Source organism: Zosterops lateralis (genome assembly GCF_965231275.1).
Source record: "Zosterops lateralis genome assembly, chromosome: 1".
NCBI classification, from domain to species: Eukaryota; Metazoa; Chordata; class Aves; order Passeriformes; family Zosteropidae; genus Zosterops; species Zosterops lateralis.
In genome coordinates this window covers 96,855,991-97,144,348 of record NC_139762.1, presented here as the reverse complement: position 1 = coordinate 97,144,348, position 288,358 = coordinate 96,855,991, and the positions used below count along the sequence as shown (strand labels likewise).

Genomic DNA, 288,358 nt, shown 5'->3' with positions numbered 1-288,358 from the left:
ATATTCTACCAGACACTGGAAATTAGATGTCAAAATTTCTTAATTAAAAGAGGATATTCTAGCATCATTATGTACTGATTTTAATCACAAGGAGTGTCTACAACAGGATGCCAATTATTTCCTTTCGAATAACTTACTTCAAAGTTTTGATGAGGTTTAATTTTAAGGTCCTTCATATTCAAGCTCTAAATACTTAAATTTTTAGTGTTATCCCTCAAAATGTTTTTTTAGACAAAAACACACATTTTGGTCCTGCCCTCTAAGTCACTTGAACTATTGAATCAACACACAGGATGTTTTCCTTTTGGAGAAAAATAAAAATACTTACATTACCAAGTATGTTACATTACCTCTTCATCTGTTTAGTATTACTTTAATCAGATGTTTTGTCATAAAAAAATCTCACTTGTGTATTATTCTATATTGTTTTTAAACAAAACTAAGTAATTATATTCTTCCAATGCAATATCACAAACCATCTAGTAGTTTTCCTTCTTTTAATATCGGAGACATATGGTTTAGAATTAAAATGCTCATATTTCACTCCCTCTATTATCTTTTGGATACAGCATTCACAGCTTATTAACTAGGGATTCATTAAACCATATGGTGAAAAGTAGTTTCAGATCAGGCACAACTCAGTCAAATAATTAAACAGTTGCTCTGTTTTAAAAGCACTTTTCAGTCCCAATGAGACAGGTGAAGATAATGCTTACTTAAACATTATTCTACTTAAGTGCACTTAAAATAGATTCATATCCTGATTTGTAGTAGCAATGCAAATCCAAATTTATGTGTGCCCAATGTCATTATCTTTTAATCAAACACAACATTGTACCAAATAATGAAGCGAGACTCAGATCTCTCATTAAGGAAGAGCTCCTTTTCTTTTTCAAAATAATAATAGGAGTTTACCAGCTGCAATTTACTCTTCAATAGTTTCTGACAAAACTCTTGTGTTCACATAAAAGCTTATCAAAAGCATCTTAAAATTTGCAATCCAAATTGATTTTGCCTCTTCAAGTTTTTTCACTGATGCGAAAAACTCTAGCTGTGTTAAGTATAGGTTGTCAAATTTTGTCTTACTCCTACCTGAGTCTTAAGATGATAAATAATTTGCACGATATCCAACATATATTGCTGAAAATTCCCATGTTCTTAGCTCTGAAGTGCTTTAAAATTAAATGATAACAAAAAAGTACACCCTCCTTTCCATTATCTGCTTTTATATTACAACAAAAAGGTTTGATGTTTTTATTCTTATTTTCAGATGTTTGCTGATTCACACAAAGAAAACCCCAAATAATTTCACAATTTAAAATACTGTTTACAATTTTAAGAGGAGTGTATCTATTTGGGAAATTCTCCACTGCAGAGATGTCAAAGAATTATTTACATTACAACTGAAAATATAATCTTTTCACTTTTTAAGATTTATATACAAGAGATTTTAGATCCAGCATACCAATATATGTTTGTCTATACTTGTGGAAGGAAGAACAGTGCCTTAGCCCTATTGTAGCTTATTTTTAAACACAAGACCAAACTAAGTAGAGCTAAGTTTTGTTAATGAAAACATAGTCATGAGCTTTAAAAGTTGTGGAAAAGTAGAATCCACCCATTCAAAATTTATCTTCCTCTTATTAGTCCTATTAGCATTCATTTACTAGTACTCTTAGTAGTTGTTCTATTGAAATTAAAAGAAAAAAGGAAAAATAATTTGAAGATACTTCGCTGTTCTATATAACCAAAATAACACAAATGTAAACTATTTAATACTTCCACCACTTGACCTTGAATAGAGATTTCTACATAATTTCAAATTTGTTTGTTTTCCAGATGGATCCTCTCTATTCAGAATACCTGTCTGTGCTAATCCTTTAGTCATGGCAGCAGCAGGCCCCATGGAGCTGGGGGCATCTGTACATGACTGAGATTCTACTGCACTGACTGAAAGACTGCATACTGCTGCTGTGAGGAAAATTTATACACAATTAACATTTTTTACTTAATTTTACTTATGCAGATGGATATATATACATTTTGGTAGGTATATTTGTAAATATAAAAATTATTTCTTCTTTCACCTGGCACAAGTTTTTTGCAAATATTTTTCTCTGTCAGCTTTCTAGAGCTCTATTGGCCAAGATACAGAAGATAAAGATTACATTTACAAGCAACTCAAGTAATTTACATCTTTACAATTTAAGCCTTCTGGTCAATAGCCACTTGCTAAAAAGCAGCACACAGGCCAAGATTTGAAACAAAGCAACTGAGATAAATGCATTTAGGACAGAAGAAGTTGAACCAGAAACTTCTACTGAGTAAACAATGCCTTTTCTACATAGTCTCTGTAAAGAATGATGTTGAGGAGCCTTCTTCCTCATTAATACATTCATTTCCCTCTAAAATAAATGAGGAATATGATGGTATCTGGAAGGCAAGTGTGTTAGTAGTCCAGACAAGGAGCTAGGAAATGTTAGCAGATAGTTTGCCTTCAGCTTTCTAGAGACAACCAAGCAAAAAGCATTTAGCAAAGGAGTAGGTGGAAAAACTTTACGTTATGGGGATTATGGACACCACTCAAAACAATAGCTAAATCCATCCCTCTGGGAATCAGCAGAACAAAGCTAAACCGTTCTTTCAGAGTACAACCAGCATCAAATACCTGGGAAATTTATATCAGTTTCCTATCTGATTCTTGGCTTACTGGAACAGAATATATCCTTTGCCTCCAGAAATGCCCTTCCCAGACAGACAGAGAAAATTACTGTCTCCTCTGTAATGGGAACAAGAAGACAGCCCCCTTCTGTTACAGATGGGAAAAAAAAAACCCATTATATCATGGGAGAAACATAAAGAAAGCAAATCCTTTGGGATATTGATAATACATTTAACTGTGTCTTAGATTTTGGGTCTAGCTTGGAATTGTACTCGTGTTTGATGTTAAAGATGAACACTAAAGTTTAGCTTAAATACAAATTATGAGGGTAATTTATAAAACTTGCAGATATGTGTGTGTTATCTTCATTATGAGCACATCAAGGATTAAACCATTTAAAGGAATTTGGCCTGGAAATGCCTAGCTTCTGGACTTTGATTGGCTTAAGAGTAATGAGAAGTATACTGGGTTCAATGCAGACATCACTGGCTGAAAAGTCAATACATATTGGGATATAAATCTCAGCGCCTCAAAATTTAAAAAGAAGCAGCAAAGCTCCTACATATCAGAATAATTAAGATACTGGCTATATCTTAATATAGAATTTGGATATCAGCAGAATTAAGCAGTGTCCATCACAGAAACTTCACAATTGTAGTTTTGGGTATTAAGTGTCTAAATTTTGCCTTGTATGAAATAATGCTTCTATATCTTATTTCTGTCTGATCCATGGTCTTCAAATAAACTCTATATCTAATTTTATATGAAGTTTATATCTAATTTAATATGAAGTTTGGCTGCAATTTTTTATAAGCCATGTCTCAATGAATCCTGTTTATCATTCCTTCTGCATTGATACTATCCTTGGCAAATGGCCTCAGTCAGTGATGCAGAGAAGTGCACTTTAGTATTCAGCTAATGTACTGTTGGGACCCCTAATGACTCATGCTATTATAAAATTGACTGAGATCACCTAAAGGAAAGAAATAAAATCATTACAAAACCCTCAGTATTCTCTGAGTCTTGTAATGTTTGTGCTCTGAAGACAGAATTCCCTATTAGGTACTCTGAAATGTCTAATGAAGGCCGTTGTAGCAATTTTGATGATATTTGCAATTGAGGAGTCTCTAGCTATTCTAATTGTTCCACCTGTTTGGAAAAGAGAGGAAGGGCAAAAAAAGGTCAGAATGAAATTAACAGATAAGCAAAAATTAGAGATGAAGATGCTACATTTAGCTCAGTCAGAATTACAGAGTATTTCTTGGTCAGGGTTAATAGCAAGTGTCTCAGGTCTCTACCCAGAAACTGCTGAAGATGATGGATTAGGTTTACTGGTATATTTTAATAGATTGGAACAGCAAGGATTCCTGGTAATATTTATCTCAAAGACAAGCATTTTCTTATTTCTAATTAATCTAAAGCTAACTTGACATATTGTCATAGTTTTAATGAAATTTGAGGTTTGATATCCAGAAAGAGGAATCAGAGAAACAAGAATCACGGAACAGATTTTGTAAAAGGAAATGGTGTATATTAGTGACATTTATTTACACCATGAGTGAGGATTTTCCCTACTTTAAACATAACTCCTGGTTTTCTAGATATTTCATTTTATTGTTTTTTCCAACCAAATCATATGCAGCAGTGAATTCTTTCTATCCAAACCCTGCAGCAATGATAAAAAGCCTGCCCTAAACATGTCTTATGGAGAAAACACCTATGCAATTCCAATGTATGATGGCTAGTGAACATACAAAAAGGTACAGGTTGCTCAAATAAATAAAGCCATCTACTGAAAACCATCAACAGTAACTTTTCTCAGGAGAGAAGAAAAAGTTCTGATTAGTTGAAAAGTTAGACAGGTGTGGCCAGTTAGAAAATTATCAAACATAATTAAAAATCCAAATTAATGTGGTAGCAGAGTTAATTGTTTCTATAAACAAGTAACAGAATAGTAATGAGGGCTCAGCTGTCAACCTACGCTGTACTTGATCCTCGAGTTGGGACTAGTTTCTCCTTTCAGCCCTGTATTGGTGTCTTGTACTAAACTCTTATTCTGATGTTACTCAGAGTCAGAAAGTTACTCAATACCAATAAGCATAAAAGTACATTACATAACATATCTTGCAGTTCAAAGACAAAGAAGAAGGAAGAACATGTAAAGGCATGGAAGAAATTCCTCCCATCTAAGGCATTGAAGGAAAGAAAGAGCAGGGATACCTGTAAAGTATTTTAATAGGATTTCCTTCTACAAATAAAGATCTTTCCTCACAAAAACACTTGTGCAAATGCAACATGAAAAAATCAACTTTTGAAAAGTCAGATATAATGGAAGTATACAAAAGATGACATAAAATTCTTGCATAACAAGTAAATAAATCCTTGTTATCTTTTGAATTTTGAATATTTTCACGTTTTACTTGTCAGCATATTTAATTTTTATACAATTCATACTATAAATTTCAAAATATTTTGTTTTATTTTAACACTAAATGAAATTACTACAGTGTTTCCCCAATTTAATCTTCTTGTCTGATACAATATATAAAATTTAATTTGCCTCTATAACTAATGCCTGGTAGGAAATTTGCTCATTGAGTTATATCTTTGAACATTTTTCTTGCAGGTAATGGAATATATCAAAATAAATCACATTTCACTCAAGCATTTTATAGTATGCTGTCAGCAAATGTCCAAGGAAACACAAACCTAAAGCATTAAAAGTGAAACCATTAACTTGCAGATAAATCATAGGAACTTCTCATTTAAAAAATGATTTGTAAAGGTCTAATGAACTGTTAGGGATAAGAACCAAAAATTACCACATATTAGAGTTTTCCTCATCTCTAAAATAAATACAACCTTATTTCAGTTGGACACAAAAATAAATTCCACTAGTTCCATTTATACTTTTAAATCACAGAAAGGGTAACTATGACAATGCATGAGCAAACACCTTCTTTCACCTTCATTGCCAAGGGAAAAATGTGGATATATTTCTTTCACTTGAATAAAATCCATGCCTGAACTGAGATTAAAATTAGAAATTTATTCCTGAACATATAAATATGACAGTATTGTATTTAATTTCTGATGACTATAACTGTCATGCTTGAGTTGGCTTTTCATTCTCTAAAATAGACTTCTTTATATATCACACCACATTACTGAATACTGTTAATCTTCAATATATTTAATACATTAGGCAAAAAAAAAAAAAAATCTTGTGGGTTTCATTGCAAGAAAGTATATTTGAGACAGTCATTTTGGTCTGACTTTGACAATTATGGAGAAAAAAAAAAAAAGAAACAACCCCAAGCCACCACAAAACAAACCAGAAATTTTGTGGAAATTTCAACCATGTCTCCTGTCAAAGGAACTACCTTATAAAAAACAGGTTAGAGCCTTCCATTCATAAACACTTAAGAAGTAGATAATTTAAATTCTGTTGTTTTGTGGGCTTTTTGTTGTTATTGGTTTGGGGCCTCTTTTTCTTTAGTTGTACACGTCACCCACCCCCTCAATGAATAAGAGACTGTACAACAGACTTTGACAGGAGACTACAAGTTCCCTTTTTTAATGTTATGCTGTATGACACAACGATGGCCTCAATATAATTTCTTCAGTATTAGAATAATTTTGAACTTAAAGGATTTCTGTCTTCTCCTATGGTTCTAGTTAGAATGAACTTACTACATTTGTCAAAAGCAGCGCATATTCAGCATATACGGCAGGAAGAGTGTGAGTGGAAGTTGCACACACTCTCAACAGCTCTAGTGACCAAATCTTTGGAGTTTCTGAAATATGCAATCAGGCTTTTTCTCAGAAATTAGGAACATCAGAGGAGTCATGCCACTACTGGGAAAAGGAATCTGAAATGTTATTTGAGGATTATGTAGCTACCATGTACTATTGACACTTTCCCCCCCCAAAAAATTGCCTTTTTTTCTTAAGTAAATACTGTCAGTATATTTTCTATCTCTTCCTCTGCCACCCAAAGTTTTGTTCATTTTGGCATTTCTGTGGATTAAGAGTTTTACAGAGCAAAGGAAGAACTCATGCAACAAGTCGAAAGGGTTATTGAGAGTAAAGAGGATTGCTTCATTTTTCCTCTAATATCAAACTGAGTATTTCAGGTAAAGTAAGAAATCTATAGATTTCCCCTAACTTCAGATTCTGAAGCCTTGTTTTCAGACCTTGAGAAAAAGAACAGGAAATTTAACAGAAATGGAGTGAAGATTTCACAAGCCAGTTCACTTGCAGATGTTAAGTCATCACTTTTTAAGAAGTATTACTGAAAAAAAAAAAAAAACCAAAACAATAGAACGACAGATGTTTTTTAAATTTCTGGTTTTATTGTCAGTCAGGCAAAGGAATTTTCAGCACATATCTAACACAGACTATTGAAACTGAATAATAAAAAAAAACAAGTCACGGAGTTATGATCACTCTACTACAGTATCCAGGCAAATCTTTCTTCTACCATACTCAGAATTACTAAACAGTTGATAGTGTTGGCATGTTCATAGCTACCATCTGATGCCACACTTTTTCAAAATCCTCAGAAGGTTACTCCATCTCATCACATAGGGGTGTGAACTACAGTGATACTACTGAAATACTATTGCTACATGGCTGAAGATTCTGCAGCACCAGCAAACTTAACTTACCACAAAACCCCACTACACTTGCTACTAAAATTAATGGACTACTAAAGGAAAATAATGGAGGGATGGGAGGTGTTGTCAGTAAATTTAAAATTCTTTTGAGCAAATCCAAAATTCAGAGATAGTTTCATTATGACAATGTATAATTTCAATTCCTAAAACACCTGGAGAAGGTTAGCACTGGAACAGTACCATCATCTGAAGAAGATGTAGTACATTCCATTCACCTTCTTTACCTTTCAGCTGGGAGGGCTGGCTGCTGGAAACAAAGGGATAACATCACACTTCCTTTTCTAAGTCTAGGTCTAGTGACAGGCTTTTCCTAGCTCTACTCAACCAAAAAGGCACAGATGTGGAATTAAAGCTTTTCCTAATAACCTAAATGCGTACAAAGGTATGTGAGAAAATTTTTGAAATATGCTATGTGAAAAACAGTTGTGATAGCCAATACATTGTATAAATTATTCATCAAGTTTTGCAGACTTTCTAACCTGACCTTTGGATTCCTGACACTAGGTCTGTAATACAAGAGTAGTAATGCTAAAATTATTATTAAAAAAAAAAGAAAAAAAAAAAAAGACTAAAAAATTGCAAGTAAACTCTTCAGCTAATTTGTAACGATTTAGTTGCTCTGCAACCTCCAGCTTTCAGAGTTACACAAGGAGGCAAACAGAGTGCAGGCAGAACTGACCTGAGCCACAGCAAGGCTGGGGTTCAGGGCCCAGTGTCTGTTAGGGGAGACACAAGGCACGTCTGCTGTCACCTCTGCAGCATCCCAAGGACAGCACATTTCATGCAGGGAGAGAGATTTGCTACAAGTGCTGTAGCCCGGGGAGATCTGAGAAATGTGCATTGCAGAAAATCAAGAGAAGAGAGAGTGAAAGCACATCATTTATAAAACAGCTTGACTGAGCAAGTAAGTCTGATTTACCTGCACCGTGCCACTATTGTCACGGCGGCTCCACAGGGAGCACATTCATTTGTCATTCCCACCATACCGTATCTCAAGGCATACAAGTATTACATGGAACGCATCCCTCGGCAGCTGGCTGGCAGCCTGCTTTCCGGCACATCTCAAATCCATAGATAAACGCTGCGGAGCAGCACGCTGCTCTTCATCACCCTATTTCTAACCTCCTGTAAAGCATCTGCACACAGGCTTTATTTCACCGCGTTTAGGTTTTCCCAGGTTACAGATATTTGCGTTTGAAATAGGTGAGCGTGCTCCGTGTGGGGCTCCAGGGCCTGCGGGAGCCCGCCAGGGCCAGGGAGCTGCCGGAGGGGCAGGACCCGGAGCGGGTCAGGGCGGCGTAGGGCGAGGGAGAGCTGGAGCGGGGCAGGGTGCTGTAGCCGGAGCGGGACAGGCTGAAGGAGGAGCGGTTCAGGGAGCTGTACGGAGGGCGGCTCAGCGAGCCGTAGGTGGCACGGGTGGAGGAGAAGCCCGGGCGGCCCTCGGGGCTCCACAGCGAGCGGGAGGAGGGAGCCCAGGTGGAGCCCAGGCGAGTGGTGGTGTCATAGGAAGGGCCCCACTGGGAACCGCACAGGGAGCGAGAGCCAGAGGCGCCCAGGAGCTGGGAGGTGGAGCGAGAGATGGGGGCGCAGAGGGAGCGGGCCGTGGCTCCCGCCAGGGGCCGCGGGGAGGGGGAGCAGGGCAGGCAGGAGGTGGCCGAGGAGTCCAAGGGCTGGGCGGCGGGGGAGCTGGCAGGGCGGGCCCCCACGGCCACCAGCGAGGCGGCGGTGGGCGAGCACAGCGAGTGGGCCGCGGGCGGGCCCACGGGGCGGGGGGCGGGAGAGCACAGCGAGTGGGAGGCCGGGGGCCCCACGGGACGCGGCGCTGGGGAGCACAGAGAGTGGGATGCAGAGGCGCCGCCCACCTGCAGCACTGTCGGGGTGCCGCTGCGGTCACGGGGCGCCGGGGAGGCGGCGGGGGAGCACAGGCCGTGGGCCACCCCGGCACTGAGGGGCTGGGAGGACACGGCCCCCGGGCCACAGGCGGGCTGGGCGGCGGGAGAGGGCGCGGAGCCGCAAACGACGTGTGAGATGGAGGCACCGGGCACTGAGAGGGGAGTCGGGGGCTGCATGGGATTGCCGATGGTGTGCACTACCGGAGAGCACATGGCGTAGGAGGGCGGAGCAGACATGGGGACCGCCTGGGCTGCCCCGCCAGGACTGGGGCCGGCCATGAAGTGGGTCAATAACGCACTCACCGCATTGTTGGCGGGGACAGAGACAGAGTAGGACAGCGGGGCCCCTCCACCTCCGGAGGGGTGTGTGGGAGCGGGGCCTGTCTCAAACACCACATGGGGCATAGCGGTGCAAACAGGGTTGGCCGCTGGGGCTGGCATGGAGCCGTACATGGATGGAGGCACTGGAGCACATGTAGCAGGAGGTACAGTCTCACATACGACACGGAAACCAGGATCACATCCCATCTCAAAACCAGGGTTGATGCTTGGATTGAAGCCTTGGTTGCAGAGGGTGTTGCATAAAGGGTGTCCTGCAGGGAGGTACACGAAATCATAGACAGGCTGCCCCCCTGCGCTGCAGTTTGGGTTGCACACTGGGATACAGATGTATTCACACATGGAGTTGAAGGCAGGGTCTGCCACAGGGACAGGCCCAGGGCCGTTCGTGGGGACGGAGCCGTTCTCACACACTGGCAGTGACCCGTTCTGGCTGACGGGCAGGACACCGTTCTGGCCTGCAGAGCAGCACACTTCGGCTTTGGCACATCCCTTGCAGTAGGCAAACTTGTGGCACCCAAGGTTGGCCAGGAGTCGATGGCTGCCCAGCCTGTAAGGTGTGAACTCCACGACGGTCCGTGCCTGTTGGTTGGATGCCAGCGTTCCCAAACTGGAGCAAGACAAAAGAATTAGGACCCTAATCTTTAGCACTCAGAGACCTAAGCGCTACTAGATAAGCACGCAAAATTAAGTTTGCTTTGTTATGACATATTTTAGAAATAAACTGTTACGACAACTTTGTTATTCTTGTCTTCTTCCAAAAAACCCCGTATTCTCTGTTGTGAAAAGCATGGTAAAATTTTTTGTCCCAAGAGAAGACTCCCACAGTCAATTCTGTAACTGGAATTGGAAAATCACTTCTGGTACTGACTTGAATTCTTAAAAAATGTAGCACCCTTCTGCCTCAAAGGTTTATTTATTGCTTACCATTTCCAGCAGTTCGACAGGGCAGCTTTGTGGAATCCAGTTCATTACTATTCAGTGAGAACAATTCTTAACTTCTTGCCCTCAAAACTAGTCATACTTTTGTCAGTTCTCCTTGTCATGAAGAGAAGCAATACATATTAAGAAACAGCTACTTTTCCTAAAATGTTACAACATCCTGGAAGTTTCCAGTTTCCTGTGATTAAGGTGTTATGAGCTTAGAATGCATATGGCTATTTCTCACTGTCATTCTATAACTGTTCCTCTATGTGGTTAGTGCCAGTTCATGAATATTTAGAGGAATTTTATTATGAACTCAATAGGATTGTAAGGGATGGAGACCCAGCTAGCACTTCTTGTAAAGACAAGTGTGCAGAGAGATATTTGATGCGCCCACTTAAATTAGATCTTGAGAAAATTGAAGCAGCAGCATTCCTTGCCAGCTTTAAATGATCATCAGTTTCAAGAGGACTGAAGCTTTTAATGGAGTCTCAAAGTAATAAGAGGCAAAATGTCCTGTTCGTGTGGTAGACACCAAAAATATCACAACTATTCTCTCTCTCAAAACCTGTTCTGAGGTTGCACACTTTAGTTCAATCTCCAATACTATCCCCATTTCAAGAATTGATGAACTTACTCAATGGTCATCGGCTCCTTGAATAAACCACAGCCTTCTAATGTCATTACACAATTCTTCATATCTTCCTGGAGAGGATTACAGAAGGAGATCTCTGCAGTACATGGCACTTTCAGTCTGGGTTGGCTCAATAGCTAGTTAAAAAAGAAACAAGCACACTTTATGTTTTTTAGTCCTTACAAAATTGACAATGAGGCAAATAAATGGAAGAAAAACAAATTAAAAAGATTATTAATATACATTTCTTTCAGACTTGCTTCTATGCTCTCTATACATTACTAAGTCAACTGTTTCACTTTAAAAATCACATCAATCTCTCTAAATTAAAAAAAAAGGTAATAAGATAAAAGAAGAATGTAAAGTATTTCGTGTTTATTGGCATTGTACTTAGGAAGTGGCTAATAAGAGTTCCCAGGTCTGTTCCTTAGATCCTAAATTCCATAATTAAAGTTCCTTACCTTTACAATAACAGGCGGTCTGTTGACCACAATATCCCTGCTCACCATCAGAACTTCTCCACACTCTGGGTCTGAGAGAGCAACTACTTTCATAATGTTGTGATCATAGAGATAAGGTCCATATTGATTATATGATATACACAGCGGAATTTTTTTCACTGTAAAACAAATAATTTCATTTTTTTCTGATTTTTAAAATTAATATTCCCACTTTCTTTCCTCCCACAGTTTAACACTTACAATGACTTAATTAAATATTAACTTATCACGGCATCTTTGAAAATAGACAAAAGAGTGTTACATTGCTATCTTCAGCAATCAGTTTCACAGTTTTCAGTTCACCTATCAGTGAATTTCCAAAATTAGTTGATGGTGATGATGATGATCATAATTATTAAGCAAAATTTGGAATCTTTCCTTCCAGTGCAATTCTTAAAAGAATAATACAAATAGAGGCAAATTGAAGCCTCAAAAATAGAATTTTAATATCTGTATGAAATTTTGTCTTGTAATGATGCGGTTTAATTAAAGGGATCTTGTTTCTTCCAGAAAATTATATCAACCATGGAAGCAGGTGTTTATGTTCTGCTACACATTTGCACTTCCCAGCCTATGGTATGTCTAGGTGCTCTAAGCAAGTGTTTCACACTGGCTGATACCTTCTGGTCAAAGAAAATATAGCTCTGATAAACAATTGCAGGTTTATCTTTGTACTGACTATAGAGTCCAGAATTAAAATTTTAATGAAACAATTTTTTAAACTATCATAAGAATCTCTAAACTTTGAGAAATTAAGGAAAGACTACAATTTACCTGCAACTATACATGTATTATTTACATCATGTTGATATTTGAGTGACCACCCTAAAGGGAATTCAGCTGTCAATATTTAACCCTGAACACATTTCACTTCCCACCACTATTAGGAAGTCTCCACAAATCCTAAAAACCAACTATCTCCTAAAAAAGAATAGGATGTTAAGCAATTTCACCCTCTTACCTTCCCTTGGACCCAATGTGACAGTCACACTGTCTTTCCAAAATTGATCCATTGGGCAACCACTGTAGGTTATAATTTGTGCGCACAAATTAAACTTCAGGGTTTTGTTCTCATTACGCAAATTTTCAAGCAGCCAGTTGAGTTGGACATCTTCACCGTACATTGGGCAGTTAGCCATCTTCAACCTCATGTTAATTCCGGAGTCGCTCAGAAATGGGTTTTTCAGAGATGATAACTCTCTGTCGATATGGCAGTTGGAAGCATTGCAATACCCTGGGTGAATTCTTCTGTAAGCCCGGTAATAAGCTTCTTTGTTTTTCACAGAACCTGTTGAAAAAGATATATGATAATGAATCTGCTGGAGGCGCAAGAACCCTATTATTATTCTACCCAAATAATAAAGATAATTAAATTTATTGCTTCTTCTTCCTGGAATCCAAAGTAGCAGGTTGTTGTAGAACAAATGCACCAGATAATATGAAATATGAGATACAGCAGACTGAATGCACAGAAGAAAATAAATACCTCAGGAGAAAATAAAAAATTAAAAAGCTTATTTTACTTTTAAGTAGTTAAATATAAAAATGGTCATGTAAGTCTCAAGATGCATAGTAAGAACAAAACTCAAAATATAACTCTTTAAAAGAATAAAGGTGAATATGAGATGCTATCATTCTCTCAAAAGACAAAATAGACCATTAAAACAAAGAAACTATCTATTGTTTTCCACCAACCTACCAAAAATAAACCAAAAAACCCACAGAGCTTGCAAATGTACAATCAGCTGTGATCTATTGTTCATTCCTTTATGCAATTTTGCTGATTGAACTCCTCCCATCTACTGGAATATGAAAAACAGTAATCCCTGGCCCAAAGTAAGAACAGCAGAATATGCTAATAATACAGGAATTTAAAAAGTAAGCATATTTTCTGACAGACCTAGTACAAGAAGCAACAAGTAAGGTGTTAATCCTAGGTTAAGAAGAATTTGTGGGGTTTTTTAGTTATTAGTTTTTATTATTATATAATAATATTTTAATCTGTTTTAAAGGTGAGACCAAAACATATACATAGAAACAGTGTTATTTAAAGGGCTAGAATGCATGTCCTGTGAGGAACAGCTAACAATTTTGGCTTTGTCTAGTTTGGAGAAAAGGAGGCTGAGCAGTGACCTCATTGTTCTTCCTAGCTTCCTGAGAAGAGGAAGGGAAGATGCTGAGCTCTTTTTCTTGGTTTCCAGTGACAGTAAGCATGGGAATGGTTCAAAGCTGTGCCGAGGAAGGTTTAGACTAGACATTAGGAGTTATTTCTTTATTGTGAGGCTGGTCAAACACTAGAACATGCTTCCTAGAGAGCTGGTTGATGGGCCATGGTTGTCAGTGCCTTAAAAAGAGGTATTCAATAGTATGTTTCCACTTTCACTCAGTCCTGACACAAGGCAGTTGGACAAGGTGGTTATTGTAGGTCCTTCCAGCTGAAATATCCTATCCTATCCTATCCTATCCTATCCTATCCTATCCTATCCTATCCTATCCTATCCTATCCTATCCTATCCTATCCTATCCTATCCTATCCTACCCTATCCTATCCTATCCTACCCTACCCTATCCTACCAGTATGTGCTTTCTTTGAATCATCCAAATATATGTATAAGTTTTAAAATCAAGATCTTTGAAGAGAAAATCATCTGCCTCTTTCTTAAAAATAAAAAGACAATTTCAAATTGTTTTGCACAGTCAAACACAGGAGAGATTACTTTGAAACTTTTGTATGATTAGCCTGTAAAATTTCCTCTAACCCATTTAAAGTGTTTTCATCATACCTAGTTCATACTTGTAAGCTCCAGTGATATCTTCAAACTGCTCACTGCCAACACTCTTGGTGATTAGACGCTGTCCACATGGCCACGTATCACAGAAAAATTTTGTTCTTTTGGCATTGTTTTGGGAAAGCCAGCCAACATAGTTTGAATTTACTCGAGAAAACATATGATGACCATCATAATCCAAGTCCAGTTCCCCTTCCCTGATGCTTCGAACCCAGGTAGGACCACTGCAAGCTGAACCTAAACCAGAGAACAAAAATGTTATAGCACATCATATCCTGAGTAGTAGGGAAACTCAGCAATGTAATCTGAGGAAATTGATTCCAACTATATAGTTAAGTTACCTCTGCCTGTTTCCAGAGGTGTTGGATCCAGACACTGCCAATCACCACAGCATTGATTTATGTCTCTGCGAGCCATCCAAGATTCATTCCAGCAGTGGTATCGCCTGTAGAATGAAGGAATATATCACTAAAGATGTCTCTTGGATTACCAAGTTTAATGTCTATGACAGAGGAAAACATGTCAGCAATAATTTTTTAGTCAACTGAAGATTTTGTATGTCTTAATGCTCTTCCAGAACCCCACAGACCTGATTGCAAAACATGTTTCTTTTAGATGATAACATGCCAACACAGTTCTTTTGTTTAAGTTTAACAGAAATAGAAAGGTTTATAAGAATGAAGCAATCCATTACAAGGAACATCAGGAGGACAGCATAGGTATCATCCAAGTGATTATGACTGAAGGTGAAAGTCCAGATTAGTGATAAATTTTCCCTAGCCTTTCATGGGCTTTCCATGTGAAAGTACCACTTTCACAGGTACTAAGTTTGATGGCTTTATTTTTTTCAGCTGAGAAAGATAAGCAGGCAGCATGGATTCTCACAAGAGGTTTTGTTTTTTCTTTTTGGAAAATCTACATTGAGAAGACTGCCTCTTTAGTAATATCATAATTTCAAAATGCATTTTTAGGAAACTGAAGAGCATTACCCCACTAAAGAAAGAGATGCACCAAAGAGAGACACTGATCTGCTAAATTTATACCAGTTTTCCTATCGTGTAACTCTTTAAAAGGGCAAAGAGTCTTATTTCTTATTTACCATAGCTTGTCTTTGCCGCACAGGTTTTTACCAGTAGAATCAAAAACCTCATTGATACCAAGGGGATTCTCAATTGAGCAAGGAAAACAGAAGCTTGTGACAACACGGCTTGGAATTCCCAAACACCTCATCACTGTAAGAAAAAAAAAATAGGAATGAATTGTTACAAATCACAATTAATCAGGCAAATCCTTCATTTATTTTATAAAGAATTATCTTATATTCTAATTTGCAGTTATAGAAACATGATGGATAGGAAGCAATATTTGGGACACAGTATCTTCAAAATTCTTTTTAGTTCTTGAAAAGCAGCTTGAAAAAAAGCCTAGCAGAAAGGAATATGTTTTTATTCTTCCATCTTAAAATAAAATAAAATAAAATAAAATAAAAAAAAAAAAAAAAACAACCAGGTGTTTTAAGTTCAGAAATCATTAACCTGATTCTGCAATAATAAAACACACTTTTTAAAAAAATAAATAGTGTTGTACAAATAGATTCATCTCCAGGACTTCAATTTAGCTTTCTTCATTAAATGTAGAAGAAGGTTCAGTAAATAAATGGTATAAAGTTGGAACTCAGATCTTCTGTCTGTAGAGTTTAGTACACTATTATCTAATCTTTTGCATTAAAAGGAGAATAGAGCCTAATGCTTTTGTGCTTTGGAGGAGACATTACTAGAGGTCTTCCTGTTCATAACTTAGTGGTTTTTCTCATCCTTCAAACATCACCCAAAGCATAAATTTTGACTCCACAATGGGGTTGTACTAGCCAATCTTCCAACCCCAACTATTCTATGATTCTGTGATGCTTCACTTCCTCTGTGTTTTAATAAAAGTTGTAGTATTGATCACTGCATAATATAAAGGTCACAGAGAAGATGGGACTAGTTTTTTGCTCTTCAGCCTGTATAGGAAAGCAAAAGGTTTATAATAAAACCTACATCAGGAGCATGAGAAAAATACTCAATTTCTTTTCTAGTAAAATGCTTATGAGTGAAATTCTTTAAGTAGTTTTTAGGGTCAGAGGCTTTTGATCCTTGTTCTCTCTCTTTTCTTCTCTATAAACTAGGTAAGAGCAAACTGAAATATCATACCTGTGCACATTACTGAAGCAAGAGACCCACAGTACCCATATCTGACCGGCCTGCACCTGCCACTGTACCACTGCTGTAGAATAGGGACACTTCCATTCCAGGAAAATGGCTTTGTTCCTTTCAGGTAATCATTGTTTTCTGGAATCTTCATGATACTGTTAGTGGTATGGCTGCTTATCTAGAACGAGAAAAGAAAAACAACCTTTTCAAACAGCCGACCACATAGTCACATTCTAAGCATGTCTCAAAATCATCAGAGATTAGCGTTACAAGTTTTAATTTTCCTGTGAATCTGAGCACAGGAAGGATTTTCCCTGCTCTCCTGTTGTGTTAGATTACTGTGCAGTTTGTCCTTCTCCAATATAATGAAGTGTGACCTGATCTATTCAGAGGTCTCACACCCCTGCAGATCTTACCATGTGATTCACCACCATGCTGACATGCACAGGGTCATTGCGCCAACAGTGGTCACGATCAGAGCCATGGTGGTAACTTGCACCCATATCTAAGATCTTCAAGCAGATATCCAGAATCCCATCTTCAAACTGAGGAAAAAAGAAGGTAACATAGACATCATGATGTCACTGACACTGATAAAGTACCTTTCTTTTCAAGAATTCAGTCTTTTTCACTCATATGAATTGTATGAATTGCCCTCTCTCCTCTCCTGCCCTTTTTTTCTTTCTTTTTTTCTTTTTTTTTTTAATGTTAAATCAAGCACCGCTCCTAGTGGTCTGCATGGTGTTACCTATATGCCTGAAGGAAAACCAAAGGCAAAAGCATGTAATTTTTACTTATGTTTGACCAATGGAATAATTCTCCTTCAGAAGCCCAATATTTGTTTCACCCGTTCCCAGAGCATTCTGCAATTTCCCTAGTTTTACTAGATAAAACTTTGTTCCAGTTATTTGGACAACAGTGAAATTCTCAGACATTTTGGTTTTTGTATGCATAGTCTGGATTGATCCTAAAACCTTTTGCGCTACAAATAAAGCATACATTTCTGAAAAAATACAGACAACACTTCATTTATCAGTATATGGATGACATCTATTTCTGAACAAGTGTTAAAAAAATACCTGTCCAAAGTGCCATGGTCGAGAGGTTATGTGCTTGTGAACTCCTTCATACAGTATTCCATGTTCATTCAGAACATATTCTTCTCTATGGGCCTGATTGTCCAAATATACAGGGTCATCTGGAAGAGATTAAGAGCTTTCATTCAGACAAAATGTACCTTTCTAGTACTTCTGTTTCTGCATCACTGGATCCCTCTTTCCTTTCCTACAAGTTTTTGATTTATACTTTTAAGCTTTTGGTTTATACTTTATACATTGAAGGTTGTGGGCTCTTTAAGAACTTACAGACAATTCATTCTTACTTACAGCTAGATAATATCTTTATTAAGTCTCCTTGCTGTTAGAACATGAATGGAAGAGCTTGCAACTTATCTTCATACTAAGCTGTTCTACAAGTCAAACACTCAGCACATAGAGTTTTGTATCTGATTTAGATAAAATCAGTGCAGACAATGTGAATATTTGTCATGTAATGATTTTGGTGAGGCCCTACAGATTCCAGAATTTCTTGCTACCAGAGCCAGATGTACAGAATTTAATTTGTATTTGTACTATATTATTTTATGATGATGATACAGTATTCACAGAATTACAAAATGGTTGCAATTGGAAGGGGCCTCTGGAGGTGATCTGGTGCAACCTCCAGCCAGTTTTCCAGGCCACATCCAGATGGCTTTTGAATATCTCCAAGGATGGAGACTTCACAACCCCTCTGGGCAACCTGTGCTAGTGCTCAATCACTCTCACACCAAAACCGTGTTTCCTGATGAAGAGAGGAAACTTCCCAATGCTTTCTATCCTGTCAAGACACTGTGAAAGTTGTGGAAAGAGTTATACCACGTCTACTACTACTAAGAAAAATAACAAAATTAAATCTCTCCTTGATTCTCATAGTTTCTGTTACTACATCCTTTACATACCAGCTAAATAATAAATATTTTCAACAGCTTCACTCATCACTAGCTATTTTTCTTAAAACAGTCTGATTGTCACTAGAGCTCTTACCTGCACACCAAGGATTAAAAAGGACATAAAAATCTCCAAGACATCGCTGATAAGTGTGACCACAGGATGTGATTTGCATATTGAGAATATAGCGGCCAATGCAGACATTGGAGGGAGGAAATACACTGATACTGATGCATTTTGGCTGATGAATCTTGTACGAAGCACTCCAGCAGGTTTGATCCAGACATCTCCCCATTGGGAATGTGCATTTCGTCTCATTTGATTCACAGGGTCTGAGGCCTTTTCAGGAAAATAAAAACCACTTCCATCAGACTACTAAACAAAGCACATGTAAAAGGCTAGTAATTTGCTTAGGCATCATTTGCAAGGCGAAGCTCCCAAGAGTGGATTTCTTTTCACTTGTCACTTCTCCGGCAGAGTGAGAAAACTTTACTTATTAGAAGAACCGCCTGATTTAGGGGAAGGTAGTCTCTTCACACACAACAGGAGTAGGTTATTGGAATATGAAGACTATGAAAGAAGTCTTCTAAAGACTATAGGAAATACTATTAACCAGAAAAGGACTAGGAGAGACTACAGACTGTTTGGAGTGACTACCTGTTTCCACGGTGAAAGCAGCCTGGTCCACGGAGTCATCCCATTCCCGATTTTGGAAACGAGCATAAAAGCTAAAGGCTTGCCCTCTCCTTATTATCTGTCTGTCAGTTCCGAAGAAATGGGTATTATGTATTTGACAGTTGGAAGGGCAGTTCAAGTCGATTTCTCCCAGCTCAATAACTGCAGGACAGAGAAAGGAGCACAAAGAAAGAGCCCCATATAATTAAGTTCACAACTTTGACTGTGGTTAAGATTAGGTGAAAGAGGAGACAATGATGAAAGAGAGATAACTCTTTTAAAATTAATTCAAGACTTTGTTCGAAATTCAGCAAGACTGAAACTGAGACATGCATCCATAAAAGTTCCTTTACAAGTTCACCACTTTCCAAGCTTGCAGATGGAAATTTGTCTAACTCTTTGATTTTTAAAGCTGTGCTACAAGTTTCACTTCTTTTATATAGCGCCTGACTGTATTATAAATACCTGATGCTGAAGGACAATATTAGTCCCTCTACTTGAAAAGTTGAATTTGCATTGTAATATTCTCTCCACACATTACAACATGCTGTCTACAGACAGTTACAGTTTTGCACATGCTATCATTTGAGATGTTTGGATTTGTTTTATAAAAGAAATTTAAAAACCCAGTAGAATAAATAAAAAACTTGATAACTTGTGCATGTATTTGAAAGCCTAAGTGGCACTCTAAATGATTTATGAAAAAAAGAGATATGTGTAAATATCTACCCAAAATTTCAAATTATTTTAAATATGCATGCAAATGTCTCAGTCTGCACTCCCAAAATCACAAAAAAGTTTTTGCAGGTATCTTTGAGGAACTTAATGGGAAAAAAAATATTCACAAATTGTGACATTTTAAAATGCTGACAATCCAGTCCAGGTGCTGTGATTAGCTTGACAAAAATCTTGGCTGATTCCCCCTTAGGCATCCTGCCTGCATATCAGTCATTTCATAGGAGTGATTATGACACCGGTGCCAGAAGGATGGGTGGCAGCATTTGTGTTTACTTATTTGCATACAACCTTTTATTTTTCAAAGTTCTTCACTCTAATTGAAGACAGCGGGAGCTACAGATTCTCAGCAGTTTTGGAAATTTGATTTACTGATGTACAAAATCTGGTATATTGTTGTAATTTTAAAGGTTAAGTTTGGTCCTACTAAGCCTACAGAAAAATCTAAGAATGCAACTTCTCTAACTATGTGGGTACCTTACTGAATACAAAATTAATATTTAAGGGAAAATAATTTTTCCCATGCAGAACCAAGGGTGTATCTATACAAGGGGAGAATTATAGCTAGGCTCTTGGGACCAGGATATTTTTAACACAAACCAGTGGAGTGATCCCAGGATCACATCCTGGGAATTAAATAATTTAAATTAATTGAGGGAGGAGAGGGGAAGGGAGGGGGGTGGAATAGGTAGGGAAGAGGCAAAAAACAAAGCAAAACAAAAAAAAAATTTCTCTGATTTGTTTTCCTTGAATAAAAATAATCTTATTCCACATCTAACTATTTACATTTGGTAATGCTTTGGTCATTCAGATCTTCAACAGAGATCAGCAACCAGTGCAGAGCTGGGTCCTAGCCATGATAAAAATATGCACATGATCAGCAATAACCAAAAAATACAGGAGTGCATTACATCATTATTGCTCATGAATACAACATACCTGCTGACAAGAAAAAGCAACAGAATTGAACTGAAAATCTCGTATCTTAATGACAGTTAAGTCAACCATAACACAAAGTATTCTGGTCAAACCGAAAGTGCTTACAGCACACATGGCAAATTCCTGTGGTCAAGAACACTGAAAGAACCTGATCCTTGGCTGGTCTCTGGAGGTGTTTGCAAACCAAGACAACTACTCTTCATCCACTCAGTAATACTGCTGAACTGGAACATCAGGGAGCTGAGATATTACGTTTCCCAGGGACGTTCTCTAAAGTCAGCCCACAGTTTGCTTATCAGATTTAAGTATTGCAACTGGATCACAAAGGAGCTAATGATTGCTTTCTTAAGCAAAGACAGCTTGGAAAAAAATACGAAAGGCAATCCAGTTTCACATTTCTTACTGGTTTTCTGCCCCTGGTAGAAACCTGACCATCAATACCAGTCACAGGTTTTTGTCTATCAATTCATATTTTTCCTTCATTCAAGGCAGAATATTTCAGGTATTCATTGGAAAATAATTGTTTCTAGCATAAGAATACTGAAATGTAGCACTCTGTAACTTTTGCTGGAAATAAAATTTATTCTTTTCCATGCTATTTCCTATTTTCACAATGGGCTGTTGTTTCATTAAATCTTTTCCATAGCTCTCTTTTTCCTTCATAGTAGTTTTTTTCAAAAGTTGTTTTTTCCACTTTCTCACTAATTCCACAAAGACCATCCAAACATACAAGTAATTCCTACACAAAAATATGTGCAAGTTTTTAGGTCCATACACATGAACATTCAATTACTTCTGGTTTTAGCCTTGGTTTAAGGGACATTAAAGTTTCAAGACACTTACCTTCCATTTTTCTTCTGCATGTACTGGTACCTGAAGCACAGTACTGGTGGGGATACCAGCTGCTCAGCAAGACACACTGCAAGGTCTGGCTGATCTCCTCTGAGAACCAACCTAATTTCCTCTCAGTAACACTTATATTCAGAACTAAGAGGCCGTCACACATGTTGCATCAACAAAATACCAGTTTTAAAAGAGGCCCCACCCATGTGTCTACTGATGCTCATAAATGATTCATTTTAACTTCCAGCATTATTAGGGAGAGTCCTGGGGCTGAAGGGAGGGAAGAGATCTTGGTAACCTCACCTGTAGCACAGTGTGTTCAGTGTCCCACAGTTTGCCCTGTCTCGAAAATACTTTAAAGCCAGGATGAATCTAAACACATTTCAGGGTAAGCCATCATTTGTAGCCATCCGAAGTTGCCATAAATACCAGCACCTACTGTTCCCTTCTGGCTAGACATCTTCAGACATCTATGGAAAACAATAAGGAACACTAGACTAAAGCTGAATTTACACTCTCAGAGTATGATAAACAGTGGACATTTTTTAGCATAATATAATCAGAAAAACCCAGCTTTCAGAAAGTCTGCACAGCACTCCCTCCAAGGGGAGGTCAGAACAAAATGATCAGTTACAAACTTTTCCAACTAAATCGTAAAATATGCAGAGAGCATGCACTAAATTGAAGTTGACAATAAGATTTAACCTAAAAATTACATAAGTTGTTTATACTTTGTATGTATTTATTTCCTAGCACACAGTTTTTCAGCTTCTTAGCTAACTCCACCTCACTGCCCTTGTAATTTTGAAAACCATTTCCAACAATATCTGTGAACAAAATCATGTTAATGCTTTAACACAAAATTTGTGCTATATTGTTTAGGTTCCAGACACATTTAATACAATTAAAAAAACAACCACAACAGTGTTCTCTTTGCATTCTCAGTGATGAATACTTTAGCCTGCAAATAGAAGACATGGATTGAAATTTCTTCTGGCAAAACCAGAATGAACATGTGGTACTAGTTTCCTCCTATCCTTCGTAGGCCTCTGTGCCAATCTCTGCTCCATAAACTATCTTTTGAATCCCTCAAAGTTATTATTTGGACTGAAAAAAGCTTAACCCTAAAATAAAACAAAAAAATAACCCCAGACAAACCAAGAAAAACTAAACACAAAAATCATTCATAGATATAGAAAGATTCAGACACAATGACTGAAGTTCAGTGATTTGCATAACTGCCTGGATTCTAGACAGTGTTTTAAGAAATCATGAAATAAAAAAGCTTAACAAACACTGAAATAACTTAGTAAGCATAACCTAACAACTCAGGTATTATGAAATAACTTCAGAGAAATTAAAGCAAAGAGAAAAATCAGCACATCAGTGGTGGGTTTGGAAGAGAGCAGTTAAAAAATTCATATGACTTATGCATATGAAAGTGAATGCAATTTTCCATGTGTTCATATTTTGAAAATGTTATCCAACCATTATAAATGTTTGGCTAGTCAGTAGACAGACATAAAAAGTCTGAATTCTAAGTATTTCATTCACATCTCATACATTTGAAAGATTTCTTTTTTGTAGTGTTTGCCATTTGACCATTAAAATTCAACTCACTGAAAAATGAAAAATTTAAACCACCACTCTTTCATAAGAAATATTTTAAAGCCATACACACATAATCAAATTTCAATCAGCCTGAAAAATGGGAATATAGTGGTCAAGTCACCCACCAGAGCCCTGCCTACAAGCAGGTGCACAAACTAGCATCCAGAGAACAGAACAGAAAAGCGCCAAAGTTGGCCACAGTTTCCAAGAATATATTAAAATCCCCTGAAATACATCTAGTTCAATCTTCTGACTGAAATATCTCAGCAAATGAAAGCCTGTGACAAATAAAAGAAAACAAATAAGCATCAGTAAGTGGCTGCACCTGTGGGTTCAAAGAGACTTAATTAAGCATTTAAAATAATAAAGACCTGAATCAGGAGAAGAACACTTTCTGTATGGATATGAGTCACTAGCTTTAGTAAGTATGCTTGCTTAGATCCTTGAAGCTGCTTTGGTGCCTATCTGTCTCTGCAGGATCATTATATAGATGCCCAGCCCCAAAGCAAAAACCTCCCAGATACCCAAGTTCCTGCCTATCAGTGTCTGCAGAGCCATCCAATTGCTGCTGCCAGCTCACAGCTATCAGACTCGTTGGTCCTCTCACTCCAGCTCAAACTTCATGCCCCTAAAGTAAGAATCTTTAACAAGACAGAAAATCATAGCATTCTGGCTCTCTTGATGCACTCAGTCTGTTCTTACTCCTTTTGCCTACTAAGCCCTGCATCATAGTCCTTGCATTCGGTCATCCATGCAACACGGCCACCACCCCAAAAAAAGAGCCATGGGAAACTTAGAACAAACAGAAAACACAGATATGGTTCAAAGAAAGGTTTTGCCTCTCAGTTTATGGCCTCTGATGTGTCCCAACTTCTGACTTCCAAGGCAGATTGCTGTCATCTGTCCAAAGTGTCTCCTCCTGGACAGAAACAGTTCCCTTCCCTGCCTGAAAGTGAAGTTGCCAAGCTGAGGCTGACGATCCCTTGGTCTCAGCTGAGAGTATTTTCCCCTCTACTTCCATCTTTTTCCCTCACACTTCACTCATTATTCACACAAGTTGTCCTCCAGGCCACTACAGTGTCTGACACATCCAAAATTCTCTGACGTGTACAAAGCAGATGATATGCCTGATGCAAGCCCAAAAATTCTGCAAGATAGCATAATTATGAAGATTCCAGAATTTAAGCCATTTAGGTTATTAAGTTTCTTTAATGACCTTGACATGGCCCTTACAACAGGGAGACTACACTCACATTTTACAGTAGGCTTGGTGTTCTTTAAAATATTACTTTTGTTGCAATAGACTGAAATGTGATGAGCATTTCCAAAGTCAAGTGGTGGGACTGCTAAGAGTCCAATTGCCCATTAAGCCACCAAGAAAGGGTAAGGAATGAACAACAAGGTACTGCAATCACAGAAAGAACACCTGTGAATGGCACTGATGCAGTTCCACTGCATCACTAATATATTTGGGAACAATAGAGAGGTAGCAGAAATCAAGCATCCAAGCAAGGAGCCCTTTCAAGAAAAAAGTACACAAAATGACAGCTCAACAGGGGAAAAAGGAAGGGATCAGAAATTATGTGAACTGAGATTAAAGTGTTTTGGTGAAAGTCTCATCTACTGGAAAGCTGGGGTAACTGCAGTTGTTAAAAAACATTCTTTAATTTATGCATGTTTCAACAAGCAGCCCTAAAGATCAGTTTTTGTACTTGGTCATATAATTGTATTTCTTTGATCACTGGACCTGGAGTTCATCTCCTAGCAATGACTGGCAGTGTAAAAAGATACCTGTCAAGATAGTATATCTGAAATCATTAAGTGGCATCGCCCTCTGCTCCTGAGAGTTCAAGAATATTCATGTCTAACAAGGAAAAGGGATAGAGAAGAAAAAATCAGATGCCACAGGTTAATTCTAAAATACGCACATTTGTTAGGAATCCACATCTGACATTTAGAAGCTTCATATTACAAAGGCTACAAGCTGGCGAACTAACATGAACTCTGTCACAGAACACACCCAGAGTTTCTTAAAATTAATAAATTAATTTGCAATGAAGTTGCCTTTTATTAAAGAGCCTGAAAGCACTGGCAAGTACTCTGGTGTAAGCAAGCATTACAACATCATATTTACTGATGAATTAGGACAAAGAAATGCTTCAAATGAAATCTTAAACAAGAAATCTATGTGTTTTAAGAAGTACATGGCATGGCAGCTTTGTCTTTCTAGAAGCTGGAGGAAATTAGTAGCATTAAATAATTATAGGTGGTTTCTGACACAACAAAACCACCAGTCTTCATACAAAGAAACCAACAACTCCTTCAAGGAAGCTCCCATCCCACCCAAGCTTGACCATCACTTGGAGTTCTGATGGAGCTACTTGGTCTTTTGTCTCAGCCCTTTTACTGGGTTTCCATTAACTGTGTAAGCCACTATTTTGCTCTATGCAGTAGGATGTTCTTTCAATATCTCTGGTGCAGATGAGGAACACACACACCTATAATGTTGCAGTATATGCAGAATTCAGAAAGGTCAGCCATGGGACATGTACCTCATGACAGCAGGCAACATAATTTGTGCTTAAGGCATATTGTCAACATATTTAGAATGGAACTAAATAGAAATGCTAGCTCATGCACCTTAATAACAGTAACAACAGTGACTGGGTTAACTGAATGGAATATACCATAAACATTACATAAGTTTCAATTAGTAGGTTATAATAAAAAGAAAAATTTGATATGTTTACCAAAAAACCCAAAGCCAAAACCCCCCAAAAAACCAAGGCCCCAACCCCTTTTCACAAACTGAAGCTAGAATTTATAGCTGAGTAATTTGTAAGGAACCTACTCTAAGTACTGTAAGTTCACTTTCAAATGAGCTTGTTCCCCACTGTATTTAAAAACGGAACTAGAATAAGCTAGCACTACTGTAAATTCAACCCTCAGCTCACTGAGCAGTAACTTTCCCACACAGAGAAACCTATAAATCACCCAGCCTGTGATTATAACCCACCAGTCTAACTGCCCCAACAATCCATGAGTAGATCTCATGGATCTGTTACCTGTACAGGCAATGCTAATTGGAAGAGACTCACTCTGAGCAGTTGGAGTTGAAAAAATAAAACAAGGTGAGACATTTATTAGGTTGGATTATAGGAGATTTGAAGCTCTCTGGAAGAATGCAAATTGTCTCCTAGTCTGTTCTTTAATTTAAAGCTTTAATTTTTAATAAAGCTTCTTTGTGTTTAAAAATATCCATTTCCTCCTCTAACGCTTTTTTAGTAGATGTTTGCTTAAAATTTTATTACATAGGAGTAGAGTTCAACATCTTGAGGCACAGGTCCAAAATACAGATCTCCATCCCAGCAAAAAAGTCAGTCTCGAGTACTGTTATTTGCAATATAAAGAGCTCTTGATTTCAGCTGGGAACTATTTTATGTTAAAAACAGAAAAGAGGAAATACAATTCTAACAAACTGAGTTCAAGTCCTGAATGATGTAACTTTCTCAAGATTTCTAAAATTTTCCATGCATTGCTTATTTTGAACTTAAAAATATGTAGTTATTATCTGGAGTTCAGTTGGGAGTAAAAGAAACATACATTAGAATTAACAGGGACAGACTCCTTAAATTCTTGTCCCTTTCAGATCTCTACAACAGATATCTTAAACACATACACAATATGGTTTATAAAGAAGACAGTAATGTGTATGAAGAGTAAGGAAGAAGCCTTGTACCAGAAATGCAAACGCCAATTTTTATTGGTTTTTTTAAACATATACAGGCACACTTTCTACAATGAGAAATAGCATATTAACTCACTTCTAGGCTGTGGTGTCACTTTGGGGTTGTTTTGTCTGCTTGTTCAGGAATAATTAGACAGTAGGTTTGGGCAGACTAATGACTAACACATTTGCTGGAATCCCAATCAGTGGCATTGCTCTAATGGTATTTGCCTCAGCTTTCAGAGTCTTCCCAATAGTAGGGGATTAGCAATTGATTTTAGTGAAACATGGAGCTCTGCTTTCAGCAGTAGAAATACAGCACAAGACACAGAATAAAAGGTGTCAGAGGGGTAAGGAGCTGGAAGTGCTGGCTTAGATGGAGATGGGCAATAGCACAAACCAAAGCAATAGCTATTATTCCCCCTTGATGGAAGAATTTTTATGTATTTTTTTCACTGTGTTATAGGTCCCACTCCACTTCTGATTGCTCAAACAACTCAAACTCTGCTCCTGCAACAGATTTTTACATCTAGTTCATTACTTTGTCAGAAGAGACAGACAGGTCACCTCAACCATTAATGGCAATGTATGAAAGGAGGTCAAAACGTAAGTCAGGACTGGCATGAACACAGCTGATGTCTCTCAGTCTAAAGCAGCAAATTCTTCCAGCTCCTGTACAAGCATGGCATACAAACGTAATCTTAGAGTGATGCAGAAAATACTTTCAATTCTTTTACAAATCCAGCCATACAGACACAGATAAAAACACCTACACCTTTCTTTGAAGGCCCTTTTCTACCTTTACTAGAAGTTCCTGAGTCAGTAGGCTTTATTTTACTGCAATAAACAATCTTGGCCTGCCCTTGAGGTGTCTGCCTTTTGGCAAGAAGATCCTTGATGTCATACATGGTGACAGATGAAGTGTCATAAAGCACCTTCACATAGAGTGCTTACAATCAGATTTTTAACACAACCTCTCCATAATACTTTATCTTTTCTACAATAGTTTCTGATACACACCTAATTTTATATTAAATAAGTGTTACTAAGCAAAATACCCATTAATATATTCTATTAGACCATATAGGTGCTGCCATCTTCAAAACGGAAAGATACAAGAAGTCTTACAATATTATTTTGAGAAAGGTTTAAGATTAAGAAACCACCTGAGCTTAATTTAGATTCATAACAGCTTGCTGTTATTCAGTCAGCTGTCGTATGCACAGTGCAAGTGTTTGGAAAAACTTTGTGTTGTTATTCTTGATTCAGCATTAATTTCTACCATCAAAAGACATTGCAGATTTCACAGGAAGACATCTGTTTTGGTTGTTTGGTTAGAGATTTCTAGCAAGATGCAGTATATAATGTTATTAGACTCACTGGACTGAATTTTAAGTTAATAAACTGGGTTTAGACAAGAATAAGGTGTTAGTTACATCTTGCCATGCTTTGTTTTGTCCTGAAAATTGGCATGGACAACTTGTTCTCACAGCTTTCAATGAAATTCCTTCACACATTGAAAAACATAGCATAGGACTGAATATGCATTCTTTTATATCAAGATGACCAGGAATTCAGAAATTATTTGCTATGTACTGCTCTTCCTGTACACAGGCAACTTCTCTTAATGCATCTGAGGAAAATTTCATGATGATGAAAGTAGTGGAATGACAACTTAATTGCATCATAAAAATAAGCAAGAAGACACCTACACACCCAGATATCACACACTTCAAGCAGCACCATCCAGTTTTTCTAGTCAGCTTTTAAATATGACTGCATTTTAAGGACGTACTAAAATGCTTTGGGCAAGTTTACTACCTACAAGCATGGATTCTCTGCTTGCTGAAGTTACAGTAGCCATAACCTTGGTTTGCTGCATTTTAAACAAATACAGGTGCCTTCAGTAATGCCTTGGTCTAATTGTGAGCTCAATTATGTTTTAAAGCTTTTCCTTAGCATCAAGTTTCTCCATTTCTGTGCAAAGAAACTGAATACTCACAAGTTCTAGGGCAAATAATTTTGCTACACTAAGAAATCAATAAGATTATCAAGTCTATTTTTTTGCTGGTTTCAAGTACCACACATTAGAGAGTGCCATCCTAACATCCCGTACAATAATCTGAAATGAGTTCTTTTTCATAACCACACATCCAGCTGAGCAGTAATTACAGTGAAATGTGCTGTCATCTTTCCAAAGAATAGTAATTAGGGATATGAGCCTGGATGTCTTGTATGCTTATGGAAACATTTTTTCTTCCCAGCTAATGATCAGCCAAATAGTAAATCATTAAAAGGAAAATGACAAAGGGTGTGGGTAGTGACTGTCATCAGCCTGGTTCACCAGCCCCAAACTTTGTCATCTTCCTTTGGAAGAGAAAGCTTGATGATGCCAAAGTTCAAATTCGTTGTGCTTCTTTGGAGAAGAAAACAAGTATAGCTAATTAATCTTGCTATTCTTTATTGGTAACAAATCTCTTCCTCTTTACTGATCTAGGAAAACATCTTTGTATTAGACAGACTATCCCTGTTATGGGGGGCGAAAGGAGTCATAACCATCTCACAGATAATGTAGCAGTGTATCTATTACTACTACAATAATTTAAAACACCACCTAAGAGCTCAGACATATACCTCTCTGAAACTAACTTAGAATAACTAACTTAATCACCTTCCACTTTATAGTCAGACCAATTTTCACTGCTCATGTACTGATTGCCAGGAGGAATGGAAAAGACCTCCCAGGATGCCTCACTGCTCCATTTTTCTGAGAACAAGAATCATTCCTGTTACATGCAGAGGTAACAAAGTACCTATTGGACATGAAATCTGGAGCTGGTTTTGGTTTAATGTCATGGTGTCAGATAAATATTTAACTAAGTAAATATTACCAACTCTTAGTATTTTTTTTTTTAATTTTGCAATTAACACTTGCAACTGCAAGTGTTAATTGCAAAATTAACAAAGAAGGTACCAATTGCAACTGGTACCTTCTTTGCAGTTTTTTGAGCAATACTCACAAGTGTGTTATATGACCAATGCACAAGTAACCGTAACATTTTCTTGGGACTTAGGAGAACCAGACTCCAGATATACAGGAAAAGCTGCTTCAAACCTACAGAATAGATGTAACTTTAGCTCTTATCTTCCAAATTATGTGTGACCTAATCCTACAGCCCTTATGGCAGTTTTATCCTCTCCGCAATTTCAGCAAAAAATCATACTGTTAATCAAATCAGCACTTTTCTTTTTTTCCTCTCTAATCTCAAGTATGGCAAAATTAGGTGAATTTCCCCTCAATGGGTGAACACATTCCAATGTAAATAATTTTTTTAACCTACTGCTAATTTTGAGCTTGTTCATAAAAATAATTTTTAGAACATAATACACATCAGCACAGAAAGAAAACAAAAATTGTGAAGATGATGACAGCAAAGCAGGACCGAGAGATTATTGTTTAATTAAAAAATGCTTCCCTCTTTTCCAAATACTCCGATTAATCTTTTATTGCTTTTTTTCTTTTCCAAGAAAGTAAATGTCATCAAATCTACTCAAAACTATTCCCCTTGCAAGTATTTGTTTTCCTTCTGCTGAGCAATGATACATTGCAGGTTTTGCATTTCTTAAGCCAACAAACTGCATACAAACCACAGACATGTTAGGACACAAAGAAACACATTGTATTTCATCAACCTCACCGTGATGAAGCTGGTATGTACATATTCCTGGAGCATTTTATTGCCCACACTGAAGAAATTCCCAAAGTCAGATGGCTGCTGTTCACACTTGTAATATATAAAAAAATTAAAACTGATAACTCTCCACAACAATATAATTTAAACACAACCCCAGTAAAGTATGATAAAAGATAGGACATAGGACAAGAACAATATAATGGCTTAGGATATTATGCAAGATTTACAAACAATGTAGTTACAATCTGCATTAGGCACTACAAGCAAGCTAATAACACCGCCTGTGGTTTAATCCCAACACAATAACCAGAGATATATATTTTTTCAGATGCTTGGTGTTGGACACACAGGGCTGTAATTATAGGGATATTCCCATTTAGCTGTGCGTAAGGGATGGCAAACACATTATAAAAGCCTCGTGCACAGAGGGAACAGGTTGGCAGGACCTCAAGAGCACGTCTATCTGACATTTGTCATTTACCACGGTCAACAAATCACTCCTGCAGAACAGGTTACACAATTGTACTGAAATTCCACTGCTTTCATTATGACATCAAAGAGCTTCCAATCTAGGAAAACATCAGAGCTGATTTGGATCCCAGAGCTTGTTTGCCCTTATGGCAGTAATTCTTCTTTAACCATTTTTTTTTAATGGACATAAATGTATTACAAATTGCATATTGTATTAGGACACATATACACTTTGCTAGGTTTTTCTAAGGCATGCTACTGCACAATTTTCTCTCTTTTGTGTTAAAAATTCCAGTAGATTTTCCACACTGAGAAACAGATTTATTAGATCTTTTAAATAAGTAACTCCAATACATCCTTCAAAGTCTGCCTATACTCCTGACCAAAATATATTCTTCTCATGGTTTTTCCCATACATATTCAATTAGTATTTATGATTTAGTGGAAATCATGACAAAGTTATGAACCATACTTATTTGTTTTTAAGTAATTTATACTTTATTTGTAAAGTCATTTATAATCTGCTGAAAATTAGATCATTCTTTCCTGCACTTCAGTGTTTATTGATACAAATTTATCCTATCCATATATCAATCCTTGTTTATATAATGAAAAATCTGTATTTAAATCTGTATCCTGCTATTGTACTGACCTTTCAAAAGTATCTGTTCGGACAATCCATCAGTATGATATAAAATTTACACAAGTTTGGCTTTATCTGGCAAGTTAACTTTCTGAAACACTCAGCTTATAGTCTTTCAAGTTCATTTAAAAATACATACAGAAATTCTTGGAGCAAAATAATGACAGAAAAAATAGCATTATTCTTTACTAGACACATTATTAACCTGAATGACTTTTTCTTCAGAGAAATTTAAATAGATTAGGAAGTTTATTAAAAAAAATAAAAGCTCTTCCATAAAACAGAAAAAATGCATTATTATTTTAAAAAAATGAGTGCTTGCTATACTCTAAGTTGGAATCTAACTTCTCATTTTTTTTATTAAGAATCACTATAAAACAGCTTAAAAGGTAATCTAAACACAACTGGAATAAAATGTCTTTTCAAAAAAAAGTCATGATAAAAATACAAACTATTTGTTATATCAGAAGTGCAAATATGTAACCAAGTAAGGCACATATGGCACATTTTTTAATCATTTGATGACTTATTTTCCCACCATTAATTAGTTACTTAACTATTAATTTCAAAAGAAATAGGCAAAGTGAAATCATATCTCAGCTACTGCACTGCTCAGTACCCTGGGGATTTTTTTTTTTTCTTTTTTCTTTTCCTATTAGTGAAACAGGCACAGAAAACAAGCATTAAAATAGAAAATAATGAGGGACTCACATAGAGAGTAAAAGTTTTTATTGTCTTTCCAGGAGTTCCTACACAATAATCATACAGAGTGGATGCTCAGATTGCCAAAGTAGCTAACACTTATGCATTACCAGCATGATGCAGACCTAAGACATGTTTATGAAGAGCATTCAGGCCCCTAAGTGGAGGAGGCTCTTGGCTTCCTTTAAACTGGCACTCCATTCTTTTGGTGAAGATTCTTTTGGTGCCTAAATATCTTACATATTGAGCTATTGAGTACTAAGAAGAAGAACTCACACTCTACGGTTTTGAAATATATTTAAAAAAAAAAAAAAAAAAAGAAGTTAGTTGGTAGACAGCTCTAAAAATGGCATTTTAGAAGAAAATATAGTGTAAGAAATTCAGTTCTGTGACAGTTCCATAGTGTACCATGAGAAATGTTTCTAGAACAGGACAGAGTATCTTCATACTAGAAGTGCCTACATTCACGACCCACACTTGAGTAGAATTTGTATGAGGAGAAAGATACTAAAATTAACAAATATCTAAATATAACCCACTTTATTTTGCTGCCTTTGTCCCAAATACAGACTTCTGAAGGGTAACCCAGCATGGAGAAAAATAGCATATTCATGGATGAGTCACAACAGTAAAACCAAATGCATGGAGTTATGCTTCAGGAAAAAAAGAAAAATAGGGTTGAATTCTGGTTTTTCCTTTTCTTTGGTTTGGAAACAGCATCATCACTGACATTTTGTAAGACACTTGGAACAGCACAGCAAAGTAATTTTCAAGCAAATGTACCATTTTAACTACAGAAAGGTATTATTTTCGATTACTCAAAAGACAGATGAAGGGGGTAATCAAAGCATTTCTGAAAACTTGTTTATAAAAATCATGCAAACAGCTTCCAGCAGATAATTTAGCTCTACAACTAATATTACAACTTTGACTCAATCCTAACTTAAACACATGGAACAATTTTAGGGCTTAATCAAACCTGTGCAGTCCCTCTTTTGAATAGCAGGATTTTTTAACTGACAATCATCTTTCCCTCAAATACATATGTTAGAATTTTAAACAGTTGACCATTTGACCAATTATACAAATTATTTGAACCATTGACCAATTACTTTCAAACATAAAGCATTAAAAGCCATTTCTGGGTTTTATTGGTTGACTCTAACTAAAGAGTCACAAAGGAACTCTTCCGAGTAGTGGGGATCCTGAATGAATGTAGAGTATTGCAAAGAGAAAATATTAAAAGACTTTAAAACATTATTATTTGAATTTTCTTTTTTTTTCCTTTGCTATGCTTATTTTTCTTTTTTCCAATTGAATTACTTCTAGATATTCAATTATATTTCAGTTGCCTTGAACTAGGAGGACTGGTTTAGGCTGTTGATTATTAGGATCCCACATTAACACACAGATTCAGAGACTTGGTATTTACTAATATTACCATGTTAATTGAGAGAAACAGCTGGAAGATTAGGACTTGAAATCCCAATTAAATTCCATGGTCTGTTTTCACAAGAAATTGTCCAGTACTGTCTAAACTTTTGTTAAAAAAGTGCAAAGTGTTAACCTCAGAGATGTTCCCATGGCATTCTAAAAGTATTTTTCAGGGGGAAAAAAAAAATCTATATTTTCTCTATTAATAATTTCCGTAGTAACTGAATCATGTGCTGTTAAAAAATTGAATTATACAAGTGACTGACAGTTATAATCTTTTTCTCCTTTTACTCATTAATGTGATTTTTTCCTGAAGCTCAGAAGACTTAAAGGATGGATAATTAAACAAACCTTTAATATTGCCCTCATATGAATATATTAAACTGGAAAGACATAGATATTAATTTAAATAGGCATATTATCATTGTTACCTGTGTGACAGTAGCACCTGTGATCTGGGTATAAAATTTTATTTCATTAACAATGAATTTACTTTGAAGTTTTATATTTCGTCTCTCACTGGGATTTTCAGTTTTAAAGGCAGTTCAATTGTTTCCATGCTTCCACTCTTAACATATAAAGACATTTCATAGCCACTGTGCAGCTATATGGAGTCTGTAAAATTATAAATTTAGATTATTTACCATTATTCAACAACTTATTCTAGAAAAGCATTAAGGTACTGATTGTTAAATGGAATGCAAAAACAATGAGATTGAAGTAAATTAGTCTGGAATTCTGTTTCAGCCAGCTGTGTTTTAGAAAGTTGAAAGGGAGAGGTTACATTGCTTTGAAGAAGAAACTTCTGTTTAATTTACATATTTCCTTAGTCTTTTATCTCCCAGGACCATGGTTCAAACATTTCAAGGAACCACAGTTTACTAGACCTCAACCACAGTGCTGTGGAACCGAATTAATACACATTTTTTTTCTGAAAGACTTGGGGTGTGGCATAGCCTAAAGAGCACCATAAAAAATGGAACATTTCAGCTCATTGCAGCAGACACGGATACTAGAAAATACATTAATTAGCAGTCTTAATCCTAAGATTTAACGAATACAGGCAAATTAACTTTTGTGATGTTTGGGGGTTGCATTCTACAAGACAGCATTTGCTGAATCATCATTTTTCCTGTTGCAATTCAGTAGGTTACCCAGAAATTTAGGGCTTGCAAAACCAGAAGTTTGCTAACACAATACCACTGTCAAACAAGAAATTAACAACAACCAAAAAATTACCTTGCAAAAAGGTAATAAACTACAGTGGTAAAAACATCTGAAAAAGCCAAGGAGATCTTATAGTTCTATTCAACCATAAACTATTTGGACTAACTGGGAATTATTCTTGTAAATACTACAAAAGCACTGGTCATATCTCAAACAAGGAAAATGAGATCTTTTAATTCTGAGAACTACCCTCATGGCTTATCAGTTGCATGGGACACAGTAGTTTGTTTCTAAGGTAGTTTGTCTCTATCTATGTTAACAAAGAAGGGGAAGGAGAAAGAGGTCTCCATGAGCACACCTTGGCTGTTTGAGAATCAGAGCACCATTTCAGCATTCTGGAAAAACAAAGAACATTAGCTCTGCTCGGTTAAAATAGTTCTGCCAAGAGAACATCAACTCTTCAACATTAACCTTTGTGTTTTCCAAAGACACTATGCCATTGCATTAAAATTATTCTCTTCTAGATCACATAATCTTTCTTTTGATTTCACTCAAAACTATAAAAACAGGAGACAAGGAAGAAAGAAAAGGACTCTCAAAAAACCAAAAAAAAATCAAAACCCCATGTTGCTTTTTAAATCTGAAAAAATGTGCTCTGCATACATATTATAATTAACAGGACACCAATTGCTGATCCAAAGATTAACTATATGAAGATCAAGAGAAGCAGATAGGTTTGTTTCTATAGTAATCGTGGAATTTAATAAATCCCTAAGGAGAAAGTAGCTTGCAAGACCATGCTTATCATCTGAGTTCAAGATAAAACTAATCAGCAAATGCTTATCTGTATGTTCATCACTGAAAGGAAGCCTTAAATCCTGCATTAACTTCAGCAAAAATTCAAAAGGTGCAAATATAAAATTCTATGGTTTTCTAAATATAGGAGTGAAATATGGTAATTCTTAAGCAAAAAGTGAAAAGACAGCATGTTTTCTGTACTGCATACAAATCTGTTCAATCTCAAATCTGCAAGTTACCTTGAACAAGTTTTTATATTATTTTAATAATAAAATAGCCCATTATTTTCAACCCAGCCAGTCAAAATTAATGAACAAACCTATGTAAAATACTAGACTACTGAGCATGTTGGACCACTAAGGAAACAAAATCCTTATGAAACCTTATGTGATATGTCTCCTTATATGAGATGCCACACAGTAGCCTGACTGAAAATTTCTAACCATTTATTGTCACAATGTTATCTTTTTAATGTATATTTATCTGGTTTTTATTATATTTATATTCATGTATATTTATCACTGCTATTATAAAGGGAGGAAAATAATGAGGGACTAAAAAAAAAGAAAAAAAAAGCTTGGGAAAGGGCAAGGGAAACAAGATGGTAAAAGAATAAGAATGCAAAATACAAAAGGAGACAATGAAAATTAGAGCAATGGGAAAAAGAAGTGAAAGAAATCGGAATAAATTGCTAGATATAACAGGGAAGTGAGCACCTGCTTGAAGAAAGTGGTTGTGTCAGTCACAAGGAGGGGTCAATGCTGTCACTAGTGGTCAGCACTCATCTCTGGCTAGTTAAAGGAGCCTTTTGCTTTTCTGTCAAGTTTCTAGGAATATAAAATATATAACATTTGGTACTGTTGCCTTTTCTTCTTCAAGGTTACATCCACATTGTTGTCATCTAACTTGGGAAGTGCTTCCAAAATAAAGCATTTCAGACATTTCAGATTTTCGTTTGACCTTCTCTTGTAACAGTCCTTAAATCTATCCAGCTCATAAAACTCTTAGATTCTTATACAGAAAATGATACCAAAAATTTTGCATTTGCTACTTGCCAGATGGATCAGTCTAAAATGCCTTTATTTGTTTTCTCTGTACATGAAACAAAATTTTCTTTTATAATGCAAGTCTGAATATCCTGTTCCCTCCTATAATATAGGTTCTGTTTCCCTTAGTTATTTGCATAAGTAGTCATGCACAAATGAAATGGATTGCTGAGTGTGGACTCAGACTTCAGGCCTTTCATGGTTTGAAATGCACATGCAGAGCTGTAAAGCAGAATTTGTCTACAAATGTATAACCTAGTGAGTCATCCCTATGACAGTGACTCCCCACAGTTACGCTCTGTACATACTTCCCACTCTTATCCAGTATATCCTTTGCAAGATGCATTTTGTCTAACATGACAAGGCTTCAGGTTTTTCTGCTTCCATTTTAACACTCCTAGAAAGGAGATATTAAGAGACATTACAAACAATATAACTTGACTACTGAAAGATCTTGGGATAGCAACCCACAGTTTCTTCATTGTAAGGACTCAGCCAAATCACCTCTGCTTTCTGAAGGGAGCAAGTAAAGGGCAAAATAAATATCTCAGTCAGCATAGCCAGCTTGTCATGAAATACCATTAAAATTGTATTTAATACCACTCTGCTGCTTCCTCCAAACTCCTGCTCTCTCATACGCTGTCACAATGTTCTGTCAAATGATCAGTTCATTGCTACACTCACAGCACTGCTTTTCCAATAGCCTGCCTGGCCATAATTTGAAGGACAGTCTACAAAGGTATGAGGATAGAAACTCCCTAAGCCAGCACTGTCATTAAAGTTGCAGTATAATGAAACTATGGCCTAAGTAACTCACTTAAAACTGCACTTCACGTCAAAGGAAGATGGCCAGAAACTGAACTTAATGCTCCATGGCATGTCTACACTCTAATTGAAACATGACAGGGCAAGTTCACTGCCCAAGGACCAACAGGCACAGACCAACCTCCACCTATGATCATGAACTTGCTGTCCCCAAAACAGAGTGGCCTTGTCCCAGCTTCAAACAAGCATGCATGGGCCTGAGCAGAGGAAATACCCCACAGGCTTTTGTGTCTGCTCACCTCTGCACCTCATGTATTCTTCCTCACCTTATGATACATCATCACAGCAATGCAATGATGACTTTTTGAAGTGTGTAGAGCGAGCGTCTTTTACCCTGTGCCTTCAGATGGCCATTAAAGCTGTCCACACATCCTGGGTGTCAAAGCTGGGGCTCCTACCACCACTTTTCTGGCTCTGTTTACTGTGGCCAACATCTAACTCGTTCTGAAAACCACCATGGTGTGACCCACATGTGTGCAACACAGGCTACCAAAGCTGCTATTCACCAGAGACAATGCTTTGTGCAGTCAAGCTCCTGCTCCTGGGAAATGGTGTGAGAAAAGCAACTGGCTTGGAAATCAGCAGTGCTAGTTCACACCAATGCATGGAGGCATTGCTTCTTCCAAAGGGAAGAAGTGAAAAGAACTGCCAGTGCTGTGGAAGCTTCCCTTTTTCTTACCAATGAAGTGCATCACATCCTGACACAACCGCAGGCTTATTAACCACCTTTAAAGATGACTGGCATGGTAGAGTAGTATATCATTTGAACATGGATATTACAAGCTTCACTATTTTATTATGCATTTACTTTACAACTCTTTCCCAGCCTCTATTGCAGCTAAACATGAGGAACAGTCTTACTTCAAGATCACCATACCTTTAGCCCCCAGTGCAAACTTCATTCCCTTATGAGCCTTGCTGCACATTTCTAGCCAAGATCACACCTTTTAGATATAACAGTTAAGGATGTCAGTATGAAAAATTCCTCCCATCTCATAACTACCATTTGCAAAACCAGAAGAAGGCTTGCAACTTCTCTTCTTGAGATTGTTTAAGTCACAGATAATCATTATCCATTAGGTAAAACATAATGCCTGAGTTGGATTAATTTCCCATACATGGCTTGAGCCTTTGCAAAACTAAGTGAGCAACTCAAAGTGTTATTTTTAGTGTCTCTTAGCATTTAGATTTCTGACATCTGAAGCTGGGGCAGCAACAGCCCACAGAAAGAACCCTGTGCTTCTGAATTATGCTTGAATTCCAGGTGCTCTCTGGAAACTAAAACCCAACACAGATTCACATCAGTGCACTGACAGCTTTCCTAAGGCAGACCACTTAAACTATAAACATATATGCAATTTGTAAAAACGACATACTATATTCCAGATTCATATCTTCATTTAAATCCTCTTCTAGACATCAAGGATTAGTTGGGCATTACTTATCCGTTCCCTGCTAGAAATCTTTCTATTTTAAATCACGACAATGTGATACAAGAAGCTCCCAGTTCCTTAAAGATCCAAAGAGAACTTCTCATATTCTGGTATTTCTATCTGTCTAAGGAACAATACTTCCATTTACTCTTTAGAAAAATATTACCTCTTCTCCTTCAACCCACTCCAAAACCCTTTTGATATTCTTACCTCACAGTGGTATCAGATAAATCTTAAGTTAACACCACAATATATTGAATCATCTCTTGCAACCCACAGCATTTTTGGATGGAATTGAAGCATTTGGGGATTTCACAAATAAGCCATGAAGACTAAAATTATGTAATCCTTCTGCATTTGTTTTTAAAAAAGGTATTTTTAAAAGATGGGAAAGCAAAGCAGAAGATATGCACCACAACAATGCCATCTCAAGGTTTAGTTCAATTTTGAAGTCTTTATTTGCATAAAATACAATTTTGCATGAAGACACAACATAATTTAAAATTATTTTTCCACTGGAACCCAGACACAGCTTTTAAGTATTAAATCTGCTGAAGGCAAATGATCTCTTCCTTCATCTTAGAAGCAACTAATGCATTCTTCAAGGGCTTGTCTGGGCCAACAAGTGTTTCTCCCATCTTTTGCAGGAAATACCCTTAAAATTAATTTTCATAGTGACTGACAAGAAGAAAGTCTTAGCTATCTTCCACTTTATGTAAAGGAGATCTCCTTTTTTTTTTTTTTTTTTTTTTTGGAATTTTATTCCTAGAAACTATATTTTTATACAGACCATCTACACCGTTTGAGATCCAGCCTACCATAGGAGTACCTTTTTTCTGAAATATCTCCTGTTCTACCAAATGTTCTGTTCAGGGACAGGAAAGTTATTCTGAGACTTGAAGAGTTAACTGTTTGTTGACAAAATAATCTCCAAAAATGTCTTACAAAAACACTCTGACATTTTGATAGTGTTATCTGTATGGGGATTTTATTTTATTTCAACTTTAGTCTGCTTTCAGAAAATGTTATCAAGTAGATTATAATATAGACCTGAGGACAACAGGTATGTTTAGTGAATTGTCTGATCCTGTACGAAACACTAAGGAGAAGCGGCTGAACTGGCCCAATATGCAAAGTTAAGATCAAAAAAAGTCATATTTTACAAAAAACAAAGAGGAAATAAACAAAAATACCCAGTGGCCATCCAAATCACCAGTCTGCATTTCTCAAGTACATTATGCTGTCACAACATTCGAACAAATGTTTTTATAAAAGCATACTTAGGAAAAAAAAATAATAGAAAAGTTAGTCAGCTCAAGTCAAAATGACTCAATAACAAAAGAAAAAAAATCAGAAAGTCATAAAGTCCTTCTGTCTTCTTTTAGTGCTGTGACCAAGTTTTAACAGTGTATGAACAGCATACTGTCTAGTTTAGATTGAGTCAGCATTTACTATTCAAGTAAAGAGAATAAAATTGCCACTATGGCAATATATGGGGGATTTTTTGAATTTAGAAAAACTCAAGGCACTTCTTCAAGATGAAAATACACATCCTACATTATTGATTAGATCTTTAATTCCTGAAAACATTGACTACAAGTTGCCACCTTAGCACAAATTTAAGTATGCTACAAATTGTCATTTCTTTAAAGCAGCAGTGTAGCAACTGAAGACAAAAGAGAGCTGAGGTTTGGGTCTTGTTTTGAAAAAATGACAACCAATATAGTATCTTATTTTGAGTAACTTGGGGTGTATACTTCTGTGGAGAAAGAACAAGAACTTTCCACAAATAACCTTGATTTGGTAGTAATGCTACCTGCTGTATGGCAGACAAATTTAACAGCCAAAGGCTCTCTGTACTGTAAGTAGCGAACAGAAGATTTCTTTTGGAAGGACTTACATGCATACCAGTGGGAGTTTATGTTAAACATAGCTTATGGCACAAGACACTGGTATGAAAACATACGGCCCTCCTCCATTCCTTTCCCCCATTTCCATTACTTCTGTCTATGCATTTTCAGCGCCTTCATGTGTCAGCCATAGAGCTTAGCAAAGCTTCCATTTCTTAACTCAAGACAGCCTAAAACCACTCACACCATTTTGGTCAGGACAGTCATCAACCAAAGGAAGACAACGCCAACCTTGCAACTGAGCTACAAAGCAATACTATTCCTCTTACTAGTAATGACCTTAGAGGTTCCCTTGCTTGTCTTTAAAGGTTTTATTTTTGAAAGCATTCAAAGCTTTACATTCAAAAATGCTTTATGTAAAATACTTGTAGTCTATGTATCCTTGCATTTTTCTACTCCTCAGTGTATAAACAGAAGGAAGTTTGCTAGCAACAGGAGAGTTCACATCAGCTGCTAAATGGTGCTTTATGTCAGTAAACTGTATACAGGATAGTCACAGTAATGCTTTAAAATAGTTAAAATTTCAGAAATCAGAGAATTTTTTCAGGAACATGCACACTGCCTAGGCAGCTTAGGAAAACCTCTCAGGAGCCCAACAAAGCATTCAGCACAATACTGTCAAAATTGTCTTTGTTGGTTCCGGCAATGTCACAGGCCACAGCTCTGTGTGATTCAATCTGTTAGAGATGTGTTCAGTGATGAGAACAAAACTGCAGAAAGTGGCTTTGCTCCCTGAGAAGATTTGAGAGCCAGTACCAGTCTGTCACAGGATAATACAGCCTGAAACATCTGTAGTCTCAGGAGATTTCAACAGCTTAAGGGAAATGCATTCTGGTTTTGCACCCTTTTCAGTGACTTGAGCTTTTGGCTGTCAAGAGAACAATTCTCCCCCCTCCCAGTCCTCCAAATACAACTGCTTCTCCAAACATGCTGACAAAGGATGAACAGGGTAAATTAGTTCTGGACCAAAACAGAGCAAGCTGAACCTTTTACTTAAGTAATTCATGAGAATTAAGCACTTTTGTGCCATCTTCATCACATCAGATGTCTGAGAGTGCCATCCTCCTGTCCTTTAAGCAGTGAGCACCACAGTGTGGACAAGAGCTGTTAAAACAGCCCAGGTAAACAATGAAGCAGCATGAGACTGTGCACGTCTGAGTGCTAAGACTACTCAAGTGCTTCCAGAAGGAAATGTAAGCTAGGATAGGCTGACTCAGGTTCCTTTGCTACAGAAACTTCTGCAGGTCTGCTATTTTAAAATCTCTTTTTCGGAAATTCACTTGTGTTATACTGCTAGAGTGCTCACTAAATCACAGACAAGCAAATATAAACTCCTACCTCTAGAGACTATTTTCAAGATCCTGCAGAAAACCAGCTGCATTTCTGCACTGCATGACTGGGGCCTAGACTACACTTACAACAAACATCCCAGGAAACAGAGTCTCCTACACAACACGTAACATCTACGCTTGACACTGTAAATTAATCCAAAGGAAACAAGCTCTTTTGAATCCTTTTTATTACAGAAAAACAGAAGGCTTACACTTGACTTAAAAAAAAAAAGCAGCATTATTTTATGAATCCAAAGTTATTACAGTGTAGTTGCTTTAAGAAACCTCTAGAGACTGAAGAAAAGAAATAAAATGCCCCTCCTCAGACAGCATTCTAGCTCACTTGAGTGACCACAGCAAACACCTTAATTTCTCATCACTTCTGACACCCAGTACATGACCTGCCCCCCTTTCTTCTGCCCATGACTTGTTCAGTGTAGCTGGAGGAAGGATTTGATGAAAACAGCAGTACATTAGTACATTTCAAGTCTAATTTTCAACAGTTCAGTACGCATCTGATGGATATTAGAGTTCAGAAGTGACCAACACACAGGCTTTCCTCCTAACTCCAGCTATTAAGTGCTACGGTTTGAACAGATCCCAGTGTGATCCATTTCTTCCATAGTATTTATCATTATTCAGGTCCACATCTCAGAATATTTCCCAGCAAGTCAACTGGCTACTACTGATTATAAATACAAACAAAAATAACTACAAAAAAAAAAAAAAAAAAAAAAAAAAAAAAAAAAAAAAAAAAAAAAAAAAGAAGGCTTTATGTTGAAACAGTTCTTAGCAGTACAGTAGAACTCAGGATTTTTTTTTTTTCATTACACTCCAGAGAGGGAACAGCACCATTTCAGTGACCACTTCAGGTTTTTTCATTAAGTCAAAAGCTGCAGGTTTCCAGCCTGAGCCAACATTATATATGCAACTGATCTGTACTGAAATCCTAAGAAAAGAGACAAAGAAAACATACTACTGCCTTAATAGTTCTACATTTTGACAATCAGCACTGCGCTGTGCTGAAGTCCAAAGAAATGTACAGGTTTTTCATTCAGTGATTTTTAATTTTTTTTTTTTCAATCCACAACTCAGGAGCTCAATACCATTAAAAAAATACCCCTTTCTAAACACATTTTTGAGCACCTATTCCTCACATATATGCTAAACCTACACCTCTCAAAGGTTCTACCAAAAAAATAAAGCATCAACAAAATCAAGTAAACTCAAGTCACTATGTACAACTGGCTATAATGACAAAAATGAAAAAAGGCAATTCATAGAAAGAAAACAGACAAAAAAAAAAGAGGGGGGGAAAAAACACTGTATCAGATACCTGCTACTCAGTGTTCCATCTCATTTTTAATCTCTCCTCCAAAAAGGAAAAGGCTTGTATTCATAATCAGACATGGAATTTTTCCAAAATAAATTTCTACTCTCTTTACAACATGTTGTTTACACTGTTTGATAACCAAAATCTTTCAAGTCAGAGATCCACTTAAGGTATGGCAACCTGAAGCCAGCTGTTACCAAGCTACTGAAACAGGCGAAACAAGTTTCTTTCCCACAGGGAAAAAGGATGCAATACATTTACCCCGGTTATGATTCTACAGCGTCATCAAATTTACCCCAACACAGAACTTGTCTATTTAAGCTTACTCATGGTTACTATTTAAAATTCCTTACTTTAGTGCTATAGCATAGCAATTTCCTACATGATCAAGCATCCTTATAAGGAGGACATAATATTTTGTATTATATAGTAATTTAGCCCTAAAAAAAAAGAGAGAGAAAAAAAGGAAAAACCCCAGCACAAATAGTTTGAGTAGGGGCAATATAAGTTCTGTTTCTGTGGTACTTTCCATGACATTTATGCCAAAGGCTGCTTTATAGCTTATTGTTGGAGACTTTTAGCTCTGGACACAAATTAGTCCTTTTTGCAGTCACAGGTTTGTATTAAAAGTGGCTTTTATGGTGAAATAGGTAACAAAAATGCTTTATACTGATCGTCTCCATCAGTGCTAATATTAAGCTCCACTAACTCCCTCCTTCAGAGTAGGTTGCAGTCTCAAACAAAACTACCTATCTCAAAGGTATATAACAATCTCAAGTAAACACTGTAAAATAAATATAAACCATTCAAAAAGCTTGTCATTAGAGAGTTATACAAATAGTCAGAAGGAGTTCATATTGACATCTTCCTTTATCAAGCTGTGCTGCGGATTCAGAAAACTTACAGATCTTTTGCACTCTAAGCGTGCAATCACTCACAGAAAGTAATCAACAGGCAATCATGTTGTAAAAGGTTTTTAACATAATCTTCCAAAATTTTTAGCTGCTAAAGCACTAATAAACACTTAACTTAGCATATAATTCCCACATCCTGCATCTAGCAAACATTCTTAACTGCTAATAATTATATTATTACATGGTAGAATGGTCCTTCAATTACCAAAAATTTACATTTAAATTGAGGAAATAGAAAAGTTCGCTGTTTTGGTTTTGTTTTTCTTTTCCCATAATAATATGCAACAGGTAGAACATGTGACTTCTTAGAAAACTTGTAAGTTGTCTTCGGCTATCAGCTAAAAACACTTTGTAGCTCTCCTAACCTTTCCTTGTTTTCAGCTTTAATTTTATATGATTGAGTGCATAGCTGGGCTATATTAGTAGCAGCTCATCACATAGAGTAAGGTCAAGTAACATTATCTCTGTTCTGGAAATGAACAATTCAAAACTCTTACAAAAATGGTGTAGAACTGTACCTGAAAATTTCTTCAGTTTAAATTGCTCTTTGTTAATCTACTAAGGACAATTAACAGAACATCCATTTTTTTTTTTCTGTCAATTTCTGAGAAAGTGTGAATACATGCAAGTCAAAACTACCATTATGCAGATAAAACGGTCCTCTTTCATGAAGATAATCAATAAATGACAACTGCCAATAAATAAGTCTATTTGGAAATTTTAGAGAATTCTCTTGTTAAACAAGTTAGTCTTTTTTCTTTTCCATAATGTCTTTCTGTTTAAGCTCTCCATCTGAAAGTTCTGTGTATTTTCCATTATTTTCCTCCTCTTGTTCTTCCTCACTGCCTTCATCTGTGAGCTCCCGATCACCACTTTCCTTCTTAGCTCCCTCATGCTCAAACACCTCTCCCTCTGTATCAGCTGTGCAGATTCCGTAACACATGATGCTGATGACCCCCAAGGGTAACCCAAAGAGAAAGCATCCCAGCAGTGGTGAACTCTTGAACACAGACTGTTGAAATAGAAAGTAAAAACCACTTTCAGTGAATATATAGTTACTGCATTATTTCTCTTATCATTCTGTGTATTTATTCAAAAAACATCCAAAATGAGAATCAGTGTTTTTTAGAGGGCTCTCAGAAGCAACTAGGTTGGAAAAGACCTTTCAGATCATCAAGCCCAACCTATGACATAACACCACCAACAAGAGCACATCACTAAGTGCCACATCCAGTCTTTTATTAAACACCTCCAGGGATGGTGAATCCCCCTCACCTCCCTGGGCAGCCCATTCCAATGCCCAATCACCCTTTCCATCAACAACCTCTTCCCAATGTCCAACCTAAACCCTCCCTGGCACAGCTTAAGTCTGTCCTCTTGTCCTAATGGATGTGTTATTTTGGTTTTTCTGCTTGTTTGGTTTGGGTTTTGGGTGTCATTATTGTTGTTGCTTTGTGGTTGTTTTTTTTTAAGGTTTGTTTGTTTGCTTTCTTCTGCAAAAATGGCAAGGAGACCTCAACTTCAACAATTTCTGCTACAAGTTCATAAAAAATGACACAGGAGTTGAAATATTACAATATTGCATTGGAATAGCTAATGTTTACATGCCAACTGCATATCCTATGCATTCTTTGAACCTTTAGAAAAAATTGTTCTAAGAGCGTTAAAAAACACTTTGAAGAAAAAAGTTTCACTTCTTACTTGTGTCTTGTTCTCAAAAATTAATCTGGAGAAAAATTCTAGAGAGCTTCCTGTTGAGGAGTAGCTTAATGGCACAGGAAGAAGGATTAATGGTTTCAGAAACTGGTGGCTAAATATTGTACTTTCACAGAAGTTTGGAAGATGCTCATTTAGAAACAAACGAGTTTCAACTTAAATTCACAGCACAGGTTTATTTGCTTGAGTAGGACAAGTGAGGAAATGGATTTGTGTACATCTTCCCAACAAAATTTTCTTAAGCATAATTAACTTATGAGAAAGCTGATAAAAATGTTTGCTTTAAAACCACACAAAGAGTAGTATTTAATCCTCTTATGCTCTAAGTAATTAAACCAAAAATGTCACATTCCTCAGAAAAGTGAAGTGGTACCAGTTTCAGGAAAGAACATCAAAAAAGTCAAGGAAAAGTTCTTGAATTTTCTCTGTTCTATCCCTTAAAACACATCAGGCATATAGAAGAGCAGTGAAAAATAAAGAAACTAAGACATGTTGAATATTTATCACACATATTATTAAAAAATGTAATCAAGAAGTTCGTTTGGCTTAAAGCTATACATATACCTGTAATATATACACAATATAAAACAATTAATACAAAAATATTTTTTAAATCTCCTGAAAGTGTTTGTATCCTGACTGACATGGGCACCACCTAATTCAATGAAAAATAAAACTTACCACTATAGTAGACTTGGCATCGTAGATTATTCTCTTGATCCGTTGCAGAAGTCCATCACCACCCTGTGCCTGAAATTTCAAATGGAACCATGTCAAAACTGCTGACATTTTTCAGTTATGATTCCGAAAGTTCATTCTTCAGACATTGTAATCTTAAATCCCTTTAAGTCCTCCTTTAGAAGGAAATGAAAAGTGATTATTCTTACATCTCATGATGCCCAGATATCCCAACTTGCCAAGCTTGGGCAAAGATTAATCAGTAGACTCACGAAAAAGTCCCTCAAAATTGTTTTAAACAATCAGTGCCAACTTGGACAATGAGCTGACATTCTCTCTCTTACTATAAAGAAATACTAACAAAAACTAGCAACTGTCCCAATGTAACAATGGTAAAACTGCAGAGCTCTTCTGAACTTTCCTGCGGCTGTTGAACATCCACTTATGGATTATGACAGCAGAGGTAGCAAAATATAAGAACTAAGCAAAGAAAATATATAAAGGTGTAATAAATAAAACCTGTGTCAAGCAATGACAGACTATACCCACATTTCCCCCTAATTGAACAGTATCTGAAATAACTCCATGAATCAGAAGGCAGTCCTGTCTGCTGAACAGGACCAGTTTTCACCTTCCTTGAGTAGCCAGAGAAAAACTCATATTTGGAAGTCAACTCATCAGCACATGATCTGACCAAAACTCATCAAATAGCAAAAGAAGTCCACAAAAGATGAGACAGACTCACAAGAAGTTACCTATAGAGTCTTACAGAATAACAATAAAGTCCAGAAGAATAACCCACTTCCCAAGGAAGAGAAAGGGGAATGCCAGACTTCTCAGCAATTTCTCTGTGGTTCAGAAAGTCTATATCCTATTAGCTGTTTACCAGCATACTTTGAAGACTCTCATTCCTCAAGAGCTGCACAATTTCTTGGGCAGAGAATGCGGCCAAAGTAGTGCCATTTTATATCTACAGACACCTTAAATTTAGACAGCTTAAATGAAAAGAAGAATATCCTGTATTATTGTATTGTACAGAGATGTGAATTTAATCACTCTAGCTGAGATACTGCAAACAAAAGATAGAAAGACCTAAGTGACACTACAGCAACAAACACGAGGCATCTTAAATGATTTTTCTCCAAGTAAAAAAACCAAACAGACAGAAACCAATTACATCTGTTGTTTCAACCAGAAAGATACATACAAATAGAGTCTAACAGATGTTGATAACTCAATGCACTTAAAAACCATTCAGAAAGTGAGAATTCAAGAACAAAGAACCACCAAGTTATAGCAATATCCCTCACACTGCAACTGAAAGCATGGCCAGTAAAGTCTTGAACAGCACATAAATCCACCTATATCACATTCTACATCAACCAGTCAGATTAAATAAATCCAAGTATCCCATATGACAAATACCTTCTGTAGTATTTGCCATTGAACTAAAACTGCTCACATAATGCAAAGTGGAATTCAGCTAACACAGGAAGCACTCAATATACTGTCACTTGGGGCTTAAACCAAAAGCAGGCTTCTCCCAGAAGACAAATTATTAGCTATCAGCTCCCCTTCCTGGCAAAGCCTTCTTTGTCCAGAAGCATAAATGCAAGTTCTGCTACGTGACTTCTTTCCTCATCCACACAACATAGCTTTCTGTCCAATTTACAGTACACTGAGGGAATAGAAACTCAAAAATTATCCAAGTCATCAATTCAAATTGGTTTATTAACTTTTTTGTTTTAGCAAAAGACAGCTCTTCTTTAGTTTTAGAACAGAGAGGAGTAAGCTTGTGTCTATTTCTAACATTCAAAGCAAGTATAACACTGTTTTTTGAATTTGAAGTTGTAATTCCTCCAGCTATTTGATTTATTAATTTTCCACCCAAAAGAAAGGGTGCAGTTAAATAATGCACTATAATTCAAAATTATAAACAAATGCATTTAATTCAAACCAGGAGATGAATAAAAATCTCTCCATTTACAACTGCCCCAGTAAAACAAATATCAAAAGAAGCCAGCTAACATTACGCTACAAACAAAAGAAAGCTTGCTTTGTACAACATGCAACAGCATGACTCCAGAATTTACAATCACATATTCAGTGACAGCACCCAAGACAGTAAGACAGGACAGGAATATTAAACACATGCATAACTATCAGAGTAACCAATATTTTTCCTTACTTTAGCATCTAAGAAAATAAACACTAACCAATATATTTCAAGCCACTGTGAAGACTTACTTCAGCTGTACCATCCAGGATATTGTTAATAAACTGAACCATGTCTTCTGTGCTCTCAATGTGCCTATCTGGTAGAAAATACTGCTGATTGGAGGTATTCAATACAACAATAGTAGGGATTGTCAAGTCACTGGAAACATAAAGCAGACAGTTTATATATTTTAAGAACTACTATATAAGATATTTCAATTCAAATAATCCCTACGTAATTTCAAAACAGAATCCATTTCTTCATAATAATTTTTTTAAATCATAATAATTCTTTAAAAACAAGAAAGCAGGAGAAAAGGGGGAAGTTACTCAGCATGGTATGGTATGGACATGAATGGTATGGGCACGGTTCTCATTAATATTATTTTCCTTCACATCTGTGTCAGTGACACTATTGGAGCTTACAGCATTTTACATACCCAGAGCAACTGCAAATCAGGCACACTATGACTTTCCAAATAGTAAGAGATCACAAATAGCAGGCTTGTATATGAAATGTTTTAAGTATTTAAGTTCACAAAGGCAGAAGTGTAACTCGAAAATTTAATCCCACACAACCACTGTCTAACTGATCACCTTTATCAATCAACCTCTGCCAGTCAAGCCAAAAGAATACACCATGCCAAGCAGAGCTTTTCTTCAGCTCTTTTAGATACGGCTTATGGGGAACTGAGTTTTTAAAGAATTATTACTCAGCAATTAACCTTCATCTGCATGTGCAATAAATCACTATTGTAAAGAAAAAAAAAAAGAAAAAATGTTAGAAATTATCTCTGGACACAAAGCAGTTTACTCTACTGTTTGTTGTAGTGCTAAATTCAAAATAAGATCAGATTAAATTAAGAAAATTTAATACTGCAAAAGTACACTGTTTGGAAAGATTTAAATACATTAAACATGTTTAAAATCTTTTGTAGTCTTTATCAATTTTGTACAATTCTGTCAGTAATGAATTCAAGTACTTCCTTCACAGCAGAAGCAAAGCAAACCTTGTTTTCCTACGTTTTCACCCTTGTGTAATAGTGACATCCATGTACATTTGTAATCCATGTAAAATTGATGATGATTTCAGTCTCATCTGAGGTTATCAATTCATAGTAAATTATGTAATGGAAAGACTGGTTATTTACTCAAGATGCCCATTTTTCTTTGGAGTGTCTGAATTTATCATAAACTTCCTCTCACATTTTAGGTGGGGTTTTTGGTTTTGATTTTAATTCAAATGCAAACCTAAAAGTGAAAAAGTTTAATACTTATATATGACAATTTTCTGAACTTTTAGAAAGCTGAATAGTTTAAGATTTAAGGTGCAGACTCTATTCCCAGTACTGAAGCTGAAAGCATGGTGGCACCTCAGAAAACATAAGGGCAATTACAGGGATAACAAAATAATGCCATCCTTTAAATGGAACTTTAAAAAAACAACCAAATGACAAAACTTTGTAACTGAGGCAACCTGCAACATAACAGTCACTAAATATAATGTTTTCCCATGAAATTTTTATTCTTTTCTTACTAGGGATAAAGAAGAAATCTAAGTAGAAGGCACTCAAACCAAGTTCGGTGTTTCTGTGAGTGTGTGGTAACAAGCCACCAATTTCTGCCAAAGTATGTCCTCCCAGCCAAAACAGAACAAGTTTTATTAATTAGATGTAATGTTTCTATTGCATTTAACAGTCCAGTAACTGATGCTCTTGGAACTGGCAGAGTAGCCAAAAGGTAACCTCCATATACAGATTATTTGTGCTATACGAAAGTTCACGAAAGCACATTTAATGTGTTACTTCCAAGAGCAGAGGAGAGTTGTACATACACCTATAGCTTACAGTGATATTATACACCTTAGCTTATAAAAAGGTGTACTTCTGCTTTCAGTAAAATATTGAAAAGCATATTTAAATAATTTTTTAGATAAAATTATGTATTTTTATTAAAATACATAATATTCTGATTTCTTCTTTTGTGCATGGTTCTAAATGTACCATTTCTAATCCAACAAAAACATGTTCATACTCTGCTGAAAAGGCAGAATTAGAATGCCTACTAAAGCAGTTACAGTCAAGTTTAAAAATGTACTTTTGTCAAGGTGTAATTCTATCCCCAGAAATCATAAAATATTTTGCCCTTTGTAAAGAAAACAGAATTTGCTCCTATGTGCATCTGGCATAGTAAAAAAGTGTTTTGTGATACATTTTTCATTATTCATTTTTTTTTCTATTTCCACTTGCTGCCATCTGGTGACAAACCGAGGCAGTTGCAATACCTTTTTTTTTTAAATTCGAATTATTCATGTAGCCACATGAAGAGCCACTACTTTGAACATAATTTGCTGCATTCTTTTGCAAATTCCTACTTATACTTGAAAGGGATACACTGGGTTTAGAAAATAATTAAAAGCTGGTGAGTACTTGACCCAGAACTCTCCATATACTACTAATACTAAAATCAGGCATTTTGCTGATTCAGTTAAACAATCCAGCTAAACAGACCCTGCCACTGGATCACTACCACTCCAAGTGCCAGCTCTGTCTTCTTTCCCTTCATTTCCTTCCTCCCAGGCATCTCATCTCCCTTCCTTGCTTCTCTGCACGTTCATGCTGGCACTCAGCAGAGAAGGGAATGACATTGTTGAATCAGCAAAATAACTTCCCTACTTGCCCAGACAAAAAACCAAACACTTTTCTGACAGATAAACAGGATGAAACATCAGACAGACATAAGAGCCTGCACAGAAGAAGCAATTAAGCAAGAGAGGAAGGTCTCACTTTTGGCAATTATAAAACACTAGCTCAATCAAATCAGATAATTTTAATGGAGAGACAGTTGTTTTAAAATCAGGTGTTAATCTACAGACATTTTACAAAAATACAGACCTTGGGCTTTTGGGTCCACATGAAGCTCCTAGAATCTTTAGGGGCATGAACACATGCTTAATTATTGTTTTGATCTCTGAGAAATGGATTTGGAAAACTTACAGAATTATAATACTGACTCCTGGTTTTCCTTTCTTTCTTTCTCGTTTCTTTTTCCTTTCTTTCTTTTCTTTCCCAAAAGCCCAGCAGAGAAGTAGTAATTAACTACAACTGCCAAGCAACTCAACTCTCTAATTATGCATTTTTTAGAAAATTACCATAGTTAAGCATCTTGTTAAACCACCTGTATATTTCAAAATATACCATGTACATATCAAGTGCAGACAGAATCTTCCATGCTTCTCTGCAGAAGTGCATTTCCATGCATGTCTTAAAAAAACATCAAGAGTGAAAGCCTCACAATTCTAACAGTAAGTAATTTAACAAAGTAGACCTAAAAGATAAGCTTTGTCAATCAGCATTATCAGTAAGCCAAAAATCTAGCCTAAATTATACAATTATGCAGTTTAATTTAACAAATAATTGATACTATGGTACAGGCTGAATTCTGATGACAGTGATTTTTTTTCTTAGTCATGAAAGCCAAGAATTTTTTGTAAGATTATTTTCAATTAAACACACTTGATAACAAACACAAGAGATGGAAGAATATTTAAATAAGAATTTACTTACTCCATTAGTAAACTATTAATGTAATCATTTCCATCCATATGGCCAAACTGGAAATCTCTGTAAGACAAGTGGTTAAAAATAAAATGATGACAAAGATAACACAATAGTGGATTTCAGCAAAAGTTCTTCCTTAAATACTTTTCTTATAATTGAAAATGAGAGGACACACTCAGCAATGCAATTCAAAAGAAGTGATGATCTAGAACACAGCATTATGAAACACAGTCAGTTAATGAAATGATCCTATTGAATATCAGAATAAAAATACAAAAGCCAGCACTGTTACATTTTTCCCTTAAGAAAAAAAAAAGTGACTGCTGTCGTAGAAACATTAATGCAGAAGTCCAATTAAAACATCAGAGTACCTGTGAAAGTGATCCCGATAATCTCTGGCAACTTCCTGAATAATAGACTTTAACCTGGAAGGAAAACAAATGGCATTGATAATCCACGATAAACTCTTTCTAAATACAAGCAATAAGAATCAAGATTTCCCCAGTAAGAAGCAATTCATGCCTCATCAGCAAAAAGGACTAACAAAAAACCCCCCAAAAAACCTTGTTCATCTTGCTTTGTTCCTAAAGGTTGAAAATAGCATACCCAGTACTTGAAGAGTATTTTTTCATTCTGTATACGCAACCAGAAAGGGACAGGGGGAGGTCTTGTTCCTCTCAGTCTCTTCAGCAAACTCTAACTCCAGTAAAAACATCCCTTCTTTAAAGTTCCACAGACAACAAACATATAAACATCGCTGCCTTAATTTTCAATGCGAGTGAACTGAAGTACAGTCATTTGTTTAAACTCACTGAGTTAATCTCAAAGTCATCCAAACTCAAGCACTTTTGTCTATGTTTAAAAGGTGACACAATAGCTTTTAAAAGCTATGAGATCACCATTTGCTCCTGTGATCCCATTAACAAATGGCAGAAGACTGATACAGGAATTCTCACAATCTCAGTGAACTCACATGTGCTTCAACTAAGCCATAAATTAAGTAAAGTTAGTACACTAAATCAGAAATAAAAGAACATTTACAAGTTAAACTCACTAATTTAACCTACATTTCTCAATATTTAAGAAACTTCCAAACTTCCCTATGTCACACCAGCACATTTCTCCCATAGTGACACTAATACTCAATTCTGTTACCTGGTATGTTCCACTGAAGAGTTTTTATCATCAATGACTGCAATAGCCACAAGTTTTCCTAGAATAAGGAATAAAATTCTTGAAACCATTAAAAAAACCCACACATTCTCCAATTGGAAATACATCAGCTTAGAAGATCAGGCACTCTCCAGGAACAGGAATTAATTTTTAAGAATAAACCAGTCTCACAGCCTAAGAGCCTCTTCAAGCTGACCATGCTGTGATCCTAAAACTACTGAAAATAAATTAAGGTGGGGGTTAATGCCAGACCACTAGAAATGTATGAAAAGCCTGTCTATAGAAAGAAGTTGAAAGGGAGAAAATGCATAAAAATTAATTTCCTACTCAAGCTGTATATACCTAAATATGAGGCTATGGAGACCTGTATTATATAGCAGCAAGTACAAACTGATTCTAAGTGAATAAATCAGTATTTATGTATATGTATGTATTTAATAATGACTATTTTTCACACTGTTGTGAGCATTATGGAAAAAAGAACTGGGAAATTTACTGGCAGAACCCAGAATTCATGACATCAGAAATACAATTTAGTTCAGAGCCCTCTTTCAGAGGAGCTTAAAGGTCAACACCAGAATACACAAATCTTTTCAAGATTTACTTTGTGAAGTTCTTCTGATTAAAAAACAACCCCAAAACAACTCCAAACTCAAGGAGTGCTATGGTCAATCAGACAAAAATATGTTTAAAAAGCTGGACAAAGTTTCTCCAGATCAAGCACTTGCAGTTAGGAAAGCAGATCTGTTAACAGTGCAGTCATCAGTCAGATTAAGATTAACCCAAGGCTCCAGAGGCTGATTTTTCAGTTCTCTCCAGATGCCACAATTCACTCAAAACCCTCCCCACCAAGCCTGCCAATTGCTCAGTTTCTACCTATCACCATGCCACAGAAAGCATTGCCCCCAAAACCAGAAAGTCCCTCTTGTTCAAGTAATACTGAAGGGTTTTAAGGGCAAGACCTATGATTCACTCCCATATTCCTTGTGAAATAGCAGTAGCTTCTCCCCATCCCACTTCTTCCATACATCAATTCTCACTTTTTCCCCATTTCATTCCACCTTAAGATGCTACCTAATGAATATACTAGGAGACAACTAATGACCTTTTAGACTGCAAAATATGATGTAAATAAATTCCAGGTACTATTATTAATACATAAAGCTCTTCAAATGATGGGTTCTCCAAGTGTATTAATAAAGTCTTTTTCTTTTTTTTTCTTTCTTTTTTTTTCTTTTCTTTTTTTTTTGTAATTTGATGAATTGTTAGTAAAAAATGTAACAGGAAGAAATATGCTCCATTTAAACAACTTATGACAGTATTTCTGTAAATAACTGTTTCAAACATAGTTGTAACAATATTAGCTTCACATACATAGATAACATAGATGTTTCATACTCATTAAAACCTGAAAGAACTCAGGGTTGATTGAATATAAGTATTTTGAAATAGAATACAGAAGATAAGATGTCCTGGCCTGGAAAATCAACACTTACAGTATTTTTTTCTGACACCTCAGAGTGTGTTCACACCTTAAGACCAGTACAAGTCATTTGCCTTTTCTAGAGGTCACCTGGCTGAAAATTTTCATTTGGACTGCAGAACTTTTGCTAGAGAAAAGCTGCAGTTCTCTGGGATAAGTCAACTTACCTAAATCCACTAGATGTAAGATATCTGGACTATCCATATTTGATACTTCTGAATCTAGTTTTAGAATTCCCTGCATGTATTCCATGAGGTAATATGCAACTTACGAGAAATGTAAGGTGCTCTTAAATTAAAAGTCCTACTAATTTTTGTGACTACCAGAGGATTAGACACACTAACCTTTATGTTGTGAGAAATGGACTAGTGTAGACTGTGGATGAAACCTCTAGTCACAGGTCACTCCAACATCCATAAAATACTGCCACTATCAGGTCTAATCTGGTATTGATTAATTTTTGAAGTTTAAAATAATGTTCTTAGTACTCTTTTTATTTTTCTTACTGTTTAATACACAATGTCAAAGAGTTTAGGAGCAGCACTGTCTCACCTGTATCTCCAAGTTCATACAGTGTAAAGCCATCTACATGAAGATAACCTTGAAATCTTTCTCTGTTTATCCAGGACGACAAATCACCATCTTCATACTCTGATATTAAAAAAAAAAAAAAAAAAAAGATTACATCTTTTTAAGAGGTGGGCCATCAGATTTACTATTTCAGTACTATTAAGACAACCACTAAGTTTTCTCCTTTTTCCTTTTATTCTTGTTAGACCAATTATCACACTTTTATGGGCATTTCAGGTTTTAAAACTTCTAAAGCTATTTTCAATTGTTGAACAAAAAGTGTATTATAGAAAAGTGTAAGAAGTTGATATGATGATTTTATTTTTTACATCAAAGATAAACAATACTATATTAGAAGCTAACTGTGACCCAGTGCAGAAAGGAACAGGTTCAAACGCTGTTTTTAAATGGGTGTGTGTACATAACTTGTCCAAGTTTCAAACAAAGTAGAGATATAAAAATACAGAAAGCAGTATTTGTGAGTCCTTAAATGAAACAGAAAGATCAAGAAAAAGCAGATACATTAAACAGCTGTGTGAATGTAAATGAACTAATAATCATGTATGACTGACAATCAGTTGTACTAAAAGCTAGTTTAAGATGCTAGATGTTTTAACCTGTTAAGAATTAAATTCTAATACATACCATCAATTAGATCTAAATCACAAGTAAAAAAAGAAAAACATATATACATATGGAATTAAATGCACAATAAATAATTTGTCTTAAATCCTATTGTATGGACTGAAGTATCAATAATTTCAGGTTAACCATTATCTGCTGTAAGGTCGTAGCAAGCAACTCCAAGCATAATGCATCCCATGGATCTGCATCCATTTCCCCTGCTAGAGGAGAAAGAAAAATCCCAAACAAAAACACCAGCAAGGTCCAAGCACTGAAATGCATTTTGCTAGAACTTTTTCCTCATAGTGAGCTCTTCAAATTTCTCCCAGTCATAACAGTTGCACATAAAACTTTATTCAGTCTCTTAAGCTGCATCTTCATGATTTGTCTGACTTCCAATAATGTTTTGGGTGCATTAGGAAAAAGTAAATTTTTTATAAAGTAAGTTAAAAGCCTGAATTATTACAGCTTTTGCGTTTGCTTTAGAAGGTGTGGAAAAAGCAAGCAAGCCAAACAGCAAAAGAAGTGTTTCTCTGACAAGCTTTCCTTCTCCAGAATTGCTAAAAGAGATTAAAAAAATTAAATGCAAATCAAGGAGGCTGTAAAGTGATTTTTTATCTGGAGGCAACAAACTGGAGAGGAAGACAAGTACATCCATTCTATGAGGTCACAAACTTGGAGGCCAAACTGAATTATTTTGCTGTGGTACTACTTATCCTAAGAAATTAAACCAGCAGAATAATCATTTGAGTGATATGTTTTCAACTTAAAAGTGAAAACTAGCATTTAAAACAATCTAAATCAAGAGCAAATACTTTTGCAAATAAGTGGTGTGCTTATAAGCCCAGGCTAAGAAATGCAACTGTGAGTGTGTGTATGTGCCTCTAACATGCACAGGCCTTATGGCACAGTCTGAGTACAATATAATACTCCTATATGGACATGCACACATATATACAGATAGACACTTTACAGAAGTGGCAGGTGTGCTGGCCTAATGTACTGCGTAAGTACACTGTAGAAATAACAGTGTTAAAAAACACTACTAGTTTCAGGTGGATATTCTATAGCCTACATACTGAACAAGCCAGGTAAAGTAGTCTGTGTATAAGACAGATTCGTACAGTGAGGGAAGGAGGAACTTTTCAGGAAAAACCGTAATACTGGAAGCTACAACTTACTGAAAACACAAAGCAAACATCACCACTTCCACTTCAGTATTGCTAAACTGAATTCCTTGCATTTTGTTGCAGAAGAACTAGTAATTTTTTTTTCCTCTTTTCCTTCATGAAGGAGCTGCTATTTATCCTAAAACTGGGGAATTTCCCAGCATCCCTACATACCCTTCAAAAAATCTCAACTCCTCCAGTTTCTCCATATATGCTTTAAATATGCTTTAAAATCTTAAGGTAACGTCCAGTTTTACTCACCATCGTAAACAAAGTAAGTTCCATCTTTGAAGACCATAACAGCAGGCAATTCAGGCAATGTCACATACTGAAAGAGTCAGGTTTCAATTAATCCATGGAAGATTAAAAGATTTTTAAACAAAACAAAAGAAAACCATCTGAAAACATATAAATGTAGTTCTGGGGAAAATCTCTACGGACACCTAAGTATTTTCTGTCTACAAATACCAAGATAAATTTACCAGCTTCTGTATATTAAAAGTTACACATCATAAATATATTTTTGAGAGGCCGATCTCACAAAGAGTAAAAAGAAACATGATTTTTACTGGTATCTGCAGTAGCATGAAGAATAGTTTATGGATTGGACATGGACTTTAGATAGGAAATTTTAACTTGAGGGTTTTATCAATCATGCTCTCAGGTCTCATTTTGTGCTGTTGTCAGCATACCTGTCATACTGCTACTTCTACTAAATGGACACCCAATTTTGCAGAGTAAAATAGTACCACTAGTAATATGTGCCACTAAATCTGGGCTATTGCCTGTGCTTCAGATTGATGGGAATATAAAGAAATAGCTTCACCACACAGGGTTGCAAACAGACCAAATTTAGACAACCAACAAAAGCCTGTATTACCATCCTAAATGTGATATTTAAGATGGTTAACAACATATTAAAAAACAAGCTGTAGAACCTTTCCTCTTGGAACTCAAAATAATTTTATTCAGCTCATGTTTTTAGTGAACTGCCATAGAAAAAAAACTGCATCTACTTCTTACTGCTTGCTAGCATTCTAAGCTAAAATTTTAACTGCATTTGTGGTTAAGAAAGAACTGCATCACAGGCCCAGTTTTGATCATGTTATCTGAATTGTCTGATTTACTGATATGTTTTGGAAAGGTAAGGACAGCACCATTTCCAAATGACACGCCTTCTGTCATTCTGCATTAACTTTCTTGTAAAAGCAGTAATTTATAATATAACAGCTGATAGGAATAATCAAAAATGTAGTCCCAGACGACGCTTTGTTCTCTTACTTGCCCAAAACATAATTTAACATCTTTGAAGGGCAAATCAGTCTGTGTACAGTTTAAAACTTGCAAAAAGCTTGGAACAGTATTACCTAAGATGATGAAACAAAGCCTGACAATAAACACTGGAATGCAAAGGCTCATTACAACTTGCAACCAGAAGTTTCCTAACATTTTTGCTTCTCTCAGTAGAATACTGAATACCATCACTACTTCAGCTTAACTAACACTGGTGGGAAATTACCTTCTGTGGGGGAAAAAAGCTCACTGCTTACATCAGTGTGATCACAGAACCTCAAAGACTTCCAGCCTTTTTTACTCTTTCCACTGCACAACTAAATAGTACTTTTCTTGCTCAGCTGGAGCTGAAGTGCAAATAGTAGTATTTAAATTAAGGTAGCTTTTGATACAAGGCTTCTGGAGAACTAACAATACACTATAACGAGGCCAGTTCTACTTATGGTGGTGTAAAATGCAGCTGCCAAAAAAAAAAAAAAAAAAAAAAACCCACAAAAAACCCAAAACCCAACAAACTAAATTATGCTAGTTCTCACCCCATTAATCACCAACTAACAGGCATGGAGCTGACTTAGGTCTCTCTTGGAGATAACAATAAACGGAAAAATCTTTTAATTTTGCCACAACAAGTAAGCAACAATGGTTAGACTCACTGCAGTAATATCAATTTTTTCCACCCTTGTGATGAACTGTAAATAATTTCCTTGTCACAGAATCCTCAAAAAAAGCCACAAGAGAATTCTGCAGGCAGTGGACTGGATTGCCTGATCCCTGGGCAGACTACTATGTTGATCAGCTGTATTGTACAAGATGAAAATAACTTACCTCTTCAATTCTGATTACTAGGGTACCAGCAGTAATTCATGCTACAAACCCCCTAATTGGCTTTAAAAGTGTTTGGTGAAAGGACTGATGGGAGCAACACGAGTTTTGCATTGGCTAAAAATATAAGTATCTACTTTCTCGAGCAAGTTGTGTGGCCCACATTGAGATCTTCTCATCCTCTGATTAATTTTATTAATATGACTGAACAAGTAATTTGGACAAAACAAAGCAGTGACAGACTGAAATCTGGGTTGTATTCTTTCCCCATATAGACTCAAACATTGTACGTTTCAGTGTAATCACTTAAATATCTACCAAACCCAAACATACAGTAAGAAGCCATCTCTATCATTTTGCTGTTTTGATGGCACATAGATGAGGAGAAAAATGCCATTTCTGGGGAAGCAGTAGGAATGGGAACAGCTTACCTCAGGCAGTACATCTTCTGAGGCAGAAAAAAAGTATGTATAAACTATTAGTTCTGAAGCAACCTCAATGTATTTTTCCTGAAAAAATACAAACAATGTTTTCTTAATTTCCGAGCTTTTAGTACGCATCAAACAAAAGCTTTGTGACGTACCTTATCTTCAAAGAGCAATTAGAAAACATGTTCATGGCATAAGATTGTAAAACCACTTCAATAAATGTCAACAACCCCAAGAATTTGTTACAACCATGCACTTCAGTCTTCTGAAAGATTTTTAAAATTACTCCCTAAATAGCCAAAAGAAGTAACTTTATTTATTCAAGCTTCAAACCTTTAAAGGAGATTCACCACCAACATACACAAAAAGTACACGATGTCTCTTTTGCACATGCTCAAACATATGCTGGCTAGGAAGTGGCCTGATGAGAGGTCTGGGAAGGAAAAAAAAGACAAAGAAAAATCTCAGTTTGTCCAACCTGCAAAACCCAAACAAACAAAAATTCACAAGAAAATGTCATACAGTTTTTTGTGCTGTTTTTCAAAAAATAAATTCCAAAATGCAAATTAATTTAGTTTTTCAAGTTATTATTCTATTTTATACTAAAAGAAAAAAAAGAACATTCCCACCCTACACCAAATAATGCTGTTATGTTCCTCAAATAGCACAGTTAAATATTAAATTCATATCTTACTACAAAATGCTGCTATCATGTAAACTTGCATGCTTTTTACTGGTCACAGAATCACAGACTGAGCTAAACTGGAAGGGACCTTAAAGACCATCTGATACAACCCTGCCACTATGAGCAGGGCCATCTTTAACCAGACCAAGCTCCTTAGAGCCTCACCCAAACAGGCCTTGAATACCTCCAGAGATGAGGCATCCATGACTTCTCTGGCCAACTGGTTCCAATGTCTTACCACCCTCACAGCAGAGAATTTATTCCTAATATTTATTCTAAACCTCTCCTCTTTCTACTTAAAACCATTGCTCCTTATCCTGTCAGTACAGACCTTGATAAAAACACTCTGTCTTTCTTAGAAGATGTCTTTAAACAGTGGAAGGTCACAATGAGGTAGGTCTCCATCATTTGAGAAATAAAATTTAGAATGTAAGCACAAAAGCCAGGAAATGTGGCCTTAGAAATAAATAATCTTAACCCAGCACCATGCAGCCACACATAGAGTACATATAGTATTTAACTTCAATATCTTGTTCTTTTTAAATAAGTCTTGGCCCTCCTGAAAGTCCCACGTAAGTCTGAAGTCAGCAGAATCAGTCTCTGAGAAGAGCATTACTTACCCTGCCACTCTATTAGCAAATTCAATTATATCATCTTTGGTTCTAGGTCCTCTGTAGTTGTATGCCAAGTCACCTTTCAAGCTAGATAAATAAAAACACAAAAAAAGAAGAGAAAAGCAATCCTATAAATTACATTCAACGTGTAAAATTTCTCAACCTTCACAGATTTACTACAGTCACCTTTCAGAAAGTGATAAGAAGTGGTCCGCAAAATATAAAACTCAGTAATACAATACAATGGAATTTTGGAATAAAAGCTTATTTACACAGTATCTGATTTACTGACTTGTTGAAATACTTGACATTCTTTTGCAATTATTTTTTCTAGTGTACAGCAGTCATTTACGTTGTAAGCACACAGATCATTTAGAACACTTGTTTATGACCATATTAAAAAGCTCCCCCAAAACAACAAAACACCCCACACTCAAACCAAACCCAACACACTCAATATTTATTCTACTCAGGGAATCATCCCTGTAAAAGGAAAGCATATAAACTTCTTGAATGCTTTTTTATAATTGAAATGTATCAAATAATCTGCAAAATCTTTCAAATTTATGTATTACACTTCAGTGAAGTGCTGGTCAGCTTATGGTACTCTGCTGAGAGGGGATGTAGCATGCTTGCATTAGCAAAGTATTCAAGTAAGTTTTACTAATTGTAATAGGCTTTCTTTGAACCCATATAGATTTAGGAAATTCAGAGGAATTTTCAATGCCTCTCTATGCCAAAAAATTTTTTCATCCTTAAAGATTATCAAGCTGAACATCTCTGCTTCCTTTTTTGGGAAAACTAACTTGGCAAGACTTATTATTAGCTACTAGGAATACTGTTTGCTTAAACAATAACCTGCTAAAAACCCCAATATGTCCACAGTAAAAAGTACTCAAAACTACAGTCTTTATTTAAAACATGACATTGTATTGGACTATACATTACACGGGTTTGAGACTTCTAAATGGACAGGGCTATTTTTAATATTTTGTCATGAAATCATTGATAAAAATTCAATAGGAAGGATCAACTTACAGCTTAATTGTTGGATAGCCTCGCACTCCAAATTCAGATGCAATACCTGAAAGAAATGCATTAATGCCAAAGTGAACCAAGACGTTTTTTCTCTGCTACCTCAATCTTTAAACATGGTTTACTATTCAAGCCACATAAACAAATGAAAAAAATACCACTTAGCTCAATATGAATTACTTTACTTGATTTCAAGGAAAAGCTTGCTGTTATTAAGCTACATCATTAAATTTTGGACTTCTTTCAGAGGTGCTGCAGGGTCCCAGGATAGCCTCACAGTCCATGTGCCACAACTAAAATGTCATGGGAATCCCCTGGACAGACATGCTTGGTCTGTTTTCATCAAAAGTAGCATGCATTGAATATGCACATACAATTGATTGAAAATATAAGAGGCAAAAATTAAGCATTGAGGATGAAGAGCTGTGAATACTAATGCTTGAAGGAAACATAGAAGACAATTAACTACTCCTGTGCTAGAGTAATGACTAACAAGAAGATACTTACCTGCTGCTTACTAAAGTGGTAAAGTAAAACAACTGCAGAACTTTTTCCCCGACCTCAGCTTGTTTAAAACTTTCTATCTTAGTCTCATCAACTGGAGGACTACAATGTGCAACCCTTCCACTTGTGAACGTAGCAACTGCCACCTTGAACTACACTTCCCAGCAAATTCAGTTTTTTCCAAAAAATTAAACTACACAGTCTCAAAAAATGATTAAGTCTAAAATTGTGGCAAGGCTTGTGCAATTCCCTGCACAATTGTTACCCTGCACTCAAAAAGCACCCAGAGTCAATGCTTATTACAAAACCATTTTGAAGCTACCAACGACATGCCACAGCAAGCAGATGTTGTATGTCTTGTGTGCAAAGCTCTCAGTAAGAGTTTAGAAATTGACCCCAAGGTTGTTCACCTGGATCAGGTGCAAATACCTTATTGCACAGCACTACAAATGAAACTAGCAGCTCACCTACAGGCAACTAATCAAAGACAACTGTTCTAAGAAATAAGCACATGAGGATCAATTTGATTCTGATCCTTTTCTCTTACAGCTCCACTACATTGAAATACAATGCATTAAAATGTGTAGTAGAATATTCAATCACAAGAGCTGTCAACAGTTAATTACTCCTTGTACAGCTCTTGTGTGGGCTTAGGAGAACTAGAAGAGACATTTTTTAATACTTTTTTTAAACATTCCAGCCATGGGAATTACCAAAATTCTCTCAACTTCATGGAAATGACTTATTTACATCATCACCTACGCTTCTTGATATGAAGAATACAGTGCAGGCAAACAGCAGCAATTGTGCCAGCCCCAGGTGTGATCTATTTCTACTCTGCTCACACACAGTGGACTCCTGAGACTAAATCCCCTGAAAATTCAAATGATACCACAGCAGGTGACTGCTCTGTTGATGCAAGAGCTGTATCTTCATTCCACAGAGCTACCAGAGACAAGATTTATGGGATGATTTACACATTCACCTCTGATCCCAGCTCTCTTACAACAAGCTTCCCAAAGTTCAGTTCTTTCACACTACTTCATATTCTAATTATAAACACAAAGTATGCAAACCACTCATGTTTCTTCCTAGTGACACGTACCCATTACAGCTGCATTTCCTTCTGATATTTTTAAGACTGAACTACTTTGATTTCAGAGAATCCTTAGAGTGCAAATGTATTAAGCAGAGTTGACTTGAGCTCTTCAAATCCAGATGTAAAATTTCCACTTTCAAAATGAAAGTATAAAACTATTTCAAAAGATTTATCAGACACCATGAAACCAGTAGCAAATCTGAGAAGAAAAACTTTACCAGGGCACAAAGGAACTCTCGCAGCTTTTAGTAATTTTTATGTAAGTAAGAACAAATTATATATATAACAAAGACATAGTATCAATTCTGTTTTAGGTAAAAAGTACAAGATTTTTAAAGATCAGTAACAGGATGACAAAGACAAATATTTCAGGGTAAGAGTTTAAACAATTTATACGATTTAGAATTTTATATACATGACTGGAAAGTTAGAGAACCATGAAATCTATTCCCAGTTTTGAAGTTACCTGGTCACATGAACTTGAAACTTCTAATTCTCCAGATTTACTCTTCTACAGAAAATAAGTATCTTTAAGATGAAACATAAAATCATATTTATTTGGGTTTATAGAAAAATATATATACAATAAATTGGTCTTTGAGACAAAATCCTTTTAACCTCAAAAGACCAAACTCTCCTATATCTAAGAACAGAAATAACTGGAATACCACTGAGAAAAGTATTCTGCATAACATTTTAGGCAAATACAACAAACCTGAATAATCAGATTCAATGGATATTAACTAAAAACACTACATCTATTTACAAAATTTTATTACATATAGATCTCACTTGGGCTCCACTCTTCCCTATACTTTCCCTTATAAATATCCTCCTGGTTCAACATAGATTTAGGAGAATTGACAACAAAGAAGCACACAAACACAAAGGAAGTACTGTTAAGCATTCAACAATCCTCTCACGTCTACCCAAACCACTTCTCTGAGTACCAAAGCTTCTCTCTGAAAAGGTCGATACATATGAAAGCCATCAGCAAAAAAAAAAAAAAAACCACTGAAAGCACTGAATTTGGTTCTTTGAGAAGATATTTACAGAGAAACACGGGAAGAAATCAGCTGAGCAGTGATCACTGGTGCAATGAATTCAGCTATTTCAGCAGGCTTTGTGTAATAGTTTCAGGACCGATTACCTGAAACGAATAAGACCAAGAACACAGGCACTCCTCCAGCAGTAATAGAAGGAACCTAAAACTGGAAGCTCTCAAGAGACACACCACATAAAAATGCTTATATAAAAGTACTCTAAGAAGCATATCAAAAGCAGATCTTTGAAAAGCTTTTTACTTTCAGGAAGAATTCCCTACTCGAGGAGAAACAAACATGATAAAAAGCACATACTACAGCAAGTTGTCACTTTTAGAAAGAAAAATAATCAGGAATTTTTTCTACAATTACTGTTTTCATATTTGTGCTATGACACAGAAGAACAACTACAAGAAAAAAAAATAAGAATGGTCTCAAAACTGAGGCTGTGATGAAATTGCCCCTAAACAAACCATACTTACTAGAAAAGGAAGTTGCGTCCATCTTCCCAACTTTTACTGGAGAACCCATGTTTCTCATTTCTGTGCCCACTTCATTCCACACAGGCTCTAGTTTCTTACAGTGGCCACACCAAGGTGCATAAAACTGAGAAGCAAACACATTTAATTTAAAAAAAAAAAAAAAAAAAAAAAAAAAAAAAAAAGTAGAAATTGATTCTACAATTAACCCCCAAATCATTAGCAAGACTTATTTTCCAGTCTTGGTACTCCTTATGTCATAATAAAATTACAAGTTATTTACAAAGTTAGCATGACAAGCAGAATTTATGATTCAGTCCTACTTTTAATATGAAAGCACACGTTTGAAAAGAATACAATAAATTGTCACACTATTATATGATTTCTTATTTAGGTATAGACTGCGTGGCAACGTTATTTTTTTTTGAAAGTTAAAAGATCATATAAACAATCTACCCAGGAATGTGAATTTGTCAACAAGCAGAAGGTTATCAATGTTTTGGTATAAGAAGATAAGGTCACAATTTAACAAAAGTTGAATTTTGTTTGCTGCTGATAACTCCGAATTAGCACATATAGTTTTTCCCACTCAAAAAACAATTCCGGCTAATACAATTTTGAAAATTACAGTACATATTTGGGTGAGAAAAGGAATGTTACCTCATTCACAACCAAGCTCAATCTTTTCAGAGACTCTTTGTCCCCGAAATAAGTGGCACTGAATCTTTCCAAATAATTTAGAAAAGAGGGTTCTCATATATTTGATCTTTCAGTGCTAACAGAAGTCTACAACACAAATCAGCTGATATAATTAATGAAATTAACTATAACAATTCTCAACAAAGGTTATCACCTCCTGAGTTTGTTAGGTAACCTGCTTTCCTTTTTAAAGGACTGCAAAATATAGACTGAAGCCTATTCAGCAGTCCATTCAGCCTATTCCTGGTTGACCCTGAGCAGCAGACAGATTGCTGATCTATCCTGTCAGAATTACTGTCATGACATTTTTCTGCATCATGTACAATCAATTTTCCCAAGGATGAAGCTGCCTGACTACAGAGTGTAGCACTGTGCATTCTGTATTTTGATTTCCACCAGCAGATCTTCCTGCTCATTTTTCTTACATACTCACATCTACAAGCCAAATATCATCTTTACGGTTTTCTTTAAACCTAGAAAAGGGGGGAAAAATGAAATCAATAAATTACAAATCTGAAAATAAAATAGTTAAGTGCATGAGTGAAACAGGCAAAGTCCACACTAAGGTTAGTATAAAACTATAGATACAAAATTTCTGTTTTGTTTCTTTCTTTGAGGGTGGGGAAACAGAGGAGATGCTTATTTTTTAGTGTAATATTGCTCCTGTACATGATACTACACATAGCTGTGTCAATTAGGCTTCTCTAACTATTTCCTAAGACAAAAAAAGCAAACAAACGAACAAAAAACAAAACAGAAAACCAGCAAGAAATAAGAATACACACCAAAACACACAGAAGATATTTGACTAGCATGTGGAATCAAGGTGGAAGAAGTATTTTGCAGTTGTCTTAGTTATATTAAGTAGATTTGATGTTGTATTTTCATATACCATCTAATACAGACCCTTTGAGCATTGGTTCAAACTGTTAATCTTAGCTTTACTAAATGTAAACTAACTAAATTATCTTTAATATCAACATGTGAAGTGATTTCAGTTCAACCTCCTTTAACATTCTACTACAGGTGTGTTAGTTTATAGTTCTATTAAAGTAGCACAGAACCAAGAAACCAACTTAATGGAACAACAATCATCAAGTTGTTGATAAAACTCAGAGATACACAGGTACTACTGAATGCTAGACAAATGGCATTTAAATTGACTGGTTTTATTAACTGCAAATCTGTCACTGAATTCTAAAATCTCTAACACAAAACTAAGCTTGATAAATCAAAGTTCTTTGGTACCACCCAAAATGCTGCTTACATGTTTCACTGTTGTCACTACAAGATGATACTAATTACTGCATTAGTTAACTAGTTCTATGCAGACAATTAAATTAGCTAGATATAAGGTTTATTAGGTTTAAAAATAAGGTTTATTTTTGTAAAAGACAGGCTTCTTAAAAGTGACTAGGACTGGGACTAAAGTCACACACTATAACATACACAATACAACATTCTTACTGCACCACTCTTCTTGCAAAATGAGATATTTACATATAATTATGCAGTAAGTGTGGGTCTACACTCTAAAATCCAATTAATACAAGTTATAGCCCAATTTGTCAGTTCCCAATATGCAGCATGCCTATAAATGGCTCATAAGCAGTAGGCAGAATTTATTATATTTCCTTTAAAGTTGAATCTGTAATAGTCCATAACGGTCTTGAAGAAATACTAATGCTGATACTGGCTTACTGTTTCACAGAAATAATTCAGAAATCACAAATACAATCTAATTACAGTGCTGAGTGCTTGAAACCTAGAATTGCAGCATTTCACTGGTAAATTCCAGTCCATTTTATTGATGTCATGCCAAGGCTGCAATGCCTGTACAGCAGCAGGAAAGGTATTTGGAGAGACTATGCTACAGAACTGCTGAAGGAAAGTAGCATTTTTAAATCACAAAATTGCTTAGCTGAAAACCTCACTAAAAATTTACTTCACCACCCTAAGCACTACAGAGCCAATGAAAGAACCAGTGAGAGCCCAGCATCTCCTGAGAACTCTAACAGAGCTACAGCTAACTTCCAATTACAATGCCAAATAATTGGTTGTGATGCAAGACATAGAAAGCAGTCAGTGAATCATAAGATCCTAAGCTGTACTTCAATTTAGAATATCACTTTTTCTTTACATAAGAAGAATTTACAATTAAATGTTCTCCTTCTTCTGTTACAGTACAACTGTCATGGCAAATTGTAAGGAGCATTAAAATACTGAGAAAGGTAGACTGCAACCTTGCCAGCAGACAGAAATAAAAGAGAGAAAGAATGACAATATCTGGAGGCTGAGCTTTCCAACAGTTTAATAACTTTGACCTAAGACTGTATTAAAAAATACTGTAGTTTTTATAATAATAAATTTAACGTACTTCTCATCTACAAGCACCTATTTAATCAGCTTCCACAGAAACTAAAATCTTAAGTTCAACAAAACTCTAACTACCAAAACTCACTCTAGTTTTGCTAACATCACTGATTAAATTACTTGACAATATTAAGGAAGTTCAACACACTGCTGAGGAAAAAACAGAGATCTCTCTACAAACGAGCAGTCAAGCATTTTCTGAAGATGCTGCTTCTGGGCCCTATAAATATGTTTTTCAAGCACAGAATTTCAGTGTCTCCTTTTAACTGTCCTGTGCAATCCTCTGTCAGCTGACAGAAACACAACCACACTGGTGGAAAGATGGCAGAAATTATGTACATCCTTGAATCAAAATTATTTGTCATAAACCCACACATCTTCCCAACACCATGATCGAATGTTCTCTCAGCCCCCACTTAAACCAAGCACTCCACTTAATCATGAACAGTTTAAAGAAACCAGCGTGAAGCAAAACTGAACACCAAGGTCACAATCCCAAGGGCCTTAAAACAACCCAGCTGCTCTATCTATTCCTTGCTTCTCCCTTGCACCATTTCTGATACTTCTGATCCTGGTTTGAGCCATCCCACAGACAGAAAAACACTTCCTTTTTAAGTCAGGTTACTTATCCGCTTCATCACGGCACCAGAACAAGTCCACACCCATCACAAGATGGGCACGGACCTGAGGCAGCAGATCTGCTGTCAGAGCAGCACAAGGCAAGAGGAACCACAGCGCATTTTGTGCATCCCTCCTGCAGCCCAGCTCTGTCAGCTCAGCTCTGCTCTTCCTTTTCCTACATCCTGTAAGCTTAGGAAAGGGACCTGTGACTTGTACTAGTCCGCACTACCCACAACTACTAAAATTTGAACACAACACAAAGCTTTCAGCAACAACAGAACATCCATAATGGTTAGGCATTGATAAAATTGAAAACTTGAAACTTCACCAGTCACTGCTACCTGGTTTGGGGCAAAATTAAACTAAAATTTAAATTATTTAAATTAAATTTTCATTTCAATTAAATTTAAATTGTTTTCCTGACCTCTCTCACCATTTAGCCAATTAGGTAAAAAAAAATTCAAAAAATCTCCCACAAAACCTGCCCTGAACAATTCTCCAAGTCTTATTCTCAATTTCAAATACATGCATCCGTATGGTTTTGTAACTGAAAGATTTCCTTTTATCAGTTACTTAAAAAAGTAATTTGACAACAGAATCAACTTCTTCACTCCAAACCAAATACATTTAAATACACGTATATACACGATACATGAATACACGTGGATAAATACACGTGGATACATGATATGGGAACGTGATGCAGAAGCACAGGTAGCCTAAGTGCAAGGCATCTTCAGCCCTTGAAAATATGAGCATGTTTTAGAAACAAGCTTTGAAAATCGAGTCCAAACAGTTCCCATGCTTCAGTTATTTTTTCACAACACCAGAGACATTGCTGTGTCTCTCCTGAGAGCTCCTTCTATATGTTCCCATCCCCTCACCCATAAAGCCACTACACCTCATTTGATCTAATGATAAACAAGCGATATTGTAAAAATGTGAGCGGCTTCCTGACAGTTTAGCTCTTTGATGCAATTTATTGTGGACTGAACCCTCATGGAAACATCACCTTTAATTGGCTGAATTTATCCCAAAGCAGTCATCTAATCCCAACTTCTCCTCCCCTACCAGCTATTATTCTCCATATCTTCTCTTTCAATTACAATAATCCTGCTGCTTTGTAGCACTTCATATCAACCTGCTAATCTGACCAAAAAAAACCCCAAACCATTTGGGTGATTTTTCTTGTGAAACAGCAACTATGTAGCTATCAAACTGCTACAGCAAATCAATACACCAACAGTGACACTACACAACCGAGTTCTTGGCAGGACTATCCACTTCAACTCCTGCATAGTCTCAGGACTAATTCTGCTAAGGGACATTTTTACACAGATATCACTGGCACTTCGAGCAGCATGAACTAGTCCTGCAGGCCACTTTCCCTCTTCCATTTCTGGCCATGCATGAATGCACTTAGACTTGTTCTCCCAACCCCTCGTGGCAGCCACACCACAAACTCTCATGAAGAACTTGGTTAAATAAAATCAGATTTTTTGGGGGGCAGGCACCAGCACACCAATGTATTTACCCTACCGAAAATAAAGAGCAAGCACGGAAGCCCAAGAATATTTCTGGCAACACCACAGTAGTAAAATCTTTAAAGAAACTGAAAAATTAAATTATTCCTCGGCTTTATTAACTGAAACTCCTTAACAGGTGAGACTGAGGAGAGACCTCATGGGAGTCCAAAACTTCCCCCAGAGAGGGAGCAGAGGTGCAGTGACTGATGTTTCTCTCTGGTGGCCAGTGACATGACCCAAGGGAGCAGCACAAAGCTGTGTTGGTGAGGTTTAGGTTGGACATCAGGGAAACATTTTTCACCCACCCAGCGGGTGGTGAGCTCTGGAACAGTCTCCCCAGGGAAGTGGTCACGGCACCAGCAGAGCTAAAGGAGTGTTTGGACAATAGTCTCAGGCACAGGGTGTCACTTTTTGGGAGTCCTATGCAGGGACAAGGACTGTAATTCAGTGATCCTTGTGAGTCCCTTCCAACAGAGGATGTTCTGTGATATTTCAGGCCACAATCTCTCTGTCTTATCTGCTATAAAAAAGCCACAATCTTTTCCAGTGTAGCTTTCCTGACAAGCCCACTACCCACAAAGTCCGGGGTCACGTTCCCCACAAGAAAACAAACAATATCTTGGCAATTCAGCAAGACACCCCAATACTTACGACTCATCTAGATCCTCCACAAACCCCGCACCTGACGCCACCACATGTGCAAGCACTGCGAGGCAAAGGAAAAGCGTTCCGTCAGTGATGCCCGAGCCGACCCGGGGTGCACCCCCACGCCAACAGATAGGTTCCCTCCCCTCCCGGCCCCTCAGGCCCGCAGCGCTGCCCGCCCCCCAGCCCCGCCGCTTTCCCGCTGTGCCCGCAGCCCAGCCCGTCACCTGCCGCCCAGAGCAGGCAGCGCGCCCGCCCGCCCGGCGCCGCTGCCATGTTGACACCGCCGCGCCACGGCCGGAACGGGAAGCGCCGACCTCTCCCCACCGCGCAGGCGCGGGGCCGCGGCCGGCGGGGCGGGACGGGACGGGACGGGCCGGGCCGGGGGTGTTCGCCCCGCCGGAGGGCCTGGGGGGCGGGACGGAGTGTTCACTCTGCCGGAGGGGCCGGGGGGCGGGACGGTGCCGGAAGGCAGAGGAAGGCTCGTTCAGTTCAATCAATGCTCCGCTTCTCGAGAAGAATAAGCTTCGTCCTCCCCCGAGCAGGAGCACGTCCGGTGCCGCCGGTGCTGTCGTGTTGCCGGCCGTCTGCCCTGGGCAGAGCCCACCCCCGGCCTTGCTGCTGGGTCAGCAGCCTTCCTTCAGCGAAACTTGCTCACTTTAATGTCCGTGCCATTCCCTCCTTGGCTCAAACCTGTTACAGTCTTTCCTATCTTCAGCTGCGGTGTTTTTTCTGTTAGTGCAGATCTGCAGGTCCTGCTTGTTTAAAAACTTCAGTTAAAGCAGGCCTGGGGTTGTTCAGCCTGGAAAAGACAAGGCTCAGGGGAACTTTATTCATGTGTACAACTTGAAAGAGGTTGCAGATAGACCAAAGCTGGGCTCTTGCCAGCCGTGCCCAGTGACAGGACAGAAGGAAATGGGCATAAAGTGAAGCACAGGACGGTCTCTCAGAGTGTGAGAAAGCACTTCTTCACTGCCAGGGTCACTCGAGTGCTGCCCACCAGTCTCACGCCTCAGAGATAGTCAGGAGCCACCTGGACATGGTCCTGAACAACCATCTCTAAGTGGCCTGCCTGAGCAGGGCGTCCTCCCAACCTCAACCACTCCGTGATCTATAACATTTCAGTTTTAATTCCTGTAGTGTAAACTCTTATCCTGTCTCACTAGACTAGAATTACGTTCCTCAGCTGCACAGGCAAATGTTTGAGATCTTTGTCGGAAAAGGATGGATTCTTTCCAGGGATCATCCAGTTCCTCTGAATGAAGTGTTTAACCCTTTTCATCTAATGATAGGGTCTGTTACCTCTTTGAATAATTTCTACAAGCAGGAGACACTGAAGTTGCTTTATTTTTGGGCCCCTCTCTGTGTGTGTGCACATGTCTTTGTACTTACATGGATGTAGGTACATGTTCTGTTGGCCACTCGTTACCTTCTGCACTGGGCCATACCTGGTCTGGTGGAGATGTACTGTTCACTTAATGCTTTTTATAGTCTGTTGTATTAATAGTATAGTCTGTTGGATTAATCAGATAACAGATTTGTTGTCTAGCTCTCTGCAAAAGACAACTTCTGTATCATAGGCTAAGAAATAGGTCAAGGCCTGAGACTATATGCAATTCTAAAATATCTTACTCTGGCCTATGGAAGTTTCTCACGTTTTACTGAAGGATTTTGCAATATTAAGACTATTTCACTTTTATTTTCCCCTTACCCCTCAACCTCCAGTGATGGGAGAACTAACAAGTTCCTGACATCTATATTGGATAAACAGTGACAATTGTTCACTGAATGCAGAGAATTTCTGTTCCACAGCATTTCACCTTCTGTAAACCACAGCTAACTAAGTGGTGTCTGTATGCCTGACCAAATGAGAGATGGCATCTTTTTGATCCTAATCTAACTGCTGTCTAGACTGAGACAATGAAAACAATTTACTCCATCAGTCCATTAGTAGAAAATCCATACGGGAGAAAATGGGCATAGCTAAGTAACTGTTAAATTAGTTTAATCCTGTTCTCTTACTCAGACAGTTTATGACTGGCTTTAAATAACTTTTAAAGGGAAATAAACATTTTGCATAGCTTTATAGAGATTTGAATGAAACACTGTGTGCACCTTCTAGGTCCTATTTGTCAGCTTTGAGTTTTATTCTTTTTGCAGGTAATGGAATATGATTGTTATAACTTTTGCATTTAGTAAGCCAAACTTGTCTCCTGAAAAAAATAGCCTGTAAACTATTCTTGAGCTACCTTATCTTGAAATTGAAGGAGTTTCTGTATATTTATTTTGTAACTAAATTTACACTCACATAGACAACTCTATGCTGTATTTATTTATACAGCTTTTGCTGAAGCTTTAATGCATAAAATCTGTATAAAAGATAGTTCTTGCATATAGCCAAGTAGAAGTATCATGGGAAAAGCATATAACATGCAAACCAAATAAGTTGGATAATGATAGATGACATCCAGAGAAATGTCAAGGGGTTTTTGTGGTTTTTATTATTTCTACTGTGGACATTTTGTTTGAAGAAGATGCGAGGTTAATGTATTAAATAAATTATTCAGTGGAGAATTTTGTGTAGAAAGGGTTGATTTGGTATATGAACTGAACAGGAGATAAGAAAAAAAAAAAAAAACACAGTGAAGGGTGAGAAACAAAAAGCACAGAGAATATTGTTGAAATCCTGGGATATACTGCAGGGAAAAGTGGGAATTAGAGGGAAATTAGCAAACAATGAAACAGTGGAAATTGAACATACAGACGTTCAAAGGTTCCTTCCAATCCATATTGTGTAGGATGATTTAATAGTCCTGCTGTCCCAATTTTTTTTTAATCCTGATAGATGAGGAATTTCAGTAAAGACAAAAGCCAGATTTTGCCTTGTGGCCTTGCCTTGAAGGGGGATTTGCAGAGGAATCTTGCTGTTGCAGGATTTTCAGTCTGTTTGTGCAGGTTGTGCACTCCTCTTGCTGTGTATGAAGGGCATGGAAAAGGATTTATATGGAACTCTGAATGTGGGCTTAGTTTTACTGCAATGTGTGAACTTTTGCTTTAAGAGGTAATCCCTTTGAAGTAATTTCTAAGTTTCATTAAAATGTAAACAAAATATCCATGTTGATTTCAATACACATTTGCATAAATAAAATCTTAGAAGATTAAAATTATTTTTGCACATCTTTGTTATTATACAGTGGATAACATGTCCATGACACCATATTAAAGGAGACTTTCCTGGGGGAAGGGCCCAGGAAAACCAAAGGCAATGCAATAAAAAGGGTTACTTAAAATGAGGCAGGAGGGAAGCATATCTTGACACTCTGTCCCTGTACCAACAGTGCTAAACTTGTGGCCTGTGAGCTTGGTATGACTCACAAGAAGTTACAGAATCACAGAATGGTTTGGGTTGGAAGGGACCTTCAACATCATCTAGTTCCAACCTCCCTGCTCTGGGCAGAGACGGCTTTCATTAGACTGGATTGCTCACAAGCCCCATCCAACTTGGCCTTGAACACTGCCAGGGATGGACCATCCAAGACATCTCTGAGCAACCTGTTCCATTGTTTCACAACTACCACAGTAAAGAATTTCTTCCTAATATCTAATTTAAACCTGCCCTCTTTCAGTTTAGAGCCACCCCACCTTGTCCTATCGCTATATGCCCCTGTAAAAAGTCTCTCTCCAGCTCTCTTGTAGGACCCCTTCAGGTACTGGAAGGTGCTATAAGGTCCCACTGGAGCCTTCTCCAGGCTGAACAACCCCAACTCTCTCAGCCTGTCTCACAGGACAAGTGCTCCAGGCCTTTAACCATCTTTGTAGCCAAAAAGTTATTTTGGCTTATAACCTGCTGGTGATGCCTTCCTTCATTCCTGAGAACCATGAAAGCAGCTAGTGGCTAAATGTAGTAAATTATTTGTTAGTTCTCCCAGCCACCATCTTGCTAGAGCAAGGAGCACTTCAGGATGTGTACTTTTTAGCAATGAATTAAGCCTGTTAGTCCTAGGAGTCTGATCAAAGCTTGTGTGCATGCACCCATTTTTTGGTCATCTCAGGCACATTTATCTCCTCCTTTGCCTTGGGAAAACATTCCTGATTCTATTTGGCCAGAAAATTTGTGCATCCATTTTCTATGCTGTCCCTCAGAATTAAAAGAACAAAAACTGAAGTGCTTGACTGTAGAGAACCTAAAGTAAGATAACTCTAACAGTCTCATGCATGACTGAGGACTGTCTAAGTATTACATAAATGTCGTCAAGTCCTAGCTCTGTCATCACAACAGCCAGTAGACGGAGCTTATTTACTAGCCCAGAAAGAACCAGAGTCTCAATTCTAGCATTTTTTGATGGTAAATAGCAGCGAGTCACACTCATGATAAAGAGATGAAGGCAGCAAAGAGTGTTAAGAGAACTCACAAAAATTACTAAAATTTGCATTACAGATTTCCTTACTTTTGATCTTTCAGTAACTCAGCTAGTTTTTTTTTTTTTTCATCAGTTCACTGAGTCTGACTCTGATTCTTCTGCATCCCTTCCAACTGAGATGATTCTGTGACCTGTACCATGGCCCCAACCCTTGTGCCCCTATCAGTTCTCTGCATGGCTGCTGTATACAGGACCCAGCAGCCAGAGATGGCAGCTCTACCTGTGATTCAGCAGGCTCACACCCTGCCTCTCCCACGGGAGCCCTGGAGGCCCTAACTGAGCCCTCCTCCCTGCAGAGCTTGGCCACAGTTCCCCCAAGGACAGGGCACCTCACTGCTCCTTCCAGTGTCCTCTAGCCAGGGCCTCAGGGGTTCTGGAAGGGAAGGCATTAGGAGGCACAAGCCTCCCTCCTGGCCCAGTGCTGTTTCCCTTGCATTGTTAAGCAGCATTCAGGATTTTTTACAGTGTTCAGGGGTGAGGGCAAAAGCAAGCCCTGTGGCAGAGGTGAGCAATGAAGCCTCCGCCCTGGGCACACCTGTGCTGGCTCTGCACATCCCATTGTCCTCTGTGGTGTGCCTAGCTCAGACCTCCAGGAGCCTGGGAAGGAGCAGCCACAGCTCATCCTCTCCGATCTGCTGACAAGGCAAGGCAAGGTGTTTGTTCCCCTGTTCCTGCTGACTGATAGTTTTGCTGAAATTATATTCTGCTGTGATAGAGGCAGACGGGAGGGAGGAGCATGAGGCACATTTGGGCCATAGAACATATAACTGCTTCATTGTGGGTAACCCCAGGAGGGATCCTGACCTTCAGCACTGTCTCTGAGTGTGACAGGACATTCACCATTAACTACTCAAGAACCTATCAACAGATAGGGAGTGAGAAACACAAGATGTGAAGGAAAGCATAGGCAGAATGACAATGTGAAGAACAAAGTGAATTGCTGACAATTTAGCTCTTTCCTCTCATTCTTCTTTGCCACCAAATTTTTTTGTGCAAGCTGAGAGATTGTGAAAGTAAAGGAGGAGAAACACTCTGGCTGTGATCTCCCAGCCTGCAGCATTTTAGGGAGGATGAGAGCTGTATTGAAGCCCAGTGCAGGAGAGGAGGCTGCGCAGATGTTAATCCCTGCTACTGACATCTAACTGGGGACCAAAAATGCTTGTAGGTGTTCAGAATACGTATAAGTGTGCGTGTGTGTGGGGGGAATGTAATGTGGGGAAAATTTATCTGCACATAATTTCTTCTCAAAGACACTGTAGCTTGTCTCTTCACTGTATCAGAATTTCTGTTACCTCTCAGCTCCTGCATATCCTTTAATTTACACAGGAACCTGATACCCTTCTTCTATCATTACTGCTTCTTACATCCTGAAACACTGAATTTTGTCTTTTGGTGCAACTCGAAGCTCAGTCCAATCTGTCACATATCAGAAGGGGAGACATGTCAAGGACTTGTATGAGGTTTTTGAAAATCATTTTCTTATAACCCTTGGAAACTTGATGCAATGGACCCTCTCTCTTCGTTCGCAGCACTTGGTACCTGTCTCATTGTAATCATTCATGACCCTATGCTTTTGCCAAAAATTTACTTTAAGAAGAAGGGACAGGAAAGAAAAGTCAGGGTTTTCTTTAGTGAATTCTTGTGACTGTCCTTTAGGTGAGGAGACTGCAAAGTAGAAGGTTGTGTTCCTTACCTGCTAACAGTGTGAAGAACAGAGAGGAGGTTTCAATCTCAGTCTTTTTCACATTGATTTGGGAAGTTGCTAATCAGCTAGAAAATAGTTAAGTGATACAGCATGTCAAGACACTGAGTAGGCGTTTGACTTCATCTTGATTTTTCTTTTTTTTTCCAGTACAACTGTTTTCTTTCAATGCCTCAGGAAAAATTCCAATTTCAGTAGGTTCTGGACCAAATCCTATTATATCAAGCACTTGCTAATAATATGCTGTTTATTTATCTGTTTCAGATGCTGACATACACATATGATATACTATCCAGATTTTGAAAAGAGGTGGCCTCCTTCAGCTTGTAATAAATCCTGTTTGGAAACAATGCATAGATAGCCTCAAAGGGAAACTTGAAGGATGGGAAAAGGCAAGCACCCCTCCATAGCCTTTACAGCCCAAGGGAGGAAGCTGTGACCACTTGCAGCAGCAGAACAAAGAACAGCATGCAGACACGATAGTGGGCCTGCAAGGGATCAGCTGAGGTATGCACAGACCTCAGAAAAATATGCTTTTGTACTGAGCAACTACGCCCTGCCAGCATGCTGCAGAGCACAGTACAGAGGCTGGAATACATCTGTGTCAGATGTGAGCTCTGTGGACACAAGGTGCCCTGCACAGCTTATCCACGTGTCAGCACATCCTCCTGTGCCTCTGCAGGATTTTCCCACCACCGTGAGCTGCATATTTCAACTACAGGCTGACAGCGTCCCTGTTCTTGTAATTTGCAGCTCTTGCCAGCATGTGGCACAAGAGACTGAAATGGACTGCCTAAATGTCTGTACAGCTGCTGCCAAGTCCCTGCTTCGACACCGTCAGGGTCGTATTCCATACAGAGGGAAGGTTCTCCAGATTTCTTATGGTACAGCAGTGATCTTTCTTTACACAGACACACAGAATGATTGGATATGGATCAGACTGTGTCTGGGTAATAGAAGATACAAGGAAAAGGCTACTGAAATTCCCTTTTGCAAGCAACAAGTGATAGAGGAACTCATATTCATATCAGAAAGAGTAATTATCAAAAATCAGAATCTCATGGACAGAAATGGCAGCTTTCCTGCAATTAAACGGGAGTAGTTGGTGCCATATTGAATAAGGACTCATAACTGCAAAAATACATTGATACAGTTGGGCACGGGATTCTGAGAGAGTGGAGAAGATTGCTGGCTCAAAACATTTTAGATGTATGAAGGGAAGGGGCAAGTTGAGCCTTGCTCTGGTGGGGCGATGCCCTGCCCCACACACCCTGTGTCCCTGAGCCTTATCCCAGCCTGTCAGTCAGTCGCCACCAATCCCTGGCACAGTGGGAGGCAATGCTCCACACCTGCCTCTGGAGCTCCTATCTAGGCCCAGAGAGGCCAAGACATGGAAAAAAGATGAAAGAAAGCAAAATGAGAGCTTGAACAGGAAAAAGAGGCATAGAGGAAGATGTAGGAGTGTTATGATGTGGACAAAGTTTTGGAGCTAGATTTGGTGGTTAGTGGTAATGCAGCCTGCGCCAGGAACTTATGATAAGAGAGGGAGGAAGAGAAGTCATGGAAAGCCGAGATGCTGAGATGCTGTCTAATGAAGAAGGCAAACCAAGGAAGTTACACACCTTCTAATATTGTATCCAGTAGTATCCCTCAATGATGCTAGTATTTTTTGGTTATATTTAAATATTTGTTTAATGTACATTTTGTTGTATATTTTTACTTAATTGTTTATTATTTATTATTTATTATTTATTAAATATATTAGCTATTGTAAGAAATGTGTAAACACCAAAAGGAAGTTTACAAAATGTTATTTCTGAACATTTGCACAAAGATTTTATACAAAAAAAAATCCAGCTATTCATGGGGTTTTTTTGCTGTTATGTGAAATCTGAGAAAGTATAGAAAAATATATATTTCAGTTTTAGTAATAATCCAAGAACTAATTTCTAAATTAAAAGATATTCTCAACGTGCAGAATTTTTTTTTCTCTGTATTGGTAGAGGTGTTCTGTACTTTTAGAATATTCACCTCCTTGGTATTTACATGGTATCAAATGGTTAAGATTATAATAGCAGAATGCAGCAAAGAAGGGGAAAGGAAGATATGTATTTTAATTTGAAAGTGGTAAGTGCACAGTTGTGAAAAAATACTTCTGTTATTATATTTTTATGCATTTTTATAACTACATTCCACCTACAGAAGTGTTTGTCTTCATGATTAATACCAATACTATCACAAACAAGGTTATCAGTAATTGCATCATTCGGTATTGAATATTTTGATAGAAAGATGCAAGTTTATGTTGCTATAAGTGTTTATATCAGTATTTTTTTTCAGTACAAGAATAAGCTATACTGATAAATTGTATCCTCCCGTAACGACTTCATGTATGATAATGGGTTTGTACCACTATGACTTTATCAGTACCTAAGTCTGTGCCATAAAATGAACTAACCAGTAACACATTTGTCATAAATAATAATTAAATTCAAAATAGTGATAAACTTGTAATGAGATAAATCCATGTCTAATTAGAAGAACAATTACACATGATCTGGTACACTTTAGGGATTTTTTAATGTGCTTTACATAAGATTCCTTTCAGTTTTTGCAAAGCACAACATGATGCATAATCTGAATTAAAAGCATAATTTTGAAGGCATTAATGCTGCTGACACTGGCATTAGGATTTGCCTGGTCTTGCATTAACATTTCTCCTTTCCATATAACTCTATCTTTTAAAACAATTTGAATTGATCACTAGAGGGTTTTTTTGGGTTTTTTTTTGTTTTTGGTTTTATTTGTTTGTTCTTGTAATTTGGTTTGTTTGTTTGTTTTTCTTTTTCCTTGATGGTATGTGTATGTGTATGTGTTGAAGACTGAATTTTTTAAAAACTTTTTTAAAAAACTTTTTTTTCATGTATTTTTATATTTATTCCTTTTATTACAGAGACACCTGGTGGTCCTTGGGTGTATTTACAAAAATAGTATTTTCCTTTTTATGGCTGGATTTGTTTTAAAGTTTGCTTTTCATTTATAATATATCATTTATTTAGAATCTCCTACATTACTACATAACATGTAGGACTATGTTATTTGAAATTCAGGCCGAGAACACTTACACATTATCCTGTATGCACTAGGTATTTTGTCTCATGTCTGATCAGATATTTTTCTTGACTGTTTCCTATCAGATCTATAAGGAAGAGAGATTCAAGCATATTATTGACTAAGTGGTGTAAAAAATATATTTCCTCCAAAATTTAATTTTTAGAATAATTGATGTTTGAGTTTCAGGTTTTGACCTTCAGTTTGTATTTTGTTTCTGATTTGTCTGTTCTAAGAGGTTGAAATGATGACCAAAAATTAATGTCAGAACAAGTTTAATGTCCAGATCAGTGTGCTAGTAATGCTTTCTACACTAGAAACACTGGCAAGAACAGGATCAAGCTACTATAGAAAAGTTTTAATAGCACTCCGTACATACAACATTTTCTAAGTAATATGCAATTACAGGTAATTACACAGTATAATAGGTAATTACACGGGATGCTGATGTTAGATCTCTTCTCACACCACTCCCAGACTGTCAGGCAGACAGCGCTGATCAGGTCCTGGAGCAACGCCTGTGGTGTTGCAGCAGCTTCTCCCACTGTCCCTGACTGTAGCTGCCCTGTCACAGCAGTCCTGACCCCCACCCACAGCAGGGCCCTGCTTGCACAGCTCCAGTAGGTTTGTGACCTCCTTGTAACACAGCTGGGCATGGCCACAAGCAGCTGCACATAGATGGATGTGTGCTGTCATCCAGCCATGGCATTCATAACCAGCAGCTAGGTTTGGATTTCAGTTAAAAAACCACTTCCATCTACTCTTCCCTCACAGGCGTGTTCTGCAAAGTTTCAAATGCTAGGTGTCTATATTTTAGTCATCGTGGAGTTGATGGGAGTCAAACTGATTTTTTGCTGCTAAAACAAACACTATTCACTTCAAGAAATACAAATTATATAGGAACATTCTCAGCCAAATGTAGAATGTGCTTTTACAGCTTTTATCTTAGTGAAACAAAATTGCTGTTGTATTTTTGTTGGTAATTATCCTTGTGGGTTTGGGTTTTTTGTCATTCAGCAGTTATCAAACCTGTGCCCATGACTAATTTAATTAATGCAGTTTTTCCTTCTTTTTTTCCTTTAAGAAAAGTTTACAGACACTTTGAAGTCTTTTTTTGCAATGCTTACATTTACACTTCAGTTGAGTGGTTTTCACATCTGAATTTCTGTTATGCTTAGTGCGGTGATTTTCAGCATGTTGCCACACTGTTTTGTTATAATTTGAAACTCCGAGAGAATAATGAATGCAAAAGAAACGTATGAAACTCTGGGGAGCTGTCCTCTGCGAGATTTGTATTTAGCTTTATTATACTTTAATTTTCACCCTTCTGCTGGCTGCCAGAATGCTTGCCCATCACTATAAGAACCAGAACATATTCATAGTATTTTTGGGAGATACAGAGGAAATATAAAGATTTATTCAACAGCATTTTCTTCCCAACTTGGCCACATCTTTTTATAGCAAAAATATTCAGCATATAGGAGGCATGAACAAGAAAACAAAAGAAAATGTGTTTTAAATTAATGTTAGTTAATGTAGCTGCTGATGTGATTTAAATCAAAGCACATTAGTAATAGTGTGGTCAGATAAAATTAGAAGTATTCTTGGTGTGCAGACGTTACCTGACAAATAAAAACTTTGCAGCTTGAGTCAGTACACAGACAAAAACTTTAGATTACACATGAGCAAAGTATTTAGTGAATTCTTGAGGACCTGATTCAGAGTGATTTAAACAAAGATTACTTGTACATCCTGATGATTTTTAAACCTGGCCTAGAAAACTGAATGCATGTATTTGCAAGTATAGCTTTCTTTTTTTTTTTTTTTTTTTGACAGATAAAGATGATTGCAAAGAAATAATTTTTTGGCAAGTTCTTCTTTAACTAGTGGAACTGTGCAGAATCCAGGACCTGAGCAAGCTTCCATTACTGTCACTCACTTAATAAGGGAATGTCTCCCCATGCTAAGAAATTAATGACTTACATGCCTCATACATTCTGAACCCACACTGAATGTAGAGTTAAATTAGAATGCACTTTCTCATTACGTTTTTTCAGTTTTTAAAAAAATGTTTCATTGTTTCTTAGCACTAGTAGAATTACCTTTCCCCTTTCAGACTTTTCAGTTATATCTGTATTTGACATGATAGTGTTCCTAGAGCAAAGGTTCCCTGCCAATAACAATGTTACACAGCTTTTCTCCCATACCCTGATGACTGTCTGGTTGGGTGATGTCATGTAAATGATGGCACTTGCATGTCAGAAAGTTGGAAACCTACGAGTGGAGCAGCAGCCATCCTGAGTGCCAGAAGTAACCAGCTCCCAGCCTCTGTCTTCATGAGAGGCTCCATTTCCACACCTGATAAGCACAGAGTCTATCTCCACCCCCTTCATTACTGTTGAGTCCTTGAAGCTGTAGATCAAGGTGATCCAGGTGTTATGGGATGTTATAAGTCCATTGGCTCCTGGTGCAGGGGCTCCTCCTGCCTGGCTACTGAGGAACATCCCAGTGTTCCTAGACAGACAAGGTTCTCTGTCCCAGTCTGGTCTTTAGAACTGTCTCCATTGACCCTTTCTGTGACCAGGTTTGCGTCTCTGTGGGCTCTTGTTTATGGTTTCCCCTTTTACTCATTGAGTAGAGAATAGTCAATGTATTGAAAAGGTTTTTGATCAGATGATGTTCTTAGTGAAGAAGACACTCTCCCTTTTCGCATGACCTTACACCAAACTATTTCTCATTATCTCTGATGCTGCAGTCTGGTGACCTCCTCCTGCAGACATTTTTCTTGGTCACAAGAGCAGGCAGGCAGGCAAGGAGCCCAGCTCACCTTGTCCCAATGTCAGCCAGGAGCTCCAGGCATCCCTGAAGCCAAATCCCTGCAGAGCTGGAGCTCCTTCGGGAGCTCACTCTAGGTCAAGACCTCTGCTGTGCGGGAGCAGTTCCTCCAGTGGAGTTTGGAAACTATGCCCTGTGGGATGTCACCACCCCTGCTGAGCACAGGAAGACTCTTCTCAGCAGAGTATCTGTCCCCTCCTTTCAGAGCACCCTTCTGTGCCAACTGGTGCCTCCCCAGGCAGTGCCCTGAGTCTGATGGTGCTGCTCACCAGTCACACCAGAGCAGATCTGCAACAGCTGCTCTTGAGGCCAAGAAGCAAATACCCTGGTTATGGTGCACTGCAGGTTACGTAAGAATTCCAGTCATGGCCTAGGGACAAATGAGGTTGTTTGAGAGGGACTAGTGCCATTAAAGGGACTGAGATTGACATCAAAGGCTTCTGGGGTAAATCATGTTCCAGTCAGTTGACGTATCATAGTCCAGTCAGAAAGAGGTACTCTTGAGGTGTAGCCTTTATAGAAGAGGAATTCCTTTTTCACTAATGGTCTGGACACACTGAAGACCGTATTTCTTTGTTTTAGGACTTCTATATAGCATTTTCATTAATCAAAACAGAGCTGCTCTCTGATTGTAAAGTTTACATGTTTACCTGATTCTGTAGTTGCAGCGAATATTTAAGATTTTCAAGTCTCTTGCTCTCCTTCTTGTTCCCATAAAGGTAGCAGTATGTAGATTCCATACAGAAAAATTCTTAGAAAATTTTAAAACATTTTCCTGATTTGGAGATAGGAAGTCTGAGGCACATAAGAAAACCAGTCAGGTGTCTATGCACTACAGCTATAAGAGACAACCTGGAGCCCTGTAACAAAACCACGTCAAAAGCCAGAACTAGCACCTGGGGCGCAAAATCACTAATTTTAAGAAATTGCCATTTGGCTAAATCTTTGGGAAATACTTTGCATTGGTAGTAAGAGCCTGGGCTGTCTTACAGGAAAGATATAAATCTACAAAAATTATACCAAAGGCTTTTTCTTCTGTGATGACTACACTGCCCTGAAAATAGTCACAGCATATGTTTAGAGCTTACCTATATTCTATCTCAAAATCAGTGGCAAATATATTTGAAGTATGAAAACTGTATTTTCTAATTTGAAATGCTTCATTTTGCTATATATGATTTTATTCTTATTGCACCAGTGCTGGATCATGGACATTTTGCTTGTGCAGAGTCCAGCTAATAATAATAATAATAATAATAATAATAATAATAATAATAATTTAATTTATATAATATTCATTTGAAAAAAAATGCTTGTTAAATCAAGCAGACAGCTTTTATGGAGCTAGTAGATTCTGGTTATTTATTTCTTAAATATTGCATTCAATATAGGGTGAATAATGAGGTATCATAATTTTTTCAGTATTAATCAATTTGCTTAAAATATACTTCTAACAATTTTGAAGTATTTTATGTGCTCAATTTAATTTAATTTCTTCAGTAAGCAAATACGTAAGTGTCTGAGCTATTGACATAAAATGTAATAACAAGCACTTGTATTACAACCTGGGTTTTAATTTTATTTGATCCTACCAATTAGTCAGTTACTATTCACAATTAACTGTATGCTCGGAATGTAAACTAGAAAGTGCATAGACACAATTTTCTGGTTATGTAAAGGATAAATGGACTGAAGGAAACAACTATAAATAAAAGGAAAGGGAAAAAAGGTCAAATTTATTTAAATAATTTGCTATTTGTTGTTATCCTGATACTGTGAAAAAATCTGATTTTTGTCCCTCACATAATGCAGAAAATTATGTCAATGAGACATTATGCAACACCTGCAGGAAGAATTGGGACAAAATGTAATTACAGTTGTTCCGTAGCTTCCTTAGTCTTTTTTTTTGGCAATGCCACAGTTAAAATAGAAAATGATTTTTGCAGTTTCAGAGTAAGGTGGCATACCTTATTAAATGTGAGTAAAAATAACTTCATAATACTGACCATTGTAGTTTTAGTACCTATAGATCTCATCAACCACTCAAGAATACACTCACTTAGTTCCTGCAAGTTTATGTGTCACTGTGATGACTACCACCCTTCTTTAATTGAATAGGTTAATTTGTTACTCTAGGTCTCCACCAAATATCTATGTGCTTTCTTTCTTCTTCTGATGGAGGGGTTTAATACACATACTGCAGCATGGGCTGTAATATGCTTGCTTGGTTAAAAAAAAAATAATGTTTTAATAAAAACAATATTGTATTGTTTTAGATGGACATCCAAACACATTTTTATTTCTTTGCTATGGTTCTGACATTTTTGTTTCTTCAAGGGCCCTTTGACAAAGAGGGTGATTAATTCCCAGGGTTCTTTTTGTCTTTGGTGAAATAGTTTCTAAATTGTGGATAATAGCAAACATCTGCAGAGCTCTATTTGTAGAGCCAACAGGATGCAAGTAGATTGCGGGGTGCTAATGTAATAGCTGTGATAAAAAACAGACACTGTATTAAAGAAAACCAGCTCTTGGGCTGGTAACTATTATGATTTTCTGTATTATATCTCTCTGTATAATTTCCATTTGAGAAGGGTTGTCCTCTTTTAAAAGAGAGTCACTGCATCATGTTATGCAGAGCTTAAGCAATTTCCTATTCACCATCTTACCTGCAGAACATCTTTCCCTGGTTCCAGACAGGCTGGAGAGCTGAACAATGTGCTGCCAGGGCATCCAGTGACAGCCCAAGCCTCTGAGACTGTCAAACACCGAGGGAGAGACCCTCATGCCACTGTGGGGCTGGTGGTCCTGGGGGGCTGGTGGGGCAGGGGGTGCTCCTTGTGAGGGTGTGTGAGGACAGGGCATGTCAGCCAATGCCTGTCCCACTGCCCTGTCCCCTGTCCCACTGGGCCCCTCCTTGGACCCATGGGTGGGCTGAGCAGGGCTGTGGGAGGTGGGGAGCAGCCCTGCTGCTGCAAGTGGGGTTGTTCTGTGTGAGTAGAAGGATGCAACAGAACCAACAGAGATCATTCTCTGTATTTGAAACATCCAACAAAACAGTACCATGGATTTTCTGTCACTAAACATCCAGTGCTGCACTGTGATGGGCTTTGCTCTATCCTAGCTTTGTCTGGCCTGAGGTTGGAGGCTTAGAATTAGGGTTTATGTTTTCCTTTGGTCCAAAAAGTAAGATTTGTTTTTCTTTGATGTAATCTGAAGGTATTTACATATAATCTATTCCTTTTAGAGTTTGAGACAATTAAACATGGAAAAATTCAGCATTTGCTAGACAAGAGTTTTAACAGCAATCTAGAGAGTTTTTTAGGTTTCCAACCTCGTGTAGTTGACAAAAAAAAACACAAACCAAACAATTACAGAAGAATTTTCTAAATGCTGCCTCAAACTACCAATATTTCAGAAGTAGCATACTCATCAGAAAAACACCTGCACAAGATACAGAATTAGATAGACCATAGACATGAATAAAATATTACTGTTTTACATATCTGGTAGTGCACAAAAATGACACACAGCTGGACACCAGGCTGAGGCCTCTAAGAAAAGCTTTCTCAGCCTGCTTTTTTACAGCCTGTGTAGAAAACAGCCGTGTTGCCAGATGTATTGTTGGGGTTAGATCTGTGATATCCCCTCCGGAATGATGGCCAGCATCTTTGTAATGAGCAGCATAGCTTATGCCTTAGCTTTCCAGCATCCCACTGATTTTCACAGAACTCTATGTCCTCCTTCCAGGCTTTGAAGCTGCAAAAGAAAGTAATGTTTTGTTGGCTGGTGAACCAGTCTGTCAACATCTTGGGACTGTAAATTACAACGTACTTTCTATGGTTTGCTTGGATTGGCAGAAACTAGTTGTACACATGTCGGCATCTTGTGATTATTAGGAGCAGCAGAAACTGGAGGAGCTAACATAATATGGGAGTAAATGAGATATCTGCTAAAAATGTTTTTGAGGGTTGCTGTTATCCTGTTCTGATTCTTCCGTTCAAGTGAGAAATTATTCTGCTTTTATTGACCTGAAAACATTATGTTCTGGCAGGCAATCATACAGTCTTGATTGAATTTCAAGAATAAAAGGAACCTTCCAGCATTTTTACTTATAGTCTTTCAAATTTATTTGCTTGTTTTGGCACTCTCTTTTTCTCCTATATCTGAGATTTGGGTTTCTGTACATTTTTTAAAGATTCTAATCTGACAGCGTCTAGGAGTCTGAATTCCATATCATCTGTCATTTACTTCCTGTGTAACATAGATTATATGCATTTACTTCATCTGCAAAGGCACAGAAAATATATTATTATCATAAGGTTGTTATGGGATCTAATATTTATAAAGGCTGCTCTAATCCTTCCACAGAGAAACCTCACGAGAGAAAATTTATGCTGTTCAGAACATTAGCTCTGAATATGAACATATAAACCAAACATCTAATTAAAAATAGCAATCTGAGAAGATTTACATTGGCTTTGAATTAAATAAATCAGTATTATGTATGATCTGTAGATAGCCCATGCATTAGACCAATATCAATCTGAAAAACAGTATTAAGGAGTTTAAGTATTCACATAGTGAAAAAGGAATGTGAAAAAAGTTGACACATATGAAAAAAAGATTTTTGTCAATTCTGTCATTCTTTTATCCCAGATATTACATTTTCCCTGATATGATTGGTTATAAAGTACAGTTTAACAATTTTTTGTATTTGTAATAACATCTGTCTTTATAAGCATAGTTTTATAATTAAATCTCATAGTACAATATGGACAAATTTGAAATGTCCATGAACATCAAGGAAAATGTGAGAGATAAGTGCCCCATGGAAAATCTGGAGTAGTATTTAAAGGACAGACTTTAATAACCTGCTCTACCAGTGACTTGCCTTGTGAGAAGTCACAGTCACTGTGTTTTATGGTCTTAGTTTCAAGAAAGGGAAACAGTATGCTGACATTAATTTGCAAGAATTGAGATACTCTGAGAATCTTATGTTTCCACCTACCTGCTGTAATTTCTTAACAGGATTTCATCAGAATGGTATGAATCACATGCTGATTTTAGATGTACTTTTATTACATGCTTACATTGAGAAAATAGGTGCCAGTAACTGAAAATTGGTTTCTGTGTGGATTCTTCTGTAGTGTTGTTTGGGGGCTTTTAAAAACTTCGGGGTTCTATGGATGGCATGCCTTAGTCTTCTCTGTTTTAATGGAACACCCACATCAAATCTAAATAGATAGAAATGTGTTTCAGCAAAATGTTTTTTCACTGAGAAAAAACAAACAACAAAACTGTTGATGCAGAAGTTTTGTCCTTAGTTAATATGTCATGGCAGCAGAGAAAAGGGTGCTTAAATTCTAAAAATTATATTATCTTGAATATTTGTTAAATATCTTTACTTTTTCAGTCACCAACTTATAATTTTGAGATGGCTACATAAGGACATTGAGTGCTCTCATTTTATCCTTTCGAAATTTCTGCTCTGGATTTTTACATTTGATTGTTAGAAATTTTCAGATAATAATTACTTTTTAGTTTAATTTCTCATAGGACAGGAAATGGTTTTGCTAGCTGTACAATAGCCATTCTTTCTTAGGTAAAACCCGCTTTCATCACTTCAGCTGGACAGCTTTCACCGTGAAACTCCAGCAAGATACAGTTGAGGGGTATGAAGGGATTTTTTTGTTGGGAAGTACATGTGACAGCAGGCTAGAAGTAGCAAGCTCCTAGGTTAGGTGTTTGCAACCCCTCTGCAAACAGCTGAGTCCTCTGGGACCAGATAAGCTGTTTTTTTGGGGAAGGGCCAGGCTTCTCCAAACAGGCTAATCTGCCCTGCTGCTGCTTCAGTTGCTGCTGCTGGGTTATTGTCTTCCAGTTCCCTGGAGCTGGCAGGAGGGGAAGGTCTTACAGCTCCACTCAGTACTTTAGAGTCCTGGAGCTGGTAGCTGTCGCTGCTCCAACAGTTGCACTTCCATCTGTTTTTACTTTCCATATCTTGCTTATTTTAGTTCGCCTGCTTTCTCACACCTCAACAAGAATTTTCTCAGTGAACCAGAGCCAAGGTCAGGCAGAGGGGCTGTACAAACCAGGGACAGATGAACCCTGCAGCAGAGAGTCACACAGCTACTAATGAGGAAGGTTACTGTGAGAAAAGTACTGGTATAGAAGCCAAGAAGGCAGTGAAACAAAAAGTCAAAGTCAGAGAGGGGTAAAAAAAGGGTGAAAGAACATAGTATAAGTTTTTAAGACACTGGATTCATCATATGAGTCTAATCTGTTCAAAGTCTAGCTTGGAATTTCATGTCCCTGAGTGCAGGTATGAAGTCATGACCAAATATCAATGTATGATAAATGAAAGGTAATTGTCAAAGCTAACAAAGACCAATAATATATTTTAAAATTCCTGTATGCAAGGAATTTAAAAGTTGATTTCTGTAATACAGTTTTGGTTTATATTAATTTGTTTTAAAATATCCAATATTAACTGAATTGGAAAAATATACAATATTGGACTGATGCTTTGGGAAGGCTGACCTGAAACAGAAACTGGACAGAACTAGAGGATAAAGTAGGTCTTTATTGAAAGGCCTTTAGAATACACCTCAGGCAGGACAAGAGCCTGACCAGGGCTACACTCAAGGTGGACTTAGAATGGTCACAAAACGGGCCATGGGTCATGAGGTCTTACGCTTTTATAAGTTTTGGTCCATTTGGATATTGGGGTTAAATTGTACAATTACAGCTTCAGGTTGTGAGGTCTCATCCTTCTTGTTCCTCCCTTCAGTCCACCGTTGTTTATGCTTTTGGGCCTGGAAGTTGTCCTTGGTCTCCAGCAGATAAAGGATTTGTTTTGTCTCCCTACTCTGTGAAGAGAGCTCACTAACACGTAATATGAGGCTCAGAACTACACCCCTATGCAGCACAGAATCTGAAAAACATGAAAGCTAAAACTTAAAGTATCAATCCCAGTTTCATGGCAGATTCAGACTGTGTGTAATTCTATGAACAGTTTTGCTCATCTGCACACTTCGATGTCTGCTCACAGTGTTCATTTCTGGAAATGAACTAGGCAACATTTCTGGCTCATTATGTGTATATATATATATATATATAATATATATATGTATATATATGTATATATATGTATATATATATATATCTTATTTTGACAGCAAAAATGTTTTATATGATCATACATTAAAAGTGAGTTTTGATACCATAGTCTGACTCACAGTGTATGAAGTACAATCTGTTCCACAGAAGGGAAAAACATTGTTTGTTACTAATTTTTAAGTCTGGCAAACGTAATTATGGATAAATAAGTTATCAAGTTACTTAACTGTTTATCAATATTTCCTTGGTATCCTCCATTTAAAACAGGTTATTCTTAAGCTAAAATGTCTGTACCATTGTCTCAGCTTCACTGGTCAGCTCCAACCAGGACCCTCTTAACCATAAAAATTGTTGATATAACTGATATAGGAGCTGATGTAATCTTTTCCCATGCAGGAGCTACGTAGAGTCAATTTGAAGCACAATTTGTTTCTAACTACGTGGAAATATCCATGAACGTCCCTCCCAGAATGGAGCCATATAATTGAGCAATAAATATCTGAAAATACCAGTATGTTCAAGTCCAGCCTTCAAAAGGTGGCAGATGTTTTTCACATGGCTAGAAATGTTGGCACATGTCCTGATTTGTCCCAGAACATTCTTTCTGCTGAGTCAGTTTCATTGAGAAATAAAAAAAAAATTCCATTTACAACATTTTCTCTTTATATTTTTCCCTGGTGAAAAAAGCTGTCATTTTAGTGTAACTATAACCAAGATTTCTTTGTCAGAATCAGAAACTGTAGTTCCACACCCTATTGGACTTATAAAAAAATATTTCAGCAGCACAATTGTTGTTTCAGAAGCAAGTATTTCATAAAGAATGTTCTGTCACATCAGAACAAAAAAAAAAGATAAATGGATAGGAAAATATGATTTTAAATATTCAATAAACAACAATATAAATATGAAATTATTCTCAAAAAATATAGTTGTTTCCATAACTCAATGCAATTCAGTTTTGTGAGCTTACAAATTATTTGTGTCATAGTATATGTGAAAGGTTTGAGTGAAGCAAAATTGTCTTGATTTCAGCAAAATTTTACATAGATCACATTAATACCTGTTAAATTGTTTTATTAGCTATGTCTATTAAAGTTTGCCATTACTTTTTATTTTAGAATATTAATATTATTAGCAGAAACAAATTTGAGCTGTGATTGTGTACTCACAGGAAAAAAAAATCACTAGAATAGCTTTTAACCTTTGTTGTAGTCCACTTCAGCAAATGTATAAGAAAGCCTACTTGCAATCTTGCTTAATATTAAGATAAGCTGCTCTCTTTCGTAGTTGTATTGTGGTGACCTTTATGGCCTTCAATTTGTTTGCTATGTTAGAATGGCAACTGACACATCATATATATATTGTAAGAGATTTATGAAATCCATAAGTGCATAAATTTTGAGTAAGAAACTACTTGCACAGGTACTTAATATTTTGTGATAGACATTTTTATATTGCTGGAAAAAATAATAATCTTTTTGAGCAAGCTTTTTGAAGATATGTTGCCGCTTCCAAAGACCTTCTCTCATGTATATAAGTGATAATGCATTTAACAAAGTTTTGATGAGCACTTGAACAGGACATCTAATCAAAATATGTATTAAAAATGCAAAATTGTTCGATGTCTTCAAATATTATAAATAGTATACTTAGGTAAAGTAGGAACAAGTGATCATCACTTCTTTTCTAGTTGCAGTTGCTGGCACTTGTTGACAGTAATTCCTTTGTACCATCAAACATTAGTATGATCATAATACTTTGCCTTTTAGCCTCATTTAGGAGTTAAAAGGTTTCTATCTATGTTCTTTCTGAGTCAGTTTAATCTAGTCTTCATCTGGCACAGAAAATATTTCATTTTAGTCAAACATAACTTTCATGAAATGTTACATGCTAGTAAACTACACTAGTACAAATAAACTGTGTACTCAGCCCTTTATGAAAAAAAAAAAAAAAAACATGGAATGGACTTTAGGAGAGGAAATTTTGTTATGTATCTCCTTGGTTTCATCTAAACATTACACAAGTCAGAGGGAGCAAAGGGGATGTATTAAGTGACTGGAAGAGGATCGGAGTAAAGTAATTTTCCATCCTTGTGGAGAAATCTAGAGCTCTACTGCAAGGCACTCGAGCCAGGCACCTTTGGCATTTTTTCCCTGACAGAAAGGATCTTCAATTGGCTGAGTGTCCTCACAGCTGCCCAGGGAGACCCACAGCAGGAAATGCAGTAAAAGCTAATACTAATGCAGGTGTTCTCACTCAACATGACAATCAGACCTCCACAGCATTATAATCTGCTGGAAGCAGATTTTTTCCAGTTTCTCTATCCTGCTTGCTAACTAACCTGTATTTTCACATATTGCTCAGAATTTCAAGCTGTGGGAGATAATAATCTTTCAGATCAGATAAAATTGGAATTTATAAGCTTGGAAAATACCTCTAAGATCATCTAGTCCAACCAATAGCCCGACACCACTGTGTTCATCACTAAACCATATCCCCAGGTGCAACACAGAATGACAGAATATCCTGAGTTAAAGGAACTCGCAAGGATTGTTGATACACTGACATGTCCATACACTGTTTGAGCCCACCCAGGGGTAGTGATTACATCACTTTTTAGGCAGCCTGTTCCAGTGCCTGAGCACCCTTTCAGTGAAGAATTTTTTTCTTAATACCCAATCTAAACCTCCCCTGATGCAACCTGAGATCATTTCCTCTGGTCCTGTCACTTGTTTATTGGGAGAAGCAACCAACCTCCTCCTCCTTTAAGGCAGTTGGAGAGGAACAAGGTATCCCCTGAGCCTCCTTTTCTCCAACAAACGACCTCAGCTCCCTTAGCCACACATTATAGGACTTACTTACACTTCAGGAATTTCATTGCCCTTCCTTGTTCTAATTATATAATATTTTGAAACTGGAAAAATCGACAATTAAAGACAATAATAATTAATAAATTAATTTAGACTTATAAAGCAGATTTATAATTTATTAGCTAGATCTCATTTTACATAAAGAACAATTTAAAGCCAAAAGCATTTAAGAGATTTTAAATAACCTGAGGTCACATGTCTCCTCTTGGAATCTAGCATTTGCTCAAGCCAATAAGGAAGCAAAAAATCATGTCAAAAATGATTTTGTTATTTCCTGAGTGTTTTCTTGACTATGAAAGCCTATTTGTTTCAGGTTTATGAACCTTATTTGTTCATTTGTGTTATCTCTGCCTTATAATCTTATATATTCTCCTTTTATTTATGCACACAACTTTCAGGAATGGTAATCAGCAGGCAGTAGGCTCATTTTTCAGTGAATATCACATTGTTGTCTAACTTGTATTTTCATATAAATTAAAATACTTTGTAGCCTGACTAAAATGTTAATTTTAACAAAAATATGCCCACAGTCATATACATGAGTGTGGTTTGTTTTTTTTCCTACAGTGAAGGGATGATTTTGTTTCAAAATACATAGCACAACACTAGCATTGAATTGTGAGTAAAGACTAGGTTAACACCACACATAAGTTAAACTAACAAATTTAAGTTCTTCAGGCTGAAGTCAGTGGTTCAAATCAGTCACAGATTAAAAAAAAAAAGAGTGAGAGAGGGAGAGAGAGAAAAAAGTAAATATAGCTAATGCGCATGTGAAAAACAAAACGGAAAAAAAAAGTTTTATTTCCTAAATCTCTTCTTTTAGTCATGGGACTGTTGACAACTAGAACATTCAGGGCTGCCAACAGATATACTCAGCTGAAGGCAAACTTTTACCATTTACATTCCTTATTGCCAGAGGAACAAAAGCAAATACTGACGGATTTAACAGAAAGCAGCATTTGGTTCTTTTCTTAAGAAAAATGTTAATATATCCAGTGTTCTGAAAGCAGAATTATAATTGCTTTTCTGAACACCATATACATCAACAAAATTATCACTTTCTTGGAAAGTTTCTAGTTTTGCTTATTTGAAAAGTCAAAAGACAATTTCCATCTCCCTTGGTCCTGTCATTCCTTCACAATACTGTCTACATTTCAATAAATAAGATAAATTGTCTCTAAATCTTTTCAGTGTAGTAAATTGTTAGAATACACTAATATATCAAAATATAAAAAAAGTATAATGTTGGGATTTTTCAGTTTAAAAACTGCTTGTGTTTTCCTTTCTTGCCACCTTTTTGTCTTTATTAGCTCTCTTGGAGGGTGAGCAAAGAGAAGAAAATCAAACAATTGAGCAGGAAAGTGCAATATAGAAGCTATATATTGAATATTTCTTAGTCTTTAGAGATATATCACAAGCAACCATTTTATACTGATCCTTTGATCTTTCTAGATAAAAATCTCTAGATACACAGATATGATTACAAATCTCCTTAAGCACTTCCGTAAGTCTTTTGTAATTAATTTTAATTATTAATATTTTTCTAGACTTTATTACCTGGAAAACTTTACTTATAACTTAAACTTCTAACCCAAGACAAAGTGATACTTGATTAAGACAATCACTCACAATGATATTGGCCTTTGCCCAACTCTGACAGGAGAAAAGCTGATCACCTGTTTAGGTATAAGCAGGTCTTAGCTTTCAGTCCCTTCTTGTAGAACAGCAGAACTCAAGACTCTAAGAGATTCAAGGCTTATCTCTTCAATAGGCTGATGGAAGGCACAACCCATATATAAAACTAAATTTATCAGTAATCTAAGTATACTTGAATTAATATTATATTAGTTTATAGACAATTTCTGTTTCTAATTTGATATCTAAATTGGCCTGCATATTTCATCTTGCAAATTCATATTTTTTAATCATGATTTTCATTAACAACACAGTTTTTAGTGGTTATTAAAGCTGAGTCCTCATAGCTAAATTAAGAGGGGTAGGGAACAGGAATCTTTTTGTGTTAGGAAATTATGTCTTTTAAATCTAGGCACTGGATGAAGTGGAGATTTAACAGAAAAAGGAACGGAAAAGTCTCCCCAAAGAACAATTTCTGACTAGACACTTGCACTGTGAGACAAAACTATTTTTCTTAGATTACTTGTAAAGATGCTGCTGTAAGAGTGAAGGGATCCTTACTTATAGACATTTTCATACATACATGTGGTTGGTTTGCTTTAGTTTCCCCTCCTGCACACAAATTTTTCCTATATTATTACCATCTTCATTTAATTGGCACATATATTTGAATGAGGGATGAAGTTACTAACATTTTATATTAGACCTTGTAGCTGCTCACATTATCTGTCTGAATTGCATTAATGAATGAAGTTTCCACAGAATGGTTCTTATTCTGTGTGTCTTTTGCTCTGGCCTTTTCTTCTCATTTGGAAGAAATGCTAGCCATCAACTTAGGTCAAGTTAAACAGTACAGAATGTATTTCTTTGGCTTATCTATGACAGGATCTTGGATATTGGAAAAGTTCATCCTTTCATTTCTGCTGGGCATTCCTGTGCTTAAGTATGATGGAAAGTCACTAAGAATAGAAAGAGAAAATTAGATTAAGCAGAATACATTAGAGAGAGGATAATCTGAAGCAGTATGAAATTGTGCTGAGCAGTTTGCTAAATTGTCAAAAAATGTGAAGAAGTTAAACTTTAAAAGAAGGTGCAAACAGAGATAGTAAATATATTTTAATGTATAGACATCAGTCTTAGTATTTCTTTAAAAATTATGAAGATACTTAAGTCCCTGACAGAACCAGAACACAGGTAATAAGCAGTATCCTATTCCATTTCTGTAAAAAAAATTGTACAACAATATGGCCATAGCTATAGTCATAATATGAAAAACAAAATTTAAACTGGACTCAGGTTTCTCATTGATATGTTCCCATTGAAAATAACCATTCAAAATAAAATTCAGTCAATTCAGTAGTAATCTTTCCTGTGAAATGGATATACTTTTCAGGCTAACCCGTAGCAGTGCCTTGCATATGTGTTAACTTTAGGCCTCTCAAGGGTATAGTTAGAATAGCTTCATTTACCAATGGGCTCCTCATTACTCAGGGATTATGTGGAAGGTTTTTTTTTAGAATAGATGTACTACGAGAAGTGTGGGTTATCTTAAGGGCACAACATTTGTGACAATCTTGACCCTTAGATGTGTCCTTCATCTTCATGGGCCTTCATCTGTTGAGACCATTGCTGACAGGTAAATTTTGAAATGTTAGTAAGCATGGCTTTGAGACTGTATGGAAAGAACCAGAAAAATTGTGCATTGTACTTTTAATAAGAGTGTATTTTAAATCATAAAAAAAAGTTGGGGTCTTTAGATGAATGTCAGCTCTTTTACAACCTCTTCTAGTTCATGCAGCCTATTTGCAACCTACAAGTACATCCACAAATACTGTTCATGCTGTCATAACTGAAAGTGATTTCCACCACAACTTTAATTCAAGACATCTGCCTGACACTCTGCCCAGACCAATGATTTTTTTTTCCCCCAATACTCTTCAGTAATACTGTTGGAAGTAGATGTATATCTCTTTTTTGTACTCTCTTAAGTTGGATACAATAGCCTTAGGTGATTAATAGTATTTGTTTTGAAATTGTGGTTAATTTTTCTCACAACTAAACGTAGGATAACAAAAAATAGAGTAAGCTTGCAAGAAGATTCTTGCAAACCAAACCAATCAAAATTACATTGATCTGACAGAAAACAAAACAAAACAAAACAAAACAAAACAAAAACAAAAACAAAAACAAAAACAAAAAAAAAAAAAAAAAAAAAAAAAAAAAAAAAAAAAAAAAAACACAAACAGGCAGATGCTTGACTTCTACATATAAATGTCTTCTGGGTTCCAATTTCCATTTAATCCTGGGTGGGGACAACTGTCCTAATCAAGATAATCACAAGAATGTATAGAAAGATCTTAAATACATTCTTGCTCTTTATGGCCTCTTTGACTGCTGTCGACCCATAAGTACTAAGACAGTAATTTTCAACATCTGTGTGCTGCTGATGTTCATCTTTATTTTGGACTACAGGAAAAAATCAGAAACACATCTTTCTTCGGATGTTATTTATAATCTGATGATTCAAAGACCTAATTAGTACAGCTTCTTTCCTGAAATAGATACAGATGAAGTCCAGATATTTAGACTTAAATAAAAACATTCTTTTGATTAATAACATAGAAGCTTCCATCTTGCCAAATTTTGTCACTTAAAGTGCTGAAGATACAAGATGTTTTCTTTATTGAGAATGGCATCCCTAAAGACAGAGATAGTGTTTCATGTGCAAGTGAGTAAACCACTACTTTCTAACTCAGTAACTCTTTTTTGAGTTATTAAGGTTTTTGTGGCAGTCATTGTTGCTGTTTGAATATTGAATGCAAGCAGTAATGCTATCCTAGTAAAAGGAATAACTCTTTTAGATCAGAAAGGAAAATTGTGAAAGTTCATTTACTGTGAAAAATTGCAATTCTTTTTTTCCAGAATGGAATAGGCAGGGTTTGTAGTACTAATCTTTCTTGCTTCAGGTATGGTCAGATAACACACTAGTTGCATCACACTGCTGCTACAATCTCTTCTGTAGAGCCAGGGGTATTCTTGTGGAAGACACTGTTGTTATTCTTAGAATATAGGAGAGAGGGAAAGAAAAGTTTGTGTCTAATGCTGTACTTATTAATATTACTCACATTCTAAAGATACAAAATAGCACCTCATCCTGCAGCCTTCCCAACATGATGCTGGGAGGTACATATGCTTCTTCTATACCTCATCACAGCATTTGTCAACTTTTAATGAAAAAAAAAAAAAATTGTTTTTAAATTAATATCTGAGGAGGAAAAATTGCAAAACCTAAGCATATGAAAGACTCATCAAGAAATATATTTCTTCTAAAATTGTTGAACTAAAAAATCATGGTGTGCTAATTTCTGTCAAATGTCTGTGCCTTCTTTGTGCCCACCTATGCAAGTCTTTCTAATCAGTGCATTTTTGGACAAATCTAGATACCACAGCAACATCACACCTGTGTGCAGTTAATAAAAGATTTGACAGGGTGACCTCTCCTTATACTCAGGTTACACTGGAGAGCGGGAATTACCGTATCTTTTTGATTAAATTCATTTTAGTTTTTCATATTGAAATACCAGACTATAAGCATTTTTTCTTTCATTAAAAAAAGGAAAATTCTTAATTTATTCCTAATTTAATTTCTTTTTAAATTCTTCTAAATTATGTTGCTGCTATTTCAACATTACATTACTTCAACATTAAACTGTAGCCATAAATATAAGTTATGAACCTTTTCCATCAGATGTACCAGAAATTTGTAATTATATTTTTATTGAGACTTTACTTGGGAACTATTTTTCCAAGTTATTTATAAAGTATGGAAAGGGTAAACAATATGTAGGCATCCAGTAGAAAGTAACATGTATATCACAAAAGGGGATCAATTCTTCTTGCCTTTTTACTTGGATGTCTTACCTTGAAACTACTGAACTGTCATACTCTTGCAAGTACCATAGCTTCTCTAAAAGTCATAGAAAAGTTTGGGTTGCAAGGGACATTCAAGGACCATCTAGTCTAACCTCCCCCTCATAATGAGAAGGGATATCTTCAATTACATCAGTTGACTCAGAGCCCCACCTAAGCTGACCTTGAATCTTTCCAATGAGAAGGCATCCACTACCTCTTCAGGCACTCTGTTCCAGTGTTTCATCACTCTCAATATAAAAAATCCACCCCTTTTTCTTATATCTAATCTAAATTGATCTTCCTTCTGTTTCAAACTGTTGCCCTTGTACACACCCTTGTAAAAACAACCATCAGTTGGTCAGGAGACACCCAGAATAAAATCAGGAACACACAAAATAACTAAAGTGGCTAGTCTTGATTTTATTTATTTATTTATTTTAACCAGAATACACTGAAATTCTGGTATCATGTGGAAATAACTTCCAGTGAAGAGGAATCTTCAAATTTAGAGCCTATTTTTATAACCTGCTCTACTAATAATCCTTCTTGAGGATCAGTAATAGTTCTGCCAACCTGAGGCTTTTTGAAGTATACTTATATATAACAAACAATCAATTTTTAGGTCCTATATGTTAATTTTCACTAAAGAGTTTAATGAACAACAGAAAGTGAAGCTTATATTTACCAAGAATCTTTAAGTGTGTCAGTAATTTTACCACAACTTTGCTTACCACATACTTGCTACCACAAAATGTGCTGAAAAGTACTAATAGGTCAACGTGTCAAATGTGATACATAGTTATTTCCTGTTTCACTTCTAATAAGCAAAGAAGTTCAGTCAACAGCATAGATCTCTACAAGATAAATTGTCTACATTTATCTGCTATCACTGTTTGCACTTATGAATCAAATTAACTTGCACAGGCAAAGTCAGAACAGAAAACTAACCAGCTGAGTAAAGTATTAGGCCTAGATAAGCTTCTTCCTGTTATGCTTTATCACTGTGCTAGAATAAAACGAGATTATTATTATTATTATTATTATTATTATTATTATATTGCTGCTTTTTGATGCTGCTTTTAAGTTTTATGGTCTGTTTTAAAGCTACTTAACTAGGAGTGAGGTACTACATGCATAGATAGTTTTATTCATGAAATCTTGCCTGCATGTAGCCTGTTCGGGTGGGTTGACTCTGGCAAAGCTCTGGTGCCAACCAAAGCCAGTGTATCATGCCTTTTTCAATGGACAGGGGACAGAAGGTACAGTGAAAGGCTCATGAGTTAAGGGCAGGGAGAGATCACTCAGCAATTTCCATCAGGGTAAAAGAGTCTCAGGGAAATTATTTTAATTTCTTGCCAACCCAATCAGAATAGGGTAATAAGTGAAACTAAATTTAGTGACTGGAGCACCTCCTCTGCCTTCTTCTACAGACCTTGGTTGCAGGGCTGTTTCTCTCTCATCTTCTCACTCTTCAGGTGCAATTGCTGTTGTGCAGAGGATGTTTTGTCTCTTGAACCACATAATCCCAGAAGGGCTACCACCATTAGAGATGGGCTGGGGCTTAGCCAGCGTTGGGTCAATCTTGGCTCTGGGTGAGGCTTCTGGCAGCTTCTAGCAGAAGCCATACCTATAGGGCTCCCCTCCATACACACACTACCTAAAGCTTGTGAAAGCAGAGCTTTGACAAGGTCACTTGTTTAGAATGTGTTAGAATGTAAAAGAAAATGGGAGGAGAATGTTTTCCCTTTATTACATTTTAGAGATATTCGAGGAAATAATTTTAGAGATATTCTAGGAAAAAAAATTTTAGAGATATTCTAGGAAATAATTACCCTGTGCCTTTTTCCTAGACTATCAAACAGAACCACATTATGTTTTCCCACACTGTGCATGAGATTTGATGGCGTCTCAATTTTGGTCATTTTGTTTAATGGATTTATCTCTTTCTAACTATATCCTTACAGGTTTGGGTTTTTTTGTTATATAAGTTTGAGCTTTGCTAATTCTGCTGTAGAGATTGGATTCAAAATTATATGATGTTTTACCTCTATTTTCTCCTTTTTTCACACCTTGGAGGTACCTTCTACATTAAGTTATCTCCTATGTGTCTCTGTCACCTAAGGGAGTATGTCTGGGCTGAGGTACAGTAAAGGATGACCTCCCATTCTTATATGTGCAAATGAAATGTGATGTTTATTGTTTCACTCGGATGAAATTGTGTGGAATAATTTGAAATAGTAAGATTCAAAATGACTTCTATCAATAAAAAAGAACTGGCATATGTATATGGTTTTTTGGAATACTAGAGGAAGCCCAATTTCAAAAGGTTATAATTTTAGTCCTTCATACCCCTCTCTATTTGCCAATTTCAATAGTAGGAATGTTCTGTTTTACTGCCATTTGTATTTGAAGCGCTTTATTGTTTTTGGCGTGAATGATAATTTCTTATATCTGCTAAGGAAATTGCATCAACACAGTAAATGTTGTAACTTCCATGTTTTGAGAAAGACTTGCTCTAACTTTCCTCTGAGACAAATTATTTAATCTTCTTCACTGGCTCAGTGATCCTGAAAAGGATCAGGCCTCTTCCTTTGTGACCCCCAAAGGGATGAATCTTGACATTTAAAAATTCAAAATTTGGCTTTCATGTTCTCTTAATGTTTCTCTATGGATTTTGGAAAAAGCAGGTCAGGCATGCTGCCAAAGTTCAAATGTTCTCAAAGTGAAGGGAGTCTATCCCGCCCTAATCAAGGGTGCAACAGCACAATTGACAACTAATTCCATACATGAAAACACATGTTCTAGATTATTGATGCTGTCTATAGCCTTTATCATATTTTCTTGGTACAACTTTCTTACAAAAATAACGACCAGAGTTGCTCATCATTCTATTGATGAACATATATGGATGCTCTTTGTATGAACTAAGAATTGTTTACATACATGGAAACTTCTGTGAAGACAGTTCAGCTCCATACGTGAAGGTCATGAGTTAGCAAACTGGCATATTGGCAACATCTGTTCTGCAGTTATTGCAGTGGCACAGCACCAAGGTAAATGGTCAAATGAGACTAAAAACCAAGAATATATTTGCAAATAAAGATACAAAAATAGCATGGTAACTTCCCAATTTTACAGTATTTTTTTTTTTTTAAGCTAAATTTGCATGCAATTTTAACAATGGTATAAAATCGAGATTCCTCCAAGAACTGCTGACTGCAACAGAATGAAACAGAATAGAATCTGAGGGGGTTTTATAGCTTTAATATTTACCGTTATACATAATTCTTTTTATTGCCTTTTTTTCTTGAAGAGTACAGTTTTCCTTCCCAAAAGGTACTTAAATGACACTTCCAGGAGTACTAGTTCCTTCACATGCTGTAATGACACTCTTTTCTATGTGTTTATTTATTTTTGAATGATAAATTGCCTGTTACATATCTTCACTTGGGAAGACATTTTCAGTTGTGACCAAAGTTCCTCCCTTCCTTTCAGACAAAATAAATATGCATCAATTTCTTTAGAAACCATGAATTTGTTTAAATATGGGCAATGGAACAGCCTTCTTGGATGCACTCAGAGATTGTAGCATGTAAGAATGGTGGAAAATGAATGGGAAATCTCATGAATGGGTTGAAATGTGAGTAGTTAGAAACTTAAGTTATGATGTGTGTATAACTTGATTTCTTAAAATGTGAAGCGATTTCCCTCAATAGGGGCAATGGAATACAGCCAGCGAGTGTTCTAGAGGGACATGGGATCTATTTCGTTGCTAAAGAAGCCTTGCAAGATGAATAAAGTAGCTGTTGCCTTATTTTATTGTTTGGATTTGGGTTTTGGGTTGGAGATTTTTGTATGTGTGTGTTTGTTTTTAATTTGATGCAGACCTGTGGTTTGTTTTGTTGTGGTGTTAGGTTTGGTTTGGGGTTTTCTTTGCTTCAGTTTGGGGTTGTTTTGTGTGGAGTCATATTTTTTCCCTTGGATTTATTTTTTTCTTTTTTTTGCTTTGGTTTGCAGCTTTTGTTGTTTGGTTTGGGCTTTTAACTGAAATGTATAGAGAGATTTTTTCCACTTACTTTACTTATGTCTTTTGGAAGACAATATCTTTTGTCTCCTGGCAGTGGAATAGATTTTGTGAGTCACAGAAGAGTGGGAGGATTTGCTGGTTCATTTCCCTAAAGTAATTAAAAAAAAAATAAATTTGAAAGTCCTAGTGTCAGACAAGAGAGGAATGATCCAGCTATAGCTACTATTCATGATGGAAAGACTACCTGCTATAGTATTGCTAAAAGTGTTGGGATATTAGTGGAGAAGCAGAGATATGTCCCTTAAAGCTAAAGGGAATTTGGCTTCTCTGTGTCACAGAGATTGTGACACAGGAGTTGTCAGTATTCTGTACATTATGAGGGATTTTTTTATTTTTTTAATGAGAAATATTTGGCTTTTCACAGCTATGGCAAGTCATTCCAGCTGTGTCAAACTATATCAGTTTTATGCCTTGAGGACCTGCCAATTAGGTAGCCTGTGATATCAGGTTTGGGACAGTGGTGTCATTCTTTGTCATGTTGGTTACAAAAATGTTGGAGTTTGAATTCCAGAAAGAAATATTTCTTACCTTATAATTTAACATACAATTGTAAATTTTAATTCAAAAACAGCTTTTCAAAGTTTTGGGGTGTTTTTTCCTAATTTTCCTTGCCTTATTCTTTTCACCTCTCTGATAATCTAGAATACTACAGTTTTTCATAACTTCCAAAAGCCCGTGACTAATTGCAGAGTGAATTATGAAAATGCATGTATTTTCAAGGTTATATCATCCAGCTGAGTGAAAAACTAGTCTTATTTTAGGCTATTTAAAACTCAGGAGGGATAGCAGGAGCAAGTAGTGGCATAAGAATCCAACCAATTTGGTTGAGTATTAGGACCTGTGCTTAAGTACTGTGATTCAAATAACTAATTTCATCTTACACATAATATTTGAGGGACTGGGGTCACAGTCTTTAGTTTAGAAAGGGAGGGAGAAATAAAAACTGAACAAATAGTGCTTCATAAAAAACAGTATTACAGAAAGTTTTATTCTATATAAATTATTTGTACTTAAAATAAAAATGTGGTTTTAGTTTTGATAATTCCTGACCAATGAGAATCTTTTTCAAGTTAGTGTGGAGTGGCCTTAATGCTGTAAATAATCCAATTGGCCAAGTCCCAGTACAGTGCAGATGAGAAAAGGATGCAGGAAATTCTGTTGTTTACACATGTGTCTGTTACACTGAGAAGCAAGAGGAGCCCAGCAAACTCAGACGGTAAGGGGTCTTAAGCTTGTGGGTTTAATGTTTAATTTCTATAAATCTCTTCAGGGACAAAGTATGAGTTACTATCAGGCTGATGGTATGGAGGAAAACAGTCTGAAATGCCCATCAAAAGAACTGAAGATCAGAAAACAGTATTTGAAGTATGTGGCTAAGATATATCTAGCTAGATTCCTCTCTTCTATGTTTTTTTGCTATGATCATGTAGTATTACTTCTAACATCCCCTTAATCATAACTTGTTTTTCAAGTGTAGTAGAATGCTTACTTACCATAACCAGGTAAGTTTTAAAAAATTTCTAAGTGACAGTTTGTTAAAAATTATTTCTTAGTTTTGATTAGAAATTAGTATAAATGCAGAAATTTCACAGGTTACACGGTTTTATTTCTGAAAACCTTTTTTAAATTACTTTGTGAAATGCATATGTAATGACATAAACTAGTAAAACTTTGGTACTTTTTAATGGGTGTGGTATTATGGACATAAGAGTCATGAGAGTATTGTTATGAGTTTGCAGAAGTTCACACTGCATTTTTTTGTTGGAAAGCAGTGTTTTCACAGTGTTGCTATTTTCATAAGTTATGCAACTCAATAATGAGTTGTATAATCTTAGCTTCCTTCAGGAAATATCTGAAGATGGGATAAGAAAAATGCATTCTTAGCTGTATGGTATTATTCTGATGCAATGAAACATATTTTTTGATACTATGATTTATTGATGCTGGACAAATCTATTCAGTCTGTCATTATCTTAAAGGCAAGTGTCAGAGATGGTGTGAGACACTGTGATGATCCTTCAGCAATGAGAACCAAGAGTCAAATTTCAAAAGCAATGTTCATGAGTTTAATAAGCAGATATAGCAAATAGTACTTGTGGGCTTCCTACTGACTATCCAGATATCTGCATTTTGTTTGTATTAGTTCTCACTGATTCTTAGAAACATTTTATGAAGCAGATTCCGCTAAAAATAATCATAGAGCTAGACTCCTAGTTTTTGGTTTAGATTTCCTGTATTGTTAGAAAAGTTACTTTTGTGTTTCTGAACGCAGTTCTTTGCATAATATAATTAAGATAAATGAATTTTCAAAATATATTAGGTATCATTAACAGAACTATTCATATCACTTGCAGAGGCATCTACAAAAAATTGTAAAATGTGAAATTAGATGTCTGGGAGTGGGGTTTTTTGTGTATTTGCATGTAACCAGCTCTGAATTGAGACTACTTTTTCACCTTAAGTATAAAATACTATGTTAACCTCAGGTAAATCTGAAAAATGAAACATTTGAAAAGAATACACTAAAGGAGCTGTTAATGAACAGGCTTAAATTACTGTCATTTACTTTGTCATAAGAGGGGTAGATATTGGAACCATTTGAAGTGTACAAATTTAGTATTCATGGAATCATAGATTCATAGAAAGGTTTGGGTTGGAAAGGATCTTAAAGATCATCTAGTCCCAATCCCACTACCATGGACAGGGAAGCCCCCCAGTATAGCAGGTTGCTTAAGGCCCATCCAACCTGGCCTTGAACACTTCTAGGGATGGGACATCCACAACTTCTTGGGGAAGCCTGTTCCATGGGCTCACCTAATTTATTCACTCCTATTCTCTTTCTAGTTCATACAATGACCTTTAATTGACTGATTTATTGTGAAAAGAATCCTTCCTGAACAGCTTGATTCTCTGCTCATGATAATTAAGTTATCTAGGTCTGATTTACACTGGGTTAAATAAGACTGGGTTTTTTACCAAGCCCATTCTTATTTGATGTCAATCACATTACTGAAGGAATACCGGGGTGGAATTTTCATGAAAGCTCATATTGCTTTGATTATTTTTTTAAAATCTATTTTCAGCTGACTTGGATGTTTCTCCGTAACTTTTGTAGGTGTCCATTTTTGCAAAACTTCCCTTCTGCCACGCTGAGTGGTCACCAGTTATTGAAATAATTTCTTCTCTTTTAGTGGGACTACATATTGGCCTACAGTGAATGGGCACTGAGAGAATAAATAGACATGCTTCTCTATGTGTTTAAGTGACATCTAGGATACAACAGATGATACTTTGTGATTTATTTTATTTGACCACTCTAGTAACTGTGGAATCCAGGTTAAAGTCACAATGTGGATTATTCCTTTATTCATTTCCCTCAAGGATGATTTAGTGGAGTTGAGGTCGTCACGGGATAATATCTTACAGCATTAAATCACATTCCTTGAGCTATTGAAAGACATGAGATAGTGTTAAAATACTGGTCAGGTTAGGGAAAAATAAGAGTAATTACATATAAATGTCCAAATAGCAATCTTTTTGTAAGAATTAAATATAGAAGATACGGCTTCTAAAACTGTTCTGATAAAATCAAAAACGTCTCCACGCAACAAACTTGTTAATTCTGATACAACTACATCAGAGTAGTTGAACCAGCCAAAGGGATATGATCTGACCCAGAGAAAACAAAATATTCATGAGTGTTCTTACTTATCTACTTATGTGGGTGGGAAAATCACTTGTTCCTAGATTCTGAGTAGTATTTTGAAGAAAAATTGTTTTGTATCCTAATAAGAATTGGCAAGTTTTATATCTTGGTCTGAAACTAATCAAGAGATATTTGTGATTAATTTTCCTACTCCTGGTGTTATGAAATTTCCCTTAAAAGTAGGTCACATTTTGAATAGGAAACCTTCATAAATTATTTCAACTCTAACAAGACAATTCTTGATCTTTTATATCATAAAGCATATGGTTTTAAGATATTGTTAAGGACTTTAAAAATTTGAAGCATTTCCAGAGTATAAACAGGGATTAGAAACTTGACTTTTTCAGAGATATGCCATTACATCTTCCCACTTTGTTGAAAATAAAATAAAGGAAAGAAAAATCCAAAAGAGTCACACTAGAAAAAAACCCAAAACAAAACACAATTCCCACAGCTCAGTGGGTTTTTTCTAGTAAGAAAAAAAAGCTTGTAGATGAAATGAAGCTATCCAGTTCAAGGTTACTTTCCAAATGAGTAACATAAAAGAAGTCAGAATTGAGGTACAAACTGTAGAAAATAAACTTGTGGTGATTTTGTCCAAATAATGAAGCTTCTCTATATATTTAAGTGACCTCTACTGTTTGGATGAACATGTTTTAGCATTGCATCTGACCTAATTCTTCAGTAAAGTGCTTTTCAGAATGGTTAGTCTGTCTTCAGGTTTCGCTTTTTAACTTCCTTTGAGGATAAAAGAAGCCCAGCTGATCTCACCTGTAGTCCAATCTAAAAATGTGGCAAAACTCCCACAGATCTATGAAGCCCTCAGTTGTATTTGAGAGTAGTTGAACCTCCTCAACTATATTCAATAAGAAGCTACAGTGGCTCTCCCAAAGAGGTGAATTTGACTTTTTTTTTAACAATTTTTTTTTTTTAACAAAAGTAAATGAAACATGAAATAGAATGCTAATATTATCAATAGCTGGGAAAGGAATTTAACCCTGGAGAATTCGAGACAATGCAATGGTCTTTTGTCTTAATCGTGTGCTATTGTAAGCTTCTTTATAGCTTATTTGCAAATATTTATGTTTCATATAGCTTAAATTGCTTAACTAATACCCTGGATGAAAATCACCAGCTGACTGAGATGTTTTTTAATTTCTTCTTTGTGTTTTACCTTACAGCCAGCTTTAATGCTTATAAGGACTTCTGAGACCAATTATGACTTATATACTCAAAGGCAGATCTAAGCTTGTGTATGATGTATACCTTGGGTGTCCTTTCACTACATTTCTGTTATCTTCCTTCATTCTGAAAAGTTCAGAGGAAATCCATGCAAGATTCTGTCTCATGTTAAAGGGCTGCCTGTCAGTATAAGCAAGACAGTGCATCTGTGTGCTGGATGAGCTGATGTCCTGTAATAACACACTGACAACTCAGATCGAGCTGAGTCTTTTGAGATTCTCTATTGTGACTGACTACTGGTTCTCTTGTAACTAAGCTGAATGGTGTAAGGAGCTACCTGTTTATCCTACTTGTTCCCAGTAAAGGGAATGACCCTGTTAGCACTACAGCTTATTTCAATGTGGGTTAAAAAATGTTTGTCATGCTGAACACTCAGTGAAACTTACTTATGTCATGCTAAACACTCACTGAAACTTATTTACTCTGCTTTCTGTGTAAGCAGAAGAGGAAGACTCATGCACTCAGTTATTTTTCATCTTACCTGTAGAACGGCTGAAAAAAGATACCATTTTAATGTGACTAAGAGCAAATTTCATTGTGCCTGCAGAACAAGAATCCTATTGGTGTTTCCATAAATCACAGAAAGAGGTTGCTTGTATCTTTAGCTATAACATTAAAAAAAGATAGTGTTTCAATACAGTGAACTAATATTAACTAATGTGAACCCTATTCTTCTGAAGCAATTATCTGTTTCAAGTTGAACATCAGATTACTATTGTTCTAAAGAAATCTCTCTATGCTGTTCAGGAGATAACTATTAGACCAGACATTTAACTGATATGAAATATTTTGTATGAATTAACCATTGCCTTATTTTGAATACACTCTGAATTTGTTCTCAGTTGAAACTATTATTAATATTCTGATTCATAATCTGTTTTTTCTAATAATAATTCCGACAATATATTCCAATCTTCACATAGAATCACAGAGATTAGAATTTAAGGGACTTGGCTACTTGTTTAACTCTGAAGTTTACATTAGGTTTTGTAAACTTGTTTGGAAGTCATTTACTCTGAGAGAATCTAAAATTTTGAGAGTTCATACTTATCCCAACTGTATAGGAAGTTTATTTTGCCTCTTTTTTTCATTGATCATATCCTAGTAAAAAGTGATAATCAAGTCTCAAATGGGAGCTAGCCAAGTAAACTATCTCAAAAGCCACGGCTACCAAATTTAGTTGGGTTATGGTTGGTTTAGCTTCTTCTTAATACTTATTTCTTTTTGAGATTGTCTGGGAAAGTTGTTGGTGTCACACACACATCCTTCCCTCCCTGCATAATCTGACTATACCGTATATTTTTTCAAGTGTAGTGGCTGAGGAATGAGTATCTATCCTACAGACTTGAATGTATTAAAAAAAAATGGGTGAAATGTTATGAAAGTTTGTAATCAAACAAAACATTCTTGGGGAAATGAAGTTACTGTAAATTATATTTAAAGCAGTACTTCAGAGTTTCTTTTGACCTTATGGGTAGTAAATGACAACATCTCTATGTACAAACATTTATGTTACCCATATTTAACCCTAAGGATTTGAATACAACTTCAAAGATGTGAAGAGACATCAGCTTGTTGCTGTAAAAGACTTTGAAAGGCAGCGCAATGATATGTAATCACTTGTACTACCCAGTAGACCTAAATCAGAGTAAGTATATAATTCTGGTTCTCATCTGAAGAAATGTTTTCCAAACTGCTTAGAGTTTATTAAAATTGGCAGCCAAAACATATTTTTTTTAAAAAAAGTGAAAGAGTAACATTTGTTTAGTCTTTAAATTTGTTGTAATCTGTGACTACCTTCCAAGTCATCTTTTTTATGAATGCATATATTTACAGTATGTATATATAGTATGTCCAGTATGTATATAGTCTGTATAATATTATACAAGATCTATTGTATGCCTGTGTTTTAAAAAGCAATTGAAACATTGAAGAGGATTTTAATTTATAATGGATATTTAAACATGGAGAGAAAATGATAAAATGAAAAAGGAAACAAACTGTACATGGGACCACAGCAAAGTGGACCACGTCCTTTTTTTGAACCCTTCCTGTGATTTACAGAAACACCTATAGGCATCTTGCTCTGGAGGCACAATGAATTTTTTGGTGAATCCGTTTTTAAAGAGAATTACAGCATTTCATTTTGAGCAAGTTTTAAGGCCACACCACCTCCCCCACCCCACTGGTAACAATAATGTAAAATGTGCTGTGAAAGAAATCTTGTCCTAAATTACTGCTTTTAATTATTGACAGCTTTTGCCTTAATGTAACTTAATGGAACAAATTCACTTAACCTAGGGGTGTCCTGTGGGAAGAAATACCCACTCAGATTTTAGAAGCTTTGAGCCATGTCAGCTATACCATTCCTGTGGTTAAATTCTTATTGGCATGGAAAGTTTCACTCTATTTTACAAAAACAATTCACACAAATGAGAGAAATATATAATAACTCATGGCTGAATGAACCATGGTATAGGTAATCATTTCAATAAAAGCATCAGTACAAATGTAAAATTTTGTGAAACTTCATGAAGAATTAAATGTTTCCTGCAAGACACTAGTTGTTGCTGTTACTGGCATATTTTTTCTGGATTGTTTCCACTGGGCTTAGAACTGACCTTCAGCCTGGGAAGTATCTGGGAATGCCTGATTATCTTGTTCACCCCTTTCCTTTGTACACAGTGTTCTCATATTTGCAGTTTCTGTTGGCAGAATAGATTTGGGGGATAAAGCCTTTTTTTTTTACAGCTGGCTTCTGACAACAGTGCAGAATTGCTGCTTTTCAGGCAGTTCTGTGTTGTGACAAAAGGGCCTTATTTCTTGTGGCTCTTCCCTACTTACATGGTGTTTTGTGACCCATTTGGCTAAAAGTTGCATATTCTGAAATTCACAATTTGTGATCTTAATTTTGTCTCATTTCCTGGATGTCATGGCAACATTGTTAAAACAGGGAGAAACAGGCTTCTAGAGCTCCTCAGAAATCACACTGCTCAGAGACTCATGTTAGAGGAGATGAGATCATCCTCCTTGCTCAGAGCATCATATTTAGGACTTCTACATGGCATGCCTTTGTTTCACAAGAACTTCTGTCAGACTTGAGTTTTTATTTTCTCTAAAATGGGTGGGACACCTTACACCTGGAATTGTAAATCTTATTTCAAAGGATTGAAATAGGTTATGGTAAAGGATAACAAATGAGGACAACTGGCAACATGACTGGCATGACCAGCCTGAGGGCCACTTAGGGCTACTTCATGGGTTTTTTAAAGATATAAATTATATATATGCAATTTTACCCTACATGCCTTCATGTGAATTATTAAAGCCGTCAGGAGAAGGAAACTACTATTAATAATAGAAAGGATTCCTCCTCTGGAGTCAGAGAATTTTGGTTCTCACAATAGATACTGGAATATCAAGAAGCAGTATACTTAATCCTGTTGCATGATGTAAAATGCTGATTTCAGCATTATAGTGATCACTGTATTTTCCTTTGGTTTCTGGTTAGTGACCTAAAATAGAAAAAAAGATTAGGCCATTTCTGAGTCTTCCTTTCACTTACTGCTTCCTCTGTCGTTCTTTTTATTTCTGTTACTATCTTTACTGCTCACCCTTTATGTCTTCTCCTGGGAATTAGCTATACATGCACAACTGATGTAATGATGCACTTTCTGGGGGTGCTTCAGAAACGCCTTGTCTGTCACAATGTTTTGGATTTTAGTAAAATGCAATTTTCCCTGCCGAACTACCATTTTCCTGAGATTACTTTCTAGTTTTTAACAGTTTAGGCCTGATAGAGTGGCTGGCAAACTTTGTTTATGGTTGTTTTAATAGAAGTTCAAGTTGAAGGTTGGGTCTCTGCTTTTGCCATCCCTCTCTGTCATATTAGTCTATCTCATCCTCTATTGTTGATCAACTCAGAAGTGGGATCAGACTCCAGTTTTACATAGATTCTGCTATTGAGGGCAGACTTACATTTGATCCTACACCTTTTCTGCCTCTGGAGTTTTTTAGTGTCTCCTGAGATTAAATGTATTAATTTGTTTTCAAGGCAAGGGTGTCTATACCGTAAAGAAATAATGAGAAAAATAGTGATATTTGTGTTCCCAATATTATAAATGTGGCCAGACCTATAAGAAATGTGGAAAACTACTTAGCACTTCTCTCTTTACTGTTTCCTCCCAAATCTCTCAAATATTTTGGGTTTATGTTCTTCAGTTCTATCTATTCTTGGGTTTTTTTGGTAAAGCATTTGAATCTTTATCCTGTCCTTTAGGGGCTTTGACAAATAAAGAACTTGGAAACTAAGATTTAGGCCTGACATTGTCTATTGCACTTAAAATACTCAGGCTGATGATATGTTATAGAAAGAAGATGACATTGCATAATTTTAGTCTTATATATCAGAACATTAATGAATTTCTGCTGTGATTTCATTTTATCTCTTTGAAACACTTAACACATCATACTATCCAAACTGATGTCTTAAACACACCAGGTTATTTTCCAGCATTTTTAAGATTTCCTAACTGGACAAAAAAGCACAAAACAACAACAACACCTCACTGAAATAAAGCCTGACAAACCTGAAAACACTTCTTTTTGTGAAGTTAAAAACATAACTTTATACTTAGTTGTTTTCATAGCATAACTGTTTTTAGTTACTGGGCATGAGAAAGAAATAAAACAGCTTTCGGAAATAAATTAGATTTTTATTGACATTTTTATGTTAAAAGAAAACTAGAGAAGTATGAATAGGATGGAAAAATTATCACATAACTCCTAATAGGAAGTAAACAATTAGTATTATTTGTCTCTTCAGGCTATTTTTTGGCTGATTTTTAGTTATGACACATGTAAGGAATAGAATGTTTGGAAACAATATAGCATAAAAATGTACCAGATGGTTTAATATTGTTAATTTTTTTTATAGCTATGGAAAAAATAATAAACAGAATCATCTTTGGCTGTGCATTAAAAAGCCTGGAAAGCACTATCTTTTAATTTTCATGAAGTAGGATAATCTGTATATGATGTCATAGTTTGTTTGGATCTCTCAAATTTACAGCACAGTGTACTTTGTAAATTAAACTTTATTTTATGAGCTTATGAGCTCATTAAAGAAAACAAACCATAAAAATAAATCCTCTGCGTCAAACAACACCACTGAAACATAAAGACATCAAACAATGGTGGAATCATCTTTGTACAGACTAGTCCAACACATGAACTCACAAATTCATTATTTCCCTAATTCACGAGCTCTCATATTTACAAGTTCTCTAAATCCTATTTTTTCTGTGAACAATCTATTTACTAAGCTGTTGAGGCCAGCTTTCTTCTCTGTCAAGGAGTGAATGTCCCCCATACCACATACCCCATACCTTTGTGAAATGCACAAAGGCCCCATCAGCCAGCCTGCTGTTGGATCTGCTACGAAATGTTGGGGGTAAGCTTATCCATTTACACTTTCCAGCTCAGAAGTTTGGTCTGTAGCACTTCCATGAGTTTGTGTAACCTGAAGAAATGGCTAGATTTCCCTGCTTTTTGGAGACGCAGAAGTTGTTTGCTGCAGGTAATATCAGCCTTTATCTCTTCCTATCTGCTGAGTTCCATGTACAAGCTCCTTTCCCACTGACCACACACATAGGGACTGCTCTCAGTGTATATGTCAGACTTTGGGATCAACTGTATGTTCATTATTGTCATATTTTTACTTTTCTTTCCTCTAAGAGTTTTCCAAGTCATTCTGGTTTTCCTATCTTCAGTGTCTTGTAATATCAAGAAATTTATTTGGTAGGATTTAATATCAATTCAGTTCAATTCATATACCAATTTTGCCCAATAGATTTTAAATACTATCTCTTTAACCTCCATGTCCTTTTGGCCAAAGACTTTGTAGCCACCATCACAGAGAAGGTCACTAATCAGTACAGGTTTCATTCCATGTAGGAATGTATACATTGGTTATGTTCAATGTGTGTTCATTGTAATTAATTTTGGAGCCATAATCATAGGCTCTTGTACGTAATACATTTGCCTTAAGTGAAGGGCACTTTTAGTAAGAAGTAGGCTGAATTGTTTTTTAAGATACACATCCGTGAGCAATGGTAGCTTTATTTTGTCCATTTACATTGATTTGCACAGTGATTATTAGGAGTGTTTATGAAATAATTGCTGTGTATTTTCTCATTATGTATATATGCTGTAAGTATTCTGGGCCACTGGTATATGATTAGTTTCCTTACATGCCTGTAGTACCCCAACAACACTCTGCTGTTGTCACAACCATGTACATCTTCATGTCCAGTGTTAACTACATGTAGGTAATTTCAAGTTAACTTTAGATCTTGGTGTGAATGTCACATTATCACCCACTGTCAATAACTGTCCTTGTGATATTGCAGATGGTATTCCTTCTGTAGGTAGTTTAAAGGTGGGTTATTATGGATCTACATTAGCAGAGTTGTTCCAAAATGCAGGATCTGTTATAGATAAATTCTGGGTATATGTTCAATTATCAGTGTTGCCATGGTCATGCAGGAGGGTCACACTTTCTGCAAGAGAAGACACTCCAGTCTTGGACATAATCCAAAGCTCCATTGCTTTTAGCTTATTCCCTTTTTCACTGTAAAAGGAGAGGCACACAGATAACTCCTGTCTTGTGTGTTTAACTGCAACCTTATTATGTGGACTTCAGAAGGGTTTTATTTCTGTTCAACAGGATTTTGGGCAGCTACTGATAAGAATTCCTTATCTGTGGTACTTTTTGTGGGAGTTTGTCACTTGTATAGCTAACTTACAAGTTCTCACAGATATGATTCCCACAGTATTAACAGATCCATTCTTGTGTATTGGCTGGTTTAGTAGTTTATTCCATGGATCTACTGTCCCACTATTTTGAGGCTGATCCAGTAGCTGGAGAACCCATTGTACAAGATTTGAACTAAACCAAGCTTGTCCTACTTTATTCTTAAAAGGTGATCAATCCTAGGATTATATTTCTCAGGATAAAGGAGAAGTAGCAAACCACTGGCTTAAAGCAGCTGTGAGATCAGTGATAGCTTAGGCAGGGAATATATTCTGATAGAACACCGCTATTTCTGCTCCTGTAAGGATTTCTTTCCATTCTCCAGATGTTTGTTGTAATACACATGAGAAGTTTCCCAAATTAGCTTACCTTCTATGAAGTTGGTAGAATGTTGGTGATATGTTGTTCCATTGTTCAAAAAAAATGGCACAGATATACAATTTGTTTTCACCAGAACTTTTACCACTCCTCTTTTTTGGAATCCTTTCTTATTGCCTGTTGAAATAAATCCTACATACCTGTGTGTCTAAGCCACTCCTGTAACGACGTACTTGTTCTGCCCCAGAGTTTTGTGCTATATTTTTTTCCTAACCAAATGGTCAGACTACTGGGTGCTTGCTGCCAGGATTTTTAGGGTTTTGGTAACAAGATACAATTTTTTATATGTTTTTAGACTGAGCTATATCATGAATAACTTTCCAGTGTGATTTTTTTTCACCATACATTTCAATCATTTGCTTGGCAATATTGTTTATCTAGCCACTGGGTGGGACACCTAAGGGTTATTAATTAAAACCAACTTTGCAACAGGAACAGACACACAAAATTTAATCTCCTCTTCTTGAGTTGATAGCTTGGTAGTTAGCAGCCCTTAGTAATCAGCCCAGTTTTCAGGGAGTGAATTAAATCACTTCCAGTATTCTTCCCATAATGACCACATCACCCCTACCCATTTCATTAAATCCTTTTCTCTTTGCCAGGGTTTGTTGATGGGTAAACTGCAGCAATACCATGGAAAGTTCTGACTTTCCAGTAGCACTGACAAAAAAACATGTTCAGTTCTATGATTCATTTTGTCCTAAATGAATAAATTTATAAATCAGACAAAAGAAAATTAACTGGTTTAGTCTAAAGCAGACATTTTCTCTAAAGACAGAATACCTTAAAGAAAGTTTGGCTGAGGTCTTAATAATTAAGAGACGCGTAACTAAGGATTAAATCATGCAGTTAGTAAAAGGATGATTAAATTGTATCCTCAAGCACTGCCCTAGCTACTAAACTGACTGAATATGCTGAGTTCAGTCAGCAGGTATTAACATGAGGAAAGTGCAATAATTCTTTTCTCTCCTGGTGATTTTGTTAACAGTGCCACCAAGAGTGAATATACTGTTGTTTACCTAAAACAATAGGTGGCAAAAATAAATCAGGAGCTCTTCTCTTTCTTACTGCTGTTCCGGTTTATTAGGTAAATAGGAAAGGTTGCAATATAACATGGTTGAGACCTTTGTTCCTTGTTGTGTTCACCAAGTGTCTGTGTCTTTTTTTTCCCCTGAGAACTATCATCACTGTTCTCACTCTATCATCACACCTCACTCACACGACACAATGAATGTTGCTTCATATATATTGTTCATACTTATCTTAAATTATTCCATTAAGGAAAACAACTTCATAGGAGATGTTGTGTTCCTTCTTATTCCTCAGCTATTAAAATTGGAACTATCAGAAGGCTTCACTGATCAGAAAACCCCCATTTTCATCCAATTCTCTAAGTTTATTTTACCTTTCCATCCAATTATCCTTTATTAAGTAATTATGTACACTGAGCTCTATATGGTGTGCCAGCTAGTCTGTTGCTGCAAACTCAGGTAGTGACTTTAAATCTAGCTCCACACAGTATTGTTGTATTGATTTTAGACTTGTGACATTTCTGATGTTAAGAGACCTGTATCTAAAAACATTAGCATGGACCTTCTTTGAATTATCTTTAGCATACAAGTTAAAAATTATTCTTCTTCCCTCTGGAACATATATAATATATAGACATTTTATAGATGAGACTTTTCAGAGTTCAGTGTAGATATATAATGTTTTCTAGCAGGTGGTCATATGCAAGAGAAGAGAGTTATTATTTTTATAAATAGCACTATAACTATAGAGATTGTTAAAGATTCAGCATCAAGAGATCCAATACTACAGCAGTCTTCAGTTAGACTGTTGGGCTTGTTTTTTATTATAATTTATTCTGTGCAGCATTTTTGAGAACATGAAAGAGTAAATTGATATGAACTATGGATAAGATAAAATAAGTCTCTCCTAATCATTCCTCTGGAATTGTGAGATAGATTTTGACAGTTTCAGAACTTTTATAATAACACATTTTTCTCATTTTTAAGTCTTTGCTTCTTTTAAAACTAATATTTCAATCCACTTCTATACAAAATTGCAAGCACAAATCTTCAAAATTCATAGTTTTAATAAAATTCCTGTTAACTGTTTCAATTATCCACTAAATACTTTTATTATTTGTTATTTTTATCCTGTGTCAGATAGTCACTGAAATGGGTTGTGTTGACATCTGTCTCTTTTAATGAAAAAATGATATTTTATTCTACCTCTTGCAATCTTAACGGGGACACCTAAAAGCCTGTTTTGATTAGATTTTCTGAAAAGGACATAGGGAAGATATAAAAAATATAAATGCCTCCTTTTCTTTACCACCTTAGAGTGAGATAGCACTTCTGTTTTCTGGAGGAGGAATGACTTCTTTTAATTCTTAATTTTTTTGCATTTTAGGTACAGACTTGGGATTATCTATTCATGCTAAAAAGTGCAGGCAAAGTTCAGCCTATCATAAAATGATTAGAAACATAAAAGACCAGCAGCTTATTGTACAAGCCTACCTCAATTATTACAGCTGTAAGTTTGATCTGACTGGCAGTGTCCCAGCCTCAAGAACACTTGAGCCATCACAATGGAGAGGAGCAGGAATTCAGGACCAATGTTTCTTTTTTTGTATTCTGGCATCTGTGAACTTAACCTTTCTCTAGCTTTGAAAAGATTACTGAATGTCAAATGACAAAGGCACCTCAAACCTTTAATGAAACATCAGCAAGAGGCTATTCTGATCCTGAAGTTATGAATAACTGTCAGGTCTTTCAAATTTTCAGTCAAAGAAAAATATTACCATTCTTATTTCGTAATCTTTTAAGATTTTTATATTATGCATCCCCAAAATTCTCCCTTCTTTTAACGATATGCAAAGAAGCTAACAAAATCCACTGAAAAAAGCTACTGATTATGAACAGTGGAATAAACATTTCCATCGATATCTACTAGTTTGGGGCAGGCACAAAAAAGTAAGGAAAAGTCATTGTACTTTTTAAAAATCCCAAACTTTCAATTATTTCATTATGTATTTATTACATTATGTAATATATTTTAGAAATATTATTATGTATCTAAAATTTACTGTGGTTTTGTTTGTTTGGGTTGTTTTTTTTTTTTTTTTTAATTAAAGCTTTAGGAAACAAAGGAATTATCACAACCCAGAAGTTAAATTAACAACTAAATGCAAGAGTTTAATATTTAGTTACTTTGGCTCTACTGGGCCTTATACAAATTTGTGGGTGGCAATATCTTTGTATTTTGGATAAAGTTTATTCAAATTAAATGAATTTATGTATTTTGGATAAGGTTTATTCAAATTAAATGACCTGGAAGTAGGTCAAGGAACAAGAAAGACTCAACTTGATGAGGCTTTGGCAGCAGCTCTGCTACATCTGTATAGTGCTGTTGTGTGGCTGGATGGTGCTCCACCAGACAACGATAATGAAGGGAACTGGGAGTCCTTCATTATCCTTTTCCTCCTCTCATATCCATGCTCCACTACAACAGTTCTCCATAAGCTTCTAACAAATGGCAAATAAACATTCTGAAAACATAGAAAAGTTGGAAACAGCTGGAAAACTGGAATAAAACCTGTAAAAACATATTCAGTTGAAATGAGACATAACTGAATCATACTGCCAAAATTATCTACTCTTCAGTGTTTTGTTAGCAGCCTTCTGCATTTCAAATGCAGGTGTTAGCACTAATTGCTGTAACATATAAACATGGGTTTTTTTACAAATGAGTATCAAAATTTAAAAACAATTTCTTTTTTTACTTCAAACAACTTATCTTTTATTGAAGTAACAAGATTTATAAGTTTGTTTATTTGTCTGAATTTTTTTTTTTGTTTGGTTGCTCTGGTTTGTTTTTAACATAACCAAGAGGAAAAATACCAAGGAGATATAAGTGGCTAGTCTCTACAGACTGTCCACATCAGCATTTTCTCAGCACTGGGGTGGGGAAGCAATTTCTGAGAAACCATTATTCTTCTTGGCCAAATAAGTAATAAATTATGAGAAGATAAATAATGAAAAATAATGCAACAAGATTTACTAGCTGAGTCATAACACTATGAGGTAGACTGCACAGTACAGTAGGATGTACTACACTTTTAAGAATAATATAAGAATATACTACCCGGAAATTTTCTGGAATGCAGACAGCGAAATAAAGCCCCCTATAAAAAATGCTTGATTTTTCTCTTGAAAAAAAGGAAATCCAAAGGTCACAGGGGTTTTGATAATATTTTTTTTTCTGTAGTAGAAAATTGTAAGGCAAGTTTTACCTAGTATGAAATTCCACAGTTTGAGAAAGAAGGCAAGTGATTTGTGATTGCAGTTCTAGACAAATAACTACTTATTAGATATTTAAAATATATATTGATTCCATTCAATCTTGTCTTGAAGGAAGAAAGCTTTTGTCCGTTTTCTTTAGCCTCAAACATTTTTGAGAGCACTATGATTATTTAATGAATCTTCCTTTGCAAGCAAATCCTAGTCAAGTAATAAGTATGTCTGTTTATGCTGTATTCAAGAAGTATTAAATAAAAAATATTTGAATAACTATTTCTTGTTGATAAAGTACATTTTTAAAATGTGAGTAACATCATTAAGTCACCATTACAGCAGTAAAAACCCCAACTGTTGAAGGTTATTCATGTGATATAATTAATTAAAAACTAAATTATTTTCCATCATTGTCTTTTTTAGGAGTGAAATTAGATGATGAATCAAAACATGAATTTAGACTCTATTCAGAAACAAATGGAAGAGATAGAGATTTTTGGGACCCAACCAAGACAACATGATGAATTAGATAGATGTTGGCAACCAGGTGACCATCTGTGTCATTCAAATCTTCCATCTCAAAGTTTCTACCCAAGTTCACCTCATTATGCACATATGGATACAAGTTACAGCAGTGACTGGGAAATTTTTGAAGCAGTAAAAATTCAGGAACTGGAGCAAGTCAAAGCCAGAGCTGCCCAAATGGAGAAAACCATGCGCTGGTGGTCAGATTGCACCGCTAATTGGAGGGAGAAATGGAGCAAAGTTAGAGGAGAAAGAAATAAAGCACGAGAGGAAGCAAGACAATTGAGAATCAAATTAGACAGTGTCATAAAAGAGCTAAGTGTGCTTAAAAAAATAAATCAGGATTTAATAAGTGAGAAGGAAAACTTAGCAAATGGAACTCCTTGGAAAACAGAATGCTGTTGCTCAGAAATATCCTATATTAAAAACGACCAAAACCTGTTAATGTTTCTGGAACCAGAATCTCCAAAAGACCTAAACAAAATCATCAAAATTCCTGGGGCAGAAGACACAAAGAAGGTAAAGAATGGGAAATATTTTTTTGTAGTTCATGAAGAAGTGGCTAAGTATGAATATGCATGTAGAAATGGAATTTTTCAAGGATTTTGGCAAAATGCTGCCTGATCTATTACTAGCAAAATCTTTTGCCCTCCTCAACCACCCCTTCTAAATATTTCTAATAAAGAAAAATACAGAAAACCATTCATACCCTTGGACTATGACTAGACATTTAAGGAACAGAGGCAGACTCATATCCTACAATTTACAATATCATTTTGATGATATTTTACAATATCATCTCTCTCACGTTTTACAGTAACAGGTTAGCTCTCTTATCTGAATTAACCATGCTTTGTATACTTACATTCTTTCTTCTCTCCAGAAAAGCAAATTAGGTTCTTGGCTTTTAAAATAAAATCATTTAATTATCCCTTCAAAAACATGGGAAGAGGTAAGACAATTCTTTTGCAAATTTGCAAGACATTTTGTTTGCTAAGGAGTTCAATTAAATCATGATATAGAATTTAAAAATAGAGCATCGACATTGTTTAAACAGCTCCTAGCTCTATACAAAAGATCCAGTTATATTCATCAAAAATTGAAGTATTTGTTCATGTTTAACTACCTTTAATTCTGTGCCTTGGAATGCACTGTATAGTCTTCATAGACAGCACCATGTTAAAACTTTATTTTTGATAGATGCCAGTCATTGCAGATATAGGTAGTTTTTTTCACACATTGCAGGAACATATTTTCCCCTGCATTGTTGAAAGTAGGAAAATTTTTACCTCAATTCAAGGGAAATTGCCAAAATCTTAGATCTGAATGTATTCCATTCAGAAATTTTACTCTCTAATGCATATTAACCATATTATATTCCTGTGAAATTGAAAAAAAAATATAAAATGTTAGTAGCAAGAATAAATTTTGGCAAAAAACAACATGCCTTTCATATTTTCATGCGGAACAATGTGCCATTGGAAGAAAATAACACAAAATATACTTTAACCGTTTCTTTTTAATATAAAATATTTCCTACTAGAAAACTGAAACTTTATATGTGAATGGGAAGCATTCTTGTCTTTGCAATTTTAGTATTTTCTGATGTAAATTTTGGGCATTCTTCTAAAAACTCAAAAGAACAGAGTGATGCGATTGAGGATTGTCAGTAAACTGCTAAAATGAGATTAGCTTTTAAACAAAATTCCTCAGATATGGTAAAGCAAATACATTTCTAAGGGAAACTTTGTTATAAGAGACATTCAGTCTTCCTCAAAAACTTGTTTTTGATTTTTAATTTCTTTTTCCTATTATGATATTAGTCTTTCTTAAGTTCCATATGAAAAACGTTTATCTTCAAAATATATATCTATATACTTTTTTCCTTAAGAAAAACTTGTATAAGCCTGCTTCAGTACACTTTACATAAAAAATTTAAGAGTTCGTAATGTAGAGTTTCTCAATATATTATCGGCATGGATAAATTGCACTGCTGGTTTTATTAGTTCCAGGATTCTGTCTTCACCAGAGTTATAGCCAACAAAAGAGAAATGGAATATATTTCCTTAATAAAGACACATTAGAAATATTTTGGATATGAAGCTTGTCATAACAGAATGTGTGAGATATCACAAAATGACAGTTATTCAAATATACTGACATTTTTGCACCTTTCACCCATATGCAGTCCAACTGTCTAAGATGTTACCTATGTTCCTTAAATGTCTAGAAGAGTCTTGGTAGGCCCTGCTGGAACTATGTTAGACTTTTTTCTTGATTTATGTTTTTCTTAGGTGTCATATTTTTTGTTTTCTCAGGATGTAAACAAAGACCAATGCAACGACAATAGAAAATTCAGCCCAAAGCCTCCTGGTTTCTTCCCCAATGGGCTTCCCAGCATCTATTTGGAGGAACCTAAAATAAGTTTGGGCACTACAGCTAAGACAACAGGGAATGATTTAATACATGTTTCAGTCTTAAATTTGCGTTTGGCTGAGATGAGGAAAATCTTACAGAAGGAAAGAGAGTAAGTGTCAAATATATCCTACTTGTGGAATTCTCATAGAGGGGTTGAAGACAGTTTCTAAAATAGATACGGTGATGTTTGCATTATAGCTCATGTGTTCTAAGCTTTATTCATTGCTATTTGCAAGGTTTTAATAAGCATTTATAGAAAAAATTCAGCATAGTGTGTTTATTGTTTTCTTTGGCTTGTCTGTCATTAAGTAAGAGGTGTTCCATACAAATATGTACTTATTAGCAATTTGGTATCAGTGATATCTAATGTATGTTATACCCAGTTTTTGGAGTGCTTTGCGCATAATAACAAATTTTCATATACTATACCAGCAGACTTTGAAAGAGTCCAACTGCAGAATGACAATGGCTGTTTTTGAGTTCAAAATATATGAATCAGCTGCAAAATGCTGTTAATCTTAACCTCTTCACTTGTAGCAAAGTTTATGTTAAAAGCTGGTAAGAAATAGGGAGTAACACATTTATTGTACACCTATGTAGCATATCGAATTTGCCTCACATAAAATTTGCCTTGTATACTAAATGTATATTTTGATGGCCTAAAAAAAAGGCCATTTTGTGTTTTATAAATTTTCAATATTGAGAAAGATTGAATCTCACCAGAAAGTCTTTTCAAGGAAACATGCAGCATGTGATGTATGATGATGTAGTAGCAGACTTCAGGCTGTAATTACAGGTGACAGTAATTTCAAAATCAGTTGAAGTTAATTAGAAAATTAAAAGGAAGAAAATTCCCTGTCTATTGCAAATATATTCAGCATTTCAGTACAGAGAGTCTCTAATGGTAAACTGTGTTGAAGAATTTCCTTCCTGTCAGTTTATTTCACATTTCCTGGCTGTCAGTTTATTTCGTAATTGCTGTGTAGATAATACAAGTCGAAGGTAAAAAATCCCTTAAATTTTTAATATTTAATGTGTTTTTTATATTAATTAGATAGTTTTGGAAAGCATACAATAAATCTCTGGTTGAATCATATAGCAGATGGCCATGCTCTCTCTCGTTAAAAAGTATTTCATTTTTCTATGGCAGCAAATTATATATGTGATTTAGGAGACTGATGTCTCACATACCAATTTTCCTGGGGTTGAAATATTCAGAGGCCTAGGTATTTCATCAGCAGAGCATACATACATATATAATAATTTTCTTTTAGAAAATGGATAATTTTTCAACTCTCTTTTAGTCACTTCTCAGGCAAAACTTTAACAGATTTTGGTTTGTCTGTTTGTTTATATGCCTCCCTAACCAATTTTTAGCTGTACTTCACAGAGACAGATTTTTCCGTTTATGCCTAGATATGTACTATCTGTGGTATAAATATAATAAATAAATTAACTGGCACACGTTAGGAATTGGGGCATATCTATATCATGCAACATGTGGCAATGCCAACCTCAGGCAACAAAAAATGCTCACAGAGCAGTGATTTCCACACCACAGCAGGGATTGGTATAACTCCCTCTCCAGGAGGGCAGCATTTCCTGTGTGCAGAGATGTTATGTAAGCAGAATATATGCAACGTCCAAGTATGAAGCAACTATATTTGGCAATGCAGACAGCACATAGCTAGGAATAACATTACTAGGATAAATTTTATCACAGTCACCAGTCTCTTGAGCTAGCTGATGAATCTTTGTAGGGCAGGTTGTCACCTGCTAGCTCAAAGGGTTGGTCTCCACCATTTAGTAGAATTGGCTGATTTTGCCAAATTTCCAACTTCAGATTTCCATTTTTCTCTCTTAGGTTTTACTTTTGCTCATGTCAGTACTTTTACTCCTATATTCTGGAGTTGCAAGTAATGTCTATCTCAACAATCTGACCTCTGTTTGCATTTTTACTCCCTTTATCTTGTGTGGCTCTAGCTTAAGTACTTTCTCACAGCTTCTTTCTCACAACTTAGCAATTTTCTCAGTGAACTCGAGCCAAAGACGCACAGCTGTGCTGCATCAAAAGCAAACAGATCACAGACAGCTTGATCCCCAAGGCCAAAGGTTACTTTAGCAGTCAGTATGATCTTACTCATACAGCAGAGGACTTCTCAGCAGTTTCCTGGTTTAGATGCAGCACTCTGAACTCTCTGCATTTTTTCTAAAGTCAAGTTAGCTCATGCAAATCCAGTGTTTGAACTTCCTCCTAAGTTACCTAACAGTTACCTAAGTAGTTACTTTCTTGGTTTCCTAGCTAATCTCTCCATAAGATGCTCTGCTTCTTCACCCTGAGACGACTTCTGGTTATTGCATTCTGCTTAGAGCTACCATCAGTAATGTTGAAATAGCCTTATGCACACAGATCGGGCTTTGAAAAGGACAAAAAGAAAGAAAGTAAAAAAAAATAAAAAACTAAAGAGATGAAAATTTATGTCTTGACATTAAAAAAATATCAGGCTAGTGTTTGCAATGTAAAATTATACACCAACATCCTCTACTATGTACTAATGGCTCATATCATTTACGCATTTGAGGTCCTATTAACATGAATGGAAATTACAAACCTTACGAGTGGCTCAACATTTTGCATAATCATTTGCTTAAAATATCTGTCTTTTTTCATCTTTTGGATCAGTGTTCTCACCTAAATGTCTTCTAGTTTTAAGATCGCAATTTGTTCTGTTTTGAACTTAAAAGTGTTCATTTCCTCTGAAACCAAAAGCCCACAAACTAGCCCACTGCTAGTTGATAATATCAAAGAGGAATTGCTTAAGACTGGTTGGCTAACATAGACAATGGATGCAAAAGGGTCTGCCTGAACAAGAAATCCTTTTTTTCTGTGAGGATCTCTGCACACTGGCACAGGTTTCCCAAAAAGGTTGCTGAGTCTGCATACTTGGAGACATTCAAAAGCCATCTCGATGGGGTCCTGAGCAATAAGTTCTAGGCAACTCTGCTTGAGCATGGGGTTTGACCAGATGATCTCCTTGGGGTCCCACTCAACCTCAGCCATTCTGTGTAATTCTATGATTTAATTAGAAAATGAGTTAAAATGTCTTGTTACAGGATCCATGAAAAATGCTCTGAACTTGATTCTTTTACCTAGTAGTAAGCTGCTTCTGACATCTTCTATATTGTTTCTTCCACTCTTTGTTTTCTTTTCAACTATTTCATATTTTTCTCATTGTACAGGCATAGTACTTCTGCACTAAATAACACATTTTCATAAAATTCTTCTAGCATTTTCTTCCACGAGAAATTATTTTTTGAAACATGAAATATATATATTTTAATATTTTTTAAACATTGAAAATCAATCATCTTCAGTTTCTGGTCTTTTTAGTGTGTATTTCCTCTTGTATACATGTGTTTAATCTTCTGTTTATACTAAATACAAGTGATGTAATATGTTTTCTTTGAGAATTATCACTAATTATGAAGAAACATGTGATAAATTAGGTGGCCTGAACCACTAACTGAAGTCAAATTTTCCTCAGTTTATCCAAAATTTTTATTTCATTTAAAGTTTTAATTTTTTATTTCTGGATTTCTGTTTTCTCTTTAGCTATTATTTCTTGGTGAATCTTTTGGAATAATTATGCAATGATTACATAAGATTTTAGAAAAGTCAAGATATACCATTGACAAAGGCAGCAGAACATAACTCAAGCTATGAGAAGGAAATTCAAAGTAATTTTTCTTCTGTCATCTTCAAAATTGTGCAATGCTAAATTTTAAAATACTTTTTTAGAATGAATGTATTTCTGGAGAAAGAAATGGAAAAGATGGAAAATGAATTATTTCTTTGGAAATGGAAATATGAAGAACTCAGACAAACCAAGCTGGAAAACCTGAAACAGGTATGTTAACAATACATTGTTACCACATGGAGTGAGAAAGAAAATTTAGATTTCTGATTTCCTGTGTCGTAACTAAGAGTAAAATTATGTCCAGGGTTCATGAATGTGATAAATTCACCACTTATCAATTATTATTCTGTGTAGCCAGTTGGAGGGACCTGATGAGAGTGTATGGAAGCTGCCATGGCAGCACTGGTGCTCAGGAGCTGTGAGACTGTCTCCATAGGCTTTCAGGGAGGGAGTGGCCAGAGAAGGCAGGTTCTGGTGCCCCATCCCATGTGTGCTGAGGCTGGTGGTCCTGATGTACAACAATCTGTGAATCAGGGTCCAGCAGGGCTTGTGTTCAGAGAGAAAGGGCCCATGTGGGGTGAGGGGATGTTCAGGAAAGTCCTGCCACTCTTCCTGTGAGGCTGGAGAAATAGAACAGTAGAGGTGTAGAAATTGGCTGAAAAAGTATGTTGTCCCTATTGCTGGACCAGGAAGTAAGGGCAGGAGCAGAGAAGGAAAAGAGGAGATTAACAGGATATTCACAGGGACCCAGTGATAAGAAAGTCTGAACCACATGGGAGAGGCAGTCAGAGGCTGTGAGTTTTACAGTGTATAGAGTCCCACAGTAGGAGGGCTGGAAAGGTATGTTCTCCAGCAGCTGGAGGGTGGCTCTTTTTCCATACCTGCAATTCAAGAGGTTCAAACACCTGGTAGTGAAGTAAGAGAAGAAAGCTATGACTTGTGAGGCATCAGAGCCAGCTTTAATACAAACCATGCATTAACATGAGGAGGAAGCAGCGAGTGGTGGTAGGAGGAGACTTGCTTGTGGGGATAGAAAACCCTGTGCTCCTCACTTGTTTTTTTGAGGGTTATGTGGCTTGCTGTGGGCTAGGATCCAGAACACTGCAAAGAGATTCCCAAGGTTTGTCCAGTCCTTGGACTGCTATGCTACTACTCATCTCCATGTGCACCAGCTAGGGGCATATTGGGAATGATCACAGAGCTCTGGGGTTGAGGTAATGGGGACCCAGGTCTTGTCTCCTTGGTCCTACCACCTGGATAACATAATGAGGAGAGCTTTGAACTAGGAAAGGAGGCAATCAGAGATTACAGACCACAGTGAAATGTGGTCAGCTGGCAAGCTCAGGGCACAGGTTGATAGGAGCAAGAAAGACTTCAGGAAGTTGCCCTCAGCTCTATAAGCAGCTCAGGTCTTTTGAGGTCTCCAGAAGGATGGGGGGTGGGTAATCAGATCTATGATTCTAGGATCAGAGGAGAGCCAGTAAGGATGTCAAGTGGTAGGAGTTTGTTACAGACCACCTAATGAGGAAACAAAAGGTATTTAAAGAACTCAGATCTTGGAGTTGTTAACTTGAGTTCTCATGGCTGACTACAGCTACTAGAAAGGTAGAATAGCTGCTGCAATCAAAGAGATTTCAGTGGAGTTTCAGGAATAAATTCTTGTTAAATGTATTCAAAGGGGCAACGAGTGATGATGATAGCTGGATCTGCTGTTGAATAATATGAAGGAAAGTAGCTGGGGATGTGATGATGAATAACTTCCTCATCTGTGGTAACTTTGAAATAGCGATGTTTGTTGTCCTGAAAGAAGAAAGGTGAGCAGCAGAGTACAGACCCCAAACATGAGGGGAGCAAGATATTGGCTTCGTCAGGGAACTGCTGGGAACGGTTCCACGGGAGGGAATTCTGATAGGTAAACAAAGGAGTCAACCAAAGCTGTCAGGCCTTGACGTAAAGAAAGGTTTGTCATAATACTCAGGAGAACAGGTAGATGTGTCAGGAGACTGATTTATCTCAGCAGAGCACTCATGGTGGAGTTCTGATGCCAGAAAGCAATGTACTTTTGCAAAGATCAGCCTTGAAGGAGTAATTTAAAAGCATTGCCTGGTTGTGTCAGATTGGTGTTAGGAAATACATGTTCATTTCAATCCGTGTTCATGATTAGAAGAAATATTTGTGTTGCAGTTTACAGGTTTTATCTTTCAGGACAATGGATAGAGAACCTCTTGGATCCAACAAAACTCAAAATATGTGTCTATATAACTAAATATAGATAGTGAATTAAAAATGTCCTATGAATTTAACATCTCAGATTTGGAATAATGGAGGGAATTTAATTAGTTTTCTTGTTCTGGAAAGAATTGAAAGCAGCCTATTAAATCTCAAGTTCTAGTTAATAGGTGATGCATATGCAACACAGCAACAAACTAACATCTATCTATCATATTTGAGCTCCTTCAGATTTTAGTTCTTTATTTTTTGCTTGCTCATTAAGTAGGATTTTAGCTTGTTATATATATATATTCTCTTTGTGGAAAAGAGAAGTCTAGATTTAGTTAATAGTTTTGCTAAGAAATCTTTATGAAATGCTTTATGGCACTGCCATTAGAAACAGAACAGGAAGTAAAAATTTTCTGAAAATTCATTGGAGACAAATAACAATATTTATGCATATGCATGCCTACATATGTGTGTCCCTGCATTTTTCTTGGGAACATGCTAGATTTCTTTAATTGCTAACAGGAGGTGATATTTTGAGCATTCTGTTAATCTTCTGACATTTATGACATAAATCTCATTTTTAAATTACAGAACAACACTGATCTGGATGAATCTGACTAATGTGAATGAAATTATTTATATCAGTGGAGGAGGTTTCTGTAAGTGGAAACTCTCCCTCTACTGACATAAACCAAACCTTGTGTGTTGACAATATGGATGTGAATATTACTCACTATGTGTTACTGTTCAGAAGGGGATGCTGGAACAACAGACATGATTTTTGACAGTGAAAAATTTGGAAGTGAAATAAAGGAAAGTGCAGACGTTACTACGCTAAGTACAGAATCTGATTCCAATATACATTTTCTGTATTAAATCACAAAGGAATTTCTAGATTAACAGCAGATCTATCATTACATCTAGATTATTTCCATGTCCTTGACTAAATTAATCTGCTATTTCCTTTGGTAGATTGCCTAACACTCCTACTGTGAATGTGGAAAAAAGTGTTTGGTTTGCAAGTGACAATGCCACTGCAAATGAAACCATTTTTAGGAATGAGTAGCTCTCCACCTTTTAGAAGTTGAAGAGATCTGGGGGAATGTTAGAATCTTCACAACTGACAATACTTGATCATTAGTGCTCCCAGTAATTAATCACTTTCTTTAATTACTTTCATAAAATACAAGTATTTATTCACCTTGGAAAAAAAGAAATATGAAAAGCCTTGGTGATCTTGCTGATCACAGCTTTAAAAAATTATCCATTCAGCATCAATTTAAAAGTTGTAAAAAAGTTTTCAAAATACTGAGTTAATTAAAAGTAGTAAAGTGACAATTTATAATCATAGTAACCATGGGCATTACAGGCAGCTTTCTGTGACACTACCATTGATCTTGTCCTGTTTGGGGGCATAAATTAGACCATTTTAACAAATACAACAGGAAGTTGGATTTGGTATTATAACTGATAATATCCTTTTTTGTTCTAAAAATTCTATTCACCCATTAAAAGATGTAAACCACTTTTTTATTTTAAAAACAGGAAAGCAATTACTCACTATAAAATTACATTTATTGTTGTATTTGCATGAGCATCCACAGAAAGGTAAAAAATGTTTGTAAGACTACTGAATAAATAAAGGGTATCGACATTAGATACACTTGGGTTTAAAGTAAGCTTTATTGGGAAGAGTAGGAATCTTTAAGTTCTCTGAAGAACATGAAAATTTTTACATCCATAACTTTACTTGTTGCATATCCCTAGCAATGGGATGTTCAATTTTTCAGATACAGTTTAGTTTACAAATCAATTAACCATCAATTTGAAAAACACAAAAAGTATTTCTGAGTATTAGTTAGGTCCTTGGACTCCGGAAAGCAAAGCAAATCCTGGATATGTTGCTGTGACATTTGTAAACACAGAATTGGAGTGAGCAAGCTTGTTGAAGTTTTAGGTTTTAAACTGATCATTTTATCTTATGTACAATAAAACATTCTTGTTTATACTCATTGCAAATCTTCCTCCAAATTTTATATCCATCTTTATAAATCCTGAAGGATGTGCTTTTCTGGTCATTTAAGAGTTAAATAAGATTGAATATTTACAAAACAATTTTACATTATACTGAAAATAGTGGAAAAATGCATGTACTACTATATTCCACTGGTGTGCACTGTAGACTTACAAATGCCGCTACAGGCAGTGGCTTCTGTGTTGTTTAAGACTTTTCAGTTGGCTGAAGTACAGAATGTACTCTTTCTTATTCTACGTTATCTGGTGCTTTGTTAGTTAATGAGGGAAATTCCTATCCCAGTTTGTGGGATATGAGGTCAATATTACACTAATTGTTACTTAAATCTTTTTAGAACAACAGTGATAAAAAGTATACCTAGATAAAAAGGAAAACAGGCTAAATGAGCATTTTGTATATTTGGCAGAGACATTTCTGTTCTTGCTATTTTTTAATTTTTTTTTTTTACAATTGAAAGTAAGACACCAGCTATTGATTTTGCAATAGAGCCAAACCCAACATCTTTAAATGTGTTTTAAAACGAAAGTTTTCTGTTCTCTCTCTCAGTATATAGATGTTGTACATTATATTACAACAATCTATATATTGTTACTTAGGAGCATTACTTTCTTTAGGAGATTGTGAATGGTTCCCTACCTCCTGTTCCCAGGTGAAGGAAGCTCCATGATGTGAGTTAAGCATCTGGGTAAATCAAGTCTTTCACTGTCACTGTAAACATTTAAATGCTCTTTAAAACAGCCTACTTGGAGGCTCAGGTTGTCAACAGGTAGAACTTGTCAAACACTCTGCATGATTTCTACCTTCTCCAGAAATCTTTATTCTGGAATTACCTTATAGTGTGAAGGTGCTACACAGCTGTTGACCTGAAATTGTTTTACATTCACTTAGTACATATATGAAATAAAAAAAGGGATACTGTTATAATCTTACAGAAAATTTAGATACATATAGTAAGTTCATCCATTCTTTCCCATACTTTTCACCTGACTCAAAAAATGCCTTCTGTTTGTCCCCTGAATCCTGTAGAAAGCATAATAATTATCAAACATAAATATTCACAGTAGCTATACTGGCTACTGTGAATTTCTCTGTTTAATTTCTTACCTAAGATGCTCAGAAATGTTGAGTACTTTTCATGGCTATCATAGGAACGAAATTATGTACAAAAAATAATTTTGTAGTGCTTTTATACACTAGAGAATAGCCAGTAGTCTATTTTAGTGTGCTAAAGGAGTTTTTATGAAGTTGGTATCAGAAGCCTCAAGGCTGAGATTTTAAATATCATTAGGCAAGTTTCTGTAAACATCTGAATTATTTGAGAATGCAAACGAGTTAATAGAATGGAATCTCGGTGCAGGAAATTTTCCTGTAATAAAATCTCATTCTTTTTAGACTAGGTCTAGAATTTTGTGTTCCTTACTGCTTTCAATATTTCATTTGTTTGGGAGGCTGGTGTGATTTTCAGACTGAGTGGAATGGGATGAAAATGATACTACATTTTTGACTCATGATTTGATAAAAATACTTTAAAAATTACTTTCAATGTGCACATTTCTTTTCTGGTGTAAATTACAATAACTTACAGGTGGTTAGACAGCAAGTGAAGAATTCTTTATTGTTACTTCAGCAGCATTTCTTGCAAAGAGTTAACTATTCCTTCCACTGTTTTCATAAATCAGGTCCCCGTTCATATTTAATTTCATCTCTGAAAATTACATACTTAATGTTCTTTGTGTCCAGCATAAAGTATAATTTGTCATGCTGCATAAAATTAAGATTCCATTTGGTGTTTATTTTCCCACAAATCTAATTTGAAAAGTGCAGGATAAGTCTACAGTTTCATTGACTTTTTTGCTCATACTGGCTTCTAGCAAGATATTTAAACTCCATTGAGTCGTACTTGTCAATATTTTCTCTATCTTCATTACATATTTTGCATTGAAAACATCAAGAAAGACCAGGATTATTTTTTGTTTATTTTCTATTTAAGGACAACTGAGAGATGAAAAGTTATTTCTTAGAGAAAGTATGTTCAGAAGAAGCACATGTGTGCATACTGAAACAAATTTCTGCACACAGATTTTCTGTGAAGGAACACCATGACAAAAGGGCACCATTAGAGGAGGTTTGTTTAGCCTGTTGTTTTGCCACTGGCAAACTTGGTGATAAAGTGAAGAAGATGAGGGAGGAATGTGCAAATGCACACACTTACAGATATGTGTGTATGTATATGTCTATGTGTTTGTGTCCTGAAGTGATCTTGGTTCTAGAGATTTGTTAAAGTGTTCCTTCCTGGAGTAGGGGGGGTTGGATCTAGATGATCTTCAAAGTTTCTTCCAACTCAGGTCATTCTATGATTCTATGGAAAAAGAATTTTTCATAGTTCAGATTGAAAGGCCCAAAATTATGACAAAGATGCTTCTTAACATTATTATTAGTGTGATCAGTTGACCATATGGCTCTCTATATCAGAAATTAATTCTTTGCAGTGTATAGTTTAAAAAAAAAGGCTTTTTAATATAAAATTTTTCAATATATGTTTAACTATTCTGAATTTATGTTTTGGTATTATATTTTAGCACTCATTTAGTTGTCAAAGTAAATATTTCTACTAGTGTGCTTTCTTGTTATTCATCCACATAAAATCAACTTGGGTTGAAATTACTTGAAAAAAGTAACAAACCACTGAAGAATTAAATGTAACGACAGGTAGAATGTTGAAAACTGATGACATTGAATTAAAGAATCTTTATTGCATTCTTCTCTTAGTGATCATCTAGATCATCTAGTTCTTTTTTTCTATCCTTACCTGGATAAGGATAGCAACGCCACTTAAAAACTAACAATCTAATTTGGGAAGAGGCTTGGTTGGGAAAGCAGCCTTAGATAATTTTCTTCCATTGTTTTTGAAACAAAACTTTCCATGCTTACATTGGTGAGATATGGCATATTTCTTCAAGTAACAGCACGAGTGAGCCCTTGAAGTCAATGAGAAATCTGCCGATGTTAATAAACTTTGGATCAATTCCTGAACTGTGTGGTAACAGGTGATTAGGAATTGTAACAAAAGATTCTTCAGGGACACTTGCAGCTTCAGAGGACCAGTATGATGTTCTATCATAGGTATGGCTCAGATAAAACACCAGACATGCCATGTAAACTGGAAGCAGTAGAACTGTTGCTACTGGCACTGACCACCAGACCACTGCTCTACAAAAATTATTTTATGTGATTGCTTATCTAGATCAAGTGACTAAAGCTGTATATTTCAGGTTCTTACTCTGAAAGGAGAGCTGTACAGAAAAATGTCCTATGCTATATTTACCTGAACTCTAAGCAGCACAACACTTTTAAATTTCTTTGAACAAAGTCATCTCCTCTATTTCTTGAATCCTGTTCAGGAGAGAAAACAAGCTTGAATACTGGTTTAATCTGTCCCTTTTAGCACAGGTTGTTAATGTTTAAGGATAAAGCTCACTGCATCTGAACATGGCAACTTCTGGAATGTGGTGTGTTATAGTGCAATTTTTCTGCACTTTAAGTAACATTGGTATAACAGTCTGGTACTCATCAAGGAACCTTGATGCCATTTTGATTCTCCTGAATATTTCACATTATGTCAAATCAGACTTGCAAATTTTAATTAAATATGTTGGTATGGATACTTTTCCTACAGGAAAGTAATGATTGCAAATTCTAGTGTGGTTTCACACTATTTAGTATTCCAGTAATCTGACATGTATTTATTTCCAGAGATCTATAGTTACAGAAAGCATCCTATTCCCAGCATCCCTTGATCATTAATCTGAAAAGTCAACAGTCCTTATTGGTAAGATAAGTGAACTTGTGCAGTCCTTAAGTTAAAGGTAGAGGTTTTGAGTGTTGCTGTCATTTTGATGTATTTTTGTTATGATTCATTAACATAACTGTTAATAACTTAAGTTTAGTTGATATTTTATTTTCCCATCTATCAATTAGCATTCCTATTATTTCTTTAATATTATCAATTTAATAATTTCATATTAAAAGTTAGAATTGGGTTGAACAGTGTTCAGATCTGCAACATGTAATATCCATAGAGTTTAAGAAATTCTTGAGACTGAGGACAATTGAAGCTGTTTTGAATTTTCCTAATAATGCTGACCATTATTGATTTTTCTGTTTCCTTACAGTTCTTTATTTAGCTACACGTTTTTCTCAATTCAACAATGTAAAGTGAGGATGGAAAGTTGGCTAAGAAATTGATTGTAAGCAAAAGAGTTATTGACCTTCTGTACAACAGATAAAACTTTAAAAACAAGCAAACAAACATCTATTACCTATTGCACTATTTGCTCTTTTTTTCCAGATGATTTTCTTCATGTCTGCATTCATCTCCTTATGAAAAATCCCTGTATTTCTTGAGGAAGGGTTATCATCTTCCTTCTACAGTACTTATTAGAATGGTTTATGGCATATTCTAGTTCCTAAATTAATTACTAATAATAACTACCTAAACACACAGCAGTAGATAATTATTTGCAGTAACAGAAGGCAAGCTTTTACAGTCTGGACTGCAATTAAATTTATAGGCTTTTTGTTTCTAAAAAGACCAAATATAAAAATTATCTTCTACAAATGATTTATAAATTGTTATTGCTCTGAAAGTTAAGAATGAAAATTTAATTGGTCTGGTAATTTCTTTCCATAGAATAGAAGCTCATTTTTGCTTCCATTAAAGTCTGTACATATATTGCAACTCACAGTCATACAAATCTATTTTTTATCTTGCTATTAAAAAGAGGTTTTGCATTAGTCATCTCAGGTCTCCCAGGGTCTAGTCTGTGTTCTTTATTTTGAGAAAAAACTTGTTGTATTAGGCTTGAGTAGGAAAAACAACTGAAAATCCACATATGTATACAGTTCACTCCCCCTGATAGGAACAGTAGTAACAGAAGTAAGCTAAATACAGATCATAACATTTCTTAAACTGAGAAACTTCAGTCTTGCAACAATACTTGGATGAAAAGGGAATTAACCAGAGTTTAAGAAGTTTCAAGTGTCATTAAAAAAAATTCTCAGGAGGGGCCTATTCTACCTTCTTTTGAAATATAAATCAGAATGAGATTTCAAATTGCATTAGGAAAAATATTTACTGCAATCCTACGCCTAAAATAATCTTTGCCATTTACTTACAATTTTTAATGCAGTTTGTTTATTCTATTCTCCCCTGCATTGTTCTGTCATAATCCAATCAACTACAAGAAAAGCATGCTACTCTTTGTAAAGTGAACAAATCAAACCCTTTGTTGTAAATGTCAAGAGCTCAAGTTTTACCTTGTATGTTAGTGAAACATAAATATTAAAGTGTGATTTTTTTTTTTTAATTGACTTGAGATATAGTTATCAGATCTTAAAATTTAGAATTTAATTATTAGAATTTAGTTTATTAGTCAATATGGGAATTTTTGCTTGTTTATTCCCTGGATTAAAAATTTGACCTCTCTGTGCATAGTAGCAAAATGAAATAGTCATTTGTCAGTACATTGGAATTCTCACTCTCCACATGAATGATGGCTTGTCAAGCTTTGAGAGTTCTGGTTGGCATATGTCCCATATAAATTTCAAGCAGGCTTCTCCAAGGGATTATCTGAAATGTGAATTATTTCCTTGAATGAGATGAGAGAACATTTTAAATTCACCCAACCCACTATATAATGTTCGTTTAGATTAATCTTGGTTAGAACTCTAATTACTATATTCATCTCTAGTTAAAGAAGGAAAAGTAGTTTGATAATTTAGTCATGTTAGTCCCATCTCAAATATAATTTCCATTTAGGAATATAGCAAACAGCATCCTGTACATGCCATTTTTATGTAAGTTCATGATTATCTAAGCATCAATATTTTGCTAAACACAACATCAACAAGATAATTTGAAGAGCCTGCAGTAAAAGGTATGCTGCAAAAAGATGCCCAATGCACTCAAATGAATTCTGATTCAGTCTCTGTTTCTAATCACAGGAACTTCAGAAACCACTTGAATCTGACTGGTTTCATCATTATTAAAAATATAGCCTCCAAGTCAAAGGCTACCTAAAGTTTGCCTAATATTAAAATAATGAGAAAATAAAACTTGAATTATGTTGGAACCAATGCTTCAGCTTTTATTTCTTGGGTCAAGAATTACTCTGAGAACCACTCTCTTCAGATTTGTACAGGAAAGAATGAAAAGTATTTGACTTATGGGCAATTTCCAGAAACTGGGAAAACTTTTGGAAGTAATTACTATGAAGTAGGCTAGAAAGGAACCCACATAGATAGCTGATATTGGATAGTCTGAAAGACCATAGTAAAAGGGAACATTTAGTAAATTTGTAGAGACAAATTACTGAAGTAAGCTGGTGAAGCATCTTTTTGGTGCAGCTGAGTAAGTTATATTTGATGAAGTTGTTGGTACATTTAGTACCATGAGCATTACTTTCGAAGTACAGCAAACCATAGACATAGGAGGGGAATATAGCTGAACTGCAGCTTAAATGAGAAATACAGAGCAGGAGAAGTTGTGAGTGATGCTGACCGAATCCTGGAGGGGCCCCAGAAAGAGACAAAAATTTGTCTTAGGGTTGAGCAAAAGAGGATGCTTAGAGGTGCTGTTGGAGTGGGACTAGAACTGGGGTGATCCAGGGAAGGTTAGGACAGCCAAGTGGTCTGTACTGTGGGGGCTTTGTGGTGTGAGCCAGAGGTGAGGGTCTTAGTCCCAGACAGAGATGGAAAACAAAGTCTTTCTACTGTTGCCCATATCATAATATAGGTACAAGGTCAGCATGTAATTATCTGTGGCTTGAGTATATAAAAAATAAGAGAATGTGAGTATTTTTTTCTAAAGAACAGTAAAGGTTTTAAAGGAAGAATGACTTGATGGACAATTTATTGTTGGTAATTTAATTATAATTTCCTTTTTTTTTTTTTTTTTCCAGTGAGTAAATAGCTCTCATGTACTGCATTCATCTTATGAGGATAGAGAGGAGAATTTCAGGGAAATTCTGGAAAATTTCCAGTCTCTTGATAAATAAGATACTTGTAAGTGAGAGATAATATTAAACCAGCTGTAGAGGAAAAAGAAAGAAAAGAAAAAAAAAAAAAAAAGAGCACTAGTTATTATGGATTATTTTTCCAAAATTTAAGGAGCAGATTAAAAAAATCGTATCTTTTTTTCCTAATTTAGAAATCTAGGTTTTCATTTTTCATGTGGGGCATTCATTCTGTCTAAGATGCAGCAAATAAGATTCTGGTGGTGAAGGGGTAATGGTTCCTTATGTGGCAGCAGCAGATACTCACGAATATCTCAGAGGGTTCCCGTGAGTCCCTCAATGATCTCTGAGAGAATGGCCAGAAAGTAAGGAAGAGACTTAAACCAGAGCACTTTCAACTTCACCCTAGAGAATGTACTCACAGGGATTTGATCTAGGCTACTTTGAAATTCAGACAATATCAATACAATTGACAAAACTGAGGAATGGTTCTTACCCAAATATTTTATTCTGAGGTATGCAAATATATAGCCTGGTAGCTTTTGGACAATATGGGGGCTCACCAACCAGAAATGGTGGTAAAATATTGATATATTTATATTAGCAAATATGAGAAAAAGCTGCATCAAGAATAAACACTGAGATGAGGCTGATACCCTGTTTTATTCTGAAAGGTAGGGGAAGGTGTTGGTGTCTTTTTATTTTTATTTTTTTTTTACTGTTTTCACCAATCAAATTTGCATGTAGATAATGCATTACTTCTTATAATTATCCAGTGTACATTTCTCATTGAAAAATGAAGGAATCTTTTTTTTTTTCTGTGTGTCTCTTAGCTGAAACACACTTTACTCATAACAAATATAACAGGTATTTCTATGGACTGGTAACATAAAAGGTTTGCAATTTGAACTACAGATTGTTGAATTCAGTTCTGGAAGATAAAAAGGTACATAGTTCATCTTCTATGTGCATTAGTGATTTGGCTGATCAGGACATGTGGATATGTTTAATATATAATCTGGCTATAAAAATTAAAACAACACTTCTGTATTTTTTTTTTTTAAACAGTAGGTGAAAGTCCCTTCGTTTCCAAGACAGCCTACAAATGGTTAAATATTTGGCTTATATATCAGTAGAACACTGAGAATAGTAGAACAGCACAAAACAGTAGAACAGAACAAATAATCACACTCTAATTTGTTTTTAAATATTCATGCTTTTCTGGCAAGCCTACAAGAATGTTTGCTCAACAAAATTGTCCTTACATCTTATGGTTATCAGATACTTTATTTATAGTATGTGTTTTTATATCTTCATTATAACAGTCCTTTCTAGTTTTAACTTTTTTCCTATATAATTTTCAAATTGTTTTTGTCACATGAAAATGTTGACCAAATAAGCAGCACTGTACAGCTTGGTAGACACTGATAGTTTGGACATTCCTCTAGTCTCAATCTTGTTATGAATTGGGATTACAATGAAGAAGGCAACATACACTGCTTGAGCAGGGGTGTTGGACCAGATGTCCCACTGTGGTCTTTCCTACCTTATCCATTCTGTGATACTGCAAGTAACTTCCAGTATTTGTTTAGTCATCTGGTTTAGTTTTTCCACAAGAAAAATGTAAATACCTCTTATTTAAAATGAGGTCAAACACAAAAAACCTTTATAATTTTCAAGTAGAAATGAGTGCATGATGTGTTGATATTCTCTTTACTGATCTCAAATGTTTAGATAGGTAAAGGTAGTTCCTTGGAAGTATTCAATTATTTACAAATAATTGGTAAAAGTAGAATTTTGGATAGGCTTTATGGGTAATTTTCTGGGGTTGACATTGATAGAAAATGTGTTTTCCTTGAATGAATAGTAGATTCTCCTGAACATGAGGTGTTAATGTAATACTTAGTCCATATGAAAGTGAACTCACAAGAAACTGATAGAAGCAGTGCCAGATTCAGATGGAAAGAAAGATCTGTAAGATCAAAGGTAATTTTCTCCACCTAAGTTCCTATTTTCGAACTTATTTATGCCTCTCTGCATATATTATAACTGATTGTTGTAAATTTTCATGCTTAAAGCTTTTATATATATCTACGGACAACTTATATTCCTGCATAAATCAGTTCTGTTAAATTAGTCATACACACAAAAGAGTTTTCTCTGTGTGCAGACAAGGAAAAGAAAAAACATACTGGTAAATGAGCAGCTTTCCATTTAATGTCAGCACAGTGCAATGATATCAGCCTGCAGCAGACTTAAGCATTTTAGTAGAACCAGGAGAAAGAAATATTTGGTTAATAATTATGCTGGTGCTAGGCATTGTTAAGAATATAAGCATTCATTTAAAAGTTCATTTTCTTACAGGGCTTGGTGTCTCAAGATATTGTCAGGCACAGTAACATTTATCAAGCTTTTAGTATAGTTTCTGATGGACTAAATGGTGTTCTTGGCAGACTTGCATACAAAAAGAAAAAAAAGAAACAGAGTAATTTTTTTTTACTGTATTGAAGCATTTTTCAAACAAAAAGGTAGCCAACATTTGACTTCCCTTTCCTGTGGAAAGAGTGCTATGAATTCTGGTAGTCTTTGATTGCACCTTTTAGATGAAAAAAGAAAAGAATTCTAGCAAATGTCAGACAGATTCTAAGTAATAATTTTGCTTGCCATCAAACGTCACACCAGTGTACAGCAGTGCTAATCTTGGAAGCAGGAAAGTTGATGAGTTTTCTTTAAGACCTCAGGAGATTTGTCAGTTTTCCTCATGTTCTTACAGACTTCTAGCAGTAGAAATCTCAAAGCAAACAATCAAAAAAATACCCAAAAAACAACAACAAAAATCATTTTTAAAAAATCCAAAAAGCAGACTCCCTCCCCTATATCCCAACAAAGTAGTTGCAAGTAAGAAAGATTCTTAGAACTATTTTCTATCCAGTTGCACGTGATTGTCTTGCTATGTGAAACCTATCTTCCTCTTGTCATCTTCCAAGTTCTGTAGATACAGCGGAACTAAAACTGGAAGTGATTTAAGAGAACCGGATTTATTAACATAAATGTTTTCTTCTCTTGTGTATCTCTTCAAAGATGCTTCTGGCTGTATGAGTTTTTTCCTGGTCCTACAACAATTTTTTGGGAGAAATTGTTTCTTCTAGTTGTGCTGAGAGACTATCTTTAGCCATTTGATACCACTACTTTTAGACATCTTCAGACTCAGTTCAACTATGTTACGAATTGTAACGATGTTTCACAATGAATTCAATGATAAGGAATGTGATGCTTTTTTTTGATGTTTGTATCTTCAAACTGTATCTTCAGGCATAGTTTGGTTTCAATTAGTTTGATCCAATCTACCTAGGCGCCATATTTAAAGAAGCTGCATGTTTGCCATTCCTTCTAGCAGCTGAAGCACATTCGATACTTTGGAAGTTGATTACATCTCATAAACTACCACTGTGAAAGGGCAGATTCTTTGTCCTTGCATTTCTTATCAATGTGCAACAATTTGGAAGATGATTGCTAAAACTGCACAATTGTTGAGTTCTTGGCTCTGGCTTTGAAAAGACTGTTGGATATGACATTTTCTGAGACAATATTCCTGTCTGAGTTACAGAAAAGGAAAATTTGCTTCTTATGCTGAGTTTTCTGAATAACAGTAGGGAAGAGTCAAATTCACTTATGACTTTATGAAGATTTATGGTTATTTCAATAGGTTTTTTTTTTTATTATTAGAAGGGTACCATGGTCCTTAATTCATAATCAACCTGTGGCTTATTAAATTTTCAGTTTAATATACCTCTTGCTTAATACACCTCTTTCAAATTATTCTGTAGGATAATTTGTAGCATAGACAAATGGAAATTACCATTCTATGCACAATACAGTGAGGATATCAAGAATCCTGAAAATACATGTTCATTTATCTTGCTTTGGAACATAAAAAACCCCTGCATAGTCATTTTAAGGACAAAAAAAAAAGCATATTGATTTTTATTTTTCATTTTTGTACTGCACAAACTGAAGCAGATGTTTTACATCTGTACTTGAGTGAGGCTGCCCAATGTCATTAGTTTAAACATGAATTCTTGCCTCTCTGGGTCAAAAGTCTGTAGGCCTCATTCAGCTTACCCGTAGATTCCAACTGTAAAGACAGATAGCATTAGAAGCTAATGATTTGTTGTGGTTGTGTAAGATGCAGATTGGAAATTAAAATAAATAAGTAAACCTCTTCTGTTCTCAGTCAAGTCAGCTTTTATTTGAGATATGCAGATAACCTTTCACAGGACACGCTTTTGGCAAAGAAAATTCCAGTTTTGTGGAAGAAAAATCTCATGGGGAGAATTTCTGGTTGGATTGGCAATTTTTTATTTTTGATATCATTGTAAAGTCAGATCAGATCAAAACTATAGAGTTTTTTAACAATGCTTGTGTTCTGTCCAACTCTATTTTAAATACTTCTTTTAAAAGGCTGAAGATCAGAATTATCTAAATACACTTTCCTACCTTTTCCAAGTTTTATAGGAAGCTAACAAATCTTAGACAAAAAGAGCAAGGGTGTTTGGAATTTCTTCTGTTTTCTGTCTGGAATCATGTTGACTTCTTTATTTTATCTTCATCATCTTTCTTTTTACATTCATTACGCCTTAATTGTTGTCCTTCATCCTACTCTATCTTTTCTTGACTAAGGGGAAGGAGAAAAATTTTGTTTCAATAAAACTTTTGGAACCTCGATCACTGTTATATTGTCTTAAACTTAACAAGAGCATTAAGATTTTCCTGCTAAGGAACTGTATAAGGTAGAGTTCCTTTATCTGCATCTGTTTTTTTCAGGGTTCTGCCTTTCATGTTAGTCATAAAATGGTCTAGGTTAGCTCTAAGATGTAATTATCCAGTTTTAAAAGGTCAGTACAGTGGTACTTCATTTCCACCATTCACCTTTGCAATTATCCACTTCATTGACACTACCTTGACCTCATTCTATGTTTCCACCATTATTCTGGTCTTCTTATTAAAAAGGAAAATTCTGTGCAAGTCTGCACAGATATATTACGGAGAGAAAATATTCACATTTTCAGTGAAAATTAAAGATCTCAAGGGTTTTTTCACATGTTGCAGATATTTTCTTAAGCTTTCACTTTTCCTTATAAGCATCCTTATGAGCATCTGGAGTTCCACACAAGAGCATCATATAGAATGGAATATCCCTGTGGCAGCTTTGGGTTAGCTTTTCACTCCCAGCTTCTTGTGCAGCCCAAGCCTCCTTGCTCACAGGGCAGTACAAGAAGCTGAAAACATCTTGACTTAGTGTAAACACCGCTCAGTAACATTGAAAACTTGCCCATGTTATCAATGCTATTCTCATACTAATTTCAGAACATAGCACTGTACCAGCTACTAGGAAGAAAATTAACTCCTATCCCGGCAGAAATCAGGACTGTTAAATATGTAAATTTATCAAAATTGCATCTTTAGTGCAATGAGTTCAAATTTTACAGAGAGAGGTAAATAAATTTATCTTTGACATCAGATCTTCATGTGATAGTAATGTTCTGCTTAATTTCTTGACTGATATTCAACCTTGGATGGTTTTGTGATTTCTCTCTATTTGATGTCTGACAAAAATGAATTTGTATTGATTAGTGTCAACACTGTGAAAAGGTGAACTTTCAGGCTTAGAAATTCAGCTCTGCATTTTGGCAGGTGCTTTGCAAGAAGACAGGGTTTCTCATGTTCCAGAACTTTCATGGGTACCTGTAATAATAAATATGCCTGCATATTTATTTAAGAAAAAATATGGGGCGTGTGATTGTGATTCAGTAGACTGTATTCAAACAACTTGCAGAATTTTGGCAGGGAAGAAGTAATATTTGCTGCTAAATAGGGATATGTGATTCCCTAATTTCCAACTATTGTACAGAAATTCAGTGGATAGATTTTAAAGATCTCATTAGGAACATGTGAGCATCAAACATTTACTTGTGTGTTGGAGTAAGCAGCTTGTAGTCTGTCACCTTGGACCTGCTCTAATATTTGGATGACCTCTGCCCAAAACTGCAGACAGTGCTCGAGGTGAAGCCACACCAATAGAGAACAGAGTGGAACAATCACTTTTACTGTTCTCTGAAAATCTGAATGAGCCTCTTTAGCTTTATTTGCTTTCTAATTGTTTTTATTTACTCAGAAATAAGGTGGCAACAGAAAAGTTAGCAATTTGATTTAGATAGGTAATGACATTTTTATTATTCACAGGATCAGAATTATGTTACTTTTATACTATAACATCTTGTTCTTTTTGCTCTATGTTCAATACCTTTTCATTATTTGCCAGAAATTGATTTTAGAATAAAAGTAACCAATAGAACTGGAAAAGTACACTTCTGTGTCTCCTTCTAAAGCCTTGTTGGCACAGATATCCTGTTTCTTCAAAGAAGGGTCTCACAATATTTTCAATCTCCATTTTTTATCAAACCATCAATTGTAAAAAGTTCCTAAAGTTTTGACCTTTTTTTTAGTATATTAGCAATTCTTTTTTCACCTCAATTAAAAGAACTAGAACCTTTTATTTTCACAGTTTTTAATCTCTTTTAATCTCCTGGTAAGAACCAGTTAATAAAAACTTGTTAACAGTAAGTACTTGTCTACAATAATCTTCTGATAATTTTCCATTAGTACCTGAAAGGTACCTGATTTGTGTTATAAACATGAATTCACTTTACCCTTTTTTCATTTGAAGTCTGAGAAGTATTTAATGCAGCCTTGACAAAAACCTCTATGTAGATGTCCCTGAATAATAAATTGGTTCTTTGATAATTACTCTATATGACTTAGTGATGTGTCTGTTTGTTGATATATTTAATTTGCTCTATATGCGTGTTTGATGAACAAATTCATGAAGTTCTCCTAAAATAAGATTACAGCATTGGTCATAAATAATAATATTTCCCTTAAGATTATTAATCATGACCACAAGAAAAAGATTAGCATGAAAACTTAAAAATCTTTCCTCTGATTATGAGGATAACCATATGTAGTACAAAGATATACTTTAGAATTACTTCAGTCTAAGGAACATTTATTACAGTCTTTCAAAGTTGTAAACAAAATAAAAACATCCTGGGTTTTTTTCTCTTTTGGAGAAAAAAGTGAACATTGACATTGTCAAGCCAAAATCAGTCTTAGTGTTACTCAAAACATTTTATTATTTTTTAATACTTTTTTTCAGTAAATAGGAGGAAAAGAATAAGATATTTTTATCAGTTACTGTATTAAAAAATTGTCTATGCTTTACTTTTCTGAAGGTACATTTGATGAAAAATTGACTTTCTCGGTTATTTTCTTTTCAAATTCAAATATTTGACTTTATGAAACATGGGAAACTTATACCTTGGGCTCATTTCTAAGGTGCTCACTTGACTCTGAGGTGAAGCCATTAGCCTCACCCAGTGAAAACCAGAGGGTTTTAATCAGATTATTCCTTCTTTTTTTTTTTTTTCTTTTTTTTTCTTTTTTGGTTACTTTGCCTCCAATCCTCAACCTTCCTAGCTGGAAAGAATGCAGTGCAAGAATGCTTCTGAATGGGGAAAGAGAGAGCAACTAGAAGCAGAAAAACAAAGTTTGGAAGAAGAAACCAGAAAACTAAAAATGCAGGTAAAAGGAATTCAGGAACCTTTGGAGATGAAAAAAAAAAAAAAAAAAAAAAAAAAAAAAAAAAAAAAAAGGAACACGAACTAAATTGAGTTGTCATCATTAAAATGTACAAAGTAGGCTTTGGTTAAAAAATAAGTTTATTTTTACTTAGTTTAGTAGTATTATTTAGTTGGATTATTTGGGGAGCATTCACATCCAAAATTACTATTTTATAATGTCAAAAAGTGTCTCTAAAACAAAGATTATACATGACAAAGCAGACCTTACTGCATCCCAGACCTGAATAATTGGATCTCAGTGGCTTAGAATTTCTGTAGGGTACAGAAACAGAAAATAATATCTCTTCACTTTTAAAAGGAGCAGGGAGAAATGACAGCTACAACAAGACTAGGAAGGAAAAGTGAAGACTGGGAGGAACAGAAGAGGTTAACTAAGCTTTGCAAGCTACAGAGTCCTGATGAAGGTCAAAGCAAAAAAATACTGTGAGACAAATAATTTTCCTGTCTTGTTGAACATCAAATCTCTTCTTAGGAGAGGGAGAACTGAAGGAAGTGCCCATTCCTTATTTTTGTGTTCTTCCTGCTAAAAATGACTTGATAATTTGTTCAGAGGCTCTCAGCCTTTATTTTATGGTTTTTCTATGCTGATAACTTAATGATAATCCAGAAGGCTCCAATTTTCATTGAGATTCTAAAAGTTCAAAAAAGAGAAAACCAAAAGCCCACCAAACCCACCAACCAGTCATATCTGATGCTATGAGTTAGGCAGTGAGAAGAGTGACATTTTTTTAATTTGCCTTAATAACAAATAATTTAATCTAATTTGCTGTTGAATAATGACATTCTAAGTAACTAGATTTAGGGTTTAGTAACTAGGTAATTTCTCTTGGGAAAGACTAAGATAGAGGTTTTATATTTGATGTCTGCTGTTAAATGTAATCATAAGATTTTTCTGTTTCTGTCATGACTGAGTAATAGCAAATAGAAGCTCATGTATATAAGCCTACCTTTTTAACATACCTTACATAACAAACAATGGGTTTTAACTTTTCTTTACTGCTACTCATTTTATGGTAACTTATACATATCACATCATAGCATATTGCATCAGTATTTTCTTGATTTGTTTGTAATGTAAGTAACTTGAGGTTGGAGATATGGCCGGAAAGAGGCTCATCTTAGGCATATTACCGTATTTCAAATCTCTTTTGCTTATTTGTCTGTCCTGGCTTATTTGTTTGGTTGTCTTTTTAAAAAACAGTTAGCTGCATAGATTGTTAGATATCTGTGATCAGCTCTATCTGTTAGTATCAGCTTTCTCCGTTAGTAAAGCAACCCTATATCTCATTTACAATTACTGCAAAACATGGAATCACAGGACAAGTCAGACTGGAATGGACCTCATGAGGTCTTCAGTCCTACTTCTGCTCAAAGCAAGATCAGCTCTGAAGTCAGACTGAGTTATTCAAAGTTTTTTCCAGTGATGTCTCAAAAGCATCCACGACTGCATGACCTACTGTGGTCAGTTGGTTTGTGATGGCTTGACCACAGCTGGCAGTAAAGCTTCCACCCAGCAGTGTGTTGGGGGACAAAATTGGAGGGACAAATTTGAGAAAAAAAGCCCTGTGGATTGAGGTAAAGACAAATTAATAATTGGAAAGGAGGAGAAGGGAAAAGAAGGGGGAAAAAATACAAAAGAAGTGATGAAGAGGCAATCAACACCACCAGCACACTGAGTGCCTAGCCAGTCTCTAAGCAACAGCTGCTTTGGAAAAAACATCACCATGTCATTGTAAGAGACTCTTCCTTCCTAGGTGTAGGACTTCATCATTGCTTAATTTCACAGGGTTCTTCTTGGCCCCTTCTTTCAGCTTAACAACAGGACTTCTTGATCCCAGCTACAGGCAAGGATATTGCCTCTGCCTGCCCCAGCCTCCAAGGGAGACAGCAAGACCTCGATGGGAGCACTTTCCCTCCAGTGCTGTCAATTGAGCACACGCTGTGTTTCTGCATTTTAGCTGGGAACCATGCCCTGTGGTACATCATCCCCAAGGCTGAGCTGTCTTGTAGTCTTCTGCAGCATTTCCAGCCGGATCTCCTTGCCAGAGTCTGCCACAGTACCCTAAGCATTCTTCTCACTGTGTCCAGTGCTCCTGGCCTCTGGCTGCAGAGAGCCAGTGGTACCATCAAAAATGGTCTTCTGTGACACCAAACACCCATTGGCAACCTTAGTAAAATTAAAGATCAACAGCATTAAAGTGCTGTGGCAAACCCTTGATGAGAAAATGAACCCTTCACAACTGGAAAAAAGTATGGAAACAGGCTTATGAGGAAAATTACTCTTTCGATAAATTATCTTCAAGTCAGTTAAGGCATTGGAGACCTGGTCAGCCACATGTGGAGAAGGCAGTGGTTTGTAAAGTTAGTTGGCATATTTTTTTAACCTTGCTGCTGCCACTAAATGCAAAACAGGTGTTAAGAAAGGAAAGAGTTTCTTTTTCAAGGATTCCAGCCTCAATTGAGATGGAACCTGTCTACTCCTTTGTAGACACATCCTAATGTCACTGTTGAACCTTGCCAAATTCTGGCACTGTTTCTGATTTTCTCTAATACTATTTATTTCTGGAATGGTAGCTTCAAGTTCAAATAAAATAGCATTATAATCAGGGTTAGAGGAGTAAAAAAGAATTACTCCTTTAATGTGGTTGATGGTTAGATGTCTAGGTCAGCAGAAATTGAAACTACATGTATTTCAAGGTCTTTGTGCATCTTGATCTGTATGATTATGGCTTTATTTAGCAAGTAAATGCAAGACATAAAGGTAACTTTTCTACAGAATGAATCCCGAAGCAAAACACAGTTGCCTAGTATCCTACTTTTTTTCAAAACCTGTATTGGTGAGATTATTTGGAGCATCCATTGTAGTTGTTTAAAACAATATTCAGTGTTATTGATATATGGTTGATTCATACTTGTAGAGAGTATAAGCAAACAATGGCAACATTTTTTGTTTAGGAGCAGTTTTAGTAGTATTAAAAACATAGTATTAATACACAGAAATTAAATCCTTACATCCTTGTCTGAATGATTTCATGTTGACCATTATCTTCCTCTTTATTATGTATACATACCTCCACAGGACATCAAATTTGTGCAATCTATTGCCACTCATAGTAGTAAACCACGTATATTGAAGTTCTGAGCATAAAATTTAATATTAATTATGTCTTTCAAATAATGTGAGTCCTTAATATTATTCTTAGCTGGCAGCATGTTGGTTTGAAATGTTTCTACATGCAGTTTTTAAAAGGTGAACTTCTGTTGTACAAGATAAGCAGAATTGATGAAAGAATTGGGATCAGACATTTTTACTGTGCAATTTTATTGATTGTACTTCTTGAAATGGAAAATACCATTTAAATTACTAGATATATTATTTGACTAATATCATGGTAACAAATATTAAATGGAGCTAACTGGTTCATCTAGGAATGGGTAACATGAAGAAAACACCACCTTGTTGATGTTATGAATTAACACCCAAAACATGATGTTTAGGGAAAAATGTTTTCTCTTTCATCTGTGAATATGATCTGGAAACAAATATATTAATTAATTTTGAGGAATACTAACTATTCTTTTGTATTATCTCTAATGATTATGGTAAATAGATGTTTATGAAATATTAAATTAATGGATTGTGTTTTGTAGTGGATCTGAATATTGTGGAGCTTGTGGATGCAGAAAGTAATTTTTTATTTTAAGTTTGATTTCAATCTGTAATATGATAAGGTTATCATGTTGTTAGTAAAACAATCCACAGATCTATGGGCTTTGTGAAAAGAGCTTAGGAGGTTCTCCATGCCAGACACAAGCAGCTCCAACTGACTCCAAAAGAAACCCACTGGCCAAAGTTGGCCAACTGTGCATTGACCCATATCCTGAAAATCCCCTTCTGGGCATAGAGGGAAGAGGTACTGGAGAAAATAGGTAAAGAAATGGTGTTGAGCCTGAGAGGAAGGCTGAGAAGCAAGGAAGATGATTTTAGTTTTGTCTTTGTTTTTAACCATCCTACTTTATTTTTAACTGGTGATGTATTTAATTTTCTCTAGTCAAGTGTATTTATCTCAGTTCATGAAACCTTCTTTTTTCCTTTCCACTCCTGTCCTCTAGAGGAGAGGTGTGAGACAGCAGCTGGGAGGGAATCTGGAATTCAGCCAAGGTCATCCCATCATAGTATCAGAGGTGGGTGCGTTTCTCACATTTCACAGACAAAATTTACTTTTTTTGATGCAACTTCAATGAGGCTAGTTTTCTTTGTATTTTGAAAATATAGGAATTATCCACTGTCTCTTTTCCCTTAGACCCTTTCCTTTCCTCCCTTAGAAGTGAAAGGAGTATTTTTTCTTCCTGATTATATGAGGTATTTAATGATGGTTTTCTTCTATGCAGAAAATAACTAGTCTGTTGTAGCCATGAAGTCTTCCTAACAGTACCACTGTGTAGACTCTAATTTTTTTATGGATACAGAGTTTTGGTGTAGGAATAGGTACAATGTGATAGACATTCTTCCTTACTTTAGTTGAAAAAGAAAACAAAAGAAAACAAGTAAAGGCTATAAGACTAAATTGCTGCTCCCTTAATCTTTTAATCCCTAAATCTTATTCAACTTTTAATTGAATAAGAAATAAAAGTTCAAATATTCTCTTTTTTTTTGTTAAGACCTAGAAAAATCAAATTAACAAAAATTCAAAAATAAAAATCGTCTGTCTCTGCGCATGTCTATAGAAGATGTTATAACACAACTGTACTCACTTCTAGATTTATTTTTTAATACTGGCTAGACCACTACAGTAGCACACTTTTGATGAGAGACAGCCTTATTACTCTGAGCTCCACAGAAATGTATCACAAGTTATTAATTAGAACAGTTTTTGCAAGTACACTGAGAAATCAAATTTAAGAAGTGGTTGAGAAAAATAAATGGAGCAAGATGAAAACTGCTGCAGCTGCATAAACACACCTTTGCATTTTGGTTAAAAGACATAATGTGGCTTTAAGGCAAATTCTTTCATCATCCCCACTTGAATTGGCATTGCTTCAATTTGGAGAGATTTTGTGCACATTAATTCTTTCAAAAGGAAACCACGTGGGAAGTTCTGCTTCAAGTATTAACAGTCCTGCTCTAAGCCCTGAAAGTGTGGATATGTCTGGGGCATTGACAGTTTTGGGGATGGCCTAAGGGCACGTGTGGATTAAGGGCCACAGGAGCAGGAAAAATCTTGACTCCTGTGTTGGTGTGTGGGGCTCAACATTTGCTGCTCTGGTCTGTTTACCAATTTCTGCTGTGCTGAATTAGGGGTGTGAGGTAGGGCCAAATGTGAGAGGAGTTGCAGACTGCTTCCTTGTCCACAGCGAGCACATTGAGATAGTGTTAGACAGTGATCTGTCTGCACACTCACTGATTGCCTGCAAGAGTGCCAGATGTGTTTGGAGAAGGCACCACAGTACAGAGGAGGAGCTTTATAATTTGCCTGGATGATAAGAGAGAAATTTGAATACTAAGGGCCTTTATTAATTGCCATGTGTTTCATTGCTGGTTTTGTGTCACGGATCTCTTGGACTGAGTATTTTATATTTTTTTTATCCTTCATCAGAACAAAACTCGAGAGGAGGTGTAATTATGGTAATATTGTTAAACCCTTTGATATTCATCTAGCACTGTTCATCCAGTGGAGAACTGTATTTGTTTCAACAAAAACCACTGGGGCTAGTTATAGCAATGATAAAACAGTACAGGCTGCACAATTTGCTCCCTTAATGGATTTCTAGAACACAATATATTTTGTCAGAATTACAACACATAGTACAGTAGTTTTTATATGTTTTTTTTCTAATTACTTTCTATCGAAATGCTCATTTCAATTCCTTAGAAAATCGACTAAACTATAGAGCTAACACTAATAAAAATAGATTTTTACAGATATGTTTCCTCTAGCAAATTATGCTGATGTATAATAAAAGAAAGGGGGAAAAATTACTAGATTACAAACTGTTATGGATCAACACTCAGTATTGTACTTTTCTCACCAATTTATTTCCAGTTTCAAAGATATTTAATTCAGAACTCCTGACAAGAAAAGATGAAAGTCCAAGAAGAGATTTAAAAATTAATCCCTCATTTGCATCTGACTAGTGGTATAACTTTTAAGAACATTAATATTCTTCAAAATTTTCATTTAATTTTATTATTTTATAATCTATTTTCTAACTTCTTGAATGGGCCTGTAAATTATAATGATACATTTTTCAAATATCTTACAAATATTTTTTAATTACATATTTTATCATGATGATGGAAACCAGAAAAGATGTAAGGTTTGTTTGGGGTTTTTTTGATGCATGTGTATAATTAGCTATTCAATATTGTATTCTTTCTTTTTAGCAAAATATTTTTATTTCACTTAAGGATACATATTTAGTATTGTTCTGTTGTTTCCCAACTCTATTGCATCACCTCCCTCCTGGCTTTTCCAGTCAGTTGGGAAAGCTTGCTTTAAAACATCCAGTTACTTTTTTTTATTTTTGCAGAGTAGCATGAGAGCATTTGCATATCATCAGAATAAAAGTTCATCTAGTGCTATATCCCATTTCTGACACTTACAAAAAGGGGTACGTATAGAATATTTACTAAGAGCAGCGCAGGAATTCTGTCTCAGATAACTGTCATGGCTTCTTAGCAGTTCATGCTTTAGAAGTTTCCAGAATGAGATCAATGTGTTTAACTCTAGTACTTCTTACTGCATTTTTTTTTGGTAATTTTTAAAATTATTTTGAACACACATAAATTTTTAACATCCACTATGCCTTGTCATGAAAAAATTATAAATTCAGCTGCACATTAGTAAAACATTTACACTGTTTGCTTTTTTACTTTTACACTTTCATTATACCGAAACAGAAAATTAATTCAGTTCCCTCTTTCTTCACACCATCACTCATATGATCTTCCAACTCCATGGAAACTGCTCAATTATGCCTCTCTTTTTTCCCTTCCTAGTTATTTTTTCCTAATTTAGTAACCAGGTATTCCTGTATGTAAGGGTCTTTTTTCACATCAGCTAAGTTTCTCTAAGAATGACTGGAGAAGACCTTGGTTAAATGCTATTTTAAGGCCTGCCTAGACCTCTGATCTGCAGAGTCAATTTATTATTGACTCATTCAGAAAACCGGTGTAAGTAACACCTAAGATTTTTTGAAAAAAAATTGTTTTGATTCTTCTTCAATAAATCATACTTGACAATGCCTCATCTTATTTGTAATTAAAAATGTCAATATCAGTTCTTTATGGCCTTTCTTATACCCTCTTGAAGCATTTTAAAAATTGTCCTTGTGTTAGCTGTTTTATGTTTTTGAATTCTTTTATGTATGGTATCTAGTCCCAGGTCTTTTTTACTACCCATTTTGTCTCCTTGATTTATGACAATGCTTAGTTTGAGACAGATCCTCTGAACCTATATATATATATATATATATATATATATATATAGGCACAGGATTATTTATTTCCATGCTTCTCCCATGTGAATACAGGTCAAACTCAAGTAGCTTTCTTGTTTTCTTAATTTTTGATATTGTTTATTGTAATTGTCAATAGACCAGGAAGTTTCTTGCTTTTGATTTGTTGGAAAAAGGATTAATAATAATTTTTATAATTTCTGCAAGTTGTTCCTCATAGCCTATTTGGCCTTTCTTAGTTATCTTTATAAAAGTACTATCAGATTTTTAGATCTATTTTTGCCCCTTGTAAAAAGATAGTTACACTATTCATGTGATATTATATTTTATCTAGTTCCCTTATGAAATAACCATAAAAGACCCTACCCCAGAATATATGAGAAACTGATTTAACTTTATTCTGCTGTATTCTCAGACTTGAACAGGTTTTCAGATTGTTCCCAAAATCTATAATAAGATAAAATTCTCGTCTTTAATTCTCTTTTTCCCCCTCATTTTATTAATTCCTAAAATATTTTCTTAACATTATTGCTATTGATAGAAGGTCAAGAATTTTACTTGTTTTGTTTCCTTTTGTCTCATGATTAAGTTGTCATTTGGTAAAGGGGAAAATGTATGTTCAACTGTGCCAATGCTCTGTTCAAGTTTCATTCCTTTGAATTCAGCCTGTCAATCAGTGATTAATATTTTCAGTTATGTAGAAATTTTGGCCGTGTGTGAAATATCTGAAAGTTTGTCTCAGTTGGCAAGGTACTTGCTACAGTTACTGAATATTTTAAAATATTTCCTCTGCTTAAATTTCAACTTCTTTGAAGTAACAGACTTTCAAATTCACTTGTTGCAGGAAAAGGAGTTGGACTTATCTTTGTGGAGGCCTTCTAACTCAGGATATTCTGTTATTCAAATTACTTTTTAAGAAAACTTAAAAAAAAATTAGAAAGTAGAAGAGGCTAATTCAGCCTTAAATTTGGGATGTCTTTTAACAGTCTTGGAAAAAGAACAAAAGGAATTGTTCCTCAGCAGTATCTTTCTTAAAAATGCATGCTCATGGATTTGAACATTTTTGACATTTGGAAATTTCAGTTCTTTAAACACTCAGCAGTAGATGTCTGGAGTATCTTGTGCTTTGCCTTGTTGTGCTCTGCATAGCCCATTGCTTTCAGAACAGCTATCTTGGGTTATTGTGTTCACTGAAAAGATCATGGCTCAATTTTGCCTGATCTGCTCTCTCATTTTCAAACCCTTTTAACCAAGTTTGTGTAAGGATATGTCTCTATATAAACCTCCATAATATTTCTCCTTCCTTCTTTCTTTCCTTTTCCTTCTTTTCATCCTTCCCTTCCTCCCTCTCTTCCTCCCTACTTCTCTTACTTATCTCTTCCTCCTTTACTGATTTATTCCAGCATACCCAGCTCAAAAAGTGGGACAATGTAAATCTCATTAAATTTAACAAGACCAGGTGCAAGGGGCTGCACCTGGGTCAGGACAACCCCTGGTATCAACACAGGCTGTGGAATGAACAGATTGAGATCAGTCCTATGAGAAGGACTTGGGGCTGCTGGTGGGTGAGAGGTTGGACATGACCCAGCCATGTGCTCTTGCATCCCAGATGCAAGATGTATGCGAGATGCTTTGGATGTATCCAAAGCAGTGTGAGCAGGAGGAGAGGGAGAGGATTCTTGCTCTGGTGAGACCCCACTTGGAGTGTTACATCCAGCTCTGGAGTCCTCAGTGTAAAAATGACATTGACCTGTTGGAGCAAGTCCAGGGCAAGGCACCAAGATGATCAGAGGGATGGAATTCCTCTTCTACAAGGCATGGCTGAGAGAACTGAGTTTGTTCAGAGTTGGAAAAGTGTAGGCTCAGGGGTTACAGCCTTTCAGTATCTAAGGTGGACCTATAAGAAAGATAGGAAGGGACTATCTACAATGATGTGTAGTGACAGAAAAAGGTGGAATGGCTTCAAACTGGAAGAGAGTAAGTTTGGATTAGATATTAGGAAGCAATTCTTTATGGGGGTGGGAAGTCACTGGTGCAGGTTGCGCAGAGAAAGTGTGGTTGCCCCATCCCCGGAAGTGTTCAAGGCCAGATTGGATGGGGCTCTGAGCAACCTGGTCTAGTGAAGGTTGTCTTTGTCTATGGCAGAGATTTGGAATCAGATGATGTTTAAGGCCCCCTTCCAACCCAAACCATTCTATGATTCTATTACTATATGAGAAGAGTAATCAAAATCTAATCGGAAATAGTCTGGTATTTCTTCATTAGACCTTATTTTACAAAAAACTCAGCAAACAAACAAACAAACAAACAAAAAACCCAAAAAACCCAAACAAGAGCTCAATACTTTGAGGCTTAGGAATTTCACAAAATTTTAATCTTGTGTCATAGAAGAGAACTGAAATAACAGCTTTTATTTTGTTATTATTTAAGGTAATTTTGTCAAGATTCAATTTCTAAAAACAACACTTATTTGTACACATTGGAGACAGGTAGTCCCCTAATAGCATAAATACTTCTCTATGGATCTGAAAACCTCTTGTTTGACCTCGTCTCTTCCCATATGCTTTGCTTTTCTCAATTTAGGAATATTGACCTCTATGTCTTCCTTAGTTCCACAAAATTTGTGTTGAAGGAAAATAATAGTTTATGTAAGATAACCAAAGTTATTTATCTACCTAAGGGCAAATTCCTTTTTTCCCCGTTTTCTTTCTTTTTCTTTTTAAGATGCTTTGACCAGAATTTTATTTGTACTTGGTGATGCTAAAGATATTCTTTTGTTGTAGTTTAAAACTGCCCTTCTTATTGCAAAAACATTGTGAAAGAAATCCTTTAATTTTTTGGTAAGGGAATAACATCTAATATTTCCAGTATCTTTGTTTAATTATAGTTGGGTAGTAAATATATTAAAAAACAATTTCAAGACATTCTCAAGCTGTGTTGACGTATAACAAATTGCAAAGGAAAATAAATAATCTTCAACATTATTTTACCTATTATGTAAAAACAGAAATATCAATCATAAAGTCATTTAGCAGGAACTCTTACATACCATAATAAATCCTTATTTTCAGCCATACATGTTACCTAGGGTATTTATTTTCACATTACCAAATGTGTAATACAAATGAATTGCAACCATGTAGGAAGATGCAATTTCTTTAGTACCAGGTGGTATGCATTATTTAATACACTGCTGTACACCTTGCTTAAGTAGGTGGTAGAAACCCTTATAAATGTTATCTCAGAAAACAGTTTTCTGCCCTAGAGTTTGCAAGAAGTCCTTGTAATTTTGCAAGTGATTAGTCTGTGGAGACTGTTTTTTTTTTTTGCCAATGTTGTATAGATATGTAAAGGCTGTAAGTATTTAGAATCCAGAATTCCTCTTGTGTTGCACTACTATAATTCTGGTGTCAGCATCAAAACCGGTATGTTAACCTCTACCCCAATAGGTCAGAGTGGCATCTGTTCCCCAAGGGAAGCACAGCCAGGAGCTGAGCAGCACTTACTTTTGGTTTCCAGCAGAGCATCTTGTCCAAGCTTTATTTAAGGTCCTTTCTAAAAGGGGAGCAGGGGCATGCCCTCAGCTATACCATCTCTAAATTGGCCCAAAGCCCAGGCAGCCCAGTCTCTGCTCTTAGAGCCCCATTGTCCATCACTTAGTATCAAATGACTGTATCTGAATTAGAACTTGGCTAAGAGGCCATAAAACTGTTGAAGACGGATAGCTTCAGCCCAGCCTAATTCACCAAAATATTAACTTTCTTCTGTTCAGATTGATTAAATGTGAAGGTTTTTTCAGTTTTTATTTTTTATGGGTTTGTGGGATTTTTTTTTGTTTGTGAGTTTATTTGTGGATTGGGTTTTTTTTGTTTGTTTGTTTGGTTTGTTGGGGGGGTGGTTTTTTTCTTATTGTTTTGTAGTTTTTCGCTGTTCTGGTAAACTAATCAATTAATAACTTTTATGTCATGTTGAAGGTCAACACTGGTGATTGCTGACCTTCAAATGGAAATGACTGTAATGGGCTCCTGTATAGTTGAGTGGAAATACCTTTTACCAAGTCTAATGGCCTAGAACTGATAAGTTTAAATCAATTACTCTACATTCACACTCTTGTGGTTTTATGATCACTAGGTGTAAAGGTATCTGCAGTTCTGAATTGTCTTAGACATTTACAACTCATCACACGACACACCATGATTGAAGAAGGTTCTTTTTCGTGATATTTCCAGCTAACTAAGTGGAAGTGAATGCTTTTGGCAGTTCTGCATCCCTGGCTCCCATGGTATAAGGCAGATCAATTTACATGAAGAATATTGTTGATAAAATCTGAAAGGTCATGATACTCAGACATACATAATACATACATAATAGTCTGCCTTCTGAAAAATCAATCTGTCTGCATTGATTAGGTGAAGAAAGCTATTGATGTTTCTGTTTGTTTCAGAAACTAATGGTTGTTCTGAGAGTAAACTTTATTTCCATTGACCTTACTGGGACTTCTTCAGTCTAATAAATAAATAATTTTATGTTATATACAAGAATAATCTTTATGATTTAGAAAATATTGACTCCAAAAATTAAAAAATTTAGGAAAATGTGCTAAAAGAGAAAGAACATAAGGTCCTAGAGTAAAATAATGAGACATTTTTTAATTTTTTAGTTCTCAACAAAACTAGATTTGACTCTACTGTTTTCACAACACTCCACAAAAAACCTGTAGCTTATAAACCATTCAATTTGTTTCCATCAAGATGTGATAAAAACTTCAATAATGTAAAAAAAAAATAAATTGTGGTGTTCACACTGTAAGATGAAGGATAGTGGATATAATAAAAAGCCTTGAATGCTTATGGGTTTCTTTTGATAAATGTATGCATTCCCTGAAATAGGAAGGGAGAAATACTAAAGAAATTATATGCCCTGATACCATTGTGAATACAATTTAGTATTCTGTTACTAATTGATTAGGTAACAAAGGATTAGAAAAGATACTTTCTGAATTTCTAGCATTTTTTCACTATATTAGTTAGTTCTTACCCAAGAAGAAATTATTTTCTTCCAAGTGCTTGTTTCTTCTGAAATGTTTCAGGTCATGAAATTTAGCCTCTAATTTCTTTATAAAGAATTTATTAGTAGTGACCCAAATACATGATGACAAGTCACAAGAGGTTTTCAAGGAGACCTTTCTGAGTGTGTGGTGCTTACTAGCTTCTAAATGCAGATAAGTTAATTTCACTGAACAGTGGATGCAACTTGCGCAGAAATGTTAAATCAAATGCTTCAGGATATGCCTATATTAAATTTCATAAGAACCAATCAGGACCATGTGCATGAAGCAGAAGTTTTACACTTTGGAGTGCTGAAGGTCATACGCCAATCAAACACAAGTTGTGAAAACTGGAGTTTATGAGGAGAAATGTCTAGAAATACTTCTTACCTCAAATTCTTCTTATTCCTCACATGGAAAAAAAACCCAAAACAACCCTTTGTTTTTTCTTTGTAATGAAAACAAGATTTGTCTCTAAATCTTGGACATGATTCCCAACTTGCACACAGTACTTTGGATAATAAAGTATGTTCTATATAATTCTTTAAATTTTCTGAATAGGTATCTTTATACTATGCATTTGTGTTTTGTCCATTATAAAGATGTGTTTACATACTGAGAAAATAAAATAGATTCAATTGATTAAAAAACCCCAAAATATCTATAATCAAAACAACGTAATATTTAAACAGGAGTTTTACAAAATATTGATTTTCAATCTTCTAAGCCAAAACTTCACTTGTTCTTTGTATTCTCTTAATTATTAAATGTTTAAATACAGGACATTAATGTCTTTTCTTTATCCCAAAAAGGAAACAAAAATTAAACTAATTATGTTAGGGTCACTTGTCATTACTTCTATAAATGGTCATATAAAACTAGACACAGCAAAAATTTTTACTTATTTGGGGTTTCTTGCTTTAAGCCAAAAAGAAGAAAATGGAATTATACTTTTAAACCACGCAGCCCTAAAAATGATTGTAAAAATGTTTAGATTGAAAGCACATTACACTTTGGGCTGTTTTATGAAAATGAAAGAGTTAGCTGGTATGTTGTAACTGTATATTGTATTTTAAATAAACTTAAATAAACTTCTTTGGGGTTAGAACTGTTCCTGCATGGAAGGTAAACATAACTTTTCTGAACAGGGATGAGACAAGGAGGGAACAAAATTTAGGATTTTTTTTTACCTAAAACATTGATATGAATGACAAAACAATTTAAAATATATAGCTATTTTACATACTCCCAAGTACCATATACAGAATAATAGAATCAGAGAATCATAAAATGGTTTACTGTGGAAGGGACCTTAAAGACAACTTAGTTCCAACCCCACAGCTATGTGCAGGGACAATTTCTAATACACCAGTTTGTTTAGAGCTCCATCCGTCCTGGTTTTGAACCCTTCCAGGGATGGGACCTTCACAGCTTCTCTAGGCGCACTGCTCCAGTGCCTCACCACTGCCACAGTAAAGAATTTCTTCATAAAATCTAATCTAATCAAATCTAATCTGACCTCTTTCAGTTTGAAGCCATTCCCTCTTGTCCTTTCACTACACATCCTTGTAAAAGGTCCATGTCCATTTTTCTTGTAGGCTCCCTTCAGATACCGGAAGATTACAATTAGGTCACCCCAAAGCCTTCTCTTTTCCAAGTTAAACAAACACAATTTTCTCAGCTTTTCCTCGCAAGCAAAGTGCTCCTTTCCTCTAATCAACTTGGTGGCCTCCTCTGGACTCACTCCAGCAGGTGTTTTTGTACTGAGTACCCCAGAGCTGGATGCAGGGTTCCAGGTGGAGTCTCACCAGAGCAGAGCAGATGGACAGAATTCTGTCCCTTGCTCTGCTGCCCCCACTGCTTTGGATGCAGCCTGAGACCTCTTGCTTTCTGGGCTCCAAACTCACATGGCTGGGTCATGTCCAGCCTCTCACACACCAGCAACCCCAAGTCCTTCTCAGCAGGGCTATTCTCAATCTGTTTATCCTCCAGCCTGTGTCGATACTGGGGGCTGTCCTGACCCATGTGCAGCCCCTTGCTCTTGATCTTGTTAAATTTCATGACATTTCCATTGTCCCACTTCTTGAGCTTGTCCAGGTCCCTCTGGATGGCATCTTGTCCTACAGGCGGCTTAACTGCACCACTTTGGCTTAGTGTCATCTGCAAATTTGCTGAGGGTGCACTTAATTCCTTCATCTTCGTCATTAATGAAGATATTAAATGACTCTGGTCCCAATACAGACCAGTACAGAAAATATAGTTTGGTAGAAGCAAGAATGTTTGTAGTGGTAGAGAATCATAGGAAAATTGTGAACCATCCAGTTCATGGCATGTTCCAAAACTCAGGCAAATTGATATGAAATCAACTTTCTTGTACCTTCAAGCAGTAAATCAGCATAATAACAGATCCAGAAGTCTTTACAGATGCTATTTATGAACACTAAAATAGGCACTATGCAATCACTTGTCTACTTGTTGTGATCTCTTACTTACCTGATGTATTTTTCTTTTAACAGAATAATTATTATAAATTAAAATATTCAGTATCTTAAATTAAATGAGTGGTTCGTGTATAATTACTGAGCTGTAGATCTGGACTAGTAAATCAGGCTGATAGAGTCCAGCTTGGACGTGCATGTAGGCTGCAGTATTTCCTATCTACCTTTGAACTGTGGACAAAAGATATGAATTTCTATTTTTCTTATTTTCAAACAGTGCTGCTGGGCTAAGGAACTTGCACTGGAGTATTTGTTCAGTTTGGTTCCAGAGAAAGTGGAGCTGTTTCATAAGATCAGCTAAATTGATATTTAGAAATGTCACCCATGATATGGTGGCCTTTTCTACTATATCCCAAGGTAAATATAACCTTTCACTCAAATTTTTTGTTGTTGAAATTATGTAGTTGTATAGTCTGTTTCTTATTTGGAGTCTTTAATATTTAAATGATTTTACAAAAAAATACCCAAATCCCCAACGTATTTTTAAGCAAACCTACTCTTTTTTTTTTACATTTCAACATCATTGATTTCTATTTATATATTTGGTAGAAATCATGTCCTTAGCATGGTAGGAAATGCCTGAGCAGAATTTGAATGTTTGATTGAAAAATTCCCACTGAGAAGGGGAAAAATAGGCCTTGTTAGGCAAAAAGGAATTTTTGGTGTGAGAAATATATGGGAAATGGTGGAAAACATACATACTAAATCAAAATTTTCATGATATGGTGCTATCTTTACACAGATTGTCCTCACAAGCCAAGAGGAGCAGATAGTAATAAATAATAATAATAATAATAATAATAATAATAATAATAGTAATAATAATTTAATCTTTAAACTTTTTTTACTTTTTCTGTGCATTGTGTCCTATTACCTTTTGCCCCAGCCTGCTGCAAAACCAGGCGTAACTCCTCCAGTGACACCAGCAAATGTTGACAGGAAAATTGTGCTGCTTTAGAATAGTCCTCAGGTAAATTGCTCAAGACACCTGTCAAAAATGTCTTACAGTTCTCAAAGCACACATATTGGGGTTACCTTCTGGGTGATCTGAGGGAAGAATAGTGCTACATACATTCTTTCCAAAATCAGAAATAGAAATATTACCCTGGCTTTGGATGTGCTCTGAAAATTGCTTGTTGTGAATTCTTACTACCACACTATACTAACTCAATAGCTTTTAGGAACATAGCAAAATAATACAGTTTTAGGGTGATTTTTTTTAACCCTTTGTGCCAGGTAGCATTTCCATGTGGTTACTGCAGAGATCTATTGTTCACAAAAAAGTCTTCTGTGGATCAGACAGATGGAAAAGTTTAATATGTAAAAAAAGTTTAATAAGTATGACTATATTAATATATTTTGCTAGTATGATGTGCTAACGTGTATTTAGGACAACTGTATGAAATTGCTTACACAAGTCAGTAAGATAACCTAGATGGGAATGTCACTTAACTTTTCCATATGTATTAAATATATAGCAGCTGTGTGGAATTGGTAAACTGAGCTAGATTAATGGAGGCACTAGATATATATGCTGACATATTTATCTAATGGATGCATTAGATAAATATGTCTTCATATATATGTGTGTATTTACAGAAGGACTGTATTTACAGAAGGACTGTAAATGGCAAAATTAATGGTTTTGTCAGTGTGATAGCACCCATCTCAAGATGTAGTGTAAGGCTGCAATAAAAAACAAGCAAGCAAAAAACATATTGATGTTTTATGTTAAGGTGTTCATATCTCTTCTCTCCCCACACACAGAAATTATATTCAAGTGGCAGTCAGAGGTCTTGTTTATAGATGTTTGGTAGTGGTCTCGTTCAAAATACAAATCTTGAATTGATTACAAAATTTCCTAACTGAAAACCTGAGGATCCAGGACAGGTCCATTATGCAGATCAGCTTCATAAGCCTTGTGCAGTGGTGCCTTGATTTGGGGAAAAGTAAAAGTCATGTTGCAGTGCATTATTGGTTTGACCACACACTGTAAATCTGACATGAGAAAAATGCATTGCCTATCCTGAATGAACTTCTGTCATCTGTGCATATCATACTCAATAGAGCTGACTTGGAAATTTTGATTTGTTGTACTCATTTGCTAAGTAGGACACCTGTATGTATTGCTGAACATTAGGGCAATATGTCTGCCTGAGAAAGGTAAATGGTGACAAAACCAGATTTTTGCTATGTAGCTTTCCTACTCTGAATTCCCTGCCCTCCCTTCTTCTTCCTCCAGCGTTACATGCTGAGCATGACATGGTATGAGGTAACTCTTTGTTCAGTTGGGTTCAGCAGTCCCAGCCGTGTCTCCTCACAGCTCCTTGCCCATCCCCAGTCCCCTCGCTGTCAAGGCAACACGAGAAGCAGAAAAGGCTGGGAATTTGTGCTCAGCAATGGCTGAAACAGCTAATGTTACAGCACTGTTTTGTTTAGTAATTCAAAATAAAACATCGTGGGAGCTGCTATGGAGAAAATCAACTCTGTCCCAACAAAATAAGTACAACTAAGATTCCTCCAGGTTACATTGATCTCTTTTTAAAGGATGATTTAATGCAGTATTACTTGGCTCAAAATGAGACATCACTTGTCTGTCTGAAGCATCTCTTTCAATAATTTATTTTACTTCTTTATGTTGCTAGAATGTAGGCAGTAAACACAAAGAGTGGAGGAAACTAAGCTGTGTGAATGACATATACTTATTTAATTATGTTGATAGAAAAATTATCATTATGCATTTCTAATTGGACATTTGCTTCTAACAGTTTTGTCAGATTCACAACCTTTAGAACAACATCTTTTAGCTATAATCTGGAGGTGGACCAGAATTTCTGTACCCATCTTTATTAAAAAATAAATGTTCCATCTGCTCTTTTTTTGTACATAACATATGATGGCAATAATAAAATAATAATACCTAGGGGGAAAAGTACCATGTCTCTGTGTAGCTTAGGATGGCTGCATAATACTGTGAGATTCTCTTACTATTATTCCATTACAATATGTTACAGAGGCAAAAAGCTGTATTTTATTGGTCTGTATCTTTTGTGGTAATATCATGATCATGTTGTAGTAATGTGAGAAACTTTGTGATTTGAACAGGATTGCATTAGAAAATGGCTAGTATAATAATTCTAGCTGATTCAGTTCTATTAAAGGCAAGCTAAAAGAAACAGAGACCAGTAAATTATTTATTATTATTTAAATAGAAAAATGCATATTTATTTACATATTTATTTCAATGTATTTGAAGAATAATTCTATCATGGGGTTCCTGATTCACCCAAGAACCCTCTGCCACCACATCAAAAATTCCATGCTCCTAATAAACAATTATATAGGGCATCTCCATTGTCACTTCAGTATTTTGTGTTCAGAACATAGCACAATACAAGTTTAAAATATTGATTAAATGAGCCTGATACTGGGAGTGGGAGGAGGGAAGGGGAGCTGAAATTTTACATCAATATCAGTAAAAATTACAGATTTTTGGTTTCTGTCTAAATTTTGTATTTTGAAAGTCTAACAAACTTGAGAGTGGCAAGGACAGAATTTATAATAAAAGTTAAACTTCTTGGCTTGCTCTTAATTGGCTTCCTTTCCTATTTAGCAATTCCTCTGTGATAAAATTTGTCTTAAATTATTGTTGTCTCTAATTACTTGACCATATTTGAAAATTCACTTTTTCAACATAATTCCCTCTTTGTTTGCTGTAGTTCTGTCTTAGTTGCAATGTCAGCATTTCCTTTCAGGCCCTTCTGTCTAGAAGATTGTTTCTTCTGTTGTCAGGATTGAGAGAAAAAAAAAAAAGCAAACCATTGGCAATTATTTTACTTTTGTGGTATTTTAGATTTTTCTTTAAAATCTTTTTATACTTTGCATGTCTACTATCAACGTAAACAGATTCTATGAAATACCAGTAGAGTTCAGCTCTGTTATTTCTGTTGCTACTTCACTATGTATCAACAGCACTTGGAACACCTAATGGGCTTTTGTTTTCCTTAACAATTGAGGTCTGGAAAGGCATTAAATCTCATTTCCTCCCATTTTTTGAGGGACCTGCAGTTATCATGCAATGCACTTTTTCTGTAGGTGTGTAAAATTTTTTTTCGCATCTCAAAATCAGAAGACTGGAATAAAACAGAAAACATCTGGTTAGGCCATAGAATCTGACAGTTTGCCAAATCATTAGCTTAATAATAGAATATCCATCAAAAGTAAAGTAAGAAAAAATGTTGGGATTTTTTTTTGTTTGTTTGTAAACCATAAATGGATATTTATGTTAAAACCAGTGAGGACATTAGTTTTCAAACTTCATTTACTTCTTGAGCCACAGCAATAAATACTTCATATGAATTTTTGTGGGTTTTCTGATTTTCCTTTTCATCTAAGAGGGATTAGAAGCAGAATAAAAAAAAAATAGTCTCTTCATAATCTTTGTCCTTTTGGGGTTTTGTTTTACTAGCATAGTAATAGAGATTAAAGAGGAAATAATGCTGTTAAAATGCTGTTTAATCATATTCTTCATTGAAAATTAACTGTGACTCTGTTTAAGATATAAACTTCACTACTGTGCATTAATAATTTATTGTTTTAAGCATCGTTTTAAGGATAGTAAACTTTGAAATTGTTCCTGTTTGTTGCTTTTTTATTTTTGAGTGATTGATGAATATTTTGGAGTGGTTGCACTGTCAGACTAAGTCAAAGAAAAGAAACAGAAAATAAATAAAGGAGTTCATAATGAGGATATCTTGAAGTTAGGAGGATCATATGAAGTTGGTGAAAATTCAGGAAGCACATCCACAATTTAGATTATGTTATAATACCAACAGAAATTAAGGTTAGTCTAATTAAAGTCTAATTGTGTAATCCAAATAGGCAGTTACTATCTCAGTTACAATGACACTGATATTTACAGAGTGAAATATCTAAGTGATAAAGAAAAGCTTCAGTAGAAATACAGTTAAATTTGTGATACATGAGTGACTCAAGTTTTCGACTTCTCTGATGTTTTGTTCATCTTTCTGGTTTTATTTAGCTTAGTATTTGAGGTTGGTATACATCCTCATTACCTCAGGAGGGATGGAGAGGATTACAGGAAGCTATCTGTCTTGATTTTTTTAAGCAAAGAATTTTATGCTTTGTGGTGATCATTTCTTCTCAGATTTGAATCTGTCATGAGATTTTTTTAAAATGTTTTAATAGAGTTTTAAATTTTTTTATTTTTTTTTACTTTTTTTAAATGTTTAAACATTACGAAACCCTTCCGTTATTTGATTTCTGTCTGTTGGTTGCTACTTAAACTGTGAAGGCACTTTGAAATTATTAGTTTAGATTCTGTGACAGCCTCCTCCAACCCCAGTGTAACATATAGGAGTAATGTTTGCTACTTATCAGCTTTATAGATTTGTCAGACCTTTGCCATAAATCATATTCACATTGCTAAACTCAATTCTGGTCAAGACAAGACATGAGATGTTGCACTACCAAGTTAATAGAAATTCTGTAGCTTTCCATGAATAAAGTCAAATCACTACATGGACTGGCATCACCACCATACTGTCAGTTTAAAATTTGAAATATATTCCATGTAGACACCATTTACTATGTGGATTTTTAAATTTGGGGTTTGATGTCTTGTCTGGCTTAGGGTTTTTAGTGTGGTTTTGGGAGGATGGTTCTGCTTTTATGGCTAGTCAACGAAATTATTTGGAAAGCTACTTGTTGATCCTCTGACAGGTAGCTGTAGCAAAGATACACTATAGTTTTTATTGTATTTAGCTGGGTTGGATTCAATGATCTTAAAGGTCTTTTCCAATCTAGTAATTCTGTGAGAATGTGAAAAGTTCCAAATCAAGTTGCATCAGACATCAGATTTGCTATCAATATATTAAAAGTATTTGGGAAAAAAAGACTTATAAAAATTTAATCTTTGAACCACTGAAAATTAAATAGAACTCCATATAGAATAGGTTCCAAAAGGAACCGTATGAGTTTATCCATGCTCCTGTTCTTTAGAATATACAAGGTTTGATGTTCTACATCTGTACTTATTTACCATTTTTCCTTTTTTATCTCTTCATTCAAGGAGGGTGATGGAAAGTGATGTATCCAGAGATATATTATGAAACTAAATAGCTTCAGTGGACCAGCTTGCCTTTCTCACATTTTGCTTTTCCAGCTCCTACCTAATAACAAAACAAAACAAACAAACAAACAAATTATCTCTCCCTTTGGTCTAAAATGTTTTCTTTCAGAGTGTGATAGCATTCAGTTGTTTTTATGTACCTTGTTCTGCACTCTTGTTTCTCAAAATTCTGCTGCCTGAGGAACATGGGGTCTTAATATATATATATATATATATATATATATATATATTTTTTTTTTTTTTTTTTTTTTTTTTTTTTTTTTTTTGCTACAGTGCTGTAAATCTCTATAATTCAATGGCCAGATGTCCATGGATTCTTTTGAAAGTAGCTAGTTTAAACTCATTCTTTCCTATTTATAATACACTACAGCAGAGTCTGATTGGTGGAGAGCAAGCATCTGGCCACAGATAACTCATTTTCTAACATATTGCAAAGATACTGCTTGAAAAGGAATTTGCTATGACTGAGGTTGGAGAAAAGAAGTCAAAAAGACAAGTGTGTCTTGAAAGTTTAAGAGTGCTCATTGATAAATGTGGGAAACAAAGAAAAATTTTTAGGAAGAAGCCTTGCCTAACTAATTTTGGCTCCATTTCTATGGATTTGAATGGTTTTAAACCTTTGAGCAAATTTATTGTTTTTAAAATACAAGTACGAGAAAAAATCAGTAAAGAAGGATGTAATTTCAGAGTATATACACTATTAGGTACAAAAATTATCTTTGAATTGTATTTTCATGCTATTTCTGTACAAAACAGTTGTAGAAATTGCAATTTCTTTCCCCAGTTTCTCTTTCCAATTCATTAAAACTCAAGATTTTTTTTGATTCAATAAACGGACAGTTATTTATTTCCTCTCAGAAGAGAGAATAATAAATCTTCTGCCTTGAAAATCTTGGTGCTTGACACATCAAGCTGCTGTGGGTAGAAAAGCTAAGGTGATGCAGTGATTTAGGTCATATGTGATGGATTCTGCCTGTTCAAATTTGCAGGTGTGGATCACTGTACACCATAAATGTCTGTACTGCAGTCTCAAAAGCTACATTAGCTGTTGAATTTTATTTTCTATTTCTGTTTATCGGAAGATTGTATAAGAATTTTTGTTGCTTCTTCCTCTGACAATTGTTGCAACAGACCTGAAGAAGTTAAATTAAACATAATTGTCAGTTCTGTAACATCTAAAAGGAAAAGGGACTTATAATTTTACAATATTTACATCAGTAAATTACTGTTACATCTGTAAATGTGGTAGAAGTGTAATGCTATCATCAGTTTATACTTCATGCTTGCTAAGCAGAATTTCTTATTTGCCATTTTAAATCTGTGGAGATATGCCCATGTTTAGTAAAAGTCACATGTAAAGCTAGGAATATCTCAGCTTGAATTCAATCCCCATGTAGATATATTTGCTAAAATAAAAATAACACAGGCAACTAATTGCCTTTTGAACCAGATTAAAGGTATGTGGTTCTGCTCAGAGATTTTATTTTATGCAAATAAAGGTGCTAATATCCATTTTTTACACTCCTTTGTGGACAGACAACCATACTGAATAATTTTCCTTCTTACAGATTTTTGTTGGTCTTTTTGATATAATGTTAATGGTATTGAAAACACATCTGGGAATTAGGAGAAGTAATTTTTAGAATAGATTAATAATACTTAAAAAAAATTTCAATGCCCGAAGAGCAGTAAATTATATGATGATATGAGATTTTTATTTACTGCCTCTACCAAACTGATAATCAATAAGGATGGAAGGTTTGGTTATATGCATATTTTATGCCTTTTATCTCTGCCCTGGAGAATTTTCATTCTTTGTGACTAGAATGCACATAAGTTACATCAATAAATACACAATTTGCAGTGCTTTTATTTTTACTTTTTAATTTTTATTTTATTACAGTACTCTGAAAATTCACTATTTTTTTTTTGCTTCTGACCAAGCATGAAAACAATGATAATCCTCAACAGGGGGCATTAGAAGGTGGTCACAACAGTATTTGCTGTAGGTGTCTGAATGGCATAAATGTGACATAATATGTTGTGTATAATTTTGAAAGACACAACCATATTGCAGAGATGTTTCCAAACTTCTGAAATTATGAAAAGTTGAAGAAGAGAACTTCTAGGTGAGCTCTGAGGCAATGATGCATTTCCTTTGCCTCCCCTATGTAATGATCTTATTGTGGGAATTGCTCCTTAAAGCCTCTGCCTTTTGAATATCATTCCTTGTCGATTGTTAATGAGGGGGTCATTTAGGAAAAAAGTGCTGGATTAAGCCTGAACAACATGTAAGTCCTAATTGCACATATTTCTGTGAAAGTTCATGAATGGCCTGAAGGATCAACACAGACTACTTGTTCTACCTCTAGCACAACCTTCATTCGGCACAGCTTCGTATTTTGTGTTACGTCACATTCTGGTGGTTGGATATTTGTATCGCATAAAATTAACTGCAAAGTCAAAAATTTCTATCTTCCCAAATTTTTGTATGAATGCAATATGCCTGAGAGAAACACACAGAAGATAAAATATTTGGTTAATTGTTACTCAGTAGTTGATTTAATCACTAATTACTAATAGCCAACATAAGTGTATTAGATGAGTAGTGTTAAATAATTTAAACAGGGTGTTTCCCATATCTATTGTAACTCGATATAATATGTGAATACAGATTTAAAAGAATATTCATACAAATGAAGTTAGCTTTGAGATTATGCTTAGTTGTCTGTGCTTCAGGGATCTTAATTTATTGACATATATTGATTTATATTTGCACAATCTGTCAACTGTAGCTGAGGAATCATTCAAAGGTAAAAAATTACAAAGAAGAGATAAATACGAGTGAAATATGAATAAAAGTGAAAGATTTTTGGCTTGCTTTGGTGTTGATATACTGTACTGTCAGTAACTTCAATATTCAGCAGATCTCTGCAAAGCAGTGACTTTTTAAGAATTAAACTTCTGGTTGTGTAGGTAGTTTTAGGTACTGCTACAATTGCTTGGGGAAATTTTTTAATCTCTTTGTTTATTTTGTGAGTGCTGTTGTAAAAACTCAATGTCAAATAGGATAAAAGAACAGAGGAATTTTTGTGTAACTGCTATATGTATTTATATATTTATGTTCTACCAAAGTAAAAAAAGAAGAACTTTCATTTAAAAAACTTTAACTACGTGGGTTATATTCAGTAAAACTTAAATTTAGCTTGCTTTATTTCAATAGAAAAAACTTAGATTTAGAGTTTCTAGATTTTCAATTCTTTTTTTTTTTTTCTTAAGAAATCAAAGTCTCCCTGAATAATATTGTAACAAGAATTAGCAAGAAACCCCCCACTATCTGAATAGAATAGGTTCTGAAATGGCTTTATTTTGGTTTTGCCAAGCTAGCTTCCACTGATGGTTCTCCGAGGCAGAGAAGAAATTTTTAATATCTTGATTCTTAAAGTAATCCTATTTGCAAAGATGTGTCCTTATTTTCATGGCTTTGATTTGAAAACAATCTTTACATCAAGTGAGTTATAAAAATAATTGAAGTATTTATAAAGCTGCAAATCTGTAGGTTTTAAATTGTAAGAAATATACACAGTTCATTTGGTTTCTGCATATTGATGGTGCTGAGAATATAAAAACCTTGATAAAGTGGCAAAGATTGCAGTTTAAATAAAAGGAAATGAAGCTGAAAAATTAAGGGAGTCTTTGAATTAACATCAGCAAATTAATTTTTCCACATTCTGAATATTTGGGTTTTTTTCATATAAACTGTGAAACACCAAAGTTGAAAATTAATCTAATCTTTTGTGAACATTAAGAATATATTGATCAAATTTAAGAACATTCCAGACCAAATTGCAGCTGCTAAAATCAATGAACGTGTAGAGTCTATCAATTTTTATATAACAATATTATAAACAGAAATGTGGAGAGAATAGTGACATCATCTTCCTGTGGTATTTAGCTTGGATACAATTCAGAGAGTGCAGACATTTTCAGGTGCCATTCAAAACAGTCCTACAACAAACTGTTGATTACAAAAATGAAAGATAAAATTGTTAGAGTTGTGGAAACTTGAAATATTGCCCTACTAATAGATGTCTCAAGCAGTTTGGTCACAACTACGTTTTTGGTTATTGACAAATATCAGCAGGGCCAGTGCTGATTAGCGAACAATGGCTATCCTGAAAGAAGATAAATGGTCTCATGCTGCTCTACCACCACCATTTCCATGATTACTGTAGAAACAATCAAATATGAGATATTGCTGACAAAACTGCAAACTGCAGCAGCAATCATTAACTTCAGAAAGGCTGAGCTTTGCACTTGATCGACATCAAACTTAACAGTCGGTATTTTTGCTTGTATTTGGTGATCTATCCTTTTTCAGTGGGGTAAGCAGGGGCTAAAAAAAGGCTTGAAGTGTGGATTGTTGGATATTCAGGCTCTGGCTATTGGTTTATATTTCTTTTTTTCTGGTTTTTTTATGTTTGCACATGGTCAAGTTTACTTGGCAGAAGCTCAATGGAATCTAATGGTGTAATACTTTTTATGTGAGAAGAAATGAAAATGAGATTTCATCATGGTTCTCATGATTGATGAGATTTGTAAAATAAGAGGGAGTCCAATTACTAAACGGTGTTTCAGGCAAAAAGATCGCTGAGTTTCTCAGTCACTCCTGACTGCTAATCAATTTGTTGAGTGATGATTAAAATGTTTTGCTTTGACCTAAAATGACTTAGCAGTTTGAGTCCTAGCTAAATGGTTCTTTTTGATAAGGAACTGCATTCCTATTCGGTATATAAGTTGCAGTTCCCTGTTTTAAAATGAAAAATTGTGAATAGCTCTTTTAGAGTTTTATAATTTCCTCCATTTTTTACTTATTCAAACCAGGAATTTGTCATTTTCATAATACTTAAATAACTTCCATTTATGAAGGCAGGAAAATAGGATGGAATATGTCAGAAATAAAGAAGATATTAGTGTTTTTGGAATGTTTTTTCAAGATCTTCCTCAACATTTTGCAATATTCATTTTCTGTCTTTTAAAGGATTGTTGTGATAACAGTGCCAAAAATACATTTGTAAATTTAGGTGACATCATGTTTTATTCCAGATAGTAAATCCATCTTTCTTAATTAAATGGAAAAAAAATTGAAAATCACTCAATTGTGATACAAGATATTTTGGATTTTTTTTCTGGAAGTTTTCATTCAAGTGTGCCAGCATATTTCTGGTTTTTTGACTGCATTTCTGAAGCCTTATTAAAAAAATATAGTTGTATATTATTTGTATTATTGTGTTACCAATGTGTCACCTTTGAGGAAAATGTGAAAATTCTGGTAGCCTGTGTCCCATCTACAAGTAGACCAAATTTCACTGCAAGCTCTTCAGATGCATAAAGGTGATGCTTGGATAGAATCCAGATAAAATTTTGTAGAACAGAGCCATCATTCCCAATAGCCTTGGTAATCCTTTTGCAAGATTTGTCTAACAGTCAGATGAGAACATAAAGAAGTTTAATTTGTTTGGTCTGGGGAAAAAAAATGCTGGTACATCAAAATGTCAAAGGAACTGATAAAATCAAAGTAAGTAAACCTTTTCCTCATAGTAACATATGAAACTCCTGAACCCATCATTTTCCAAAGTAGATTTATGATATAAAAACTTAGTGCAGAAGTCAGATATCATTCAAAGAAACAGTTCTGGCCAAAATCCCAGATTAGATACTGTACCATTAAATCTGTTACTAGCCTAAAACCCAGACTTCTTGTAAGTTTCTGTATAGTATGTGAAGTGATTCAAAACCAAAGAGGTCTTAATACTCTTAAGCTGGTTTATTTGGGCAAAAGCTAAATTTGCTTTAATTTTTATTTTTCCTAGCTTAAGCAAACTGGGAGAATTAGAGAATTAATATGTGCTGTCCTAGAGAGTTGCAATGTCTTTGGAGAGCTCTAAACAAACTTCTGTAATTTTTTGCTAGTTTATATTTAACAATTCAAATTGCAGAGAATATAATTTTAAATTTGTAAAATTAATTTTGAGTTGATTTTCTTTTCTCCTGATCATATTTAAGAGCCTGAGTACTCTAGTTTGGAGCATATGTGGAAATCTATGAGAGTAACTTTTGTAAATTAAGAGGAAAAATGTCATATTCCATATGAAGGGTTGTTTTGATTCAATCTTTCTGAATTTAACTGAATTCTTTAAGCGGCATAGGAAAATACAGGAAGTCAAATGCAGAAAGCAGTACCATGTCTTTAAATGTATAGGGACATCTATAAGAGCAGAACATATAATACGCAGATTTTCTTGAAAAGTACAAAGGTGGAGGGAAAGCTGAATTAGCTTATCCACTGCCTAGTCAAGCTGTTCTTTGGAATACTTTGTTCTGCCCCTAGGCACAAGTAGGGCCAGTATTCCCTCTTCACATTTACTCTAGGTAGCAGAGCTTTTTGGGAAACACTCTAAGCAATGCTGTGTTGGAAGTTGGAAATGCAGAGCAAGCAGACTGTTTGCTTGTGGGGAAAAGACAATCTGTCAGTGCTCAGAGGAGTAACATCTCACTTTAGCAAGATTTATTGCAGCTTCAAGCTGAAACCAGTTTCTTGATATATATTAAAAAAGAGGATATGGTTGTCCTGATCACAGCACTGTCCTAAAGATTAATTGATCTGTGCTGTATGTTCGGTTCTGTACAGACTTGAAGAAGACAGGTAGCAGTTCCTGCTTCAAATTTCTCATCAATCAAAACAGATGATACTTTCCTACATTTTTAGCTTGCTATGAGCAAAAATAATTCCTCATAAGGACTCTAGTATCTAGTGGATCCATAGTTCTGGAGAGAAACTTAAAATAGTAATATTCAGTACCTCTAAACTTTCATACTCATATCTCATCTTGAGTTGTGATGTCTGCCAAGTGGTTGTTCCCTGGTTTGTTTGGATTTAGAGCAATTTGCCTGTGTCACATAATTGGCTCTGAGTATCTTTGCCTTTCATCTCTATGTGCATACATGGAAATGAAGTTCTCAGATTGATTTTAGCTATACATCATTCATATAAGTAATTATACGAAAGTTGATGCCTTTTTGAAACTTTAAGTTATTTTATGAAAAATCAGAAAATTGTATATATATCTAGCTGACAACAGATAAATACTTAATAAACATTAGGAGTATTATGTGATCATATGAGGTACATAAAAATTCTCTATATTCACTACATGATAAGGCATGTCTCCTTCTGTGTAGTAGCAAGTATTTATAATGTTCCAATTTTCCATGCTAACCTTTTTGCAGAGAAGTGCCATAGCTTGAATATCTTGAGAAAAACCCAGGTGATCTACCAGCAGAGAAGAATTTCTTTAATGAATAAGCCCTTTAATTATGTTCTCGTTCTGCTATATGCTCAAGATTGTAAAATTGCTGGAGAGAAGAGTAAGTAATTGAATAGCAATTTAAGTGTGAATTTATTAAATCAATTAGATTTACAAAAGTAATTTGAGACACAGTGCTGCTACGTTGGGTGCACCAAGTATATAAAAATTTAAAATAGATGCTTGTAAGTGCAGCATAGTTTCTAATGGGAATTTGTCTTGGTTATTATAGCAAAAATGATTGATTCTACGTGTCTTGTAAAGCTTATTCTATAAGTTTTCTTATCCTAATAGCACCTCAGAGGTAGGCCATTTCATTTCAGATTGCTGGGGAACCTCTAGGCATAATAAAAGATTTAATAAACTGATGAAAATTTATAACAGTGATGGAAATATTTCTGTGCTTTTATTTTCCTCTAAAACAAACATATCTTCTCTATTAACTAGTTTGTTAAAACTATTAATTTTTCTGCACTCGGAGCTTCCATGAGCATTATGTTAAACTTTTATGTGTAATGTACTATGTAATATTTTATATGGTACTTTAGAAAACTAAAGGAAAATTAATTTGTGTGATTTGATGGGTGTGTGTACTGTAGCTACCCAAATATAAGGACAGAAAATGGTTACAAAGGCCTTTGTGATCAATTGCTACATTAGCCTTCCTACAGACCTGACCTCATACCATGTTAGTGTGTTAGTGCGGGGTATCAGAGTGTGAGAGAAGTTACAATGTATCAAAAACCACGAAAAATCTAACATGAGCAGTGTGAATTCTACTCATTTCTTACCTTTCCTGCCTTTCAAATAGTGGGAAAGGATATGCTTGTTCAAGCCTTCCTTAGTGTGATAAAATCAGATTTAATAGATACAGAATTTCTTGTCTCTAATGGAAACAAGATCTCATGATAAAATTTCATTATCCCTCCAGTTTAGTAACCATCTTCTTCCTCTTCTGCCTCCCATAAAATATCTGTGATCCTTCAGATCATCACATTTCATCTCCCATAAGATTATTTCCCTGCTTGCTATCCAGTGCCATGAAATACACCTTTATTCTTCTCCACTTTCAGATGTCCTTTGACATCTGATATTTTGAACTACTGTCACTGTTTTTATGTTCCTTTTTCTTCTCCTTACTTTACCTTCACCAAGTTACTTGGGCATTCAAGATCTTCACAATCTCCTCTTATCAATCAATATTTTTGTTTCCAGATTCTGTATGTTAATTTTTCACTACTCTCGTCAGTCTTCTACATTCAGGAAATTTTCAGTCTGAACAGGGAAATTTCATGCTTGATGAACATTTATTATTTTAAGATTTTTTTTTCATGATTAGTCCACTGTGTGCAATGTCGATGTTGAGGCTACATGTTAGTTTAAACATCAAAGGGGGACATGCGAATTTAAAAACATTATTTGATAAAGAGTATATACACATTCCTGTGACACTCAGTGAAATATCAAAAAGATCAAAGCAGTAAATTAAAGTGTCCAGATTAAATAGATGGATCATTTATTTAACTCAAAGTGAGACTTGAAAAACATTTAGTTTAAATGTGCAAAATTGGGTAGTTGAAATATTATTATCAACAGTTAACTTTTTCCACAGAGGATGGTCTCAGGACACTAATATAGGAAAATCCATTTACTATCTGTTTTTAAGGTAATAAAAGAGAAGTGTTTGTAGACTATATTAGTTTGTATCACTATATTAGCTTGGGTACTTTCTGTATGGCCTCTTTGGGTATTAGAAAATCATTTATGGAAGTAAAGTAATAAACCCCATGTCTTAAAATATTACAGCTCAATGAACATGGAAATATCCTAAAAGTCAGATCCCTATTTTGTAAGATATCAAGTGTTTGAGAAGCTAATGGAAAAAAGTAAGGTTGAACTGCCTGGCTTTATTAAAGTTTCTGTATGTATTGAATTTATTACCACAAAGAACAGTGAAATGCAAAGGATGGAAAAGTTATCATTAAAAACTTCTAAATGTCTAATTGGTTGCTGGAACAGCCAATAGGAAAGCTGATTGGGCACTTTCTCTTGAACAGATAACAGAATCTCAGAATGGATGAGGTTGGAAGGGAGCACAGTTGGGTCATTTGATCAAATCTTCCTTCTCAGCCAAGGTCATCCTAGAGCACACAGCACAGAACTGGATGCAGATGTGCCTTGAATATCTCCAGTGAGGGAGATTCCACAACCTCTCTGGGCAACCTGTTCCAGTGCTTGTCCAAAAGTAAAGTTCCTCCTCATGTTCAGGTGGAACTTCCTGTCCATCAGATTTTATGCACAGCCATCAATGTTTGGCTGGGTAATACTTGAGAAATATGAGCAGCAGGGACACTTAGAAAATTCAGCAACTCTTTTCCAGCTTGGGGCATCAATAGACAGAGATATGTCTCCAACATACACAATCCCTACTCTCTGCTATCACATCACCCATGAGAGTAAAATGAGTCATATTCCAAATCCCACAGGACATCCTAGGCCTGAGCTTACTGTCTTAAGCTGGCAATGAGCTGACCCATCTTGCACTACCACAGCTCCCATGCACCACCTACCCCAGCCCCTCCCCCTCATTAATTACTTGATAGAGTCATTTCCCAGAAAACTTAGCAGGGCGTTATGTAATAAAGCATATGAGCCCTTCAGATCAGCCACAGAGCACTGATGGCTTGAGTAGGCACTGCTGCAGATTCTTTCCCTAAGTAGCCTTGTTTAAGGATTCAGAAGTGTATGCTCTACTGTGAAGTAGACAAGTGGCATGCTAGTCACCTTAGAGCCCTTCTGTTGACGCTCTTAAAGAATTCATCAGGTAGTGGGTGTAAAGTAAGTGATATCTTTCAGAAAATGTTCTGGAAACCAGCTATTGATATTGTTTATCAGGAAAAACAGAAAAAGTTTTATGTTCTTGACAGAGTTTGGAGCAGCAGAAAGGCCTTAATTTTTTTTTTCTGTTTCTGAAGGGTTAATCATGTTTTTTTCACTTTTTTATTCATCTGCAGTCCCAATGCACCAAAATCTGGCAGCATTGTAACTCAAGGAGACAGTAAATTTGATGGAGAATATAGACATTTCTTTTTCATTTGCATATAAAATGGTCACAGATGAAAGAAATGTTTCTTTTGGTGCAATCTGACTGAACATGTGACCAATATTTTACTAACTAATGCATTTTAGGTGAGAGCCACTACTTTAGGGAGAAAAAGTATGAATTCTAAGGCTAGTAAGTACCGGATTTGAACTGATGTTCTTGTGAGGGCAGATTGTATTCTCTATACACAAGATATTTAACAGAAGATTTGTAGATTCACATCACCCTGAGGCCAGGCAAGGTATGGTGTGATAGTATTGATGCAATAAAAATCCTGTCACTCTTCATGCTGGTCTAGTAGGGAATTCCAGAAATAAAGTTGAGGTATTGCACATTTGTCAGGGGAATGACAATTAAGAAGACATTTCCTTTCAATTGACCTCAACAATCATGGCTAAAATCTTGCTGAAAGCAGTAATGGACCACAGCAGATGTGGTAAATATCACAGGGATCCTGAGAAAAATGTCCCAGCAGAACCATTTCAAAAAGTGTACTGTCTTTTTATTTTTCCTCTCACCAGACTTCTTGGGGTCTTCCAAATAGTTATGAAATATGACAAAAGAAAAAGCATCACACTCATGGTCAGATGTCACTTAAAGAAAATGTCTTAATGAATATTCCGACCATTGAAAAGGTCAGACAGACTGAGACAGACAACTGGATCTCAACTGTAACAGGGATGGTGGGTACTAATATACGATTAGGAAATGTGCCCAAGTTCTTTAGTGAAGCTGTTAGCTCAATATCCCAGTGCTCTTATCCACAGTACAAGTGGCCTGAGAGAAATTAGCACTTTTGCCTCAATAAATTAAGCTCCCAAACTAGAATAGATGTTGAAATTCTCACCAACTTCATTAACAATTTTATTTTGGAGTCAAACGTCTGTCTGCAAATTCTGTCATGGGGTAGAACACAGAAGACGGGAAGGTCAGGAGTAGTAGAAACCTTTTCAAATATTACATCTAAATACACCAGAGCTGAGATATTGATCCTGATTTTTGATAGTTTTTAATGATTGATTTCAATTTCAGTAGAATGTATGTGTGTACAGATTTGCATTTACAAAGAATTGCACAGTTCAAAATGAAATTATGATATTCTGGTGTGTGAATACTGTAATTCAGGCCCTACTGGTTTACTCCCACATAGCTTCTGCTCTTGCTCACTGTGTCGACACACACACATACACACAAACAAATCTTTGCATTTATGCATTCCCAGACAGAGTTCTTTGTGACCCTGAGCTGTGCTGTGCAGAGTTTACATAGAGATAAATGCAAATAGCAGTCAATTTTTTTCTCTTCTGTCCTGTTGGTTCTGTTGTTGTTTTCAACTTTTTTTTTCAAACAAATGTTTGTTTCCTCTATCGGCACTGACCATTCATGACTTATATACAGTCAGATCCCTTTTGTGCTGGCTCGTCTGGTAGGTAAAAAGGATAAAATTCTTAGTATTTTTCACTGTTCTACCACTTGATGTAAAAAGGCACCTTACTTTGACAAGTTTTTACAAATGTTAGGAGATAACAGATCTAAGGCTATCATGATGGTTCGTTATCACAATCCAGATTGATGTAATTGAATCCCACACCTGTGAACCAAAAGAATGCAGTAAGAGTGTTTCTCCACTTACCTGGCGTGCCTGGACCACGCAGTGTACTTGGCATTGCATGAAGTGTTTGCAAGACTTGTGTTATTGAACAGACCAAAAGGTGTTCTTGCTGTAATTTCTAGACTGAAAGTTAGACACAAGTTGAGAAATCCTTTGTATTTCCTCCTGCAACTATGACTTTTAAGATTAATTTTCTATGTGTTTTGTTGGACTGAAACAATCTAGTGTGGACAAGGTGTCACTTCATGCCAATATTAAACTTTGCCCATTTCTTCTCTCATCAAGTTGACTTACAAAGGAGAGGTCACTATCAGAAAAGTATTTTTTTATTTAGTCACCCCAAAAGTAAACATTATGTTCTAGATAATAGGGAAATTCTTGTCTCTTTTTCTGCTTTTTCTGAGAATCAGTCATCTTCTGGGACTGATACTTTGGTTATTCCCAGTGACTTTTGAATGACTCATGACATTCAAGCATCTATGTAGCATTAATTTCTGGGTGCTTAAGTAAATAAAGACAACTACCCTCATTTAGACAGTATTCTTGCATCAATTGCTATGGAATGCAGAACTGATAAATAGAATCCTATAAAATGTTTTAGATATATTAATGCATGTGTTTATAGCAACTGAAGAAATTTGCAGCAGGTAAATATAGACATATAAGGGAATTAAAACAATTTTTAAAACAATTTTTAAAACATTTTTTAAAATCATGTTTCAGCATTCAGAATTCACAGTCTGAAATTTTTATGCTGTTTTTTTGCTCAATCTTTGCATTTACTTAATCATAACTTTTTACAAGATGCTATTTTCTCTGAAGTGCTCTGGTTCTGTCAGATGAATCAGATGTAAGTATTTTCAAGTGCTTAGAGGAAATCTTGTCAACTTTGAGAGTCGCAGATTCAGTAACCTATTTCAAGGTTCTTAGAGTATTCCAGGCCACTCCTCCTGACAGTATTGTCTATATATATTTATCTGTGTGAGGGAAGGGAGGGAATTAAGCACTCTTAATGCTAAAGTACAGAAGAATTCTAACTTATGTTTGTAGATAAGTAATATTACAGATAGTGGTCTAGTCTCTAAAAGAGGGTGAATATTTTTACACTTTAGGTGAAAGGCAGTGGGTCATCTAACCTTGCTCTTCTATATGTGAGCTGGTAACAGCAATTATCTCAAAAATAGACTGTATTTTAAAAAGCCATTTGCTATGTAGTAACTATTTACTATAATGGTAGTATTTCTCAGTTACTTTTAATTTAATAGAAACATCCATTTTGTCTTTCTTTCAGTGTACAACTTTCCTGCCTGCATGAATGCAGCTCAAACTTCAAATGTAACTTTGGATACAAATAATGAAACTCATTTAACTTAATTTAGCAGAATGGGCTATTTTAAGATACAGTTCATTTCATCCTAAAGTGTATGTCTCTCTGAAAATTTCTGTTATCTAACAAGTCACACATGCAACATCAATATAGTAGATGAGGTATGAGTGTTCAAGGTCTAGAAATTATTCGTTCACTGCACTTAGAAGCTCAAAACAAATTTTATTCAGTTTAGTCATTACAAATGTCATTCTGACGTATTGTTGACCATTTGTGAACTATGGGAGCTGAAAATTACAGTAATAGATGATAGAGATGGGAAATATGGACCATTTCTTTCATATCATCACTAATGTGGCTTTTTTTCAATACTAAGAAAAATTAACACCATGGCAGTCAATAATGGTTGCTCAACTTTGCAGCTGGTGGGCCAGATTTCTTCAAATTTTACTTTCAGTCAAGTTTCATTTTATTTATGCTCTGTGTTGTTTAGCATAACATTCACTTTTTCTGTTTGCTCTCACCAGAGTGTAATGGTAATGGTACTGCATGTTTTCAGCCAAATAGTACCAAACCCCATGTGATTAAAAACATAGCATTTGCTCTTAAGTCACTTTCACACATTTATAGGCTTCATTGTTGGGTGTTTTTTTAATTTTAAAAGCTGGTTTCATCATTTGCCTCTACAAACTAAAAACATTAAATGAACCATACTATCATTTCTTCACATAAAACAAAATTATTATTTCTGTCCAAGTGCCAACAACTAACACAACGAAGGGATGATATTGTCTCAGTGTACATATACAATGTTAATGTTCAGGACCAAATAGCAGATTGTGTATAGGATTGGTAGGACAGAACAAGATAATAGTGATAGTGTCACAGTGGGATTTTGTAAAATATATACCTTTTTGTTTTTTTCCAAATAAAATCTGCCATTGCTTACATTTCTACAAAAACATACTTGAAAATATAAATATAAAATATAATTTATTAGCACAAATAAAACAGGAATATTTTTTAATAATTCTTTTTAAAGTCTCTATCTCTGAAAGTGTTACCCTAGACAGCAAATGTGGACAGATACAGACTAAAAAGAAAGATAACCATATCCTTATGCAATATCTTTGTCCATATATATTGGAAATATTATAATTTTTTTCCCCAGCAATAGTCAGATTCCTTGGCATAATTCTAGATAGGGTATTTGAGTCCTAGTTGTGTTTGTTTTCTCTTCTTAGTTAAAAGTAGATCCAAAATCTACAGCATACTTATACCAAGCTAAAAATGGGGCATCAAGAAAACTAGGAAAACCAATAAATGGAAAGGAAGTAATAGGATGGCATGAAACTGAAGCTAAAATACTGCTAATTCTCAGGAGATCCTAGGGAACTAAAAATATTCAAAAGCTGAGGTACATCAAAGTAGAAGTTACTAGTAGTTTACTATCTTATCAGAAGCACTTGGCTAGCAAGGTTTGGAAAATTTATATATTTATTGGAAATTAATCAAGGCTTATATCTGAATTTAGACAAGGATTAGACTAATCCATTGCTGATACTGTTCTTTTTATATCTTTCTTCTATACACATATTTGCTTTCCTGCCCCTGTGTGTGTATGTATAAAATTTGAATATCTGTATTCGTATAAGTCATTGAGACCATGACAGGCTAATCTGTAAAAGACAGCATGGTTTTAAGGTAAAATCTTAATGCTTTTGAAATATATTTAAGTAAGTTTCAGCAGTCATATTAGCATAAATCAAAAGAAGCTTTTTTACCTCAAGTCTCAGGATTATTTACTTTGAGGAGAACTGAAGGAGTTATAAATTAAAATGGTTTTCCAGAAGGGAATAAAACTAGAAAATGTTACAGATTACTACATGTAAATGTACAGATAACTACAGTTATCTAGAAAATGGTATTGAGCAGAAGCAAAGCACTTCTATTGAATAACATTAAGTATAAATAATTATTTGGCAGGGTTGGGGTTTTGTTTGTTTGTTTGTTTGTTTGTTGTTTTTTTTTTTGGGGTGGTTTTTTTTTTTTTTTTTGGTTTTTTTTTTTGGGTTTTTTTTTTGTTTTTGTAATTCAGATATAAGATCGTCATGAATACTTCATTTTATATTTCCCTCAAGACATTATGTGAAAGAAATCAATCTTTAAATTTAAATCTGTATGTGCAAGGTATTTCTTCCTGCTTCTCCATCTTTCCTCTTTCTGAAAATAATCTGGCTTAATAAATGCTCTCCCACTAGTCTCAGAGTAAAAGTTTCTTCTTCTTGCTGCTGTTGTTGTGAGTAAAGTGTCCTTAGTAAGACCATGCAAGTCGCTGCCTTTCATTCTTTGCAAAATGGCTGGACTTTCACTACTGCACTTCATTTCAAGGATCACTCTTTATCTAGTGTCATATGGAAATTCTGTGTTTGCTCTCCTCTGAATTCATGGAAAGGGACAGGGAGAGGTGAATCATGAGCTGTATTTTGAGAACTGTAATAGTCCTTTTTGTAATCATAGTCATGATACAGCGTAACAAAGGCCTCTCCCTACCATTAACCTTGTTTTGCTTTCTTATAAAGTGTGTAAAGATAAACATTTTCTTATCGAACAATATGACCCTTGTAAAAAAATACTATGCATAAAATCTCAGGTGGAGGTGAAGTAAAAATAAAGTAGTTCTTCCCTTATCCTGAAGAGTAAGTGTTATTTTCCTTGAGCTTTTGTTCAGTTTTTCATTTCCTGTGATTGAATTTTTGACGGTCAAATCCACACAAAGACCAGACCCAAGCAAAGGGATTTCAAAGAAAAAGTAGGAAATAGTAGGAATAATAGGAAAATATGGGATGGTGGGCACTGATAGGATTTTTTGTCTTATTTTGAGTATTTTGGAATTGGGTGTTTTGTTCGGTGAAGTTTGGTTTTTTGTTTGTCTATTCTAAGATCAAATTCTCGCTATATATATTCCTTCGTAAAACCTTCAACTGTCTCACTTAAGCTGAAAGAGCTACACTTTGTCTCATAGCTTGTTTTCACAATCTTCCTTAGCCTTAACGTGAAGCTCACCACTGCTTCAAGGGGTGACCCAACAGGTTGCTTGTAGTTCTGGTGCACAGATGCTCATGACTTAAGCTGTCACAGGTTCCAAGTTCTTTAAAACTCTGAGTAGCAGAACAAGGATCACTACAGTCGGTAGGGATATCTCTCCAGGGAAAAGACTCCAATTGCAGAATGCATTGGGAACCCTGTCATCATACTTTTTATCAAAAGTGTCTGCACAGCATCAATAAAGCACAGCAGTACTTTATGAATGAATGCACATATATTTGGGATGCCTGCTCAAACATATTTTAGTGATAAGGGTACCTGACCAAAAGTGTTTGGAACCTCTGTACTAGACCTTCTCCAGAGGTACCAATTTCAGCATTTCCATGACTTTTTGATTCTGAAATTAATTAACACATTTCCTAGAAGTATAATTAAAGGATTTATATAAGGAATAACTACAGAATAGTTTGGCTTTCTTTTCTAAAATATATGTGTTGTGGTACTGTAAGGGCTTTTTTAAAAAAAATTAAAATATCACTCATCTGGAACGTATCTTTTAGTGTGAAAATACAGGCTTCAAGTCTATAATATTGTTTACTTATTGAATTCCCTGATGCTCAGTAAAAACCTTCTCTCTGATCTTTCTGGAGTAATAAGTAAAACACAGGAAAAATGCCTACAGTAGTGGAAGAATATGCTTTCCTACATTGCTTTAAAAAAAACCCTGTATAAAAAGAGAGAGAACTTGTATTTTTAAATTATCACATTTATTTACATTCTTTTTCCTAACACAACCACTTATCAGTGATTTAGCAAAAAGCATGAATATGCTGTTTTCAATTTAATCTGAGTAGTAGGAATAAAGAAGTAAGACTAATGCTAATGTAATTTTCTTTAGCTAGCACTTAACCGCAACATATTCGCTGTTAATATACATTGCATAAAAGAATTGTACTTAATGGTACAGGCAGTATGTCTTTAACACACCACAAAAGTAGTTTGTTATTTTCTCTGTTTCACTGTCAGGAAATTATCTTGTATATTTAGCTGAAATGTGCAATATGATTATTTGTATTCTGACATTCATAGGAAAATGAAAACTTCTTAGTTTTTCTGACTCTGCTGCTTTTCATTTTACTGAACAACACATATTAATTTTCACTGCTCCTCTTAGGAGTACATTTATATAGCCATACCCTAAATACTAGCAGGTTTTGAAGAGATATTTGACATGCAGTTAATATTAAATCTGATTTATGTAGATTAATGCAACAATCTGATATGCTGTCAGATTTTCTCATTATTTTGTGCACTGTTTAGGACTCAAATCATTGAAGTGATCAAGGCAAGTAAGTGTGATTCCAAACAGGACTGGCAGTGAGTTGATAGTAAAGTCTACAAGTTCAAGGATAAAGAGGTTCATTTTTTCTTTAGATTTGTTACTCTCAAGTGAAATAAATTTTACAAAGCATGTTAAAAATACGTAGCACTCAAGTTTTGTATGTGAAATTATGTTTATGTACAGCTGTAGATACTGCTCCAAATAGTAATATTACCTCATTTCCTTTGAGGTAATACTTCATTATTACAGTATATTCCTGTACAACAGAGCGTGTTTTCTTTTTTTCTATGGTTGTAAACATTTAAATCCTATCATATGGTTTTAGACTAAATTCTTTACGATGAGTTAGGAAAATGAAATTTTTCTCATGAGAGACAATAAAAAGATACTCCTTTAAAGATTTACATCAAAATTTTTTTGCTGTATAAAACCACATACAACTGGAGTATGCATGAATGAGACGTAAGCAATAACAGCTATTTATAAACAAAGAGAATGTTTTCTCCCCAAAACAACATAATGTTGGTTATAATGTGGCTAGAATAAAAGAGAAAATTGATGTATAATTTTTTTCTCTCAATAAATAAAATCAGAAACACTTACATTTTTTAACTCTGTTAGGGTATTGCAGAATACTGCTCCATTAACTTATTTCTTTTCTGAGCAGAAATTTTCATTTAGGCTCTACTCTATGAAGTATCTCGTAGTCTGTTTTCTGAATGAGTAAATAATTGGGGTATTTTATTCACCTAGTCACTTTAGAACTGTGTTTTTAAAAACTCCTTGTGGTACCAGGTTGTGTTTTTACTTTATCCAAAAAAACCCCAACCAAACACACAAAAAAAATTAAGAATGAAAATGTCAAGAGTGATGTTAAGCCTATCTCCTGTACTCTCTGACAGTAATCTGCATTTATGGATGCAGTGAGATTTGTGCTTCATAGAAGTAGTTGAACTGATTTAAGTCTTTCAAATACTGGAAATATGCTTAATTATCATCTTTACCGTACTTAATCCCTGTGAAAAATGAGGCTCTTTACACTTGAAAACTTGTGGTTGGAATGGTAGGGAATAGAAAAGAAAGGAGTACTCTATGAACTAAGAAGCAACAGAACTGGAGCATTAAATCCATGCATGGAAAATGAGTTTGGCTAAAATCTTGCTCTGGGGATACTAGATGGACAAGCGGGCAATGACTTCTACATACATCAGAAGCAGTCTCCCATTCACAGATCCTGGTCCTTACAGGGACTCCAGTCATCCCAAAATCTGCTGATTAATTAATATCCGGTGCTTTTCTCTGAGTTCTAGAGTGGTCCACTCCATTGAGCAGGGAATTGGGTAAAAATCCTAAGGGGCCTGCATGAGTGAACAAGGAGCTCCTGGCACCATCCAAATGCGAAAAAACATTCTACAGAGGGTGGAAGTAAGGACAGGTAATTTGGGAGGAATACAGAGGCATTGCCTCAGCATAAGGAAATACAGCTAGGAAAGCCAAGACCCAAGTGGAATTTAATAAGGCCAGGAGCAACAGCAGCAAGAAGGGCTTCTATAAGCATATAGCAGACAAAACAAAAACTAAGTAGAATTTGAGTCTTCTACTAAATGGGTGGGGGCCTCAGTAACAAAGGATATGGAAAATGCCATGGTCTGGGATGGTGTCTTTACCCCAGACTTTACTAGCAAGATCAGCTTTTAGGAATACCAGGGCAAAACTCAGGAGCAACAAAAATGTACACTTGCTGGAAGCGGATTAAGTTGAGGAATTCATAAGAAAGATGTCCATACATAAGAAAGTCGGACATACATAAGAAAACTGGACATACATAAATTTCTGGGCTCCAATGGGATGAACCCATAAGTGCCGAGGGAGCTGGTTGTAGTCATTGCCAAGGCCACTTGATTATCTTTGCAAAACAATAGTGGTTGAGAAAGATGCTCGAGGACAGGACTATCTCTTATCTTCAGGAAGGGCAAGAAAGAGGACACAGAGGATACAGGATTACAGGCCAGTCAGCCTCATTTCAACCCCTGGAAATGTAATAGAGCAAATTGCTTCTGGGTACAGACAAGAAGTTCATTTGGTGTTTTCAGCACAGACTCTAAAAGAGGAACACCTGCTTGGCTAGCAGGGAGAACCTGTTGAACCCATTCGGATAATTTTGTGAGTACTGGGATCTGAACCAGAGAGGTACACAATCTGTATGCATATGCAAGAGAAGCGATCTTCATAGTAAAAAAAAAAAAAAAAAAAAAAAAAAAAAAAGAAAAGAAAAAAAAAGAGAATGGATTGCATGAGAAGTATTTACTTGTAGGTCTTCCTTCATTCAGGGCTTTTTTTGCTGGTTTTTGCACTACAGGGTTTTTTTCTGGGAAGTCATTCAAGGTGAAGCCTTGAAGCTTTCAATTGCAAATGAGATAATGAAACTCCTATTAGGCAGAGTCAAGACTTGTAATTTTCAGATTTTGGTCTTGATTATGGTTTGGTTACTAGATTTTGTGGCTCCAAATGAGGAAAAGACATAATAAAGATGAATAATTTTGGCCTGCATCATGCAAAGAGGAAAAATGCAGATGGCTAACTAACTGATTAATCACTGGGAAAAAATGTGTTTTTTCATAGCTTTTAAGTAAGAAAGTCTATGAAAGGAATAAAATCAAATAAACTAGATTTTTAAAATTAAATAAAAATGTTATATAATACTAAAATATTTTAAAGTCAAATTCTTTTCTTCATCCATTTTTATCATGATCATGGACTGCACTAATATACCATGTAAATGTGTGAAAATTGTCCAAAACTATTGCATGGTTTCAACCCATCAGATTTATAAGATTGTGAGCTGTACAGACATGATAAGAACAGATGTGATAACAGCTCCATGTCTTTCAAATGATCTCTAACATAGATATGGTTAGGAAAGCTGGTGAATTCTGAGGAGAAGTTAAATGTAGAGTGTCATACTAGCATTTATTTGAAAGAAAACAAAGTTCTCAGCCCAACAGACCTGAATTATTTTTTGCAAGATTCCAGGTGACAGTCTGCATAACAAATTTAGCAGGAACTTGCTCTGCACATACATGATTTTAATAGAGTGAAAATAATTTAAAAGATTATATCTAAATATAAGAAATTATTGAGTGATCTTAGACATTACTAAGAAGATATCATTTTTATAAATAATTCTGTTATCTGGCCCTTCACAAAGCTCTTAATATCAATATTATTCTTGCATAATAAGAAAAATTGAAGAATGTCTATACCTGGAATAGTTGCAATAAATTGTCTGCATTCTAGAGTCATATCTCTTTATAGGTTACGAAATAAATTGGCATTGTTTCTGTTTTTATCTCCTTTCCATGAAAATAAATAAAATTGTCTTTCATACCTCAAGATATAATAACTCTGAAATTTAGATCAATATTTTCTGAATAAGTCTACTAGAATCAACTGGGATCTACTAGGATGTACATTTTAAGACAAATATTAGCCAAAAAAAACCACAGAAAAAAGGGGCTCAGTGTATTTATTATCTGTTCAACATTGCTGTAAGGTAGATCATTTGAAGGTATGGTCAGTGTGGCATACAGTTTATCAAGCTTCTTCTTTTTTTCAATAACAAATAATATTCAGATGTGTGCAATAATAGTGCACTGGTCTACGTATATAGTTTAGGTTACATTTTTATGGTAAGGTGGATGAAGATTTAAAACAAAGCTGTTGTTTTATGGATAAAGCAAGGCCATCCTCCCTTTGAAGTTCCTTCCCATAAAAAGGGCCACTTTTGTCTGTGTGGAATTAAAATTTATTGTCTTACTCCTGAACCATCAGTCCTTCAAAACAGTATAAATTCACTTGAGAGAGTAATAGACAAATAATTTAAGAGGGAAAAGAAACTTTAGAAAGATATTAACGGTAAGGTTAATCAAATGCTTTATTAAATTTTGTTTTAGATAAATGTCATAAAAGCTTCTAAGAAATATTTGAGGTCATAGAGGTCACTGTCATGTAACAGATGAGAAAGCACTGAATTAAGACTCAGAAACGTTGAATTCTCATTTTAGTTCTGCCATCGAGGCATCATGATGTCAAGAAAGTCACTTGTCTGTACTTCAAACTGACAGCCTTGAAAATAGAGATGATTACATGTCTCGAGTCAGATCTCTTCTGATATACTAATGTTTTGCAATGTACCATTTCATCTGACTACAAACCACAGGGCAAAACCAACTTAGAAATAACAGATTACTTTTCTTTCAGAATTTTAGTTCTCCAAAGAGCAATTATCAGTATAAAATATAGTCCATTTCAGGTTATGATACCAGGTTCTAATCCCCAATGTCTCCAGCCTGTCAGGTCATGCTTTAAGTCATTTTGGAGGTAATACAGGATTCTTACTGTTTAGAAGATTGGGATGATTTCTATGAGAAGCAGTTGTTTAAAGATAATCTGTTGAGTGTCTAATCCTCCAAAAGAGGCACAGGGCCAAGGTACTGACCACTTGCAGTGGTTATGTCTCATGGCTCAAAGGGTTTAATCAGTGTTGAGCCAAACTCTGCCTGTTGGTTTTACTGAGATGATATGACTGCAACAGATGGCAGAATTTGTCTTGTTTTTCTCTGGCCTCCTTCCAAATTGGGTAATTACATTCTACATAACTACAGCTATGTACAATTTCAGTTCAGTTCAGTATTTTTCATCCTTTTCATTGCTAAGCAGTTTTCATATTTGAGGAACCTGTTTGGGGGTTTTTATGGGTTCATATATGATACTTTTCTATAGTTAAACCAGTATTTTTCATTCATAGCAAAGCAGCATGCTAAGAATCTCTCTACACAGAAACAAACACAATACAGGTTTTGAGAATCTTAGAGTCCATTTAGATTGTTACAGTTCCAATATATTAAAGTGTGCCTGGCAAATGTTTATATAACGTGAAGTGTATTGCCAGTGTAAGATCCACAACTTCCAGTCCTGCAAGCAAACTGAATTAAGGATGGTGTGCTTTGTACTGTAATATAAATAAATCATTTTGCCATCAAACAACATTTATTTCATCTGAGCCCCTCTCCAAACAAAACCACTCAAACAAACAAGCAAACAAATGAAACAAAGCAAAAGGAAACAAAACAAGACAAAACGCTTTTTATTTAAAAATTACTATTATGTTCCAAAAAACATTGCTAATGACTTGGTTCACTCTTTTCATAATTGTGGTTAATAACAACAGATGTGAAAAAAGAAAATTCTGCTGCAAGTTCTAGCCTAAAGATAGGAAAACAATCACAAGAATAAATCATGTACAGAAAATTAATATCTCTGTGTGAGGAAAAAATTGTGCACGTAAGCATAGGCTAACAAAATACTTTTAAAAGTAGTTACAATGATTGCAAATCTTACTAGAACTAATTCTAGATTTAGTGAGAGCCTTGTTCTCATATCTGTTAATGTTACGTTAGAAACATCCTTTTCAAAGTCCTTGAAGAATTCCCACTCCTCCTCCTTCTCTACTGTCTGTCATAAGTATCAAAAAAGAACTTTTACTTAAAAGTGCAGTTTTGTGCCAAATATTTGGTTAATTATTCTGTTTTGAGGTGTTTACTATTTAGACTTCACTGTTCAACTGTGGACATAACCTTGATTTTTAGTTAAATTCAGCAACAGTGAGATTCTTGTGTTCTCATCCTTCTGTGTTCTTGTAAAAGTACACTGAAATTTTGGATTTAAATACTTATAGTTCCAATAAACATCTCAAGTGATTTGAAATCTGTTAGATTGGAATACTTACCAGCTTTTCCAGTTTCTTTGTATTTAGATGCTTGTTTATTTCTTAGCCTCTTAATATCATCCATCAGTGCAAATTGCCAAGTATATACCCACCAAAAGTCCTCCAGTTTAACATTTATGTTTAGTTGAAGCAAACAATATACATTTGTGGGTTTCAGCATATGGAGATATTAAGAATGACTACATTCCTTTCCTTCCAGATGAAGATTCAGTATAGTAAAGAATTAAGTTATATATTTTATTTCTATCAAACCCATTTATCTGAAACTGCTCAGAAATTCACAGGGTATCTTCAGGGATTCCAGAGGTCATGATTAGGAAAGACAGTTACATATCTGTACCTTTCTTAATTACTTCTCTTTTAGAGAGTTTTATTCTCTTGACTCCTTTACTGTGACTAAAGCAGCTGGCTGGGACATGTTTTATTATTTCTTAGGGACTATGTTAACACGGCTTATTTTGCGGCTTTTGTTCTCAATAAGCCATATGTAATGGTAGTTACATCCTCCCAGATAAGTTCATGATGTTATCCTGGTGTGAATAGAACTTGCAGTAAATGAATCAGGCATCCTTTGGATGAAATAACCTATTTGGTCTATTTTGGGTAAAATGAAATTTCCCATGTGCATTATATGTAGGAGGGACTCTCTTGTACACTCAAAACTCATGAGGAGAAGACAATGTTCAGTTTCTCCCTCCACCAGCATGGTAACCATTGTCACTAGTGTCACCAGTTATTGCCAGTAACGTTCATACACAGTTGGAGAGGCAGGTGAATCATACCACCTGTTGGGAATTAATTTAAGAAATGAAGAGCATTTGAACTTTTGAACTGAAAAGTTCTCCATTTCATCTAGACAAGAAGTTGGAGGCTGTCAAAGTCTTTACACTGGGTTTGTTTCCTGCTTCCTCCATTTTGAGTCTGGTGAATACCATACTGTGATGACTGATGACTGCCCCAACACTGCTGCGAATAGTTCTTTAAAAAAACTTTTATTTTCTTTAAAGTCTAGGATGCTCATGCTTATTTAATTTGCTTGCCTTTTAAACAAATATGTTTCATTCTTCTGAAAAAACTGTAAAATTGCACAAATGTTTCCTTTCTCTCATTCAGAACCTGCCTGCTTATTGGTTTTGATTCTTGAGAAAAGAAGTATTATTTTATTGTTATTGGTGAGCATCATCACTTTTCTTGTCTCTTGTGGAAAATTGCTTTCTTCATACACTTGCTGAGATGGCTATCACTGTTAATTCTGTCAAGTTCTGACAATGAATTATATTACTAAGATTTAGTTCCCTTTTGAAAACAACGAATAACATATTAGCTCTAGGATACGTACAAATGACATGACAAGAAAATGTTTGTAATACTTGTGTACAGAAATGATCCATTTGATTATTGCATATTCATGACTATTTTATTTTGTGCTCTGTTTCTAGGGACCTATACATGTCTGGTCAAAACATAAAAGTGAGGCTGGTTTTACTTGGAAGTGAAGCCAGGCAAAACTGCTACCTCTAGTGGAAAACTTAATGAGGTCTCTGTGCCTTCTATTTGTAGACAGAATAATTTTAAAAGACCATCTCAATGAATATTTTATTTTTCCCTCATACTTCAAGTTGGTTGAAGAGGTAATATTCCTTATAGTGTAATATATATATATATGAAACAGCTGTCAGTCTCTTTCCCTGTGCATTTTTGAGCAGTCTGTTAAATTTAGTCTATGTCATTGACCTTCAAAGGATAGTAGAATATTTTATCCTTTTTTCCAAGGTAATCAAGCAACAGTATCTGTACAACAGCAGTTTTGACCATGACTGATGACAGTCAGTAATACAATACAATCATAGAAACAAAAAAAGGTGTCATGTTTGTACAGAGCCATAAGAATAAAAGAATAGCTCTGGAAGTACTTGTTAAAAAAAAAAAAAAAAAGCTTGTACAATATAATTTCTTTTTTTTAACTTGCTCTTTCTTTTAATTAAATTATTTTCTAGAAATTATTTTTTAAATAACTAGTGGAATGATAGTTGACCAGAAATGTAAGTGTTTTTTTCCATTTAAATTTATATTTCAAGTTACATTTTTGATATGGGCCATTGTGTATATGTGAATCATATTTCCTGTGATGTAAATTGGTCTTGTGTAATGCAGTTTAATAGTGTAATTAATGAGAATATGAGAGTACCATTCCATAAAATCAATAATTTTAAAACTAATGTAGAATATATAACTTCATACCAATTTTAAGAATCAAACAAATTTTTTTTTTTTTTTTGTATATCGAACATTTTCATTTCAATTTCAGCAGGAACTGTTTTCAAGAATTATAATTTATGACATTTTATCTATTTGGACAAATTATGAAAGCTTTTTGAATTATCTTGGAAAAAAATTGCCATATTACTAACCAACAAGAAATAATTCAGTATGCCAATCACCATCTTCTTCTAATGCCTTTGTCTAGAAAATCATCAGAATACTTTAGAAGAAACTTGCTACTGGTTGCGAAGAATCTCAGTCAGGATGCTTTCTGAGCTATAAATTCAACCCTCTCATTAAAATATTTTTCTGTATTTTTTAAAATATTGTCACTATTGGTATGCATACGCATGAATACACTCAGAATTATTTTAAGAAGTATAAATGCAAGATTTTGACCCCCCAGGTTATGGCTTTAACAGATTTGACACATTATCATCACTTCTCATTCAAGATCCATTTTTGTTCTTGAGACTAATACCTACCTCAGTCCATTAACAGTATCTGCAAGTGCACAAGGCTATGGAGCATGGACAGCAGCTCAAGTTCAGTTTGAACCTTTTTGATGACTCCTTTAAAAAAAATGATGGTTATACATTGTTGTTAATGTATCAAAACAAACAACTAAAAAACTTACATCCATTACCAGTTTTCATAGGGGAGATTTCATGGGTTCAAATTACAGTCCTATAATGAAAGTTATAAGTGATCTATTTCTAAAACATCTCTGCACTATATTGCATTTCCAGTCTTGTGAATGTTTTGTTTTCACTGGAACAGAAACGGGAGAAATACATTAAGATAAAGAAATGTCCTTGTCTACCATTAAAAGGAAAAATGTGTGTAGTGTCCTGTTGTCCATAAACTGTCATGTAACATTTTGATGGAAGAATTTCAAGGTAGCTAAAACAATAGGATTTCTATGTATAGCCTAAAACATGCTGTACAAAGATATGCAATAAAACATGCCATAAGATCTGACATTTTTCATTTCAAGCACGAGAAGCAGAATACTCTTCTTTGAAGTTAAACATTTTTAAAAGTGAAACATGTGCGTATGTAGAGAACAGCTTCAAATATTCTTGGATGTTATTTTGCACTATAATTAACATCAAAGTAAAAATGTGCTTAGGGTATTTGAAAATTGGTCTATTTATTTTGATTTTAGTGTTTTGCTAAATTAGATTCAAAAACTACAACAGGACCTGGATTAAACAGAAAGAAAAAAAAGAAAACCTGCAAATTCAGTCTAGGCATTTGAAAATTATTTAAATGACATTAACAGCTGGGTCTCAATGCTGATGTTCAAGTGGATAGATTAAGGGAAGATACACTATATATACATGTGCTTTCACAACATTGATTTGCAGTTCACAACAACCGTTAAGGAGATTTTTTAAAAATTTTTCTGTTCTACATCTGTGTTTCAAACCTAAAATGTTGGGTTTAAGGTCAGATGGAAGTAGCAATGTTAAGACAATGTACAGGCAAGCAGTGTTGTTCCTGAAAGTAAAAAATCTCATGCCCCTGCAGAAGGACTTTCATCAGGGACAGCTAATTGTGCATATTTATATTGTGCCTTTATATTCTGTTCTTAATTGGTTTTGGAGAAAGAAGGAGACAATGTGTTAAATCCAAAAAATTTAATATTTACTCAATTTCTAAATATACTTTTAGTTATTCAACCCACCTTATGAAACAGCAGATCAGCTGGCTATCTAAGGGTTTTTTTAATGTCAGTTCTGCCAGAGGCATTACAAAAGGTGGTTACCACAAGTAAACAGTTAAGCTCTCAATTGCAGTATTCTTCCTGCTTTTGTGGTGCTACTCTCTCAGGATAGCTGAAGGCTTATGTATTTAATAAACCAAGAAAGTGTTAATTAATATACTAAAGTTGGCAGACAATTTAGTGAGGTTTGAGTATACTTTAAAAAGAATCTGCAGATATTGGAAAAGCTCCAAACCACATAGGAGACCTCTATATTCATATCAACAGATGGGATTTTGTTTGAAAATGCAGGGTTGCAATAAAAATTTGGGCTACTGCTGGAGTTGTTCGGTTCCATGAGCTTTTAATGACCAGCTGTTTTCTGTATCCATGGTTACCCTGAATGTTAAAACATCCTTTTCAAAAAAAAAATTATTTGAATATTGCTCTTTATTTATTTTATGCTACATCTAACTATGGAATATTATCTAACAAAAGTGTCTAATAGTACAGCACTGGTTTTGCCTAAGTAAATACACCTAGGTAAATTAGCCTAGATAAATGAATAAAGAGTCTCATTTCTTTATATTCCTTTTCTTTTTTGTAATTAATACTCAAAAAGAAATAAGTTACTGTATGGACTGATAAAGATCTTACATAGAAGCAAATATGATCATAGAAGAGAAATTTACCATTGCAAGAAAAGGAATATGTATAAATGTAACAGATTGTGCTGTCTTGGCATTTTTGTTAAAGTGCTGATGTCAGGTTGTGTGAGGTATAAATGATGGAGTTACAAAGTCCCAATAGACAGTAAATAAATATATGGGATTGTCACACAACATTATGTAACTAGTAAGATACACAGAGACCTTTGTCTATGACTATGCTGTCTTTGACTATGGTCTGTGACTGACTTAGTCTTTGCACACAGCTTTAACATTTACCACTTCACCAGAATTAAGGGTCTTTTTAAACTAAAAAACTTATTTTTTGTAAAAAAAATAAAATAATAAAAACTATTTGTAAGAAAAGAATTATGCTGTATTATGAACTTAATTAGAATTATTGCAGTTAAGCAGTGTCTAACACTTGCCTGCATCTTCCTATATACTCAATTTAAAAAATGTATGCCTACACTCCCAACCAGTCCAAGATATTTTCCACAGTTTTCCTACTGAAAATATCCTGTTGTTGCCCTAAAAGTTACTTAGCATCTTAAATTAATAGTAAGGAGAAGATAATTTATCAGGAAATAATCCAGATGCTTAAGTATGATAATGTTTTTCACAAAAGAGGATATTATGTTTTATCTGCTTCTCTCTGAGTCTTAAGGGCAGCCAGGTGAACTCCCCTCATGTATATCTGAAGCAGAATCTTCACACCTTCAGAAGACTATTTTATGACAGAATATTTTTTTTATCTTTCGATAATTTTTCTACCTAATATCATAAAGGTGCTTTACAGGGTGTAAGAAATACAAGTATTATTTAGATGAAATGTTATTAATTTTTTATGCAAATCAAAACCCTTTGTATACACTTCTTCAGAGATATTTCCAACTTTGGCTGATATTTTAAAATTCTTTTTGTTATTTATATTTAAAAAATATTTTCAAAAATGTATTTTTTAATACCCACTAGATTAAGTAGAATTATAGCTTCAATTCAAGGAACTAGATTGGAAGGGACAAAGTTAACACGCAACTACTCTTGCACACTGCCTTTAACTAGACTAAGTTTATAGTTTTAAGTAAATGTTCACTGATATAATTTGAAGGAATTTTCAATTTCAATTGAAATCAGTTTTTATTGACACAAGGTGTTAATTTTTAGCCTTTCTACAGTCAGAATCTTGGCTGTGTAATTGTCTAATTTAGTGTCTGTCAGTGTTTTAAGATCAGTTTGCTCTTTAGTGTTACTCAGAGAAACAGATTTTCATTCCCAGTAAAGATGTGAAACAACATACCTGTGATAAATTTGAGGTTTGTTATCAAAACGATGACACATTTATATTGGGAACAGTAATGAAGAGTGTCTGAACTCAAAAGATCTGCATAAAACTAAAAGCTTCCCTTAGATCTCCTGTGACTTTTAGGCAAAGGCAGGTTTAGCTAAAATGTAGTGATGTCAAAAAGAAAAAGAAAAGAATCTATATGTGAAACAAGCCTATAATATTCTTCCCATTTCTCATTATGTGTAATTACATATGTCTACTGGATAAGATACCTTCATTCTGTTATGAAAGCACCATTTACTGTTGGTGACATGAGTGCTGCTGCTCTGGGTTATCAGTTGTCTGATTAGACAAGGGTTTGGGACATGCTGTTCTCTGACAGTGACTCTGCAGTAGATCTTGGATCAATCACTTCTCTGGTGATTCTCTCTTCTTGAATCAATCACTTCTTCCCTTTTTTGCATCCTCTCTTTGTCTCTTAATTTTAATTTCTTGTCTTTTTAGACTGTGAAATACTCCCTATTATGCACTTCTCTAACATCTAGAACAGTTGGGATCTAAATTCCACTGTAATTTTAGCACTTCAGCATATAAATATTCCTGAAGGACTTTTAAAACCACTGAGGTTATGATAATTACAATTATATGAAGTGTTTAAGATACAATAACTTTCCTGAGTCAATGCTGTAAAAATTTAGCCTGCTGAGTTCTGAAATATTTAGCATGAAGTTTGCCTCAGATCATCTCCTCACTTGATTGTTGGAGGATGCTCCAAGTCTGCTTTTCTTATTTGTGATCTTGGGGAGCAAAAAAGAAAATATTGCAGCCAACTACTATTTCAGCCTCTTTCTTTCTCTCCCCCTTCTCCCCCACTGCTAACCCAGTCTTGGTTTTACTTTCTTTCTTTTTTCAAATGCAAATTTCTATTTGAGAAGAGAAAGAATATGGTTAACACTTCTCTATGTTTTGCACAATAGTTTACTGATTCCTCTACTTCTTTACTGATGGTGTTTTGGCAACAAGTATTAATCCCTTAATCTTTCTTTGAGTCTCATTTTCTTGATAGTCTTGTTTTGTGGGGTTTGTTGTTATTTTTATTTTTAAGACAGGCTGGAAGCTATCAGATTTTTTTGATATCAATGCAATTGTTCAAAGCAATTTTGACTTTGCTGGGAGTTAGATAATGTAAAATGGATGTTTTCTTAAGTACAGGTTACCACAATACCCCATTCAGGTACCAGGTTTTGAATAGCTGTGCCAGTGCGTGCAACAAATGAAGTGCTAAAATGCATAAAATCAAACTCCATCAAGTCAAATGTTGTTGCCAGTTTTATGAGTCTCAGATCAATCAACTGGGAACAGAATGCAAACAAAGTATCCATAGTGGAAATAAGAATCTGTCTCACACTCAGGTAACAATGTGCACTGATAGTGCGCCCTGAGAAGGAAACTGCTTTGTTACTGATTTGGAGTAGTGTTAAGCATAAAGAAAGGTCCTGATTTTTGAGCTTTGATGTTTTATACAAACCAGAATTTTGATATTTAAATGCAAACTACAAAAGTCAGTTAGAAATTACTCATTTTACAACCCACACACAAAACACATCACATACAAAATACCTAAAAATTAGTAAAATTTTGTGTGAAATCTTGCTATGTTTCCCAGTGATTACAGTACAATAGTTCTTATATATTCAATCTTCTGGGCAGTCAGAAATTATTTTTTAGTAAGATTTTTTTTTTTTTTATGCTTGTATCTTAATTTCAACATCTTGATGGAATCTAATCTGGCTACATATAAGTACATAAGGTACCAAGGACCAAAAATATTTTGACTTATCAGTTTCAGTGTGAATTATCTGTAACTAGTTATCTGTAACTAACAGTAACTTTGCGTAGCAGATAGTCCCAACTTTGCACTATAGAATAGATTTTAACAATAATTATTGATTATTAATATACTTGCAAAATAAAATCAAGAATAGTACTTTATTTTGATACCAAATTTGGAATGAGTGTATGAAGGGCAGGTTAGCTAGATGATATTGAAAATTTATCATGCCTTATTTTCTCTATGTGCATAAATTTTGTGTGTGTACTTTCTTTGCTATATGTCTGTTTGTTAGATTAAAAATTAGAGAAATAAATGTGTTTAAAGTTTACCTTTACTTTTCCCTGACTTGGTTGTTTCTTTGTATTATTGACTCACATATGAATTACATCTACCAATAACACTCAATACATTATGATTTTACTAACTTTACTAAGTACTTTACTCACAGAGTAGGACGATAACCTAGAAACCATGTTTCTACTAAATAAAATCGAATCAATCATAAATATGTTATGTGTCTCCTTAGAGAACAGGCTTTGTGGTTCTGCTGTTCATATCACGTCACGGCAAGGTCAGGAAGTAGACTGTATCTCTCCAGGCATTTTATCTAATTTTAGAAAGGCTGCTGATAGTAAATCATCCAGAAACATTTTTATTCCCATTTTCTCATTACGGCACTGTTCTGCCAACTAGTCCTTTTTTTTTAATAGCCAAGCATTTATTTATTTTTACATGTATACTAAATTTTTTTTTTTTCCTTCAGCCCAGGGTCAGAGTCCATGAAAATTTATCCGTGAGCACTGGCTAAGCTGTTCTCTCTGCAATAATTCTGAACTTCTGTATAATTTAATGTTGGTGTTTGGTGTACTCTGACTCTCTCAGTGGCTTGTTGCCTCTGTGACTTCATATATTTTGAGTGTGACTTTTGAAATCCTGCCATTACAGCTATTTGAACTGTATAATATTTTTAGGCAAATGATACAAAAATAGTTCAACTTGCCATATTTCACGTTCACTAGTGTGTAATAAATGTTGGGACCAAGTTTATTATTCTTTTTACAAAGGTGGCAGTTGTGAATTGGAGTCAGACTTTGGAAATAGTATTCCTATCCTCATGGTGAGAAATTTTCAGAAGAAAAAGTTAAGAAATTATTATTTACAGGTTTTTTTTTTAAACTTGCTCAATATATGTAGCAAACTTTTGATGTTTCCAGACTCCTTGTAGTGGAGCTAGGTAAGATGGATTTTTTTTTTCTGCTGGCCTTTTGTGTACAACATTGTTTTTAAATAATTTTATAGAAAATCTGTAATAATTTGGACAGAAACTGCCAAAAAAACTATTTTGCTAGTTGAAAATTAAATCTAACAAATTTCCCTATGAAATTATGAAATGTGTCAGTGGAAAGTACCACGTTTTAATTCAAATTAATTGTTTTCCCTTTATCTCTGAGTATCTTATTCTTTCCATTATGCTAAGCAGCATTTGCTTGCAAAACATTTATGTAGCATTTGAAGCCAAGAGAAAAACAGTTGAGATTCAAATACATGGTATTGTATTTCAATAAACATGATTGCTTATTGGAATGCACTAAATTGAGTTCCACTACTGTAGGACAGTAATCTGTATTGTAGTATTAGAAAGGCACAAATGTTCCTGTTCTCTACAGCTTCTGTGCTCAGTCTGGACATTATTCTCAGGTAAAGTTTTAGGAAAAGAAATTTTTACATGTCATTGAACTTATCCTAACAGAAAAAAAAGTTTTTAAACTTACTGTAAGTTTTATAAAATGTTGTCTTTAGAATCTAGAACTGCTGTTCAGTTGTAATTAAAGTTCTGGTGAAAGATGGGGACGTGCTGCTGTGCATTGGTGTTATTACAATGAAAAATCATAGACATAGTGAGATTTTTCTTAAACAAGAAAACTAGAGTGAAATAATAAAAAGCAAAATATTCTGAAAACTAATCAAATAAATTTCTCTCTGCACAGTCAGTAGGCTGTTACGAATCTGTGGATGTTTATTTAAAGTGAGGACAGAGCATGGAATATTTTGTCTTTCAAAGCTCTTTGTGATAAATACTTGTAAAAATAGAGCAGATTTTCACTGAATATGCTTGATCTTAAAAATGTATGGCTGAGCATAGTAGATGAGCATAGGTTTAGATACGTGCATGGGAGTTCTGTTTAGCGTTTGCAATGAATCTCTACCTGCAGACAAAGATTTATTACTAACAGAGGCTTTTAAACACAATTAGCAGAAATCTCAACAAGAAAAGAACTTTCTATAATTTTGTAACTGTGTTAGGGATGAAGTTTTCTTTTTTGTTCTTTTTTAATTTTTTTAATAAACTTTTTTTCTGACTTTATCACATGAGTTGGCTGGGAATAGTGCATAAAGAAAAAGCCCCATGGTCTACTGCTTAGGATCTTTGTGACACAAAGGAATTAAAATAAAATCAAACTTAATCAAGCCTCATGAATGAATAATCAGGTTGTACATTAAATCTTAATTGCTTTTTCTAAAATTTAACAAAGATATTTGAAATCATTTTTGCAATGAGGCAGCATTTACATTAACACTTCTCAGTCTGATAATCTTTCATGTTCCCTAATATGGATGATGAGTTCTTCTTAATTCCTTTCAATATTTTATTAGGTTTCATGCATCAAAATGTTTACATATTTTTTTAGAATTACATGGAGAAGAATGTATTAGGGATTTAGGATCTCTGATACATTTCCATGACCTATACAACACAATGATTAAGCTGAATTATCTCACTATTTTTTTTTTAATTTATATTCACTCTTCTACATCTGAAATAATTTATTTTGTCTGATCCTGCAAATCATGCATTTTCTTTGCAATTGATCAAAAAACATTTAGCAGCATTCTTCTAATGGGGTATGGAGATTTTTGAGGCATTCTGCCTTGAAAAAACTAAGCTTACATATGATTTTCTAAAAAACCCTCAGGCTTAAAATTGAGTTTGTGAAATTTAAAGAAAAAAACTGAAAATTCCTGTATGCCCTGTAAATAGAACACATGGATAATGAAAGAAAATAATTGATGTGGTGCTTATAAATGGCAGAAAATGCCAGTTTAAAGCAAATAAAAGTAATAATATAAATGTTTGACAACAGAAATTCAAGATTATTTGTGGTAATTAATGCATATTTCGTATTCCTAATACTGCTTCCTAAAGTGACACCTTCTTTGGCATAAAAGAATAATATTGAGTTGTACAATTTATTCAGATTAATTCAGAGTGATTGTGAATTCCAATTCAAGTCTTTAGGATGAAGAATTCTGTAGACCTCTGTAACTATTGTTATTTCTTCATATTGCACACTTACCATATTATCTCATATAATCAGTGCAATAATGGGGCCAGGGGGTGGTTCCCTCTTCTTTATGATCATTTCTTCTTTGGGATTACTAGGTTTGTTTGTTTTCTATCACATCCCTCATAAAACATTAAATGCTGTGGCTTTAGTTGCCCAGACTCAGCTGTAGCTCACACCATCCGAGATTTCCAGCTTCACGTTTTGTAGATCATTAGTTTCATGTAAATCTGCTCATTGCCTATAAAACCAATGTTGCTTTTCAGGTTATGACATAGCAATTGAAACATAATTTATTCAAAGTGCTGCAAGTTGACTCTTCTCTTACTCTTGTGTTTGAGATTTTCAAGTTCAATATTTTTTCTGGACAGTTCAGCTTGATTATTCATGGTTTCTTCTTGTCTTGGTCATGTGACAGTGTTTCCAAGGAATGAATTTTAGTCTCACTGCTCTAACACATCAATTTCTTAGTTCATTGATAGATTTCTTTTGCTGTCCATATCTATTGTGAAGATAAAATTATTATAAGCACTAAGTGTTTCAAGAGCCTTGTAGAGAGCTCCAATGCACTTTTTAATGGATCTACAAGTTCAAATTTTGGCAGTCTGAACCTGTAGATCCAGGGCTTGACTACATTATTAAAAAATTAATTGTTTCTTTTTGATAGAATATCTGTATTTTGTTATTATATAAAATAGTATTGGTTCTCGATACTTTTTTTTTCTTTTCTTTTTTTTTTTTTTTTTTTCTTTTTTTTTTTTTTTTTTTTCTTTTTCCTGAGAGCCTACTTCATCACTTCAAAACACACTGGTTTTATAGTCAAATTAAACCCAGTCCACCTCCAGCAATTCCAGTCTGGAAAAAAATCAGAAAGTCCTTTCTAGGGTGCAGGTTCAAGGTTAGGCTGATATATTAAATCATTGATAAGACAAATCTATTTCTTATCAGACTTCTCCCTTGGCTTTTTGCTTTCATCCTTTCTGTGTGTTGCTCCCTTCAGAAATGAGTATTGTTCCCTCAGCCTGTTTTTATTCTGTGAAAATACAGAACTACAATTCCTTTGTTCATTCCATTTGAGCATTACTATTTTCCATTAGTATTTTTTGGCCCTATTTTTCTTACAGGAATCAAAAGGCACTCTATTGTAGCAAAGAGAACACCAGAAAACGTTTGCATTATAATATTAAGTGCATAGAATTGGAATTGTTTATTTTATGGGGGTGGCGGTGGTGTTGTTTTTGTTGTTAAGGAATTTTTGGATAATTTCATCAGTGAGCCTGGAGCTAATACTCTTAGTAGAAGATTTGACATCTAGAGAAATGGCAGCAGAGGAATTTTGAGAAAATACTCTTACTGCTTCCATTGTGTGAATAGGTGAAGGATATTAAGTCCAATTCTATTCTGAAAGGATAATTAAAATGGTACACTGCCATATAGTGTATCTGTTGCTGCTCTGAGAAGAATCCTACTTGTTGGATGATATCTTTTTATGTGAGTAGTCCCTGAGTCATCCACTGATCAAGATGAGTCATCGGTGTTTCCTGATTTTTATTCTTTCAGTAAACATCAAGAGACTTTTTAATTTATTAATTTGGTTAATTAGTTGTGAGGTTTTCTCCTTTTTCAGATTTCTTCCTTATTGGACTGAAATTGATTAGGCAAAAGTGGGCATGTTTAGTATTTCAAGCTGTACTTGTTAGAAGTTTTCATTGCTCTCTGATTCCTCAGAAATTCTGTGGAGTTTTATGTCTGCAGTGGAATTTGAAGCACATTGTGTTTTATCAGTCTTTCTTTGCTGTTACTCCCAGAAATGACCAAATCTGCAAGAATTCTTGGCAAAAATAAAAATTAGTCATTTTAAAGGAGGCAGCTTTGTGAACACATTTCTCTAAAAAGGCCAATTAACTGTTGCATAAAAGTAAATTCAGTTCAGAATTTTCAGGAGAAGAGACTAAGAATTATATAACAATTCTAGCCTAAGCTTATAGGAGGGGAAAAAATAAATAAAAAAAAAATTTATAGCACATCTTTATACTTTAAATTCCATTACACACTTCTTTCTTTTCTTTTTAATTTCTGTTTTTATTGTCATTTTTCCTTAATATGAAGTAAAAATACTGTAAACTTTATAGGATATAATTCAATATATAAAATAATTTATTTTCAGTTTGTACAACAGAAAATCTGACTATTCTTAGTAAATTATACTTCTTACATAAGCAGATCCATATTCATGCCTTGTGTCTTCAGAAATTTAGATCCTCTCTCTTTCAGAAATAATTAAGGAAAATTATTGCAGTTATGGAACTCATGTAGATTTCAGAGAATTAAATTATGTTCCAGGGTTTTTCAAACCAAATTAATTGCAACTGATACAAATCTAAGTTTAAAACTGATAGTGTTTGATTTTAAATCTACATTATGTAGATTTTAAATCTACATAAGCTTAACTCTTTAGCAGTAACTGAGTTCTAAAACATTAATCTTCTGCATTTATTCAATTTTATTATCAAGCCAATATATTTCTTTAAATCAGGCTAATTAATGTATACTATTTGAACTTATTATCCTTAATAACACACTGGAAAATAGTCAATGTACTTAAATGTTCCTAAAAGTATCTGTTGGAGAATCCAGTATCATCTCTTATTTCTAATTAAAATATTTGGTAATGAAAATCAAACAACATGCTGTGTTTTCAAAACTTTTCAAGATCCTTAACAACCATTACATTTTCATCAGAAGGAAAACTGAAATATTTATGTCCGACTAAAATGTAGAACTTAATTTTTCAGTTTCAGTAGCATTTTGGAATCAGAGAATAATTTAGGTTGGAAAGGACCTAAGAAAAGGAAGAGATCCAGCCCAACCCTATGCTCAAAGAGGATAAATGTGGTTGCTCAGAGCCAGTCAATTCTTTGGATATTTCCAGCAGCAGAGATGCCACTACTTCTCCTGGTTTTTTTGAACTTTGCCTGCATGCATTCAACATGAATCACCATGATATCACTACTGATTAATAAATGATTAGTAAATATTGTCTGAGGAAACAAGCACAATGTGCTTCTGACACAACATCTATCTGTACATTTGCAATAGTGCTATGGTAATAAGGCAAAGTTTTGAGAGGATTCTGAAAGATTGGAAGAGAGTAAATGAAATGGATAAATTCATATCTATTTTAAGCAAGTATAATGTCATTTATTTTGTCAAAGCAAGGCATTTTTATCTCAGCCCAGGAGCTCCTTCAAACCATCAGTCATAATCTCACTTTAAGTTTATTTTTAATTTTATATTCTGTGTTTTTTCATCTACTTATTTCTTCATTTAATATTATTTTTTATTTGTTCAAGACCTCTTAACTTTTTTGGTTTTTTGTTTGTTTTTTTGCACTGGTTTCATATTGGTTATGACAACTGTTGTTCAATAAATGTAGCAAAATTATGAATCATTGTACGGCCTCCAAGCCCAGTCCTACAAAATAAGAAGAAAAATCTTTGATAAAGTGAAAGAGGTGGTTCCATTATTTCCACAAGATGCAAGAGTGAAATATAAGTTCCCTTTTTAATAAGAAACTCTCAAACTTAGAAACTGATACCTGATACCACATAATGGCATTAGGGCTAATACTGTTTCTGTTACAGTCAGGAAGAAGGATATTTGTCTCTAGCACTGAAGGAATTGGAAAGATGTATCTGTTCCTATCAGGACTGAGGCTGTTGCAAGAGGCTAGATATACAGTGTCTCTGTTTAGACTTTTCTATGGTCAATATACATTCTCAGTGCCAAAGTGAATTTGACTCTCTAGAGGACAAAAAAATAAAATTCTGAAGTTTGTGTTCTGAAGAAAACAATTACCTTGCAGTCAAAACAAACAAACATTTCAGCAGCTGTATGAATCATGGATGCTTACTGTATCATTTTTCCCTATGGTCCAAGAATAAATGTTCCATCTACAAAATGATTAAATGGATTTCATAGGTAAACTCATTTACGATTCCATTTTAATGGAGTTACCCTTCATTAGAGGCTGTCATTCAAAATTAATATGAGGAGCTATTATTGAGATACCAAAAGTGAAGAGCTGAATGTCATAGTACTCATTTTTCATAAGTATGGATGCTCTTGAAATGAGAATTGAGCACTGAGAGCAGATTGATCAAATACTTAGTTACATTTTTATGTCAATTGCTACTGTCAGTCAAAGCATGGCAAACTAAAGGAGAAAATACAACAGAACAAATATTCAAAGCAACAAGCACAAACAAAATAATGTCCTTCCCTTGTCCTTTTTGCTTATAAAATTTCCACAATCATGGAGGAAGGGTCTGGGTTCATTGTTTGTTGAGGGTTTTTTTGTTGGTTTGTTTTGTGGTTTGGTATTTTTTAAATAATAACTCAAATTATTGACTATCCAATTAATTCATATTTCAAAAGAAAAAATGGGCACTGAGCCTGTATGAGCTTAGTGAGCTAGAAGACAATTTGTATATCATCACTGGACTTATATTTTTACTTAGAAATTTACCTGACAATGGAAAGGAAAAAAAAAGTGAAGGACAAACATCAAGTACATTTGTATTTCCAGTAAACACAGTGTGTTACTGTTAGCCTTTTTGATTTACTTGCTGAGTAATATATATCCCCAGAATGATATGATCCCATATATTGCTTCCTAATGTAATGCATTTAATTTGCTACTCTTGTTTCCTAATAGATATCTATATTTCTATAAAGTCTGTATTGTCCTTCATATGTAATCATAACACAGAGTATGAGACTATGTAGTCATGCTTGGTGTGGGTCTTTTTTAAGGTATGCATATTTGTGTCCCTTTAAAACATATAGCATCTCATGCTGTCGACTAGTCAAGGGGAGGAAATATTTCTTTGTAGCTGCTATTCTATCAACTCAGCTTATATTTGTCAATAGTAATGCTATTAAAATTTACATGTAATAATTAGCATTGTTTAGTTTGATTAGCACATGCATCTGCTCCTGAAAATTATGATACTACAATTTTATTTTACTGTTTGCTCCTATTACAATGACAAACCATTGTCAGTAATTAGATTATTGTTTACTTCAAGAAAGTGAAGTAGTCATCTGCCTTCAGCAGCATCTGTGTGCAGCTACCATCTGTTCTTCTCAGGCAGTCATGAAATACTGTCTGTAAATTTTCTTCCTTTCACTCTGTGAATGGTGTCTAAAATTTCTTAATATTTGCAGCTAAGCAAAAAACAACTTCTTGCGTATAAAGTTAATAAGAGATAGTATAATATAATTTTAAAATATAGAGGACATTACATCTTGGGAAATATCTTCAACCTTCAGAAGATGAAGGTCCACAGAGACCTTACAGCAGCCATCCAGTACCTAAAGAGAGCAGCTGGAAAGCTGGACAGAGACTTTTTACAAAAAGCATGTACTGACTGGACAAGGAGGAATGTCTTTAAACTGGAAGAGGATGCATTTAGATCAGGTATTAGGAGGAAATTCTTTACAGTAAGAATTGCTAGGCACAGGAAAAGGTTGCCTAGATAACTAGTGAATGCTCCACCCCTGGGAATGTTCAAGATCAGGCTGGATACGACTCTGAGCAACTTGGTCTTACTGGAAACTTGTCCCTTCCTGATGCAGCAAGGTTGGAACTGGATGATCTTAAGGTTCTTTCCAACTCAAATCATTCTGTTTCTCTATATATTGTTATCTACTAGTCCGCAAAGACTATGATTCTATGATGTGAAATCTAGTTTTCACTATTGCTTTAGTATTTTATAATAATTTCCACAAGAAAATGTGCTGTAAAAGTGAGATGGCAATAAAATGAAGCCTTCTATAAGCTTTGAATTTATTTCATTATCAGAAAAATTAGTAAACTTTTTCATCATGTCAGTGTTTTCCTTCCAGTACTTTATTTTTTAAAGATACATGAAAAACTGTGCAAACTTAAGTGATGAGAAAAGGAAACACTCTGCAGTATTGTCATCAAAATTCAAATATGCATTATTAAAGTGCTGGTGCTTCCTAATTCTTGACAATATTCATCAGAATAAGTGAAGATTGATCTACTGACCAATATAAGTTTGTTTCAGGAGACTGGAAAGAAGGAAAATGCCCACTTAATACATGCACTGAAGTGTTAATTATAGCCAAGTTCTGCTGATTTCATAAAGCCGAAGTCACATTTTCACATCAGCATTCAATGAATATACATAACTAATGAGTAAAAATGTTATTTCTATTAAAGATTCTTAATAAACCATGAAGTGTGGATTGGAAAAATGATGGTTGTTCAATTTTAGCATAAATAAAGGAAAAGCATGAGAAAATTAATCTAATAATCTTTATAGTGACAAATCAATTTGTAAAAATAAATTCGTAGGAAGAAAAGCCAGTATTTTGCTGATAAGATGCAATTTTCTGCTTAATAACTGTCTTTTAGGGAACAGTCACATTTTATTAAAATGACTAATTAACTCACTGTACTGCTGTGCTAATAGTGAAGGAAGCACAATAAATGAATATTGATAGTATGAGTTTTTAATAAGAAAAAAACTTAAGTAACAATGTGTTCCTGATATTCCACAGCAGCAATTTAAATGCAAATGTACAATACAAAAATTACCCCCACTCTCCCCCTACACAGAAGGAATATGCATGCTGGCAAAGGACATTTTTATTCAGGAACAAGCCTGAGGAAAGAGACAAGGTAATAGGGAGATATCAGTTGTTAAAACACAGTTGATCTGTTCAGCAGGGGGAGATTTCAAGCAGGGTTATCCTCCTTGAACTGAGATTTCAAAAGCCATAATCTCCAACAATCTAATTTCCCGATTTTTATGCTTCTCAACAATTGCAAAAACCACTTGTCATTTGGAACAAAACTGGGAGTACAGATTTTTGGAAACAAAAATCTTTTCTCTAGGAGTGTAATAGATGGATATAGTACAGGACTAATTGAGGTCTCATTGGTACCAGCTGCACTTCTTTCACATAATATTCAGAACTTTTGCTTCACTTAACGGGCAATTCATCATGCTCAGGGGGGCTACATTGAACATAAAGCAATGGCAGGAAAGTTGGGTTGATGGAAACTTTTGCTGAGAAAGGGAACATGGAATAAATAGTAAAACCAAATTGGAGATTTTCATCGGTCAGTATTCTTCCACGTCTGGTCAGATATTGGTTAATCATGTACATAGACTGATAGGAATTTTGTAGTTAAAGAGGAGCTCATGGTAAAGAGGAAGGTTAGTGTTACATGGTGATTCAAGACAAATTAGAAGAGGTTTATACATTGTTTCAAGCAAGCAATATGCTATTTTGGAATACCCTTACCTTCTATAGAGAAAGATCTGGCATCCAAATTTTACTTCCAGCTAGATATTTGAACACTACTATCATATTTATAGCTGGATAACCTTACTTTGCTTTGGCATTTCTTATTTATGACTATGCAGTCCTCTAAATAATTCATACTGAATATTTGCGCTTGCAAAGTGGAGAAAATTGAAAGACTATGAAAGAAAACTTTTTTCTAGTACCTTCCAACTATGCTTCCAGAATGATGAAGGGAAAAACAGATACTAAAATTGACATTCGGACATATTAGGAGGTGTAGTGCTACGTCATGTATCAATAGGAGGTTTAATCCTACAGTGTTAGTTGTGTCATTGCAAAGGCTGCTAACAAATAGCTACCTAGTATGGAAATATAGTTTGGAAGCACTTACATCAGAAGGATGAAAATAAATATTGTCTATGGAATTTTTCAGATGATTCTACTATTATTACTATTATTGTTATTGGTATTGTTATTTCTAGTATTATTCTGATTTTATTTTTTATGAAAAAATGTCCTGAATTCACTTTAATTTTCACATCATATCATCTCTCTAGCAGAGAGGAATCTTTTTTTTTCTTTTCTTTTGTATCTTGTTTTATTTCTCTTGCCCTCTGATTAGAGTAGCCATGAACCTGAAAACTGTGGTTTTTCTATGTGAATCGAAGCAAGAATTGATGAAGAAACTTTCAGCCTGAACTTATAACTGGGGTTATGACAACCAGTTTCTTCACAATGTTGCATTTTAGTATAGCAATTATAGCTAAAAGTACTGAGAAATTATTCATGTCAAAATTAGAATAAAAAATGAAGCTTAAAACTGCAGAAAGCAAAGAAAGCAAGAATTGGGTTTTCAAAAGAAACTAACCCAAGGCTAGGTCCTTTAGAAAACTGGGCGATAGGTGATAGGGGTGGAAATTAATATTATAACTCAAAAAATGTTATGAATGGTTCCCAAGGCTAGAGAAATAGGATGTCATGCAACATTTCAGAAAAATAACACTGACAATCAAATGTAATCTGTTAATAATAGCCCCACACAGGATCATACTAAACATAATGTGCTAATATATACTGTATTTCTGCCATTCAGCTCCACATTGTTAGTTAAATAAGATTTATGTCTTCATAAATATATCTGGAAATAAGCTTTTAACTGGAATTTTGATTTCAATTGCATGCAGTTAGGAGATACCCATGTTCTTAAACAATACCTGTTCCTTTAAAATTCCTTAAAAATACAAAAGAAATCTCTTAAAAACTCATCATATCCAAAACTGCAAATATTTTGAATAAACTTCATTGTAACACGTAAAGAAAATATAGGGAAGCAAACAGCATGAAAAAGAGTTAAAACCACTGTACAGAAAAAAAAATTAAAAATTACAACTTGTGTGGTTAATTACAGAATAAGTTATTTAAGGGGTTTAGGTGGATATAACTGCGTAGACAATGTCCATTACTCACCCTACATCAGCCAAGCAGGTTACTTTGTTGTAGCAGGAGATTGGGTCTGACAAGCACAATTTGCCCTTGGTGAACCTATGCTGGCTTTTCCCAATCCTCTGCTTCATCTGACTTTTGAGAATTTCCAGGAGCATTCACTCCATAATGAATTTATGGAGCAGCCATTCCCTGTCCCAAAGTAAGCTTGATGGGCCTGTAATTTCCTGGATCCTCCTTCAAGACATTCTTGTTGACAGGGGTGACATTGGCCTCTTTCTAGGATGTTCCCTGACCTCCATGACCTCTCAAAGATTGTGGAGAGTGGCCTGGCAATTGTGTCAGCCAGCTCCCTTAACACCCAAGGGTAGATAATATTGGGGCTCATCAGTTTCTAGGGGTCATGCTCGTGTAGTCATTCACACACAACTCTTCCTTCACTGGTGGTGGCTCTGTGTTTTCATCAACCTGGATCTTTGTTCCCAAAGCCAGGAAGCCAACATATAGAGTTAAAGAGACAGTTGAAGACATCTACTTTTCTAGATCTCCTTTTTAACATCAAGCTAATATTTTCCTTCTGATATTGAAGTACCTGAACAACCTTTCCTTTATTTTTGATGTCCCTGGCCAATTTCAATTTGAGCTGAAGGGTTGCATTTCTAACTTCATCTCTGCATACCCTGGCAATGCCCTTGTAGTTCTCAATATATGTTTGTGCACTTTTTCCTCTCTGGCAAGATTTTTTTTTTTTTGCATTTAAGCAGACTCAGATCCTTGCAGCTAAGTTAAGGGAGTCTCTTGCTTTGCCTACTTTCCCTTACCTTAAAGAGGATAAACCATTTTTGTGCTTCCAAAAGAGTGCTCCTGAAAAGCTTCCAGTACTCAGTAACTCCTTTATCCTCCATGGAAGCATCCTGCAGAATCCCTCCCTACTAAACTCTGTGCAAGCTGAAGTTTCCTCTTCTAAACCCAGAAACTTTTGTCTTAGAAATAACCTTCACTGTGCTCAGCAGGATCCCAAAGTCCACAGTCTTGTGATCACTGCAGCCAAGGCTATCAATAATAGAGATAATACAAAGCAGGTTTTCTTGGTTTGTGATCAAATTTTGATAGAACTCTTAAGACATAGTGGCTGTAGTTTATTTCCATAAAAAATAGAAAGTGAACAATAATAAAATCAAAATTATTTATCCATAATGTCTGGTAGTTGGGTTTTTTCTGTTTTTTAAATAAAACATAGTTTTGTATAAAGAGAAATGAGTGGCACATTTATAGCATATTAAATTTATTTTGAAAAATAATATTACAAAGGCTTTCTCAAGTTTTTTAGTCAGTCACAGTGTAGTTGCTTGAAGTGCATGTCTTAGTAGTCCAAAGTTATTTAAGAGACCAGTCTACTTTCTGAAAAATGAGAGGAAACTGGTGCTGCAATTTCGCGATTATACAAAAACATAGGGCATGATGCCACATTGCATTATGAAATAGCTTTCAAAGTTTTCTAAAACTAATATTCTCCACGTTTCCTCAAACTAATATGTCTCTTGTGTCCTTATATAAATAATATTCAATGGTAGACAAGAAGTGATTTGGATATATGAGGAACTGATATATATATATGACCATGAAGAGTAGATATCAACAATAACTAATATGCATCAATGACAGCACCATCCGTAACCTTCCTCCATGTAAACTGAGTGGTCAGGAGAGAATAGAAGGTTGACTCTGATTGTCACCTTGGTATAATACTTTTTTTCTCTCATTTTACTTTTAAGTGATTCCCTTTGGCCATGCTGGGATAAAGGTAAATCTGTCACTAAATCACAGTTCCCTGAACAACCTGGTCTTACTGGAAGGTCTCTCTGCCCAGGGCAGAGAAGTTGAAACTGGTTGATCCTTAAGATTCTTCCTGGCTTCTGTAGTTCTATAATGTATCTTTTTCTCTCTGTGATTTGAAGAGATGCTTTCCTTAGGCAAGGACTGTATGTATTAGTGCCCTTTACTAGGTAGAGATTGCAAACCATCTTTAAGTATGTAGGAAATTCGCTGGTCTTTAGACAAGCAATTTAAGATAGTAAAGCCCTTGACAAATTTACAAAAATAATTTGGTCTTTAGCCTTACAGCTGTCTTCTAACATATTTTCTAGGAACATTTTGGTGACAATATCATGTACAGAGAGGATTTGTTTAATTGATTGTTGTGCAATCATGTAGAAACAACTCTTCACCCTCATATACTCGCAAATATTTTTTTATTTTAAAAATTAAGTGTAGTAATGATGCAGTAGATTTCACACCAGCCATGTAAATTCAGAACAGAGATACTGTGGCTGAACATTTAGGGGAAATTTTCTTTTTCAGTGTGTCTTGAAAGTTGAAAAATCCCAGTTCAGCCAGATCAAGGCAAGAATGCAGAAATAGAGAGCTGCTCAGAGAGTAGTATTAGCTCACTCCTATCTCTCAAACTCTCCTCTCCTCAAGCTCCCTTTCATTATTCTCTTCTCCTCACTCACTCTTTCTTTCTCTTCCCTATTCTGTCTTTCCCTCATTTTTTTCTTCTTTTTTTTTTTTTTTTTTTTTTTTTTTTTTTTTTTTTTTTTTTTCTTTTTTTTTTTCTTTTTTTTCCCCACAGATTACCAGCTTCAGTACTGGTTGTTTTCCAACTATGGTGACAAAAGTAAAATCAGATTATAGACCACAGAGTACCTAATTCAGCCAAGTTATCCCTATTTATGTAAAGCTCATGCAGACCTCAGAACAGTGACCCATGCTGTCTGGGTCAAATACTTGCTCATTTAAATTTATTACACCTTGCCTGGACCTTATGAGTGCCATGTGCCTTGCCCATAAAAGCCAGAGGATATATATTTTTTGTTAAGCAAAAACGCAAAAAATCAAACATTTCATGTTATTTAAGCCCAGAACTCCAGTGAGGCTTTCAAATATAAATTTTGAGATCCATTAGATGAATATTTAGTTCTGCACTGTGAACGCGACTAAGACATATATTTGAAAAACCCACTCTGTGTAAAATAATTATTTTGACTTTGGTATATGAAACTAGACTAGAGAAGGTGATTTTTTTCAAATAACTTATTAAAAAGTGTACAAAAATATTTGATGCATTATGAACAACATAAGTTATAAATTAGAAAGAATCTTAAAAAGTTAAGATAAAAGAATTTGTTGGCATAAGATTTTAATTTCTGGAGGAAATAATTTAAACCAGTTATTCCCTTATTAGTAGCACCTCTCTTTGGTATGAATAATATCCAAAGCCACCTAATATTATTTCTACCAGAAATTTTCAAAAAGTCTTAACTAAAAATTATTTTCTTTACACTGTAATGGTATTTATAAAAAAATTTGGAATTGTCAAGTAAGAGCATTTTCATTCCAGGATTTAGAAATGTTTTTCCCTAAGACACTAAGCAAATTCCATCATCTAGATCCTATATATTTTCTTGGATAAATTATTCTTAGCCAAAATTTCTAGAAGCTTGTGACTTACAACAATTACATAAACATGGAAAATAATCCAAATAATAGCATGTAGTGCTTATGCCGATCTTATCTATTTAGATCTTGCCCCTTGTAATTCTGCATGAGATCTGGATTTGTCTCAGGAGCTAATGAAGGGCAAAGTACTTTGGCAGGAATGTGTCTGTATGCCAAGTACTGCTTATTTTTTGCTACAAAGAATTGAAGTACCATTTTTATTTCTTGCCTGCAGTATTTTCCACAGCACTGTTGACTACTCCTGATTATCATAGATTGTCTGACTGAAATGAGATATTTATTTGCTCGTTGGCTCAGAACCTTCAGCAGTATTTTGCATGTCTAAAATTGGCATTAATATTGCCCATTGGCTTTGATAATTAAATTGTACACCTGTTCAAAAATAAGCACCAGATTGTTAATGATTCTTGGCCATCACAGTGCCGGTCGTTTTCCAGCAATATTTCTCTTCAAATTATCAGGACATTTTTGTACTCCTCTAATTGTGACATTAACTATTCCAAGTCTTCCATGGCAATACATGGGTAAAACCATAACACAGTATTCTAAATCAATAACACTCTAGCTGAAGTGGGGACCCTGATGAAATGAAGTTCATTATTATTAAGCGGTTCTTTAAAGGCAAAATGATGAAACATGCAAAGCATCATAACCAGCAACTCCTCCATCTCCTATTCCCTTTTGATATGCACTGACTGACTCCTGCTCTTAGAGTACCAAGGAGCATTTACCTGTTCCAGGTCTTACCAATTTCTTCATACCTTAAAGCCGCTGATTTTTTATCTTTTGTTCTGATTCGGTTTGTATTACCTTTCTCAAGGTTCTGTAAGTTTCAAATTAATATGAATGAAGAAAAAAAAATACTATGCACAGACCATATGCATCATTAGACTGTATTCATGTCTGCAGAGAAGAGATTTACACTGTAACTGGCAGATAACTTAGTCCTGTTTCCATAATGGTCCCTGAGGTCAGTGTTCCAAAATATGCTGCAATAATCCAAACTTTGTATTGTCCAAACTTTCTTTTTGGTTTGGAAATACATCTTTAAAAGCATTCTGAGGTGCCCTCACAGTGTTTCTTATATGCTTTGTTAATTTTCCTTTAGTCTTTGTTTTGACTTTACCTAGAGTGACCACTGACTCCAAGTATCATGTCGCACTGTGTAATAGCATAAATATTTTCTGTTTATAAAACTAAAGGGGTTCCAATTTTTAGGACTAAACCAGTTTGAATACAATTAGTATTTAAGAAAAACTTTCTTACATCTCCTCCAGTATTTTACCTTCTGTAGTATGGGATCCTCTTGTCTTTTATTTAATCTGCAGGCAGATTGGTGTCATCTGTGACAGCAAAATAATGTCCACATCATCTTCATAGTTCTAGCCTGAGGAAAAACTGAGAGACTAGTCCTTCCTTCCTCCCATTAGTGGCAAAAGAAAAGAAACTATATAAAGGAATATGAGTTTTCCTTATCTTGTAATTGGAAAAGCCAAGCTCAAAAAATACCAAAATATTAGTTCAATGTAGTGAGGCACATGATAAATTAATTTAAACCTGTATTCTCTAACAGTTCTGTGTTATTTTAATGATCTTAGATAGCAGTTTTAGAAGGTACCACATTTCTATCCAGAAAAAAAAATTGAGGTTTGCTACTATATGGAATTTTATCAACTTATGTGATAGCTCTTGTAATTTACAGCACAACAACCATGAATGACAGTAGCCCAGAGCTGTTGATGTATCTGCATTACAAGAACTACCAGAAGCATCTGGAGAAATATGATGACAGCATATTTCAACATGTGTCTGTTTAACAGAGGATAAAATGAATGAGAAGAAAATAGTATCACCAAGAACATGGAGAATCTTCTCAAAAAAAAACCACCAGTATTAGGAATTGAGTTCCTAGCATCTTTATCCCAACTAACCTCTGTTGCAAATCATTAGGAAGTGCCTTTCAAAACTGTGGTACCACTGATACTGATGAGTACAATTTCAAATGCATTTGTAAGACTAAAATAGGATTGGAACCTCACACAGATAAAAAGGTAGACTCAGCATACATAAACAAAATGTGGAAAGGATGCATAAAAATCCTAAATCCAAGATTAAATTAAATACCTTTTATTAAACAAGTATTTATTAAACAAGTAGATTATTCAATTATTTCCAATCAGATTTTAGTAAAATTCATATATGTATGTATATATATATATATATATATATATATATATATATGGGGCTTTGCAGCCTCCACAAAAACACACATATTTGCTTACATTAAAATAATACTCGACTTTTTGACTCACAGTGTTTTAGAGCAGAGACTTCAAATCACGTAAATTGATCGTTCTGCTGTCAGATACGTGTCTTATGCCTTCCCTGTTAAAACGTGGAATATTCTGATGCCACCTGTAGAAATCAATTTCCTGCATTGGAGACTCATTAACAGTTTTGGAGCAAAATGCTTCATCGCTTTTCAGTCTACCTGGTGTACATCAATCCTGAATCATGAGGTAATGTAATATTTTCTAGAACTTATTAATCCAGCTGCAGAGAACCTGTGGAATCTGCAGTGGTTTGAGGCAGGTTTGGTTCTGTGTGCACAGCACTCCCCCTCTGACATCCACATGCTGAGATGGGCAAAGGTCAGTAGGACTGGGCTTGACATGATGCACAGTGGAGGAACTGGGGGCAGAGGTAAAATAGGAAGGGCAAACCAGGGAGTATCAGACAGCAGGGGAAGGGACAGAAGATTAGGAGCAGAAAGGGTGATTAACAGAGCAGATGTGAATAGGGATGCAATTCTCAACCACGCATGTAAGATTATATTTTAAATAAAATTTGGGTCCACCAAGAAGTTGTGAGTGTCAGTTCTTCAACTTTTAGCTTATGAGAAGTTTAATTTTTGCAACCATGAATTTATATGGATTTTGTAGCAAGAGTCAAGAGGAGAGCCTACCTGTAAGTCTTACCTTTTCATCATACAGTTCCTCTACAATTTGAATTTTATATTTTTCCCTGTCCTCAGTGGAGAATAAATTCTAAAGTTCTGTAAGTTCTGTACCACTTCTATCCATACCAAATGGGTACTGTCTCTCTGCCAGTAACAATATGTTTTCCAAGAGTAAGGGAGGAGAAGAAGGCAGACTTAATGTTTCAGAATGATGTATCTGACTAAACTGATCAATATCTCCATCTTTACTGAATAAAATCAACTTTTTCTTTATATAGGATTGAAAGAAATAAAGCAAGTGGTTTCTCTGTATCAAGGGACTTCCTAACCTCCAGTCTGTGATCTTACAAGGCAGCTATCCAGTGTAACTCAGTTCTTTCTTGAAAGTATATGAGTTATTTCCATGGAAGAACAGTTTGAAAAGAAAATATAAAAATTTCATTTCTTAAAATGAAATTTGACATCTGGGAATAAGGTTCCAGGTTTCAGACTATATGAAAAATGAATTATTCAGATGCTTACAAGGGCAGTATTCTTATTTGATGTAGTTTAACCTTCTTTCACTGAGAACTTGCCTTCCCAAATAGCCATCAAATATTCAGTCAATATTCAGACACTAATTTTTGTGTTTAATGCATAAAAGCTTTCAATGAGGATTAGATCATATTTAGGTATTTACACACACTGAGATAATAAAAAAGTTTAATTAAAAAATATATAATTGATTCTCTCACCAACAATCTTTAGAATTGTATTGTAGTAGTACAAGTAACTAATCTTTAGAATAAGTATTGTAGCAATAATTTCAATAATGCATTCTTCTAAAAATAAAAATGTATTTAAGCAGACTCAGGAAGTGACAAAAGGTGAAGGTTTCAATTACATACAGCTACATACTTGAGACCTGGAACAGGCAAAGCAGGAAGATGTAGAATATGATTGGCATGCATGCTACAGTATTATATCCTGCAGGAGTTGTAAATTATGGCTGCAAATGAACACATTGTAACATCAGCAACATTGCTTAACTTTTATGTTTGTATCAAATTCAGAGTGGAAATTTTATTTGAAAGTTCGGTCTCAAAAAGGATTTTTTCCCCTTAGCAACAGAGTGCGAAGAGTTGCATTTGATGCTGTTGCTTCTGCTGTGGAGATGTTAAGTAGATTGAAAGCATATAAAGTTGGGTTGGTTTTTTTATATTGTTTGGTTGTTTTTTTAATGGATAAACCCATTTTTCCATAATGGAGTTGACAATTCAAAGAGCTTTGAACAAGTGGGTCTTCGGAAATGAGTCACTTCATGGAGACTGATTCATTCTAAACTTCGAGCACCATATCTAACCTTCCTTTAATCCAGAGCTTAAAGTATTCACATTTTTGCTATAGCAAAGTGGCAGCCAGGACAACAAGGATACTATTTTAATGTACATGAGCTATTACATTGTCTTGTGCAAAATGAACGTGGGAAAAAAAATATTGAGTGATATATAACAGTTTTGTAAAAACAAGATCTTGCATACTTCTTCCACCAGTTTAAAAATTCCAGGCGAAAGACAAATTGTACAGCATCCTGATGCCATTAGGTTCTGCAAAACAAGGAAATACTAATATTGTTTCGCTGTAGACTTAGAATCAGTTTTCCAGATAATTCCAACTCATAACTACATATATTTTTTTATGTCCTTCATTCTCAAATTGAATGTGTTTTCTATCAGCAATGAATTCCCAGGTCTTTAATTCAATTAAAAAATCAACTAAGAAAATTAAATTATAATTTTTGATTATTTTAAAATTATTTTATATTTTTAGTTTAATTAGAAAGTTTCTTAGCTAAGTTACTGATCTTTTTGAAATCTTCTACCTATAGGCTTTTCGAACTGAGAAATACATTTATGAAAACTGTTTCTGTTTGAGATGTCTAAAATTTAAAAATGCAGGCTGATTTTGAGTGGGCATTTAAGAACATACTACTGTGTTGTTTGCATGCCTATGTCTTTAAAAAGTTCTTCTTATCACTAATTTTTAATTTTCTGATGTTCAACAGAATTTAGAAGCAAATGTAAGGAGATGGTGAAAGGTGAATATTTATGAATATTTGAAGGAACATAACAGAAGGACAGTTACCTTGCTGTTTGAGTTGCTTACTACAGTATAATTGTGTTTGTTCTCTCTCTTAAATTGGAAAGTCAAACAAGAGTCTTTGGTCAATGACCTGCTGAAACTGCAGCCTGCTCGTCTGCATTTAGCCCCTCTCATAGGAAGTTTTCACTTAAAGCATTCAAAGCTGCTAATCTCTTTGTGTTAGTGATTTAATGTCAGCACAGAAGTAGATTTCAATACTAGAAAAAATATTTAGTAATCCAGTAATTCAAGTCCCTTTTTATTTTTTTTTTTTCATTGTGACTGACAATACTGTAATATCCACAACATCAACCACGTTGCTTCTTATAGGCCTGGAAAAGTTCAGTATATGAGGATATTTTTACGCTATCTTGATTGCCTTCAATATCAGCAGTATATATATATTATTATCTACTTATCTGAAAGGTTCTTTTTCTTACGTTATATTCTTTTGGATTTTGTGTCTGCACTAAATATCCACCCCTGCATCACTGGCATTTTGACATCATTCTATAAATGTTTCAACAGGAAAAACTGGACATATGATTTCATGGGCAAGATGCATCCTTTCTATTTCAATCTATTATTTAGAAATTATTAGGTCACTAGTGGAATAAGAGTTTGGCTAAATCACTAACAGTTTTTAAGGCAACAAAAAATTAGATTTCAATATGTAAATATATAACCTTTTTTTCTTAATCTTCTTAATGATGGGAATAACATATTTTCTTTCAATAATATTGAATTCATATGTACAGTAGAGATATCCACTGTATTAGTTTGTAACCTAACCTGAAGTACTGGATGATTTTCTTAAATATAGACTGTCACCACAAATGTTTTTGAAAAGAGCTGTTGATCTTTCCTGAAATTGTTCAGTCACTAAACAGACATACAATTTGTAGACTGATTATTAACATTACTAATTTGTAATTAAGCAGTAAAGCGCTTTATTGGAGATAGTAAATATCATAGTTTTGATGTGTGATTTTACAGAAGTTTTTTAAAGAACCATAAAAGTCGCAAAACATTTATAAAAGAAACACACTTCTTTTTACACATCATTTAAAATTTCAGCTTTTCTGAATGCATGACTTTATGCTGAGCAGTATAAATGTGTATCATGGCTGAGATTAGCTAATGGTCTTCAGTAAGAATTTTAAAACATTTTCTGCAGTCAACTGTGCATTTTCTGGTTCTTAAAGATTGCTCAAAAGATAATTTGTCATGACAGTTTCTGTGTCAGCAGCTCTTTTCTTTATTCCTGAGAGCTTTAATTAAATCTTTTAGCTGTGCTTATCACTTCTTAGCACATATATCAGTTATGTTTTATTCTGGGAATCAGAAGAATAATTTTTTTCTAGTTTTCACATAGCAATGTGAAGAATTTTTATTATATGCCTTCTTTCAACAACATTTTCAAAGAGTTAAAGCTTACATTAGATACACTTTTTTTTCGGGGTAGCATGTTTGTCATCCATCAGTTCCATACTTGAAAACCTCCTGCTGTGTTTAGCATTTACTGTCACTTGAAAAAAAAATACTAATGCATGTTACTCATTTTTCTTCAAAGAAATTCCTAAGATGCTTTTAAGGAACAGATTTTGTCTGCTTGCTCACACTGAAGGTGTGTTTAAAGACATAGAAGCAAACAAAAAAAAAGCATGGATGATTTTTGAAGCATCATTAGAGATCCACAGTGACTACCATTAAAATTTTATGATAATTCTCACAACAAAACCTAAAATTTTTGGGAAAATTACCCAGGGCACAGCATCATTCCATCACAGCAGTAGATGCACTGAAGTTACTTTTCAGTAAAACTTCTTTATTTGTAATAATTAGACTAAAAATGAGCAAATCATGCAATCAATATTTAGAATTTGAGGAAGTACAGATTTTCAGTGTTTAAGCAAAATTATTTACTTGACATATACAGATCACTTTTTGATTATATGGTGTTTCATTTCAGAAACCAATTCACAAATATTCATATTGCACTGCAGGTTCAAATAGAGAAGTTTAAAGTCTTCAGAAGCACTAAAACTTTTGTGGTTTGGTATCCAAATGAAAAGTTAGTATTTCTACCCAGAACTGATCTACCAAATAGCTCGCAGTCTGTTGCAAAGTATATGACAACAGAATAATAAAAATTAACTTGTATATTCAAAACAAATAGATGCAATAGCAAAAAGAGAATGTGGAAAGTAGTATAAAAGATTAATTAGAAAGTGTTGTATGACCAAGTAATGGGATTTATAAGCAATAATGCACTTGGCAGAAGGGCCTGGAAACCTATCGTTTGAATGATTAATAATTCTCATAAGTTTTTCAAACATTTACTTCCATGTTCTAGAGTCATGTCCCTTTTAAGGAGGCTAGCTAAAGCTGGTTTCATAAGATATGAAAAATGAAATATCTGTGGATAAGATGATGGAAAAGTGTGGAGTAAGAGAAGCAATATTGTAAAATGGTTGCCAGTTAGGCTGAGTTGTGTGAAACTGGAGCTCACAGCAAAAATTACAAGAGTTGTGATGCTTCCAGTTTTATGTATTTTCATAAGGCAGAATTTGGTTGTAGTCCAGTGCTACACTAATCAGTTTTAATTCTCAAGTGATAATTTATGGAGATGTTATTTCAGAATTACTTAGATTCATCACTATTAACAAGAAATCCAGCATTGATTCCAATGAAGTATAAGGGTGATAATAGCCCAGTCTTCCAAAGGAGAAACTGTAAAATTTCACTTTATCTTTGAAATCATAATGCAGGCAAAATTCCACTTGGTTTTACTGGACAGAGAGAAATTGCAATCTGAAATCAAAAAGACTAAACTTTATGTTTTCTTATGCTGCATTTTGAGACATTGGTAGCACTTTAAAGTAAAAGAGAAACCTATCCTTATAAATCTGAATGCTTCTCCATGGCATATGAGGATATGTGTCTTAAATTCAGTTGTATGGAAAAAAAAAACCAAACCAAACCAAACCAAACCAAACCAAACCAAACCAAAAAAAAAAAAAAAAAAAAAAAAAAAAAAAAAAAAAAAAAAAACACCAGCAGAAGCAGAAAGTCTTCCAAGTTCTAGCAGACTTCATTTCACATTTACAATTCTTCTGATGCCACCTCAAGCACGGGTTTGAAAAAACCCACTTGGTTTCAGACGTTGTTCTGAATGCTCAACAGTGCCTAATGAGTGCAACAGAATAGTACTACACAAAGTTCCATCTAAACTGGTGTTCTCTTTCTGGCATGAAAAAGGGTAGGTCTCTGCCAGACTTTAAGAACAAAGCAGATGTCTCAGGTATTACCATGCAAGACTCTAGGAAATTCAAAATCAAGGACTCCTGAGTTAGAGATACTAGCTTTTAAGCATTTTCTTGTACTAAATTGTTCAGTTGCTTTTTGCTCTCTGTAAAGCTTTTGTAACAGCTTACCACAAGAGGTCTTAAAACTAGTGTCCTGTTAAAATTTATGCAGTATTGATAGAGGCTGTGACCTGTTCCTATTCAGTCCATTATATGCACCCTGAAGTTTGCTTAGTCACCTTGGCTGTTCAAGCCACAACAGGTGTGTGTTAACATGTCTATATGGTCCTGCAAACCTTTTCTTGGTTTGGCATGATTTCTTGTCAGGTAAATATTGTGTTCAGTATTCATAGTGTGGTCATTTCACTGGACTAATATAGTAGTATAAATATTGTGTGCTCCACTTATTTTCTAGCAGTTCACTTTTTTCACTATTTTTTTTATATACTTAACCTTTCCAGAGCATTGTTACAGTATCTTATCACTTTTTAAATTCTGCATAATGATCAACCTTGTTCTTTCAAAGAAGAGAGCAACATGTTCTCACTGAAAAAGCAATGGGATAACTAAAAAAAGCTATTAGTTTTGTAAGTGGGATATTTCAGAAGTTTTCAACTTCAACTCCTGCTTATTAAGATTATAAATAATCTTCTTGTCTATAACTAATCAGAAGATCAGAAGTTAGTTATTTCCATATGACTTTTTTCTTCTTTTTTTGAATGCTGACAATATGATGATTCCTTTCACTGAATTGATCTCACTGTCACTTCACTGATCTCAAACTATTCTTTAGAAATTCTGAATGATGATATGCAAAATTGTTTCTTGAAAGGATGGTTTGTCAACATGAGTCTGTCAGAATTTGTGGGGCTTTTAGGCTTGTGCTTCTTTATTATTACCTGTAAAATACTTGGCACTTATTTTTTCATTTGTGTAGTGGTGCTTCATCCATGTTCCAAAATTTAGAAAATTAATAGAGAAAAGCAGATCCAGTGTTAACAGTTTTAGATTCATAGCTGAAGTCTGTTTTTCTCCCAGACATAAGATTTTATAAGTAAAACAGCATCTCACACTTGGAGAATGGAAATGTATTCCTCTTAAAGATACTTTAAGTGCTTCACTCTGCAGATGCAGATGACACTGCCACTAAAGAGCTTCCTTCCCTTCCCAGTACAGTTGCACTTGTCACAAAAAATTTCCAAGTGATAGTTGTGCCAAACTGAAAGACTGCAAAGTTAAAGTTGAGCTAAGATTATTCATATTCTTTGTATGTTGTTTCTAAATTTCAAGGTTATTGTGGGGGGGGGGGGGGGGAGGGAGGGGGCTTAAGAAAAATTAGTAATTCTTACTAACAATAAAAGAGTCGTTTCACAGAAATTATTTGTGTATGCTCAGGATTTGTATTAGTTTTGTGAATGTAGCTCTACAAATGTTAGAGATACATCAATGTTGAGCTGTCAGTCGTGTTTCTCTCACATTTTTCAGGGGAGAAAAAATATATTTCTCCCATTGGGTTTAGGAATAATTAAATGCTGTGTTCATACCTTGTCTTATTCAGAGGTAAATTAACTCATACACATACATGTGTTTGTAACAAACAGGTCTCTGTTTTCATGTGTGATTGTATTATGTTTAATTTTATATCTAATATAACTTGAAAGAGATGAACTGCTTTACTTTACCAAAATGGCAAGGCCACTCATTATTGCAGTCTCACAGTGAATAATTCTAATACTCTGTGAATCATTTATGCAGTTAATGTAATTATAGTGGCACAAACCTGATCAAATCCAGCACATACAAGATACGAGCAGAATTCAGAACCACATGATGAAACAACCAGCTTGCTTGGTTTAACTTTTTGTGGTCTTTAAATTTAGCATAGCTCATATATGTGCCTCTGAGTACTGCATGTTCTATGGATCTTCTGTATCTTCTGTAAAATGCTGTAAAAATTCCTAAATCTAAGAAAATCTACCATGCAGACAATATTCTCAAACTGTTTTTGATATTTCTGAGCCCAATAGAATAATGTTCACTCTAAGTCACCTGCTGTGATTCATAATTTTCAGGAAATAAAGAGATTACATCAAATCCACTCTGCCTGGTTTAAAAACATAACAGAAAGTTGGATTCTGTTTCTGGTCAGAGCTTCATAGCATATCAGTCCAGTATCCTATTGATTTTAATGACATAAATAAAACTATAACCTAGTTTTATTTATTATATATATATTTTTTGAAAAGTAGCGATATACTGGCATCTGAAGAATAGTTTGAAAAATTTAATCTTTGGAAATAGAAAAAATATTAGAGATCTGAAAAAACAAGGAATTGCAAAGCAACAGTCAGTGAATTATAGCAGCAACAAAACTAATCTATCAAAAACAAAGAAAAAACATACAAGATTTCTGTATTGTTACTGAAAGAAAGAATGTTCAACATATAAGATCTTTTCTATCATTAGAATTTATAAGTAAAATTGCAGAGGATGTGAAATTAAACTCACATGCAATTAGCTACCAATATTCCATGTTAATATGTAAATGTTTGGGGTTTTTTTACCTTTTAAGCATAAGTGTGCAATAAACCAACAGTGGTGCATGCTCCAGCTGCTGAATGGGTCGAGTGAAGGTATGGGGTGCTCTGCAAGGAAAGAGTCTTTGACTATTCCACTCATAGACAGAGAGCTGAGAGGGCTGTGAATGAGATTTACAGAATTATGAAGAGAGGAGGTGAGCTGAGCATGGCACTGTTAATGGCCAAACATGAGAAATAGGGGTCACTGGAGCCTGTGTGAGAGTAAGGATAACAGAAGAAAACTGAGGCAACACTTTGCACAGCCTTTTGCACAGAAAGGGACAGAAGGTGGAGATGGGAAAGCACAGGACAGTCAGTCTCACCTCAATCCCCAAAAAGGTAACAGCTAAACCTGGAAAGCATTTCCAAGTATATCGAAGACAATAAGTGCATTCTCTGGATCCAAAATTGGTTATCTGAATTGTTGGGCAACAGGATAATAAACAAATCCAGAAAATACTAAGCAGGAAGGGATCTTTACACATTCCTGATGCAATGGTTCTGAATGCTAGTGGAGTATCAGAAAAATAGATGGTAGAAACACAGTAGTTTCATTATGAATTTTCTCCTGGCACTGTCATAGTACAGAGACACTAAAATTAGAATTTTCAAAGGAGTATGTAGGTAATAGGTCAATTTATGCTGAAATACATTGTGAATTAGGTGCATCAATAATATAATTGAGATAGGAAAATTTTCAGGCGTCCTTTCTTATCTTACCAAAAAACCACCAAAACCACCCAAACTTAGAAAAGTATTTTTTTTAATTTTTACCAGATCTATGAATGGTATTTCAGAAATATCAAATTGTTTTCCTGACACATTGCTAAATAGATAAAACAATGTTACAAAAAAATGGACAAGAGAAAAAAAAAAAAAAAAAGCATGCTCTGTACCTTATCTACTTGTGTTTTACCTCATCTTTAACTGCTTTAGTCTTTCACTGCTTTTGTCTTTGTCAGCTTTACTGCCATTTTGGCATCAGAGCTTTCCCCCTGCTGTTTGCATACATAAGATAATTCTGCTGGTCCTGAGAGCCCTTGTACTTTCTTATCAGACATGGAAGGTCCTAAGATAACAAAACCCTCATGTCACCAGATTACTATCACCATTTGTTGTTTTTCACTCCCACATGATTTCAGCAGTCAAAACTTTACTAGCCACAGAACTGGAGATTAGTGCTTTGTGATATTTGAGAGCTGAGGTTCCAGCTTCCAGTTATATGATTTTCTAGCTGCATGGTATCTCTAACAGCTGGTGAGATAGTAGCTGCTATCATGTCAGAATTTGAAGCTGGGAGGAATGGCAGGGAGCAGAATGACTAATTGTAATGCACACATTCATGTCCTATCTCGAGATTTGCAAGTTTTGAAAGGAATGCTTTCACTGTTGCAAAGCTGGTAATCACAGCACAGCAGTTGTGCACTGTACTTGTTCCTTCTCCAGCCGGTTCAAGAGATACCAGACTTGAATGCTGTCAAAGATGAGCAGTGTTTTGGGCAATGATCCAAGGCAGAACATGGTCTATGGCATAACTCTCTAGTGCTTCCCAGAACTCTCATATAATTTTCATTCAATGACTATAACTAGAAGGCATAATATTGAATGATACCACAATATACCAAGCCATTTTTTCAGGAATTAAATTATTTATTTTCTTGAGTGTACATGAGGGTTTTTACTTATTTTGAGGAGAACTTGATTTTCAAGCTAAATATTAGCATGGTGTAGTGTTTTCACTGTGAAAAGTACAAAGAACCTCCCCAATATAATTCCGAAAATACCTAATTTAGTTTCATGGCATATTTGGATGGAAAATAGAAAGTGTATAAGGGACATGAGTAGGAAAGTTAATATCTGCTTCAGAGTTGTATACCTTTCATACCTGGAAGAAGTAAGAGAAAAGCAATGAAGATGCATACTTAAAATGACCTTTAAAATAAAAGCTCTCCTTTTCTTAAATTGTTAATTCTCAGATATTCAGATATTTTTGCTCATAATAGCTTTACATAAAAATACCTTTATTCAGTTATAATATTTTAGATATTATAACTTTTACCTGTTCAGAATTCTTAACTTTGAACAGTTAAAAGTTAAGAATTCTGAATGGGTAAAAGGAACTAAATTGAAGCTGGCAACCATGTAGTTGCTGGGAAGGGAAATGATCATGATTTTTATTGGCCTGGAGATTATGTAGGTGAAGATACTATTGTGGCAAGTGAATCTTAATATATTTTAAAAAATTAATGAGAAAAGGGCTTGTGCCCAAGTGCACTTTCTTAGCCTTTCTTGAATTCTTAAAAAATTGCTCACAGAAAATATTTTATGCAAATCACACTTCTTAAAACAGAAAGGAATGTATATATTATTTATATCATCTTTGTAGGACCAGAAGAGCTATTCCTGTGTTCAAAATCAGAAGGCATTTTAAAAAAGAAATATTAAAAGCATTTAAATGAAATATCAAAGCATGTTATACAAGTGAGACTTCTTGTATCTACTTTCAGGTCCTATAACAGCCACCTATAATATCTGTATCCTTCAGTATTCCTGTTATCTCTTTTTCCATTTTTATTTTCAAATGTATTTAAATTTTGACTGCTTGCAATACAAAGTTTTGAAGTAATGAAAAAATGCTTTGAATAATGAGAAAAATGGTAAAATCAGTTTGTATTTAGCTTAAATGTATGCTTATCAAGAGCAAAAATGTTGAAGCATGCTTTCTTTTCAAGCATAAGGAAAATTTCTGGTATCTTATTGTAATATGCAATGAATTAAATATTTACTGGCAATATTATATGAGTGATAAATGGAGATGGATATAGGAGGAAAAAAAGCACTTTCAGACAAAAAATGGAAATTTGAAAAATGTACTTTCACTGTAAAGTGAAAGTGAAAAATATTCTGGTTCATTCCAGGAGGTTCAAAGTATTCTAGAAACCAAAGGTAGAAAGGCCTTTACTCCCCTATTACTATCACTCCCTTAAAGGTGAATATTTTACTTGTGTTCATTTTGTTGGGGAGAATGGATGCAATTTTTCTTCTATTGTGTAGTTGAAAGGAAAAGTTGTCTTATTTGGTTATCCCATAGCCTGCCATGGTCATATTCCAAAATATTATAACTGAAGAAAGATATTATTATGCAAAGCTATTATGAGCAAAAATATCTGAATATCTGAGAATTAACAATTTTAGAAAAGGAGAGCTTTTATTTTAAAGGTCATTTTAAGGCTTACTGTATATCAGAGTTATATGTCAAAACAGTGAATAATTATGTTATAAATGGGAATGATTCTTCCTTTGGAAAACCACAATTAACAAAACATGAGTTTATGAAAGACTGTTCAAAGGAGTCCTTTTCTATTAAGTAGCCACTGAGTTTTATTCATCCTCTACCATTCTGAAAGTTCTTAAAGTGGGTAACTTATTCAAAATTTCAGCACAGCTATTGTGATACAGAAGTAAAAGGTTTGGTTTAGTAGCAAAAGTTTGATCGAAATATTCAAATTGTCATATTCTATTTTAGGGAAAATATTACATGTAAATATATATTATATATATATTCACTATATTACATATAGCAAATTTCAGTGGTATCTATTGTAATACACTACCCAGGAATGTACTTGGGAAATTTATTCTGACATAAATTATGAAGTTAAAAGGAGTTATAATTATATAGGAAAACACAAACATTTTCTTGTAAAGAAAATAAAAGCATAATTTTTCATGAGTTCAATAAGTAAAGATAATTTAATGAGAAATATAGAAAAAGATGGCTTGTGATCTCGTGGATCTCAAAGGAAATACAATATTTAGCATTTAAAGAAAAAGTCATGCTGTTTGAGAGCACATATAGTATTTTTAGAGAACGGAATGGCATAGTGAGTGAATTTATAATGGCTTTGAGTAATTTCTCCAGTGTAAAAATATGAAACCTATTTCAATATCCATATGTTCACTCATGATCTTTCACAGTCCCCTAATGCTAAATGGCAAATATGTTTTAATTAAAGCAGAAGCTGACATAAGTCCATGTTCTATAACTTGGGCATTAGGCTGTGATTGCACTCAGAATATTAATTATTTTATTCATAAATAAATCTCTAAAATTGTAGTTTAGTTTATAGCAGTAGATGTTAACTCAAGCTTATAGCAGTTTCCTTTCTTAACTTGGATTTGGTTTCATACCAGAGATCCCTTCCTTCCATATCCACACATGAAAGTGGCTTAGCAAAGCACTGCTGTTGAGACATTGAATGACAAATTGAAGTGGCTCTGAACTGAAATTCATTATTGATTATTACTAAGTGAATTCTCATCTTTTATATTTGAAAAATTACATATCCAGGATATTAATAATTTGGTCTATATTATTCGATCCAAATGTTTCTGATGCAAGTATTTGAGATTTTAGTGGTAAGGGCTCATTTTCATTCTTATTTCATTTTCTGTATCAAAATCATGACACAGCATATGCCTTTTAGAAAAGCACATGAGATATTTAAGAGTATTCCTTTGAGAAGAGAACAGGTTTTTAGCTTCCATAGGAGTCCTGTATTCCAATATGAACCTTGGTAGGACTGGGCTAGTGTGGCAAAATTCAGCTCATCTAAGAGGCATGTGGAATCTGTAAATACAAATACCTTCCATCATGTTTTTGTAAATTCAGAAATTCCTTAAACTTTAGCTTTTCAGGAATAAATGTCCTTAAAGGAGAAAGATATTTCACACATCCTCATTTCCCTCTCTTCTCCACATCTACAGGTGGGTATTTATCAGAATATAGTCACCTTATATTTCTTGCTGTATTTTCTTTACCAATGCTACACTAGTCCCTTACTATTTTCCTTTAATCTATACTCCTGAGAAATACACACATCTGTCCTTAGGAAGTCATCATTGATTAAAGCAAACAACATCCTTGTAATGTCTCCCTGTAGAATCATTACTGTAAATTGTGTGAGGATTAAATAAGATGACAATAATAATTTAAGTATCATGTGTAGCTACCTTAAAATAGTTCTATCCAGCTCTTCCATCTAATTAGGATTTGGAAAGAATCCTACCTTCCATTAATACTTACTGTGCACTTGCAGTAAAAAAGAGATTAATTTAAACAGCAGTGATTTTTTAAAAAAATATTCTGTGGAGAAATGCATGCACAAACTATATTAATTGAGCTCTAAATTAGTGATGCTAAACAACAAAAGCAAGGAAATGCACAGTGAAGCAGGAAATGTACCATATGCTATTGTATACCTGGGCACAACGGGGAGACTCTCTTAATGGCTTTCTTAATGTTTCTGTTGTACCAGATATTGGTGGACATATGGTATGCTGTCTTTTTTATATGCTTGTGTCTTTTCATGATTTTGTTAGCAGACTTGATAGCATTTTCTATTTGTCTGTTGTTAGGAAAAAGGCTTTAAAATGTTTTGCTCATTTATCTGGAGTTTGAAACCCATGCACTTTATTTTGCTTATTAATTTATACCCCATTTTTAAATGTTCTTCAAGAGCAGGTGCTTATTAACTTTATTTTTAAGCTTTCCATAGTCTTGGTCCCTGTTTGGCAGTAATTTGGAATACAGTTGAGTAGCCCTTCCACATGCAGATGGGTTTTGCCTCAGTGTCAGAGCTGTCCAAACAGATGGCTAAAGCAACAGCAGCAGCTGCAGAGCTCACCAGGCTTTGCACAACAAGGATTGTACAACCATAGAATAATAGAATTATAGAATCCTTTAGGTTGGAAAAGACCTTCAAGATCATTAAGTTCACCAGTTAACCCAGCACCACTAAACCATGTCCCTAAGTGCCATATCTACACAGCTTTTGAATATCTCCAGAGATGATGAATCAACAACTTTCCTGGGCAGCTGGTTTCAGTACTTGACAACTCTTTCAGTGAAGAAATTTTTCATAATATCCAATCTAAATCTCTGCTGGCACAACTTGAGGCCATTTTCTCCTGTCTTTTTTTCTTGTTACTTGAGCACTCTTGCAACTGCTTTCTTTGCCTGTCTCCTCCAAGGAACCTCAACCAGTTCCAGCTGGCAGCAAAGTTCCCCATTTCACTTGGCTCCTTAATGCCCTTCCAGCTGAGGAACAAAATACAACGACTTCTTGTGACATCATTTCCTGAATGCCATGTGCTTTCAAGGTTGACTGATACAGAATACCAAAGGAAAGATTTCCTTAATTTTTTATGGCCCAATCTTCATAAATATTCACATTTAAATAGGTTGTTCCTTGGTTCTATCACATGGAATACCCACATTGAAATCACAGAAGTCCAGAACTAGTTGGAGGGAATATATCATGTAACAGAGAACAACAACTGGGCTGAATCCTTTTGACGTACATGTGACTTACTCCAGTTATGTCCTGGCTAAAATTCCCTTCATTAAAGCAGTGATCTCAGGGCTTCTTACTGGAAGTCTTTGAAGACCGTTTAAACCACTGTGAAAATCAAAGGACATTGTTGTACATTAGCTGGTGAATAGACACTTTTAAGTCTTATAAGACATTGCAGATCAGGGCTAGTCTTTTAAGTAAGATTCAGTTATTTCTGGCCAGTGTGAATACTTTTGTCCAAATATACAAAGCTCACCATTCTAATACTCATACAGCAGTTTTGGTAGCAGCTCATTATATGTGTAGCTGCATTAGCTTAAATATTAAATGGGAGGCATAATGAAATTCTTCTAACTTTTTATAGATGTCAATAACCTTACATGATATCTAGCAATACCAGACTAATTGTTTCTGAAATGTTTAAATAAGAAATATTTTAAAAATAAATAACTTGATTTGTCCTGAAAATTTACCATGGCTCTTCCTATAGCCATCAATTACACCTAATATTAATATATTTTAGTTTGTTTACTTTAAATTTAATTTAAAACTTTTTCAGTTGCTAGTTTTAGGAATTCTTATTTTAGTTTAAATTAATATATCTTTGATTAGCAAATGAATGGGAAAGGACAGAATTCTGAGTAATTTTGCACAAACAGTATTTTAATAAGGAGTTGTTCATACAACTTATCCAGAATTTTTTATAAGGCAAACTCATTATTGGAAATCATTAAATGAAAGTAATTAAAAAGGAAACAGCCATCTCTTTCAAAAGGATTCCAGTAAAATTCAGTAACAGCAACCAAGTTGCTGCGCAGCCTAGTCTTGTATATCCAGCAGAGTGAAGAACTTACCAGCTTATTGATTCTTACTGATGTAGGGCTTGGCAATCAGTCTGCATCTGGAATAATTAGTGGGGATGTTAATCAGTAGACAAGAGCATCATGGGGGCCCTGACGCTATGAACAATTACACTGCTATGCCAGCTCAAAGGCTTTTACACTTTGGCAGCTTAAATGCTTTTGACATGTGATGCTGTTTTTCCTAAGAACATTGTTGTTTTATAAATAGTGGGCAGGTTAGATTCGATGTGTGTGCACAGTGGCATGACTGACCTGTCCAAATTGCCAGGGAATGGATTTACAAGTGGATTACAATTGCAAAGAATTAACTCATCACAGTGATAAAAAGACTCTACATTTTGGTAAAAAGTCTCAGGTTCCTTGACATTTTATTCAGACTTTATTCACAAGACTATTGGGGTCCCAGAATCAAGAGTAAACCAATGTGTTTGTGAATTCTCTTTTCTGAAAACCTGTTCAAGACACATAAAGGGGACAAGAAATACAGTAATTGCACCATGGCTTTTGGTAGGATTTGAATGGAAGTGCAGAGATGAAATAGAGGGAATTGGAGATGTATGTCCCTAAGATTAAAGCACAATAAATTAATTATGGATGGGATAAAAACTAATAACATACAGAAATAATTTAGATCTGACATGATTATCTCGCTCTTACATGTAGTCTTCTTGAGCTAGTTTGCAGTGTAGCTACTTTGGGCATACTTAAGATCCTAAATTTTGATAATTCTCTATTGTTCTGTGCAAGGCTACTGTCTGTTCACTGTGCTCTGAATTCCCCAGAGTGTAAAAGCCAGTTTCTGGCAATCAGTTTGAGTGGATGTTCTTGGTCTACAGCACATCATTACTAAGGAATGCAATTTATCAACTCAAAATTGTAAAAACTAATATACTTTTAACATATGTTTTAATGAAAAAAATTATGGTGCTTATAGTACCTCCTTATTGTTATTAACTTAATATGAAGACATTATACTAAACTAGTGGCTAGAATTCTGTCAAATGAGGAGTTTGAGACCTCTTTGATCTTTTACACTATTCCCCAATTTCCCCTCTTGCCATAAAAAGATTCATGAGTTGAAAGTATGTACTTTAAATGTATCTCGAATAGCAATAGGACTGAAGTTCAGAACTGCTAATCAATAAATAATGCCTCCTAGTCATCAAAAGTGTAGCTTGCTTCTCACTGTGATAGACAACTCCAAATAATTGCTCTGAAACTCTATACTTTTTCATTTCTTATTAAGGAATCAGCTGAAAAGGTATCCAATGTATACAATACAGAAAGATTTTCTCATCTAAATTCTAATGTCTAATTTCCTATTGAAATCTTTTTCTTAGAAGAAATTTGAACTGTAAGTAACTGTTTAAACTTGAACTGACTTTCCTGTTTCGTGTTGTGGTCACACCATTTTAAAAATTTCATTTCAGAGTAAAGAGGGTGAAGAAGGTGAACACAGGATTTGGGACCAGACAAAGTTCCTCGTCTGCTGTTGGAGATTCTACCATGACAGCGAGTGAAGATATGGGACATCACAAAAAAGCGCTGCAGCAACAAGGCTAACAGCAAAGAGGAGAGACAAACATTGTTCATAAAGACATACAAGAAATTTCATTGAAGAAGTGTATGTCAGATATATATATAGGAATACTGTATGCATTGTTTCTATGTATTTCTGATTTTTATAAGAACCAAGGAAAATATACAAGAGTCAGGGTGCACCTATTTAGAAGTTATGTTGGCCATTGTCATTCCTTTCCAGTTATTCTAACTGTTCTCTTCTAAAGCAAAATGTGGACTTTAATGAAATTGTCCCATGTTTTACCTTTGGGAAAAAGAGATGTTCATATTCTATCCTGGGAAGACATTGAGTCTGAAATGGAAGTCAGTGATTTGTTTCTTGCTTTGCTTGTGTATTTTACTTTCATACAGCAGTGGAAAAGAATATCTGTACCACCATACCCTCCGTTCTACCAGGGTGACATGTGTATTACACTTTTCTTTCATAAAAAAAAAAAAAAAAAAAAAAAAAAAAAAAAAAAAAAAAAAAAAAAAAAAAAAAAAAAAATTATGCTCATCACATAATAAAATAAATGCATCTCAAATTTATCTTATTGTCTACACATCACATTTTAATTTAAATTTTACTTTTTAATCGTCCATTTTAAAAAAATGTAAATGTAAAATACGAAGTAAAAAAATATGTTAAGATAAACTGGAAAAGCAGATTTTGAGAATTTCAGAAAATTCCAAATTTATAAAAACATCAGCAACTATCAGCCATCGAGTGAGACATAAATTATAATTTTATTTGCCATGTGCAATTGTTAATGAGTACGTCCATATCCTGTTTCATAGGGAATGCTGTAATTGCTTAGAAATATGTTTGTTTCATTTCTTATATCCCTATAAACTGAAAACTTACCTGAGGGATCTAGTTGTATTTAAAGCTACATCCTTTCTAAGAGAGAATTGTGAGATGTCTTGATTTCTTTTGTAGCCTACAAAAGGTGAAAAGTATTAAAGATCATTGATTACATAAGAATGAGATTTTTCCAAGGAATTCTCTGAGCTGCAGATGCTTGGAAGCTGGGAACAAGATGTTCTTACGTTCCTATCTGAGCTTTAGGCTGCTGCTGGAGATGGGGTGCTAGAGCAGAAATATCTGTGTTTTGACTACCTTTATACATTCTTAACCCTCTTTCATGTTTGCAGTGCTGAACTAATCCCAGCCATTAGCCCTCAGGACACACTAAGGGATATACAATGAGGGAATTCTGTCTGTTGCCAATAGCTCACAAGTTCATCAACAAGGTACAGAGATACTGTGAGACAATTTATTTGTGAATGGAGTATGAACATGTAAAACTTACAAGAACTGACAATAAAATAAGATCCATAATTCTTTTTGTCATAATTCAAACTTCCTCCCTTTATTAGCTCACTGGTTCAAGGTTTTATATTAGACAAAAGATCTCTGGTCTTGTTCAATTCATTGTGAAATGACACACTGACTTTCTCTATAACTCCATCTGCTTTTCTTATGCCAGCGTCTTCACGACGCCACAGTGTGTGAAATGGCTGCATTGAAAATGTTGATGTGCACAATAGAAATGGAAAGTGCATAATTATTGATTTTCAAGTGCTGTAACAGACAAATGTACTTCTATGGTTACGCCAAAGCACTTGAAAATATGGCAACACAACAGCTTACTGATAGAAGCTTGTATCATTTAGATAAGCTTTAGAGATAAAATCTTTCTCTTTTTTTTCCCTCTGACAAGCCACTAGAAATACAGTTGTTTTAGAGATAAAGCATGGTTTCAACACTGGCCAAAATACCTATAAACTCCAGAATATCTTTTCAGCCCACAGTAATAGCTGTGGCTAAAATCAAGTCAAATGGTATTATGAATTACTGAGGAAATTGGGATTCTGTCTTTCCTGTTTCTATTTCTAAATCTGTAGGAAAAACAAATAATGTTTAGTTGGTACTCCAGAACATTTCTGTGCTAACAGCTTGGTAGTGTAACATGGATATTGAGGGAAATCAAACCAGACGCTGGTTTCTGCTGCTCCATCTAACACTACTATAAACCCTTTCATATGTATTCACTGTATTATACTACCCAGTAGGTGGGATGCACCTGGCTGGTCTAAATGTCATGGTGACAATAAAACATCATCACACGATGTTAGTTTTAAAATGTATATTTTAGAATGTCAGTACAGTATCTTTTCTTTCTCATAAGGAAATTTTAGTTTCTTTTGGGGTAGTTAATATTGACATTTATCCCACACATATCTTTCTGTTCACTTATTGATCATATTTTACTTTCAGGCATCTTCTGAATAGCACTTTTTAAGTTTTCTTTCTTATCTCTTATAGATCACACAAGATGCCTTAATGTTTCATAATTTCTTCCTATTCCCAGAGACAGAGAACACTCAGCAGCTTTCATTATCTAAATAAAATATTTATTTCATCTTTACATACACAGAGAACTTCAGAGGCCTCTCTGAAGAAATAAACCCATAAATTAGTCACTTGAAAGTGAGTCAAAATAAGATGATGCATGATTACCCTGGATGCAGTTGAGAAGATTTTAGAATGCTAATTTATGACCTTTCCATAATACTAGAATGTTTCCTGATCTTAAACACACACCTATGATATTTGCCATATACCAATGTTCCCAACCATTCCTCTTCACATTTTACATGTGGGAAGCAAAGATACACAGATTTGTGCAGGAGTGATTTGCTCAAGGTCACCATGTATAATTATGGGAATGCCAAGAAAACTAACCTTAAATCTGGTTGCGAACAACTGAGTTGTTCTTCATCTTTTGAGATGAGTGGTGCCTAAAACAGTGGATCTCCAGTAGAAAAAAATAGTCTTTCCTATTTTCCTTTTTAAGATAATAAATAGCATGAACCTTTTATGTGGATCAATTTTACAAACTGATTGTAAACACAGTGATAGAAAGACATGGAAATAATTTTCACAATGCTCAATTAAACCTTGTGTTATATCATAAACATGTGTATTATTTAATATTGTTACATACACAGAGAGATAGGAAAGAATGATTTATGTGATCTTGTGGTCCCATACTAGTTGGTATGGAAACAGTGGGTAACACTGTGTTTGGAATAAAACAGACTAAAATAGCTCAGTTGGAAGAGAACATCTGCTCCAACTTCCTGACCACCTCAGAGCTGACCAAAAGCTAAAGCAATTGTTAAGGGTATTATCTAAATGCCTCTTGAACACTGACAGCCTTGGGGCATTGATCGCCTTTCTAGGAAGCCTGTTCCAGTGTTTGACCACACTCTCAGTAAAGAAATGCTTCCTAATGTCCAGTCTAAACCTCCCTTGGCACAACTTTGAACCATCGTTGTCACTGGGAGAGAAGGGTTCAGCACTTCCTTCTCCACTTTTCCTCCTCAGAAAGCTGCAGAAAGACGAGGCTGCCCCTCAATCTCTTTTTTTTTTTCTCCAAATTAGACAAATCTAAAATCCCTAGCTGCTCCTCCAAGGACATTCCCTCCAGCCCTTTCACCTGCTTTTTTGTCCTCTGGATTCATTCAAGGACCTTTATACCCTTTTTAATTGTGGGGTGCAGAATGGCACAAAGTGGTCAAGGTGAGGCCACACCAACCCTGAATAGAGCAGGACAATCACTTCATTTGACTTGCTGATTACTCTGTTCCAGGCATCCCAGGATGGCATTTGCCCTCAGGACTTCCAGGGCACTCTGCTGGCTCACACCAAGCCTGCTGCAGACCAGCACCCCCAGGCTCCTGCCTCCAAGACTGCTCTCCAGCCATTCCTCTCCCAGTTTATTTCTGTGCCCAAAATTACTCCACCCTAGGAGCAGAATATGACATTTGTTCTTGTTAAATTTCAACCTATTAACCACTACCTTATGCTCCAATCTATCTAGATCTGTCTGCAAGGCATCCTATCCCTCAAGAGAGTCAACAGCATCTTCCAGCTTGGTATCATTAGCAAACCTGCTAATGGTATATTCAGCTCCTGCATCCAGATAGTTAATGAATATATTGATATATTATTGATAAATATATTGAACAGAACTGGTCCTAAAATTGAACCCTGAGGAACACTACTGGTGGTCAGTTGCCAGACAGTTGTAGCCCCATTCAGTACAACCCTTTGAGCTCTGCCCTTCTTCACCCAGCACACCCTAAAACCACTCATCCCACATTTGAACAGCACGTCCAGAAGGATGCTGTGAAGTACAGTATCAACAGCCTTGTAAAACCCAGAAAAAACTACTTCCACCACCTTCCCTTCACACACAGGCAGATGGCTTTATAATAGAAATATATCAAATTAGTTATATAGGACTTTCCCTTTGTGAGCCCATGTTGTCTGAGCCATGTTGATTTCCTCCTTCCTGAATAAAGGTTGGTTTTCTGAGTGATGTCTCAATCTCCCTCTGGAGTACTTTGAAACACTTTTCAAAATACATGACAAAATAATGTGCTCTTATTCCACTGTTAACTTGATTGACAGTAGAGAATAATTCTGATGGGCCTATGACCAGTCCAGAGCTATGTCTTCATTGGGGTGGGAGCTATCAGGGTTTCATTAAAAACTGGTGACTTTTTCCTACTGAAGTCTCTACCCTTGTATTATCCAATCCTTCTGTCTCCATGACTTTTGCAATTGAAAGGTTTTCTCAGAATAACCTATTTTTCCCACTTTAAAGGGAAAGAAACCTTAAATACTGCATTTAAAATGCACCAGTAAGGAATTATTTCTCAGAAACCATGAAGATTCTTGGATGTCTTTTACCATTACAGACCTTTTATCGCATGACTTCAGGAAGAAGACACGAAATTCTAGTCAGTTGAAATAAAAAAGGTCTATCCATTATTTTGTACAGTCTAAATCAAAATGACCTAAAATCCAACATTAATTTCAAAGGGTATTCTAGATATATTCAACAAATATAACTATGTAAGACTGCAAATGTGATTCAATTGCCTTCCTTAATCATGAATAGAATATTTTCCAGGCAATGCCATTTGAGGAATCTATTGATCATAATTAGAAAAGGGCAATGAATGACTGCTTATGCTAAGATTGGATAAAATATTTCTTTAAGCTATTAACATTTGAAAGGAAGAAAATGTAGATAAGAATATGACAAATAAAACCCTGTTATTTACCATTTAAGCTTTGGGGTTTATCTTTGTAAAGAGAGTTTAAAGTGAAATTTTAGCATGCCATCAATCAGTGAACACATCAGAAGATAAAAGCGGATTTGCTAATAATCTTAACTCAACAAAACGCTATGCTACACATACAATAGACTCTATTTCTGTTAACAAATTAATGCTTTTCTTCCAGACAGATAATCAATAAAAGCACAAATGGATTTAAAAGCCAGCATATTACCAAGCTTCCTCATCACACATAGCACGATTTTATTGGCATCCACAAATAGAATTTAAGAAGCACAGTTTTGAGAGCTTTGAAAAGGCAGCGTATTTCTGGAAACTCTTTGTTGGTTCTTAATATCCTATAGTCATTAACTAGAGCTCAGTGAAATCATTCATTTCTCTCTTGGAAAAAGAAAACAAAACAAGACCCCTGTGTGGAATAAGGAGTCACATGGTAATTTTCTAAGAAAACAATTTAGAATAAGGAAAAATATTGGGCTTTTAGATGTTTGCACTTAGAATTAAAAAAGAAACACTATTTTAATATACTTTAATGTATCTTATACACGTATTTTGAAAAATATCTCTTTACAAGCAACAAAGAAAGTAATCTGATTTTTTTTTTACACAAGAATATAAACTGATAATTAATCTTATGTTTTCTTCTTTCCTTACTGTGTGCTAATTCTGCACCATTATTCCTATTATATATTGTCAGGTGTCTTGTTAAAAATCGTGTTGAGAAATAGGAAGTTTAATTGCTTTTAATACAGCTAATGGAAAAATAATTTGTTTTCCAAATTAAATGTCCTATGAAAGCTTGCAGGTAATTACATATAAATAACCATTGATCATATTCTCTTTTTTGCAGTGTTGTGGGTTAGCCATGGCTGGCTGCCAGGTGCCCACCAAGATGCTCCTCCACAGGACAGAGGGAGAAAATAAGATTAAAGAACTTCAGAATCAAGTGAAGAACATTGTGATTTTTTACCAGTTAGTTTCATGAGAAAAACAGATTTGACTTGGGGGAGTTCAGCTTATTGCTAATTAATAACAAAATAAGATGATACAAAATGAAAAACTAAACTAAAAGCACTTTCCCCTTCCTCTTCTTCCCAGGCTTCAGTCCTTCACACCCAACTTCTGTACCTCTTTCCCTCAAGTGACGCAGGAGGATGGAGGATGGGGTGTGTATCCCCCTATAACAGCTCCTCCCTGCCACTCCTTCCTTCTCACAGTCCTCCATGAACTGTTCCATTCAGGCTCCTTTCCATGAGGCACAGTGCTTCAGGAACAGACTGCTCCAGCATGAATTCTGAGCTGCAGTTCCCAACAGAAAATCTACTCCTGCATGCTTTCTCCACATGCTGCACCTTCCTCCTGACATGTCCACCTGCTTCAGCATGGGGTCCTACATGGACTTCAGGAAGACAGCCTGCCTCACCACACTCCTCTCCTAGGGGCTGCAGGGGAATTTCTGTCATACTGCCTGGAGCACCTTCTCCTTTCCTTCTTCCGTGACACTGATGTTTCCAGAGCTGTTGGTTTCACTTTTTCTCATTCTTCTTTGTCACAGCTGCTGAGCACTATTTTTAACCATTATGGAATATATCAGTGAGGAGCTAGCAGCTGGTGGGCACAACTCTGGCCAATGGCAGGATCACCTAGCAGCTGTCTGCAACTGGTTTTGTCTGACGTGGGATCAGTTTCTGTTATCTTCTCACAGAGCCCACCTCTATAGCCCTCTCCCTGTTATCAAAACCTTGCCATAAAACCCCAATACAAGGATTTTTATTCTCATAGTAAAACACTTCTTTCTGGAGTAATTTGAACAGTGGAAAGAGCATAACTTAGAGTAAATTTACCCCTTTGTCTTATTTAAGCAGATTTAATTACCATTATTCTGTTGTTGTGATCTCTTATAAACCAGTGTACCAGGTCTACATGAATTATTCAATACAACCCTTGATATGCAGCAGTATAGTGAACTGTTCCAAAGAGGTCAAGTTTGATATTCTTCTCTATGGTGATGAGCTGTTTCCAATACTGTCATTCATTACACTGATTAGCAATGTAAAATGAAGAGTACAAAAATGACACAATTTGATTAATAACCATAGGAAATTTTACCTAGTTTATTGTTTTCCAAAACGCCATCCTGTGCACTTCTGTTCTGTTAATAAAAATACAGCTACTCATATGAGTTAATAGAATCATAGATCAGTTTGGGTTGGAAGACACCTTAAAAATCACCTGGTTCCAACACCCTGACACTGCCTGCCATGCCTTATGCTAGACCAGGGTGCTCAGAGCACCATGTAACCTGGCCTTGAGCACTTCCAGAGATGGGGCATCCAAAACTTCTCTGGTTAACGTGTTCCAGTGCCTTGCCGACATCACAGCAAAGAACTTCTTTTAATATCTAATCTAAGCCTAATCTCTTTCAGCTTTAAACCAATTACCCCTGTTCTATCACTACATGTCTTTTCAAACCATCCCTCTTCAGATTTCATCTAGGCTCCCCTCATGTCCTAAAAGGTTACAATAAGGTCACACCAGAGCCTCCTTCTCTTCAGGCCAAAGAATCCCAGTTCTAGCACCATCTTTATGAGTCTTCAGTTACCATGTATATGTTGATGGAAGGGTTACATCACAGAATCACAGAATTATAGAATCTCTGCAAAGAAACACCTGCTCATATCCATATCACTGGTCAAAGAAATAATACCACAATTTATTGGACAGATGGCATCTGTGACCACCAGTGACCACTGAATGCTCCTCAAATATTCTTCTGCACATACCTAGAACATGGACTGTAGATAACATAAAGGGGTACTGTTGTCCAGACCCTCAGACCTAGGGGGAGGTTAATATAGCTGAAAATGAACACAAAGAATGTGGAATTTATGGGTCACAAGGAAAGCGAGCTCATCAGCTGTGCTGAAGTCAGCTCCAACTGGCCAAAATTCTGGCAGGGGCAGATTGCCACCACCATGTCCCAGTCCAATGACTCAAGAAACCACTGACCCAAAACATGAGAAAGACTGAGCATGTGGAGTAATTAGCATTAGAGAATGGTGTAACCAATGAACATCAATTCCTTTGTTTGCTAAAAGGTATAAAGAGTTAAAAATTTTAAATGACCTCAGGACCCTCACCACCAAGAAGCCCAGGGTGATGAAGGATCAACAGGATGTCACTGAGTCAATGGGTGGTGCCTGTCTTCCTCTTGGTCTCTCTCTTTGCCTTCTTTCTCTATTTCTTTCAATCTCTCTAGATCACATTTACCGTTAAATAAAATCCATGTGATCGACTTTGGCATATGGTCTTCTTTGAGCCTTAATTCAGGCAAAGACATCTCAGTAGTCAGATCTTAGCTCTGTTTTTAACAGACATGCTTTTTGTGCATATTCTGGGTTAAATTTTTTTTAAAAGTTCAAATGTATCAGAAAATGAAGGAGTGTTTTTGGAATATAACCAGGACTTTGATGCAAATGAGGATTAGACGTACGACTCATCAGATTCAAGATAGCTCAGAGCAAAAAAATCACCATGATCTTCAATGATAATGGAGTAAACATTCCATTTTTATTGATTCAACTCATTAAAATTCTCGCAGTTTCCATCAATCTGTATTCAAGCTTACATGAAAGGGAAAATAAAAAATATTATCTATATGCTCAATTAGAGTCTTCTAATGCATTCAAGGAAAGAGGCAACCTTATAAGCTGGATGGCGATTGGAAGTCTATGTAAAATTTGCTTTAAAATATTTTTCATAACAAAATATAAGCAGACACTATAAATGTGACTGCTCCGTAATTATTTATCTATGAAAATACTGCTCATAAACTGAAAATATGTTCTTAAAGAGACTACACGTTCATAGTCCTTTTTAATAGATTTTTCTAGATTCCCTAGATTTTTCAGGGAAAAAAAAATACAAAGAATCCGGAGTACAACACTGGCACAAAAGTAATAACAAAGATGTGTTTTATTTATGAATTTTCTTTGCCTTCTTTCATTTATTCACATTTTTTGTATATATGGAATAGCACGACCTTCATGTTTCAGTTCTGCCAACTCTCTCAGCAAGATGTAGTTTAATTCTCCAAAATTTAGCATTGTAGTTGCCTTTGTGTCCACACAGGTGATAGAAAAGTCAGATTCAGTTTTCCATGTATTTTTTTCTTAGAAGCTTGAAAACTTTCTGTGTCTTTATTGTATTACTAGGTAGTTCTTTCCAAACTGAACTGAGTTATGTAGAAAAAAATTCTTTTGAGTTTGAAGTCAGCAATTCAGGATCATAAAGAAAAAAATCAACTCCTGGCTAAGTCAGTTACATTTTCTTATATATCTAGAAGAAGTTGTTTCTAAACATGAGCATTGGGTAAGGGTCACATGAAAAGGGCTGACTAAAGACAACAATCACTACGTTGTGAAAAAAAGCTTTCACTATTATTGCTATCCCCCTCTTGAAGCTGATCCTAAAGGGAAAAAAATTGCTTCGTTTTGCTTTAGAACTAATGCACAGTATAACTCAAAGTCCTCCTTAATTGCCATTTCTTCAGGCTTGACTTCCCGTAATAAAACATTTCACCCCTAGGAAAAGATATATTTGGCTGCTGAAGATTTAACCATTTTCCATAGATGGTGCCCTGTGGGAGAGACGAGGCAAGGAAAGACTTATTTTTTACTCCTAACTAATTTTCACGCTGTAAAAAGGAGATGCTGGAGCTCAAAAAATAGTCTTTTCTTGTTAAATATTTTTATTTTTACAGCACAATTTTCTGAAGCACTATTCAATTGGTATATCTGTTTGATTTGGCTAAAAGCATATTGACCCTATAATATTTTCAAATGATAGATTCTTCTCAAGGTTAGTTTCAAATTCAGGTCTTGATGCAGTAACCATCTCAGCTATTAGTTTAAGCATATCAAACTAATACAGTGTATTGATTTGGTGGCTGTATAATGTATGTACAGCATGAACATACATCAGGAAAGCTTTTGTGCACTTAAAAAGAAATCAAACCAGAAAAATTAGGGAGCTTTAATATGAAAATATTCTGCTAGCTGCATTTTTTATTCAAGCTAGAAAAGGTATAATACAAAAAAGTTTTGTGACCAAAAGAAACTGATATGACAAATTTTTGCTGAATGGGAATATCATAGAGTGCAATTCACTGTTCATTTTGCTTTCTTAAGATAGAAGTTCCATATTCTCTGTTCTAAATGTTTAGATTTAGGACTATTATTTTCTAAATTTATAACTGAAAATTATTCTTGTAATATATTTATATTGAATTTTAAAAGCAAGTGTTGTTTCACGTAAGTAGAAAAAGTCATAAGAAGGTGACACAGGAATGCAAACTTTTTCCTTTGCATGTCAAAGCCACCAGACCAAAGACATGACATTAAAGTAGAAGACAAGTACTAAAGAGAGAAAAATCTGGTAACTCATGGGTTGAAGGACTGTCACAGTTTAGGCCAGAGTTAATGGGTTTAGTCATAATGAGGAAGAAAGAATTAAAAGCTTGCTAGAGCTTCAAATATATTTGAAATTTACATCATCTCCAGCAACCAGCATGTCCCATGCAATCTCACATCAAATGCTTTTGGCATAATTTAAGACACTGATATCAAGAGGCTTGATGAACTGCATAAGGATAGTTGAATGCATCTGAACCTAAACATAACAAAAAATACCTGTTATCTTCCCAAAACTCCTATCTGCCTCTGTTCTTACTCATATAAAGATTCCACCAATGAGAAATGTGGTAAAAAGCTTTTAGAACAGCACTATGTGTGTGTGAGTGTGTTTGTGTGCATATAGAAGCACATAATTTAAAATACAAGTTTTTTATTTACCACATACTTATCTTTAGGCTCAACATCGATTAGCAGAACAGTATTAAGCTACTATAGACTGAGTTACTAAGTTTTATACCACAATTTTAAAACATATTCAAATATACATAAAGCCATCAGAAGGTTTCAGAAGTAATTTGTTGTAAGGAGAGGAAGCAATAATGTGAGGCACTGGAGGACACATAATGAAGCTAAATAGAATTCTGGTAATTTAGAAAAATAGAATTCAAATTTGAACACTTGCAGTCAAGGGCTACTAAGATGGGTATAGACTAGAACGTGGGTATATTTGACTAGAGGAACTGTATCCTTTTATTTTACTGTGGAAAGCTGAAGAAGACTCAGAAATACACTAGTTGTTGGCTCCAGCAAACATATAGGCCATGCAGCAATGACAGTGTCACACCATAAGACCATCAATTGACTATGAAAGATTTGTCTTCAAACAATTTAAACCAAGTGTCTGCCCTTTCTTGTAGAGTTGTGGTATGTTAAAAGGTAAGTGATGCAATGATTTAATCAAATTTTTAAAAAATTAATCAAATTTTAAGCATTATTTATTACATGGTATTAGAACAGGGATGAAAATGGGGACTGCAAGACCTTCTGGAGTCTAATGTGTGAGCTTAGTCTGATGTATTAGGAAAGATAGAAAGTGATTGAATGACTGCAGTAATCCATCATCTCAGCTGCATGCTGTAACGCTGTGTTCCTGCCGCAATAATGTAATGCAAGCATGGATCACGCTGTTCCAAGATTCCTGTTCTCCAAGATGTTTAAGAAATATTGTAGCTAAACTTGTAGAAATGATGATAATATTAAATTATATCCAAGTGAGGGGAAAGTGTGGTACTCCAGTCCTATTAACTACAAGGATCCTGCACCTACCCTCCCTGGAATTCTGCACCCTTCGGGATATTAGGAGTAAATTGTTTACCTGAGTTTGTAGAGTGAATGGAAAAGGTTTCCTGACATGTTTGAAATGTCCCTGAATCTCAGATGAGGATTAATCACCAGATGTAGCAAACAGCTGGCTCTGCCACTGCCAACTCAGCCTGCAGCTGAGCAGGTTGAGCAGTGCTAGGAATGGTGTGCTGTACAACCCCTGCTCTCTGGCTGTGGAGGGAACTCTGAAGAAATCCTTCCATTCCATAGGGGCAGAAGAGGCTCGCTGCCTTTCACAATGGAAAAGGGTCTTTTTGAGGCTGAAGAGGCCTTTCTCAACTGTTAAAGATGAGAAGATCAGTGGTCTTCTATTTATCTAACAAGTTGTATAATAACCTAATATGTTATGGTATGGTGTTTCTATGCTTTGAAATAACCCATGGTTTCAGACTTAACTAAATCCAGAACACAGTCATTCTGTTGACATATGTTGGCATAATACTTAAATACTTATTATTCAAACATGCTTTTAAGTGACTAGAAACACCAGAGACCTGAATTCTGCCCCTCCAACAACAGGGCTGATGACAAGAAATATTTTCATTAATAATTCTGTCGTCTGTGTCTGCATTCCAGAGCCATAGAGTACCATCAACCCTATCTTACCCAACAGCAACTTGACATTTTACTTCTTAGACAACAGCAGGAGAATCGATCTCTGTGTGGGAACAACCACTAAAACATTTGGTGCTCTCTGGGAGTTGTTCAACATATGCTCATCCATTGAAACGTTCTGCATGTTTCCTACATAATCGGGGCTGGACCTCAGCCATCCACAAAGTAGATGACAGCCATAAGCACCAGGCCATGAGCTATATTCTCTGTATGGCCTTTTCTCAGCATACCTTCTGTTCTCTTCAGTCCCCAGAAAAGAATTTGTTTTCAAAATGTAAAGGTTTTGATTAAATGTAATTTCCTCTTTTTTGCCAAATCTGGTAATTGTTCATATCATCTTCACTTTAAATGAAGAAAGAAACGCTGTGCTTTTTGGCAGAGGGTTCCTTTCTTAGTTGGCAAACAAGAATTTATCACAGTGGAATAAATTACATTATAGCATAACTTTTTAAAGCACCATTAATACAAATATATATCCTTCCTTTTTGACAGAAGTGCCACTGCTCTATTCAAAATCTAAATTAATTTTCAGACTTTTATTGCTTCAAGTGTTGTCCTTTTCATCCAGGACTCTAAAATAGTACATTCACTTTACATGTTAGAGAAGTGCAGCCTGATCCTGCATCTTTTCCAATTTCCATAGTGTTATAAAAATACCGGAAAAAGTAATTTCTTCCCAAATGATCTTTACCTGATAACATTATTGTAACTGTGGTCATATTTTATTTTCGGTTTATGGGTCTGTGGCATACTAACAGTTGTATTAAAAGTAGAAGGACATGGCATTGAGGCTGGAACGTCATATGTTGGCCAAAGATCCATGAAACCATAGAAAGTTTTATTTTCACTGATCAATTAGAAGTGTGAAAGAAAGTCTTTCTTAGCATTTGAGGAGCCAAGAGATCTCTTCTCTGTGAAGATGGAGATCACTCCTTGATTCCTGGGGCTAAGTGCACAGGATGTCACAGACTCTGAGATCAAAATGACATAGCCTAGCTCACATTCACATGTCTGTACTCTCTTGTCCCCCAACAGAAGTGGGCAGCATCCAAACTGCCGGCGTGGCATGGTCCTTCTCATATGCTATTTGTGCCAGCCTCTGTTTGGGCCCAGTGCCACCTGCCAGCAGCCAGAGCTGTAAAGGACCGTGCCAAGGACTGAGAAAGCAGCCGTAACAGGCTGCAGCCATCGTACAATCATAGGCCATAATTGTGGGGCCATCCCAAAACTGGCCCTGTTTTATCCTTCTGTACTGACAGGACCTGTGAAACCTGTGAGATAGGAATGGAAAGGTGCTTCATATTTTCAGAATATTAATAGGATAAAAGCTAATGGAAAGATTTAGTGTGCTTTGAAATTAATTCTTCTTTTGTATTCTTGTTTCTATGATAACTATGAATTTTAAAATCCTAGACCTTTTTGATGCATTCTGAGCAGTGTGTTTTTATTAGCTGTTGAGGATCCATTTTAAGGAAACCTCATCACTCCAGATACTTAAAATCATGGTAAGCCTCATAGAGGTTCAAGTGGAGTATAATCCCCACATAGGTTAGTATTTTCTGCAACAAGATTCCTTGGGTATTACCAGCTCTGCTTTGATTTCCAGCTTTAAGTTTCCCCTTCTGTCTATTTAGAAACTTGTAGAGGGTGGGGTGGGGGGGTATGTCTTACAGATTGACAAAACAGGAGTAAATTCTCCTCCAGAAAGATATAAATAATAGTCTCAACTCATCATTAAAAGCCTATTTTAATCTCTGAAACCAGAGGAAATTTGGAGAATTGACTAGGACTCACTGAAGCAGAAAGGATAGATTACCATAAATAACATATAGTAGAGGTGCAATAGAGTGAGTGAGAATATATCTCAAGCCCAAATCAATACCAGCAAACTAGCCACATAATAGATTTTTTTTTTACTCTGTACTGTGTAGTTAAAGTTTTGAACTGACTTTAGGTTCATAAAATTATCCCTTGTGGAAATAATAACTTATTATCCAGATTTTACCTTTATTAATATGTTTACAGAAAGTGCAAATGATCACTGAAGAAACCTGCCCACTTTTTAATGGTTTCATTCACAGCAAATAGAGTTGCCAACTCTATGTCTTGTAAAACTTAACAACTTGGATCCAGCTGGTATATCAAAACAAGCTATGGCCTATCAGGTTTTGGAATACAACCAAGAAAACACAAAGAATTGCAGTGTAAGGAAAACATTGCTTACTTAAAAAAAAATAAATATAGGTGGTTAATTTTTTTCCCCCAACAGCAATCCAGACGGGAATTTCAACTGCCAATCAAAATCTGAATACTAAAACACCATGTGTAATTTACTCAAACTTCACCAAAGGAGAAGGGAAGTACTTTTGTTCTAGATATATGAACAATGCAAAATTGTGGGGGTGCTGAAATTGTTTCATAGGTTTTTTAGTTGTAAGTTTGATGTGATTTGGACTTTAACCCCAGCCAGGTAAAGTTCTTGTCTTGGATTGTTCTTATCAGAAGTTGATAAGAGTTGCCAAGGCAACCTAATCCTCTGCCCAGAGTTTCGGTCATCCTATTGTATTTTCCCCCATCACAATGTATATTCTCCCCCCCATGTCCATCATCCCCCAGGCCCCAAAACCTTCAGAGAGGTGTCGGACAGTGATTGGTGGATCTCCGAGGACCCCACCTTAAATTACCTGATTCGTTAATGTTGTGTATTGCATTTGGCCTTACCCACCTGGCTTTGTTCCATTGTTCTTGTAACTTGTGCCCACCCCTGAGATTTTGGGGGGAACAAAAACCCCCTGCAAACCAGGTCGGGGGTCACTCCCCAGAGGCACAGGCCTGGAACCAGGGACTGCCCCTGAGTTTCCCGAATAAAACCTTCTTCCTGAGCCTCAGAGTGTCCCCTCTTTCGAACCACGGCCGTGACAGCCAAGGCGAAGGTACTGCGGAGCCAAAGACCCACGCAAAGGTCCTGTTGGGCGTATCAGAGCTAGCAGGGTGGCCCAGCCGAACGCTGGGCTGGCCTGAGAGACAGATACGCGAAGCAACACAAAATCATCATAGAGACTTTTTTCCTTGGAGTTTTCTTTGGACTCAGTTTAGCTCTCATTGTGACATAACAATACCTGAAAATCTCTATACATAGATAGTCATAACATTTTTCTAAAAATATTTTGATTTTGTGTCAGTGCTTACCGTGTATTCGAAAATCTTTTTATATTTGTACTCTTTTTGTTGTTGTAGGACCACTTTTTTTTGACAATAAAAGAATACAGTTTTAAATACTTCAATGCTATTGCAGATTTAATTATGTATGATGAGCAAAATCATAAAATCTTTTCAGTCTTAGTCCGAGACAATAGTGATAATTAAATATTTCTGTTGTCTTGTACACAAACATTTCAGAATTATGATCTCTTATGTAAGGAGATAGTATCATCAAGGCCCAATGTGAGCTTCAGTGAAGTTTTATTTTTGAAAGGTAGTGCTAAAAGTATCAAATATACAGTAGAATTACTAAGAGAACTTTGTTTTGTCCTGTTATGCCTCAATGTATAGCCTCGAATAAAGAAACTTCAGATGGAATTTTTGTTCTTTTGAGAATTAATCCTTATAAATTATGAAATCCTCTGATTAGTTATATTCTCTGTCTGCAGTTATGAAATTATTTACTGCTTTTTTTAGCTGAATTATAAATAAAACTACATAAAACCCCTCATATATTTGACTTTAGTTTCTCTTAATATTAAAAAATTCCTTATAGTACTCTGTCTTCATTATGAAAACAATATTTCTATTACGTATAGGATAATTTAGACTCCTAAATATCACAGCAGGCATCTTTAAAATGTGGTATAAAGCACTTTATGAAAGTGTAGTAAATTTCAAAAGGATTTCAAAGGGAGCTTTGTAAATGTGCCAGTGTTACTTTTTTAATATCTTCTTGGTGTTCCTTTTTCTTAATTATGTCTATCATAAATCCAAAAATCTTCAGTTTGTATTACCTAAAATTATTATGTTTATTTCTAATGTAAATGCATTTATTTACTTTGTATTACATGGTGAAGTTATGTTTATTACTCAGAACCTGTCCATTTTTTAAATCTAGATGATTACTTATACGAATGAAATATTGTGCAGAGTACATATCCTTTAAAAGTTAAAATTGCATGCATCATAAATATTTGGGCAGTTTTCAAGTATAAAAATCACCTACTTTCCTGAGTACAGGTCCTCTAAGTTTCTAAGCGTGCCATGACACAGACCACAAGCCTGAACATGGTTTTCATGGAATCATAGAAGCATAGAATGGCTCAAGTTGGAAGGGACCTTAAATCGACCTTAAAGACCTGTAGTTCCAACCCTCCTGCCACAGTCAGGGACACCTTCCACTAGACCATGTTTCTTAAAGCCCCATCCAACCTTCCCTTGAACACTGCCAGGGACGGGGCATCCACAGCTTTTCTGGGCAATCTTTTCCTGTGTCTCCCCGGCCCACAGATAGGAATATCTTCCTAAGAGCCAATCTCAACTCGTCCTCTGTCGTTTGAAGCCATTCCCATCATTTAAAGCCATTAGTGCTCTGCAGGTTTGGGCAGCCTGTGGGGTGTTCATTGCAGTCAAAGGGTGAGGATGCAGATATAACAGGCTGCACAGCAGTTACGCACTTCCTCAGGGACTGTTAGTCAAAATGCAAATGTCTCTAAATATATCAGGTCAGCGGCAACTTGCACAGAATTTTGTGGACAATGAGGTGGCATCATGTGCAGCCAGAGGTCTACACTGCCCTTCAGATCTGTATTCAGTTTTCTTCCAGTCAGTGTCAGGGCAACACCTCAGGGCTGTCTGAGCATCCCTCTGGCCAAGTCTCTGCTGGTAGCATGCTGAAAACTGCAATATAGAAGTGCCAGTAATCCTACACTGTTGTCTGTTTTATTTAATGATAAAACCATAAATCAGGCAGAACGACAGTATTATATCCTTTTCACCTTCTATTAGAGTTCAGTGTTCCCCTGATAGGAAATAATTCTCTCCAGAGAGAAAGGGCTGATCCTAGATTGATTTCTGAAATACTCTCAAGCTTCTAGGATTTAAAAGGAGATGGAAAATTGATTTGTATTTCATGTGCTACATTCATTTGTGGAACATGTCTTCAGCTGCAGTAATATAGTATTTCTCCATTACAGTAATCTGTATGAAGCCTGATTTGCATTAGGGTTTTGTAATATAATTCTCTTTTAAGTCCCAAGACCTTAGGAGACAATATCAACATTCCTCACTTACTTTTGGCACGAGCATCCAAAATGCTTGAAACCTGTTTCTTGAGTCAGAACTAAATGCTTCCCTCTCTGCCCTGTAAATGAACTCTTTTCAGAATATCCCAATGAAGAGGGATTGCATTTTCAAGGCAGGAAACAGGAGACATTGCTCCGTTCCACTGTCTCTGCTACATGAATTAAGTACAATTAAACTGATGGCAAGGTTTAACTGTTAAAATTACAATTCCTGACAGAAACAATAAAATGAAGATTTCTTTTTAGAAAGTATTCCTGTGAAGCCTGTATATTCATTAAATACCTTATAGAATGCTAAAGCAAAAGTATCTATATTTGCCAGTTGATTCTACTCCCCCGGTAAACCTCAGTTTATTGTTTCTTCAGTAGAAATTGAACCGATTGTGAAGACTGCTTCAGTCCCTTGAAACTATTAAAATGATCAAATAAATTTCAATTATAAGCCTGACCTTTCTTAAACATGTAATGCCAGATCTCTTCCATGACATTTATTTAATTAAGTCATAATTTTGTTTTTTCTGTTATGACTACATAGAAATATAAAATCAGTTTTGGTAAGCTAAATAATCTGAATTCCACAGTTCTAAAACTCGTTGAACAGAAGGAGGTTAAGAGATAAAAAATCAGACCTTGCTCAGTGTCAGGAAGGTATGAATTCACATACAGATTTCCATTTATGACAATTGACTTTGTGCAGCAGGAAATAGATATCTCAGTACAAAAATGATGACATATTGCTTTCATAAAGTCTCTTAAAATTGACAGAGACTCTGCAGGTAATTCTCCTAGGATTTTCAGCTTTTTATTGGCATAAACAAATGGGAACATTTTACATCCTCTACCTTTATTTCAGTGGCTTTAAAACTGCAGTAAATTGTAGTGTTTGCTTTTTGGCTTGGTTTGTTTTTGTTGTTTGTTTCTTTTTTTTTTTTCCCATGCAATAAATATCTCCTTGATTGAGAAATAACATTTTTTCAGAAATCCTTATCTTTTTGTTCTTTTTCATCAAAGAACAAAGGAGCAAAAATTGCACTATTTTGTATTGTCTTCTAAAAATACTGCATAAAAATATGTTTCCCTTTTGATTTTAAGATGTCAACACAGAGATACCAAGAAAACTTCTATCATCTGTCTTTAGTAAAATCTTAGTTATTGAGTTACTAAAAATTCTCTTGAGCTTTCCTAGGGACATGATGAGATAAGTAGTAACTGAAAAATTATGAAACACCATATGAATTGGTCCTTTAGAAATATTTCATAGAATCAGAGTGGTTTAGGTTGAAAGGGACCTTAAGGATCATATAGTTCTAGCCTTCCTGCCATGGGCAGGGACACCTTTCATTAGACCAGGGTGCTCAGAGCTCCATCCAGCCTGGCTTTGAACGCTTCCAGGAATGGGACATCCATAACTCCTCTGAACAAACTGTTCCAATGACTCACCACCCTCACAGTCAAGAATTTCTTCCTAATATCTGATCTACTCTCTTTCAGTTTGAAGCCATTCCCCTTGTCCTGTCTCTACATGCTCTTGTAAAAAGTTTCTGTCATTCTTGTAGTATTTCAGGTACTGGAAGGCCAAAATTAGGCCATCCCAAAGCCTTCTCTTTTCCAGGTTAAACAAACACAATTGTCTCAGCTTTTCCTTGTACAAGGGGTGCTCCAGCCCTCTAATCATCTTGCTGTCCTTTTTCTGGACTTGCTCTGATAGGTCAATCAGCTTCCCATGCTGGGGACCCCAGAGATGGGGTCTCACCAGAGCAGAGCAGAGGGGCAGAATCCCCTCCCTCACCCTGTTGTCCATGCTGCTTCAGATGCAGCCCAGGACATGTTTGACTTTTCGGGCAGCAAGTCTTAGTAAACGCCAGGAGATTCCCATTGTCCCAGTTCTTGAGCTTGTCCAGGTCTCCTTGCACAGCATCCCATCCTTCACGTGTGTCAACTGCACTGCTCAGCTTGGTGTCATCTACAAGCTTGGTGAAGCTGCATTTGATTCCTTTGTCTATGTCATCAGTGAAGAGATGAAAACACTGGTCCCACATGGAGCCCTGTGAGACACTACTTGTCACTGATGTCCATCATGACTCTGAGCCAATGATCACTACCCTCTGGATTTCTTTTCCATATAACAGTGCATGCATCAGATCTATTTCTCTGTAATTTAGTGAAAAACCTGTTGTGGGAACTGTGTCAAAGTGTTTATAGAAGTCCAGACAAACAACATCTTTAGCCCTTTTCTTGTCAACTTATATAGTCACCTAATTTCTTTTAGAATAATCCAATAGAAACTTCTAGACCACAAGATTTCTTTTGTATGACCATCTCTAATAACAATTATTTAAGCAAATGTAGAAAGAACACTAGCATTATCAATATTTTAAGCAGCATTTCTAAAGAAAGTAGTTATGAAAGAAATTCCAGAAGCTGGTGAATTTTAAGTATCCTCTGACAGTAACACTGGACAGACTTCCATACTAGAAATCCTGGCACTGACCCTTTGCATAACAAAAGTCACAGAGACCTGTGGCCCAGCAAGGGGACTGAACACTGAGAGACACAGCTGGAGCCAAGGATCTCCAGACTTTCATTCACTTGTACTCCAAGATAATAAAAGCCTAGGAGTTCCTTTTTTCAGGATCCCTTCTCAGAGGCACCCAGACTGAGCCGTTACTCTGTTGTTGCACCATGATTAAATTATTTTTAGGATCAAGACATCTGAGATTCTGCTATGAGAACCCGGGGGTCGAACTGGTAAGGAGACGTGGTCTGACTGTGTGAATGTGAGTGTGACTGTGAGTGTGTTGGGAGTCGAATGGGGTTGACAAAGGGGCCTCAGTCCCAGTTCAGGTGGTGTGAATGTGACTGCCAGAGTGGCTCCTGGACAGTCACACAGCAAGGTTTCCTTAGCAATCCTCTAGAAAGTTGCCGCCAGCCTGAATTATATGTTAAACATGCTAGCTACTTGGAGTAGTAAAAATTTGCATGCATTTTTGGAGGAACAAAGGAACACTGTCAAGCCAGGGAGTCTCTATGAGAATATAGGCTGAAATTGTACTTCAATTTCATCAAGCCATCAGTTTGTCTCCTAGATGTTGTAAGGTGGGACATTAGATTGCTATTGCTGTTTCTTGCTTTAAAGAATGGTCAATAGCAAGCATGATGGATAGTGCTGGGCAGAAAAAGAGTGGTCCTGGTTATATGAAAGGTGTCAATTGCATTTTGCCCTGTGGGGCAAACCTTCATTTCACAAAAGTGCTAATACAAAACAACTCTTCCTCTCAATCAGCACTTATTTGAAGACTTCTGTACTCTGATTTGCAGCTCTAAAAAATATGGCATAGAAATTTTCCAGGTGCATCACTGTCAGGAACATAATTTTTCTGGCTTCAAAACTGTTTACAACCATGCTGTGTCGAAGAAGGCTGCTCTCACATGTCCTTAGCCATTATCCCAGCTCAGTGTCCTAAAAGTAATGCTTGGTTTTATTTCTGCTAGCTATTTCACTGCTGTCTGCTCTCCCTTTCCTCTAGTTCAACCTATGGACTGAGTACAGTTCCCTAATCTTCATCCTGCTTGTCTAAAAATTGCTTATTGTCTATCTATGAGTTGTTGCTAACCAAGATGTAGATCAGAATACCGTGTATCATTATTTATTAAATTACTGTGGTTATTGCTTCATCTTGCCATCAGAAAAGGAAATAGACCTGTGACAACTCTCTCCCAAATATTTTTGTATCACCATGATATGTGAGAATAAAAGACAATAAAATTGCTTTTTCTTCTTTTGTGTCAGAATGAATCTAATATACTGTTGGGAAAAGTTGTCTCCATCACAGGAAAGCTTTCAATGGTTCACTGCCCTAACATTATTCAACATGCATTGAATGCTGTTTTGAAGACATGAAGTGACAAATGGATGTGAAAAATGTTGTGGTTTTACCCAAAACACAGCATCTTCTTATACTCTCTCTCCATGCTTTCCAAATCAAAAATTGGGTAGGAGAGAACAGGGTCAACATTGAACATAAAAAAAATAACAAGAAAGAAAAGAAGCCAAAATTTGAAAGATAATATTTTAGACCGGAGCCCTGCTTTTGATAATTTAGAATTCATTTACTTATCATATTCTTACTTACAGATACATATTTATTAAAATACTAATGGGGTATATAGCTCTTAAATACCAAGTAAAAAAAGAAACAAATTAAAAGGCTTGTAAATCTGAAGCATCATATTGTTTAAAAATTAATATTAACAATTAAAATTAACAATTAAATTGGCTCACTTCAGCCTGCCAGAATCACATGTTTAAAGGTTTCTGCAGCTCACATAATTTCTGACTGTGTTATTCAGATTAAAATATCAATGGAATCCAGATTAAAATATCACTGAATTTCAATGTTTGCAGTTGTATTTTTTTCCTATGTAATTCTACCTCCAGTGTAACATAGAAAAAATAAAAGTTGTGAAGAGATATTTCAATATATGATTTTTTTTCAAGTGTCTTAATGTTGTAATTTATTGTTGGCTATTGTAAAGCTCCAGAATGGGAAGTTAATCATTAAAAGTCCCTATTTTTTATGGTCTCTATTTCATGTAAAATGCCCTGGCCAGCAGCATGGACAAGACAGACGTATGATAAGGAATTAAACCTCTTATATTCAACATTTTTATCCACTAATCTTTCTTGCAATCTACTGCCATCCTCACTTTTACATGATGTTCTCACACATTTGCTTTCTGAAATTACTAGTGATTATTTCTTTCATCATTATGCATACAGCTATGTCTTTTCATTTCACAGAATGAGAAAAAATCAACCTTGGAGTCTAAACGTCCTTATCATTTCCACCTGCTAATACTTCAGCTGAAGAAGAAGACTTTTAAAGCCCTGACATCAGCATGTGAATTTTATGCTAAGGCCTTTGGAGGAAGAGTCACTGAGTGACTCCAGGTTCTGCTGCTGCTTTTTGAAGTATTCTTGGTAGCACAACACACCAGCATTTCACAGTTGTGAGTGCTGCTTGTAGTAATGCCTTGTTTGGGTCTGTCATTTCTCCAGGAAAGTCACAAGCAACAGGAAAGTAAAGTGCCATGTTGACAGCACTTGACAGTTTTGATCTGCAGTAGGAATGTCACTGACAAACACCAGCAACAGGATCCAGTCAATGGTATTTCATGGGTTCTACGATGTACAGACATACCTTTGGTTCTCCGGATTTCTATCCCTTTCCTTTTCCTCTTGGTGAGCTCAATGTTTCTTCTTCAGAAGAGGAAATCCTTTTACTATAAGAAGCTTATAAACTGAGACTGTGCAGACAATAAAGTGTGAGAAGTCCCTGTAGAGTGCGGCATAGGACAAGAATTATAGCAAAGAAAAATTAATTGTTATATTTTATAGTTCTTGGCAGTGAAATCATGATTGCTGTTTAGAAAAATGGATAGAGAAAAGCAAAGCAAGTCTGACTTAAAATATAGGATGTTAATGATGTAAATGGCAGAAGTTTTCTCCACAGTTTTCTATAACTGGTTCCTTCAGTGTTTGCTAATGTGTCCAAGGGGGTCTTATGAGCTTGGCTATTTGTTCTGCTGCTGAAACAAGCAAGTAGATGAGGGGAGAATTTCCCAGAGACTGAAATTCCTTGAAGTCCTAAAGTCTAGATGTCAGGAAACTTTATGCTTTATACAGTCCAATTAATGATCAATATTGTTGATGTATTCTCAACCAGCAGAATTATACTATGACGATTCTGTTTAAATGTCAAGAAAATCTCATACAGAAGTCAATACAATTATTCTTTTCCTAGAACTCATTATTATATCATGTATAACATATTTGAAATCATCTTAGTAATAGTTACCAAACAATTTCAGCTGAGATGAATAGCATCAATGCTTTACAATTAGAATATCTAGACTGCATAGTGAAGGTTAATTTTAACACACCATTTAATATGTTTTAAATGGGACATGAGTAAAGAATAAGAAAAATCTCATGGCTATGATACACTTTGGTCCATACCGTAATATTTATAGTCAGAATTAATAAGTCTAAGTTCAAAGCATAGGCAAAATTCCATGATTTACAATGTCATGAAAATAGAGTTTTCCTCAGATAAACACTTAAATGCAAACATGAATAAAATAACTGTAATTTTTAGCACATTTCTAATGTTAATAATCTTTGTTATAGTGCTGAAGACTTCCAGCTTGTCTCTTTCATTTAAGAGTACCAGAGCCCATTACTATTTAAAGAACCCAGGCATCTTTACAAGGTAAAGAAATGTTATCTTCATTTTTGCAACAGGAATAGTGACAGAAAATTATCTCCAAGGAAAGTCACTGAAATCTGTTTCAGGCTCTGTTCATCCCCTTCCTATTCTATATTTCTGCATATTTTAACTATGCAAGCACTATTGCTTCAAAACTGGAAATATTTCAGCCAGTAAGAATCCAGGAATGCTGTTACACTTTTGACTGATTCACCTTTGCAGCTTAGTATGTATACTTATTTCTTAGTCAGTCATTTTCTTGCACTTATATTTGCATAATGATAGAACAGTTCTATCTTAGTAGTTTAGCATAGTATGCAAATTCCCATACTCTGACATGCAGGCAGCTATTATTAGTCAGCCAAAGTACAGGGATTTACATTAATCAATGTATTGCTCTTTCTCAGTTACTTTATTGCAATTATCTAAATCTCATAGCTCTGATTATGAAGAAAGAAAGACCTTTGAGAAAACTGAGATGAAGTGAACAGAAGTTTTGAAATAATTGTGGTTTTTATTGACAATGGCTTTGTGGACCATGTGCTCTCATCATAAAGATTACATAGGTGGGAAAACTCCTAACAGACAAAGACTACCAAAATCTGGGTGAGGGCACCATTTTGTAAATATCTATAAGATAAAATGCATTGCAAAAATCTGTAACTCATCAAAGTCTGTTATGTAAAGCAAGCATTTTCCCTCATATCTAGTTTGTTGATAACTATATCCTATGCAAATACTTGACACTGAAAATATAAGAAGATAAAATGTTCTTAGCAAAGCACAGATACTTAAAGATATCCTAATAATTATGCCACTAGAAAAATTAGAAGCATAGGGTCCAATTTCTCAGTATTGTGGATTATCAATACTATTTTGAGTTTGAAAGAAAGATGGTCTAAAGAAAATTGTCCAAGACATGTAAGTGACTTAGAATCTCAGCTGTAGAGAACCCCATCCTACTTTGTGTAGGCACATTTTCAACCCTTTGGCTTATTACTTCTGGGGAAGATTTAAGAATAAAACCTCTTAGATGATTCATCCTCCTCTTCAGGAGCACTCAGGGTGATATAATTGAGAGAAAATACTTCACATAAAGTAACAGGCACAATTTTTCTTCATAAGAGGACAAATCCTCTCCTTCTCCTTGTCTTCAATATGCTACAGTCTAGTGGCTGGGACACTCCTGAGGAATTGAGATAACCTTGCCAGTGGAAGATTGCAGCCAGTTTATACCACAACTTGATTTGGCCATTATGCTGCCAAATTTTTTTGAGGGGTAGCTCTTACTTTAGACATAGAATCATATAGAATGGTTAGGATTGGAAGGAACTTTAACAATCATCTAGTTCCAACCCTTCTGCCATGGGTAGAGATGCCATCCACCAGATCAAGTTGTTTGTATTCCTCATCCAACCTGGCCTTGAATAGTCACAGGGAAGAAACATCCACAGCTTCTCTGGGCAACACATTCCAGTGCCTCACCACCCTCTGAGGACAGAACTCCTATCTAATATTTGGTCTAAACCCATCCTCTTTCAGTTTAAAACCATTGCGCCTTCTCCTGTCACCATTCTCTGGCCAAATAAAAAGTCCCTCTCCCTACTTTTCATAAATCCCCTTAAGGTACTGAACTGTTTCAATGGGGTCTCCCCAAAACCTCTTCTTCTCCAGACTGAATAACCCCAGCTCTCTCATCCTGTCTCCATAGCACAGGTGTTCCAGCCCTCTGATCATCTTCACAGCCTCCTCTGGACCTGCTCAAACAGGACCACGTCTTTCTTGTGTTCAGTACCCCAGAGCTGGATGCAGCACTTCAGGTGGGGTCTTGTGAGAGCAGAGTGGAGGGGCAGAATCCCTTGACCTGCTGGCCACCCTACTTTCCGTGTAACCTAGGAAGAGTTTGGATTTCTGGGCCATGAGTGCACACTGTTGACTCATGTCCATGTCTTCATCCACGAGAACCCCTAAGTGCTTCTCCATGGGACTGGTCACAATGGGTTCTCCCAGTCTGAGATAACCCCAATCCAGATGCAGCACCTTGCACTTGTTGAACTTCATGAGGTTCGTGTGGGCTGACTTTTTGTGTGTATGACCCTTACTGACTTCAAGACAGTAAGAGTCCTACACACACATGCACACGCACTTCTCTAACTCCTTGGGCCTTACTTCCCTCCTGTTAAGCACAGGGTGTGCACATGCTGTCTGTCATTGAATCCATCTCCTCTTACACAGTTGTATTTTAAGGGTGGGAGGGTATCTTCTGATTACACTCGAGGTTAGAGAGGAGGTCATGAGATGACTGAGCCTGAGGATGAAAACAGCATGGAGTGGAAAGTTAGAAGATTCCAGCATCCCAGCTATCCTGTGATTTTGAACATGGGATGAGTGGTGTAAACCTATTATAAAATTGTATGCTACAGCTCTCCTTATGGCAGCCATGAAGAACTGGGTTTTTCAGACTTAAAAATCGGGAATAGCAAATGTATTGCAAAGTTCTTGAAATTGTATGTTTACATAGCAGCCATCACTCAGGAATTTTCTGGCTATGGCCAAGGGATGAACATATGACAATTCAGGCTAAGCCAAAAAAAAAGGTGCATGGGAGAAAACAGAAAGGTAATGATGAACTAATTTTTTGATTTCCAAAGTATTAAAACCTGATATTCTTATCTTGCTGGCATTGTCTTTAATGAATTAAACTATTGCTGTGTGCAGTAGTTTTTCTTTATATATTCTCCTTGCTGCACACATGCAAATACATCCACAAACACACATAACTGCCATAAAAATTCCTAATTCCTATTAGTAGAAAAACATTAGAGCTGTCACTGCCTCTTGAATAAAAGGTCTGTACAGCATAATTGTATACTTCAGATATAACCTAGAATGAGGTTTTAGGGCAACTTTCTGCTAGCTGTGCTTAAGCTGTAAAGCATCTAGAACTGGGACCCAGTCCTGTTCTCGGTGGTTTTAGTTTAATACACCATTCCCCAAATTAGGAGCTGTAAATATTTGTAATTGCCTACAGCTTTGCAGCAACTGAAATAAGGCAGTCATTAAACCTCATCTTCCTCTCCAGTTATCTTTGTTTCTTCAGGAATGTTTTTGCTCTTGACTAATGCCAATAGTGTTAAGTTTTGCAAAAAAAAATGCTATATAAAATGTACATACATTTGATATTGATTTCCTAGTTTCTATACAAGCTATCAAGAATGATATGGAAATTATTACCTATATTTCTAGAAAATATAATTTTATAATACTGATATATACTAATATGGAGCTATAGAGACCTATATTTGGAATGGCTCATGCAAGTGTTTATTCTTTAGGAGTGGAACCTTGGAACTCAAATATAAGTGCATATAGAAACATGGTAAGATTTTGTTCTGAAATTGAAGGCTCCGAAAATACAACAGCACAATTATAAAAAGAATACATCTCGTAAAGAAACATATCCTCAATCTCAAATTTACAGAGGTAGAGACACTTAAAAACCCCTAGAAATCAACTGAGAAGGGCCTAAAGTAGTAGTACATGCTATGTCAAGAGGTGGAGTACTTAAAAAATTTCCTGCTTTTTAATCCAGAATGTTAGTTAGTTAGAATCTATTTATATTATTTACGTACTATATATATTCATATGTACAACATAGATATGTATGTATGTATGTATGTATTTAGGTATGTGTGTCTATGTGCATGTATAATAGGTGCTTAAGAAAGAAAAAGAAAAGCACTAGTAAGCTTTTACCATCCTGAAAGAAATCCTGATCTACCAGTATCTACCTTGAACACGGGGAGGCCCTTCTTTCCAACTTCTATGGGCATCTTTCAAAAATAAATTTTCAGAGCTGAATTTCTAAATATGGCTCAGGCTGGCATGACAGATAGTTCAGCCTGCAGTAGCACCTCTTTCTTCACAACAGGCAAGGATAAAATATGAAGTTTACTGTAAGGTAAAACTTATGGCCCCAAAGATATTTAAAAGTCTCCCAAGTTTGGTAGCTACTGATACAGAGTTTTAACCCCCCAGTTTTAAAGTACCTAAAATCCATTTTCAGCTTCTGTGTGTCTTATTGCTCTTTATTCTCACCAGTCTCTATTAAGATTTTCTTTAAAAGCTTTTCTAAATTAGATTCTTATTACTAAGAAGAAAAATAGTATCTCTGTTTACCCTTACAAATGGGAAAATGTTTGACTGAATTTGTAGACACAGTGCTTTGGTAAAGAATGAAAGACAATTAAATCTAACTGGGAAATCAGATAAATAATTCATTGCCTGAGCTGAGAGATGCACTGATGCTGTTTAGGTTTTGCCTTTTTTTTCTTTTATAAGTTCTCTGTATTCTTCACACATATATCTGTAGTGTACTGTATTAGTGACCAGTTTTCCCAGTACTTTCCATGGCTTTTCCCTAAGCAGAAAGACAAAACAAATTCCAGAGTTCCAAGCCCTGGGGGTACAAGGCTCATGCTATCTTGGTTCTTCCTGGGAACCAAAGCCAATAACAACCCTTCCAGATACATTCCCATGGACAAAGTACAACTAGTGATGAAGGAGGGACTCCAGACAAGAGGTTTGACCTGGGGGGAAATTGCATCAACACTTGTGCTCCTAATTGGTGCTTTTTTATCAATTATGATAATTTCCTAAAACCTACAAAATGTACTCATGCTGAGGGTGGAGGGGGGTTGGGGGGCAGGTGGACTTTTTGTGGACATCTTTCTATAATTTCTTCTGAAGGCCTTCAAATAATGATCCCTTTTTTACGTCCTTACTAAAATTATCTCGTTTCATTTCCAGGTTGGGAAAAAGGAAACAGCACAATAGTTTTTCTGATAAGAAATCCACAAAGATTTGTTGTCTTCTGAAGCTGAACAAGCCTAGAATAAAAGTGAGCACCTGAAAAGAGCTATTGCTTCTAACGTTAGCCAATTTCTCACAGTCAAGTTTTTGCCAGGAGCTTCTGTTAGCTTTTTCTTCATGGGATTCTGAAATATTCCATGTATTTTCTATTGAGGTCTTTGAACAAAACCTTATGAGATCTTAAATGTAAAGCTTGGGTTGATTTTCAAATTCAGATAATACAGTGATCAGTGACAGAATTACTGATTGAGGCTGAGTCTGTGGTACATGTACAGTTTTTATGTCTGTCAGCTAATATTGTAGTTTGTGTGCAACTATATCTTAATTCCAAATGAAATACAAACCTCAGGGGGTAAAAATTCAACCTAGATAAAATGAAAACTCATAAACCTAATAAAATCCTTTCCCACATGAAGGAAAAGAAAAATATGCTACCATTATAATAGACAGCAAAATCACAGGTTTTTACAAATATCTGTGAAAGAAATAACAGGCTAGCATTTAATGAAAATTCGCTTTGAGATTTAATGAAAAAAAAACATGCTGTTGTTGATGAAGCTGCAATTATAGTGAACTATATTGTTTGCTAAATAGAATTATGATATAAAGAGACAGATTGCTAGGAGAGACATAAAAGTGGATATTAGGAATAATAATGCTTTCATCAGGGAAATAATCCTAAATGTTTCTAGGTCTGTGGAGGTTTTCCTTTTCTTAGCTGCATGTTTTATAGACACATTAACACCAAAAAGAAAAGGAAAAAAAAAAAGGATAGTGATTTGTAGAAACCCTGTTTTTTTTCTTCAGCTTTCTTGTCTAATGGCAAATATTTGAAGTTTCATGATACTACCCAAAGATTCATGTTCTTTTGTTTTCACATGTCAAAGAATTGGTCTGGAGTAAATAAGAAACATTCTTAAATATGAAGCAATTATGAAGATTATATGGGTTTGATAGTTTGTCCTTTTGAACTTTTTAGACCCACAAATCAGAATCAAATTACTGTTATTTGAAAAAAAAAGTTTGTCTATAAAAACTTACATTTAAATTACCATCATTTAAGACTGTCTATGGACTTCATAGCTTGATCTGGTATCACTTAAAGGTGCAGATCCGTCTACAGTTTTCAAAGGAGAGAGGGCATAAAAGAGATGGATAGCAATGAGCTGGGCTTCTACTTTATTAAGGCAGAATGGGATTAGCAGCGCAAAACTGTTAATGCATTATTACATAAGAATTTAAATATTACATGTGAGCCCAATTGGTTATAAAATAATATTAAATTAATTCAAATGACAACACTAAGATGCACAGATTTGCAATAAGATTCTTCTTTCAGTCTTTGATAGATATATTGTCCTGGTTTGTTAGGTAACTACATGTATGTCTTTTGACCTGCAGAACTGACAGTCTGCTCAAAATTCCTTCAAGTTTGGTATGGTATTTCTTGATAATTAAAGAACACCAGTGCTACTATTCTCTCTGTTTAGCTAGACCTTTTTCTGCTAGAGATGGTACTGGGCTTGAAGTCATTTTGAGAACTTTCCAGGGAGACAAGTTTTATTAAAAGTATGCCATAGATATTTTCCCATCCTGTACCTGCTCAGAATGCTGTCCTCTGTCTGATTAACCAAATTAATTAATTGATTGAGAGTTTGGAGTTTAAATTTGTATGTGGATCTCACTGTTGATTTTGATTTCTATGTTTTTACCTGTACTTTCAATTAGATATATTTTGATTTGCATTTTTTTTTTTTTTTTTTTTTTTTTTTTTTTTTTTTTTTAATGTGATTTCAAGGCCCATGAATTTCAGGCAGGACATATTTTATATCTGATTTCTAAAGCTCAATAAGGATTTCTTTGTGGTTTCAGATAAATTATCTTATTTTCACCTGTATTTTTTGCTTGTTAACCATAACATATTGCACTTGGCAATACTTCTTCTACAAGATTTTTGCTGGGTTTGATGCAATCCATGACCATTAGCCTACTTGTGTGGATGTTAGCAGAGATATTCTCATTAGCTTCCATAAAAGCAGCCAAAGCAAAAAACTTTTGCAAAATCAGCAAATTGCTGTTTATAATCTCCAACAATGCTGCTGAATCTGCCTGAATCAGCAGAATCACTTCAGCTTGTTTCACAGGAGGTCTGGCCAGCATTCATGTCATCAGAAAGGTTTTTTCAGAACCCAGCACTATTTAGACCAGCCTCTAGGATGTAACAAACTTGTAAGGGTCGTTAACAGCACTTGTGATAGGATCTTTGATATAATTTCTGATTAAAAGCTCCTCCTCAAATAGGACACACTACTACGCTAGAAATGAATTCCAATTGATCACATACAAGGGTTTGCCAATGGTGAAGAACTCAAAGGAGGAGGGGGAAAATTGTATTGAAATGAGTTCATCATTCATAAAAATAGAATAAAACAGTTAGACATATTTATACCACTGAAGATAGGTTTCAGATCCTTTTGCTTACTCTGAGACATCTCTTATATAATGAAACACAATGATGTCACAATCAATCTGACAGATGGGGAAAAAAAGAAAAGTTTAATTTTTCTTTCCATGATAGCAACTATTAACACATTATGTACATCAATGCATACAAAAATCACACAATTTAGAAAACATCATCTGCATGAAATATGCTTCAGCACAGAGCATTCTGGTTAGAAAAAAAAAAAAAGTTAGGAAAAACCCCTCAATGTTCTTTTCATAGAATATGATGATTTCCTAGTGTTTGTACTTAATAGTCTTATTTTATTCTATTATTGTTTTTATATATTATTGCCTTGTATATAAAAGATAGATCTTGCCAATTCCTTTCATCAAGTATCCACTCCCTATACTTCTTTTTCCTATCCCTAATTGATTGTTGCATTCAAAATTTACATAAATTTTTGTCCTTCCAAACTACATTTTTTAATAGAATATCAATCTTCTGTAAGGAAAAACTTCCTTTTTGCTGGAGACCTAAAATGAGCACAGCACAAGAAAAGAGCAAAAAAACTGTGTATTTATTTGCCTTATCAATTTTGAACACACATTAGTTAAGTATTCACACACTATTTATCTTCTTTTCTTTTTCTCTACAGCGTGGAAGCCAAGGACAGTGCTTCAGAAAGGCAGTACTCACAGTTCAAAGGAATAATGTTTAAGGTCATTATTGCAGCACTGAAGCATTTGCTTTCTCTTTGTGCATCAAACTGACAGTTTTGATGACAGATAAGAGCTGTTGTTTCTTCCAACTTCTTTCTCAAAATAATAGGTTTTTTTTCTTTTAAGCAATTGTCTTTCATGTTTACTTAATTTAATTGTGCAAACTGTAGAATTGGACAGGAAATCAGATGTTGTCTAAAGTTGCAATTATTCACAAAAATCTTCACAGTCTTAGTGAGGAGAAACAATTTGATGAACATGACCAATGTAGCTGTCATTCGACAAACAAATGTCATTATAACAGATGCCTCTGTGTATTCCTGGTAGGTTTGCTTCTATTAAAGACAAAGAGTATAAGACAAACAGAATATTAAGTATTTATTTTATATAATATGAGATTAAAACTTAAAATTATTTCAAAGATCTTTAAAAAAACTATTTCAGAAATAATTCGAGTCTATTTTAGAAAGCCCGAAATTCTGTCTCTGTCCTAATATCGAACTTGGAAGAAAATAAAATAAGGCAGGAAAAAAAGTGGAAATAAAATTTAGAAACTAATTTTCAAACAATTTGAACTTCAAAGGCCAATTTCTCACATACAGCCATTAAAATAAGAAATATGGTACATAGGAAAGAATTAGAACCCAAAACCTTTCTGAACATAATCATTGCATATAAAAATTCCAACTTCCAAAGCTGCAGCATATGGAAACAGCAGGAGTTATTACACTTAACAGTGTGATGCAAAAACCTAAATGCTTTAATTCAGCCTGTATTGATCCGATTCCAAGGTCACGGAGAGGTCTGAAAAGATGGCTGCACTTATGAGAGAGCAGAGGACTCAGATAAACATAAGCTTTTCCAGAAGCAAAGATCTGGCATCAGAGTAGGTCTTGTAAAATAATAACTAGCCACACAAACCAAAACCAGGGATGTGCACACACATGGTCAAGTTCAAGCACGCATGTACACACAGTGGCAGCTACAGATGTGACATACTAAATAGTCTTTGGGGAAAAATTCCTGTGATGCTCATTTCTACTTTTTATGAAAGCAGATTTTTTATGAGTCATTTAAGCATCTTTCTCCTCATTTCAGAGAAGTAATCTCTAATTATAATAATGATATCTGGTTGAAACCAGGGGCACCTACTTCACAGTTTTGCTGCCACGGGCAATCTGGAAGACATTCTGCAAGTCAATCTCCACTGGCACAATTAATGCTCACCAGATTATTTGTTGCCCTTAATATTTTGCTTTCCTAGGTCTGCCTGGTCTGCCAGTCTGGTAGGACCTGTTCTACAGATCACTGATGCCTCAAATTTATTCTTATCTTCCTTTTAATGTTTGACTGCACTATAGCTGACTGATCACCTAAATTAGCATTGGTTAGCTGGCTATCCAGCTCCAGTGGTGGATCCCTGCCCAAGTTTTGAGTAGCACAATATCTCTTGGTTTCTACTATGTTTCATTTTATTGCCTAGCTTGCTACTGGATTTCATTTTTTGGTAGTGAACTTGCTCTTTAGCCTTTTGACTTGATTTCTGACTCTGTGCTGAACCCATATTAACCTTTCTACAATTTTTTCTCCCCTCGTATGTTCTTTAATTCACTATCTTCTTAGTGTCTCCTTCCTTTCCTTCCACCCTCTGGCAGACTACCACATTCTTGTCACTTTGACTGCCCTGCAATAGATGATATGTACTCTCATAGCTCTCAAGCTACTGATAACTACCATATTTCTTTTTTTCATGTGGCAGGAAGCCAGAGTTAAACATAAAACAAATAAACATAAAGTTTTAGAAAATTGCAAATTCTAACACTTTTTCTTTCTTGCTTTCAGCTCCACCTTAATCCCTAGAGCAACTGCTACTCTATTAAAGAAAAATGATGTAATCATTAAAACCTCAATGTTTACTTTAAAGTGTTAATTTCTCCAAGTCCAGTGCCTTTAATTTTGCAAAGGAATGTAATTTTGTTTCATTAATATTGACATTTTTTTCCCAGTGGCCAGAGAACAAACTCTCCTGAAAGACCTTTATTCCCTTTTATCCTTTTAATCCTGATGCTCTGTAATCTTATTCTAACCTAGAAAACAATAGTGAGGACTTTTTCCTTCCATCTGTAGACGTTAAATTTTAAAGTGAGAGCTAAAATACTCATGACTGGCGAAAAATTGTACTGTATATAGTATTACCATATGGCTTGTTGTTTCCTCCCACCTAATCACTAACATTTGATTTTTCAGATTTTTAAATTTTCGGGTTAAAAAATATCTTATTCCTATGCAAAGTGCATTCTAGATGTCTTAGGAAATGTCCAGTGTAAGTAAAACACAGCCTCAGGAATGAAGTGTTTTAGTACCTTTGTTAGCTGTTCTGTAAGCCACTTGCCATTCTGTAATATCAGAAACTTTTATCCAAACCAGAATGAATCATTTCACTGCAGAAAAGTTATTTTTTATATAAACACAAAGGGGCACATCATGGTTTAACTGCAAATATTTTTGCTTCCATAATTTCAAGTACCCAAAGTAATTGCTGTTCCTGAATATTTCTGATGCCTTATTTGTATTATATACATACCATTATACTAACTAAAGCGAAAACAGGGAGAGGGGCAAAGATACTACTGATAGTGGTTCTGAGTACAAGAATGTGGCTAGAAAGATGGTGTAAGGGACATAAGAAAACCTAAAGCGGTTTTTTTGGCAATCACAGATTCATGAAAATCCTTAAGGTATGGGCTGACTAAACTAAGGTCAGCTGGAATTTTGAGATGAAATGTGTTTTAATTTCTTCCTCATACTGAGATCCCTAAGATGAAATTACACAGTTAAGCAATGGATACAATCTCTATTTGAATTTAAATTTAAACATGAAAATTCAAAAGAATAGAAGAAAGAATAGAAAGTTTTGAAGAACTTTACTAGTACAAATATTTTAGAAAGCCCCTGCTGTCCCTTATGAGATTTTCCTGCCCCTGTGTGTTCTCCTCAGCAATTTCTCTTTGTGCTGCAAACTTCCAACTCCTTGCATTAGATATTCCTGTATCAAAATCTGCTGTCTGAAAGACTAAGTTTATTCAGTTTCTTCCAGGAAAAGATAAAAGGAGAAAGCTCCTCCCTTTTAGGGAGTTTCACCAAAACAAGTTTCTCCCATTTTAAAGAAATGTAGAGTAAATATTCTGTTGAGTCCTGTGTGCAGTTTTGGGCACTACAATATTAGAAAGAGATTAAGCTATTAGAGAGCATCCAAAGGAAGCCCATGAGGGTGATGAAGCCTCTTGAGGGAATGCCATATGAGGAGCTGCTGAGGTCACTTGGACTGTTTGGTCTGGAGGAGAGTGAGGAGAGATCTCACTGCAGTTACAAGTTCCTCAGGAGGGGAAGAGCAGTCTGGTAAAAGGACCTGAGGAAATAGCATGAAGGTGACTTGGAGGAGAATTAGGTTGGATATGAGGAAAACCCTGAGGGTGTCTGGGCACTGGAACAGCTCCCCAGGGCAGTGGTCACAGCACCAGCCTGACAGAGCTCAGGAAGAGTTTGGACAGTGCTCTCAGGCACAAGGTGTGACTCTTGGGTGTCCTGTGCAGGGTCAGGAGTTGGACTCGATGGTCCTGAGTGGTCCCTTCCAACTCAGCATATTCTATGAAATACAGAGCTATTGTCCACCAGAGATTATAAAAGTACAATTCTGTACCTTGAAGCTCTTGAGAAGCAGTCTGAGAATTTGGTGTTCCATGACTTGTGCACTATAGAGCTGCTGTTTATCTCCTTGTGTTTACCATGAGGGAGTTCCCAAAATTACCATTTGGGTAAACCCAATTCATACAGAAAAATCTGCATGTATTTTTCCTAATCATCCATATTTTAGAATCAGGTTTTTTTTTTCCTTCCTTGCAGTATGTAATCTCAGTAAGTGTTGATGGGCTGTTTATTTTTAAAGCACTATATATGCATATACATGTAAGTATGTGTATATATATAAACATATAAAAATAAACATACACAAATATATTCCAGTCATCTGCCTTTGCATTCCCTGGCACCAGTACCTTTTTGAACTCCCAACCCCGTGCTGAACATTGCCTGAACATCCTGCAGTTCATCTCAGTGCTACTGTGCAGTGTCAGAACACTTGGCTGCAAATCAAAAAACTTTTTTTTTTTTTTTAAGTTCTCAAAGAAAGTTTTAAAATGCTGAAGGTGACATTTTGGCCTTGAAGCTTACTTCACATTGTTGAGATACAGAATTTTCTTCCTTTTGCCCTGAAGAAAAATTTCTGAATGGGAAAAACAAAAATAACATTTCCATGTATACTGATCTCTATACAGGAACACACTGGCTTGATTCACAGTGAGCACCAATATTGCCTACAGCCAATGGTATATTATGAGTTCATTGAGAGTGAGTCCAGGTACTGTGTTCATTATATGATTTAGCAGGTTTTTTTCACTAGTTTGGAACTTCCTTAATGTTTTTCATTTGAAACAATAGCAGGTTAAGCCCCTTATCCTCATGAATTACTGTCAAGTATGCAAGTTTGGCTGCACTTGTATTCCTCTCCTTCCCTCCTACCTCTTCCCCTCCCCTCTCATCCTATATTTTAGCACTCAAAAAGTACTTGTTACTCCAAGACTGGAAATGTTAAATTTAAGTTGGAACTGAAAGAAGGGAAACACTGAAACAGAAATCAAGAAGGAGATCTACAGCAACTTACAACACTATTTGCACTGACATAAGGTCCCAAGGGCCTCAAATTTTTTCAGCAGACTAGAAAGAATTCATTATTTTGTTAAGTCAGATACTGCAACTAACTTTAACAAAAACAACAGATTCTAAAGAGCTGATGTAAATGCAAATAGACAAATTCCCTTGATCTACTTCCACCTTGTGTACTGTCTTGACAGAACTGCTGAGCTTTCACTTCTAGGACAAAGTTGAAGTTTACCTTTCCTATTCAGTGTTTTGTATGGTTTACACAATGCCTTGAAGAAATCAGGGTTGGGGTTTGTTTTTTTTTCCTCTTTGAATTACTTCTTTTTATACAGTGTGGGGGTTTTTTGTAGACATTTTCACAGTTGTGAAGTGATAAAATGTTGGCCCAGAAATATTTAATACATGCATTTATATAAATACATTTCTATTTCTTTTAGTTTATAAAACACTGATAAAAAATATTTACAAAGAATTAACCAGAAGAACTGTGCTGTGGTGTGAAAGCAAATCTTAAAGTGCCAATCAACACTGCATACCTATTTAGCAGGTATCTGCAAATTGGTTTTCAGCCTGAATTACAATAGGATTTTGGATGAATAGGCAGGGAATTCAGTTTCCTATAAGGTTACATTGCTTCATTTGGAATGTCTTCTGGATTTGTAGTATTAGAAGACAACATCCAATAAAGCAGGTTAGTGTTGCTGCCTTTTACTTCATCAAATTTTTTCCTGATAGACTTAAGACGGTCTTGTCTGAACTACAAAAACACAGAAGAGTGCAATTTAGGTTCCAGTTCTACTGTCTGTGGACAGCATGAAATACATGTCATGACAACACTAATGACAGTAATAGCAGCAGTCCCTACATCACTGTTCAAAACTCTTTAAAACACTACCTTTGGTCACAAGAAAAAAAATGTTCTGACTCTTTGTTCAAAAGTTGAACAAGATAAGAGCTGCAGATGACTTGCTGTAAATTTTTGTCTTTAACAGGTTCAGGCTCCTTCAAAAAAGCCTGTGTATTTTAAATCTGACTGCCTTCATTTCCCTTAAATTTGGAACTGCAGAGCTTTACATTAAGTAAATGAGGACATGCATTGGACTCTCTTCTCACAAACGTTACATTTTTTCTCCCCTCCAGTATCTTATGAACAACAAAGTGATTAAAGTTACGAGTAGACAGGTTCTGAATAGACTACTAATGTATTGTTTTCATAATAAATGTCTCACAGCATGAAAGCACAAAACAATAAGCTTTCCTCTTTACTTTTCCCAAAAAACCTTTCTTGCATTCCCTTTAGCCCACTTATTTGCATCTTTATACTGAAGTGAGCAGATTGCTCATTGCAGTATCTGTCTACATTCTCTCTCATCATTTATATTCAGTGTCTTTCTTCCCACTTGCTACTTAGAAATTTAAATTCCAATTCACTCGTTCTTGTATCCTAAGCTTAGCCTGGAAAAGTCAAACTTTGCTAGCCTAGGGTATACTGGTCTGCAGTTCAGCATCTTAATATTTCCAAAAAGCCTTGGCTCTACTGATTTCCTGCTGATTTCCTTGGTCCTATTTCCGTTAGTTTGACTTTGGACATGCAGCAGGATATTTCCATTACCTCAGCCTAAGGAGTTCATAGATATTGCAGCCCAGGATCAGTCTTATGGTACATGATAAATAGATCAACATTTATTAATACTAAAGTCAATTTTGACTCCATGTAGTTATCTGTTCATATGCATATTTTAAGCATTTTTAAAAATGTTTCATTTTTATTTTTTGATACTTAGAAAGCAATTGTTTTCTGAACCACTTTTTTTTTCTCTATATAAATACTTTTGAATATATATTCTCTAGTGAAAAAGATAAGAGTACTTCTGCTGCATAGAATTTATAATAAAATGCCACATAAAATCACATAGTAAACACTGGAAAAAAGTAATTGGAGCTTTTAAAAAGTTTTCAAGAAAATATATTTTCATTGAAAAATGCTGTTTTGTTGAATATTTCTTCAAAAGATATTGGTTTAGATTTCTCTGGATTTTTTTTTATTGTATCTGTATAAGACAAACAAAATTGATCCATGCTTTTTTTTTGCACTCTTTTTGTTTCTGTTTTGTCCCCCTTGTAATTAAGAGCAAATGGTCGAAATCTGGATTCAAATTTCTGAGCTTGACTCCCTTAGATTAAGACAGGCTTTATATTGTTTGTCCCAGAGACAATAATTTTTTCCAGGTTAAAGGTTTGTAGGTCTTCTTGACTTCAAAGAGACCTCCAGACTCCAAAAAGATTGACCACTGTAAACAAGACACAATTGTCCTTTTCTAACCAGCAGCTCACAGGAAATTGACAGTGTTGTGCTTTCCTATCAATATAATGGAAGTGTTTGCTCCATGCACCAGGCTGTGATAAGGATAAATTAAATATTGCCAAGCTGAATATAATAGAGGAGTCTAAATTTAGTTATTCTTTTTCAAGTTGTTAGAAGGCATAGCTTGAAAAACAATAGTGGATTGTAAGCATTCCCTCAGTACAGAGCTGGCAAACTATTATCAAACCTGGAAACACAACAAGCACTATTCCAAACACCTCTGTAAGTGTGACTCAGATGCAGTCCCTGCTGATGCTAATGCCACTGCCTTCCTCGACCTTCCAACCGATCCCTGCTGGGAAATGTGAATGAAAATTTATCACAACTTCATAATACACTGTGCAGTCTCAGAAATACTTGTTTTCTGGCACAGTGTTCACTAAAGGAATGTCACAGACAACAATGTGTAAAGTTCCTAGCGCTAAACACTATGGTTACAATGATTGACCTAGAAAGGAAGCTAATGAATGAGCAGCAATCAGTAGAGCAATGATTAAGCTGAAAATGCCAATAATTATTTCATAGGATGAGTAGATGGATATCCAGTCCTCAGATTTACAACTTTCCTAGGGTTAAGTGGTGTCTATATATCCAAAGTATTAAGGTAACTTCCATTTTTTCTTGTTTGATTATCATTATGGTAGCATTGCTCACATTCACATCAAACAGCTCAGTGGAGCTAGTAATGATTTACAGTAGTGTTCTTAGCAAAAATTCTACATCCATTTACACAGTTCAAGAAGAAATCTCATTTTCCATCAACATTTCTGAAGCATCTAACTACCTTTTCTAAGTTTTCCCAAGCCCAGCTCCCTCAGCTGCTCCTCATAGCACTTAGCCCCTAGACCCTCCACTAGTCTTGTTGCCCTTCTCCAGGCTTGCTCCAGCAATGCCATTCCTGAATTGAGTGGCCCAAAACTGTACACAGGATTTGAGGTTTGGCCTCACCAGTGCTGATATCAGGGGAACTATCACTTCCCCAGCTCTACTGGCCACACTATTGCTGATCCAAGCCAGGATGCCATTGGCCTTCTGGGCCACCTGGGCACACTCTGGCTCACCCAGCTATCAACTAGCACTCCCAGGTCCTTTTCTGCTTGGCCACTTCCCATACCTGGCTACAGCCCAGATAATCCATATACATTAATGTTCTTGGTTTTAACCATAATGGTATCATATCTAAAACTTGCTAAAATTGAGTAAACTCTAAAATTTGTTTAAAGACCCCAAACTCATGTTTTTAAGCATTAGTGGTTAGAAAGATGTCTCCTTTCTTCTATCCTCATAAAGTGGTTTTTGGGTTTTTTAATGCAGGCAAGAATTAAGAAGTAAGCAAATAAAATTGACAACCATTGAAAATTATTCTTCTCCTTATGAGAATTAAAATTCTTTTAAATCTGGTTTAGATTTGATTTACAATGGCAATACAAATTTCAGATTTGGTACAATGTTATAATTAACTGACTTTTTCAGAAGGAGTGAAAAAGTCCTATTCTTCTAGTACTACACATTATAAATATATTTAACCTCAGCTGCTGGTCTTGCAGTAATAAATTACAAAAAAATTATATGGTTAACTCTGTTAAAGAGTAGTCACTCACCTTTTTAGTTATAAAGAAGGTCTTAGGGCTTTCCCCAGGTTTTCAACTCTAATTTTCCATATGTCCTTTTAGTGGAGTTTGGTTTAGAACTGATAATTGAATTTGTCTCAAAGTATTAGTCACTGACATTGCATCAATGATGGGAAAATTAACACTCTTCCTCAACACTATATTAATCCCATTGTTAACAGTCTTTCTGATCCAAAGGCTGCTCACTCCAGCTATGTGACAATTTATTGAAATGCTTGAAGCTCAATTTGTACTGTTTCTAACACTGGGATAGACAAACTATGACTGAAAAATAGTTATTAATATCAGAAAATTCAGACAAACCCATAGCTTTAAAATTAGTGACATCTCATTGTAAATTAATCCTACAGTAAAAATTCATTCACATCCTTTCCAATTCTTGGTGTTGATATTGTGTTTCATTGAGCATTTCCTGATATAAGGGTTTCTTTCTTCACAGATGCAATTGTAATTCATTTATTGTTTAAGAAGCAGCCACACAGGGGGCAAGTACTTCAATTGCTGCTGTATGGACAGCATAAGCCTTTATTCAACAAACTGTCAGGTAGTTGCAGGTAAGAAATGGCAACATTGTGTACAGTGTGTTTAAAGATAAATACAGTACATGTTTATATTGTTCATTCATCAGATTATTTACACCTTACATCAGATCCTACAGATAGATAACTAGTAGTCTCTGTCCCCACTCATTTTTTCACATGAAACATCCTCCAAAGTACAGAAATATGGTTTGGATGACAGAGAATTATTTCCCTGTTCCTTTAACAGTGTGTATCTTACCCAGCCCTTCTGAGAAAGATTCTCATTTCCTTCTGAAGTCAAAAGATTAAGATTTTGTTTCTGCTTTTTCTTTTCCAGGTTGAAAAGTTTTAATGTAGCAGTTAATCAAACAGTTGTAATAATGCTCCTTTTACAGCTCAGGTTATAGGAAAACATAAATTACTGAAGAAAGAACATTGGACATCTGTACTTTAACGCATCCTTGATCCAAATAAAAAGAATATAGATACATACCTACCTACATAAATATATGGAAAAGCAAACAATACCACAGATGTTTTGATCAGTGTCTGATATCGCTGTGGAATTTAAGATGACTGTCAAGGTGTCATGAATGTTGGAGAAACAAAAAAGTGAAAATTAATTCTGATTTGAGCCTGATGGACTCAGTAGCCTAATGCACATTTTGTGCCTCAGTGTTTTTATGTTACCTCAGTTTATACACCTGCAATGACCACAACAGGCTCTTTACCATTGTTGAAAGTCTATCTGTGTTCTTTTCTTCTCACAAGAAATTTGAACTTTCATTTATTTTTAACTAAAAAGGAGTATCCTTAAATAAAGTAACATTCTTTGCACTTAATCAGTTGGTATCTGAACATTTTTCATCCTTCAAATGTCATCTCTCTTTATCTGTAATGGAAAATCATAACTTTTCAATTAGCAAGCAAATACTGGAACTCAGTTTACTTACAGACTTCTGATTCTTCTGTCTTGAACAAAACAAACAAACAAAAAGGAATTATTGTGCCAGGCATGTTGGAGCATTTTAATGACTGTACTTAATAAAATATGCCTCTTATCAACACATGTATATTAGTTCCTAATTGAAAATTTATATACTGTAATCTTTACATTATCATTCAAAAAGATAGTGCAGGCATTTGGATTTTTCCGTAAGAATTTATTTTTTTTATTTGTATAATAATAAAATCTAAATGTGACATTTGAACATAGGATGGCCTGATGGTCTAATGATGCCATAAATCCACATCACAGTGCATTTGTATCAGTTATTTTATGTTACAGAAAGACCATATAAGGACCAAAAAATACAAACTTACCAGGAAATTATCATGCTATATTTTTATCAGGCCAAAAATAATTTGACCTGAATTATACTTGATTTAAATATTTAGTTTAGCAGAAACGAACTATTTTCTGCTGAATATACAGTTTAGGATAGCTACTTAAACATCTGGCTATGAATAACACAGTGATACTTTAAAACATATTTCTTAGTATTCATAAAATTTTACTCCTGCCATTCAGAGCCAACCTGTCATTATTATACTTGCTATTAACAGACTATTTCAGCTTGTTTATTTCAGAGGATAATGACTTTTAAGGATATGTATTCATCCTGTTACATGAGAATCATTCTTGCAATTCTTAATAACATTCTTGGGAGCTACTCATACAAATCCTTACTGAATTAAGAATAAAGGCCAGCAAAAATGAAAAGGATATTGAAAACAATGAAAACAATTGTAAGAGAAGATTAAAAGTCAGATTTTGGTGCTCAGTGGCCAATTAGCTAATTTAACAGTGTCTCCATATGCCCATATAAAATAGTCTTGATTTTCATTGACATTTCATCTTGTATGCAAAACTACAGGATTGTCAAAAACATACTTAAAATAAATTTTGAATAATACATGAAAGCCATCACCTAAAGGCCAATAGGAAACTTTGTTATTTATACCTTAGACATTTTCTATTTTCTCATCTCTGGAAAAACATTCCTTCATAATTCTACATTTTTTCCCTCTAAAATAGGAAGAAAAATCAAGTGACCTTTAAGCTACTGTAAATGTCATTATGACCTGTGATGTGAACAAGAAGGAATTGAAAGTTTATTGATTAAATCCTATAAATGTCTAGCAGACATCCAATGCAAATAAAAGAAGAGTGGAATTTCAGAGCTCTTCACAGTGACCTGACTTTTACTCCTGTCAAAAAGACACACATATGACCAGCTCAGAGTAATTAGCAGACACAGCATCTCACTTGTCTTAAAAATGACCTTCAACTTTATTAAACATTCATATTCTTACATGTATATTAGTAAAAAATCAGCCTCCATATCCAGTTTAAGGTGCATGTTCTTTGCACTTTTGTTTTTTCATTATCAATTGACAAATAAAAATGCTACAGGATTCATTACATCGAGGAAGAAAAAAAAGGAAAAAAAAAAAAAATACAGACTGGGATTTATTACCCTGCCTAACAATCTGTGTACTCAGTGGAAAACAGCTTGACTTTGGGAAAAAAAAGTCTATTCCTCCACTGGGTATGCAATCTTTGTGTATGATATAAATTTGTGAAATCGTGCCAATCACTAGAAAAATAAGCATTTGTTTGGAATTAAAATATATTTGGGTGAGAAAGAGAGGAGCTGGGAATTTTCTTTAACATTTTCAGACAGGCATATATCATTTTGTCCCACGAATTGCCTGTAACAAGTAATTTCATTCCATCAGGATCATTACATATCTTTTTCACTTAATTGTTGTTAAATGCTAATTGGCCTATGGAGAAAATCCATTATCATTTGTCAAGGACAGAAATTAAATTTATGTATTAAGATTATCAAATCCAAAAAGAGAAAGTTATTAATGTTTTAGCATAATTAAAACATTATTTCAGTGCTTTAGAATTCAGTATTCTACCTTTTATATCAGTGATATTACAGACTGTGTAGCATCTTCTTGTTTCCCATTTGCTATGCAATCTGAGATGAAGGTTGACTATGAAAGGAACAGGATACCACAGGCTTTATGTGGTTATAAATCTAATTAATGTCAAAATGGTTAAAGTGTTGGATAATGACTTTGGAATATTAATGAATACTTCATTAGAAATATTAACAGTATACAAACTAGATTATCATTTTGGTCCTAACATTGATACAGAGAACTGTAGTGAAAGCACATAGCCACGTGCTCAGTTATCCTACTTCTCTTAATCATAAAATCAATTGCATGGGGAAAAAAAGGAAAGTGCTGTTTATGTGCAGTAGTTCACTCATCTGGGTAAAACATCATCTGCAATACAAAAGGGAAGCTATTGAACTCAGTAATAATGATGTTAAGAGAGAAGATAAATAGGAATGGCAGGTTTGACTGGCTAATTTGTAGATTTGGATTTTACTAGAATTATCTTGCACTGACAACTATCCCTAGGTGTACTATCTTCAATACAGTTTGTTGCTGGTACTCCAGATACAAACATAATCAGACAATGTAACGCTTGCATCCCACGCACTTCTTTCTCCATTTCTTTCTGGGATTGGAGGTAACTCTGCAAAGCATCTACTCAAACTGATTAGCCAAAGGAAAGAACTCCATCTCTTAGCTTGGCTGGGAACTAGTTTTCAGAAATACAAGAAATGAATGATCGAATTTAATGAGTAGGATAAAAATTAGACTTCTGGTGTCAGAACATGGTGTCATCTTCTAGATGGCAGTCCAGGGCTCATCAGACTTTATAACCAAGATGCCTTGGTAGGGTAAAACAAAGCTGAAAATAAGAAGAGGAGATAATGATACTGAATCCTATATTTTCTAATATTGTTCTTCATTTTATCATATCTTTCATGGCAAGGAGAAGAAGAAAAAACATCACTCAGATGAAAATAATTTAAAAGAGTAGGGAAAGGATACACAGAGCAACAGGAAGAAATGCAACATAAGAAGTGTGACATGATGGAATAGTAAGAGCAGAGAATGGAAAAAAATTGTTTGAATATGTGGATATTAGTTGGAATGTAATTTTTATGGTATGGAAATGACAGGATTAGGTATATGATGGCTTCATTGGAAGCGATGGGAGCAAGCTTATTTAGTGAAGGCAATTTAGATACCTAGCAAACACGTGACTGAAAAGTTCAAAGGTATCAAACTAAGAAGAAACCAAAGCTATGAATCTGAATCCAGCTTGCACCAACTCAACCTCGGTGGCAGTGCTCACCCCTCTGCTGCTACCTTCGAAACAGGGGAGCCCAGGTAAACGAGACTGGGCAGGTCACTACCTCATGCAGAGACCACAAGCCTACTTCAGCCTGAGAAACAGAGAGGAAATGCCAGTAATGCGTCATTCTGCCAATGGAGTGGGTGATGCAACTCAGCTCTACTCCCTTCATTCTCCAAAATGAGACAAAGCCACAGGTTACATATTATTGACTGCCAAAAGGACACAGGCAGGTAGGTGATAGTATTGAGACAGTGGAGTACTGTCCACTGCACAACTTGTTACTCAGTTTAGGGACCTCTGGTAACACTAATTCTTTCCATTGCCTTAAGGAGGTGTCAATGAAACTCTAAATTTTACTACTTCAAGCAAATATTTTTTGTATCTTAATCATTCAATTTTGTTTTCCTTTCATGATGGAGTCTTGAAAATAAAACAAGCAAATATCCCATGAAAAGGGGTATCGAATAGCAATGCAAGGCTGAATATGAGTGAATAGAAAAGCTAAATTCAATTTTTCTAAATTTCTTTTCTGAAGTAAAGAAGGTTGTGTGATTCTCCCCCTCTACTCTGCACTTGTGAGACACCACCTGGAGTACTGGGTACAGTTCTGGTGTCCTCAACATAAGAAGTGAAACAAGTTGGGGTTTTTTTGTTTGTTTCCTTGTTTCTTTGTTTGTTTGTTTTGGGTTTTTTTAACACATAAAAAATATTTGGTTTGAGTTGTTTGGGAGGTTTTATTTAGCTTTTGTTTTTTATTTCAGTTCAACTGAAAGGCTTAGAGATACAGAAGAAATCACTTAATCAAAATACTGTGAACTGAAGACCAAAGAAGTGAAACTAAACGTATAAGTGTACAACACTGGAAATAGAGCAAAGATAAAGGAATGTTCCTGGACAAAACACTGAACACTTGATAAAATGTAGCTCTCTGGGGAGTTATGATTTTAATGGGAAAAGAAATCACTTGGAAGAGGTGTTGCATAGACTAGAGAAGACGATCCAAATCCATGAAAAATTAAAAGGTCCTCCCTTTCAAATCTATAATATTACTAGGGTGTGAGAGTACCAACTTCAAGAAAGAACCTAAATCCAATAGTCCTAATCAAACTACAGGAAGATAATTGGATCCAATTCAAAAGCGGATGCTTCACAAAAGAGCATTTTCACAGACTCTGAGAGTATCTTGCTCATGATGTCAAATTGTAGAATTAGCTTCTTGAAAGGAAGGGATGGAAATGAATGTTGTTAACAAATTACATTCATATTCAATTGCTGTTCATCTAAGTCACCTTTAAGTAAGTGAGGTAATTAATGAGGTTGAAAAAACACCAAACACAAATCATACTATCAATGCAAGTAAATTTTGATTTGTGCATACAAAATAGGTAATCCTTGGAATGCACAATAATGAATAGGTATAATTCTTTTGGAACCTCTTTTCACAGAGATATTTTCCATGTTATTCTGTTCCTTTTTGCTGGCTCCTGAGCTTTAGTCCTAAAAGTACTCAGTATGTCTATACCTTTCCATTTGCTTCTTCCTCCCAAGAGGATATTTTATTACTTTCATTCCAGCTCTGAGCAGAGTAGTACTTTTTGAAATCTAACACCACCTCTTTATGGGTGCATAAGCAGCATAACATGCAGTGTTATGGAGCAATGGAGGTGACATCCATCACTTTGAAATCTGAGGTTAAAGTTCAGAGCCCAGAGAGTATAACAGAATCAGTATGATTGGAGCATTTCCTCCATGCAAATATTGCAGTTGTTTCTCTGACACCACAAAGTTGTTCAGCAGATTAAATTGCTTATTTTCAAGGTTTAATTCTAATCTAACTCCTTTCTATGGCAATTGTTTTCCTTATCACAACTCACAATTACTGTGAAAACATTCCTCTGAAATTGGTTTCTGTGCTGCAAAATAAGCAAAGCTGCTCAATTGTTTTGAATAACAAAAACATTTTTTGAGGAAATCTTGCCACCATTTGTAAAAACATTCAAATCTATAAATTTTCCAAATTAATTGAATGATTTTGAAATGGAACTATTCTAAGTGCATTATGAAGATGTGATATGCTTGTTTTATCTTGTTAAGCAGCAAGTTTTACTTTTCAATGTCATTTATATTACTCATTGAAATGAAAGTCAACTGGAGTATAGTTTAAAAAAATCTATTGAGCGTTTTCAAAATGACCAGTCTTCCATGAAGAATCAGATTTTTCTTCTGAGCAATAAAGGTTATTAATATACAACTTGGGTGTGCTTATTAGTCAAGGAGTCATGAAAGTTTTAGATTCTCATTAGAGAGATAGTCCAGTCCAGAAATATCTGTACCTTGCCTGCCCTTTCTCCTTCACTAACAGAACTGAGATCTTTTCCTAGTTAAACAGCAGCTAGAACTCAGAGCAGGCTATATGCCACATCCTGGCCCACTGTTATTTATTTATGAGTTCTTATGCAGTGTTCTCTACTGCTGTGAAAATATTCATTCCTCCAGTATAGCTTCTGAAACTTTATTTCTTTAACAGTTTGTCTTGTCACTGTACTTACAGAAACACACACATATGTATATTAATTTTTTTTTTCTGTTTCCTTAGAAAACCTATATCTTCAAAATATTAAATACTGCAATGAAACTGTCTTCTTCTGTTGAACACTTTTTATTTTTCATATATATGAGTGAATATGACATAAATTCTTGAACAGAGATTGCATGTCTTAGCTTAGTAATTATTTCTCTTTTCACTATAAGCATTGCTCCTTGTAAGAGCTGATGCCGTGGTATCATTCACACCTGAATTGTCTTTCAAGGCACCACATTGCAAATCTGAATTGCTATTGATCATCTTTTTCCCTTGCACTGAGAATATTCCGGCTGTGTATTACAATTAAGTGTTGTCAGCAGTGTGTGGTACTGCTGTGTGTTAATCGCTACACAAAGGGATAACGTCTCTTGTTTCCTGTCTGACAGACTACATGCATCCAGCTGGAATAACAACACTTGAATGAATGGCAGCTTACTTTCCTTGAGAGTAATGAGATAGCCCTTTGCCTACCTTGAGGGTCATGAAAGAGCTTGAAAACATGCTACAAATATCTTCCTTTTCACTGGAAATTTCTGAATCCTCCATCTGTGCAAGGATTGAGTCTCTTTACATCTTCCTGCTGTACTCCCAGCACAGGGGAATAAGTATTCCCATTTCTTATACTTTTTCCTCTGCATTATCATTTGGTCTGTCTTTGTTCTGTGGTCCAAATTCCTTCAGTTCTACTCCAATTCCCTGTGCTGAATCATTGATATGCAATTTTCATTCCCTTTTATGGAGAAATCAACTGCCCTCTTTAACCTGGATGTAGGACACCTGAGTTGTCTCTGTCTTTCAAATAAAAATTTAATTTAAAAATTTTAATTTATCCTTAATCACAGGGTTTTTTTCACTATTCAAAAAGTTAATGAGTTCCCAACTCTAGCAAAAATGTTTTTCTGGTTCTTTCTTAGTATCACACACACAAAAAACCTTGTTTCTAATTTCATTTTCTAAGGGTGAAGTGTTTATCTTATAATTTTATTAGTTGTGCCCATGTTTCAGATGCAATTTCTGGCAGTATTTTCACAGACATGTCAATTCTTATGTGTCAGACACTAGTGATTCATTACACTCTATTCTGAGTTACTTGGAAGGCCCAACCTTAAATCTTTGTAACATCCATATGTGTGACCCTCATCTATCTACCAGCTGAGGTATACTCACTAATATATGCAAATATATTTTTATCTGGAAGTCCAGAATTCTGTTCTGTTTCTATAATTCCCTTTTCCCTGTGTTTTTAATTACTGCAATGTTTGCTAATTAATCAAGATCTCTTGTTCTGAGTGTCCTTAAACTGTAACTTCCATTTTATTTCATTAATTTACTGCTAGAAAATAAATGAAGATGACATGTTCATGAAAATTTGTGATTTTTGTCAAGACAGCCATTTATCCAAATGCTAAAAGCAGACCCATATATGTCCCTTAGTAATTTCTATTTCATCATCCAATTGTTTTAATTTTAATAAAACCATTAAAGCAGGCTGTTTTTGCCAGCAATGGAGTGGTCTTAGGGATGGGAAGAAAGAAAACAGTATCTGAAGTGTGTCTGCAGAGTGTAGGGTATCTTAGCGAGCAGAAAGAATTAAATGGGAGCCAAAAACCATGGCAAGATGTGCATATTTGAGGGGAGGGTGTTTCATAAATATAAACATTCATGTTTCAAAAACCTAAATATAAATAGAAACATTACTGTCTCTGCTCTAATCTCAGCAGAAGGATTTTACAGCCCTCTCCTCAGGCTTTTCCTTCCTTCACATGATACCCCTCCTCTCCTCCCCATGAATTTGCTCACCTTTCTGTAAGTGTGTTTGTATTTTCTCACAAAGGCTGGCTTTTCCAATTATTCATTACTAACTATGGTGTCTGAAAATGCTAGGCTTTAAGATGCAGTAAAGAATATGGGTTTCTGTAAAAATAGATTTTGAAATGGGATAAGGGCATTTTTGAGAAGCAAGTGATGACCAAACCACATAAAATAAAATGTCAGATTTTTAATTTCTCAATTCTCGGTTGGACAATAACCCTTTTTCCCCTTGGAAGTTGTAGTGTGAAGTCTGAATGCAAACCTAACCGTGATTTTGTTTTCTGTACACTAAATCATGGGAAATGTGCAAGCAGGAAGATCATTTGTTGGGCAGATTATGTTGAAGGTAAGTCAATTCTAACTGTGTTCTCTATTATTGCAACTAGTGTATAAATAGAGCTGTGTGACCTAAGAGTGTACATCTGATTTTGTTACTGCAGAGTAACAGTACAGACAGAATGTCTGTTAGAAAATAAAATTTATATCTCAGTTGGAAAAGACAAGAAGTAGATCCCATCTTTTTGCCCTTGCTACAGCTAATGTGATAAGAAAAAATCTGCTGTCTCCTCAGCCGAAAGGCACATTCCTTCAGCAAATTTGCTTGAGAGTGTTGAAAAGCACTACCAGAAGCACTGGTAAGGATGGGAGTTAAGCTTCAATAGAAATAACTGTTAGTTGGAAAAGAAAGTTGGGGAAAGAAAAAAACCCTGTAAAGATATATAGAAGTTGATAAAATTAAAACCCAAAATGTGTTCATAAGACACTGGCTTCACCTAGGGGCATTAATTGCAGTAACTCTGAGTTTGTAAAAAGGTCTAGGTTCTTGCTTCTGCAACCTATAAACATGTACATGCCAATTCATTAGGTAGAAGTTCAAATACTACCTGGTTTAAGTGCAAATGATTTTGAATTAAAGACAAATTACTTCTATTGGCATAAATGAAAAGTAGGTCAGATCATAGATAAAATTAAGACTAAAATCCCAGACAACTCTATGTATTGCAAATATTGCAGATAGAAGTTCCATTCCTAAAATATTTTTATATTTCCTATTTCACCCTTGTTTATTAGATGGCTGAATTTCTTAGAAAATTGTGCTTTCTACAACAAATAAACCTTATGGTTACATTCTTTGGGATTAAAAGCATTTTTAAGTATAAAATATTCACAAGAATCCAAATATTTAGGCCATTTTTTCAAAACTAAAACTTTTGCATTAGGGATAGACCTACAGTGATGAATATTAGTCCCCTTAGTAGAGTTCCCAGTTTAGGACAATGAACTGGCCTATTCATTAAAGATCTGCTATATAACTTCTGACCATTTAAATCCAGTTAGGTGTTTCAAATCAGTCATGAATTACCCAAGGTGATAAAAATAACTTTTAGCAATTGGACACAGACTCATGAATTTAAAATCAAGTTTCATTTTTACAACACCTTAGCCTCTTTATTACGTTCCCTGTCCCTCCATCTGACATATTTATGAAAGACAGTATTTATAGAAGCATTGGAAAAAATTAAGGATACCCTTCTCAGTGTCTCTACTATGATCATGCTAAATTTTAAAATGTGTTATAATGATAGGAAAAGAAGTGTTTCAAACATAAATACCAGATTATATGCCACTGCTAAATGGGTAGAGATGAAGCAGGGTTTCTGGGGTTAGATTAGGTTTTACCTGTCTAATGTAGAAGATAAATAAAATATTTTAAAATGAACATACTTTAAAGTGCAGGATTGTTTATCTGGTTGAGTTTTTTTTCTTGTAATATATACATGCAAGCTGAGGTAAGAAATTTTTTTATGTACCCATCTGGAACCAAAGCCCTTAATGATTCAAGAACAAAGCAGATTTGATGCACTATTGATTTTCTACCTCAGCAATAGAAAAACAATTGCTCTATGCAAAGATCTGTTTTTCTGGGTTTCTGCCATCAGTGTTTTTTATGTTTATGTAATGTAGCATTTACGTAGAGAAAGAATTTCACACAAGGTTGAGAAGGAAAAAAAAATACTCTTTCTCTTTCATAGGAAATTTAGGCAAGTCTTCATATTGCAAAATAACTTTTGAAAGGTATTTAATGCATTTTCGAGAATTAAGTATTTGCACTTCTCTGGAGTACATAAATGCAGGAATTCTCACCTCCCTGCTCTCAGAGCACATGCTAGTCCAGCTGTAGGTGTGCACTGAGTTTCCTTTTGTAGAAGCCTTGAATACAAGAGGTCTGCCTTAAGCTTTCCTGAATCAAACCGTGGTTTGTGTGAGAGGCAGCAGTAACTGAGCAGTTTGGAAAATCATTCCCAATGCCCCTAAGGAAACATAACAAGCTCTGTAAAGGTAACTCCTGGCTGCAATGCACCTGAGCCCAAAATGAGTTTGTCTCTCTTGTAGGATTTCTTTGCCTGTGATCTGCAGATAGTTTGGAGCTTCAGAAGTGGAGAACAAATGACAATAGAAGTTACAGTGTAACCTTCCTGTGATATATTGTCCTATAAGGGTTATTTTACAGCAGCATTCACAAGTCACTAAAAAGTCCAAGACAAAGCAGTAATTTAAGTGTTTATAGGTGCAGACAACAGAACATTTAAGGCAACAATCCCATCAGTTCATAAATCTTTAAAGGTGAAACTGCCTCCAGTTCATTACAAAGTTCAAAAGTAGTACCCTTTAGAAATAGTATTTGACACTATACAGAAACCTGAAGCATTTATGCATGCTGAAGATAATAACTACCTTTCTTCAAAAGGTCTGTTGCAAAACCCCCTAGAAGATTTGTCATTGCATTCTGATGCCAGGTCTAATACTGTCTCATTTATTTTGGATTGCAAACAGGAATGTGTTCCTTCACAAGGCTGATCAAAATTCAAACTGAACATTTTCTAAAATGAGTGTTTTATGGAAATATTAATGGGATTCAATTGAGCCCTGGGGTGGTGTGAAAGAATGAAAGCCTGAAAGAGTTAATGTAAACCTGAAACCCTTAATGTCTTAAACACTGGCAGAAGAGAATGTTACCATGCCAACGAGATAAGGTGCTGCTAGAAAAGAGCATCTTGCAGAGGCAGGATGGTGATTTTCTAGGACCAACTTCCTTATCTCTGGTAACTCTAGCTAAAAACAAGTTTGAGACCGTAGTGCATTTGAATCTCTTTATGGGAGAGGAACTGAAATCATACGACCCCCCCAAGTCCCTTCTGAAAAGTTTGAAAATAAGAAGATGCACCTGCATGAGGACAAGTCTGTAAATTGCACAGCTGAGAAGGGCTGTGGACGAATCCACCATCCACAGGAACTGGATCAGGGATGGCTCTGGAACCCTTGGTGGTAACTTCATTCTACTTCTGTTTTCCTATTTTTCTTTCTTCCTTCCTCTTCTTAGAAGTTTAATTTGCTTCTGCCAGGGGCAGTTCAGAAATCCCTGTTATCATGTGCTATTCAGGTGTACTCCACAGGCTGTTCAGAAATGTTTAAATTGCTGCTGCCACAGGCCATTTGATGTATCAAAAAGGTTCAATCACTGTCCCATAAATGAAAAATTTTAAATTATTGTTTGGTGTTGTTTTGCCTTAATTTAGCTCAAGGAAATCTGGAATGTCAGCTACCTCTGAGTAGGCAGTCCAGGACAGCCCTCAAGTTGACAAGCTAGTGTTTGGTCACAGACTAGACTTGAAGATCTTGAAGGTCTTTCCCAACTTAGCTGATTCCGTGATCCTGTGATCACAATTCTGATTCATTCCCTCAGTGCTGGTATCATCTACCTGAGGATTGCTCTCATTCTATAGTCTAAAATCACAATATAATGACTTTTTCTTCCTCTTTTTCTTCTTTTTACATTTTCTCATATTACACTTCTGCTATTCACAGTATTTTTCTTTGCCCAGCCTCGTCTCTACCTCTGGTCTCCAATCTCATTTACCTCTGTCTCCTCTCCATACTTTCTGTCTGACAATGCAAGATCATTTGGTAACCTCTTCTTATCAGAATTTAAACAATTTGGTCTACAATCCTTCTTCAGAAGTACTTCATCTACAGTACCAAGCAAAACCAAAACACCAGTACGCATGTTCCTCTGAAAAAGCATACTTATGATTTTTTTTTCTTTTCATCTTGGATATCTTTCAAAGACAATGAATGTCATTGACAGTCTTTCTGTTTACTTCCATATGCTTGAGTTTCAACATACATGAGTTCAATGAATAAAATGTGTGTCTTATACATTCAACATGAAGAAACACATAGAAAAAAATAAGATTAGGGAGAGGCAAATTATGCAAAGCAGCATTAGTCTATTGATTTCAGTGGTACTATACTGATTCATACATTATGAAAATGGTCTGTCTTAGGAATAAATTTAAATAACTTACATCAAAGATCAGTGTCCCACAGAAGAAATTTGCCACCTGTTGTATTCACCTTATGGGCCACATGGCTTTGAGGCTTTGAGGTGATCAGTAGAGCAATGTGAGCCAGTATAATGAGGAACCAAATAATTGGTTCTTTCCAACCAATTTTATAATTTTATATTTACCATGGCACTTGAACAGTTCACAGTAGATTCTGAACCACAGAATCAGATAACAGCAGCTGCTAAGTCTTTTCTCTGATCGATATTCACATGTTTTCATTTTCTCTCCTTCCAGTTAATTCTGTTTTGCAGAACTGTCAGTGTGTCCTAAAAGTGCTTCATTACAAGATTTGGCTCAAAGGACTGAGATAATAATAAATATAATCAGAAAAGGATTAAAATAATGCTATGACTTGGAAACAATATTAATGTTTCTACCTGTAGTCTGGTTTTAC

General features: G+C 35.3%; 3 protein-coding genes across 9 annotated transcripts; 1 reads left to right on the top strand and 2 right to left on the bottom strand.

Moving 5' to 3' along the window:
• Nucleotides 1-8,519: 8,519 nt before the first annotated feature.
• LOC310907256 (protein-glutamine gamma-glutamyltransferase 5-like) lies at nt 8,520-21,954 on the bottom strand (the record flags this gene model as incomplete). The annotated part of the gene is made up of 13 exons (XM_083857304.1): nt 8,520-10,182; nt 11,134-11,267; nt 11,592-11,749; nt 12,592-12,918; nt 14,414-14,656; nt 14,761-14,864; nt 15,519-15,651; nt 16,612-16,789; nt 17,028-17,156; nt 17,691-17,809; nt 18,696-18,938; nt 19,257-19,436; nt 21,792-21,954. The coding sequence occupies 13 exons, from the start codon at nt 21,952-21,954 to the stop codon at nt 8,520-8,522; spliced, it is 3,774 nt and encodes a 1,257-aa protein (XP_083713430.1).
• Nucleotides 21,955-44,030: 22,076 nt separating this feature from the next.
• Nucleotides 44,031-72,179, bottom strand: TMX3 (thioredoxin related transmembrane protein 3). The gene is made up of 16 exons (XM_083857183.1): nt 72,115-72,179; nt 71,894-71,948; nt 67,156-67,195; nt 66,027-66,150; nt 62,902-62,947; nt 61,870-61,950; nt 60,898-60,997; nt 60,568-60,645; nt 58,283-58,349; nt 56,211-56,309; nt 54,158-54,215; nt 53,374-53,427; nt 53,009-53,065; nt 49,473-49,602; nt 47,229-47,297; nt 44,031-45,843 (listed from the first exon to the last, which is right to left on the bottom strand). The coding sequence occupies exons 1-16, from the start codon at nt 72,161-72,163 to the stop codon at nt 45,577-45,579; spliced, it is 1,374 nt and encodes a 457-aa protein (XP_083713309.1). The 5' UTR covers nt 72,164-72,179; the 3' UTR covers nt 44,031-45,576.
• Nucleotides 72,180-104,694: 32,515 nt separating this feature from the next.
• On the top strand, nt 104,695-235,147 carry CCDC102B (coiled-coil domain containing 102B). 7 transcript variants are annotated; one of them, XM_083881247.1, is made up of 8 exons: nt 104,712-104,795; nt 118,138-118,260; nt 120,444-121,064; nt 122,864-123,072; nt 126,763-126,871; nt 145,466-145,570; nt 149,743-149,814; nt 233,397-235,147. In XM_083881247.1, the coding sequence occupies exons 3-8, from the start codon at nt 120,456-120,458 to the stop codon at nt 233,484-233,486; spliced, it is 1,194 nt and encodes a 397-aa protein (XP_083737373.1). In that variant the 5' UTR covers nt 104,712-104,795; nt 118,138-118,260; nt 120,444-120,455; the 3' UTR covers nt 233,487-235,147. The 7 variants fall into 7 exon arrangements, 6 of the variants coding, with proteins under 6 accessions (XP_083737372.1, XP_083737374.1, XP_083737375.1 ...); XR_014592092.1 differs by lacking the exons at nt 118,138-118,260; nt 149,743-149,814 and adding an exon at nt 229,438-229,514 and having other exon boundaries at nt 104,695-104,795; nt 233,397-233,448; XM_083881246.1 differs by lacking the exon at nt 118,138-118,260 and having other exon boundaries at nt 104,695-104,795.
• Nucleotides 235,148-288,358: the final 53,211 nt, after the last annotated feature.

Bases quoted from the DNA above. Each gene is read 5' to 3' on its own strand.
- TMX3 (XM_083857183.1), bottom strand. From the start codon at position 72,163: ATGGCAGCGGCGCCGGGCGGGCGGGCGCGCTGCCTGCTCTGGGCGGCA. The intron at 62,948-66,026 runs GTAAGTATGGTT...CATTTCTTTCAG, and splicing joins GGACGCAACTTCCTTTTCTA to GTATTGCATCTGAATTTGGA. The intron at 45,844-47,228 runs GTAAGTTTTATT...CTATTTCAACAG, and splicing joins ATGCCAAGTCTACTATAGTG to TCTGTGTTCAAGAGTTCACC.
- CCDC102B (XM_083881246.1), top strand. From the start codon at position 120,456: ATGATGAATCAAAACATGAATTTAGACTCTATTCAGAAACAAATGGAA. The intron at 126,872-145,465 runs GTATGTTAACAA...CAACCTTCCTAG, and splicing joins AGCTGGAAAACCTGAAACAG to CTGGAAAGAATGCAGTGCAA. The intron at 145,571-149,742 runs GTAAAAGGAATT...CCTGTCCTCTAG, and splicing joins CCAGAAAACTAAAAATGCAG to AGGAGAGGTGTGAGACAGCA.